Below are 203,880 nucleotides of genomic sequence, written 5' to 3'. Positions count from 1 at the left end.
CTGTGTTTACAACAACAACAGCCCAGCTCCCCTCACTTCCTCCCCCGTGGTTGGTCGTTGGGGCGTCTCCTTGGAACCCCATGGTGTGTTCGGCTGCTAAGTGCAGGGTGCGGCCTGTGCTGGTGTGCCCTGGGGGAGGAATGTCGACCGGCAGGCAGCGTGAGAGGGTGCTGCAAGGACCCAGGAGAAAGACCCCAGACCCTCGCTGGTTCTCTCCTGGGAATAACTGCATGTGTACCCTTTAAAGCTGTGCAGACTGAAGGAGCTACAGTTCCAAGGTCACACCTTTGTGCTGCCCCCTTTGCCCTCCCTCCCGCTCTGGCTGTCCCAGGATCACTCCCCTGCAGCCACTCAGGCCTTCTTCTCCCTCCCACCAGACCTGCTCCTGCCAGCCTGGGCCTTTGCACTGGCTCTTTCCTCTTCTGGACTGCTTTTCCCAGCTTACCACTTGGCTCGACTCCATCCCTGCCTTAGTCTTTACTCTTAACCAACCTACTTCCACTTGTAAAACCTCCAACCCTCCAGTTGCCCTTCCCTGCTTTATTTTATTCTGTTGCAAGGTAAATCTATTTATTGCACATTTGTGCGTTTATTGTATGAAAAATTTTTTGTTTACACTGGATAATTTTTGGAAGTAGATTGCCAGGCCTTTCTTCCTAGTCTGTATTTTATTTGTATGTTTATTTGTTTGCATGTTGATGCTTTGTCTCCCCCACTGGCCTGGGAGCTCTGAAAGAGCAGTGTTCTCTGTATCCCCAGTGCCCAGAGCAAATTATAAGTGCTCCATAAGTATTTGTCGAGTGAAGGAATTAATTTAAACTCCTACATACTCACAAAGGGGGCTGGAACCTAGGCCTCAGGATACCGAGAAACTGGAAGTGTTAAGACCACAGGCTCTGTTAAACCTGGTCAGAATTCTGGCCCCTCCACCTCCTAGCCATGTGGCCTCAGACAACTGCCCCCTCCCAGAACCCCCGATTCCCAGCCTTTTATATTTGTTGTTAGCTGCAGTAGAGCTGACTCCCGACTCGTGACAACCACATATCCACACAAAAGCTGGACAGCGAATAAAGAAGACCGAAGAAAAACTGGTGCCTTTGGATTATGGTGTTGATGAAGAATATTGAATATACCAGCCAGAACAAGTCTGTCTTGGAAGAATTACAACCAGAGTGCTCCTGGAAGTGAGGATGGCGAGATTTTGACGCACATACTATGGGTGTGTTACCAGGAGGGACCAGGCCCTGGAGAAGGACATCATGTTTGGTAAAGTAGAGGGTCAGCAGAAAAGAGGAAGACCCTTGATGAGATGGATTGACACAGTGACTGTAACAGTAGACTCAAACAGAGCAAGGATTGTGAGGATGGTACAGGACCTGGCAGGGTTTCATTCTATTGTGCATAGGGTCGCTATGAGTCAGAACCAACTTGACGGCACCTAACAACAACACAACATGGCGACCTTATGTATGACAGAGCCAAACATGGCCCGGTCCTGCGTCATCCTCACGACCATCGGCATGTTCAAGTCCATCCTATTGCACCAATCTATCTCACTGAGGGTCTCCCTTGCCCTGACTGGCTCTCTACTTCACCAAACATGATGTCCTCTTCCAGCGAGGGATCCCTCCTGATGATGTGTCCAAAGCAAGAGTCTGACAATGCCCTGTTGTGATCCATAAGGTTTTCATTGACTCATTTTCAGAGGTAGATTGCCAGGCCTTTCTTCCTAGTCTGTCTTAGTTTGGAAGCTCCCCTGAAACCTGTCCACTACCACAGTATGACAAGCTGATGGACGAGTGGTTCCCAGTCTATAAAATGGAATAATCCCTGGTTCTTGCCTCCCTGCCCAATTGGTAGGAGGCAGTATGCCTATGTGTGTTAATGGCGTAGGGCCAGGTTTGGTAAGTGATACTTCTTACGGAAGTAATTACACCAGGCTCTCAGCCTATTGTTAGAGAAAGGTCCCATGGTATGCTGTTACAGCAGGCCCTAGGTTCCTTTGGGTAGGCCCAAAGGTACACAGGTCCTTGGCAGGTGGCCCCTGGGTCTATTATGGTAGGCCCTGGTGGTTGGACACAGGATCCTGAGTTTCTTTGAGCACACTTCTGGAGTATTCCGTTGCACACCTATCATAGGAGGCACCGGTGGCATTGCCATTTGGAAGGGGAGTTAGCCCCTAGGATGGTTTTGTAGCAGGGTCCTGGGTTTACAATGGCTGTAGCCCTCAACCTAGTACCCCAAAACAGGGCTTGTCTTCATTGTATCATAACATATCATGGCCCTCACCTTCATAGCAGGCCATGGGGATACTATATTTTAGCCAGACTGGCTCGTGACCACTGGCCCCTGTGGCATTCTATTACAGCAGGACCCTGGGACCTTTACAGCAGGACCCACGGCTGGGTGGGTTTGAACCACCAGCCTCTTGGTTACCAGCCAAGTACAAACTGTTTGCACCACCCAGAGACCTTAGGACTAATGATGATGGACGATAGCAGGACCACCTTAGGGTCAGGGTCTTGTAACAGGTCCTGGGACTATTAGATGGTTGCAATGTCCTGCCTCCAGAAACCCTGGTGGTGACGTGGTTAAGAGCTACAGCTGCTAACCAAAATGCTGGCAGTTCAAATCCACCAGACACTCCTTGGAAACCCTAGGGGGAGTTTTACTCTGTCCTGTAGGGTTTCTATGGGTCGGAATTGACTCAATGGCAATGGGTTTGTTTTTATTTTGGGGGGGAGGGGTTTGTTTTTCATTTTCCTGCATTTTATTGTGAAAGGCACAACCCCATAATATTGATTGGAATCTCTATGACCATATATTTGAAAAAGAAGTCAAAATACCAGTCATTAGAAATTACATTTGTAATTTCAGACTTGGTGATAAGTGATTTACCTGAAAAATCCTGTTTGCATTTCTAATCAGTGATGTGCTCCGTTTTAAACAAAGTGAGGTAATAGGGCAACAGTAGTTCAGTTTAGCCCAACAACAAGTATTTATGGCACGACCACTACATGCAATGCCAGGTACTTTTTGGACACAAAGAAATTCCAGACACAGTTATTGCCCCTGGGAAACTTTCTGTCATACTGGCAAGTTGAGACATATAGACCTGAAAAGGTCACAAACGCCCTGAGGAACTGTATCACGCTGGTCCAGGGGAAAGTGCAGGCCTGAGTCAGTGCTTCCATGTTCAAAGAGCAGCCTGGCCTCACAGGAGGGGAGGGAGGTGGGTAGGGCTTTGAGGGATGGGTGTTTTCTATCTTTTTTTTTTTTTTTTAATTAAATTTGATTATTCTTTCCAAGAGAAACATTTACATGTTAACAGAGGCCTTCCAAGATTGAACTGGAAGGACTAATGGTGGAATTCCAGGCATCCTAGGCAGGCTGATTGGGGAGATGTTTGGAGCCAGGCAATCACTACTACATCCCATTCCCTCAAGGCTGTTACCTCCACATGGATTTGGGGCAGGATCCCACTTCCAGGAGGAGCCCTGGTGGCGCAGAGGTTAAAGCACTTGGCTGCTAATCCAAAGGTTGGTGGTTGAACCCACCAGCGGCTCCACGGAAGAAAGACGTGGCATTGTGCTTCTATAAAGATTACAGCCTTGGAAACCCTGTGAGGCTGTTCTACTCTGCCCTATAGAGTCGCTATGATTCTGAATCAACTTGTGGCAACAAGCTTGGTCTCACTGCAAGTTGCAGATGAACACTGGGTCCCTCTTTTTCTTCCAAGGGTATCTTGTCTCACATGTCCCTCCTTCTTCAGATCTCACATGTCCCTCCTTCTTCAGATCTCTGGCTCCAGACCCCAGCAATGCAGGAGCACATCCATGGTCCTAATGATAAAATTATTTATTTTTGTGCATTAAGTGAAAGTTTACAAACCAAGACAGTCTTTCATACAAAAACTTATACACACCTTGCTATATACTCCTAGTTGCTCTCCGTCTAATGAGACAGCACATTTCTTTCCTCCACTCTGTTTTCCTGTCCATTTGGCCAGCTTCTGACCCCCTCTGCCCTCTCATCTCCCATCCAGTCAGGAGCTGCCCACATAGTCTCATGTGCCTACTTGATCCAAGATGCTCACTCCTCACCGGTATCATTTTCTGTCCCATAGTCCAGTCCAATCTCTGTCTGAACAATTGGCTTTGGGAATGGTTCCTGTCTTGGGCTAACAGAAGGTCTGGGGATCATGACATCCAGGGTCCTTCTAGTTTCAGTCAGACCATTAAGTCTGGTCTTTTTACGAGAATTTGGGGTCTGCATCCCACTGTTCTCCTACGCCCGCAGGGGCTCTCTCTTGTTCTCTCTTGTGTTCCCTGTCAGGGCAGTTATTAGTTGTAGCTGGGCACCATCTAGTTCTTCTGGTCTCAGGCTGCTGTAGTCTTTGGTTTATGCGGTCCTTTCTGTCTCATGGGCTCACAATTACCTTTTATCTTTGGTGTTCTTCATTCTGCTTTGGTCCAGGTGGGTTGAGACAAATAGATGCATCTTAGATGGCCACCAGCTAGCGTTTAAGACCCCAGACACCACTCTCCAAAGTGGGGTGCAGAATATTTTCTTAATATATTTTATTATGCCAATTGACATAGATGTCCCCTGAAGCCATGGTCCCCACACTCCCACCCCTGCTATGCTGGCCTTCGGAGTGTTCAGTTTATTCAGGAAACTGCTTTGCTTTTGGTTTAGTCCAATTGTGCTAACCTCCCCTGTATTGTGTGTTGTCCCTCCCTTCACCTAAATTAGTTCTTGTCTACTATCTAATTAGTGAATATCCCTCTCCTTCCCTGCCTCCCTCCCCATCTCACAACCATCAAAGAATATCTTCTTCTCTGTTGAAACTATTTCTCCAGTTATTATAATAGAGGTCCTATACAATATTTCTCCTTTTGCAACTGACTGATTTCACTCAGCATAATGCCTTCCAGATTCCTCCACATTATGAAATGTTTCACGGATTCATCATTGTTCTTTATTGATGCGTAGTATTCCGTTGTGTGCATATACCATAATTTCTTTATCCATTCCTCTGTTGATGGATACCTTGGTTGCTTCCATCTTTTTGCTATTGTAAACAGTGCTGCAATGAATATGGGTGTGCATATATCTGCTTGTGTAAAGGCTCTCATTTCTCTAGGATATATTCCAAGGAGTGGGATTGCTGGATCATATGGTAATTCTACTTCTAGTTTTTTAAGGAAGTGCCAAATTGATTTCCAAAGTGGTTGTACCATTTTACATTCGCACCAGCAGTGTGTAAGTGTTCCAGTCTCTCCACAACCTCTCCAACATTTATTATTTTGTGTTTTTTGGATTAATGCCAGTCTTGTTGGAGTGAGATGGAATGTCATTGTAGTTTTCATTTCTCTAATGGCTAATGATTGTGAGCACTTCCTCATGTATCTGCTAGTTACCTGAATGTCTTCTTTGGTGAAGTGTCTGTTCATATCCTTTGCCCATTTTTAAATTGGGTTATTTGTCTTTTCGTAGTTCAGTTTTTGCACTATGATGTAGGTAATCTTTTTACTCTTTTGATGAAGTCTTTGGATGAGCACAGTGTTTGATTTTTAGGAGCTCCCAGTTACCTAGTTTCTCTTCCAGTGTTTGTGCATTGTTAGTAATGTTTTGTATACTGTTTATGCCATGTATTAGGGCTCCTAGCATTGTCCCTATTTTTTCTTCCATAATCTTTATCGTTTTAGGTTTTATATTTAGGTCTTTGATCTATTTTGAGCTCATTTTTGTGCATGGTGTGAGGTATGGGTCTTGTTCCTTTTTTTTTTTTTGCAGATCGATATCCAGTTATGCCAGCCGCATTTGTTAAAGAGACTGTCTTTTCCCCATTTAACTGACTTTGGGCCTTTATCAAATATTAGCTGCTCATATGTGGATGGATTTATGTCCGGATTCTCAATTCTGTTCCTTTGGTCTCTGTATCTGCTGTTGTACCAGTACCAGGCTGTTTTGACTACTGTGGCGGTATAGTAGGTTCTAAAATCAGGTAGAGTGAGGCCTCCCACTTTGTTCTTCTTTTTCAGTAATGCTTTACTTATCTGGGGCCTCTTTCCCTTCCACATGAAGTAGGTGATTTGTTTCTCCATCTCATTAAAAAATGTTGTCGGAATTTGGATCAGACTTACATTGTGTCTGTAGATGGCTTTTGGTAGAATAGGCATTTTTGCAATGTTAAGTCTTCCTATCCATGAGCAAGGTATGTTTTTCCACTTATGTAGGTCTCTTTTGGTTTCTTGCAGCAGCGTCTTGTAGTTTTCTTTGTATAGGTCTTTTATATCTCTGGTAAGATTTATTCCTCAATATTTTATATTCTTGGGGGCTACTGTAAATGGTATTGATTTGGTGATTTTCTCTTTGATGTTCTTTTTGTTGGTGTAGCGGAATCCAACTGATTTTTGTGTATTTATCTTGTGTCCTGATACTCTGCTGAACTCTTCTGTTAGTTTCAGTAGTTTTGTTGAGGATACTTTAGGGTTTTCTGTATATAAGATCATGTCATCTGCAAATAGAGACTTTGACTTCTTCCTTACCAATCTGGATGCCATGATCCGTAGAGTTTTCATTGGCCAATTTTCGAAAGTAGATTGCCAGGCCTTTCTTCCTAGTCTATCTTAACCTGGAAGCTCTGGTGAAACCAGTTCAGCATTATAGCAACATGCAAGCCTCCACTGACAGATGAGCGGTGGCTGTACTTGATGTGCATTGTCTGGGAATCAAGCCTGGGTCTTCCTCACAGAAGGGGAGAATACTACCACAGAACCACCACTGCCCTGGGGGAAGGGAGGGGGATGGCTGCTCTAAAGTTCCCCATAATGTCTCTCCAGTCTGCTATCAAAGGAAAATGCCTCTAGCCCCCTTATAATGCCCACTCGGAATCCCTTCTCCATGCCTGGGTCCTGCTATGTATTCAGGGCCAGTTACAGCACCCCCTGGTGGGCTCCTCCTATGGTATCCTCAGGATCCTGCTCTAATGATCCCTGCCTGCACCTGCTAATCCCTGGGGTCCTGCTCTCATGTCCCAGGGCTCTATTACAGCACCCCAAACTTCCCCTTCGGCCCCCCAGAATTCTGCTGTAACATCTTCAGGGACCTGCTTCAATGCAACAGAAGTTCACCCATGGCAGAACTGGTGACACAGTTGGCAGGGCCCATTGCAGAATGAAAACACTGGGCCCTTGTTCCAATGTCAAGACAGCGACAGCAGAACAGGAAACCAAGTGCTGGCAGGTCGCGTGCCCAGGAAGCCGGCCCTGGCCTCTGGGGTCTGTGTGCCCTAAATTACTCCCTAAAGCTCTGAATCAGCTCCTGAACCTGAACTTGAATCTTAAGCAACCTTAACAATCTTCCCTCAGCACCTACACTGTAATGCCCCCTACTGACCTCAGGATGCCATCACACCTGAGGTTAAACCTTCAAATCCTGATTCCCAGGTCCCCCTCTCTGAGCCTCAGTTTCTTTGTCTGTTGAATGAGCTACTTAATTGTTCTGCCTCACCAGAGAGGAAGCAGCAAGGGAACCCATGTGAAGCTCGGCGAGGGGCATGTAGTAGGGCATCTGTGGTAACAACTCTTTCCCTTAATGCTCCCCCAGGCTGCTGCTAAGGTCCCCGAGGGTCCCATTATGTCCTAGGCCCTCGGGACGAAGTCTGTCCTGCTCACTCTCTTGGACCCCAAGGGACCAGCACAGTGAATATTTGTAGAAAGAATGAAGACAATAATAAATGACCCTGGGCTGGTTATATGCCTGTTTGTTTTTAATAGTCCTAAGGTCCCTGGGTGGTGCAAATGGTTTGTGCTTAGCTGGTAACAAGAGGTAGGAGGCTCTAACCCGCCCTGTGGAAGAAAAGGTCCGCTGATCTGCTTCCTCTAAGATTAAGAACAACAGCAACAAAAAAGAAACAATCAAATAAACCCGTTGCCGTGGAGTCAATTCTGACTCATAACAACCCTATAGGACAGCGGAGAAGTGCCCTATAGGATTTCCAGCCACATCTTTCTCCTGCGAAGCAGCTGGTGGTTTCAAACCATTGACCTTTCAGTTAGCAGCCAAGCTGTTAGCCACTGTGCCACCAGGGCTCCTTCCTCTAAGATTACAGCTAAGAAAACCCAATGGGGACGTTCTATTCTTTAGCACATGGGGTCACCATGAGTTGGAATTGATTTGACGGCACAAGACAACACCAACAAAAACTCCTCTAGAATATTCTTGGTGTCCTGCTAGAATGATGTTCTAGCAGGATCTATACCCACCCTTGAAATAATCCGTAAGCCTCTCTTACCATATGTAATTGAGCCAGAACCTGCTATAATGTTAGACTCTAGGGTTTTCCTCTGACAAGCCCAAAGCAATGCTAATACATTATTAGGACTGCTCAAGCATGCAGTGATCCCAGTCCAATTCAATTTCCCCGACTCCACTCATAGGTTGGGACCCAGCTAAAACAACACAGGTGTCTGCTACACAAATAAGACCTAGGGGTAGGCTGTCACTTAAGCAGGACCTTAAAAAAACAAAGCTCTTTATCACCATTCTTATTCAATATTGTGCTGGAGGTCCTAGCCAGAGCAATTAGGCTAGATAAAGAAATAAAGGGCATCGAGGTTGGTAAGGAAGAAGTCCAAGTATCTCTATTTGCAGATGGCTTGATCTTATATACAGAAAACCCTAAAGAATCCTCAAGAAAACTACTAAAACTAATAGAAGAGTTCAGCAGAATATCAAGACACAAGATAAATATACAAAAGTCAGTTGGATTCCACTACATCAACAAAAAGAACATCGAAGAGAAAATCACCAAATTGATACCATTTACAGTAGCCCCCAAGAATATAAAATACTGAGGAATAAATCTTACCAGAGATATAAAAGACCTATACAAAGAAAACTACAAGACACTGCTGCAAGAAACCAAAAGAGACCTACATAAGTGGAAAAATATACCTTGCTCATGGATAGGAAGACTTAACATTGCAAAAATGCCTATTCTACCAAAAGCCATCTACAGACACAATGTAAGTCTGATCCAAATTCCGACAACATTTTTTAATGAGATGGAGAAACAAATCACCTACTTCATGTGGAAGGGAAAGAGGCCCCAGATAAGTAAAGCATTACTGAAAAAGAAGAACAAAGTGAGAGGCCTCACTCTACCTGATTTTAGAACCTACTATACCGCCACAGTAGTCAAAACAGCCTGGTACTGGTACAACAACAGATACATAGACCAATGGAACAGAATTGAGAATCCGGACATAAATCCATCCACATATGAGCAGCTAATATTTGACAAAGGCCCAAAGTCAGTTAAATGGGGAAAAGACAGTCTCTTTAACAAATGGGGCTGGCATAACTGGATATCCATCTGCAAAAAAAAAAAAAAAAAGGAACAAGACCCATACCTCACACCATGCACAAAAACTAACTCAATATGGGTCAAAGACCTAAATATAAAATCTAAAACGACAAAGATCATGGAAGAAAAAATAGGGACAATGCTAGGAGCCCTAATACATGGCATAAACACTATACACAACATTACTAATAAAGTAGAAGAGAAACTAGATAACTGGGAGCTCCTAAAAATCAAACACTATGCTCATCCAAAGATTTCGTCAAAAGAGTAAAAAGACTACCTACCGGTTGGGAAAATGTTTTTAGCTATGACTTTTCTGATCAGCGTCTGATCTGTAAAATCTATATGATACTGCAAAAACTCAACTACAAAAAGACGAATAACCCAATTAAAAAATGGGCAAAGGATATGAACAGACACGTCACTAAAGAAGACATTCAGGTAGCTAACAGATACATGAGGAAATGCTCACGATTATTAGCCATTAGAGAAATGAAAATCAAAACTAAAATGAGATTCCATCTCACTCCAACAAGATTGGCATTAATCCAAAAAACACAAAATAATAAATGTTGGAGAGATTGTGGAGAGACTGGAACACTTCTACACTGCTGGTGGGAATGTAAAATGGTACAACCACTTTGGAAATCGATTTGGTGCTTCCTTAAAAAGCTAGAAATAGAACTTGCGTATGATCCAGCAATCCCACTCCTTGCAATATATCCTAGAGAAATAAGAGCCTTTACACGAACAGATATATGCACAGCCATATTCATTGCAGCACTGTTTACAATAGCAAAAAGATGGAAGCAACCAAGGTGTCCATCAATGGATGAATGGATAAATAAATTACGGTATATTCACACAATGGAATACTATGCATCAATAAAGAACAATGATGAATCCGTGAAACATTTCATAATGTGGAGGAATCTGGAAGGCATTATGCTGAGTGAAATCACTCAGTTGCAAAAGGACAAATATTTTATGAGACCACTATTATAAGAACTCGAAAAATAGTTTATGGACTGGACAATGGGATAGAAAATGATGCTGGTGAAGAATGAGCTTCTTGGATCAAGTAGACACATGGGACTATGTTGGCATCTCCTGTCTGGAGGTGGGGTGAGAGGGCAGAGAGGGTCAGAAGCTGGCGGAATGGACACGAAAAGAGAAAGTGGAGGGAAGGAGTGTGCTGTCTCATTAGGGGGAGAGCAATTAGAAGTATATATCAAGGTGTACATAAATTTTTGTATGAGAGGCTGACCTGATTTGTAAACTTTCACTTAAAGCACAATAAAAATTTTAAAAAAAGAAAAATAGTTTAAACAGAGAAGAAAATATTCTTTGATGGTTACGAGAGTGTGGAGGGAGGGAGAGAGAGGGATTGTCACTAATTAAGATAGTAGACAAGAACTATTTTAGGTGAAGGGAAAGACAACACACAATACAGGAGAGGTCAGCACAACTGGACTAAACCAAAAACAAAGAAGTTTCCTGAATAAACTGAATGCTTCGAAGGCCAGCATAGCAGGGGTGGGAGTGTGGGGAACATGGCTTCAGGGGACATCTATGTCAACTGGCATAATAAAATCTATTAAGAAAATATTCTGCATCCCACTTTGGAGAGTGGTGTCTGGAGTCTTAAACGCTAGCTAGCAGCCATCTAAGATGCATCTATTTGTCTCAACCCACCTGGACCAAAGGAGAATGAAGAACACCAAAGATAAAAGGTAATTGTGAGCCCATGAGACAGAAAGGACCACATAAACCAAAGACTACAGTAGCCTGAGACCAAAGAACTAGATGGTGCCCAGCTACAACTAATGACTGGCCTGAGGGGGAACACCAGAGAGAAACCTTGAGGGAGTAGGAGAACAGTGAGATGCAGACCCCAAATTCTCGTAAGAAGACCAGACTTAATGGTGTGACTGAGACTAGAAGGACCCTGGATGTCATGGTCCCCAAACTTTCTGTTAGCCCAGGACAGGAACCATGTCCAAAGCCAACTCTTCAGACAGGGGTTGGATTGGACTATGGGATAGAAAATGATAATGGTGAGGAGTGAGCTGCTTGGATCAAGTAGACACATGAGACTATGTTGGCATCTCCTGTCTGGATGGGAGATGAGAGGACAGAGGGGTCAGAAGCTGGCAGAATGGACACGAAAATAGAGTGGAGGAAAGGAGTGTGCTGTCTCATTAGGGGGAAAGCAATTAGGAGCGTATAGCAAGGTGTATATATAAGTTTTTGTATGAGAAACTGACTTGATTTGTAAACTTTCACTTAAAGCACAGTAAAAATTAAAAAAAAAAAAACTCTATGGACCACAATGTTCCCACTCACAGCTGATCATGGGGATGGCACAGGGCTGGGCAGCGTTTTGTTCTGTTGTGCACGGGGTCACCATGATTCAGGGGCTGGCTCAACGACAGCTGACAACAACAGGGCAGACCCCTAAGAGGCCTCGTGACCCAACTGACCATTCCCCATCTAAGCAGCGAACCCTGAGGCCATTAGAACAGAAAGGAGAGGCGATCAGAAAGGGCATCTGGGTATGGGCAGATGTCTATTGTTGTTGTTGTTAGGTGCCGTCGAGGCAGTTCCAACTCATAGACACCCTATGTACAAAAGAGCTAAACACTGCCCAGTCCTGCGCCATCGTCACAATTGTTGCTCTTTCTGAGCTCATTGTTGTAGCCACTGTGTCAATCCATCTTGTTGAGGGTCTTCTTGTCTTTAACCGGCCCTCTATCAAGCATGATGTCCTTCTCCAGGGACTGGTCTGATAACATGTCCAAAGTATGTGAGACAAAGTTTCACCATCCTTGCTCCTAAGGAGCATCCTGGCTGTACTTCTCGCAAGACAGATTTGTTCTTTCTTCTGGAAGTCCATAGTATATTCAGCATTCTTCACCAACACCATAATTCAAAGGTATCAGTTCTTCTTTGGTCTTCTTTATTCATTGTCCAGCTTTCATATACACAGGAGGCAACTGAAAATACCATGGTTTGGGTCAGGCTCACCTTAGTCCTCAAGCTGACATCTTTGTTTTTTCACCCTTTAAAGAGGTCTTTTGCAGCAGATTTGCCCAATGCAATACAATGCAGATGTCTATAACATGCAGAAAAACAGCCCTCAAATATGTCCACGACCTAATCCCCCGGAACTTATAAATGAATATATTACCTCACTTGGTGTTATGTATTGAACTCTGGCCCCCGGAAAATATGTGTTGTCAATCCTAATCCCTACCCCTGTGGTTATTGGAGTGCCGGTGGCACCGTGGCTAAACACTCAGCTGCTAAGGGCAAGGTTGGTGGTTTGAACCCACCAGCCGCTCAGCAGGAGAAAGATCTGGCAGTCTGCTCCCATAAAGCTTTACAGCCTCGGAAACCCTATGGGGCACTTCTACACTGTCCTATAGGGTCGCTGTGAGTCGGAGTCTACTTGACAGCAATGGGTTTGGTTTTTTGGTGTACCTGTGGTTATAATCCCATTTGTTATGTTAATGAACAGTATTACTGTCAGGTATGTCTTACGCAGTGCAGTGAATTATTTAATAGGGCCCTTCCAGCCATAGTCTTAGTAACTCCCACTAAACTGGGTGGGACTATGCAAATGAGGTATATGAACCCTAACGAGGGGATTGGTCAAATTTGCCATCCCACTAGGCTTAAAGGGAGACATTGAGAGAGAGTAGGAGATGTAACATGGAAGACAGACAGGGACAGCTGTGACAACTGAGATGCCAAGAAGCAGCTGCAGAGAAACAATGGCAGCGGAGGCAGGAGGCTGGCAGGAGAGAGCGCAGTAGGCTTCCTGGCCCAGGGAGCAAGAAAGCTGAGCGCCTTTGAGCTCAGTCCTTGGCCTGGACTCTGCTCTGCTCAGAGAAATGTGACAAAGCTATTTTTGCTCTGCTGATAAGTGCCTTGAGGCACCCCACTCCACCTGAAAGCCTGGGGGCTTGGTGGCAGGAGCTCAAGGGCTCCTTCACTCAAGTGACCTCATTTGCAGGTCCAGGGCAATAGAGAAGAATCCTAGAAAATGTTTTGACAGGGTGTAAAAATGGTCTGGTGGAGGTGTCTGGCCTCCTCCAGCTTCACAGGGAGGAAGGAGAATCCAGACCAACAGCTGAAGGGTGATTGCTATGAGGCAGAGGTCAGACATACCTCCTCTCTTGGCTATCTTTACTAATTCTGACACCATCTGTCCCTCACATGACACTCTACTTCTCTGCTGGGTTTGATAATTCGTTAAAATGTCCACAAAGAACTCAGACCACACTCACAGTTATGTGGTTTATTAGAGAAGCAACAGGTTACAATTCAGGCTCAGGAACACTCAGGGTACAATTTTTCCATCAGGACAGCCTCTTCCCAGCCATGCCTGCAGGCACACCTCTCTCTGGCCCCTTGGCCTCTCAGCCCCTTTGCTGGCCTCTGCCCTGCTTGGCAAGTGTTACAAAACTTCTAGCTCTGCTGATAAGTGCCCCAAGGCACCCCACTCCACCAGTAAGCCTTGGCCCGAAGGTGCTCACCTCTAGCTCCACGGGTTGGCAAACCTAGCTCCACCAAGTGCCCAGAGGGACCCTACTCTGCCAGCAAGCCTTCTGCCTGAAGGTATTCAGTTTTCTTGCTCCGGGCTGGGAAGGCCACCGCTGTCTCCTGTCAGTCTCCTGCCTCTGCTGCTGTTGTTTTCTGCCGCAGCTTCTGCCTTCAGTGTTACATTCTCTCTCTCTCTCTCTCTCTCTGTTTCCTGGTTCCAGGAGTTTCTCAGCACAGGGATTCCGGATTCTTTGGGACACGGCTCCACTCCTGGCTCTTCCTTCTTGGTGGTGGTAAGATCCTCCCTTCCCGCCACTGGGATGGCTCATTTTAAGCCTAGCAGGATGACGAAAGTGAACAATCTCCTTATTAGGGTTCCATATACCTTATTTGCATGGTCTCAGTCAGTCATTGTGTGTGACAAAGACCATGGCTAGAAGGACCATATTAAGTAATGCATTGCACTGTACAGGGCCCTGGGACCATTGGCGCTAGACCCAGAGTATCTAAAGATGACATCCAGAGCCCCAGAGCAGGACCAAGAGGCCTTCTGCAGCAAGGTCTCAGGTCCTTCAGGGTGGGGTAGGGGGTCATGACAATAAGTTCCTAGGAGAAGGTAGAGGTTTTGTACCAGAGGGCCTGTCTAATTGTTGCTTTCTATATATCTGTCTAGCTCCATTTTTTGTCTTTCTGTCTGACTGCTTGTCTATGTATCTGTTTTACCTACGTATCTATCTTTGTCTTTCTACTTGTCTATCTGAGTATCTACTTTGTCTATATTTCTGTTTTTCTATCATCTGTCTACCTACCTACCTACCTATCTCTCTGTCTGTCTTTCCTGGGGAGGCTCTGAATAGGGCAGGGCCTGATGAGAGGCAGTGATAGAGGGAACCCAGGAGTGGGCTTGGGAAGCCTTACAATAGAAACGGGGACAATTAGAACAGCTTGGTAGCAGGGCAAAGGTCGGATTGAGGGCAGTTTATGGCAATCCTGAAGCAGGTCACAGTAATGGCTCTACTGGGATTCAGGACTCAATTAGCAGCATCCAGGACGTGGGGTGGCCGACTCCGCAGGATGTTAGCATAGACTCTTTTTTTTTTTGGCTTTAACAAACAGAAATTAATTCTCTCACAGTTTAGGAGGCTAGAAGTTCGAATTCAGGGCTCCAGTTCTAGGGGAAGGCTTTATCTCTCTATTGGCTGTGGGGAAAGTGTCTTGTCATCAGTCTTCCCCTGATCTAGGAATCCTGGGTCCAAAGGACATGCTCCACTTCTGGTGTTTCTTTCTTGGTGGCATAGCATAGACTCGAAGGCCATTACGGCTGGGTCTCAAGATACTATCACAGAACCCAAGGGGGCATGGGGATGGGCACCAGAGATTATCAAATGAGCCCCAGGGGCACGGGGTGAGGAGGAACCCTCCTAACCACGGTCCCACAGGGCCCCAAGCCCCAGGGACATGGGTTGTACAGCTGTTACTCCAGCAGAGCCAGGAGGTCCTCAGGGGACCTCCAGGGGGCAGTGTAGAGGCATGGATGGCACAGTGGAGTCTTGAGGCCATTTTAATGGGCCAGGAGGCATCATAACTGGACAATATGTACCTTATACCAGGGCTTAAGGGGGCCTTCAGAGAAGTTCTGGGGACTCTTAAAGTGGGACATAATAGCTCTGGGGACATTTTAGCAGGATCTCAGAATATGTATGAAGGGGTATTTCAGGCCTTTGAGTATCATAGTGGGGTCCACAGTCATTACAGGGAGATGCCATAAATGTTCTAGCAGACCTCTGGGAACATAAGCTCTAAGACTGGGTCATTATAGCCTGCCCCCAGGGTGATATTATTCAAATTTCAAGGAAAGATATCGCAGGGTCCTGGGGCTGTTGTAACAGGACATTTGGGCTTTATTCCAAGGAGTATTATAGTAGCGTCCTTGGGAACTTTCCACCAGTTTGTCAGAGTGTAATGGCTTATGTGTTGCTGTGATGCAGGAAGCTATGCCACCAGTATTTCAAACACCAGCAGGGTCACCCACGGTGGGCAGGTTTCGGCAGAGCTTCCAGACTAAGACAGACTAGGAAGAAAGGCCTGGTGACCTACTTCTGAAATTCAGCCAATGAAAATCTTATGGATCACAGAACATTGTCCAACTCACTTGCTTTGGACACATAATCAGGAAAGCTCTCTCAGTGAAGGAGGATATCATGTTTGGTGAAGTAGAGGGCCAAGGGGTGGGGGGAGACCCTTGGCGAGATGGATTGGAACAATAGCCACGACATGCCAGTGATGGACTCAAACATGCCAGTGACTGTGAGGATGGTGCAGGACCGGGCAACGTTTCATTCTGTTATACATAAGGTCACAGTGAATAGGAGTTGACCTGACATCAGCTATCTATCTATAATCCATCTGTCTGTCTGTCTACCATTTATCTATCTATCCGCCTAAGGGACTTTAAAGTGGGACCTCACGGGCTGCTGTAAATAGTTCTCTGGAGGTATTATACCAGGGTTCCAAGGAACGTAGAAGGGACAGCTAGGGTCATGGCAGATCCCTCAGGGTATCTTAGGGAAGAGCTGACGATGCTGTAATAGGACTCCTGGGGCACTAAGGCAGGATCCTGCAGACTCATTGGTGGTGGATCCTAGGGGTGAATCTCAGTGGGTGTTCTAGAAGGACCCAGGAAGAGTAATAAAAATGACTGGCGGTTTCTGAAAAAGTTAAGCATAGAATTACAATATGATCCAGTAATTCCATTCCTAGGTCTGTACCCAAAAAAATTGAAAACAAGTGTTCAAACAAAACACTTGTACACAAATGTTCATAGCAACAGACGAATGAGATAAACAAAATGTGGTCTAGCCAACAAAACGAAATAATAATATTCAGCCACAAAGAGAAATAAAGTTCTGATACATGCTACGGCAGGAATGAACCTTGAAAACCTGACGCTAAGTGAAAGAAGCCAGACACAAGTGATTCCAATTATATGAAATGTCCAGAAGAGGCAAATCTTTAGAGACAGGAAGTAGATTAGTGGTTGCAAGGGGCTGGGAGAAGGAGGAATAAGGAGAGACGGTTTAATGGATATAGGTAGTGCCCAACATACAGGTATTTAAGTTACGATGAATAGCACTTACAACTGTCCTTTTTTTTTTTTGTACATCTTATTGTTGGTAACAGGTTGCAGGTGTAACTTGCTGATGTTATCATTCTCAGACGTTCGTTCGCAGATCTTTAATTTTATGATTTTACTGTTCAAAACATTGCCGGATTTATAAAGACACTGATAAGAAAAGGCAATAATAATGAAAACTTAAAAAAAAAAAAAAAGAGATATTCAACTTATGTCAGAACCCACTTATCAGAGTCACAGAAAGAGAACCCCGCCGTAAGTCGGGGGCTACCTGTATAGGGTTTCCTTTTGGCATGATGGAACAGAAACGTTCTGAAACTACTAGTGGTAGTGGGTGCACAGCATTGTGAATGAGCTAAATGTCACTAATGGTAAATCTTATGTGTATTTTACCACCATTAAAAAAATGAGTGGAAGCATTATAGCAAGAGCAGGGGATGCGGTGGGTGACCGGGAGGGGGTTCTACCGCGGGATAACAGGGTGTTGGGGTTGTGTGGTTATGCGGCAATGTCAAAAGGGCACTGACTGACACAGCAAGAGCAATTCAGGGGAACGCTTCCGGGAATAGCTCTAAGGGGGAAATAGGCATTTCGAGAATTTTCTTTATGGCAGAAGCTTGCGAAGGCCATGATGGGGGGTGCACAAGGAGGTAAGAAGGGGCCCACAGAGGCCTACACATTTTGGACTCTAACCGTGTTCAGTTCGGATCCCACTGGATTCGCTGGGTGGCTGACACCCTCAGAACAAAAAACAGGGAGCAACAGAGAAAGAAACCACAACAAAAAAAGACAAAAGTTTCAAGAGAGGCAGAGAAAAACACCAGCGGAGAGGCTGGGCGGGCGGACTGGGGTGTGCCCTGCAGCTGGGGGGCGGGGTTGGATATTCTTGGGGTTAGGGAACAGTCTCCGGACAGGATGTAAGGGAGGAACTGGGGTCTCCAGTCACGGGAATCGGCTGGGATGCAGGCTGGGAGCGAACGTAAGCAGGGCTGGGGGCCAGGCGAGGGAGGGGGCTGGGGGCCCAGACTCCCGGGTCTGAGGGGGGAGGGGCCTGGGGGCCAAGACTCTCGGGCCAGGGGGAGGAGGGGCTGGAGACCCGGACTCCGGGGTCTGAGAGAGGAGGGGCTGGAGACCCGGACTCTGGGGTCTGAGAGAGGAGGGTGCCGGGGGGTCCAGACTCTGGGGTCTGAGGGAGGAGGGGGCTGGGGGTCTGGACTGCCGGGTCTGAGAGAGGAGGGGGCTGGGGGTCTGGACTGCAGGGTCTGAGGGAAGAGGGTGCATGGACTCCTGGGTCTGAGAGAGGAAGGAGCCCGTGGCCTGTACTGCTGGGTCTGAGGGAAGAGGGCCGGGCCCAGCTCTGCAAGAGGAATCTCAGCTTATCCAGGCTCTGTAATTAATTAACTAAAACGGATCAAATTAAGGGTTGAAAGTTCAGGGAGGAGGAGGAAATTTTTTTTTTTTTTTTTTTTTTTTTTTTTAATAAGAATCTGTCGCCCTCCTGACCGAGCCCCCCGACCCGGCCCCAGCCGCCCGGGTCCTGGGCCGCCCCGCGGGTCCAGGGGAGGAAGAGGAAGGGCTGGCTAGGTCACCCGCCTCCCTCCGCTAGGTCTCAGGCTCAGGATGAGGGTCGCCCGACCACGGCCCTGGGGACTCCGTGTGCTGCTGCTTCTCCTGCCTGGGACGCTGGGCGCAGGTGAGGGGCCTTGGGGAGGGCGGCTGCGGATAGACGCGAAGCCCAGCCAGAGAAATCTGGGTTTTCACCAGAAACCAGTATGCTCTTCTCCCCTGCTTTAAACGTTGTTTATCACTTTCTTCTCCCGCGGCCTCTGTGACTGGGAGCCACCTCTCACTTTTCTCAGGGTTTCTGTCCCCATTTCCCTGGGTCTCAGCACCCCTCTTTCTCTGGGTCTCTGTGCCCCTCTCTCTGGGTCTCTATCCCCACCTCTCCCTGGGTCTCTGTCCCTCTTGCTCTCTGGGCCTCTGTCCCTCTCTTTCTGGGTCCTTGTCCTCTTCCATCTGGGTCTCTTCCTCCCTCGCTTTCTGAGTCTCCTCCCCCCTCTCTGAGTCTCTTTCCCTCTCTGGGTCACTGTCCCCCCTCTCCCTGGGTCTGTCTTCCTCTCTCTCTGGGTCCCTGTCCTCTTCTTTTGGGTCTCTGTTCCCCTCTCTCTGGGGTCTCTGTCCCTCTTTCTGGGTCTCTGTCCCTCTCTCTCTGGGTCCTTGTCTGCCTGTTTCTGGGTCTCTGTCCCCCTGTCTCTGGGTCCCTGTCCTCTTCTTTCTGGGTTTCTGTACCCCCTCTCTCCCTGGGTCTCTGTCCCTCTCTCTCTCTGGGTCTCTGTCCCCCACCTCTGGGTCTCTCTCCCTCTCTCTCTAGGTCACTATCCCCCCTCTCTCTGAGTCTCTGTCCCACTCTCTCTCTGGGCCCTTGTCCTCTTCTCTCTGGGTCTCTTCTCTCCTCAATCTCTGAGTCTCTGACCCCCCCCCCCCCGGGTCTTGTCCATCTCTCTCTCTCTGGGTCTCTATCCTCCTCTCACGGGTCTGTTTCCCACTCTCTCTGGGTCTCTGTTCCCTCTCTGTCTCTGGGTCACTGTCCCCCGCCTCTGAGTCTATCTCTTTCTTTCTGGATCTCTGTGCCTCTCTCTCGATCTCTGTTCCACCTTCTCCCTGGGTCCCTGTCCTCTTCTCTGAGTTTCTGTTTCCCTCTCTCTGGGTCTCAGTTCCCCCCTCTCTGTGAGTCTCTGTTCCCCTGTCTCTGAGTCTCTGTCCCACTCTCAGTTTAGGCCCCTACCCCACCTCTGCGTGCTCTCTTCATCTCTGTCTCTCTCCGGCAGACAGCCATCTCTCCCTCCTGTACCACCTCACTGCTGTATCCTCCCCTACCCCGGGGACTCCTGCATTCTGGGTATCGGGCTGGCTGGGCCCACAGCAATACCTGAGCTACAGTAACCTGCGGGCCGAGGCCGAGCCATGCGGGGCGTGGGTCTGGGAAAACCAGGTGCCCTGGTACTGGGAGAAAGAGACAACTGACCTGAGGAACAAGGAGAAGCTCTTTCTTGAAGCTCTCAAAGTCGTGGGAGGAAAAGGTAAGGCCTGGATTCCTGGGTCTCAGTGAGGAAGGGGCTGGGGGCCTGGACTCCGGGTCCGAGGGAGGAAGGGGCTGGGGGCCTGGACACTTAGGTCTGAGGGAGGAGGGGGCTGGGGGACCTGGATTCCTGGGTCTGGGTTAGAGAGGTTGGGGGCTTGGACGCGTGGGCCCCACTCACCTGCATGTGGCCCCCCAGATCCCCTGACCCTGCAGGGTCTCCTGGGCTGTGAGTTGGGACCAGGCAACATCTCAGTGCCCACGGCCAAGTTTGCCCTGAACGGTGAGGAGTTCATGACCTTCAATCCCAAGGCGGGCAACTGGAGTGGGGACTGGCCTGAGGCCGAAGCCATCGGCAACCTCTGGAAGAAAGAGGCTGAGGTCGTCAACCAAGAGAGGGCCTTCCTGCTCAGCTCCTGTCCTCAGCGGCTGCTGGGCCACCTGGAGTTGGGGCGAGGGAACCTTGAGTGGAAGGGTAAGGAGCTCCTGAATCACTCTTGCTTCTTCCATCCTCTCTCCTGACCATGGCCCTGGGCTCCTGCCGGGCCTCCTAGCCTCCCTGCTCACAGCCCTCTCAAGGCTCCCACCCGGCCCCCAGCACAGAATTCCAGCTCCTACCTTTAATGACCTCATCAGACCCTTTCGGCTTCACTTGTCTTCCTTCACCTGCCCATCAGAGTCTACACTCCAGCTCCACCCCCAGTTGGCTGTGCCCCATCTAAGCAAAGCCCTTCCTCTGAGTGTCTGCTCATGCGATTCCCCTGGCCTGGAACACCCTTCCTGCCTCTCTCCACGTGTTCCAACCCTACTTAGTTTTCAAGGCACAGGCTGAATATCACCCACTTTGAGAAGCCCTCCCCCAATGTAGCTGTTTCCTTCCCAGAGGCCCCCAGGCCTCCATTCATCCAACAAACGTTGGCTGAGTGAGAAGAACTGACTACCTGATGACATGAAGGAATTGTAATTAAGTATTTGTAGGTGTAAGGTTCTTGGGTGGTACAAAAAACAGCAACACCTAACCAAAAGGTTGGTAGTCGGAACCAACCCAGTGGTGCTACAGAAGGAGAGCCTGGTGATCTGCTTCCTTAAAGAATAAACCAAACCAAACCCATTGCCGCTGAGTCTATTCCAACTCATAGTGACCCCATAGGGCAGGGTACAACTGCTCCACAGGATTTTCTAGGCTATAATCTTTACAGAAGCAGAATACCATATCTTTCTCCTGTGGAGCGGCTGGAATGGCTGCTGGTTTGAACCACCAACCTTTCAGTTAGCAGCCAGGTGCTTAACCGCTGTGCCATCAGGGCTCTTGCAAAGATTACAGCCAAGAAAACCCTATGGACAGACACCCTTTTAACTCAGACCTGAAGTCTCTCCCAAAGTTCACCATTCAGCCAAAGATTAGACAGGTCTATAAAACAAATAGTTTAACACACGTGAGGAATGTGCTTCTTAGTTCAATCAAGTATATGAGACCAAATGGGTAACACTTGCCCAAAAGCAAAGATGAGAAAGCAGGGAAGAGACATGAAAACAGGACAAATGGAAATGGGGAACCCGGGGTGGAGAGGGAGAGAGTGTTGACCCATTGTGGGGATTGCAACCAATGTTACAAAACAGTTTGCTTATAAATCGTTGAATGAGAAACTAATTTACTCTGTAAACTTTCACATAAAGCACACTCACACAAAAAGAAAACCCAGTGGAGCAGTTCTACTCTGTAACACATGGGGTCACCATGAGTCAGAATCAACAGCAATGGGTCATTAGTAGGTATGATAATAGTTTTGTGGTATTAATTTTAAGTGCCCTTACCAACTAGAGAAGTCCCTGACTGATCCTAACCAAAAGGTTAGGTGCCTCAGAAGAAAGGCCTGGCAGTCTACATCCAAAAAATCAGCCATTGAAAACCCTATGGAGCACAGTTCTACTCTGACACACATGGGGTCTCTATGAGGCAGAATCGATTCAACAGCAACTGGTTTACCTGATAGAGTTACATTCTGAAGTATTTATAGATGAAATACTCTGTGTCTGGGATTTACTGAGGAAACCCTGTTGGCGTACTGGTTAAGAGCTACAGCTGCTAACCCAAAGGTTTGCAGTTCAAATCCACCAGGCGCTCCTTGGAAACCCTATGGTGCAGTTCTACTCTGTCCAATAGGGTCGCTATGAGTCGGAATCGACTTGATGGCAGTGGGTTTGGTTTTTTTGGTTGGGATTTACTGAAGAAGCTTAGTCTGGGGTGGGGTGAGGCATTGCCAGGTGAGGATTTGAGTGTAATACAAATAACCATGTGTTGATTATGGTTGAAGGTCAGTTATGGGGGTACGTGGGGGTAGGGAAGGGTCATTCCAGGCCCTGGGCAAAGAGAGGGAAGGGACGCCATGTTTACCCTCCTGCGGCACCCAGGCTGCCAGGAAAGACATGTCTAATGGAGAGTGGCCCAAATATTCACTGCAAGTACCACAAAGGAGGAGTTGGGACCTAAGGGTAGTTTGCTTTAATTTTCCCCTTTCGTTTTAATTATGCAAAATTTCAAACTACACACGAGCAGAGAGAATAGGATAATGATCCTCCCCCATGAATCCCCATCACTGACCTTCAACCATGGCGAACCCATGTTTATTCGTATTTCACACAAGTTCTCACCCACTTCCTCATTCCACCTCAGACTCAGCTTTGGTAAATTCCAGACACCAGAGTATTTCATTTGTAAATACTACAGTATGTAATTCCTGGGTAAGGACATTTAAAAAAATTAATAACCGCCACACCTCTCTCTGGTGCCCTGGTGGCACAACCTTTAAGCGCTTGGCTGCTAACAGAAAGGTTGGCATTTTGAACCCACCCAGGGGCTCTGCGGGAGAAAGACCTGGCAATCTGCTCAGTTACAATTAAACCAAAACTAGACTGCTATCGAGCTGATTCCGTAAGTAAGAGAAGTCTCGGCATCCTCGCTTCCAAGGAGCATTCTGGCTGTATTTCTTCCAAGACAGATTTGTTCGTTCTTCTGGCAGTTCAGTACCTTAATTCAAAGGCATCAATTCTTCTTCAGTTTTTCTTATTCATTGTCCAGCTTTCACATGCATATGAAGCAATTGAAAATACCACGGTTTGGCTCAGGCGCCAGCGGCTTATTCCTCAAAGTGACATCTTGGCTTTTTAACACTTTCAAGAGGTCTTTTGCAGCAGATTTGCCCAATGTAATACATCATTTGATTTCTTGACTGCTGCATCCATGGGCATTGATCGTGGATCCAAGTAAAATGAAATTCTTGACAACTTCAGTCTTTTCTCCATTTATCATGATGTTTCTTATTGGTCCAGTTGTGAGGATTTTTATTTTCTTATTCAAGCTCATAGCGACCCTATAGGACAGAGTAGAACTGCCTCATAGGGCTTCTAAAGCTATAATCTTTATTGAAGCAGACTGCCACATCTTTCTCATGCAGAGCGGCTGGTGGGTTCGAACCACTGACCTTTTGGTTAGCAACCAAGCGTTTTAGCCACTAACCACCACCACTCCCTCCCTTAGCTTACAACCTAGAAACCCCTATGGCACAGTTCTACTCTGTCATATGGGGGTCGCTATGAGTCAAAAATTGACTTGAGGGCACCCAACTTCACCACCACATTTGTCATACCTACAAGTAATCATCTGCAGTTCCTTCCCACCCTCAAGTACTCAGCTCCTGTTCGAATTCCCCTGATTGTTTTACAAACGTGTGTTGTTTTTTAAATTTGTTTCAATCAGGACCCACCTGAGGTCCTCGCATTTCAATTAGTTGCTCCCTCTCTTCAGTGTTTTTTGATCTATAGGTTTCCAGGTATCTTTTCTTTTTTAATTAATAGCTTGTCTTCCTTTGGATCCGTTTTAGGTTTTCAGAAAAATCATGCAGAAAGTACAGAGAGTTCGCATATAACCCATTCTCCCTCCTGCATGCAGTTTCTCTTACTATTAATATCTTGCATTAACAAAACCAAACCTGTTGCCATTGAGTTGATTCTGACTCATACTGACCCTACAGGACAGAGTAGAACTGCCGCATAGGGTTTCTAAGGCTGTAATCTCATGACCCAAGAACTGGAGGTCAGAGAATGATGAAAGAAAAAGAGGAAGACCTTCAACAAGATGATTGACACAGTGGCTGCAACAACGGGCTCAAAAACAATAACGATTGTGAAGATGGCACAGGACTGGGCAGTGTTTTGTTCTGTTGTACATAGGGTCACTGAGTTGGCACTGACTCAATGGCACCTACAACAACAAAGATCTTTACAGGAGCACACTGCCACATCTTTCTCCCTGGGATCTGTTGGTGGGTTTGAACTGCCAACCTCTTGCTTAGCAGCCGAGCACTTAACCATGCTGTACCACCAGGGCTCCTTAACATCTTGTATTCCCACCCACCCACTGCTATCGAGTCGATTCCGACTCATAGTGACCCCATAGGACAGAGTAGAACGGCCCAATAGAGTTTCCAAGGAGCGCCTGGTGGATTCGAACTGCCAACCTCTTGGTTAGCAGCCATAGCACTTAACTACTGAGCCACCAGGGTTTCCCATCTTGCATTAGGGTGGTGCATTTGTTACAACTGATGGACCAATATCGATACACTATTATTAACTAGGCTCCACAGTTTACATTAGGAGTCCCTGGGTGGCGCAAACTATCAAGCACTCAACTTGCTGAAAGTTTGGTGGTTTGAACCCACTCAGAGGTGCCTCAGAAGACAGGCCTGGCAATTTGCTATAGAAATGTCACAGCCTTGAAAACCCTATGGAGTAGTTCTCCTCTGCACACACGGGGTCACCATGAATCAGAAATGACTGAGTGGGAACTAACAACAAACTAGTTCAGAATAGGGTTCACTCTTTGTGTTGTACAGTCCTTTTTATTTTATTCTTAAATAATTTGTTTTATTTTGTTGCTATTGAGAATATACACAGCAAAAACATACACCAATTCAAGTTTCTACATGTCCAATTCAATGAAGTTGATTACATTCTTCTAGTTGTGCAACCATTCTCACCCTCCTTTTCTGAGTTGTTCCTCTCCCTTTAACATAGAATTACTGCCCCTTGAGCTTCATCTAACCTTTCGAGTTGCTGTTGTCCGTTTGCTACCTACCATAGAGATCGCTCTTAAAAGAGCATAATGCTCAAGGCAGACATTCTTTACTCGCTAAGCTGAACTATTGTTTAGTGTTAAGAAGACTTAAGGAGATATTTTTGGTATAAGGCTTAAAGATTAGCTTAAGGCAGTAGTTTTGGGGGTTTATCCAGCCTCCATGGCTCCAGAAACAGGCCTATGGGTTTTGACAAATGCTCAATGTTGTATGTCCTACATTAACAATATCATACAGAATAGTTTCACTGCCTTAAAAATGCCCTGAGCTCCACCTGTTCACCACTCCTCTCTACTTCCCCAACTCCTGGCAACCACTGATCTTTTTACTGTCTCTACAGTTTTGCCTTTTCCAAAATGTCATATAGTTGGAATCATACACTGTTGTTTTGCTGTTAGTTGCTGCCAAGTTGGCTCCGACTCATGGTGACCTTGTGTATAATAGAGTGAAACGTTGCCCAGTCCTGTATTATCTTCATGATCTTCACTATGTTTGAGTCTATTGCTGCAGCCGTTGTGTCAACTCGTGTTTCACTTAGCAACATGCATTTCAGGTTCCTCCATGTCGTTTCGTGGCATAATGGAGCCTTTCTTTTTATCACTGAATGATATTTCATGGTATGGACGTGCCACAGTTTGTTTATCCATTCACTTATTTGTCTGTCTCTTCAGTATCTTTCTTTTTTTTTCCTGGTTGTGAAAAGTTGTGCACCTTGGATGCAGATGTGGACATTAGTTTTTTGGTTGTTTTTAATTTAAATTGTGGTAGAATATATATAGCGAAACATATGTCATTTCAAACATTTTTATGTATGCAGTTCAGTGATTTCAATGTGCATCATTTTCATTGTCTTTTAATCTATACGTTTCTTTAAATAGTTTTTTTTTTTTTTTTCCTTGCAATTTTTGCTTTGAAGAAAGTAAGTCATTTTCCCTATTGAGCTTCCACCAGGCTGGATTTTACTGGTTACATTCCTGTGGTGTTGCTGAACATGGTCCTCTGTCTCCTGCTTATCCTATAAACTAGTAGCCATATCTAGAGACTTGATCAGATTCTGGTTTGATTTCTGTGGCAGGAAAACTTTCTGGGTGGCGTGTGCACTTCCATTTAGCTGTATGATCCATCTCAAGTTAATGTTTGTATATGGTATGAGGTAGGGGGTTAGGTTAATTTTTCTCCCCTATGGATATCCAGTTGACCCAGTATCGTTTGTTCAAAGACCAGCCTCCTCCCAGCCACCAGTCTCTCCCCTCTAACCCATCCCTCAACAGAGCTCAGCTCCAGAGCTGACTCCGCCCCTCCCCTGCACATACCCCTCCTGCAGCTCCTTAGATCCCTCAAGACACCACGGCTCTAGCCACTCCACCTGGCACTCGAGGCCCTGCATGGTGAAGCCGCAGTCCATCTCCTCAGCCTCACACTTCTCCATTCTCTCCAGTCAGCCAGTCGGATACTCAGTTGTTGCTGGTTGCCATCGAGTAGATTCCCATTCATGGTAACCCCATGTGTTACGGACTAGAACTGTTCCATACGTTTTCTTGGCTGTAATCTTAATGGAAGCAGATCACCAGGACTTTTCTTCTGTAGTACCACTGGGTGGGTTCGAACCACCAATGTTTAGGTTAGCAGTTGAGTGCAAACCGTTTTCGCCACCTAAGGACCTGTTGACCCAGCATTATTTGTTGCAAAGACCTTCATCTCCCCTCCACGCACATATACGCTGGATGGCAATGGACTCTTTGTCGTAAAGTAGATGTGGATCTGCTTCTAGACTATTTCATTGACCTGTTGGTCTGTTCTTATGCCAATACCTCACTCTCTTTTTTTTTTTTTTAATTAATTTTTATTGTGCTTTAAGTGAAAGTTTACAAATCAGGTCAGTCTCTCATACAAAAATTTACGTACACCTTGCTATACACTCCTAATTGCTCTCCCCCTAATGAGATAGTGCAGTCCTTCCCTCCCCTTTCTCTCCTCATAGCCATTTAGCCAGCTTCTGACCCCCTCTGCCCTCTCTTCTCCCCTCCAGACAGGAGATGCCAACATAGTCTCATGTGTCTACTTGATCCACGAAGCTCGTTCTTCACCAGTATCATTTTCCATCCCATATTCCAGTCCAATCCCTGTCTGAAGAGTTGGCTTTGGGAATGGTTCCTGTCTTGGGCTAACAGAAGGTCTGGGGACCACGGCCTCTGGGGTCCTTCTAGTCCCAGTCTGACCATTAAGTCTGGTCTTTTTATGAGAATTTGGGGTCTGCATCCCACTGTTCTCCTGCTCCCTCAGGGGTTCTCTGTTGTGCTCCCTGTCAGGGCAGTCATCTGTTGCAGCTGGGCACCATCTAGTTCTCAGGCTGAGTAGTCTCTGGTTTTTGTGGTCCCTTCTGTCTCTTAGGCTCATAATTACCTTGTGTCTTTGGTGTTCTTCATTCTTCCTTGCTCCAGGTGGGTTGAAACCAATTGATGCATCTTAGATGGCCGCTTGCTAGCATTTAAAACCCCAGACACCACTCTCCTAAGTGAATACCTCACTCTCTTGATTAATGTAGTTTTAGAGTAAGTTTGGGTATTTAGTGGTATAAGTTCTCCAGCTTTATTTTCCTTCTTAAATATTGCCTTGGTTATCTTAGGACATTTGCATTTCTGTATAAAAAACCAAAGCTGTTGCCATTGAGCCTATTCTGACTCACAGTGACCCTACAGGACAAAGTAGAACTACCCTGTAGAGGTTCCAAGGAACAGTTGGTGGATTCCAACTGCTGATATTTTGGTTAGCAGCCAACCTCTTAACCACTGTGCTGCCAGGGCCCCAGTATTTCTATATATGTTTTAGAATTATGCTTATCAATTACCACCAAAAATAATCTTGTTGGGATTTTGATTGTGACTGAATTTTATTGATAGATCAATATGGAGAGAATTGACATCTTAACAATAATAAATTTTCTAATCTACCAGCATGTTATGTCCCTTCATATATTTAGCTCTTCTTTAATTTTTCTCACTAATATTTTGTAGTTTTGAGTGTAGAGATCTTATACATCTTTGGTTATATTTACTCCTAAGTATCTTTTGATGCTTGGTATTTTTTGAAGTTACTGTAAATGGTATTGAAAAATTTTATTTTCCAATTGTTTGCAGCTGATTTGAGGACTCTGGGTAGTGCAAAGGGTTTGCGCTCAGCTACTAACTAAAGGATTGGTGGTTCGAACCCACCAGGGCACCACGGAAAAAAGAGTTTACAACCAAGAAAACCCTATGGAGCAGTTCTACTCTGTAACCCATGGGGTGACCGTGAGTCAGAATTGATTCAATGGCAATGGGTTGGTTGTTGGTTGGTAGCTAATTTATAGAAATGCTATTGATTTATACATATTTACCTTGTATCCAAAGAGCCCTGGTGGCATAGTAGTTAAGCGCTTGGCTGCTAACTGAAAGGTCAGTGGTTTGAACCCACTAGCCACTCCGTGGGAGAAAGATGTGACATTCTGCTTCCGTAAAGATTACAGCCTAAGAAACCCTATGGGGGCAATTCTACTCTGTTCTGTAGGGTTGTTATAAGTCAGAATCAACTCAATGGCAACAGGTCTGGTTTTTGTTTTGTTTAAAAATGTTTATGGAAGGATGAAATGGGGTCCTGAGGGAGCAACCCATAGGTTGGTTGGGTGTCCGTCCCCCTGGGAAAGCTTTCCCATTTCCCCACCATGTCCTCCAGGCTCAGCCCAGTGCAGGGCACGTGGCGGAGCCCACTAGGTGTGGTGGAAGGAATGAGGGCCTCTCTGTCCCTATCCAGCCCTGCCCTGGGCCTGGGCCTGGCCCTGGCGGTCTATGGGCTTGGTGCTCAGGCTTGTCTGCCTGTCTTTCTGCAGAGCCGCCCTCCATGCGCCTGAAGGCCCGACCAGGCAGCCCCGGCTTCTCCGTCCTCACCTGCAGTGCCTTCTCCTTCTACCCCCCGGAGCTGCAGCTGCGATTCCTCCGGAATGGGCTGGCGGCTGGCACCGGGGAGAGCGACCAGGGCCCCAATGGCGATGGCTCCTTCCATGCTTGGTCATCACTACAAGTCAAAAGTGGCGATGAACACCACTACTGCTGCGTTGTGCAGCACGCAGGGCTGGCGAAGCCCCTCACGGTGGAGTTGGGTGAGGTCCCACCGGATAGCCCATTGCTGCAGCAGGTTTTCCTGAGTCTAAGTGCCTTGTGCTCCAAACCCGTTGCTGTTGAGTTGATTCCGACTCATAGCAAACCTATGGGACAAAGTAGAGCAGCCCCATAGGGCTTCCAAGATTGTAATCTCTACAGAAGCAGATCGCCAGGTCTTTCCTCTGCAGAGCGGTAGATGGGTTCGAACCACTGACCTTTTGGTTCCTGGCTGAGCACTTAACCACTGCACCACCATGGCTCCTTAGCTTGTGCTCAGCTATTGCCAATTCTCGGAAAGCCTGACAGCCTTCTATCCTGTGTTGCTTGTCCTTCCCAAGCCTGACTGCCTTCTATCCAGCTGCTGCTAGGCCCCATTGAGTCTGACCAGATATTGACTACTATGGTCAGTACTCTCTGAGTCTGGCCACCTTCAGCCCCACTGCTGCTGGTCCTCCCTGAGGCTAACCACCTTCCATCCTGCTACTTCTGGTCTTTATGGAGTCTGGTCAATCACTGTCTGCTTCTGCCAATCCTTGCCAAGACTGACCATCTACTGCCTTGCTACTGCCAGTCCTCTGTGAGTCTGACCTCCTATTGTGCTGTGCCTGCCCGTCCTCAGAGTCAGAACACCACAGGTCCCTTGGCAAGACCGACCACCATTCTTCTTGCTATGGCTGGTTCTTCATCTAACCTGGGGACACTCTGCCCAAGCCTAGGACACCCCGACACCTTTCCTCTGCTCACTCCCATCCCCAGACACTTGGTCAGGACTCTCTGGCTCGGGGGTGTGGGAGCCCCCATTTCCCTGTCCTGACTCCTGGGATGAGACTTCATTCACCATCTCATACCTTCTCTGGCTGCAGAATCGTCAGCCAGGTCCGCAGTACCCGTGGTTGGGATCGTCATCGGACTCTTGCTGCTCCTGGCAGCAGCAACGGGAGGAGCGCTGCTGTGGAGGAGGATTAGGGCAGGACAGCCAGGTGTGGCGCAGGAGGAGAAGCAGCCTCAGAGAAGGGAGCAGAAGCCAGGGGGTGGGGAGGACAGAGACCCGGAAGGAGGACAGAGACCCAGAGAGAGAGGGGGACAGAGACCGGGGAGGGGGGACACAGAGACCCGGGGCGGGGCACAGAGACCCAGAGAGAGAGAGGGACAGAGACCAAGAGAGCGGGGGGCACAGAGACCCAGAGAGAGAGGGACAGAGACCCAGAGAGAGGGGAACAGAGACCCAGATAGAAGGGGAACAGAGACCCAGATAGAAGGGGACAAAGATCCAGAGAGAGAGGGAGACAAAGACTCAGAGAGAAAGGGAGACAGGAACCTAGAGACAGAGAGAAAGAACATGGAGGAGGGGTGGACAGAGGGGGGGGGGCCTCACAGTCTGATGAACACACCTATTCCTCTCTCCTCAGTCCCTTGGATCGCTCTCGGTGCTGATGATGTCGGGGCCCTCCTACCCACTCCTGGCCTCCCCCAGGAGGCTGACTCTCAGGATAAAAACACGTTGGCAGACACTGCCTGACTAGCCTCCATTCTGGTTGCCACCAGCTAATGCTGTGGGGGCCCTTTCATGCTGTGCGACCTCAGGATGGAATCCTGGCATCTCTGAGCCTCCAGAAGGAGTCTGGGCCTGATGTCCTCCCTCTGGATCCTTCTTCCTGCTGCCTGCCTCAGTTTCCTTTCCTGATACATACGGCTCTTTTCCACATCCACATATAATATGATTTTGGGCCTGAATTGATTGTGTTCTCGTGATTTCAAGTTTTCGGGCATTTCAGAATGGGCAATAGGGGGGATGTAGGAGGAAATGAAGGTGGTGGAAGACCTGGGTTTCAAATCTCACCTGCAACTTACTAACATGTTGTCATGTGGAATCTGACAACTTTATATAACAGGTCATACAATTTTCATTCACAACTTCCACAAATTGAGGGACCACTCAATGGCAATGGGTTTGGAGCCCTGGTGGTGGAAGTGGTTAAATGTTTGGGTGCTAGTCAAAAGGTTGGCAGTTCAAATCCATCAGCTGCTCCTTGGAAATCCTATGGGACAGTTCTACTTTGTCCTATAGGGTCTCTGTGGGTCGGGATTGACTCCACCGCAGTGGGTTTGGTTTTTTTTCACATTTTGTCAGCCCTTTTGAAGAGTTCTTGGCTGAATCTCACCTGAATCCCTCTTGATACAGCAGAAGAAGAGAGTTGTTTTCTCCTTTGAGGGAAGGGGCTGCCTCCCTTGGCTCCCCGCCTTTTTTGGACCACCCTGACAAAAGGAAATAGATAAAAATACATTTCCCATGAGGCGTCGGGGCCAAGAAAACTGGAGGTAGTCGAACAGGGCGCCCCGAGTCCTGCCGGGGTTGTAGTTCGCTCAGTTCCAGTCGTTCCGACGTCTCCTACCCCGCCTGCCCTGGAAAGGGGCAGGGCCGAGCCTCGAGGGCAGTGCTTTCCTTTGTGGACGTGGCGTGGGGCTCCTGTGCCCCGCCCGGCGCTCCTTGGCCCCGCCTCTCAGGGCCCTAACACGCGCTCATTGGCCGGGGGCGGGGCCTCCGCTCGGCCAGAGGCGGGGCCAGGCTGGAGTGAAGCCAAGCTGGGCATCTTTTGGGGAACACTGAGCGGTGCGTAGAGAGCGAAGCCTGGCTACATAACGGGGTAAAGGGGTCCGAGGGGTGCCCAGGGAGGGCGGCTTGGGGTGGCTCGGGTCGAAGATCAGCGTCCCGATTGGAAGCGATCCTAGGGAAGTCAGCCTGATCTCGCGCCGTCCACGGCCCCGCCCTCTTTTTGCGTGGGATGTGCGCCACGTCTTACCCTGGAGCCCCTTTACTTGTGGGTCTGGGAACCCTATGGACGCCCTCAGAAGATGAGGTTCCCATGCTGGTTTTACCTCCGCGAACCCTGCCTCCTTTCACCCATACCCAGACCTTCCCGAGACCAAAACTTTGCCGCCTGCCCTGTCATACCCTCTCACCCCTCAAATCCTGTCCTCTTCCCTCTGACCCCGATCGCTGGCCTCCGCCCCTCTGCAGGGACTGACAATGTGGCGACGGTCATTTCTGCTGCTACTGTTGCTGCTGGGGCCTGGGGCCCAAGGGAAGCCGTCTCCCGACTCAGGCCCTCATGGCCAGGGGAGAGTGCACCAGGCGGCCCCCCTAAGCGAGGCCCCTCATGACGACGCCCACGGCAACTTTCAGTACGACCATGAGGCTTTCTTGGGACGAGAAGTAGCCAAGGAATTCGACCAGCTCAGCCCTGAGGAAAGCCAGGCTCGCCTGGGGTAGGAGTGATATGGCGATGGGAGTGGGGTGCAGTGGTAGGGGTGGGGTGACAGAGAGATTGGAGCATTGGTGCAAAGACAGAGGCAGGGGACCGGTAAGGAAAGATGGAGGAGACCTTGGTTCTTGTTGAGAATCCACTAACGAAGTCCTACCTCCCCTCCTCAGGCAAAACAAAACTAAGTAAAAATTGAGGCCTCAAGATACAACCTTTGAAAGCAGGAAGGTCTGAATTCAGCTCCTGTCCCCTCAGTCACTTTTTGTTCCTTTTCCTCAGACACCTCCCCTCTCTGAGCCTCAGCTTCCTGCTCCGTAAATGGGTCACCAGGATTCCTTGGCATGGGGCTGATGTGAAAAATAACAAGATTCGGCATGTAAAGAGGACAGCCAGAGCAGGAAAAGGGCTGAGCCATGAGTCCCAGGGTAAACTGGGCTAAAAGGGGTCTCCCCACGAACCTGAGAGATCCTGCGCACCCCGGTATGGGGAGACAGAGCCAGAGAGGGCCTGGGGGCAGTAGGCAATGCAAAGCCCCCTCTCTATGGTGTCCCACTACCGCTCATGCATCCCATAAAGGTCTATTGAGCGCCTGCTGTGTGCCAGGCCTTGCACAGGTGCGGAAGTTCCAGCAGTGAACTAGTCTGGCAAAAATTCCAGCCCTCATGCGGTTTGCATTGTAGAGGCCGAGACAGAACAATACGTATAAATACATCAGTGCATTAGAGAAAAAGGGCAAAGAAGTGAAGTGGAGAGGGGGGAAATTGCAGTTTTAAACAGGGTGTTCAGAGGAGGCCTCAATGACAAGGTAATAATTGAGCCATGTGGGTGCCTGGGGGAATAGCATTCCAGGCAGAGAGAATGGTATGTGCAAAGGCTTTGAGGCAGGAGTGGGCCTGGCACGGTTGAGGAATAGCAAGGCTAGTGTGACTGGAACAGAGTGATCAAAGGGGAGAGGAGGGAGGTAAGGAGCATAACAAAGAGAACTAGATCATGCAGGGTCACCTGAGTGCACAGGGCACCATAGGAAGGTTCTGAGCAGAGGAGGGAGGTGGTCTGATTTAGGCAGGCTGGGGAGCAAGGAGAGGCAGAGAGATCAGTGAGAAAACAGCTGCAACAGTCCAGGTGGGAGAGAAGAGATGATGGTGTATAGGCCAGACTGGGGACAGTCGGGGGCGGTGACCAGATCTCTGCACCCCACTGGTTGGAAGACTGTGCCTGAATGCGGTCAGGGGAGGAAGGGTAGTGAGAGTTATCCTATCACATTGATCACATTTAGCCAGGGATTACTGCAGTGCCAGCCACCGTTCTAAGTGCTTTACATAGGTTAACTCATTTAATCCCCACATGGGGTGGATACCATTATCTATTCCCATTTTGCAGAGGGGGGAACCAAGGCACAGAGAGATTAAGTGACTTGCCCAAGGTCACACAACTAGCAAGTAGAGGCGGTGGGATCTGAACCTAGAATGCCTGGCTGTGGAGCCCACGCTCTTAACCATAGCTCCAACCTCAGAGAAGGGAGTGAGTCCTGGGGACAGGGCCAGCCCCCGAGTGACCCAGGCAGAGACAGACTGGTGTGGGAGGAGAGCGGCGACCGGGCGGGAGCAGGGAGAGCGGGGCTGTCTTGGATGAGACCTGGGGACTGGACAACAGGGGCTGAGGTCTGGTGACAGGGAGGTGGACTCCGTGTGGGGTGTGTTAGCGTCTGCGCGACGGCTGGACCGTGGCAAGGTGCGGCCAGGGAAGAGAAGCGGGGCTCCGAAGCTGACAGGTGCGGGTCGAGAAAGAGGGGGCGTGAGGGGGGGCCTGGAGGGGTTTGATCGGCCCGGGGAGCTGCACAGGAGTATGCCGGATCCTAGAGAGGGCTTGGGAGAGGAGGGGCTCGCTGGTCCAAGGGCAGGCGGGATAGAGCGGGAAGCCGAGAGGGGAAAGGGGCTGGGCGGGGCGCGGGGCGGGGCTGGGGGAGGAGAGCGCTGAGACTGGCAGAGCCGGGGAGGGGGCGGGGCCGTGGCAGTCGGGGCCGAGCCAGTCGTGGGACTTGTGTCCCGCTCCCTGTCCCACCCCAACTCAATCAAGCTTAAGGTGGATGGAGCACGTGCTGGGTCGAAGGATGGGGCCGGAGTGGAGGGTGCGGCCCCGGATTGACGTCTGTCCTCCCCCACGACCCCTGCGTTTGGTATCGTCCATAGGCGGGAAAGGCGTGGTTTGCCGTGGGGGCGGAGCCTAGATGGAGGGGACTCGGTCCGGAGGTGGGCGCGGTCCCGAGATTAACACGTGTCCCTCTCCAGTCTGCCGACGGAGCGTGGACCGTCTTTTCATCAGCCCTATACAGGGTGTGTGGGAGTGGGGGCGTGGCTCGACGGGAGGAGAGGGGCCTAAATGGGATTGGGTGGGGCCTGGGTCTGACCTGTGCCCCACCCCCGGCTCGCAGACGGATCGTGGACCGCATGGACCGTGCGGGGGACGGAGACGGCTGGGTGTCTCTGGCTGAGCTCCGCGCGTGGATCGCGCACACGCAGCAGCGGCACATACGGGACTCGGTGAGCGCGGCCTGGGACACATATGACACGGATCGCGACGGACGTGTGGGCTGGGAGGAGCTCCGCAACGCCACCTATGGTCACTATGCGCCCGGTGGGTGGCAAGACCTCGACTCCTGCTCCCTCCACACACACCATTGAGCCTGACCTTTTTGATTCCCTCATCCTGCGTACTAGAATCCATGACCTTTTGACCTCTGACCCCAAACCAGGGTATCCCCCTGAAACCTTCAACCCATGATGTCTGGTCTCTCACTCTGGCATCCACGACCTGTGACGCTGTGACTGGGGGACTTCATATCTTTGACCAGAAACACCTAACTTTCATACCCTGTCATCCTGGTCTCTGACGTCTGTGACCCCTCCTCCTGAGAAACCCAAAGCCATTTGCCCTGTCCCCGACTCTTTTCGGTCCCTCTTCTCTGTCCCCGGAGCCCTGGTGGTGTAGTGGTTAAGAGATCAGCTGCTGACCAAAAGGTCGGCAGTTTGAATCCACCAGACGCTCTTTGGAAACTCTATGGAGCAGTTCCACTCTGTACTATAGGGTTGCTCATTATGAGTAGGAAGCTACTCTACCGCAAAGGGTTTGGTTTTTGGTTATGGTTTCTCTGTCCCCACAGCCTCAGTCCTGGCGCCACACAGGCTTTGTCCCCTCCATCCTAGACCGTTGTCCCAGGCTCCTACCTGGCTTCTTGGCCTCTAGTCTCCCCCTCCAGCCCATCCCCACACTGCCCCAGATGGTTCTTTCTACACCTGAGCTGATCCTGGCCCTCCCCAGTACACAGCCCTCCCATGGCTCCCCAGCACCCCCAGGAGAGAGTTCCTTCTCTGCACTTCCTATCCCAGCCAAGTCGATCTCCAAGGATTTCCCTGAACTCACCAAGCTCTTCAAATACCCACACTCCACACATGCCCTTCCTCAACTCTCTGTCAGGCAAACAGAGTCAGTATAAGCTATTGTGCTAAACTGACTTTGAAGCCCAACTTAATTAAAGTCCACTGTTACTGACCTTGGACAAGTTTATTTTCTCTTTCTGGGGGTCAGTTTTCTTTCATAAAGTGAGGATAAACGAAAGAACCCACTTTACCTGCTTTTAATGAGAATTCAATGAGATATTGTAGGCAAAGTGCTTGGCATATAATAAGTTCTCAATATAAGTTAGGTAACTTATGTATAGGAGTCCCTGGGTGATACAAATGGTTAACATGCTCAGGTGCTAATGGAAAGGTTAGAGATTCAAGTCCACCCAGAGGCACCTCAGAAGAATGGCCTGGTAATCTCCTTCCAGAAAATCAGCCATTGAGACCCCTGTGGAGCACAGTTCTACTCTGACACATATGGGGTAACCAGGAGCCGGGACAACTCGACAGCAACTGGTATAATACACATAAAACCCATTATGGCTGAGTCGATTTCAACTCATAGCGACCCTATGGGACAGAGTAGAACTGCCCCATAGGGTTTCCAAGGCTGTAATCTTTACAGGAGCAGATCACGAGAACTTTCTCCCACAGAGCAGCTGCTGGGTTTGTACTGCCAACCTTTCACTTAGCAGCCAGGTGCTTGACCACTGTGCCACTGGGGTTTCTCATAATACACATAAAAAAAAAAAAAAAAAAAAAACCTAACCCCCTGCCATCTAGTCGATTCCGACTCATAGTGATCCTGTAGGACAGAGTAGAGCTGCCTGATAGAGCTTCCAAGGAGCGCCTGGAGGATTTGAACTGCTGACCCCTTGCTTAGCAGCCGAAGCACTCAACCACTACCCGTCAGGGTTTCCATAATACACATATATGTACATTATTTATAATGTATATTAATTATTATGAATTCTGTGGAAGTCTCCTGCCCTGACCCCCTTATTTGCACCCCTTTGTCCTTTCTCAGCCTGCCCACTATTACCTTCATTAAGGCTCATCTCACTGAGGCCCCTCCTTCCTCAGGTGAAGAATTTCACGATGTGGAAGATGCAGAGACATACAAGAAGATGTTGGCCCGGGACGAACGGCGTTTCCAGGCAGCTGACCAGGATAAGGATTCGGTGGCCACTCGGGAGGAGCTGACAGCCTTCCTGCACCCCGAGGAGTTCCCTCACATGCGGGACATCGTCATCACTGTGAGTGAGGGCCCAAGAAGCCCGACTCCCTACCTCCAGCCTCCTCTCAGGTCTCTGATCCAGGTCCAACCTTCCAGTGCTTACCTTGGGGGATCCAATCAGCTGCCTTCCAGAACCTTCCCTGGGGAACCCAGGCCCCAAACACACACCAAATGGAGGGCAGTATCTCTCATGTCCACTTCCTGACCCCCAGTGTCTAATCGCTCCTCGTCCATTCTCCTGTCTCCCTCCCTGCACTCACATTTGGGACCCAGGCCCCCAACCCACCCTTAGAAAACTCTACCCTGAAGAAGTGCCTCAAAAAAAAAAAAAAACAAAAAAACCATTGCCGTCAAGTTGATTCCAACTCACTGCCATCCTGTAGGACAAGGTAGAACTGCCCCATAGAGTTTCCGAGACCGTAATCTTTACCAAAGCAGACTGCTACATCTTCCTTCTTCAGGTTCCAACCACTGACCTTTTGATTAGCAGCTGAGCTCTTAACCATTGCACCACCAGGGCTCCTTCAGAAGTGCCTCCAACGCCTGCCCCCCATGGCCACCTCAGAACTAGGTTCCCTGAGAGAACCCCACAGCTGCCCTATGAGCCAGGGGCATGGACCCCCAGTCCCAATGCCTCTTTCTCCCCAGGAAACAATGGAGGACCTGGACAAGAACAAAGATGGCTACGTCCAAGTGGAGGAGTACATTGGTGAGTGGGACCCAGTTCCCTCCCCCAGGATGCCCGTCTTCCTCGAGCGGGGTGGCAGCCCCATGTATAACACCCTGTCTTATTTCCTAGTGCTGCTGCATCATAAATACCACAGGTGGGCGGCTTTCAAGAACAGAAATGTCTTGTGTCACAGTTCTGAAGGCTAGAAGTCCAAATCAGGATTTCACCTGTTTCCTTCTGTGGTTCTCTGGGCGTCTCTCTTGGTGGTGGTGTCTGCCGGTGATCCTTGCCGTTTCTTGGATTGTAGACCATCTTCACATGGTGTCTCTTTCCGTGTGTGTGTGTGTGTGTGTGTCTATTCTGATCTTTTTATAATTCAGAAATAATTAGGTTTAGGATCCACCCTACACTGGTATGACCTCAACTGACTGATTAAATTACACTAGATTGTACTTTAAAACCCTGACTCATAGCGACCCTATAGGACAGCGTAGAAATGCCCCACAGGGTTTCCAAGGAGCTCCTGGTGGATTCCAACTGCCAGCTTTCTGGTTAGCAGCTGAACTGTTAACCACTGTGCCACCAGAATTTCCAGATTGTACTATAGGAGGTGATTAAATTACATTATGTTACATTAGATGTGAGGTCATTACATTACATTCTGGAAGCTGATTGTATTACATCACATTAGATGTGATACAAATCATTACATTGTAGAAGGTGATTACATTACATCATGGAAAGTATCTGCTTGCCCATGGCCAACTGATCAAATCACAGGTAACTTTCCATGACAGCAGCTCCACTAGTGTTTGGCCAACAGTGGGAGCCACACCCTAGCCAAATTGACACATAAATTAGCCATTAGACAGCAGTGGCCCTCTAAAGTGGGGGAAGGGGCACTGCTTGGGCTCATACATCTCCCAAACAGTTAATGAGCACCTTCTGTGTGCCAGGTACTGTTCTAGGCCATGAGGAGACAGATGTGAACCAGACAAAGTTCCCTGCCCTCATGGAGGAGATAGACCAGGAGCAAGATCAATCCACCACATATATAGTATGCCAGATGGGGTAAGGTGCTATAGAGGAAAATACAGCAGGACATCAGAAGGGATGCAGGAGGTCTCCCTCACAAAATGACATGGAGGTAGAGACCTCCATGAGATGAAGTGAGGGGGCAACAACCTGGGGGAACCTGGGGAGAGGCAGTCCAGGTAGAGGGAACAGCCAGTGCCGAGGCCCTGAGGCAGGACTCTGCCTGGCGAGTCTGAGCAACAGCGAGGAGGCCAGTGTGGCTGGAGCCCTGGGAGCGAGGGGGAGTGTGGCAAAGAGGGAACAAGGTCATTGAGGGCCATGGTAAGGACTTGGCTTCTACTTTAGCCCACTGGCTCACAACTCCACCCCACTGGAACAGTTGACAATATTTATCCTTTTGTGTCTGACTTTTTTCACTTAGCATGTTTTCAAGGTTCATCCATGTCATGATATATATCAGGACTTTATTTCCCTTTATGGCTAAGTAGTATTCCACTGTATGAATAGACCACATTTTGTTGATCCATTCATCTCTTGGTGGACATGTGGGTTGTTTCCACCTTTTGGCTATTGTGAATAGTGCTGCAATGAACATTGGGGTGCAAGTATCTGTTTGAGTCCCTGCTTTCAAATCTTTTGGGTGTATACCTATGAGTGGAATTTCTGGGTCATGTGGTAGTTCTAAGGAGCTCTGGTGGCACCGTGATTAAGCACTCAGTTGCTAACCTAAAGGTTGGTGGTTCAAACTCACCCTATGGCTCCATGGGAGAAAGACCTGGCAATCTGCTCCTGTAAAGATTACCGCCAAGAAAACCCTATGGGGCAGTTCTACTCTGTCACATGGGGTCGCTATGATTGGAATCAACTCCATAGCCCCCAACAACAATATGGTAGTTCTATGTTTAATTTTTTGAAAAACTGCCAAACTCTTCCTCAGTGGCTGCTCCATTTTACAGTCTCACCAGCACCAGCAGTGGATCAAATAATCTTAAAGGGGGTTGTGGGGGTGAGAAGGTGCTGTTCTAATTACAGCTTTATCCTGTTATCTGGCCAGAAAAAAATCTTCACTCATACGTCTTCATATTAAGAGTTTACTGTGTGATGCCATATACCCACTCATTCAAGGTCATTGAAAAGACAGCCTGTAAGTGGTTTTGTTATTAATCCCAATTCAACAGAAGAGGAAACTGACGCTATATAAGGGGAGTGAGTTGCCCCAGGGCACTGGGCCTGGAAGCACCAGAATCAGGCCTGAACCCTGGGTCTGGGTGGTCAGTACCCGCCCTGACCTTGCCCCTCTCCCACCCCCAGCGGACCTGTATTCAGAGGAGCCCCGGAAGGAAGAGCCTGCCTGGGTACAGACGGAGCGGGAGCAGTTCCGTGATTTCCGAGATCTGAACAAGGACGGTCGCCTGGACAGCAGCGAGGTGGGCCACTGGGTGCTGCCGCCTGCCCAGGATCAGCCACTCGTGGAGGCCAACCACCTGCTGCATGAAAGCGACACAGACAAGGTGTGCGGACAGGGCCAGTGTCCTTGGGATGGGGGAAACCCAGTGTGCAGAAATAAGCAAGATCTGGGCCTGTTTGTTCGGACAAAGAGAGAGGGACTGAGATGCAGAGAGGAGGTCTGAGACCCAGAGAGAGGGGGACAGACATCCAGAGAGAGGGAAGCAGAGACCCAGAGAGAGAGGGAGACAGAGGCCCAGGGAGAGGGGGAGACAGAGACCCAGGGAGAGAAGGAGACAGAGACCCAGGGAGAGGGGGCTTGGAGATCTGGTGGACCAACTAAGATTGAGGGAGGGGCCTCATTCTAAAGACCCCATGTAGCCAGCTGATTTCTGACCCTCCCGCAGGACGGCCGTCTGAGCAAGGCCGAGATCCTGGGTAACTGGAACATGTTCGTGGGCAGCCAGGCCACCAACTACGGTGAGGACCTCACGCGTCACCATGACGAGCTCTGAGCGCCAGGTGCCCACTGCAGCCTCGAGGCCCCTCAGCCATGACCATGCTCCTCAGGCATGACCACACCCCATTCACTCTAACCACGCCCCTCTGTGGCCACGCCCCTCCGAGTTGTCTAGTCCCTTCCGCAGGTCCTGGAGGACATGGACGCAGCCCAGGCGCTCCCCCGCCGAGTCATCTCTCTGAGACACCCTTCACCCCCGCCACCAGGGGCTCCCAAAGACTCGAGGGCAGTCTCCACCCATTTCTCACTGGCAGAATCTCCCAGCCGAGACCCAGGAACCCTCACCCCAAAAGCTCAGCCTCCAAGAACCTCCACTCCCCCCATGACCCACCAGCTCCAAATCCACCTGGACTGAGAAACACCCCCCGACCTCCCTCGGCCCAGCACCGTCCCAGGACACCTGTCCTCTGCCAGGGAGGCAATAAAATCCAGTGCTGGGCTGCGTCTGTGTCTGTGTCTCTGAGCAGGGAGGGGGGTCTTGGGAGGAATTGGGGGCCGGAATAGGAGCGTGCTCAGAGTTGTGGGGATGTGAGCCAAAGGAAGGGTCAGGGCATTTGAAGAAGGGGGCTGCGTGTTGGCAGGGGTCGAGGGTGTTCTGGGGAAGAAAAATTAAAAGTACAACCTAGACCCAGACTAGACCTTGAACAAGCCAAACAAAAAGCCCTGCCCTTGTGGAGCTTGGGGAAACAAAGACACATTTACAAAAAATATCATGCCACAGAGTGAAAGACAGAGGCAGTGCCACGGGGTAAGTGACGGTGAGGTTCTGAAAGCTGAGTGGTCATGAACGGACACTCTGGTAAACGGAGCCAGGGAGTGAGCCAGGGGAGGTATGGGGAAGAGTAGTCCAGGCAGAGGGAACAGCAAGTGCAAAGGCCCTGGAGCAGGACTGAGTCCAGTGTGTCTCTGAAACATCGAGGAGGCCGGTGTGGCTGGGATCCAGTGAGTAACAGAAGGAACAGGAGGTGAGGGCAGAGGGAACAGGGGTAGATCTTACTGGGCCTTGTGGGCAGGCCATATTGGTCCCTGTTTGGTGGGACAAGACAGGCAAAGAGAGAGGGACAAAAACCCAGACAAAAGGAGACAGAGACCCAGAGATAGAGGGTGTCTTAGTCATCTAGTACTGCTGTAACAGAAATACCACAAGTGGATGGCTTTCACAAAGAGCAGTTTATTCTCTCACAGTCTAGTAGGCTGGAAGTCTGTATTCAGGGCACCAGCTCCAGGGAGAGGCTTTCTTTCTCTGTCAGCTCTGGAGAAAGGTTCTTATCGTTAATCTTCCTTTGGTCTAGGAGCTCCCCTGCCCAGGAACCCCAGGTCCAAAGGATGCGCCTTGCACCTGGCACTGCTTTCTTGATGGTATGGAGTCCCCTGTCTCTCTGCTAGCTTCTCTCTTTTGTATCTCAAAAGAGATTGGCTTAACACACTATCTAATCTTGTAGATCTCATCAATATGATCGCTGATAATCCATCTCATTAGTACCATAGTGATAGGATTTACAACACATAGGAAAATCACATCAGATGACAAAATGGTAGACAATCAGACATACAATACTGGGACTCATGACCTAGCCAAGTTGACAGGTATTTTCTGGGGACACAAATCAAACCATGAGAGACGGGGGCAGAGATCCCGATAAAGAGGGGAACAAAGGCCCAGATTTGGCTTCTCTTGGCTTTGACTGTTTCTCAGACTTGCCTTGTTTCTGATGACCTTGACGGCTTTGAGGAGTACGGGTCAGATATTTTGTAGGATATCCCTCAATTGAGATTTGTCTGGTGTTTCCTCATGATTAGATTGGGGTTATGGGATTTGGGCAGGAAGACCACAACGGCAAAGTGCTATTCCCATCACACCCTTTCAAGGGTACATTCTATTAACATGACTTATCACTGTTGATGTTGACCTTGGTCACCTGAAGGAGGTAGCGTTTGTCAGGTTTCTCCACTGTAAAGTGACTCTTTTCCTCCCCGTCCATACGGGACTTTTTGGGAGGAAGTCTGCTATGCACAGCTCATGTTCAGGAGTGAGGAGTATTCTTGAGGATAGAGCATCTCCATGAATTATTTGGAATTCTTCTGCATAGGAGATTTGTCTATTCTCAGCCATTTATTTTTTCAATCATTCATTTATCATCAGTATGTGGATATTTATTTTCTACTCTGGGTTATAAACCACCACTATTTAATTTTGTTGCTCATATTATTGCAGCTTTGAGGGCCCTCTTAGTTGGCTCCAGACATAGCCCTCTCATTGTATTTTCTAAGCACTACCTTACTTTCTGGAAACCCTGGTAGCATAGTGGTTAAGTGCTACGGCTGCTAACCAAGAGGTCAGCAGTTCGAATCTACCAGGCGCTCCTTGGAAACTCTATCAGGCAATTCTACTCTGTCGTATAGGGTCGCTATGAGTCAGAATCAATTCGACGGGGTACCTTACTTTCTAAGGAAACCCTGGTGGCGCAGTGGTTAAGAGTTTGGCTGTTAATCAAAAGATCGGCAGTTCAAATCCACCAGGCACTCCTTGGAAACCCTATGGGGCAGTTCTACTCCGTCCTTTAGGGCTGCTATGAGTCGAAATCTACTCAATGGAAACAGGTTTGCTTTTTTTTCTTTACTTTCTAAGGAGCCCTGGTGGCACAGCGGTTAAGCATTCAGCTGCTAACTGAAAGGCTGGCAGTTCAAACCCACCCAGTGGTTCTGTGAGAGAAAGACCTGGGATCTGCTTCCATAAAGATTAGCCCAGGAAACCCTATGGGGCAGTTCTATGCTGTCACATGGGTCTCTATGAGTCAGAATCGACTCGATGGCATACAACAACACTACCTTACTTTCTAAGGAACCCTGGAGGCGCAACGGTTAAGAACTTGGCTGCTAACTGAAAGGCTGGCAGTTCAAACCCACCCAGTGGTTCTGTGAGAGAAAGACCTGGGATCTGCTTCCATAAAGATTAGCCCAGGAGACCCTATGGGGCAGTTCTATGCTGTCACATGGGTCTCTATGAGTCAGAATCGACTCGATGGCATACAACAACACTACCTTACTTTCTAAGGAACCCTGGAGGCGCAACGGTTAAGAACTTGGCTGCTAACTGAAAGGCTGGCAGTTTGAACCCACCCAGCAGCTCCATGGTTGAAAGACCTAGCAATCAGCTCCCATAAAGATTACAGTTGAGAAAGCCATATAGGGCAGTTCTGCTCTGTCACGTGGGGTCTCTATAAGCCAGAATCAACTCAATGGCACCTAAAGACAACCTTACTTTCTACTCTGCACTGAAGAACAAATTTCAGAGTCTGTTCTGACATCCAGTTTGGTCCTTTCCTCCCTCCCATCTTTTGAATGACTGTTCACTTTCTTCATGTGTTATGTGCTGCTAACATTCCTGTTTGTTCCCTCTGGTTGTCGTTCCTGTTCTTCTTTTCCCGCTTTTTTTCGGGGGGGGGGTGGATATGTCTGTTAATTGTATATTTTTTTAATTCCATGTTAACTTCTATTTTGGCCTTGTAAACTATACCTTTTTGTATCACTTATTTAGTGCTTGCCTTAAGAATCGTAAGGAGCCCTGGTGGCGCAGTGGTTAAGCGTTCATCTGCTAACCAAAAGGTGAGTGGGTCAAACCCACAAGCCACTCCAAGGGAGAAAGATGTGGCAGTCTGCTTCCATAAAGATGACAGCCTTGGGAAACCCTATGGGGCGGTTCTACTCTGTCCTATAGGGTCTCTGTGAGTCACAATTGACTTGATGGCAATGGGTTTGGTTTTCAGTTTGCTCTACGAATTATAAGATACCTCCTAAACATTTCACATTCTGTTGAGAGTTAGTAATTTCCCACTTCAAGTAAGATGTAGAAATCTTGCAACTTTTTGAGTTCACTGAACAATACCCCTCCCCCAAGTTCTTCATGCTATAGCTGTCATGTTATTGTGGGGTTTATAATGTATAGAGATGTTAAAATGTTGGCTTTAAACAGTCAAATGTGGGTTTTTTTTTTTTTAGTTAAGAGGAAGAGAAAAAAATCTCTTACACATGTATTTACTATTTCCTGTAGGCCTCGTTTTTTTCCTGGAGACCTGAAATTTCAGCCAGTTTCATTTCCTTTCAGCCTGAAAAACTAATATCTTAGCATTTCTTGCTGTCAACTAATTCACTTAGCTTTCTTTTTTTTTTTTTTTTGAAAATGTCTTACTTTTTCCTTCATCCCCAAAGGATATTTTTATTGGCTATAGAATTCTGGTTTTTGTTTTGTTTTTAAATAGTATTTTATTGTGTTTAAGGTGAAAGTTTACAGAGCAAATCAGTTTCCCAGTTAACAATTTCTACAAGCACTTTTTTTTTATTGTGCTTTAAGTGAAAGTTTACAATAGTCAGTTTCTGATACAAAAACTTATAAACATATTGTTATGTAAACCTAGCTGCTCTCCCTATAATGTGACAGCACACTCCTCTCCACCCTATATTTTCTATCTACACAAGCACTGCTTGGTGACATCATTTATCATGGTCATGATGTGTTTATGTCCCCCACATTCAATGCCACCTTTCCTACACCAAAAATAACAAGTGTCTACTATCATGAGAGTGCTTCCTCTCTCCACTCCTACCCATCTTTGGTAATCACCAATGACCCTTGTTCTCTGTATGTATATATATATATATATATATATATATTCTTGTCTTCTAAAAGTGTGGTCATACAATATTTGTCTTTTTGTGATAGACTTACTTCACTCAGCGTAATGTCCTCCAGATTCATCCACGTTATAAGATGTTTTGAGAACTCACCATTATTCTTTATGGCTGCGTAGTATTCCATTGTATGTATGTACCACATTTTGTTTATCCATTCATCTGTTCGTGGGCACTTAAATTGTTTCCATCTTTTTGCTATTGTAAATAATGTTTTAATGAACATAGATGTGTGGGTTGATTTTTTTTTTTCCAGCACTGTAAAGATGTTACTACACTCTCTTCTTGCTTCCATAGTTTCTGATGAGAATTCAGTAATCATTCAGATCTCTTGTAGAAAATGAGATATTTTCCTCTGGTTGCCTTTAAGACTTTTCCTTTATCATTAGTGTTCAACAGTTCGATTACAAAGTACTAGATGTACTAATCCTACTTGGTATACACTGAGCTTCTATGATTTGCAGGTTGATGACTTTCACTAAATTTCTGAAATTTCCATCATTATTTCTTCTAATATTTTTTCTTCCTCATGCTTTCTTTTTGCTTTACAGGACTCCAATTATTCCAATATAATATTGTCCCTCAAGTCCCTAAAGACTTTAAAAAGCAAAATCTTTTTCTGTACTAGAAAAGTAAGAGCCATCAAACAATATCTTTTTCTGTACTAGAAAAATAAGAGCCGTCACACAAATAGACACGCTTATCCAGGTTCACTGCAGTATTATGTACAATAGCAAATAGATGGAAACAACCCAAGTGCCCATCAGCAGATGAATGGATAAACAAATTATGGTACATACACATAATGGAATGCTATGCAACAATAAAGAGCAATGATGAATCTAGAAAACATCTCACAACATGGATGAATCTGGAGGGCATTATGCTGAGTGAAATAGTCACAAAAAGACAAATACTGTATGAGACCACTATTATAAAACTCAAGAAAAAGTTTACACACAGAAAAAAAACAATCTTTGATGTTTATGAGGGAGGGGAGGGGTGGGAAGGGAAAATCACTAACTAGATAGTAGATAAGTGGTAACTTTGTAAAGGGAAAGACAGTGCACAGTATAGAGTATAGGGGAAGTCAGCACAATTTGACCAAGGCAAAGTCACAGAAGCTTCATAGACATATCCAAACACCCTGAGGGACTGACTTACTGGGCTTAGGGCTGGGGACCACGGTCTTGGGGGGACATCTAGGTCAATTGACATAACATAGTTAATAAAGAAAATGTTCTACATCAGACATCTGGGGTCTTAAAAGCTTGAGAGCAACAATCTAAGACACAGCTACTGGTCCCGTCCCAGAGCAAAGGAGAATGATGAAAACCAAAGACACAAGGAAAATATTAGTCCAAAGGATTAATGGGCCACAAGTACCACAGTCTCTACCATCCTGAGCCCAAAACAACTAGATGGTGCCCAGCTACCATCCTCAACCTCTCTGACAGGGATCACAATAGAGGATCCTGGACAGGGTGGGAGAAAAATGTAGAACAAAATTCAAATTCACACACACATACAAAAGACCAGACTTACTGGTCTGACAGACACTACAGGAACCCCAAGACCATGGAACCCGGACACCCTTCTAACTCAGCACTGAAGGCATTCCTGAAGTTCACCTTTTAGCCAAAGATTAGACGGGTCTATAAAACAAACAATAACACATGTGAAGAATGTCCTTCTTAGCTGAGTCATGTTCACGAGATCAAATGGGCAACACCTGCCCAAAAGCAAAGACAAGAAGACAGGAAGGGAGAGGAAAACTAGACGAACAGAAATGGGGAAGTTGTGGTGAAGGGGAAAGTGATGACACATCTTTCTTCTGGTTAGTAGCCAAGTACTTAACCACTGCACCACCAGGGCTCCTTTGATAGGTATAGCTAGTTGTGTTTTTTTTTTTTTAATTTTTATTGTGCTTTGAGTGAAAGTTTACAAATCAAGTCAGTCTCTCACACAAAAACCCATATACACCTTGCTACATACTCCCAGTTCCTTTCCCCCTAACGAGACAGCCCGCTCTCTCCTTCCACTCTCTCTTTTCATGTCCATTTCGCCAGCTTCTAACCCCCTCTACCCTCTCATCTCCCCTCCAGACAGGAGATGCCAACATAGTCTCAAGTGTCCAGCTGATCCAAGAAGCTCACTCCTCACCAGCATCCCTATCCAACCCACTGTCCAGTCCAATCCATGCCTGAAGAGTTGGCTTTGGGAATGGTTCCTATCCTGGGCCAACAGAAGGTCTGGGGGCCATGACCACGAGGGTCCTTCTAGTCTCTCTCAGACCATTAAGTCTGGTCTTTTTATGAGAATTTGAGGTCTGCATCCCACTGCTCTCCTGCTCCCTCAGGGGCTCTCTGTTGTGTTCCCTATCAGGGCAGTCATCAGTTGTAGCCGGGCACCATCTAGTTCTTCTGGTCTCAGGATGATGTAGTCACTGGTTTATGTGGCCCTTTCTCTTGGGCTCATAATTACCTTGTGTCCTTGATGTTCTTCATTCTCCTTTGCTCCAGGTGGTTGAGACCAATTGATGCATCTTAGACGGCTGCTTGAGGTATAGTTTTAAAACCTTATTTTCTACCATACACAAAAACTAATTACAAATGGATCAAAGACCTAAATACAAAACCAAAAGGTATAAAGATCACAGAAGAAAAAATAGGGTCAATGCTAGAGGTCCTAATACAACACATTAACAGGATACAAACCATCATTAACAATACACAAACACCAGAGGATAAGCTAGATAACTGGGATTTTCTAAAAATTAAACACTTATGCTCATCAAGACTTCACCAAAAGAGTAAAAAAAGAACCTACAGACTGGGAAAATTTTGGCTATGACAAACCCGACAAAGGTCTAATCTCTAAAATCTACAGGAAAATCCAACACCTCTACAAAAAAAAGAGAGATAACCCAATTAAAAAATGGGCAAAGGAAATGAACAGACACTTCGCCAAAGAAGACACTCAAGCAGCTAACAGACACATGAGGAGGTGCTCGCAATCACTAGCCATTATAGAAATGCAAATCTTAACCACAATGAGATACCATCTCTCCCCCCTACATGACTGGCATTAATCAAAAAACAAAAAGAAAGAAAATAACAAATGTTGGAGAGGCTGCAGGGAGATTGGAACTCTTACGCACTGCCGGTTGGAATGTAAAATGGTGCAACCATTTTGGAAAATGATATGGCACTTCTTTAAAAATCTAGAAACAGAAATACCATATGATCCAGCAATCCCACTCCTAGGAATATATCCTAGAGAAATAAGAGCCATCACACAAATGGACATATGCATACTCATGTTCACTGCAGCATTGATCACAATAGCAAAACGATGGAAACAACCTAGATGCCCATCAACAGATAAATGGATAAACAAACTATAGTACATATACTCAGTGGAGTACTACACAACAATTAAAAACAATGATGAATCTTCAAAGCATCTCACGACATGGATAAATTGGGAGGGCATTATGCTGAATGAAATAAGTCAACCACAAAAGGACAAACAGTGTATGAGACCACTATTACAAAAACTCATGAAATGATTTACACACAAAAACAAACAATCCTTGATGGTTACGAGGGAGGGGAGAGATGGGAGAGAAAAACACTAAATAGACAATAGATAAGTGCTAATTTGGTGAAGGGTAAGACAGTACACAATACTAGGGAAGCCAGCACAACTTGTCCAAGGCAAGGTCATGGAAGTTATATAGATACATCCAAACTCCCTGAGGGACCGAATTGCGGGGCTGAGGGCTGTGGGGACCGTGGTCTCGGGGAACTTCTAGCTCAACTGGCGTCATATAGCTTATAAAGAAAATGTTCTACATCTGAGGTCTTAAAAGCGTGTGAGCGGCCATCTAAGATACTCCACTGTTCTCACCCCATCTGGAGCAAGGGAGAATGATGAACAGCAAAGACAAAAGGGAACAATTAGTCCAAAGGACTAATGGACCACAACTACCACAGCCTCCACCAGACTCAGTCGAGCACAACTAGATGGTGCCTGGTTATCACCACTGACTGCTCTGACAGGGATCACAATAGGGGGTCCTGGACAGAGCTGGAGAAAAATGTAGAACAAAATTCTAACTCACATGAAAAAAAAAAAAAGACCAGACGTATTGGTCTGACAGAGACTGGAGAAACCCCTAGAATATGGTCCCAGACATCCTTATAGCTCAATAATAAAGTCACTCCTGAGGCTCACCCTTAGTCAAAGATTAAACAGGCCCATAAAACAAAACGAGACTAAAGGGCACACCAGCCCAGGGGCAAGGACGAGAAGGCATGAGGGGACAGGAAAGCTGGTAATGGGGAACTGGAACCAAGGTCAAGAAGGGGAGAATGCTGACATGTCGTGGGGTTGGCAACCAATGTCACAAAACAATACGTGTGTTAATTGTTTATGAGAAACTAGTTTGCTCTATAAACCTTTGTCTAAAGTACAATAAAAATAAATAGATAACCTCATTTTCTAATTCCAACATATGGGCATGTCAGCGTTGGTCTGAGTTGACTCTCTTTTCTCTTGAGAGTGGGTCTTATTTTCCTTGTTGTTTCTATATTGAGGTAGGAGAGAGATGTGGTAGCCTGCTTCTGTAAAGAAATACAGCTTTGGAAACCTTATAGGGCACTTCTATTGTGTCCTATAGGGTCGCTATGAGTCGGAACCCACTCAGTGGCAGTGGGTTTTTTGTTTGTTTTCTATAGTGAGTAATTTTAGATTGTATCTTAGATACCTTATAGAAACTCTGGAGTCTGTTATGTTCCTCTGAAGAGTACTATTTTTTTTTTCTAAGCCGTCATTAACTCTGCTGAATGCAAACCGTAATCTCTGTAAACTCTGTCTCTCCTGCGGAATTTGTAACTCAAATTTCAGTTTAATTATTTTATACTTGGCTGGGCTTCATGGAGTCTACCCCATGCAAGCATGGTTTAAGGTCAGCTTTCTTGGCCATTGTATGTGAAATGAAGAAATCTTGCAGCCGTATAGGTACATTTAAATTATAAATTTAATACAAGATATTTAGGGAGCTCTGGTGAAACAGTGGTTAAAGTGCTCGACTGCTAACTGAACCCACCAGCCACTTCACAGGAGAAAGATGTGACAGCCTGCTTCCGTAAAGATTTACAGTCTTGGAAACCTTGAAAACCCTACAGAGCCGTTCTACTCTGTCCTATAGGGTTGCTGACAGCAATGGGTTTTTTGGTTTACAAAATATTTAGGGTACCTGCTCTCTGGCTCCCTCTCTTCCAGAATTTACTTCCTCACTCTCCTGCTGCTGTGTTTGCCAAGAATCCTGTGTTCTGCTTCTTCAAGCTAGGAAGACTGTGGCTTTTCCCCTGGTGTCTTAGCTGCTCTTCATGGCGTAGATGAGAATCTGGCCACGGGCGAAAAGCTGTTAAAAAAGAAAAGCTCACCAAGTGCCTCACCTTTTTGCCAAGGGCCAATTTCTTCCAGTTTCAGCCTGCTTTTGTCCTTTTCAGTAGCTTCAAGTAATTGTTTTATATCTTACCCAGAGTTTATAGTTAAGTGTGGTCGGGAATTTGAAGCCAAGTGTCTCCAAGTTTGATTTATGGCAATATACTGCCTCCTAGTGGGTTTTTTTTTTTTTTTTTTTTTTTAGTGGGTAGCTATCAGAATCGACTTCAAGGCAACGGCTTTGGTGGTTTTTTTTTTTTTAGTGCCTGGAGGGAGGCCTGGTTGTGCAGTGGTTAACCGCTAGGCAGGTAACTGAAAGGTCTAAGGTTCAAACCCACCAGCTGCTTCACGAAAGAAAGATGTGCTAGTCTGTTTTTGTAAAGATTACAGCTTTGCCAACCTTATGGAGCAGTTCTACTCTGTCCTATAGGGTCACTATGAGTTGGAATCAAATCTACCGCAACAGGTTTTCAGTAAAACTGTAAATCTCTGGGAGCTGGATGTTCAAAAATGTTTTTTGGTGTTTTTATAAGGCAATACACAAACATAACAATTTGACTTGTACAGAACCACTTAAGACAGAAAGCTGCCCAGCAGCCTGCCCCCCTCAGTGCCTCTTCCCAGAATTTTACTTCTTTTAATCTTTGCCCATTTTATTTATTTTGAAATATTGCATCCCCGTGATTAGTGCTAGCTGATTTTCAGAAGTAGATTACCAGGCCTTTCTTCCTTGTCTGTCAGTCTGGAAGCTCCAATGAAAGCTGCTCAGCATCACAGCAACAGGCGAGCCTCCACTGACAGGTAGTATCTGTACTTGAGGTGCACTGGTGGGAATCCAGCCCAGGTCTCCCACGTGGAAGGGACGAATTCTACACTGAACCACCACTGTCCCTTTAGCTTCACTGTCGTTGTTAGGTGCCGTAGAGTTGATTCTGACTCATAGGCGCCATGTGACAGAGTAGAACTGCCCTATGGGTTTTCTAGGTTGTAATCTTTATGGGAGCAGATCACCAGGTCTCTTCTCCTGCAGAGCAGCTTGTGGGTTTGAACCACTGACCTTCCAGTTAGCAGCTGAGTGCTTAACCATTGGGTCACCACGGCTCCTTTAGCTTTAGTAGATACTGCCAAATTGTTTCCTCGGTTTACACTTGTCCCCTCCACGGCAGCAGGGCAGAGGAGCTCCAGTTTCTCCACATCCTCACCAACACAACAGAAGAAGCTTTTGAACTGCTTCGGCTTCTAGTTCTTCTGCTGGTGACTGCCCCAGCTCCTGATCGGCAGACGAAATTCCTGTGCTTGGGAGAACCAGCCCAGTGACACTTGGAGGGAAGAAGCCCGACGGAGCCTCTCACGATGTCAGCTCTTATTTTTTTCTTGATATAAAATTCACATAGAATTTGCCCTTTTCAAGTGTACAATTCAGTGGTTTTTAGTATATTCAAAAGGTTGTGCAACCATCACCATGATCAATTTTAGAATATTTTTATCACCCCGAAAAGAAACACCCACACTCCTTAGCTGTCAATCCCCATTTCTTCTCATTGTCGCCTCCCCCCACCCCAAGTCCTAAAAAACACGAATCTACTTTGAATCTATGGATTTGCCTGTTATGGACATTTCACATAAATGGGACCATACAATATATGGCCTTTCGTATCTGGCTTCTTTAACCCAGCATCACATTTCCAAAGCTGATCCAGGTTGTAGCATGTATCGGGGCTTCATTCCTTTTTACGGGTGAATAATATTCTATTGGATGGATACACCACATTTTATTTACTCACTCGTCGATGGATATTTGGGTTATTCCCACTTTGAGGCTGTTATGAATAATGCCGCTGAACATTCATGTACAAGTGTTTGTGTGGACATGTTTTCATTTTTCTTGGGTACATACCTAGCAGCGGAATTGCTGAGCTGTTTTTTTTAAAGAGAAATAACAATCTGCTTTTTCACATGAAATCTCCCCTGCTCCTTGCTTTTTTTTTCAAATAATATTTTATTGTGTTTTCCGTGAAACAGCAGTTTAGCTCCCCTTCAACAAATTCTACACAACTTGTTCAGTGACATTGGTTACATTCTTTACAATGCATGAACAATTCTCATTGTATCTGTTCTGGTTCTTCCATTTCTATTAATCTAGTTTCCCTGACCCCTCACATTCTCATCTTTGTTTCAAAGTAACTTTTGGTTAGTTTCATATAAACCAAAACCAAACCAAACCTGTTGCTGTGGAGTTGATTCCAACTCATAGAGACCCTATAGGACAGAGTAGAACTGCCCCATATGGTTTCCAAGGGGCGCCTGGTTAGTAGCTGAACTTTTAACCACTGTGCCACCAGGCTTCCTTGGCTTCATATAGGTGATTTTTATAAAGGAGACCAGTACTTACGGGTGATATTTTTTGAGCCAATTTGTTATTTAGCTAGAGGTGATCTCAGGGGTTAGTTTCAGGTCAAGATTTGAAGAGTATCTCAGGGCAATAGTCTTAGGGACTCCTCAAATGTCAACCAGTCCAGTAGGTCTGCTTTTTTTTTTTTTTAGGAATTTGAGGTTCTGTTCTACATTTTTCTCCCATCCTGTTGGGGTCCATCTATTGTGGGCCTGATCAGAGCGGTCAGTAATGGTAGCTAGGCACCGTGTAGTTCTTCTGGTCTCAGGGTAGATTAGGTTGTGGTTTGTGTACACCATCTGTGCTGTAGGCTAGTTCCTTGAGTCTTTGTGCTCTTTGCTTTTTGCATTGTACAAATTTATTTTTAATTCCCAGACAGTGAAGTTCCCTCTTTTTGGTGTACAGTTTTGTGAATTTTGACAACTGCAATCTTTCAACCCACTAAAATCAAAAGACACAGGCCAGGAACTATCAGCCTTCCTCCAAATTCCCTATCACCACTGCCCCTTTGTAGTCAATCCCTCCCTCGAGCCTGGCAACCACAGATTTGATCTCCATCCCTACAGTTTTGTTTTTCCAAAATAAATCTCCCCATTTTAAAACCGTAACAAGAGATCCCCATTTTTCCAAGCGCTGCTTATGGGCCTCTTGCAGGCAGGGTCACCAGCGGGCATACTCACCCCAGATAAGCCCACTACACCCGTTTCTGGGCTGTAAACTTCAGACCAGCGTTTGGGAGCCTCTGTTCAGACAGACAAGAGTTGGCTCACTTCCTGTTTCTTTCTTCTCCTGACTGCAGCTGAAGCCACACTGTGAGTTTTGCTTCCTCTCCTGGTTACCTCTGCAACCTTAAATGGCATACACAGCAAACCTCGATTTCTCTATCTAATGACTGTCAGCAAGGACCTCGGGCCCTCACCCTACCACGGAAATGGGGTTTTCAAAGGGTCAGTGAATGGAGGAGTGGAATTTAGGTTCTTCGTGGAAATAAAGGTGCCAAATTGGGAATTCTTACTTGGGGTGAGGGTGGTCTGTGCACCGATGAGCAAGACTGGGGCTCTTGGGGGGCTGATAGGGAAAACTGGAGCGACGCAGGTGGTTGCTGAGGGGTCTTCAGAAAGAGGAGATGGATTAGGGTGTTTGGGGGAGAAGGCCATGATTTGAGGGGCTCTGGGTTTAAAGGGATGGATGGGGCTTGCTCAGGTGCAGAGGTCTGTGGGCTGACAGTGAGGAGGGTGTCTCAGGAAGGAGGGTATACAGGGTGAGGAGGGCAGGGCTGGTTCTGGGGGTCTCTGGAGGCAGCAGGCCTCTGGATGAACTTGTCTTCTGTCACTCCCTTGAGCAGTGTGACTTTGGGCATGTTGTGCCTTCTCAGCCTCATTGGCTTGCTCTGTGAAACGGGTCCCAGCACCCCCTCCCTAGGCTGTGGTGGGGACTCAACAGGACCTTACACTGACAAGCCCAGGGCTGTGCCAGCTTCCAGGTGCCGGGGCCTTGGAGGTGTGAGGGCTCTAGGGAACCAGGGAAGGTTCTAGGGTACAAACACCAGGTCTTGGGGGGCTCTCTGGGGTGCAAGGACACCACCACCTACTCTCTTGTCTAAAATCTTTCACTGCAGCCAGGTGCTGTGCCCCATCCTGCACTGGACATAGGATTGATCAAACCTGTGATCAAGTTCACTCCACTCTCTGGTGCGCCTGGGCATTCAATGAGATGGCCATTGACTGAAATGGAAGGGTAGAGTCTGTTCATTGCACAGAACAGTAGTGCGCTGGGGTCCCACTTGGGTTGAAAAAATAACTCTTGTGTGGGCACGCAGGGAAAGACCGGAAGTACAGACCTGGCAATCAGCGGGTGGCCTCCTGGTTGCAGGAATGTCAGGTCTTTATTTTTCAAATTTCTGCTTGACTGTGTTGTGTGTTCTAATTTTCCACACTGCCCACACATTGTTTGTATAATAAAACAGTTATTAAAACAGATTTTCAGGGACTGTCCACTATAAAGTCTGAGCTCCAAGGGGTCTTCCTTCTTACCTCCCCTCTCATGTCTCTTCCTCACTACCTCTGCTGTTTAACCAGCAAAGCACTTTAGGCCCCTGGGCCTTTGCACTTGCGGTTTCCTCCTCCTGTTCACCGTCTAGAAATCACATGTGTGGGAGGGCTGCTGCCCACCTATTTCCCCTATGTCATCACATTCTACTCCGGCAGACTCGTGCTGGACACGCACGTGCTTCAAGGCTGGCCTAACTTGGTGGCTACCCCGACACAGGAAGGGAGGGAATTTCTGTTTAAGCTACTACAGTGGTGCCTCCGTGAGGTCCTGACCGTGTCTTCGAGTCTGGCTCCCTTGACCAATTTTAACGAGGTGCTTTTGCGTTCAATTCAGGTTTTGCTCTTCATGTGAGACCACATTAATGGTTTTTGGTCACTCTTTCGAACAAGTGACTCCATCTTGAATGCTGCCGGGGGGCAAGGCTCGCTCGCCCGCGGAGACCCTGGGAGCCCGCAGCCAAAGAAGGCGCCACTCGCGGGCCGAGTCCAAGCGCCTTTATTGGCTCTCCCGCCGCCCAGCGCCTCAGGCCTGCATCACTGGCCGCGACTTCTCGGCCTGCAGCTTCACTCCGGAGCCCGCGAAGCCCGTGCCGCCCTGTGAAGGGGAGAAGACGGGTGGAGGCGGGCCAGGGCTTCAAGTGGTGGTGGGGGGTCTTATGCCAGGCAAGGTGAAGGCTGATGGGCTGCAAGCAGAAGGGAGCCCAGGGGCAAGGGGGCGAGGCTCAGGGAGGGGCGGGCCCCGGGAGGGGGCGGGCCCTCGGGGAGGATGGGATGGAGCGGGGCCGCCCCATAAAGGGGACAGGCAAGGCCTCAGGAGGGCCATAAGCCCAAGGCCCAGACAGGCAGGGCGGAGAGGGAGGCGGGGCAGGAACGGCACGGAGGAGGGCGGGGTCCCGGCGAGGGAGAGGGCAGCAGGGTGGGATGAGGAGGAAGAAGGGTGGTGGGGACCGGGTGGAGGTGAAGGTTGAGGGTCCCGCTCACCCGCTGCAGCACGATGATGTCACGGTCCGTGAGCTTCTCCCCGTTCACCGGGTCCACCATGTCCTTCCGAATCAGCTTCTCCACGCACTCGAGAGTGACCACGGCCCCACTGGGGCGAGAAGTAGGGCCGCTGGTCAGAGGCCAGGCCCGGAGAGCTACCCCCTCACCCCGCAGTGCTCCTCGTCGTTTCCCTCCCCACAGAACTCACGAGGGTCGCAGCACGGCGCAGGGCGTGGCGTTGCTCAAGCTGTCGCGGGTCACTGCGCACACATAGCGCTCGCTGCGCGTGATGAGCCCCACACGGTCCACCGAGCTGTCGAGCAGTGTGAAGTGCACAGGCGTCAGGTCCGACATGCGCAACGGCTTCCCAGACATGGGGCAGGTCACAGTGCGGGACTGCGGGGAGGGCAGGCAGCAAGAGGGGCATGATCAGTGCAGGGCCGGTGCCACGGGAGGGGGCCCTGGGGACACTGGGGACGGCGCCCACTGCGAGCGTCGATGTCCTCCCCTGCAAGGTGGGCGTGGGGCCGCTGGCGGACGCTCACCGGCTTCTCCAGCTTGGTGGCCTTGGCCTCGGGTGTCAGCGACGGAATCCAGAAGCTGGGCAGCGCCTTGTCCTTGTCCTTGCTGGCTGGGCCTGCGCTGGGCCCAGGCAGGACATCATCTGCTGGGGTGGGGGAAACAGGTTCCGAGCCCACACTCAGGAGGCACCCGACCCCATTTGGCCCCCCACCTTACCTCCGCTCTCCGCTCACCTGCACCGTTCCCAGAGGTGGCCTTGGGTGTGAACGGGTTGAGGGGCCGGCTAACGATGGCCGCCTCCTTCTCCAGGAAGCCGCGCACCTGGTCCTGTGCCGCTGCCCGCTGCAGCTCTTTCTGCTCCTCTCGCCGGGCGCCCCTCTGCTTCTCGTAGGCCTGTGGGGCAGGGCAGGAGGGGTGAGCCTGGGCCACCCTGGGGGGGGGGAGTTCTCCCATTTCACAGGGGGGTAAACTGAGGCCCACACAGAGGATACTCCTGGCAGAGCCCTGTTTGGTAGAGCTTGGTGACAGCCTGGGTGTGAATCTTTAATCAGCAATACAGTGTTCCAGGAGTCCTTGGGTAGTGTAAACATGTAACTGAATTAACCTGAAAGGCTGGAGGTTCAAGTCCATGCAGAGGCAAATAAGAAAGACCTGGCTATCTGCTTCTGAAATATCAGCCACTGAAAACCCTATGGAGCACAGTTCTACTCTAACATATACAGGGTCACCATGAGTCTGAATCGACCTGATGGCAATATTTTTTTTAAAAATAGTGTTTTGTGGTGGGGATCAACCACTGTTACTTTTTCCTTCTCATACTGTAGGACACTTAGGTTGTTTCCAGTTTAGCTGGCTTGGGGCTTGGTGGCTTCTTCACTCCTTGGCAGCAGAGGAGTCACCAGCTTGGCTGGAGTCAGGATGCCAGGGCTCAAATCCCACCTCTGTCACTGGTTTGTTCTATAGCCTCCAATAAGCACTGTGACCTCCCCGGGCCTCAGTTTCTTCATCTGTAAAACGAGCTAACAATGGCACCTACCTCAAAGGTTCATGGAAAAGGTTACAAAAGATGATTTTTTAAAAGCACTCAGAAACTTGCCTGGCACATACGTGCTCAGTAAACGTGACTTATTGGCCATATTGATTATATTTACTAGACAGTGTCACGTACCAGACCCTGTTCTGGCACAGGGGAGGGAGACCCTGTCCTTGCCCCGGTGGGGCTCAAGTTTCAGTGGAATAATGCAATGTTAATGTTGACAGGTCCCTGGGTGGTACAAATGTTTAGCGCACTCAGCTGCCAAATGAAAGGCTGGAAGTTCAAATCCACCCAGAGGTGCTTCAGAAGAAAGGCCCAGGGATCTACTTCTAAAGATCTACTTCTAAAAAACTATGCCTTGTGGAGCATAGTTTTACCTTGATGCATGTGTGGTCACCATGAGCCGGAGTCAGCTAAATGGCAACTGGTTTAATGATTGAGGGAGGATGCAGTGACAGGTCAGGTGTGAAGGTGAGATTTGGTAATGCATACACAGCCCATGGTCACCCCTGTCTGGCATACAGCAGGTGCCCAGGCAGTAGCTGCAGCTCTTGGGATACCCCCAGGCCACCCAGCTGAGAGGGGAGGTACTGCTGATGGCGACATGCTTGGGGGAGGGCCCCAAAGTGATCCCAATGATAAGGGACCCTTAGAAGCACCCAGCATGCACCAGGCTCATGAAGCACCCATGTTTACACGCCCCCAGAGGCTCAGAGACAGGCAGCCACTTACTCAAGGCCACATAAAGGAGAAGATGTTCACTGAGCTCGAGAGGGCCGGGAACACCAAGGGACAGTCCAGAGGTGGCCCAGGGTGACCTGGACACAGTATGACTAGAGGTCAATCAGGTGCCTGCTGCGTGCCAGCTGCTTTAGAAAAAGGACTGTTCTAAGCCTCTGAGAAGCCCATTCCCATTCTTCAAGGGGAGAGCCTAAGGCCACAAGGTTGGTGAGAAGTTCTTACTGAGCATTTATAGAGGCACCTCCTTACCCTCCCACCTGCTCCATGGAAGAGAAAGTGAGGTGGCCAGCAAATGGCCTGAGGGGGAAGCCATATTAAGAGCACTTGCTCTGCAAAGTGTGGCTAACTGCCTCCATGAACAACTGCCTCTTTTGCCACAAGAACAGAAGAACTGGATGGTGCCTGGCTACCATTACTGAACATTTTGATCAAAAATTCTATAGAAGAATCTTAATCAAAAGTAGGGGGGTGGGGGGCGGTGGAATATAGAATTTCAAATTCTAATGGAATCCAGGCTTTCTAGAGCCATGGAGGCTGGATGAACCCCCAAAACTACTGCCCTGAGATCATTTTTAAACCTTAAACCAAAAACATCCCCTGAAGTATTTTTTAAACCAAACAATAGTTTAGCCTAACTAGTAAAGATTGTCTGCCTTGAACAATGTGCACTTTTAAGAACTATCTATTTGGAGCCCCGGTGGCACAGTAGTTAAGAGTTTGGCTGCTAATCAAAAAGGTTGGCAGTTCAAATCCACCAGCTGCTCCTTGGAAGTCCTTTGGGGCAGTTCTACTCTGTCCTATAAGGTCACTATGAGTCAGAATCTACTGGAGGGCAACAGGTTTGTTATGGGGTCAAATAGACAACAGCAACTCAAAAGATTAGATAGGAGCCTTGGGGGTAGGAAGTTTATGTTAATGGATGAGGAACAATTAGGAAAAAGAGGGTGAGAATGATTGTACAACTTGAAGACTAATCAATGTCACTGAACTGAATATGTAGGAACTGTGGAGTTGGTGAATGCTCTGTGGTGTATATTCTCAACAACAAAAAAGTCAGACAGGAGTTTCCAGCACTTTCCAGGATTAACTCATTCTATCCTCAAAATGCCTTTTGAATTGTGTCCCCAAAAATGTGTTGTAAATCCTAATCTCTATGGCTGTGGTTATAATCCCATTTGGGAATGGGCCATCTTTGTTATGTGAAAGAGACAGGAGTAGTATAGGGTGTTATCTTGAGTCAATCTCTTTTGAGATATAAAAGAGATTAAACAAGCAAGCTAGGAAGCAAAGACAGGCAGAGAGATGTCAAGCCACATGAAGATCGCCCAGGAGCAGAAGCTCAAAGAGACAAGGACCTTCCCTGACAGCTGACACAGAGAGAAAACCTTCCCCTAGAGCCAGCACCCTGAATTTGGACTTCTAGCCTCCTAAACTGTGAGAAAATAAATTTGTTTGTTAAATACACCCACTTTTGGTATTTCTATTATAGCAGCACTATATAACTAAGACAGAATTTGGTGACCTGAGAGATGACACCACATGGGATAAGGATGGGCTGGCCCCAGACCCCATGCTGTCATTCACAAGGCTGTGCGGGGGACACGGGTAAGCCACAAACTCAAGGCAAAAGGCTCAGGAAGGATACACCCCTCAGTGTTTGCTGAGCTCCAGAACCAGGGAAGAGAGGGAGGAGACAGATTGAGACTTGAATGTGATGTGTAGGAAATGAGATCCCCACAGAAGACAGCGCCTGGCTCAGAGCAACGCTGTGTGGTTTCCTATCTGCTAGCATTCCCCATGCATCCTATAACTTGCTCCTGTCAGGCATATTTTAAGACGCCCTGGTGGTGCAACGGTTAAGTGCTTGGCTGCTAACCAAAAAGTCAGCAGTTCAAACATAACTAGTGGTTCCCTGGGAGACAGATGTGGCAGTCTGCTTCTGTAGATTTGCACCCTACAAAACCCTATGAGGCAGTTCTACTCTGTCACATGGGGTTGCTGTGAGTCAAAAATCCACTTGACGGCAACTAACAACAACAGGCCCATTTTACAGATGAGAAAACCAAGGCCCAGAGAGATGAGGTGCTGTCCATCCATTTAACAAGCATTTACCAAAGGCCTAGGGCCATTAGGGTAGGTGAGAGAGAATTGCTCCCTGCCTGTGCCGGCAGTGTAGAGGGGGATGGGCACATGTCACATGGTCACATGTAGAGTCACAACTGTGACCCATGCTAACAGAAGAGGTGCCGGTTGACAAGGGCTGACCCTGGGGACCCCAGACTGGCAGGCGGCCAAAGGAAGCCATGCCTGGGCTGAATTCTGGAGGGTGAGAAGGATTTACCCAGGAGAAGTAGGAAGAACAGTATACTAGGCAGAGGGAACAGCACAGGTGAGGGCCCAGAGGGAAAAGGAGTATGGACTGGAGGGCCCAGAGTTGCTGGACTTGTGAGTTCGGAATCAAAATTGCCTGCCCACACCCATGCCCCCTTCACCTCTACCCCATCACCTTCATCTGCCTGGCGATCTCCTTCTTTTGGTGAAGGATGTACTCCAAGATGGCCTCACGTTCATACAGGTAGCCGTCTGGGCTGCAGACAGAGGGTAGGGGGTGAGGAAACACAGGCCTAGCCCAGGTCACACAGCTAGGGGTTAATAGTCTCAGACCAAACATCGGCCCCCTGCCCTGGGAACCTGCTATGCATCTTACAGGTAACACCTCACTGAATGCACAAGTCAGCTTTCGCAGGTGAATTCTTGTGCTGAGGACACACTGTTTTAACAATTATAGCTTTGTAGTATGATCTGAGGTTTTATAGGAAAAGTCAGTAAAGGGTTAACTCAGCAGGTTGTCCAAACCCTGTGCAATCCAAGAAAGGTTTGGCCCTTGGTCTGCTCCTGGGAGGTAACCTCCAGACCCCCTTTACCTGGGACTTTGAGCCATGCCAGGTAGTCTATGCTAACAATAGGATTTATCGTGGGGGCCCTGGGCCACATGGTATCAGCTTGACCTCCAGAGGGGCTGGAGGCTAAGGTTAGCCACTTGGGCAGTCAGCCACATCTACATGACCAACTCCCAATAAAAATCCCAGACACAAGGCTAGAGTAAGCTTCCCTGGTTGGCAATACTCATGCATGCTGTCACACACTGTTGCTGGGAGAGGTAAGCTCTGTCCGCACGACTCCATGGGGGGAGGACAACTGGAAGCTTGCACCTGGTCTCTCCTAGACTGTACGCTATGTGTCTTTTACCTTTGGTGGTTTTAATCTGTATCCTTCATGATAATAAAAGCCCTAGTGGTGCAGTGGTTAAAGTACTTGGCTGTTACTCAAAAGGTTGGCAGTTCCAACCCACCAGCAGCTCCACAGGAGAAAGATGTGGCAGTCAGCTCCTGTAAAGATTATGGTCTTGGAAGCCCTATGGGGCAGTTCTACCCTATCCTACAGGGTCACTATGAGTTGGAATTGACTTCATGGCAATGCATTTGGTTTGTTTGGTTTTCATGATAATGAACCGTTGACATGAGTGTAACAGCTTTGTTGAGTTCTAAGTCCTTCAAGTGAATCACTGAACCTCAGGGTGGTCTTAAGGGCCCCCAAATGACAACCTACCCTCACTGCTATCTCTATAAAACCAAAAAACCCAAACTGTTCAAGCTGAGTTGATTTCAACTCCTAGCGACCCTATAGACCAGAGCAGAATTGCCCCATAGGGTTTCCAAAGAGCAGTTCTGGTGGATTTGAACTGCTGGCCTTTTGATTAGTAGCCGAACTCTTAACCTGTGCTACCGGGGCTCCAGAATCTCTATTAAATACACTTTTAATTGAGCACATACTTAGTTACTGCGTTAAGTGGAAGCCTTTGACCAAGGGTAAAGGGCAGGCAATGGTAAGTAGACCAGTCCATGCTCCAAAAGCCCCACCTCTATATAAAAAAAAAAACCTCTATAAGAACTGCATATTCTCTTCCACACCCTTTGAAACCAGCCCTAGGATTGCACCCATGTCTCAGATGGGAATACCAAACCTCTGACAGGTTAGGTGGCTTGCCCAGGGGGCCAGACCCATACAGGCCACCCTCTGTGTAATCCCCTTACCCTCCCCACTCCTGTCCCCAGCTCACGTGACAACAGGGTCATGGCAGGGCTGTAAAGAGAGGCAGCAGCAGTCAAAGTCCTTCACGGCATCCCGGCTCAGTCGAATGTTCTGGGTCCCGTAACCTGAGGCCGCTGGGACAGAGAGAGGCAGCAGGATGGAGGGACAGAAGTGCCCCTGTCTACACCCAGAGACAGAGAGAGAGGCACAGAGAACCTGGGGTCGGGGGAGGGCTTGGAAAGAAACAGGCAGTCTGTAGTTTGGTCTGTCTGTGTCTGTCTCTGCGTGGTCATATCAAAGGACAGGACCCCATCAGGAAGCTGCTAATCCCCAGACGGCAAGTGACAGACAGACAGACCGTGTTACTGAGCCACAGCTTGGAAAAGGGGGTCACATCTGAAACTGGTTCAGCCATTCTAGCTCTGTGCCCCTATTCAAGACTCCTGTGGCCCTCAGTTTCCCCCTCTGTAACACTGCAATAACAGTAAAGACGACTCCCTCGACAGGGTGTTGTGAGTACTTAACTGGGTTGGTGACGTAAAAGCATGAGCTGTTACTCAAAGATGACTACAACTGCCAATCATTGGGAAAGATGGACAGAGGGCAAACCAAAAGGTGCAGAAACCAAGGGTGGCTTTGAGACACATTCGCCCTTCCTGTCCCCAGTGGCTCCCTGGAGGCCCCTGCTCAGTACCTGTGTCCTTCTTCTTCTCGTGGTAGGTGTAGACAGCACCTGCCGTGCAGTTCTTGCCATGTCGTGTCATTCTGGGATTCTGGGGAAAAAGGGACAGATATCACACTGGGGCAGCGGAGAGGGCTGTGAACAGGCAGTACTGGACTTCTATGGCCTGCAGAACTGATCTGCCCCAGGGCCAGGGGCAAGGGGGTGGGGGGGGTGAACCAGTAACTCGGGTTACTACCTCCTCCAGGAAGTCCTCCTACAAGACTGGCCCAAACTCATTTATGTACTGAATTGCGACCTTTAAGAACAATACAAAAAAAAAAAAAAAAAAAACCCAAATCCGTTGCTGTCGAATCAATTCTGGCATAGCGGCCCTATAGGACAGAGTAAAACTGCCCCATAGGGTTTCCAAGGTTGTAATCTTTACGGAAACAGACTGCCACATCTTTCTCCTGTGGAGCCGCTGGTGGGTTTGAACTGCTGACCTTTGGGTTAGCAGCTGGGTGCTTACCACTGCACCACCAGGGTGCCATTATATGGACCCATGTTGGGAGAATTAAGCAGTATTACCCTATACCTGGAATCCGTGGGTAGCGCAAATGGTTAAGCACTTAACTAACTGATGGGTTGGAGGTTCAAGTCCACCCAATGGTACCTTGGAGGAAAGTCCTGGCAATCTACTTCTGAAAACTCGGCCACTGAGCACAGGTCTACTCTGACACACATGGGGTCACCATGAGTCAGAGTTTACTCGCAGGCAACTAGAACCCCCTCCGAGGCTTGAATCCCAAACTGGCTCTTCACTCGCTGTGTGACTCTCGGTTGGCAGTTTCCTGTCTCTGAGTTCCAGTCTCCTTTGGTGACAAATGAGGATAACAACAGGCTCTAGCTCACAGGATTGTATTGCTGTGAAGATTAAATGTGATCATGCACAGTCCAGCACAACTAGGTGGTGCCTGGCTACCACCACTGACTGCTCTGAAAAGGATCACAACAGAGGGACCCAAACAGAGCAGGAGAAAAACACAGAACAAAACTCTAACTCACAAAAAAAGACCAGACTTATTGGCCTGACAGAGACTGGAGAAACCCCTAGAGTATGGTCCCTGGACACCCTTTTAGTCCAGTAATGAAGTCACTCCTGAGGTTCACCCTCCAGCCAAAGATTAAAAAAAAACCAAAACTAGACTAAAGGGGCACACCAGCCCCGGGGCAAGGACTAGAAGGCAGGAGGGGACAGGAGAGCTGGTGATAGGGAATCCAAGGTCAAGAAGGGGAAATTGTTGACATGTCGTGGGGTTGGTAACCAGTGTTACAAAACCATATGAGTACTAATTATTTAATGAGAAGCTAGTTTGTTCTACAAACCTTCATCTAAAGTACAATAAAAAATAAATAAACGTGACCACGCACAAAGCCTAGCACACAGGGCTTGTTGTTGGGTGCCACTGAGCTGATTTCAGTGGACATAGTAGAACTGACCCCTAGGGTATCCTAGGTGGTAATCTTTCTCCCATGCAGCGGCTGGGTGGGTTCAAAAGCCAGCCTTACAGTTAGCAGCTGAGCACAGAGGGTAACTATTCTCTCCAGCTGGGTGGAGCGAGGACCAGGTACAGGGCGGGAGGGACACAACTAAGGGCCACACATATGTAAGAAGCAACTTCATCTTTTTATCCCTGCTTGTACTAAAAAACTTGCCGTTCATATTCACAACTGGAAACACACAGCTCTATTTGAGAAACAGATCTCTCTCTCCCCCTACTGGTGCCTTCTGCTCAAAAGCCAATTTTTGTTTTCCAGCATATTTACATATACTAACAGCACAGACTTTAAGAGTACAGTTTGATGAGTTTTAACAAATATATTGTTCCTAGGTGCCGTCAAGTTGATTCCAACTCCTAGCGACCCCATGTGACAGAGCAGAACTTCCCCATAGGGTTTTCTAGGCTGTAACCTTTACAAAAGCAGGTCACCAGGTCTTTCTCCCATGGAGCGGCTGGATGGGTTTGAACCTCTGACCTCGCAGTTAGCAGCCAAGTGCTTAACCCTTGCACCACCAGGTCTCCTTTGTTTTGTTGAGTCTGTTCCAACTCATTGTGACCCCATGTGACAGAGTAGAACTGCCCCATAGGGTTTTCCTGGCTGTAATCTTTACAGGAGCACATCGCCAGGTCTTTCTTTCACAGAGCCACTGGATGGGTTTCCAACTGCCAACTGAAAGGTTGCCAGCCGAGCTCTTAACCGTTGTGCCACCAGGGGTCCTTCAACAAATGTATACAGCCTTGTAACCACCACTCCAATCAAGATACACAACATTTTCATCCTTCCAGAAAGTTCCCTCGGACTCCTTCCCAGTCAAGGCACCCCCAGAAGCAACCAGCATGGTGTTTGCAAAAACTGATCTTAATGAAGTGCCCTAACTTGACCCTCTAGTCCTCTGCCTACCTCTCAGTACAAGGGTCTGCACCTGCTGCTTCCACTCGCTCACAGCCACCCCCGACCCCCTCCCTGCCCCGGGGCTTCCGCCCAGCCCTCCCAAATGCTACTCATGAAGGTCACATCCTCACTGCCAAATTCCCCACTCTATTCTTAGTTGTCAACTGCCTTGACCCTCGGCAGTATTTGGCACTGGGCGCCCCTGTTTTTCCAGAGCTCAGTGCTTGTCTTGTGGCCAGGAACAGGAGTTTCTAGGCTCTTTGGTTTCATGGACAGGGACAATTTCCCCTCCCAGAGTGGGAGCAGCAGCTATAAGGGAGAATTTCTGACCTGGCCAGGACATGATAATAGGAATAATCACAAAGAACATTGCTAGATCTCAATAGTCAAAAGGGGGGACACAACCCAAGTGTCCATCAACGGATGAACGGATTAAGGTCCCTGGGTGGCAAAAAAGGTTTGCACTTGGCTGGGAACCAAAAGACCAGCGGTTTAAACCCACCTAGCAGCACTGTGGAAGAAACACGCCTGCCTGTCTGCCCTCTGTAAAGATTACAGCTGAGAAAACCCTAGTAGTTCTCCTCTGTCACACATGGGGTCTTCAAAGTCACAAACCAACAACAAAAGCAAAATCAACAACAAAAATGGATGAATGGATAAACAAAATGTGGTATGTACCTACGATGGCTTATCATTCAGCCACAAAGACAAAGGAAGTCCTGATACATGCTACAACCTGGATGAACCCTGAACACATTAGGCTAAAGAAGCCAGACACAAAATGCTACATAGTGTATGATTCCTTTTACATGAAATGCCCAGCTTGCCAAATTCACAGAGACAGAAAGTAGATCAGTGGTTGCTCTGGGGTAAGGAGCAATGGGGAGAGGCTGCTGATAGGTATGGAGTTTCCTTTTGGAGTGGGGCAAGTGTTCTGGCTCCTGATTCAAACATACCGCCAGTAAAAAAAAGGTATTTCTGAGACAATCAGAGGATTTCTATATGGACCAAGCAATAGATAACATTCCAGAATTACTGGGCCCTCATTAAGGAACCCTGGTGGTGCAGCAGTTAAAGCACTCAGCCACAAACCCAAAGGTCGGCAGTTCGAACCCACCAGCAGCTCTGCAGGAGAAAGAAGTGGCAGTCGGCTTCCGTAAAGATTTACAGCCTTGGAAACCCTACGGGGCAGTTCTACTTTGTCCTATAGGGTCGCTAAGAGTCGGAATCTACTTGACAGCAACTGGTTTGTTTTTGTTTTGGTGGGGGGAGTGTAGTCCTCTCTTCCTGCAGACCCAGGAGTTCGGTGCTTTTGTAAAGTATGAATATTGTATTGTGGTCATGTCAGTAAAAAACCGAACCAGCTGTCATCAAGTGTTACTCCTGGCGACTTCACGTGTATCAGAGTAGAACTGCACTCTGTAAGGTTTTTAATTACTGTGACTTTTCAGAAGATCATCAAGCCTTTCTCTCCAGGTGCCTCGGAGTGGATGCAAACCGCCAACCTCTCAGTGAGTAACCTAGTGCTTAAACATCTGCGCCACCCAGGGACTCCCATGTAAGAAAATGTCCCTGTTCCCTTCAACTATTGCCCTAAGATAATCTTTAAAACTGAAACCAGAAATATCCACTGGAGCCTTCTTAAAAGCAAACAATAGTTTAGCTTAACTAGCAAAAAAAATGTCTGTCTCGAGCTTTATGCTTTTTTAAGAACTATCTATACGAGATCAAGAAACCCTGGCGGCATAGCAGTTAAGAGCTATGGCTGCTGACCGAAAGGTCGGCAGTTCGAATCCACCAGGCGTTCCTTGGAAATTCTGCGGGGCAGTTCTGCTCTGTCCTATAGGGTCGCTATGAGTGGGAAACGACGTAACGGGTTTGGTTTTGGTTTGGTTTATGAGATCAAACTGACAACAGCAACTCCAAAGATTAGACAGGAACTTTAGGGGGCTGTGAGTTTATGATCATGAGGGAGGAATAACTCTGAAAAGGAGGGCAAGACTGGTTGCACAACTCAGACTGCAACCAGTGTCAGCAAATTGTTCGTATGGAATCTGTTGAATTGGTGTATGTTTTGCTGTGTATGTTACCATCTACAGCAGCAAGCTAAATTTAGAAAAAAAAAAAGGAAAACATCCCTGTTTTTGACACATCCATCCTTAAGTATTTACGGATGAAATGTCACAAAGGCTGAATCTGCTTTAATATAAAACCCACTTCCGTCAAGCCAATTCCGACTCATAGTGACCCTATAGGACAAAGTAGAACTGCCCATAGAATTTCCAAGGCTGTAATCTTTACAGAAGCAGACTGCCACATCTTTCTGCCGGGAGTGGCTGGTGGGTTTGAACCGCCAACCTTTTGGTTAGCAGCCCAGTGCTTAACCACTGTGCAACCAGGGCTCTTCTATTTTCATATACTTAAGTATGTAGATTCAGCAAATACGACAAAGTATCAATAATTTGTAAATCTAGGTGATGGGGAAGGAGCCCTGGTGGTATAAATGATTAAGTGCTCAGCTGCTAACCAAGAGGTTGGCGGTTTGAACCCACCAGCCAGCTCCGAGGGAGAAAGACCTGGCAATTTACTTCCGTAACGATTACAGCCTAGAAAACCCTATGGGGGCAGTTTTATTCTGTCACATGGGATGTTTGAACATTTTCATAATAAAACATTAAAATAAATAAAACGGCTTAGAGAATCCGTCAAAACCCAAGTTCACAACGAATCACAGCACGATGAGGATGTGAACTCGGGACTGCCTGACCCCAAAGCTCCACAAAGAAAACGTTAAACTGTTTAACAACCCCGAGAGGGACGGGACTGTCAAATAAAGGTGCAGAGAAGGCGGCTTCGGGCCACCACCCAAGCCGGCTCTCCTCATGAACCGCCCGCCCAATCCTTGGAGCTCCCAAACTCCGGCTGCCCTCTTCCGATGGCACCCCCGGCAACGCTATTTTCTGCAGGACTACAACTCCCATGATACGTCGCGACTAAAAACTGCCTGATCCGGCTTGGCTACCTCCAGGGGATGCTGGGAGGTGTAGTTCTATTTCAAAAACTCGGGCCGCCGGGAGAGCTCTATTAATGATCCTTTGCGGTAATCTGAGATCTGCCTCTGTCTCTCTCAGGACCCTAGGGTTCTAGCTGGGGGAAGGCCATCCCAACAACACTATTCCACCAGCATCTAGAACTCACCTCACAACCCACTATTCGTTCCTTCGTCGCTTCAACGACTGTGCTGGTACGCCGGAAGGGAGCGCGATTTCCCCCCTCCGCTCCGCCTACTTCCGTTCACAGGAGATAACGGAAGTGACATTGCCCCTAGTTGCAGAGGCGCTTCGTCCGGCTCGGTCAGTCCTCTCTTCTCTCCCTCCCTCCGGAAACGTGAGTGGCAACTTAAAGGTTCCGGTACATGAAGCTCGCGTGTATTTGGGACACGTTTAGTACTACGCATTTTGCTGGGCGGCGATTTCGTGTTTTATCCCAAGCCCGAATTTAAGGATTTTTCAGTCTCCCCTGAGATGGGAAGTCCACTTTCCCGAGTATATCATCCACTTTTTTTTTTTTTTTTTGCTGCGTCTTAAGGGGTAATTGAGAAAGGATGCCCATGTTCCCATTTTATAGACTGAGCAATTGAGAAACGCGGAAGTCAAAGCCGTTCAAATCACACTTAGAAGACAGGAATTTAGTAAGGCATTGGCCAGCTATCCCCGGAGACCAAGGCATCCAGTTCCCGCCAGTTTCTAGATACCTAAAATAATAATAATAAAGACCTGGATATTTATTTCCTCAGCTCGGCCAGGTTATTGGACAGTGGGAGGGCGGGAGGGGGCGCGAATTTAATCTTTCAGGTGCCCCAAGATATCGGAGATACTGGTTTCCTTATGGGGCTCTGGACATTAGGCCTTTTGTCCCAAGGTCCCTTTAAATAGTTTGTCCCTTACCTGTGTACCGCCCAGGACAGGTAATCGCAAGCCCCGCCCCTTGGCCAGAACCCTGACCGTGTCTAGTTACTAGAAGTGGGGGGTCGCCCCTCCTCCCTCCCCCCTTCCCACTCTCTGGCTCCCCTTCACAGCTGGCCGCAGCTGGCCGAGGAGGCCCCGATTAAAGAAGAGGGGACAGTGCTCACAGGTCTAGGCAGGTAAGTAATCATCCCTGAAAGCAGAGCCTGGCTTGGGGACCCTGGTGTCCCGGCTCTCCGCCCCTCTCGGACCTAGAAGTTCCGGCCTTCAGGCCCACGAGTCCAGCGTACCTGCCCCGTTCATTCCCCTCAACCCAAGAATATAGTTTCCTGTTTTTGTCTCTCCTGTAGCCTGTGACCTCTGTGGGTGGATGTGACAGTGATCACGGAGAGGGGTGGACCGTAAGTGGAAATTGCCAGGCGGAAGGGACTCCAGATCACCAGTTGACATGTGTAGGTGCCCCCTTGATGAGTGCTGGGGCCACGGTGATGAAAAAAAAAACATCCCTGGAGGGACACCACCCTCCCTCAAATCCTGGCTTTGGCATTTGCAAACTGTGTGAACTTGGGCAAGTTATTTTACCTCCCTGTGCCTCGGTTTTCTTGTTTATGAAATGGGCATAATAATAGGACTCTTGTGCAAATTAAAATAAGTTGATCTAGGTAAACTGCTTAGAACAGTGCCTGGCACAGAAGACTGCTCTGGAAGCATCTGCTATTGCTGTTAAAATTCATGGACCACAGAGTTTAGTCTAGTTGTGGGGATCTTGCATCAGTCCTCAGAGCTCTGGTGGTGCAGTGGTTAAGAGCTTGGCTGCTAACTGAAAGGTTGGCTGTTCAAATTCACCAGCCATTCCTTGGAAACCCTATGGAGCAGTTCTACTCTGTCCTATAGGGTTGGTATAAGTTGGAATTGACTCCATTGCAATGGATTTGAGGATTTTTTTTTTTTTCCTCAGTCCTTAAGGGCTGAGGCACTTTGTCACCTGTACCACAACTGGCTCCAGGTGTCCACAAAATATGAGGGGCCACCCCTCTCTGCTGCTGCTATACCTGGGATTGAGCACCTGCTTGGACACCTTACCCAGTGGGGAGCAAGACCAAGGTGAGTGTTCAGGGGATGAGCCAGGTGTCCAGGAGCTGACTACTGCCTCCCCCTGAACCCAGAACTCTTGCCCCTAGCCTCCTTTTACCCCAGCCAGGAGTCTGGGCCCCCGGCCCCCTCCTCCCTCAGACCTGGGAGTCCTGGCCTTCCGGCACCCTTCTCCCTCAGACCCAGGAGTCCTGGCCCCCAGCTTCCTCCTCCCTTAGGATCCCATAGCTTCCCATCCCCTCCTGGACAGGTTCCTCCATGTCCCCAGTCTTAAGGATCCTTCATCTCTTTGCCCCTCTTGTCTTTTGGGCCCAGAAGTCTTCCTGGACTCCCCAAAGGCCCAGAACTTCCTGGGCAGCCGCAGCCGGATTCCACGTGCCAACCACTGGGACCTGGAGCTGCTGACGCCTGGAAACCTGGAGCGGGAGTGCCGGGAGGAGAGGTGTTCCTGGGAGGAGGCACGGGAGTTCTTCGAGGACAACACGCAGACTGTGAGGGCCTAGAGACCCCAGAGATCCTGGGGTCCAGGACGCTCTGTCTTCCCCAGAAGACAGAGTCCTGTCCCTCAACTCTCGCCTCCCTGGGGTCTCAGAAATTGGGGTGGGCTGGTGTGGGCTGTGAGCGTCTCCAGTTGACATGCTTTTCCTCTTCTCCTCCTTCCAGGAGCGCTTTTGGGAGACCTACATCTACAATGGCAAAGGAGGTGAGTGGGGGCTGAGGCCCCCTTGTTCTGTGCAGCTAAGGCAGCCCCTTCCCACGGAGGCCAAACTAACATCTCCAACCCAAGTGAGGCTCCAGAATCATCTGTTCCCCGAAACCCATGCTCCCTGAATTCCTGAAAGTGGTTGTTAAAGGTTTCCCCTCCCTGCCTGAGGTCCCACCATACCTTATTTGGAGGTGTCCCCAGCATGGGGGAAGTGCAAGCAGGTGGAGGTAGGGGTGGCAGCCATGGGGGCTATATGGCCTCAGGCTCAGACATGCTGGCCTTCCTGGGCCATTCTTTGGAGTCCAGAGCCCCATCCCTTTAGGCAGCTTGGTTGCTAAGGGGGGCTGCTCCCTAGCAACAGGGACTGGCCAGGCTGGCTGAGGAAACCTGGTCATCCTTACCTGAGCGGTCCACCCACCACCCCCACCTCTCCTCTGAGTTCTGAGGCCCCATCATGGCTGCTGCCTTGTTGCTAAGGGGGGCTGCTCCCTAGCAACAGGGTTCTGGCCAGGCCAGTCTGAGGAAGCCCACACCAGTACCTGGCTGACTTCCCCTCCCCCACAGCCCCATCTCAGCCTCAGCTTGGTTGCTAAGGAGGCCTTCTCCCTGGCAACCATGCCTAGCCAGGCCCGAAGACCCAAGGCCTCCTGCCCACTGGAAGACCCCCCTCCGGGCACCAGACACCCCACCCCCTTGTGGCCTGGTTGCTAGGGGTGGATGCACCTTAGCAACAGGCCTACTTCTGGGCTGCAGTCCTCACATTGGAGCCTGGTTGCTAGGGGCGGTACCATCTCAGCTACAGGCCTCACAAGGCCTGGCGGCTCCTTGCATCCACCTGACACATGTCTGAACTGGGAGGACCTGTCATCTCGGAGACACTTTTGCTAAGTGGAGGCTTAGTAAAGCCTGGGGTCTACTACTTGACGAAAGAAAAAACATCTACCCAGGGCTAAAGGAAGTCTCCCCAGACCTAGCAAGGCCTTGCAAAGCCTGAGTCCTCCCGTGTCTCCTTCTCCTTAGAAATGAGGCCTTGGATTGCTAAGGGGTCTGCACCTTAGAAACATGGCCATGTGAGCTTTCTCTAGAGCAATCTGTTCTTTTTGGGGGGGGGGGGTTCCCTAAGTTCTTCCAAAGAGCTCTGGGGATGCAACAGTTAAGTGCTCGGCTGCTAACTGAAAGGTTGAAGATTCAAATCCACCCAGCAGCTCTGCAGGAGAAAAGATGTGGCGATCTGCTCCTGTAAAGATTAAAGCAGAAAAACATACCCACTGCCGTAGAGTCAATTGTGACTTATAATGACCCTGTAGGACAGGGCAGAAGTGCCACATAGGGTTTCTAAGGCTGTAATCTTTGTGGAAGCAGACTGCCACATCTTTCTCCCACTGAGTGGCTGGTGGGTTCAAACCGCTGATCTTTCAGTTAGCAGTGGAGCACTTAATCCCTGCACTACCAGGGCTCCTCATCTATAAAGATTACAGGCTAGAAAATCCTATAGGGCAGTTGTACTCTGTCACATGGGGTTGCTACCAGTCGAAAATTGACTCAATGGCACCTAACAACAACAGCCATATTCCTCCATGGATAAATGAACTTTTCCCAGCCATCTGGTAAATTCAGAAGCCTTCCCGTGGATTCTACTTTTTCTTGAGAGTTGAAGCCTTGCTCCTCAGCAGCCTGGTTGGTAAAGGGGGTTGCATTCCAGCGTTGGCAGGGTGGCCAGATAAAATACAGGGTTGAGTTTGAATTTCATATAAACAATAAATAATATTTTAGTATAAGTATATCCTAAATATTGCATGGGATGTACTTATACTAAAAATTATTTATTGTTCATCTGAAATTCACATTTAACTGAATCTGGCAACCCCAAGGGTGGAGGCCTCTTAAAGCCTAAGCTACCTGAGTTCCCCACCCTATTTTCAGTGTAGAAACTCTGCCAGCTTAACAGGTGAATTGTTTATGAGACTGTGGCCACTGACTCCTGGGATCTTCAACCACCTCCTGTCCAGGGTCTCTGTTGTCCTGGAGATACAGTTACTATATTTTCTAGCCCCCAGATGAAGCTGTCATAGGCCCTTTATACATTGATATCACTAAATTGTCACAATCTGTGAGGTAGGTACTATCATTCCCATTGTACAGAACAGGAACCTGAGGCTCAGAGAAGGAATGAGGTGAGTTGCCTGAGGTCACATGGCTAGGAAGTGGCCCCAGCTCTCACTGGCTTCACAGCCCTTATTGGGGACAGGGGCAGGAATATTGGCTGTCAGGGTGGGTGGGAGCCCCTGAGGCAGTGCCTTTCCTCCCACAGGGCGTGGACGAGTGGACATAGCAGGCTTGGCAGTGGGGCTGACGTCTGGTGTCCTGCTTGTCGTCCTGGCTGGCCTGGGAGCCTTTTGGTATCTACGCTACCGACGTGGCCGAGGCCAGCATTCCTGTCCCCAAGAGTAAGGGAGCTTCAAGGAGGATAGGTGGGATAGAAAGCAGAGTGAGCTGTAGAGGGAGGAAGGGCCTCTGTGAAGGACAGGCTAAGAATTAGAGGGGGCTGTGGGCACTGAGGAAAGATTTGAGGGAACAGACAAGTGAATGGTGAGTCTGAGCTTCCTTGTGTCCTCTTATGGTATCTGCGGAGTGTCTTTTTGTCACTGTACTTGTGTGGGGTAGGCGGTGTCTTTCTGTCTTTATCATATACGTAACAAATATGTTTTTAGCGTAAGTATAGCCCGGATATCATATGGGATATACTTATACTACATCCTCAGTATTACCTATGCAGTAGGAGCTTAATAAACATTTGCTGTTTGCCTGTCTTTGTGGCACCAGGTTTATGCTGATTATCGCTCACGAGAAGCCCTGGTGGCACAATCGTTAAGCGCTTAGCTGCTAACTGAAAGATCAGCAGTTCAAACCCACCAGTGGCTCCGAAGGAGACAAGAACTGGCAATCTGCTTCTGTAAAGATCACAGCCTTGAAAACCCTATGGGGCAGTTCTACCATCCTATAGCATTGGTATGAGTCGGAACCGACTTGGTGGCACACAACATACAGTACATTGCTCAAAGTCCCTAGGTGGTGTGTAAATGATTTGTGCTCGACTAGTAACCTAAAGGTTGGCAGTTTGAACCCATCCAGCCGATCCATGGAAGAAAGGCCTGGCGATCTGCTTCCATAAAGATCAAAGCCAAGGAAACTCTATGGAGCAGTTCCACTCCGTTACACATGGAGATTCCATGAGTTGGAATTGGCTTGATGGCAGTTTTTTTGTTTATTGGTTTGCTTTTTTTTTGGTATCTATCACTGTGTGAATGTATATCTGGTGATACTGTGACTGGGTAGCCTGTAGTATGTGTTGTATGCATGTCTGTGGCATGTAAGGGGTCCCTAGGTGGTGAAAATGGTGAAGCGCTCAACTACGAACTGAAAGGTTGGCAATTCAAACCCACCCAGAGATGCCTTGAAGAAAGTCCTGGCAATCTACTGCCAATTTCACAGCCATGAAAACCCTATGAATCAATTCTACTGTGCACTCACGGGGTCACCATGAGTTGGAATCGACTCGATGGCACTGTTTGGTTTTTGTTATTTTGTGGCATGTAGGTTTACATGGTGACAGTGTATGTGTGTGTATATAGTGTCTTGGTGTGTCTCAGTGGGAGGGTCTGAGAGTGTTTTTGAATGTCAGTCTCAGAAGTACAGTGGGTTTGGAAGTTTTAAGGAAGAGTTTATATAGTAAGAGTGGAGATCTGGGAAACTTATGACAAGAGAGTATCTCTGGGTTGTGTTCCCGTCTCTATCAGCCGATTTCTGTTTGTCTTTTTCTGCATCACTCTGCTGGGACTTGGTGGGTGTTTGTGTGTGACGGTCTGCCTCCCTGGTTGTCTCCTGTTGTCTGCCTGTCTGAGCGTATCTATTTGCCTGTCCTTTTGAGGAGCTTTCCTGTGTGTAAGGCTGGGTTGAAGGTGACCCTTCTTTTCTTCCGCCTCTGGCCCCCTGCCACCTTCAAAGTCTGTCTTACATCCTCTTTCCTTCTCCCAAGTCTCTCTATCCTGGGACTTCTCCTGCTAACAGTGCACCTTCTCTGTCCCCAGGGCCGGCCTCTTCAGCCCCCTGAGCCCCCCGAGCTCTCTGGGCCCGCCGACGCCCCTGCCCCCACCCCCAGGCCTCCCCACCTATGAGCAGGCTCTGGAGGCCTCTGGGGTGCACGACGCTCCTCCACCGCCTTACTCCAGGTACGGGGCGGGGCTTCTGCCCAGGGGGCGGGGCGCAGAGTGGAGGGCTGTGTCGGAGGCCCGGTGTGGTCTCGGGGGCGGGGCTTGGAGCTTTGGGTTTGTTGTCTGGGGCGGGGTCGATGCAATCATCTAGGGGCGTGGACTATCTTACGTGTGGCGTATTATGGGAGGGTGGGGCTTGTACCGAGGGTCCCAGGATTGGTTGAGACGCCCAGGGCGGGGTCGGAGTAGTCTTGGTGGGAGGGGAGGGGAAACAGCCGGGTCTTTGACTCTTCACTGTGCCCCTCCCTTCGCAGCCTCAGGCGTCCACCTCTCTGAAGAGCAGTTTCGGAGCCCGGGTTCTCCGAACTGCCCCTGATTAACTCCGGACTCCGGAAGCCCCCAGGCCTCTTACACTCCAGAGCTGAGCTGGTGGGCGTGGGAGTAAAGGCTGTCCAGCCCGAGGCCTACCCTGGCACACGAGTTTCCGCCACGAACGGACAGACGCCTGTCCCGAACCAACGTGTTCACGCGTATCGGCCCCTTACAGGCCCCCACGCTCTCCTGACCCTGGGCACACACCAGCCCCGCTCCGAGGGCAGGCGGTCGCGCGTGGGAACTCAGACCCAGGCGCATGGACCGGTTCTGCGGACTCCTGTGTAGGCAGATGTGACCTGGCCGTCGCCCTCTAGTATCGCGGGCTATGCACATGGAGAGCCCCGTGTATGCACACGCATGTTTTCGTGCGTTCCCCGCGCAAGCACAGGGGCGCTTCAAAACCCAGGGAAGGAAAGGGTGGGGGGCATATTTGCAAGTATGCTCGTTGGGGGCAGGCTCACATTGCATCTGGGGGGACTGGATTTGAGCTGCTTCCCTAAATAAAAACCATTTGGAAAGGAGACCCCCAAAAAGCTGAAACAAGGCAAAAAAAATAAAAATCAGATGAACTGAACCCCGTTCCCGGGCGCGTTTGCGCGCGGCGGAGCTAGGTTTCTGTGCAGAAGCTGCGCCCTACACCCCCCAGCCCTGCTTGAGCTCTGTCTCTCTCTCTCTTTTTTTTTTTTTTTTTTTGCATTTGCACGGGATTGTGGGAGGAAGCGGAGCGCAGCCAGACACCCCGCCGCCCGCCCCCCCTCCCCTCCCCCCTCCCCCAGCCGCCTTGTGCAAAGATGGCTGCACCGTGAGCGCAGAGGAGGAGGAGGCGGCGGCGGCGGCGGCGAGAGAGCGAGCACCCAGCGCCCGCACCCACCCCGGGGCCGCCCGGGACGCCCCCTCCCGAGCGTGCTTCCCCCCTTCTCTCTTGCAAGCGCCCGGGCAAAGGCGGAGACAGCGGGGTCCCTCCTCCCCCCCTTTTCCCTCCTCCAGGGGGAACCCCCCTTCCCCCCGCCTTGGCTCAGCGGCTGCACCCCCTCCTTCGCCCGCCCCTCCGCCCCTGTCTCCTCCCTCCCCCGCCCGGGGCCTTCCCGGGCCTTTGGCTGCTGCAAAGAAAAAAAAGGAGAGAGAGAGAAGGAAAAAAAAGCAGCAGCGGAGGGAGCGGCGGCGGAGGAGAGCGCGCGCGCGCCCCCTCCCTCCCTCCCTCCCTCCCCCTCCCCCCAATTTCCACCGCGGCCAATTCATGGACAGGAACTACCCCAGCGCCGGCTTCGGGGACCCGCTCGGCGCCGGGGCGGGATGGAGTTACGAGAGGTCAGCGAAAGCTAGGTAAGGAGTCGGGGTTGGCCTAGAGGAAGGGGCCAAGGGGTGGGGGCCCAGCCGGCCAGGCCCGCCCGGCGACGCGTGCATCGCAAACTCTCCTCCGGCTTGCAAGGGAGCGGCCTTCCCCGTTTGCAACAACGCCGCCGCTCCAGTTTGCAAATTGCAAACTCCGCCGGCGCCACCTGGGGCTTGCAAAGGGGGAAATGCAGCGGGAAAAGGGGGGTGCAAAACAATTTGGGTTCGGGAAGGCCTTAGGAAGGTGGGAGGGACTGGCAAAGCCAGGCCTGGACTTCCTCCCATCTTTGGATTCCGGACTTGCTATCCCCTCCCCCTCTGCACCCCAGTGCCTGCTACTGCAAAGGTAGGAAGGAGAGGAGAATTAGAACGCAGACCTTGGGGGGCACGGGCCCCCCTCCAGGATCCTATTGTTCCGTGACTGCTCGAGGCCGCGCCACTCGCCGCCCCCTAAGAAATTCCGCGCGCAGAGTGGGCTTCGGGCCCCGCCCCCTTTCTGAGCTGGGGTTCTGTGTATGCGTTAGGGGGTGTCCGGCATTGGGGACACGCCCCCTTGGTCCCCCACCCCAAGGGCAAAGACTGGGGTGTTTGACCTCATGAGTCTCGCACACAGTTGGGGCCATTGCTGGGAAAGAGTCGGGTGTTTCCCGGGCGTGTGTGTGTTTGTGTGAATGTATGAGCGTGGATTTCCTGCATGCGTGGCTAGTGGCCTGTACTCTTTCGAATGTACACGTTTCCCGCTGTTTGTGTCGCGCGCTCACGCTTCACCTGTCCCCCACTTCCTCCCGCACCTGGGGCTCCCAGCATGGCTGTGCATGACCCCACGTGTGTCATGGTTTTCCATGGGGGACTCCTCTTTTGATGCCTTTTCTTCACCACAGGTGAGTTGGATACACATTTGCACCCATGCGTGGCTTTGCTTGGGTCCATACATTTGAACCTGAACCCAGGGGGCGTTGGACGGTGTTCCGTTTGCACACGTACCTGCTACTTTCCGCTGGTCCTTCCCTCTTCCCATCTCCCACTCCTGTCGGTTTTGGGGGACAGTCTGTCGCTGCCTCCGACTCAGTTTGTACCACCCCATGAGCTTCAGGGCCTAGGTGTTCCCACGTGTCGTTAGAAGGGGGGCGTCCATGTACACCTCAGCGCCTGGGGGACGGGAGGCAGGTGGCACAGAGACCAGTAGGAGGTCCACGGTTTTCTTATTTCAAAATTAAGGTACATTCTGAATCTTATTTCCTCTTGCGTGTGTTTATTGTGTCCCTGCGCATGTCTGTTGTTTGTAAACGTTAAACTATGGGGCTGTAGCTACTGGGGCTCAGGAGTGGGGGCCATTTTTGTGGCTCTTCAGTTGACTCTAATTCCCTTGTCTTTTCCTTTAAAGGCCCAAGGTTCCCTGGGATAACACCCAGTCAACTGGAAGGTTCCTCCCCTGCCCCCCGGGGGATTTCCTGAGCTCCCTTTTCCGAGGGCTTGCAAGGACACCCTGACATCTCCCTTCTTCCCCCTAGCTTGGTCTATGGCAGCTCCAGGACCTCGCACCCCGAGACGGACATCTTACACCGCCAGGCCTACGCGGCCCCCCACCCACTGCAAAGCTATGCCACCAACCACCACCCTGCAGGTATGGCCCGTGGTCCGCCCCGCTCGGTCTGGGCCGCCCTCCGAGGCAGCTGGTTGGCTGCTGAAAGTTCCTCCCCTCCTGATTGGCTGTACTTTGTGTCCTGGCCCGCCTCTTTCAGTTTCTCCTCTGATTGGTTGCTTTTGAGGCTGGTTAATTTCAGGCTGGATTCGTCCGCCCCTGCCTCTGGCCCCACCCCTCTTACTCCAATTGGTGGTGTCCCATCACCCCCCAAATCCCACCTTTCCTTCCAGGCCCTTCTGTCTTAATTTAGCCCATCCCAATCTCTTTTCTTTGGGTTCCCCAGTTTCTTTTGGTTCTCGGAATTCTTTTTTCTTAGTTCCATTTTTTTCTGATTGGCTGCAATTATTGCCAATCTTTGATAGGTATATTTTTGTAATAGAGTACCGTTTTGGTTCTGTCGTTAATGCTTATGATTGGTCGTTTTAACTTGATATTGTTTTTGTTCTTACGTGTATCATCTGTTGGTCTCTGCTGTTGAGTTTGATCGTTGGTTATCCTTTTTTTTTTCTGTACCTTTGTATACAGATCCTCCCAGTTTGAGTCCTAGCGTTTACAAGTTCTTAAGATTGCTTTCAATTGTTAGGTCCTTCGTTTTGTTTGCTGAAATTGCGCAAACCCTTTGGCTTCTCCCCTGACCTTATTGATGACAGTGTCCTTTAGCTCCTGTTCTCTTCGCTTCCGAATTTTTCGGTTTTGACTATCTTTTCTCACCTCTGTGTGTTTCTGATTGGTTTTGACTCCATCTTGTTTTATTTTTTGAGCTTTCGCTTTTTCTGGTTTCCAAAGCTTTACTCTGCTCAGTGTCTGTTTTTTGAATGTTGTCCCTTTTTCCTTCTCTTTGAACCCCTTTCCCCCTTGACACAACCTGCATTTGGCCTTTTTCCTTTTTCCTGGACTCCACCTGACCACCCACCTGACTGACTGGCTGGTGTCCTTGGGCAGGCCTCTCTGGACTCTTCGACACTGGCCTTCACCACGCAGGCTCAGCTGGGCCCGACGCCTCCGTCATGAATCTCATCTCGGCCCTGGAGTCCCGGGGCCCCCAGCCTGGCCCCTCCGCGTCCTCTCTCCTCTCCCAGTTCCGCAGTCCTTCCTGGCAAACAGGTAAGCCCAGGGCCAGCACAGGGGGACCAGGGTGGGATTAGCTCTTGGTCCACTCTGACCTATGGTCTTCTCTCCAGCCATGCACACTCCAGGCCCCACGGAGCTCTTCATCTCGGGTGCCCTGCCGGGTTCCAGCACCTTCCCATCCTCCTCTGCCCTGTCGGCCTATCAGCACCCAGCTTCCTTTGGCAGCCGCCCCTTTCCAGTGCCCTCGTCCCTCAGCCTCCAGGACCCCCCATTCAGTCCCCCTGCTAATGGGCTTCTGTCCCCTCATGATGTGCTGCACCTGAAGCCCTCACAGGCACCCACAGTGCCCTCCTCACTGGGCTTTGAGCGCCTGGCCGGGGGTGGCGTCCTGGGGCCCGCTGGTCTTGGCCCGGCCCAGACCCCTCCTTACCGCCCTGGTCCCCCAGACCCACCCCCGCCTCCTCGCCACCTCCCAACTCAGTTCAACCTGCTGGCTTCCTCTTCTGCCGCTGCTGCCGAGCAGTCCTCCCCACAGCTGTATAACTTCTCGGGTGCTGCCCCAGGCCCACCGCCGCCCGAGCGGGCCCTACCCCGCCAGGACACTGTCATCAAGCACTACCAGCGGCCTGCCAGTGCCCAACCCCCACCACCCCCGCCACCAGCTCACGCCCTCCAGCATTACTTAAGCTGCGGAGGCAGCTACCCTTCCATGGGCCACCGGGCCAACCTAGCCTGCAGTCCCCTGGGTGGTGGGGAACCCTCCCCAGGTGCTGGCGAGCCGAGCAAGGCTGGACCCAGCGGAGCTACGGGTGGAGCATCAGGCCGGACCACGGGCCCTGAGGCGACTGGGGGAGGCGGAGCAGGGGGTGGTGGTGGAGGTTACCGCCCTATCATCCAATCGCCGGGTTACAAGACAGGCAAAAGTGGTTATGGAGCAACCACGGGGGGAGCCACTAGGCCCCCACCGCCCCGCTCAACTGCCACGCCTAAATGCCAGAGCCTGGGGGGGCCAGCAGCAGCCTATGCCGCTGGGAAGGCTTCTGGGGCTGGCGGGGCAGGGGGCCAGGCATATTCCCCTGGTCAGCCCCAAGGGCTTCTGGGACCCCAGGCCTATGGGCAAGGCTTTGGAGGGGGGCAGGCACAGGACTTGAGCAAAGGCCCCAGCTACTCGGGGGGGCCCCCGCAGCCGCCCAGTGGGCCTCCTCCTCCTGGCCTAGCAACATGTCAGAGTTACTCTCCGGACCAGCTGCAGGGGCAGCTTTATGGGGTACAGGGCGAGCCATACCCAGGGCCAGCCGCCCACTCTCAGGGGCTGCCTACCGCCAGCCCCTCGCTCAGCTATAGTACTGGCCATTCACCGGCACTGTCTGGTCATGGTGGTGGCTGGGGTCCCAGCTCCCTGGGCACTGGCGGGGAGGCCAGCCCATCCCACATCATCCGCCCGCTACAGTCACCACCTGCCACTGGCCGCCCGCCTGGCGTCGCCTCTCCAGGAGCCCCCGGCAAGTACCTGAGCTCGGTCCTGGCCTCGGCCCCATTCCTGGCACCCCCAGGAGCTGGCAGCTATGCAGCTGGAGCAGGTGGTTACAAGGGCAAGGGGGATGGCTCAGAACTGCTGGCCGGCCCTGGTGGGCCGCCAGCTGAGCGCACTGAGGACGAAGAGTTCCTCATCCAGCACCTCCTGCAGGCGCCCAGCCCTCCGCGGACCTCAGGGGCAGACGGCTTAGTGGGCGAGGATGGGGCATCGGATGCCTCCAAGGGACTTGGGGGCGGTGGCGGGGCTGGGGGACCACCGGGCACGCCGTACGAGCTGGCCAAGGAGGACCCCCAGCGGTACCACCTACAGAGTGTCATCCGCACCAGCGCCAGCCTTGATGAGGGGACCACAGCAGCCCTGGAGCTGGGCCTGGGAAGGCTGAAGGAAAAGAAGAAGGGGCCTGAACGGGGCAGCGAGACCCCCGAGGGTTTGGCCACCTCCGTGGTCCACTATGGTGCTGGTGCCAAGGAGCTGGGGGCATTTTTGCAGAAGAGCCCACCACCCCCACCACCCTCTGCTCAGCCGTCCCAGCCCACGCCCCATGGCCTCCTCCTGGAAGCTGGAGGTCCCGATCTCCCACTGGTGCTGCCTCCACCTCCTCCCCAGCTGCTGCCCTCCGTCCTCAGCCACGCTCCCAGCCCCTCTTCCAGCGCCTCTAAAGTCGGAGTTCACCTCCTGGAGCCAGCTACCCGGGATGGAGCCCCCCAGCCCCCGCCGCCCCCACCGCCTCCCCCCATACCCCTCCAGCTTGAGGCCCACCTCCGCAGTCATGGCCTGGAACCTGCCGCCCCCAGTCCTCGCCTGCGTCCCGAGGAGAGCCTGGAGCCCCCAGGGACTATGCAGGAACTGCTTGGGGCCCTGGAGCCACTGCCCCCGGGGCCTGGCGACACTGGCGTGGGCCCCCCAAACACAGAAGGGAAGGACCCAGCAGGCACCTACCGTAGCCCCAGCCCGCAAGGCCCCAAGGCCCCCCGCTTCGTGCCGCTCACCTCCATCTGCTTCCCTGACTCGCTGCTCCAGGACGAGGAGCGCAGCTTCTTCCCCACCATGGAGGAGATGTTTGGTGGAGGGGCAGCAGATGACTACAGCAAGGCTGGGGCACCCGAGGACGAAGGTGACCCCAAAGAAGGTGCCGGGCCTCCACCAGGTCCCCCGGCCTATGATCCCTACGGGCCCTACTGTCCAAGTAGGGGGTCCGGAGGCGGGCCTGAGACGCCGGGTCTGGGCCTAGACAAGCCGCCGGAGCTGCCTTCCACCGTCAACGCTGAGCCCCTAGGCCTGATTCAGAGTGGGCCACACCAGGCTGCCCCACCACCTCCGCCCCCGCCCCCGCCCCCCACCTCTGAGCCCAAGGGAGGCCTGACCTCACCCATATTCTGCTCAACCAAGCCAAAGAAGCTGCTGAAGACATCCTCTTTTCATCTCCTGCGGCGCCGTGACCCACCTTTCCAGACACCCAAGAAGCTCTATGCCCAGGAGTACGAGTTTGAGGCAGATGAGGACAAGGCTGACGTGCCCGCTGACATTCGCCTCAACCCCCGCCGCCTACCTGACCTGGTGTCCAGCTGCCGCTCCCGCCCGGCCCTCTCGCCTTTGGGTGACATTGACTTCTGCCCGCCCAACCCTAGCCCTGATGGCCCCCGACGCCGAGGCCGCAAGCCCACCAAGGCCAAGCGTGATGGCCCACCGAGGCCCCGGGGGAGGCCCCGAATCCGCCCGCTGGAGGTCCCCACTTCCGTGGGTCCAGCCTCTGCTTCTGCGACCACCGATGGGGCCAAGAAACCCCGGGGACGGGGACGAGGAAGGGGCAGGAAGGCTGAAGAGGCTGGGAGCAACCGGCTGGAGCCCCTGAAGCCACTTAAGGTGAGGGGGACGAGGTCTTTAAGGGGCTGGGGGTTCAGACTCCTGGGTCTGAGGGAGGAGGGACTGGGGCTTGGACTTCTGGGTTTGGAGGAGGGACTCTGACTCCCTACCACCTCCATGTCTAGATCAAGCTGTCTGTACCCAAGGCGGGTGAGGGCCTGGGCGCGTCGTCGGGTGATGCCGTGTCAGGTACTGACCATAATAGCCTGGATTCGAGTTTGACACGGGAGAAGATTGAGGCCAAGATCAAGGAGGTGGAGGAGAAACAGCCTGAGATGAAGTCTGGGTTCATGGCCTCCTTCCTGGACTTCCTCAAGTCTGGCAAGCGCCACCCACCACTCTACCAGGCTGGCCTGACGCCCCCTCTTAGCCCCCCAAAGAGTGTGCCACCCCCGGTGGCGACCCGTGGCCTGCAGCCCCAGCCTCCTGCCACGCCTGCCCTGCCCCATGCACCTCCTGCCGGTGCCTTCGGGCTAGGGGGTGCATTGGAGGTAGCTGAGAATGAGGGACTGGGCCTGGGCTGCCCCTCGCCCTGCAAGCGCCTGGACGAAGAGCTCAAGCGGAACCTCGAGACACTGCCCTCCTTCTCCTCGGATGAGGAAGACTCTGTTGCCAAGAACCGGGACCTGCAGGAGAGTATCTCCTCAGCCATTTCAGCCCTTGACGACCCGCCCCTCGCCGGGCCCAAGGACACCTCTGCTCCAGATGGGCCCTCTTTAGCTGCTGCAGCTGCAGTTCCAGGGCCACCCCCTCTCCCAGGACTCCCTAGCGTTGGCAGCAACGGCACACCCGGTGAGCTACGGGGAGGGCACTTAAGGGGCCAGGTGGAAGATTTGGGTTTAGTGGGTTAGTTTTCAGAGACGGGGTTATACAATACAGTTGTGTGGGTTGTGCACTGTTTAAGAGATAACAGTTCACATTGTAGCTGATAACATTTTGTCTAATTGGGAAGGTAAATTTTTCTAGGAGGGTAGTTAGGTTGTCTTCAGAAAGGGATTTATTTTTCTAATTTGCCTGGAGACGTTATGTGGACTAGCAGTGGCCCCAGGGTGGGCACTGGAGAATGCCTGGGGACAGGGCTGATTGTAAGTGCTGGGGACAGATGATGGGGTAGTGAGAGACAATATGGGGTCTGAGAAGGGCTCTAAGGAGTAGATGGTATGTTAAGAGGTGGAGAGGCTTGGCGAGGGTGGTTTCAAGAGGACAAGAAGCACTGAGTGATTAGGTAGGCCTTGGGTGAGGGGCAGGGAGGGACCGGCTGAGGATCCGTTAGGTTCTGGAGCAGGTGTTCTGTCCTGAGAATCTTAGAAAAAACTTCAGGATCTTTAATGGGGGGAACAGAGGTACTGGATGATGAAAAGGTGAAGACGTGGAGGAGGGCATTGAAGACAGTTTTTGAGAAGGGGCATGCAGGCTCATAGCGGTGATAGGGGGGCAGTTCTGCACTGTCCTACAGGGTCGCTGAGTCAGAATCAGCTTGACAGCAGTGGGTTTGGTTTTTTCGTCTGTAACTATCCCATAGGGTTTCCAAGGCTGTGATCTTTATCAAAGCAGACTATCACATCTTTCTCCTGTGGAGCAGCTAGTTGGTGGTTTCAAACCGCTGACCCTTTGGCTAGCAGCCAGATAACCACTGCGCCACCCGGACTTCTTTCCATAAAGATTACAGCCTAGGACACCCTGTGGGGCAGTTGTACTCTGTCACGTGGGGTCGTTACGAGTCGGAGTTGACTTGATGGCACCCAGCAACGCTAGGAACAGGCAGCGGATGGGGACTTGAAAGAAATGAGGGCTGTTGATGTCAAGGCACAGGGGGTTCTGCAACTGTGGCCCTCCTGCCCTGACGCCCCTCTCTCCCCCAGAGCCCCCGCTGCTGGAAGAGAAGCCCCCGCCCTCTCCGCCTCCTGCCCCCACCCCTCAGCCACCACCGCCACCACCGCCAGCCCTGCCGTCCCCACCCCCACTGGTGGCCCCTGTGCCCAGCTCACCACCGCCACCACCACCACCACCCCCGCCAGCCCTCCCCTCCCCTCCACCTCTGCCACCACCGCCGCCGCCTCCACCAGCTGCAGCCCCTCCTGAGGAGCCTGCTGCTGCCTCGTCCCCTGAGGACCCTGAGCCACCTGACGCCCGTCCCCTACACCTGGCCAAGAAGCAGGAAACAGCAGCCGTTTGTGGCGAGACGGACGAGGAGGCGGGCGAGAGTGGCGGGGAGGGCATCTTCCGAGAGCGCGACGAGTTTGTCATCAGGGCCGAGGACATCCCTTCCCTCAAGGTGAGTCTCCCAAGGCTCGCCCGGAAAATGAGGCCTGGTGGATTGATGGAGTACCTGTTGTCTGGCAGACTCACTCTACCCTCTGAGAGTCCACAGTCCATGGGGCTGAAAGAGACAGCCAGTGGCAATAATGTGCTCTTGCGGAAGACACGACGAACTTCAAGATGTTATTTTTATGAGTATATGTTTATGTATTAGAGACCTGGGGTGGTACAGACGTTTAAGTGCTAGGTAACTAAAAGGTTGGCAGGTCTAATCTACCCAGAGGCACCTCAGAAGAAAGGTTTGGCAATTCTCATCTGAAAAATCAGCCTTTGGAAACCCTAAGGAGCACGGTCTTACTCTGACACACGTAGGGTCACTATGAGTCAGAATCGGCTGCACAGCAGCTAGTTGGTTGGTTGGTTGTGTGTATGTATTATCTATAAATGAGGTAAGTTGGGAACATTTATCGGGGATACTTTGTGTGCTGGAAACTTCTCTAGGTACTGTTGTTGTGAGGTGGCGTCAAGTTGATTGCAACTCATAGCAATTCCGTATGGCAGAGTAGAACTGCCCCATAGAGTTTCCAGGCTGTAATCCTTACAGGTGGCACAATGGTTAAGGGCTTGTCGGAGCCACTGGGTGATTTCAAACCACCAGCCTTTCAGTTAGCAGCTGGATGCTTAACTGTGTCACCAGGGCTTTTTCTCAGGGTGTTGGGGTACAAAAATGAACGACACAACAGGCACTTTTCTCTGAGAACCTCTAATGGAACCATCTAGGGGAGGCTGTTGTGCAGTTTGTGCCGTCATGGTGGAAATGTGAGGCGTTGACAAAGCATAGCTGTATTAGTTTCTAGGACTGTCGTAAGAAAGTACCCCAAGGTGGGTGACTTAAACCCTTTTGTTACTATATGTCTTAATTTTTTTTTTTTTGGAGGACGTGTGTTCTTAGTATTGAAACGCGTGCTTACTAGTTGAATATGTTTAAATTTTTGGTTGGTGATGGGGATGTTGAGAAATTTGATCTGGTAATAAAAGCCACCAATGAGGTGAGTGGCACTGTGGCACCACCGATCCGTGGCATGACAGTATACCAATGGGAACTAGAGGTATAATTTATTTTGGGCACATTTCCATTAGGTTATATGGGGAACCTCTGGTTTTCCAAATACAACACAGAAAAATCAAAACAAACCCATCAGGGCTCCCTAACTATTACATAGGAAAGCCGTAATTATGCTTGCAAGCCATATCTCATAGAAAGAAAGGAAAAAAGGGCAAAAGTTTACAAAACTAGCAACTAGGAAACATCACCTAATAGAATGCTCAGCCTACACAACAGAGGGTCTCTAACTCCTTCAAGCTGAGCTTCATGCATTTCAAAAGGGACCCACCTTGAGGCTAAATGCATTAGAACAGAAATAACTAAAAATTTTGGAGCCCAGGTGGTAAAGCGCAGTGGTTAAGCACTTGGCTGCTGACCAAAAAGTCAGCAGCCAGAATCCACCAGCCACTCCTTGCAAACCCTATGAGGCAGTTCTACCCTGTCCTGTATGGTCGCTATGAGTCAGAATCAACAAGATGGCATCGCGTACAAGGTCCAGAAGCATAAGAAATGGCTGGTATACCCATTAATCCAATAGTAGCTAAAGAGTTAAAAGAACAGAAATGTACACATTGTCTTAGTTCTGCGGGCTAGAAATCTGAATTCAAGGTGTCCGCCAGGCCATGTTCTCTTTAGTTTCTAGTGGAGGAGCCTTCCTTGCCTTTCAGCTTCTCGTAGCCCCAGGCATTCCTTGGGCTACAGTTTGCATAACTTCCTTCTGTCTCTGTGTCTCTTCTCTTTTAGGACACTACTCTTACTGGATTAGGACCCACCCTACTCCAGTGTGACCTCATGTGATCTTAACTGATAGCACCTTCAAAGACTCTATTTGCAAACAAGGTCACCTTCACAGGCACAGGGATTAGGACTTCAGCATATCTTTCTAGGGGATAGACTTCAATCCATGACAATAACGGTGAATACATATATGTGCATATAGACATAGATATAATAGTTGATATTTTGGGAATGCTTACCATGTGTCAAGGTGCCATGGTGGTACAGTGATTGAGTGCTTGGCTGCTAACCAAAAGGTCGTTGGTTCAAACCCACCACTGGCTTCATGGGAGAAAGCTGTGGCCGTCTGCCTCCATAGAGAGTACCCTATGGGGCAGTTCTACTCTGATCAGTAGAGTTGCTATGAGTTGGAATTGATTCCATGGCACTGGGTTTTTGGGTTTTACTGTGTGTCAGGCTGCATCATAAACTCGTTACCTAGACCAGCCCATCCACTACTACTTTTTCCTCTACTCCAAGACTTGTCAGCCTACAGCCCACAGGACAAATCCAGGCCGCTGCCTGTTTTTATAAATGAAGTTTTATGGGAATGCTCCACTCCCACTCATTTCGTGTATCATGCATGGCTGTTGTACTGATACGAGGCTTCAGTGGAGCCCTCAAAGCCTCGAACATTTACTCTCTGCCCCATTACAGAAAAATTGTTCCACCTCTGCTGTACACAGTTCATTGGCAAATAGGATTGGATAAAAGGATTAATATACTGGGTGAATGAGGAGCTGTAGGTGACATCAGCTGCCTGTGTGCGGCTTTGCAGAGGGCACAAGGTAAAGCCATCCTCCGTAGGTCGGCAAGCTGTTGTCCCCCTGATTGTGGCACCTGCAACCAAGGCCATTCTACATGTTAATAGTTGTCATTGATTGGGTCCTGACCAAGGGGCAAACTCAGTGCTCAAGTGGTCTGTCTTTGATGTACTTCGTTGTTGTTTCCGTCCAGTCAATTCTGACTCATAGTGACCCCACGTGTTACAGTAGAACTACTCCATAAGGCTTTCTTGGATTGTTTCTATGGGAGCAGATTGCCAGGCTTTTGTCATGTGGAGCCTCTGGGTGCATTTGAACCACCAACCTTTTGGTTAGCCGCTGATTGCGAACAACTTGCACCACTCAGGCCGAATACCAGCCCTTGATGTACATTACCATGTTCAGTTTCATCTTGGGAGTTGCTTTTTTCTAAAATATAGATGAAGAAATGGATTAATTATAAAAGTAATTATAATTAAATAGTTCCTTATCAAGTGTTTTTTGTGAAATGAACTTTTTTTCCTATGTTGTTTTTTTTCAATGGTGTAAAATACGTGGAACAAGACATTAGCCATTTCAGCCATTTTTTACGTGTACAGTTCGGTGACGTTAATTACATTCACTGTGTTGTACAACCATCTATCTGCACTAAAAATTTGGGAAAAATTTCCAAATTTTTTGATGACCTTTAACAGAAACTCGGTACTCCTTAAGTAATATTTATGTTTTTTTTATTATTGTTTTGAGAACATATATAATATAATATTTGCCAATTTGTCATTTTGCAGGTGTCAAATTTAGTGATATCAATTATAGTGAAACCAGCAAGAGCTGGAAATCAAGACGACTGCCTTGTTTTTCCGGATCTTGCAAGTTTTCCGCCTTTGACAGGGTGTACTCTCCCCGCTTTTCTATTGCTCGTTTTAGTAGAAAATATTTGCGTTTTCCTTCTGTGACAGGTTCCTACCTTACACAGGTTCTGGGTTTCACAGGTTTTGCTCTACATTGATCATGTCGTACAACCATAACCCACGATCAGTGCCAAATTTCTAATCATTGTACATAAGGAATCCATAATATTTTTAGTCCAACTTTATTATTGTGGAAAAAAGTAGAACAAATAGAATAACGGAGCCTTAGCTTCCGCCATCGTCACCTACTCGCCAGTCTTGTTTCCTGTTCATTCTGGCCCACTCTACCAGCCCCATCGTGTCCTTTCGTGGACAGTTTATTATCTTTTTAGTGTGATAGTTGTTGCATACAAAAGGACATCCGTAAGTGATCATGTGAGTTATAAAGCAAAATGGTAGAATGAACATGTGGGGCCCCACCCCCCAGCCCAGCAGTCGGAACATCCTGACTGGGTGTCCCTCGTGGGCCTGTCTTACTCACCCCTGTAGCATTCTGTGTACTTCATTTCATCTTTCGTTGGAGACTCCTGAGGCAGATTTTGCCATCAGCATCAGAGAGGTGAGGAAGCTGTTTTAGGAATAGGAAAAGAGGTGAAAGTAACAGCTGCCACCGCCTGAGGGGACAGGGCACAGTCAGAAGCTACTTTTATCTTTACAGTAGCCCTTGCTAATGGGGGTTTTTATCCCCATTTCAGAGTTGCTGTTGTTGTTACATGTGGTCAATTCTCACTCATAGTGACCCTATAGGACAGAGTAAAAACCGCCCCATAAGGTTTCTAAGGCTGTATCTTTACCGAAGTAGACTGCCACATTTTTCTCCTGCAGAGCAGCTGGTGGGTTCGAACTGCCAACCTTTCACTTAGCAGCCGAGTGCTTTAACCACTGTGCCACAAGGGCTAATTGGAACACCAAATTTCCAACAGTCAAAATGAAATGTAGTCTCTGGGTGGTGTAAATGGTTAACATGCTTGGTTCCAGGTTTGAGTCCACCCAGAGGCTCTTCAGAAGAAAGGCCTGGCAATCTACTGAAAAATTAGCCATTAAAAACTCTATGGAGCCCAGTTCTACTCTGACACACATGGGGTTGCCATGACTTGGAATAGAGCCCATGGCAACTGGTGGAGGTGATGGATCCTCATTTAAAGAGAAGGAAACTGAGGCTCAGAGACGTGAAGTCCCTCCTTACAGAGTTGTTATCCCTATTTTGAGGAGCCCTGGTGGCGCAGTGCGTAAGTACTTGGTTGCTAACTAAAGGTCTGGCAGTTCAAACTCACCCAGCGGCTCTGCGGGAGAAAGATGTGGCAGTCTGCTTCTGTAAAGATTACAGTGTGGGAGACCCTGTGGGCCAGGTTACTCTGTCATGTGGGGTTTCCATGAGCTGGAATCAACTTGACAGCACCTAACAACAGCAACATTCCCATGTAGGAGTACCTGGGTAGTGCACTCATCCGCTAACTGAAAGTTTGGCGATTCAAGTCTGCTCAGAGGCATTTCAGAAGAAAGGCTTGGCTATCTATTTCTGAAAAATCAACTATTGAAAACTCTGGGGAGCACAGTTCTACTCTGACGCCCATGGGGTCCCCATGAATCAGAATCGACTTGACAGCGACTGGTACTGGTTGTGTCCCCATTTTACAGAGAAGAAAACTGAGACTCAAAGAGGTAAATAGGCTTCCTGGGTCTCACAGCTCAGTTCAGAATCCACACCCAGCCTTGCCAGCCCCGGGAACCCGTGCTGTCCACACTAGAATTGCTGCTTACTCTATGTTCTAATCCAGCAGTGACAGCCAGAGTGGCCAGCGCTGCTTAAGTAGACGCCCAGCACTGGGTCAGTCAAGCAGTGCTCTTGGACAGGGCCCGCAACCATCCACATTTTAAAGATGAGGAAGTTCACACGCAGAAAGAGGGGGGCCCCTTGGCTCATGAGTACTGAGCTGAGATTGGAGCCAGGGCCATCTGACACCATCTCCCAGCTGGCACGGGACAGGGGACAGGACGGGCAAGGACTCAGATGCCTAAAATACAACACGAGCGTGTGTTCTGATGGTGGACACGCGACCCTAGGGCCAGGCCACTTCTGCACACTCTGGGGGCAAGGACAGCTTGGTAGATGTCTGGATTCATTCTTGGACCTGTGGTCAGGGGCAGCCACCTGGCGGTATGGTTAATAGCCCGGCTTTGGCATTAGCTTGACTGGCATGAATCTCTGCCACTTCTGAGCTGGGTTTGTGTCAAACCTTCCTGAGCCTCAGTTTTCCCAACTGTAAAACGGGGGTGATGTTATTAGTACCTATCTCATATAACACGAGGGTTAACATGTTACTCCTTGTGCTCCGTGGGTGATAACCCTGAAGGTCAGTGTTCGCTTCTGTTACTCATTTCGGTGATCCTGGGCAAGTCTGTAGTTCAAGGCTTGGCAAACTTTTTCTATAAAGAGCCAGAGAATAAATATTTTAGGCCTTGTGGGCCATACATGGTCTTTGCCACGTATTCTTCGTCCCCCCTTTTTTTTTTCAATAACTTTTTACAATCCTTTAAAAATGTACGGATCCCTGAATAGTGCAAACAGTTAGTGCACTTGGCTGCTAAAGGAAAAGTTGGAGGTTCAGGTCCACCCAGAGGCACTTCAGAAGAAAGCCCTGGAAATCTACTTCTGAAAACTCAGCCATCGAAAACCCTATAGAGCACACAGTTGTACTGTGACACTCATGGGGTCGCCATGAGTTGGGATTGACTCAACAGCAAATTTTTTCTTTTTTTTTTTAGGGAAAAACCATTCATAGTTTGAAGACCCTACAAAAACAGGCAGTGGGCCATAGTTTGTTCTAGAGCAGCACCAAACTGCAAAACCCCTTGCCAACGAGTTGATTCCGAGTCATAACAACTCTATAAGACAGAGTAGAACTTCCCCGTAGGGCTCCCAAGGCTGTAATCTTTATGGAAGCAGTGCCACCAGGGCCATCCTGGAGCAGCACAGTCCAATAGAAATACCACATGAGCTGTATATGTATTTTTAGACCTTTTCAGACCCATGTGTAAAAAAAAAGATACATGACATTAACTGTAGGAATATATTTTACTTAACCCGACATACGTAAAGTTTTGTTGTTTCAACATATCAGTAGTGAAAATTATTAATGAGATATTTTATGTTCTTTTTTTGTACGAATTCTTCAAGATCCAGCATGTGTTTTGTGCTCGTTGTTGTTAGCTGCAGTTGAGTCAGACCCCAACTCATGGGGATTCATGCTCAGCAAATCGAAATGCTGCCTGGTGTTGCATCATCCCAATGACCAGTTGTGGATCAGACCTTTGTATCTGCAGGGTTTTCATTAGCTGTTTTTCAGAACAAGACCACCAGGCCTTTCTTTCTAGTCTCTCTTAGTCTGAAAGCTCTGTTCAGCATCATAGCAACACTTAAGCCTCCCCTGATAGCATCTCTCCACTCCGACCTCAATACAAAAAGCAATTTGCATAAAACTAAAAATAGATAGCCAGAACCTGGCATGCAGGCCCCTGTGTTCCATCTGGTGCCCATGGTAGACATCATTAATCAATCTCAGCACTTGTTCCTACTGAGCGTGGTACTCAGGGCTGAACTGTACCCCACAGAGCTATACTCCACTCTACCTAACTTCTCAATCTGTAAAATGTGGGTAATATTAACTCCCCATTCTTGGGGTGGTTGTGAGGATCATCAGGATATAAATTCAAGCATGTAATAGTTGGATGGAGAAGAGAATGGGGAGGAGGGTGGTCCAGGCAGAGGGAACAGCCTGTACAAAGGCCTGGAGGTGAGGAAAAGCCTGGTGTTTTTGTGATCTGCCAGGATGCCAGGGTTTGAGTGGCTCGGGAGGTGGACAGGGCCAGATCACGTTGGACTTTGAATTCCGGGATGGGATTGATGGGAGCTATGGAAGACATTAAGGAGTCTTGGTGGCACAATAGTTAAACGCTCAGCTGCTAACCAAAAGGTTGACGGTTCGATGACTGCCCTGACAGGGAACACGACAGAGAACCCTTGAGGGAGCAGTAAAGCAGTAGAATACAGACCTCAAATTCTTCTAAAAAGACTGGACTTAATGGTCTGAGATTAGAAGGACCCCAGAGGTCATGGTCCCCAGACCTTCTGTTAGCCCAAGACAGGAATCATTCCCAAAGCCAACTTTTCAGACAGGGATCAGACTGGACGATGGGATAGAAAATGATACTGGTGAGGAGTGAGCTTCTTGGATCAAGTAGACACCTGAGGCTATGTCGGCAGCTCCTGTCTGGAGAGATGAGAGGGCGTCAGAAGCTGGCCGAATGGACACGAAAGTAGTGGAGAGAAGGAGTGTGCTGTCTCATTAGAGGGAGAGGAACTAGGAGTGTACAGTAACGTGTATATAAGTTTTTGTGTAAGAGACTGACTTGGTTTGTAAACTTTCACTTAAACCACAATAAAAATTTTAAAAAAAGGTTGGCAGTTCGAACCCACCCAATGACTCTGTGGGAGGATGACCTGGTGATCTGCTCCCATAAATATCACAGCGTAGGAAACCTTATAGGGCAGTTCTGTTGTGTCACATGGGGTTTATGAGACAGAATCGACTTGACGGCATCTAATGACAACATGGAAGACATTACGCTCTTGTGCCTGCTTGAAAGTTTGCTTTGAGTTCTCCAGCTTCTACTAGGGCCTCTGGCAAGCCTGGAGGCGGCTGGGGAGTTGTCCAGGCCCAGATAACAGTCTGTCCGCTGAGTCCTGTGACTGGCTTTTCCTCTCCCCTGTTAATGGGACCCAGGTGCCTCTGTCCCATGTGCTTTCTGCTTAAGACCTTGCGGCTTGAGGCCTTCCTCTCTGAGCTAGTCACAGTTCAAACTCCTGGAGAGAATCTGATTGGTCGAACTAAACATTTGGGGACAAGATGAAGTCATTGCTTTGCCTGTTGATTGGCTGCTCCCAGGGCAGATCTTCAGTGAGATGGGGTTGTGGGAGGGGCATTTCCCTATTAGGAAGTGGGTGTGGCCAGTGATATGATTGACGTGTCTGGGACTCGAGGGGCAGAGAGGAGAGGCAGGAGGGACCAGGCCACCACAGTTCAGGTGTCATGACTGGGGGGCTGACAGAGAACCTGGGAGGAAGAGTGGTTTGGGGGAAGACGCTGAGCTCAGTTGGGATGTGGTAAGTGGAAGGGACCTGTCAGCTAGCTCTGCTGAAGAGGCAGATAAGAAGCAGGAGGACATGGTGGAGGTGTCTCCCCAGGCAGGGAAGATACTCTGATGGTTTCCTCAAAGGCTCCTGAGAACTAGAATAGGGAGCATTGGATTCATATGGAGAGGGCAAGCTTATCTGGTCGGGGGCCCATGTGTGCAAATGTCTGGGGATCAGAAAGTCGGGGGCTTGTCCCTGGGTAGGGAGCAGGAGAGGAGAGGAACCTGAGCCAAGTCTCTGTTTCAGGCTGAGGAGTTTGGTCTGTGGCATCGGAGGCCCTGGAAGGTTCTAGAGCCGGGCAGACGCAATCTGTATTGAGCTTTTTGATTTTTGAGTGGTATTTGGGCCTCTAACCTGGCACCCGAGGTTCCCAGAAGGAAGGGTGGGAACTATGTGGCAGCCTGGTGGAAAGGACCGGGCCTCAGGACGCCTGCTCACTGTCTCATCTTGCCTCACTCTTGCTACATGACTTCAGCTGAGCGAGACCTCTCCTCTCTGGACCTCATTTTTATTAGGTTATAAACAGGGGTCATAACCCCTTCTTTGCACTCACCTGGCTGGTCCTAGGGTCAGAGAAGTTGTGAGTATAAAAGCAGTTTACCCAAACCAGAGGTAGATAATTAATACGTAGCATGCAGAAAGGTGTCTGTGGTAGACATTACTAATCGAGCCCAGCACCCAATCCTCCTGAGCCCGGAGCTCAGGGCAGTCATGACCCATCAATTGGTCCTATCGTCTGAATCCTGTTTGAATGCAGCCACTGCCCCTAATTCATCTCTGTGTTAATCCCAGTGCCCAGTGCTGCCTCCATCAGATTTTCCATAATGCCCTTGAGCTTTATTTATCCATGTCTGTCAGTTTCTCTATTCTAGACCTACAGCTGTCACCTTCTTTCCCTGGCAAACCCCAGTCATCGCCCAACTCCCTTGCGGAAGAAGTGGTTCTTCCAAGACTTGTAGGTGTCACCTCTTCCAGGAAGCCTTCCTGGATTCAGATTGAACTCGTGGTTCCTCCTTTACCCTCCCACAGTGCCACTGGCACATTTGTTGTTTGTTCTGTTATATTTTCGTGCTTGGGTCTGCCTCCCCTAATACTGCCTTCATTCACTCACACACACACACACACCCACCCACCATCACCACCACCACATTCTCCCATAGATGCTGGGGTCTGGGGCCCTGGCCAGGGCATACATGAGCCTTGGGGACAAGGTGAGGATATCTTGAGTGTGTAACGGGACTGAGCAGAGATGGGTGAACCTTTCCATCCCTCTTTCCTCTCAGACTGCGATAATCTGGAGATATGGCCTCGGGTAACCTGTAGAGGGTGAGCGAAAATGAGGGAGACCCTCCATGAGATGGACTGACACAGTGGCTGCAACAGTAGGCTCCCGCATACCCACAATCTCATGGGTGATGCAGGTCTGGGCAGTGTTTTATTCTGTCACATATAAGGTTCATGTCTTAGATGGCTAGTGCTGCTGTAACAGAAATACCAGGAGTGGGTGGATTTAGTGAACACAAATTTCTTTCTCAGTTCAGGAGACTAGAAGTCCAAATTCAGGAAGCCAGCCCTAGGGGAAGGCTTTCTTTCTCTGTTCGCTCTAGGGGAAAATACTTGTACTTTCCACCTTCTGTTCCTCAGTTTCTTGGTGATCTTTTCCCTATATCTGGGTCTCATATCTGAAAAATGGTTGGCTTAAGACACACCCGACACTGATATGGCCTCATTAACACAGGTCTGTGGGTATGTTGTCATCAGTTGTTTTCTAGTCAATTCTGACTCATAGTGACCCCATTTGACAGAGTAGAATGGCCCAAAGGCCATAGTCTTTACAGAAGCAGATTGCCAGATGTTTTTCCCCTGGAGCCATTGGGTGGGCTTGAGCCCCCAAACTTGGTTAGCAGCTGAGTGCTTAACCATTATGCTGCTAGGGCTCAACAGGTATAGGGGTTAGGATTACAATACATGTTTTTGGGGGACATGGTTCAATTCATAATATTGCCATGAGGTCAGTGCTGATTCGGTGGCAGATAAACACAACCTGTCATCTCTCTGAATTCTTGGTACAAGCTGCACACTTGTCCTAGCTTATTGATCTCTTGTCTGTCTAACGAAGGCCGCAGAGAAGGCTTTGTTGGTCTCGCACCTGTAGCCTGAGGCCCAGTGCAGTGTCTCGCTCAGGGTGGTGGAGTACTCAGGGAATGTCATTATTTGAGTAATGTGGGAAGTTTGTTTTATCGTTTTGCAAAATTATAAAGCAGGTGGTCCCCAACTTACGACGGGGTTCCAGTCCAACAACTCCGTCGTAAGTCGGTTCTGACGTAAGCTGAATACCTTGGTTTTTTTTCTAAGTTTCTGTTATTATTACATTTAATTATCAGCATTTTTATAAATCTGAGCTTTATTTGTTTTTGGGAGTTGGAAATGTTACATGTAAACCTACAGATAAATTTTTTTAATACATACATTAAAAAATACACAAATCATAAAAATTTACTGATGATGAAGAGTTAGATGACATTGGCATTTTGTCAGTTGTGGTAATAACTCCACTTGTGGAAGATTCTGGATCATCTGGATTATCCCTGGGAATGGGGTGGCGTTTCTAGTCAGGAGATTAGTGAGAGTTGTCCGTATAGGCCTTTTGTTTTTTTCCTTCATGTATTTCACGGTAACGTCTCACTGCTTCCCAAATGTGCCTACGACTTTAGCACAGCGATCAGCATTTGGGTCCATGCTTTCAGGCAACTGAAGCCCTTGATTTAGTTCAGAAAATTAAATCTATGTGGTAGTGTTTTGAATAGTACATCATAGAATTGAACATCTGTGAGTGAACATTTGAGAACGATAGCATCAGCAAATTACATGCTGTAATGTACGTGGTACACGTTACTAGTAGTAAGACGTACAAAAAAAATGGCGGTCCTGAGTGCGGTTTGTCGTGATTTGAGTATGTTGTAAGTCGGGGACTACCCGTAATTAAAACTGAGTAGCGTGAGAGCAAACAGCATGATCGAGGATATCGGGTGGGTCCTTGGGTGGCGCACATAGTTTGTACTCTGCTAATAACTTAAAAGTTGACATTTGAGACAGTCTAGTAGTGCCACAGAAGAAAGGTCTGGCAGTCTGCTTCCATAAAGTTATCACAGCTAAGAAAACCCTGGGTAACAGTTCTGCTCTGTATCACGAGGTCACCAGAGTTGGAATCAACAGCAGCAGGTTTATAACTTCTAATCACAGATAGAATTTGACTGGTGTAGAATGTAATCTTACTTCATCGCCTGGGGGAGACTCACTCTAAGGTCAAAGAATGTGGGGTAGGCACAAGGAGGACTGACCCTGATTGAACCTACATCCCCAGCTTGTAGAACATCGTGGGGGCCAAAGTATTTGTCAGGCAGATGTTCATCGATGCTTGCCGATGACTGCTTGATTTTTCTTAAGAGGTGTGAATGGGGGTGGGAGGTGCAGGAGTGGGGGCTGACCTTGCAGCCTTTGCTGCGCCCCTCCTCAGCTGGCGTTGCAGACGGGGCGTGAGCCCCCGCCCATCTGGCGAGTACAGAAGGCTCTGCTGCAGAAATTTACTCCAGAGATAAAGGATGGACAGAGGCAGTTTTGTGCCACCAGTAATGTAAGTCTACGAGGGGAATGAGGACTCGGGGCTCCTGGTTGGGTGAGGGGAGGCTGGGGTCTCCCTTATGCATGACTATTACTTGCCCTGGGTCTCAGGTCAGTCCTGAAGGGGGTCCCCACGGCCCAGCAGGCTCCTGGCAGCAACCAGGTTGGCCCAGGGTTGGTGGTGTCACGGGCGTCTGACCAGCATGGGTGAAGGAGTTCCTCGTGTGCCTTTTCTTTCCATAGTATTTGGGGTATTTTGGGGATGCAAAAAATCGGTACCAGCGCCTGTATGTGAAGTTCCTGGAGAATGTCAACAAGAAGGATTATGTGAGGGTCTGTGCTCGGAAGCCCTGGCACCGGCCCCCTGTGCCTGTCAGGTACTCCTGGGTCCAGGGAGGCCAGGAATGGACAGGCTGAGAGGAACGGGAATGGAGCGTGCAGCGGGGGTGGGGTGGGACAGAGACTCAGAGGCAGGGTAACAGAGACCCGGAGAGAGAGGGGACAGAGGCCCGGGTGCGGGGGGAGTGGGGACAGAGACTCAGAGAGCGGGACAGAGACCGAGGGGGTGGACAGAACAAGAGGGGAGAGACTCAGTGAGAGGGAAGCTTGTTGTGTGAGTCGTGCTCTGGGCTGGCAGGGGGCCCCAAGGAGAAGAACTGGGCTTCTTGGCTGCTGACCACAGTTCCTTCTACACTCCATTCCAGACGATCCGGTCAGGCCAAAGGCCCCACATCTGCCGGGGGCAGCTTTGCCCCTCCCCCCAAAGCCCCAGCACCACCTCCTAAGCCAGAGACGCCTGAGAAGACAACATCTGAGAAGCCCCCAGAGCAGATGCCCGAGACGGTTATGCCCGAGCCCCCTGCACCTGAGAAGCCATCCCCACCGCGGCCCGCTGAGAAGGAGAAGGAGCGGGCATCACGTGGAGAGCGGCCCTTGCGGGGTGAGAGGGCCACAGGTGGACGGCAGACCCGGCCTGAACGGAGCCTTGCTTCAGGACAATCCACTGCCTCCCGGCTGCCCAAGGCCCGGCCCACCAAGGTGAAGGCTGAACCGCCCCCCAAGAAGAGAAAGAAGTGGCTGAAGGAGGCGACGGGCAATATGTCAGCAGGCGGGGGCCCACCTGGCAGCTCCTCAGACTCAGAATCATCCCCTGGCGCGCCCAGCGAGGACGGTGAGACACTCTGTCCTCGGCAGCCACAGGGCTGGTGAGGAAGGCGTGGGGAGGTGACTGGGGACTTCAGAAGGAGACATGGGTGAGGGCTGTCAGGAGGCTTCCAGGAACATCATTGAGACAGTAATAATAATTGATTCAGTAATAACAATAACCAGCTGCTGTGGAGTCAGCTCTGACTCATGGCGACCCCTTGCGTGTCGGAGTAGAACTGAACTCCCGTAGGATTTTCAATGGCTGAGTTTTGGGAAGTAGATAGCCAGGGCTTTCTTCCGAGGCACCTCTGAGTGGACTTGAACAGCCAGTCTTTCGGCCAGCAGCTGACGGTATTTAACCGTTCTCATCACCCAGGAACTCCAGTAATAATAAAAAGTAAATAAAAAATAGGAGCGATAGGTAACTATTACATGGTACCTAAGTGTGTCAGGCTGTCTCCCAAGTTCTTTACTCATACTAATTTAATTTTTATACAGTCCTAGGAAGTAGCTAAGGAGCCCTAGTGGTGCAGTGGTTAAGTGCTCGGCTGCTAACTTGAAAGGTCAGCAGTTTGAACCCACCAGCCACTCTAGGGGGGAAAGATGTGGCAGTCTGCTTCTGTAAAGATTGACAGCCTTGGAAACCTTATGGGCCAGTTCTGCTCTGTCCTGTAGGGGTGCTGTGAGTCAGAATTGACTTGACCGCAACAAGTTCAGGAATTAGCTACTGTTATTATCCCCATTTTATATGTGAGGAAACCAAGACACTGAGAGGGTCCCATGAAGCTGGAATGTGGGACCCCACCAGAGTTGGAGTGCAGCCAGTGCAGCCTCAGGTTCTATTTCTGTTGTTCAGCACTGTGCTGTTTTGTCTCAGGACAGGCTGATTTTGAGTACTGAAGGGGAGGTGTGGGACCAGTCCCTGGTCCTGGAGGCCCAGAGATGCTGCTAGTCCCCATGACTCACTGGGTGACTCTGGTAGAGGGGCATAACCTCTCTGTGCTTTAGTGACCTCATCTGTAAAATGGCTTCATAATAGGTAAAGTGTGTGGGAGGGTGCTTGCCTATTGGAGCCGCTAGATGTGAGTTCCGTGTCTGTATCCTCAGTGCTTAGGATGATATCTAATGCATGATGCCAACAATACCACCCAAAAAATATATATGCCTATGTATAATAAATCAAACAGCTGACTTAAATTGAGCACTTACAGTGTGCCTGGCATCATTCTAAGCCTTGTACATACTTTATCTCATTTTGTCTTCACACAACCCCTATGAGGTAGGTGCTGTAGAATTACCCCCATTTTAATGATGAAGAAGTCGAGGCACTAAGAAGTGACACGACTTGCCGAAGGGTGCTCACTTTTAGGTAGGGTGCAGGGGCAGCTGATTTTTTTTTTTTTTTCCTATCGTTAAATCTTTATTTATTTGTTATTGTACTTTAAGTGAAAGTTTACAATTCAAGTCAGTTTCTCATAGAAAATCTTATACACACATTGTTATGTGACCCTAACACAGACAGCACACTCCTCCCTACCCTGTATTTCCCCTGTCCATTCAACCAGCTCCTGTCCACCTCTGCCTTCTCATCTCACCTCCACACAGGAGCTGAGGGGCAGCTGATTTGACACCCAAAAAAATAGAGTGAGTTAGGTGAGAGAAGTTGAATTCTCTTTGCATACAAGCCCAAATGTAGGTGGAAGTTCATACATAGCAAATAAGGGGCTATTTCATATGGTTGTTCTGGGCCCCGGTTTTCTTGTCTCTTGCTCTGCCGGCCCCCAGCATGTGGGCCTCAACCTCATTGTCACAGCCAACTCAACAGTTCCACATCTACTTTCTTGCCAGTGGGAAAGGATACAAGAGCAAGGGAATGGCCTGACATTCCTTAAATACCAAATCTGGGAGTAGCAAACTTCCTTTCTTCTCAAATCCCATTGGTCAGAATTTGACGTGACCACTCCTAGCTGCAAGGGAAGCTGGGAAATGTAGTTTCTAACTAGGTAGCTTGTGCTTTGTTACAAGAGCAGGACAGGTTGAGACCTCAGAGAGGAGAAGCAGTTAAACTGAAACAGTTGGAGGTATGGGGAGGTGCAAACCAAAAAACCAAACCAGTTGCCCTTGAGTCGACTCCAGTTCATGTCAACTGCATGTGTGTCAGGGTAGAACTGTGTTCCATATGGCTTTCAGTGACTACGCTTGCAGAAGTAGATGACAGGCTTTTCTTCCAAGGTCCCTCTGGCTGGACTCAAGCCGTCAGCCTTCTGGTTAGCAGCTGAGCGCTTAACCGTTCGTGCCACCCAAGGGCTCCGTGGAAGGTGAAGGAAAGCAGTCGCCAAAGGTCCAGATTTATAGGTCTTTTCCTTTCTGGCCCTCACTTGTTTTTCTTCTTTTTAAACAGCTTTATTGATACAATTCACACATCATACAATTCACCCATCTAAGGTATACAGTTCACCAGCTCTTCCACAGAGTTGTGCCACCATCATCACGATTGATTTCAGAACGTTTTCATCATCATCAAAGAGGAACGCTACAACCTTTTAGCCATCATTCCCTATTTTCCCCCAACCCTTGTTGTTGTTGGGTGCCTTTGAGTCATCTCTGACTCGTAGTGACCTCAAGTGACAGAAGAGAACTGCCCCAGGGGTTTTTTGTTTTTTTTTTAAGTAATATTTTATTAGTATATTTTTGGTGAAAGGTTACACAGCAAATTAGGTTCCCAATACCCCATATAGTTTTCTTTTTTGTAAGCTTTCCAGACTCTGTTTTTCCACTGCAGAGCCGTTGGGTGAGTTTGAACCACCAACCTGTCAGTTAGCAGCTAAACACTTAACAGTTGCACCACGAGAGCTTCTTCCCCCGACCCTAGGCAGCCACTAATCTACTTTCTGTCTTTTTAGATTTGGCTATTCTGGATGTTTCATGGAAACTCTGGTGGCGTAGTAGTTAAGTGATACAGCTGCTAACCAAGAGGTCGGTGGTTCGAATCCACCAGGCGCTCCTTGTAAAACTCTATGGGGCAGTTCTACTCTGTCCTACAGGGTCGCAATGAGTCGGAATTGACACCACGGCAGTGGGTTTGTTTTTTTTGGTTTGGATGTTTCTTGTAAATGGAGGGAGATAAGATAGGGTTTTTGCGTCTGGCTTCTTTTACTCAGCATAATGCTTTCCTGGTCCATCCACGTTGTAGCATTTATCAGAACTTTGTTCCTTTTTTTAAAAAATGGCTGTTGACATCGAGTTGCTTCCATTTTTTTTTTGCTTTTGTGGATAATGCTGTGTTGAACATTTGTAGATGGCCCTGAGTTTCTAGAGCCGAACTCTCAACTCTTAGGGAGCAGCTCCCCTGGCATGTTTCCATGGCTTTCTCTGGGTAAGCATCTGTCTCCCCCTTCCACGTTAGACCAGGAGCCCTTCCAGAACCAACCCTCTTGCTTTTTGTTTTTCGGTTCAGAGTCTTCCTAGAGACTTGTTGTCCTACATGTCCCAAAAGCTTCTAAGTCTAGATTATGACTGATACGCTCTCCTTTCTTATGTTCTCAGTGAAAGTTCTAGAAAGAGGCTGCAGCAGCCTACCCTCTCCCTTTAATCTACGTCTGCTTATCTTCCTCAGTTCTTTCAGTAGGTGTTTATTGAGGACCTACTGTGTGCCATGAACTAGGACCCTCTGCAGTGAGCAAAACAAGACAAAAACGTATGACCACATTGCCACTTATAGTCAATCAGATGAATATAAACTATAATAGAGTACAAAACAGCATGAAAAGTCATTCTGAGTTGGAATAGAGGCAGTTAAGAAAAATACATCGGATTAAGAGGTGGGGTGGTGGGTGAAATGGGGTTGGGGGAGAGAACATTCCAGGCTGGGTTTGGATGAAGAGTATCAGTGAGGAGGCCAGTGTGGCTGGAGCTGCGTGAATGAGAGGGAGAGGGTGGGAGGTGAGATGTAAGATGGTAGAAGTAGTAGCATCAGTACCTGTCTTCTGAGTGGGGGGATAATGCAAATTAAGATCAGCCCAAGGTTGATCCCTGTGAGGTTGAAGTCAGACATACCTCCACCCTGCAACCTTTTCACCAGTCCTGATACCAGCTGTCCCTTCTACGGCACTCTCTACTTCTCTGCTCGGCTCGATAAGCTGTTGTAATGGTCACACAGAACTCACAGACCATACTTAAAGTTAAGTGGTTTATTAAGGAAGTAACAGGCTACAACTTGGGATCAGAATCAGGAAACATGTAGGCAGTCTTCCTTCTTCGTTGCAGGACAGCTCTCTCAGCCACGCGGACCTCCTCTTAGCCCCATCAGGACAGGCTCCTCTTGGTCCAGCTATTTGTCCCCATTGACTTTGCTACAGCTCCTCTTCCGGGCCTATCCCTGTCTTCAGTATTCTAATCCTTGACTCATGTTACAGCTTTTTCAGGAAGTTCCTTGCCTTCTGTCTCTGCCTCTTCTCTCTTCTTTCTTCTGCTGCTTTCTGTCTGAAAAACCTCTGTGGGGTTGGTTGCTTATCACACAACTGCTTGTCAATTTCAAGGCATGGTCGCCCTACCAGGGCTACAAGCTAACCAGTCTTCTGTTGGTAGGCCACAGATACTTCATTTCAGTAGACTATTGACCAATCCCTGCAAGGTGCATACCAATCACAGGGCAGACAGCAGCCCAGGACCAGACAAAAAATATCAAACCACCCTGTTACTTACAGCTTGCCCAGGAAATGTCAGTCAAGCTGGACAAAAGTAACAAATCCTCTGGGGTAGAAAACTAGGGCAAAGGTAACTAACTCCTCAGGGCTTAGGGGAAAAATGTCAAGCTGTTTTTCCAAAGAACCAAAGCAGAAAGCCATGTAAAGGAACTCATTTCACCACATGAGGGCAGAGAAGAAAGAGGGCCAGGTCGTGTAGGATGTCAGTTCTCCAACTTTATTATGCATACAAATCCCCTGGGGATTTGTTAAATGCAGATTTGGACTCAGTAAGTCTGTGAGGAAGTGGGGATCATGGATTTATATTTCTAGCCAGCTTCTGGGTGATGCTGCTGGTCCAAGGACTACATTTTGAGTAGCAAGGGGCCTAGGGTTTTGTGGCCCACTGGAGGGACTCTAACTTTACCCCAAAGGAGATGAGAGCCACACAAGGGTCTGCCATACATTGTCATGCAGTCTCTCTGGCCCTTTAAAACAGCTCCCAGATCTGGGAGTGGCCAGCATCTTGTCTTCTTATGTCCCATTGGCCTGACCTGGGTCACATGACCACACCTAGCTGCAAGGGAATCTGGGTAAATCAAACAGACATTTTTTGTGCGTCTTACTCAGGGATATTCTGGAGCCTCTTCTTAGCCTTCCTGCTTCCCTTTTCCCTGGGTGCTCCGTTTTGAGTTTCACTGAGGGTGTCCTTCAATGTCCTGCCCTTGGCTTTGTTGCTTCTCATTCTACACGTCTTGCTTGTTGGGCCCTCATGACTTTCTGGTGAGCCTCAGATGTGGTTCTTCCACCTGGCCACCTACCAGGCCTGCATACCCCCACTGAACTCCTTGTTCTGGAGTTCTGCTCTCAGGAGCAGCCCTGCAGTTGACACAGTCACCAGGTTAGACCCCCAGGTACTGTCATTGTCCTTTCCCTTTAACCCTTCCTCTCACAGACCGCCAGTCCTTAGTCCCCCACCCCTCCTGTGCTAACTCTGCCTCACCTTCTTCCTCTGGCCCAGACATTGGCCCTCTGATCCCCTCAATCTTTCTGTCACCTCTCCCAGCTCTAATCAGGCCTCAGCCTTCCCTGCGTGGTCCATTGCCCTGGTCTCTATTCTCTCCCCTCCATTCTGTCCACCCTATGGCCTCAAAGGGTTATTTTTCCTTTTTCATTCAATTTCTTTTTGAGGTGAAATTCATGTAACATAAAATGAATCATTTTAAAGTGTACAGTTCGGTGGCATTTAGTGTGTTCATGATGTTGTGCAACCATTACCTCTAATTGCAAAACATTTATATCACCCCAAAAGGAAACCCCATATCCATTAAGTAGTTGTTCCCCATTCTCTCCAGGCCCCAGCACTTGGCAACCTCTAATCTACTTTCTGTTTTTATAGATTTGCTTGTTCTGGACATTTCATATAAATGGAATCAGACAAGATGTGGCCTTTTGTGTCTGATTTTTACTTAGCACAATGCTTTCAAGGTTCACCTATGTTGTAACATGTATTAAGACTTCATTCCTTTTTATAGCTGAATAATATCTTATTATATGAATATATCACATTTTGTTTTACTTCCTCAATGTTGATGGACACTTGGCTTGTTTCTGCCTTTTGGTACTGTGACTAGTGCTGCTATGAACATTTGTATACAAGGATTTGTTTGAACACCTGCTTTCAGTTCTTCTGGGCATATACCTAGGAGCGGAATTGCTGGGAAATATGGCACCTCCTTCAATCTTGCCGTTTATGTATTCTGATCTTTTTGACTCGAATGCTGTTTTGTTGCTTCTTAGATTTTGTTGGAGCCATGCTGAATTAGTCATACCCTTTAAAACACAAAATTATTTGGTCTAGAATGTTCTTTCCTATTATTCAAGACTCAGCGCTTGTTCCACCTTGCACAGGCCTTCCCTGCCTGCCCGGGACGTGTCTGAGGCCTCTGAATGCCTGGCAATGCTTGTGATTCCACCATTACAGCATATTTCGCTGTCACTTGCCTGTCAGTTTGGCACCCCCCCTCCCCCAAGCTGGACCTCCCTGAGAAGAGGGACGTGTCTCCTGTTCCCTGGTGTTCACAACAGTGTGGGTCACACAGGTAATCTCAGAGACAGTTTGAGTAATGGAGCCCATGCCTGTGTTTCCCCCAGAGCGGGCAGTTCCTGGGCGCCTGCTAAAGACCCGGGCGATGCGGGAGATGTACCGGAGCTATGTGGAAATGTTGGTGAGCACAGCACTCGACCCAGACATGATTCAGGCCCTGGAGGACACGCATGGTAAGATGGAGCTTGGTGGGGGGGGGCCGGGGGCCCAGACCCCCAGGTCTGAGGAGGAAGGGACCATGGCCTGGACTCCTGGGTCTGAAGAAGGAATGGGCTGGGGGCCTGGACACCTGGGTCTGAGGGAGGAGGGGCTGGGACCCTGAACTCCCAGGTCTGAGGGCAGAAGGTACTGGTGGTCCGGACCCCTGACCCCTCCCTGTGCATTGTGGGGCTGTGGCTCTCCTGACACCCCTCCTCGTTTTTCAGATGAGCTGTACCTCCCGCCCATGCGGAAGATCGACGGCCTCCTGAATGAGCACAAGAAGAAAGTCCTGAAGCGGCTGTCGCTGAGCCCAGCCTTGCAGGTGCTTGGGGGCCTGGGCTGGAGCTGGCTTGGATCCTGGGTTCAGGCACAGAGGGGACCACCTGCACATGCCAGAGCATCGGGCTCTGCTGGGGGATCTTTGGACAGGGTGGGCTTGGCCAGGAGAAAAGTGGAGGGCAGGGCTGCCAGGAGGGAAGTCTCTGGGTTCCCAACAGCCCTGAGGGCCCAGATGGAGGGGCTGAAGTTCTTGGAATGGCATGGAGGGGTCATTGTGAAGGTCTGGAATGGATAGAGTAGAGCTAAATGCAAGAGTATGAGTTTGGGGACAAAAGGTAGTAGACTGGGGACCATGCCCAAGGCTCTGAGGCAGAATGTTAGCCCATTCTAGTTTCTTTTCCACTGATATCATGCAGACTCTGAGAAGCCCAGAATTCAGTGTTAAGTTCTTTCTGCAACTTTCCCTCTGAAATGTTCAGGGTCTGGCCCTAGGGCTATGAGGTGAAATATTAGGGTGCCTCTGAGAATCCCAGAATAGAACACCAGTATGGGCCTGAGCATTCTGGCTGGGAGGTGAGTCTTAACTTGGAGAATTCTGGGTGGACTGTAGGTCTGACTCTGAGAATTCTGGCGTGAATATTAGGCTAGCTTTGAAAATTCTGGGTAGGACGTTAGGCTGGCACTGAGAATTATTGCTAGGATGTTAGGGCGACTGAGAATTCTTGGATGGATTGTTAGGCTGGCACTGAGAATTCTGAGATAGAAAGTTTGCCTGGTACTGAAAATTCTGGGAGAATGTTAATCTAGCCTGAGAATTGTCACGCTAGCACTGAGAATTCTGAGATAGAATGTTGGCTACTACTGAGGATTCTGGGTGGGATGTTAGGCTAGCTCTGAGAATTATGGTTGGAATGTATGGTTGGCTTTGAGAATCCTGGAGCAGATTGTTGCTGGACTTGCCCTGAGAATTCTGAGATATAGGATGTTAGGTGGTGCTGAAAATTCTGGAAGGATGCTCATCTAGTTCTGAGAATTCTGGAGTAGAATGTTAGCTGGTGCTGACAATTCTGGGTAGAATGTTAGGTGGCTCTGAAAATTCTGGAAGATGTTATGCTAGTCCAGTCAGAATTCGGGTGTTGATTGTTGAGCTGGCCCTGAGGATTTGAGTAAAAGTTGAACTGATGCTGAGACTTGCAAGATAGAATGTTACGGTGGCTGAGAATTTGGGGATTAATCTTAGGCTGACTCTGAGAACTCTCGGTGGGATGTTAGGCTGGTGCCAGGAATTATGGAATGGAGTGTTCAGATTTACGTTTTCTGGGTGGAAGATCAAGGTGGCTCTCAGAATTCTAGACTACAATAGTAGGCTGCCTCTGAGAATTCTGGATAGGATATTAGTCTGGCTCTGGGAATTCTCTGTGGGTTGTTAGTTTGAAAAATCTGGATAGGATATTAGACTGTGTCTGAGAATTCTGGGTAGACCACTGGTATCTGAAAATGCTGGGATGGATGGTTAGACTGGTGTTGAGAATTCTGGGTACGACATTACATGTCTGAGAATTCTGGGATGGGTTAAGTAAGGTCAAAGAATCCTGGTATAAGAGGTCACCAGACTGGCCTAAGGAGGACCAAGAATTCTGAGTGTCTGGTTCTACAGCGTGGGGGAAACTGAGGCCCCTGATGGCTGGGGTACTGAGGAGCTGGGAGGCAGGACCAGGTAGGTGTTCCACTGATCCTGTCGGCTTCCCACAGGACGCCCTGCACACGTTCCCACAGCTGCAAGTGGAGCAGAGTGGGGAAGGCTCCCCGGAGGATGGGGCCGTGCGGCTGCGGCCAGCTGGGGAACCGTATAACCGCAAGACTCTCAGCAAGCTCAAGAGGAGCGTGGTCCGAGCCCAGGTGGGCATTGGGGCCAGAAGGGGGCTGTGCCACGTGGGGGTGCAGGGAGAGAGGCCGCTCAGCGCTGGGCAGGGAGACTGAGCCATCTCTACCCTATCTGCCCAGGAGTTCAAGGTCGAGCTAGAGAAGTCGGGATACTACACACTCTACCACTCACTCCACCACTATAAGTACCACACCTTCCTTCGCTGCCGGGACCAGGTGAGTCCCCCTAGGAGGTCCCAGGACTTGCCCTTGACGAGCTCTTTCCTGGACGCAGAATTCTGGGCCCCCACCCCCTCTGTCTGCCCTTACACCCAGGAATCCAGGCCCCAGCCCTCTCTTCCCAGAGACCCAGAAGTCTGGGCCTCTAGCCCCTCCTTCCTGGATATCCAGCATCCCACAGCTCCACGTGTGTCCTCTGCAGACACTGGCCATCGAGGGCGGCGCCGAGGACCTGGGCCAGGAGGAGGTGGTGCAGCAGTGCATGCGGAATCAGCCGTGGCTGGAGCAGCTGTTTGACTCCTTCAGCGACCTGCTGGCCCAAGCACAGGCCCACAGCCGCTGTGGGTGACCCCAGCCCACTTGGGAGGGGGGCCACCTCCGCCACGAACCGAGAACTGGGACAGAACTATGTCCTCAGGAGCTAACCCCATGCCCCGTCGCCAGGGAAAGAGGGGGTCACTGGTCAGGGTGTGTCCATGCCCCCCAGGGCAGGGTTCAGAGGTTGACTCTCGCCCTCTCCCAAGCCCTCTCCACTCCCTCCCTGCCCCGCCTACTGTTCGGTGTACAGAGAAATTATTTATATATATGTATAAATGTCTATTTAGTAACGGTTTCCCTCCCCGCCCTTGTCCCGCTACCCCTACCACGGCCATAGCCCCGCCCCTCCACCTTGTACATAATGTATAGGAAAAGTCTATGTATGGTTGAGGGGGGAGGGGCGGCTTCAGAGAGCTGGGGGACCCCCTCCCCCCAAGCCCTTCCTGCAGGCCAAGATCTTTGCTAAAGGCCATTCCCTCCCCAGGGCATTCGGTGTCGGGTGGAAGTGGGAACGGGGAAAAATGCATCTTGTTAATTATTTTTAATCTTATTTATTGTACATACCTTGGGGTGGGGGGGGCTAGGGAGGTGGAGGGGGGAGAAGGATCCCCTCCCTCTGCCCCACCCCACTCCTTTTCTACAGCGATTTGTCTGTGTCTGTTTCCCCCGCCCTGCCCCCCTCCCGCCCCTGTGCCACCCTCTGTCCCCATCCCATTGTTGTCTGGATGTGGTTCTATTTTTTATCAGTGTCCTTTTCTCTCCTCCCTCTCTGACCTCCCACCCTGACCTCCCCACCACCCTTTGTCTCTTCTTGCTCTTTCTTGGGCTTCTGTACAACTCAACTTGTATACACTGTGTACACACAACCAGCCAAACGAAAATCCAACGGCAAACACTTTACTAGCAGGCTGTCGTGCCTTTGTCCTGCGGCATCTGGGGTGGCGGTGGCAGAGGGGCTGAAGTTAGGCTTTTCTCAAGCCCTGGTTGGGGTTTGAGTTACCTGTTGCTGTATAACATATTACCCCCTCCAAAATATAGTGACTTCACACAACAAACATCTCACCACTCCTGAGGTTCAGGAATTTGAGAGTGGTTTAACTGAGTGGTTCTGGCTCAGGGTCTGTCTCCAGGGTGCAACCAAGATGTCACTTAGGGCTGCAACCATATGAGGCTTTGACGGGCTAGAGGAAGTAAAGCTTTTATATATGGAGCATCACCCACCATCACTTCTGCCACACTGTTCATTAGAAGCCAGTCACTAAGTCCAGCACGCACTCAACATAGAAACAACAACCCATTGCCATCGAGTCGATTCAGACTTATAGCAGCCCTATAGGACAGAATAGAACTGCCCCATGGAGTTTCCAAGGAGCACCTGGTGGATTTGAACTGCCCACCTTTTGGTTAGCCGTCATAGCCTTAACCATTCACTACGCCACCAGAGTTTCCTCACACACACTCAAGGGGAGGACAGTTAAGCTCCATTTCTTGAAGGGAAGAGTATCAGATTTTGAATGTATTTTTAAATCACTACAGATAGTCACGAGTGTCGGGAGTTGGCTAGTTTTTTCTTGGCTCCCTAAACTGTATGAAAGCACTGGTGGCGTAGTGGTTAAGAGCTATGGCCACTAACCAAAAGGTCAGCAGTTCGAATCCACCAAGGGTCTCCTTGGAAACTCTGTGGGGCAGTTCTACTCTGTCCTATACGGTTGCTATGAGTTGAAGTCAACTCAATGGCAATGGGTTTTTTGTTTTTTTGGCCTATATTGTACAGTTAAGACTAGGCCTGTGTGTCCTTGAACCTTGGGCCTACACGGTCACAGGTGGACTGGCAGTATTCTAGAGTCTGGGCTACAGAATTGAGGATGGATTCTTTTATTCTCCAGCTTTGGTCCTACTAAAAAGTATGGGCTGTGGACCAGCACCCTTGGCATACCCTAAGAGCTTGTAGAAACGTAAGCTCTCGGCCCGCTTCTCAGATCTACTGAATCCACTTTTTAATGACATGTTGAGATGATTCTTATGAACGTTCAAGTTTGAGGAGCAACGTTGTAGAACAAGGGTGTTAAAAGTTTGGAGACTGGCCGTACTCTAGAGCCATTTGTGAATGGGATGTTGTCATTCTAGAGCCCAGGCCTTCATTTTCAAAGATGGGCCACTGGTATTCTAGAGCCCTGGTGCTAGACTCGAGGATGGATGGTAAGTGGGTAGAGACCCAGTGCAAGATTTGACTGTGGATCGTCACTGTTTTCGACTCTTTCTCCATGAAGTTGAGGAAGAACTCTCATTGTTCTAAATTAGTTGCTGACTAGTCGACTCTCACTCATGATGATAACTGTGTATATTGGAGCAGAACTGTGCTCCATAGGGTTTCCTTTTTCTAATTATTTTTGTGGTTGGGAATGTGTACAGTAAAACATAACACCAATCCAAGAATTTCTACATGTACAATTGAGTGACATTACTTACATTCTTTGAGATCTGCAGCCATCCTTACCCTCTTCTGAGTTGTTCCTCCCCCATTCACATAAACTCACTGCCCCCTAGGATTCCTAGCTAATCTTTTGAGTTGCTGTTGTCAGTTCGCTTCCCTATAGATAGTTCTTCAAAAGAGCACAATGCTCAAGGCAAGCGTTCTTTCCTAGCTAAGCTAAACTATTTGGTTTTGAGAAGACTTCAGGGGATATTTTTGGTCCGTGGGGTTTCAATCACTGATTTTTCAGAAGTAGATTGCCACCCTTTCTTGGGAGGCACCTCTGGGTGGACTCAGACTTCCAACTTTTCAATTTGCAGCTGAGCACTTTAACCGTTTATACTACCCAGGGACTCCTGACATTGCTCCAGAACCCTAGATATCGTCTGGACCACCCTCTCCCCCCCACCAAAAAAAAACCCAAAAACCAAACCTGTTGCTGTCAATTCCGACTCATAGCGACCCTACAGGACAGAGTACAAACTGCCCCATAGGGTTCAGTTGGTGGATTTGAACTGCTGACTTTTGGTTAGCAGCTGAACTCTTAATCACTGCACCACCAGGGGTCCAGACCACCACCCATCTTCTAGATTGTAGAACCCTGGTTTTGCAGACTAGAGGCTGGAGAGTAGTATTCAAAAACCATAATGGTTGAGTCAAAGATGGACTATTCCCTTTCTAGAATTGTATAATTAACAGTGTTGAGGATGGGCAATAATGCCCTTGAGCCATGGCCTATAGCACAGGGGGGTGCTGTCTTTGATAGGGAGTAGCACATTTGAGGTTCTGGGCTCAGTTGTCAGATCGGGGTCAAGGGTTCCAGGATTGGGGGTGTCCCAGGTTAAAGGTCTGGAGTAGAACATAAGTGGCGTGTTTAGAGGGTAGGTGATGGGGCAGAATCATCCCTGTGGGGACAGAATAACCTGTTGTTGGACTTTGGAATCAAACTGTCCAAGACCAGCTCCAGCACTTACCAGGCAAGTTGACTAATGGCCTTGTTCCTCAGCTTTGTCATCTGTAAAATGGGTTTTTGTCAAGGCGAAGGAAGATACTGTGTTTGAAGCATTCAGCACTCCCTGGCACACAGTTTCCTGTTACCATAGCAGGAGACCCTGGGAGACTTGGCAGAGGCCCAAGACACAGCATGAAGAGAAAAGAGAGATGCCAAAATCCAGAGACAGAGTCATGGGGCCTGCCAGGTCCAGGGGTGGGCAGGAACCAGACAGACAAAGGCACGAACAAGGCTCCTAGGGAGACGCCAACTTAACTGGCCCAGCCTCTTAGCCATTGTCTAAGGAGCTCTGGAATGGTGGCCAGAAACCTTCCAAAAATGGACCGCCAGTTGTCCCATGTGTTTGTATGGATGCCTTTCTCTGGGGGAAGCGTACCTTTCATCACCTCAAAAGTACATCTTGGACTTACAAGGAGTGGGTGGTCCTGGCCAAGAACTTGGCCTTACGAGGGAGAGACAAGGCTGCTCTGCTGGAGGAGTGTTGATGGTGGGTCTGGGCGGGAGAGAAGTTGGCACAGGCCAAGTTCTGGAACCTTCTAAAATGGCACTGTCCGATATAACTTTCTGTAATGATGGAAATGTTCTATACTTGCCTTATCCACAAGGATAGCCACTAGCCACAATTAACGGTTTTAATTTTAAATAATTTAAATTGAAGTAGCCACATGGCTACAATATTTCATAGTGCGATTCTTGAATTTAAAAAAAAAATTTTTTTTTTCTTCAGATGTTTATCCCAACTGAATCTCCCACACCAAAATAGAATAAGGTGGAATTGACCTTTTGAAAGGGAAGTGGGGGTCCAGTTGCCCACTGTCCCTGTCCCTTTCCCTGGACTAGGTGCCCGGTTTGGCTCATTCCTCTTGGGAGTTTCTTACCCCTGCCTGGGGATTTTTTTTGGGGGGGATTAGGTGGAGGTGTCTGGTCTTGTTTGGGAAACTGATAGAAACACTTCCCCCTACCCCACCCAAACACACTGCCCTGTAGGGGCGGGCCCCTGGGGTGCTGGGCTGCTTGGGAAGAATGGACATGTGGCACAATACATCTGAGCTGAGCTTATTCCCAGGGTGGAAGATTGAACCCAGGCCAAGATTTGGAGAAAACGAAACCCGGAAAGGGATATTGAGCTAATCAGTGTTCTACTGGAAAACAGAGGGACATTCATGGTTCTGGGGCAGGAGAACAGTGGAACCACGGTTGTTGATAACTGTGCACTTTGTACGTGCCAGGTGCTGGATTCGTTCCCTGCATACCGTTGTCTCCTTTAGCTTTGCATCCACCTGGTGAAGTAGGCTCTGTTACTGTTCCATTTTACAGATGAGGAGACAGGGCAGAGCTGGATTTGAACCCTGGTGACATAGTGGTTAAGAGCTATGACTGCTAACCAAAAGGTCTGCAGATGGAATCCACCAGGTGCTCCTTGGAAACCCTGTTGGGGACTTCTGCTCTGTCCTATCGGGCCACTATGAGTTGAAATCGACTGACAATAACAGGCTTGGTTTGGTCTTTTTTTTAACCTGGCTCCATGAGGTATGGTGTTTCAGTGGCAAAATTCTCCCTTTCATGCAGGAGACCCAGGTTCAATTTCCAGCTAAGGCCCCTCAGGCACAGCCACCACCGGTGTTTCAGTGGAGGTTTTCATGCTACTGTGATGCTGAGCAGGTTTCAGCAGAGCTTCCAGACTAAGACAGACTAGAAAGAAAGACCTGGTGATCTACTGAAATCAGCCAATGAAAACCCTGTGGCTCACAATGGTCCCATCTGCAACCAATCACGGGCATGGCACAGGACTGAGCAGCATTTGGAACTTCTGTATGGGGTCACCTTGAGTTGTGGGCCTGCTTGACCCCAGTTAACAGCAACAACCTGGCTCCAACATCCATGCGGGTTTATGCTCCACAGAACCAGCTTCTGGGGTGGGTGTGAGGGGACCATTTAGAGATGAAGGCCCCGGAGGTTCTGGTGCAATTCACAAACACTGGGGCAGGCGGAGCACATGCTTGACTGGTGACAGGTGGCAGGTGGAGACCAAATTCCAGTGCATGTGGACGTCTGGGTGAAGGTTTCTGGCCTGGTGTGTTGAGTAGTTAAGTGTCAATGTTCAGATAGGGCCTGTCAAACAGGCTTGGGAGGTGTGTGGGTGCCATTTTGGCTCCACGTGTCCAGGGTACCAAATAGAGTGCAGAAGTGGGGGTCCTGGGTTGGACTTGGAGGCGTCTAAATGTTCCCAGTACATAAACGAGCTTTAGGTTTCCAGGCTGAGATGTGTCATCAGTCTACTTGCCGTATCCAAGTTAGATTCAGGTTTTAAACTCCAACATCAGCCCCATTTGGAACTTTCTGGAACTGAGAACTTGAAAGCCGGCTACTTGGACACCATTCTGCCCACCTGTCCCTTCTCCCTCCAGCCAAAAGGACTTTCTCAATATACAGTGGGAGGGGGCAGGCAGGGTTTGTAGCAGTTGTTGCCTGTATCCACAATCCTGGAAACTTCTAGAACAGCACTGTCCAATACAACTTTCTGTGATGATGGAAATGTTCTGTGTTTATTTTGTCCATTAGGATAGCCACTAGCCACAATTAAAATATTTAATTTTATATAATTTGAATTGAAATAGCCACATTAGCTTCTGGCCACCATGAGGAGCCTTGGTGACACAACGATTAAGCGCTTGGCTGCTAAACGAAAAGTTGGCAGTTCGAACCTACCTAGCAGCTCTGCAGGGAAAAAGACCTGGTGATCTGCTTCTGTAAAGATTATAGCCAAGAAAACCCTATGGGGCAGATCTGCTGTTGCATGGGATCACTGTGAGTCAGAATCGATTTGACTGCATGCAACAGGTTCTGGCTACCATATTGGACAATGGAAAGTTCTAGAACTTTCCAGAAGAAAAAATTAAGCTTCATTCCAACAGAATCTCTCACCAAAACAGAAAAGGTTGGAGTTGCCCATTTTGAAGGGGAAGTGGCGTCCAGCTGCCCCCTACCCAACCCTCCCCCCATGGACCTGATGCCTGGTTTGGTTTATTCTCTATATCCCCTGTCCTTCCCCAAGCACAGGATTCTAGATCTGATGGGTCTAGGTACAGCAAAGCTTTTAGCACATGCGCCATCCATATTCACCCACCCTCCCCTGAGCCCTTTTCTCGTTTTAAAAAGCAACCTCTGATGTTGGCAGTGACATTTATTTCTCTGGGGAAAGGAAGTTATATACAGCAGTGATCAGGATACCCAGGAGCCCCTTACCCCCACCAGGAGCTCGGGCCAGGAGAGGAGGCGTTGGCAGAAGGCACACAGTGGCGACAGCCGGAGGAGGCCAGGAAGTAGGGATGGGGGTGTAGTGTATCCTGGGAGACCAAGATGGAGAAACTGAGGCTCAGCAAGGTGTGAGGGTAGCTGGTCCCAAGAGCTTGTGCTGGTGCTTCTCCCACGCCCAGGCTACAGGAGGATGCAGGGGCACCCCCCATCTTTCTTGCCTGGGGCACTGGGCGGATAGGATGGAAGCTCTTGTTCCTGGTATTTCCTGTGGGGAGGAAGAGGCTGGTGAGCTTGGGGTGAAGCAGGGGGCGTCACTACGGGGTGTGGTGGCTGTGGACTGCACCGGGTGAAACTGTCGGAGGGGGTGACACCAAAATGTCTATAAAATTTTTGTGCAGCGTTTCAGCAGAAATTTATTTTTTTTTATAAAACTAGCCCCATAGTTTGGGAAAAAAATTTTTAACTATGACATTTCCAATCAGCATTGGATCTCTAAAATCTACAGGCTACTACAAAAAGACAAATAACCCAATTAAAAAACTGGCAAAGGATATGAACAGGCACTTCACTAAAGAAGACATTCAGGTAGTTAACAGATACATGAGAAAATGCTCACGATTAGCCATTAGAAAAATGCAAATCAAAACTACAATGAGATTCCATCTCACTCTTCTCACTGTTGTTTTTGTTGCTGCTGGTGTTTTTTTATACTCGCTGATTTTGTCAAATTTTCTGGTGTTTTAGGTACAATATTGTGGTAATTAGCGTTGGAGGGTGATACCATGAGTAACTGCACTGGGTAACACCAATCCTAGTGACACCACTGGGCTGGAGGGGCTGGGGATGACTGTGACAGGAAGGGGCCTTGGCTCACCGGACTGCCCGAACCAGCTGCTCAAAGGCCTCGTCCACGTTGAGGCGCAGTTTGGCAGAGGCCTCGAAGTAGGCCACGTGGTGGGAGGCACTGAAGGCAGAGGCTTCAGATCGGGGGACCTAGGGAGACACAGGGAGGACTCAGGACCCTGTGCTTGGGGCACCCCCAGCCACCGAAGAGTGAGGATGATGTGTGTGCTCAGGGGGGTTACATGCCGCCCCCAATGTATACTGAGAAAGGACAGGTGGGCAGAATGGTGTCCAAGTAGCAAGCTGGCAAGTTCTCAGTTCCAGAAAGCTCCCAATGGGGCTGATGTCAGAGTCTACCATATTTTTACGTAAATTAACACATGCATTCTACATTTGTGTTCCAACTGATCCCCTTCTCCCCCATGTATTTTCATAATTTTTATATGTTGCTGTAAAAAGATTTAAACTCTGAATCTAACTTAGGGCGTGAGCGGACACACTCCCTCTGAGCCTCTCTTCTGGCGCATTAAGGCTACAGCAAGTAGGTTGATAAGCACATGAGGCATTGTGGGTGCTCCAAGAAAGGAGAGTTCCAGAGACAGTAGAGGCAGAGACCCCAAGGGGGTTTGATGCCTTCTAAGGAGTTGGGGACAGCTTTGTAGATGTTTGCCCTATGGAGTGTTAGATAACTAGGAGTTCGTCAGACACAGAAGAAGAAAGGGTGTTCTAGGCAGAAGAGACAGTCTTAGCAAAGCTTCAAAGGCTAGAAATCCCCGAAGGCTTCATCTGAAGGTTGAGTTCTGTGTGGCAATAACAGAGCGTAGGGAAGTCATTGGAAAATCAGCTGCCAACGAATTGATTCCATCGCAACCCCATGTGTGTCAGAGTAGAATGGCGCTCCATGGGGTGTTTAATGGCTAATTTTCCAGAAGATCACCAGGCCTTTCTTCCGAAGCGCCTCTGGGTAGATACGAACTCCAACTTTTCGATTTGCCATGGATTGAATTGTGTCCCCCCAAAATATGTGTTGTAAAACCTAACCCCTACACCTCTGAAAAAGGAGCCCTGGTGGCACAGTGGTTAAGTGCTCAGCTGCCAATTGAAAAGTTGGTGGTTTGAACCCAGCAGCTGATCTGCGGGAGAAAGATGTTGGCAGTCTGCTTCCGTAAAGATTGTTGTTGTTGTTAGATGCCATCAAGTCAGCTCCAATTCATAGCGCCTTATGTATAACAGAACCAAACGTGCCCGGTCCTGCACCATTCTCACATATAGGGTCACTAGGAGTCGGAACTGACTGGACCTAACAACTGTAGAGATTACAGCCTTAGAAACCCTATGGGGCAGTTCGACTCTGTTCTATCGGGTTGTTAGGAGTCAGAATCAACTCAGTAGCACCCAACAACAACAAAACACGAAGAGGAGCAAGCATGAACAGAAGAAAGAGAGATGCTACATGGAGATCTCTGAAGAACGCTAGAGAATCTCAGGCAGGGATTTTCCCCCAGAGAGAACAGAAAGAGCCACCCCCTAGAGCCGGCGCCCTGAATTCAGACGTCTAGCCTCCTAAACTGTGAGAAAAACCATCCATTTGTGGTATTACTGTTAGAGCAGCACTAAGAGATGAAGACAGGTTAGTAGCCAAGCACTTAGCTGCTTGCACTACCCAGGGAAGAGAAAGGGATGAAACCACTCAGAGTATTTTACTTTGGGTTGAAGAGCTGGAACTCTGTCCTGGGAGCACTAGGGAGCCATGGGAGGTCTGTGAGCAGGAGAAGGGCAGGGTGAGCTCTGGGGCCGGGTGGGAGAGGCCAACTGAAGGGAAGAGAATGGAGGCTAGAAGGCTGAGGTGAGGGTCAAGGTGGGAGAGGAGGAAGACTGAGTATCACCAGGGCTACATGAACAGAGACAAGGGGACAGGGCATAGAGAGTCAGGCAACAGGTAGTTGATGGGAGTAGATTCTTTTTTTGTATCCAGCCTCCTCTCCAGGAACTCCTGTGTACCAGTTCCTCTTCTGGGCAGCGCTGCAGACCCAAAGGTCTGCCTTGGGGTTAACATGTCTGTAGTGTGCACATCAGGTGTGTGATAAGGGGGGGAGGGGAGCAGACTCCACTCGTGCCATGGGAGAAGGCTGGAGTCGGAGTGGCAGGAGGCACATTGGAAGAGCCTCCCAGGCCGAGAGGGAGTGCCGGGGCCCCCCACCTGGCGTTGGGTCTCCAGGTCTGCCTTGTTCCCAACCAGCACTATGGGGAAGTCATCTCGGTCCTTGACGCGGAGGATTTGCGTGAACAGCTTGCTCACCTCATTGAAACTGGGAGGAGACGCATGACGTTAGGAGCCAAGTCTTTATCCGTTTGTACCACCCATGGACAAAACCAAAAAACAAACCCGTGACTTTTAAGTCGATTCCAGCTCATAGTGAACCTACAGGACAGAGTAGAACTGCCCCATAGGGTTTCCGAGGCTGTAATCTTTACGGGAGCAGACTGCCACACCTTTCTTCCAAGGAGTAGCTGATGGGAGGGTTCGAATTGCTGCTCTTTCAGTTAGCAGCCGAGCACTTAAACACTGCACATCAGGGCTCCCTTTCCAGAGACAAGAAAGGGGTAAACTCATGCAGGGAATCCAACACTGTGTTGAAGACCTGGGACTTTGTCCTGGGGGCACTAGGGAGCCATGGGAGGTCTAGGAGCAAGAGAAGGGCAGGGTGAACTCCGGAGCCAGGTGGGAGGTTGACTGAAGGAGGGGCCCAGTCCCCCCGTCTTTGCTCTGTCCCCCGCCAGGCCTCACCTCTGCCGGTCATTGATGGCAAACACCAGCAGGAAGCCGTGGCCAGCACGCATGTATTGCTCCCGCATGGCGCCAAACTCCTCCTGGCCTGCGGTGTCCAGGACTGTGGGGACAGGCAGGGAGAGGGCGACCCCACCATGGGATGAGGCTCCCCCTGCCCAGGCCACCCCTACGGATTCCCAGCCCCTGCCATACACTCCCTCCCCCCTGCCCCCCCCACCAATCCCTGCTGTCCTCACTGTCCAGTCGGGCAGGGACGCCATCCACTGTGCAGATCTTAGTGTAGGAGTCCTCGATGGTGGGGTCATAGTCAGACACGAAGTAGGACTGGTGATGATGGGGTGAGAGGGCACTGTTACTGTCGTGCCCCACAGAGGGGATGCGCCCTGCCCTGGGATGGCCTTCCCAGGTGCTCCCTTCTGGGTCTCTATCCACCCCTCCCCCATATCTCTGCCCCGGTCTATGTCTCTGTCTTCCTCTCCCTCTCTGTGTCTCTGTCCCCCCTCTCTCTCTCTGGGTCTCTATCCCCCACCCCACCCCCGTCTCTGTTCCCCTCTCTCTGGGTCTCTTTCCCTCTCTTTCTGGGTCTCGGTGTCCCTCTCTTTGGATCTCTGTCCCTCTGTCTCTAGGTCTCTGTTCCTCTCTCTGGGTCTCTGCCCCATCCTAGGTCTCTGTTCACCTCTCTTTGAGTCTCTGTCCCTCTCTCTCTGGGTCTCTATCCGCCTCTCTCTGAGCCTCTGTCCCCCTCCCTCTGGGTCTCTGCTCTCCCTCTTTGAGCCTCCCTTCCTCCCCTCTCTGTAGGTCTCCCTCTCCCCTGTTCTCTATCCCCTTACCATCTCTGTGGGTCTCCCTCCCCCACTCTATCTTTCTAGGTCTCTGCTTCACCCTCCCATCCTGAGTCTCTTCCCTTTTCTCTCTTTGAGTCTTTCCCAGTCCTCTCTTTCTGGCACAAAGCATATCTCTGTCATTGAGATTACTTCCTGGCTGTGTGACGTTGGAGGAGTCACTTCCCCTCTCTGAGCCTCAGTTTCCTCATTTAGAAAGCAAGGATAAGAATAGCATGCCATTTAATCCAGTGCCTGTGATCTGGGAAAACCTCCTTTAAGCTCTTAACACATCAGCCAGCACATAGTAAGCACGCTCAGTTGTTCCAGAGCTGCTGTCCTGAATATGTGCCTGTGTTTCTTTCCCTCCTCCCCCTCCTTCTCAGGCGGCCTCCAGCGTCTCCTCCCAGGGGAAGGTCCCGGTTCCAATCCACAGAGAGGCCGCCCTGCCCTTGGCCTGGGCCCCTCCCTTCCTGCCTGGGTCCCGCCCGTGTCGGCCCAGCCTTCGGCCAGCTCTGGGTTGACCCCTGGATGCCAGGGGCCGGGAGCTGGGGCTTTCTGTGCCCAGGAAGGGGCTCCCGCTCAGGGGCTTGCTGGGATCTCTTGAGGGGTCTGGGGTCCCAGGTCCTCTGTGGTGGTTCTCAGGGGCAGACACCTATCTGGGGTTTCTCTGAGATAGGGAGAGATTCCCTTCACAGTGTGGTAAAAGTTTCAAGAGAAGGGGTGGTCTAGTGGCTGGGGGTCTGAAGACTGTAAAGCTACCGCTGTCGGTTAGAGGAGTCTTCAGTGAAGGCTTGTCCCGGAGGACCAGGCTGTGGGTGGGTCGCAGCTCTGGGGAGAGTTAGTGGTGTGTCTCCAGAGCACAGCTTGAGAAAATCAGGGGTGAGAACTGGGGGTGAACCCCAAGGTGACTGCTGGCATTGGGAGATCTGTCGCAGATTGTAGGAGTGTGTCTAGAGAGTCTTAGACCTTGAGATGCAGTTATAGGGTCAGACAAGGTCTTTTTGGGGGTGTCAGCTATCTGAGGACTTCTTCCATGGAGGTAACTTAGGGGACATCAGGGGAGAGCAAGTCGAAAGGAGGAAAACTCAAGATGGAGGAGGGCTTGAATTTTGGCAGGGAGGGGATCTGGGTCTGGCGGGATAGGGGTCGCTAGGACTTGGAGTCTTGGACTTTTTGAAATCTCTTGGGTCTGAGGGAAAAGTGCTCTCAGAGCAGGGGGTGAAGAATGCATCTCTCAGGATTGGCCGGCCCCAGAAAGAAAAGGTCTGGGCGTTATTTCTAGATGTTGGGGGAGGTCCCTGATGTTGAGACTGAGGGAATCTCGAGGGTGGTGGGCAGAGGGATGCCCCTATAGAGGTCCTGAGCAGGTCACCAGGGAAGCTGGGGGGAAGGTTTTGGGGGACATGGGACTCAGGGAAGAGGGAGTTGGCACCATGGGGTACTCTGGGAGAGAATGGGGCGCCTCTGCTGGATTTGGGGTGCTCCCAGGAAGCGTCAGGGCCAGAGAAGCAGGGAAGCGGGGTCTTGGGCACTGGAGGGATAGTGGGTCTCAGGATGCGAGTTTAGGAGGAAGGTCCCGCGTGTAGGGAGTGGAGGCCCTCAGCAGGGCTCAGGGTCACAATCTGAGGGGCTCTTTTGAGGTTAGAGGGCTTCATAGGAGGGTTTCTGTGATGGGTCTAGGGGAAATCAGGGTCTCGGAGGTCCCCCAAAGGGCTCCGTGCTGGGTCCCGGGGGCACCCCCCAGGGTGAGGGCCCACTACCTGGATGAACTGGATGGTCAGCGCGCTCTTGCCCACGCCGCCGCCGCCCACGACCACCAGCTTGTGTGTCTCGTTGGGTGGGGGGTCCCCGGGTCCCGGCCCCCCGCCCCGGGGCCGCCCCCGCCCCGTCCCGGACACCGCCCCGCTGCTCATGTCGCCACCGCTGCCGCTGCCGCCGCTACCGCCTGGGGGGGAGCCGGGCGGGGCTTGGGGGCGGGCTACGCTAATAAGGCTGCTGCATATTCATCAACTCCGGCAAGGAGGGAAACGTGAGCCGGGACACTTAAGGTGGAGGCAAGTCCAGGGAGGAGGAGCTATGCTAATACAGGGTAGGGGAACGGCGTTAGCGGCGGCGGGGAATTCCGAGGGGGCGGGCATATGCTAATGAGCGAATTTCGCTTACCCGGCGCGGCGCCACGCGCTCTCCCCAGGCTGGCAACTGTGGGCGGAGCTATGCTAATAAGAGCGCTCATTCTTTTTGCAGACGGGGCGGGAAGCTCGTTCAGGGAGGGCCTATGCAAATGAGAATCCCTGTGAGGTAGCTTCTCCCGGCACCTGAGAGGCCGTATTCTGGGAGGCGGGGCTCGCCAACTTGCGTGCGGCCGTATATAGGCGCGCTCCGAGGCAGGAGCAGCTCCTGAGGGGAAGCTCCACCTCCCACATGGGATACTAGCCAAGCTCCAATCAGGGTGTCTAAGCTGGATGCTGGAGTCGGCCTGCTAAGGGACCCGAGCTTCCGGTTCCCGCTGTCCTAGCCAAACGGAAGATAGACTGGGAGGGTTGCTGGGGCCCTGGAGGGGGACAGCCGGGTAACGGGGCAGGGAGGAGCCGTGAGATCACTGCATTCCTAACCCATGAACCAGCTCGCCCAGGCCCAGACGCCTGGACCAGAAAGGGCTTGGGGCCAGGATCTCTGGGTCCTGGAAGAAAAGAAAAGGCCCACACTCCTGGGTCCCTGAGAGAGGATGGGGTTGGAGGCTTGGACTCTGGGGTCCTGGGGACGATGTGGACTGCGGGTCCTTACTATTAGGTTTGGTAAAGGAGGGAATTGGGGACCCGGACTCTGGAGTCCAGGAGTTGGAGAGGCTGGGGGCCCGGAATTCTGGGTCTGAGGGAATTGGCAAAGGTGGGGGGGGACCTGAACTTGTGCTCGTGTAAGATGCAAGCTAGAGATCGGGCATGCCCTGTCTGAGAGAGGAGGGGCCTGGGGGCCGGAGTGCTGGGTCCCGAGTCTAACAAAGGAGGTAAATGTGAGTCCGGACTCCTCCGCTATAAATGAAAGGAATAGGAGAAGTCCGGATTTCTTTGTCCTAATTGGAGGAGCCTGGTGGAGTAGTGGTTAAGAGTTGGTCTGCTAACCCTGTCGGGCAGTTCTATTCTGTCCTTACAGGGTCGCTATGAGTCGGAGTTGACTCGACATCAGTGGGTTTGGTTCTTTTTTTTTGGTTTAACGAGGAGGAGGCTGTGGGGCCGGGCTCCTCGGTTCTAAATTTGGAGGGGACTGGGCAGTCAGGATTTTAGTATCCCCAGCATGTGGGCAGAAACCCTGGTGGCGTAGTGGTTAAATGCTACGGCTACTAACCATAAAGGTCCGCAGTTCAAATCCACCAGGCGTTTCTTGGAAACTCTCTGGAGGCAGTTCTACTCTGCCCTATAGGGTCGTCATGAGTCGGAATCGACTCCACGGCAACGGGTTTGTTTTGGTTTAGAATGTGGGCGGGAGTGAGCCTCCAACCTCCCCGGCTTTTTTTCCATGCCCACTCTGCGGAACTACAAGTCCCTTTCATCTTTTTCCTGCCGAGCACCCTCTTTACGCTACTTCCTGTTCCGCCACCCTTTCCGCGCGGACGCAGGGCACGGTGGGACCTCATCGCGGGCTCCAACAGCCCCGCCCACTTCACCTCTTACCCTCTTGCTGTCGCCGCGCGACGGAGGCAACGCGCGGACTACGCCTCCCGGTGTGCATCGCGCGAACCCTGCCCGACGGCTCCACTGCCTCCTGGGAAGCCGAGTCCACCCGCTTCCCACCAACGTCCACGGCACCGTGCTCGGCACTTGAAATCCCGGCAAGCTCCGCGGCGCCTTAGTCCCGCCCCCTCTCACCTCTTTGGCTCGCGAGCCCCGCCCCAGCCCGCCCCGCCCCGCGCCGGGGCCGGAGCCGCAGCCCGAGCGGCGGGGTAAGATGGCGGCGGCGCCCGGGACCGTGGGGCTCGGGCCTATCGGGGTGGGCGGGGCAGAGCCGGATAGCTAGTTCTGTCGGGGTCCTCCACACACGCCGCGGGGCCTGGAGGGCTTAACGGGGCGGCCTCGGGCCCGGAAGCGGCGGCGGAGTCTGGTGCCGAGCGGGGGGCCTTCCCAGGGCCCCGGGACGCGTCTGTGGGTGCCGGGGGGCGTCTACGGGGTGTTCTCGAGGCGATTGGGGGCATCCACAGGGCCTGGACCGAGACTGGGGCCTGCCTTCCGTCATCTAGCTGGCCTAGGTCGTGTCTGTAGGCACTGTTGGGGCTGACCGGAGGCTGGGGTCTGTTCACAGGGTTCTGGGGCCATCTTGAGATAGGTACCTAGGGGTGAGGGAAGTCTGCAGAGCCATCTAGAGCTCCTGGGGGATTCTGTTAGGGCTGGGAAGTGTCTACACGGACTTGTCGGAGGATGCGGCTCGTCTGCATGGGCCTGGGGCCGTTTAACGGGCCTGGAAGTAGTATTCAAGGGTTGAGAAGTCTTTTAGGGCTATCCACAGGGGGTTGGATGTGCCCACCAACGGAGGGAGGCAAATACTGAGATGTAATTTTTTAATGAAGAGGCTTGAGTGACTCTCCAGGGTCTGGGGAGTGTCTAATGTGGATGACAGGAGGCTGGGGGCACTTAGAAGGGCCTGGAACCATCTCGGTGGCTTTGGGTGTGACTACCAGGGTAGGGTGTGGTAACAGAAGTACCTGGGGGTACATCTGCCAGAATACAGTCTCAAAGCCTGGAGAAAACATGAATGCCCTTTGGAGTCCAGAGAATAAGACAAAAAAGAGTATCGGAAATTGTTCTCAGCTTAAATGTACTTGCCCTTCAGAAAGTAATTCAAAAGGAAAATATTTTAAAATCCTGCGTTGTCGTGGGGCTATAGGGAGAGTTAGAATCGGTCCCCCTTAGTTTAGGAACATATAGATAGGATCATCTAAGGCAGTGTTTTTCACACTCTTGACCTTGATCTGTAGTACGAAACACAGTTTCATTGAGACCCAGTACATACTTACAGAGATATTTAATTAATGTCAGAGTTCCAGGAAGCAGTATTTCCACTTACTTCTTGTGACATACTGTGAAGAGTTTTCTACTGGTTTATATTAACTTTTTGTAATAGGCTGTTTTGTGAAGCACTCAACTACCCTCAGTCCCTGTCATTTGGGAAACACTGATCTAGAGAGACCTAGCAGTGTCTGCAGGGCCTTTGGATGTCTAAGGGGCTGTGGGTGGGTCTGCAGAGCCTGGGTCTTGTCTACACAAGCAAGGGAGCATCTTTGAACACTGCAGAGGGCTGGTGGGCCCTGGAAGTCTGGAGTCAGCCGAGCTTCGTTGTGACAATCACTGTTCCAGGCAGCATAGACTTCCCTGAAAAGTGCTGGAGAGCAGCTCTGGGCTGGGAGCTGTCCACAGGGGCTGAAGGGATTGATGCATATTGAGGAAGGAGGCTTGTGTCTTTGTAAAAGGCCAGGGTAGAGGAGCGGTGGAGAACATCTCTATAGCAGGTAGCCTTGCTTATAGGGGCCAGGGAAGAGCCTGCAGTCTTAGAGCACTGGGAGAATCAATGTGGGGGCTTGGGATCGCTTGGAAATCTATTGGGAGTGAGACTAGGGCAGGAAGTCTTTTCATTGCAGGTGTGCAGCTGGGGGGAGTGGGGAGACAGGCTGTAAGGGGAAGCCTGACCTTGACTTAACAGTGATCAGTACTGTAACTCCATATTGAACACCTCAGATGTGCCAAGTATGTGGCAGGGGTCAGTTTTGTTTAGATATTTACAGCCATTTCTACTTATTTTACAGATAAGCAAGCTGAGCTGGGAGTTAGGGATCTTGAAGTGTGCTCTGAATTTTGCAACTGGGTGTTGTTTGCCGAGTGGCTGATTTGACAGTTGGGAGCGCCTACCGCTGAAGTCATTGTATTTCCTGAACCCCTTAATCAAGGCATTCCCCCAAGTCTGAAGGATGATTTTTCAACGGCTGACTGGCTAGTAAAATCTTAGGATTTCTGTGACCTCACCAAGGCGCCTATAGTGCTTCCATAGGGTGGGCCTGGGGGACAGCACACCTTCCCAAAGCATAGCATTTTAGTTTTAAAAGTGGCAAACTGGTCTTGCAGACCACTCTCTGATAGTTCCACCTTATATTAAGTCTATAAATACATTTTTCCTGGTCCCTTACTGTTGAGAAAAATTGATGTTTTAGGAAGCCATGTGGGTTTGAGGCATGGTGCCGAATGCCTCTCAGCACACGATTGCATACCTCAGTTTGGGAAAGGTGGATTTGTGGGACCGGAGAACACAGTATTTGACATCACAACAGAAAAACATTTGGGTGTTGAGTTGGCTCCTTTGAGGGTGGGGGACAAGGTCTTGGAGTTTGGCTAGGTTGTAGGGGAAGCTGTGGGGACTGGGAGGATTGTTGAGGTAGGAGTCTAGGTGGGCCCCCTTTTGACAGAAGAGGCAGCTATAGTCCAGGGGGTGGGAAGGAAATTGCTCTTGTTTCTCTGGAGGCACCCCTGGGCCTGGGTCTCGCTTGGGTACAGGGGGCACTGGCAGCGGGAGAAGAGGGCACCCCGCAAATAGGATGCTGGTTGGGGCAGCATTGGAGGCCCACGAGCCATTGTGTCCAGCCCCTGCTTCCACTCCGCATGCTGCCCCTTGGCCTTCCCTCCAAATTCTCACCACTCGACCGCCAGGTGACCATGGAGGAGGATGATGAGTCTCGAGGGAAGACAGAGGAGTCGGGCGAGGATCGGGGCGACAGTCCACCAGATAGAGACCCCACGCTTTCTCCTTCTGCCTTTATCCTGGTGAGGCCCCTGGGCTCCTGGATGTACATGACGAAGGGGCTGGGAATCCATGTTCCAAGGAGCCCCAGAGGGAAGGATGGGCTGGGAGGTGGACGCTGGGGTTCTAGGGCGTCCTTTAGCCTGGTTATCGGGTGTCTGGAATGTTTGTCTCCCAAGGAGCAGGTGTTGGGAGCCCTTTGCATGCATTCTTTGACCCCCCCCTTTCTCTCCACCCCTGATTTCTTCTCTGCAGCGGGCCATTCAGCAGGCAGTGGGGAGTTCCCTGCAGGGGGAGCTGTCAAATGAGAAAGGTAGGGTGAGTTCTGACTGCTCCTTAGCCCCCTGTCCTGTCATGTCTGCATTCTTCATCCCAACTTTATTGGCTCTTCTGAGGCCTCCCAGGGCCAGAGATGAGTCAGACCCAGTGGCTGCCTGCGTGGGGCTCACAGTCTATTGAAGACAGGGCAAGACAGGACGATAGGTGCTGCAGTGGAAGAAGCCACCGTGGGAGGCTGGTGGCTCACCCGAGCTAGCATGACAGGAAGCGGGGTCAGAGAAGGGGTCTGGGAAGGCTTCAGAGGGAACAACAGGCGCACTGGGTTTCTAAGAACGTGCTAGAGCCTCCAGATGAAGAACACCTCAGCATGGAATTGCTGTGTCCAAGGCCCAGGGGCCCATTCTGGAACTGCGCTGTGGTTCGTGGGGGCTGGCAGGCAGGATCTGTGGGGACTAGGGCGCAGTGTGTCTCGAATGCCAAGCTGAGGCATTTGGACTTCCTGAGGACAGGTGGGAAAACAGCTTGGTGAATACCTGTGGTCCAACGGGAAGCATCAGAAGGGATGTGGGGGACATTCTTTGGGAGACTGAGTGGGGAGGCAGTGATTTGAGGCCAGGAGACCTGAGGGGCTTGGCTTCGTTGTCAAGAGAAGGGTCCCGCACCTCTTTCCCCTCTCTCACGAGAAATACACCTTGTTCCCTGTCTCCAAACTGCATGTGAATCTCTCTCTCCAGATGGCTCCCGGTGTCATGGCCTTGGGTGGAAGCACTGCCAGAGCCTGCAGTCAGAGCCCCGTGTTCAAGAATCAGGGGGTACTGACACAGCTACTGTGAGTAAGGAGAGGGGACTCAGGGCTTGGACCCCTGGGTCCGAGGGAAGAGGGGTTTGGGGGCCCAGACTCCTGGGTCTGAGGGAGGAGGAGGCTAGAGACTTGGACTTCCAGGTCTGAGGGAAGAGGAGGCGGGGGCCTGGACTCCTAGGTCTGGGGGAGGGAGGAGGACAGAGGCTCAGATTCCTGGGTCTGAAGGAGGAGGGGGCTGAGGCCCTGGACTCATAGGTCTCGGGGAGGAGGGGGACAGGGCTTGGATTCCTGGGTCTGAGGGAGGAGGGGACTGGGCCTGAACTTCTGGGTCTGAGGTGCTGATCAGGGGCAGTGTTGGAGGGGCTAGGGGCTGGGCCTGAATCTTGAAGGCAGCCAGGATGAGGGAATGGGTTGGATCCCTGTGTTTTCTTGCGGTCTCATGTGGGATTTCTGAGTAGATGAGGCTGGAGAAATGGAATTTCTGGGTCTTACGTGGGCAGAAACAACATGGAACCCTTCTGGCCTATTCCAGGTGTTGGACATGGCTGCGGACGGCTTCCTTGCGGGGCTGGTGAACGTTCTGGATCCCCCGGACACCTGGGTGCCCAGCCGCCTGGACCTCCAGCCTGGCGAGTGAGTAATGGGCAGCCGGAGGGGGAGAGGCTGCTCAGTGCAGGAGCTGGAAGCGCCCTGAAGCTCACCGCCCCTTCCACCTTGCAGAAGTGAGGACATGCTGGAGCTGGTGGCCGAGGTCCATATTGGGGACAGGGATCCTGTCCCTCTGTCTATGCCCAGCCTGCTGCCCCGTCTCCAGGCCTGGAGGATGGGCAAAACAGGTATGTGGGGCCAGGGTGGACAGCGGCCACAGGGTTGTGTGGGAGTTGACTTGTTGTTCTTAGTGATGTTGTAGTGGTGACTTTGTCATTTAGACAGTTAGATCCTTATTTTAACATTTTCTTCACGTTAGATGGCATCGAAGCCTGTACGTACGTACAGATGTACGTAGGATAAAAAGTGACGTGAGAGTTGCCACGTCCCAGCAGCTTCCACATGTGAGGCATCTGGGTACCTGTGAGGTGCCCTGTGTACCTGCATAACTGCATTGCAAATATGCCTTCCCAGAAGGTGGGCTCTTAGCATTTCCTTCATCCAGATGAGGCACTTGCTTCAGGTCACACAGCGGGTTGTTCGTGGCAGTACTGGGTCCCAAGCTGGTCTGTGTGAATCTAAAGCCCCAGTGTTCCACTCTTGCGTGTACCTGTCCAAGGAAAAACCTGCTCCCACCCCACTTCCAGCAGTTTCTCTGAGCAGTTTAGACTGTGGTTCTCAGATGGGAGCACCATCAGTGTCCCCTGGGGGACTCGTTATAACCCAGACTGCTGAGCCTACCCCAGAACATCCCCTTCAGCAGGTCTGGGTGGGTCCTGGGAACCGACATTTCTAGCAAGTTCCCAGGTGATGCTGATGCTGCTGCTCCCGACTCTGGGCTCAGACTTTGCTCTGTGTGACATAGACACTGGGGACAGGGAGAGAGGAGAGGAAGGTGTAGGTGGCATTGGTGTAGCACTAGGCCAGCTATGGGCCACAGTGCCACCGCAGACCATGTCTCGCATATCCTGCTGTGCCAGGTCACATGTACCTGGCCTTGTTTTACAGCTGCAGAGTTAACTTTTAGCCACAGGACATGTAGGACCTGGAGCCCATGACACTTTCAGGGGCCGATGAAAGTGTTTTCAATTTTTCTAAACTCAGAAGAAGGAGCCTTGGTGGTGCAACAATTAAGTACTCAGCTACTAACCGAAAGGTGGGCAGTTTGAACCCACCAGCCACTCCGAGGGTAAAAGACCTGGCGACCTGCCTCTAAAGATTACAGCCTAGGAAACCGTATGGGACACGCCTGCTCTGTCATGTGGGGTTGTAGTAAGTCTGAATTGATTTGACGGCACACGGCAACAACAAAATCAGAAAAAGCGAAGGAATGTGTTAACAATGATGAATAGATAATAAAGGACCCAGCCTGGGTGGTTTTCATCTTTTCACCAAGGTAGTCATGAAGGAGCATTTTTATTATTTCTTTTATGGAAGCAGGAACCCACGGAAGTCATTATTTGGCCCTGCCCAGGTGTATCAGTTCCTGCCCTGTGACTGCAGCACAGCTCAGCTCTGCAGAGAGAGCTGCCTCTTTCTCGGTGCTAGGCTCCATGCTGGGTGTTTTTCACCTCTGTGAGATGGGGGTGCTAATTCGCCTCCATCCCAGGGCACCCATGAGGCCACGGGAGGTCACCTCACAGGAGCCACGTTGAGTTAAGGCTTATCAGTACTTGGCACAGGAGGAAAGGCAGCAATAGCTGCTACTTAGGAAAGAAAATCTTGATCTTAAAAATGTTTTTATCAGTGTACTAACAGTTGTATGAAAATGATCTACGCCAGGGCTTGGCAAATTTTTTCCATAAGGGACCAGATAGTAAATATTTTCAGCTCTGTGAGCTATAGGGACTTTATTCTAATGACTCAACTCTGTCCTTATAACACAGAAGCAGTCTTCATCACTGTTATAAATAAACGTGCATGACTGTGTTCCAATAAAACTTTATTTACAAAAACAAGTCTTGGGCCAGATTTGGCCCTGGCCTGTGGTTAGTAGATTCCCGATCTAAACAATACAGATATATCTGGATCCTAACAGGTGTTGTTTTCAGGGGGGCTCTGGGGGCAATTTTTTATCTTCTACCAGGTGTTTTTTGTCTTTTTCAGTTGGAACACATCGTTGTTAGTTGCTCTTGGTTCTGTTTTGACTTCTGGTGACCCCATGTGTGCAGAGCAGGATGGCTCCATAGGGTTTTCAAGGCTGTGACATTTCAGAAGCAGATCATCAGGCCTGTTTCTGAGGTGCCTCTGGGTGGGTTCGAACCTTCAGCCTTTCTGAAGTTGAGTGCTTAACTGTTTGTGCCACACAGGGACTCCTAGGACCGTGTTAAGAACTTAGAAAAGGGAAAGTAAGACTCACACGATCTTTTCCTGTATAAAAATGATGTAAAGATTTGGTAGTCTTGAGTGTGCCGATGGTTCCAGTCAGTAGCCCACCATAGGCTGAGAGCACTGATGGCGACAGTGAGGGTGGGGAGCGCTCGCGCGCATGCAGCCCCGGTTCTTTCTGGGCGGTCACCCGTTAATCCATCTCTCCCTGTGAGGGGACACTGTCATCTCCTTCCCTGCGCAGTGTTCCCCCTTGGCCCTCAGCAGCTGCCAGATTGTGCATTTGGCTCATGGATACAAGCCTGTCTCCCCAACTGAGCATGAAGGCAGAAATTGTTGTGTTTTGTTCACTGGTCCAGCCAGAGTCCCCCACAAAGCGCCTGTCTCAAAACAGGTGATCAGTAAAAAGGTGTTGACAGAATGGTTTTTTATCGTAAGGAGATATTTTATCGTGTTTTCAGGGAAGGCTTACACAGCAGTTTAGGTTCCCATTCAACAATTTCTACACAGATTGTTTGGATTCATTGGTTACCTTTGTCACAACACGTGAACGTTGTCATGATCTCCATTCTGGTTGTTCCATTTGAACTTCTTTTTGTTGGGGAAGAAACTGAGGCAGAGAGGGGTGGTGTTGCTTGTCTGAGACCACGTTGCTTGTCCGAGACCATGGTGTTTATTCAAGAGCATGTTAGTGAGGGCTGGAGCCTGGGGGGGGGACCCAGAAGGTGACTCTCAGTGATGTATGTTGCTGTTTGTTCCCGATGCTACCCCTGCACGACTCTGAGCTAGCTTCCGCATGGGACCTTGTGGTACTACGTCAAGAGCGTGTGGCCTTGGGGTGGGACTGTGCTGACCTGGCCAATAGTGGCGCAATCACGGGGTCTCTGTGTGAGTTGAGGCGCTAGTGCTTAGTGCAGTGGGGTCTTCCCAGGGCCCCCACAGTCCTGCACGAAGGCATGGTGCTGGGCCCAAGCATCCATTGCTTTCATCATGTTCAGTCAGTGACATCTCTGGATGGGGCCCGGTGCAGAGTGCAGGGGGATGCAGGCTGCCCGGCTCCCCAGCTTGGCCACCTGCCTCTGGCCTGGGGACAGCATGTTACCGTGTTGCCCTCGTGTGGTCCCCTGTATAAAATAGGTTGCCTGCTTCAGAGGCAGCAGGTGCAGCAGTCTGGGATGCGCGTGGTACTTGGAGGCCAGCTTAGGCGTGAACTGCGGCTCCCCTGACCTGGCCTCTGTCTCCTCTTCTGTCCTCTCTCGGGGTGGTTTCAAGGCTTCAGGGAGAGTGGGTGTTGCCTGAGGTGAGACCACTGCTACCTGTTTGGGTTCGTGAGCAGGCTGACTGGATTTGACCCTGACTTTGCGCCTGCTCTGTGTGACCTTGGGCAAGGTGCTTCTGCTCTCTGTGCCTCAGCTTCCTCCTGTGTCAGGTGGCTGCACCTGTTGTGTCGAGTTGATGGGAGCAGCGTGTGGATTGTGCAGAGAGGACTGCTGCGTGCCTTATGTGAAAAAGTGCTGTGTGCTGGCTCATGCCATTGCTGTTGTCCTGAGCTGGCAGGAGGGTCGGGGCCAGGCCAGGAGATTGGGCAGCGCTCCCTGACCCCCCATGCTGTCCCCGTTCTGTTGCAGTTTCTCCGCAGTCCCATGTGTCTCGACCCACCTGTGCCCGTCATCTCCTCACCTTGGGCACTGGAGACGGGGGCCCCGCCCCACCCCCTGCCCCTTCCTCAGCCTCTTCCTCGCCTTCCCCTTCCCCGTCATCATCCTCCCCTTCCCCTCCACCACCCCCACCTCCCCCCGCACCCCCAGCTCCGCCTGCTCCAAGATTCGACATCTACGACCCCTTCCACCCCACTGACGAAGCCTACTCCCCGCCACCTGCTCCGGAGCAGAAGTACGACCCCTTCGACCCCACCGGCTCTAACCCCAGCTCCTCAGCGGGGACACCCTCGCCAGAGGAGGAAGAGGAAGAGGAGGAAGAGGAAGAAGAGGAAGAGGAGGAGGAAGAAGGCCTGTCGCAGAGCATCAGCCGCATCTCAGAGACCCTGGCGGGCATCTATGATGACAACAGTCTAAGCCAGGACTTCCCAGGTGACGAGAGCCCCCACCCGGACCCCCCACCCCAGCAGCCGGCTCCTGCACCGGGCACCCCACCCCAGGCAGACTCCACGCGAGCTGATGGGGCCACCCGCCGGCGTGTCTTTGTGGTGGGGACTGAGGCGGAGGCTTGTCGTGAAGGCAAGGTCTCGGTGGAGGTGGTGACGGCCGGCAGCGCTGCCTTCCCACCACCCCTGCTGCCCCCGGCAGACTCTGAGATTGAGGAGGGCGAGATTGTGCAGCCTGAGGAGGAGCCCAGGCTGGCATTATCCTCCCTCTTCCGGCCCAGTAGCCGTGCCCGGCCCCCAGCCTCGGTGCCCCCTGTGGCCCAGCCCCCGCCACAGCTGCCTGCACCCCGGGCTCCTGAGGGCGATGACTTCCTGTCACTGCACGCCGAGTCGGACGGCGAGGGGGCCCTGCAAGTGGACCTTGGGGAGCCGGCCCCTGCCCCGCCAGCCGCTGACATCCGCTGGGGGGGCTTGGACCTCCGTCGAAAGATCCTGACGCAGCGGCGTGAGCGCTACCGCCAGCGCTCGGCATCCCCGGCCGTGCCGGCCGCCACTGCCCCCACTGGCCCACCTGCCCGCAAGAAGTCTAAGCGGGACCGCAAGCGCCACGGCGGTAGCGGTGAGGCCAAGGAGGCCACCTCATCCTCAGCCGGCAACCAGCCTGCCACGCCCGCCCCCGCCACTGTCTGGGACTCAAAGAAGCACCGCTCCCGGGACCGCAAGCCAGGTTCCCACGCCTCGTCCTCGTCCCGCCGCCGCTCCCGCTCCCGCTCTGCCCGCCGCCGCTCCCGCTCCCGCAGTGCCGACCGCCGCCGTGGAGGCAGCCGCCGCTCCCGCTCTAGGGAGAAGCGGCGCCGGCGGCGGCGGTCAGCCTCCCCGCCACCAGCCACCTCCTCATCCTCATCCTCACGGCGGGAGCGGCACCGTGGCAAGCACCGGGACGGCGGCAGCAGCAAGAAGAAGAAGAAGAGGTCACGGTCACGGGGTGAGAAGCGGTCTGGGGATGGTGCCACAGAGAAGGCCTCCATCCTTGCTCCGCCGCCCTCGAGCTCCGCTATGTCCGGCAGTGAGCGGGACAGCCGCCGCCGGGGAGCTGTGCCACCCTCCATCCAGGACCTCACGGACCATGACCTTTTCGCCATCAAGCGGACCATCACGGTAGGCCGGCCCGACAAGTCTGACCCCCGGGGCTCCTCTCCGGCCCCCACCTCATCACCCAAGCGGGAGGTCCTGTATGACTCGGAAGGACTGAGTGGCGAGGAACGGGGCGGCAAGAGCAGCGAGAGGGATCGGCGCCGGTCCAGGGCGGCTTCCTCTTCCCGTGAGAAGGGGTCACGGCGGAAGGCGTTGGACGGGGGTGACCGGGACAGGGACAGGGACAGGTCATCCAAGAAGGCCCGACCCTCCAAGGAGTTGGTGCCCGCCTCAGGGCCCCCGCCGAAGCCACCGGTCAGCAGTGGCTCTGGCTCGTCCTCTTCCTCCTCCTCCTGCTCCTCCCGGAAAGTGAAGCTGCAGTCCAAAGTGGCTGTACTGATCCGGGAGGGTGTCAGCAGCACCACCCCAGCCAAGGAGGCCACATCAGCTGGCCTGGGCTCCATCGGCGTCAAGTTCAGCCGTGACCGTGAGAGCCGCTCGCCCTTCCTCAAGCCTGACGAGCGGGCCCCTGCTGAGGTGGCCAAAGCTGCACCAGGCAGTACCAAGCCCAAGAAGACCAAGGTCAAGGCCAAGGCTGGTGCCAAGAAAGCCAAGGGGACCAAGGGAAAGACTAAGCCATCGAAGACCCGGAAAAAGGTGCGGAGTGGGGGGAGCAGTGGGGGTGGCGGCCCTGTGACGCTAAAGAAGTCCAAGGCGGATAGCTGCAGCCAGGCTACTGGGGCCAAGGGTGCTGAAGAGACGTCGTGGTCTGGAGAGGAGCGGGCGACCAAGGCACCCAGCACCCCACCACCCAAGGCAGCCCCTCCACCCCCTGTGCTTACCCCCGACTCCCAGACCGTGGACAGCAGCTGCAAGACACCTGAGGTCTCCTTCTTGCCTGAAGAGGCCAGCGAGGAGGCCGGGGTTCGGGGTGGGGCTGAGGAGGAGGAGGAGGAGGAAGAAGAGGAGGAGGAAGAAGAGGAGGAAGAGCAGCAGCCTGCCACTACCACAGCCACCAGCACAGCTGCAGCTGCCCCCAGCGCTGCCCCGAGTGCGGGCTCCACCGCTGGTGACTCGGGGGCTGAGGACGGGCCAGCCACCCGTGTCTCCCAGCTGCCCACACTGCCCCCACCCATGCCCTGGAACCTGCCGGCTGGTGTGGACTGCACCACCAGTGGCGTCTTAGCCCGTGAGTGTCCCTGGGGGCTGGGGCCGGCTGGGAGGGCCTAGGTGGGCTTGAGACGTTCAGGTCCTGTCCAGGAGGATCCTAGGTATCTGGGCACTGGAGCAGAGGGGGACAGGCTGAGGCTGGCCTAGACTGGTGGGTGGGCATGTCCTGGGCTATGCATGGAGCTGGACTGGGGTGGAGTTGTTGGAGGCAACAAGGAGAATATGGTGAGCAGGAGAGGCCAGGCCTCTTAGGAGCCAACAGCCCCTGCCAAACCCCGGAAGTGGGGAGAGAGCCCAGGCCTGGGTGCAAGAGATAATGATCTTACTCCTCCTACCACCTTGTCATCAAGTGACCAGGCCACACCTCCCCCTAGCCACACAGCTTGAGTACCAAGAACACACCAGGTGGGTGGGGTGTTCTTTCAGCAGCCAAGGCCCCTCTTCCAGCTCTGAGTGTGAGGCTGCATGGCCTGTCCAGGGACTTAGGGTAGGTGGTGGGTGGCGGGTGCCAGGGGAAGGTCACCGCTTTCTCTCATGTCAACTCCTACCCCACCCCCTCTTGTCCCCTCGCCTGTTGTAGTCACTGCACTTCTCTTCAAAATGGAAGAAGCCAACCTGGCCAGCCGAGCAAAGGCCCAGGAGCTGATCCAGGCCACCAACCAGGTGGGCTCTCCTTGGGAGGAATCCCTGCAGCCCCTCCTCTTATCCCCAGCCTCAGGCCAGGAGAGGAACCACTACCCCCAGCAGGCCTTGGGGGCAAGGCCGTAAGAGGAGCCTGTGGCCCCAGGGCTGTTGGGAAAATCAGGGTGGGTGGGGCAAACATTCCCATCTCTCCTCCACCTCCATTTTCTCATTTTCCCTCCACCCTCTTCCCACAGATCCTCAGCCACAGGAAGCCCCCCTCAGGTCTGGGGGTGACCCCAGCTCCTGTGCCCACCTCTTTAGGCCTGCCACCTGGCCCCTCCAACTACCTGCTTCCTGGCAGCCTCCCCCTTGGGGGCTGCGGCTCGACCCCGCCCACCCCCACAGGGCTGGCTGCAGCATCTGACAAGAGAGAAGGCAGCAGCAGCTCTGAGGGACGTGGGGACACAGACAAGGTGAGCTAGGGCTGGGTCAGGGGATCAATGATAACGTTTCACAGAGGACAGGGACAGAGACAAATGCTGAGATGCAGGGGCCCAGAGGGAACGGCCATGCTGACAAGGGCTTCGAAACAGTTCCTGAAACTGTGAAGAACTAGAATCCCACTCACGTGGGCGAATGGAAACAGGATGAGGGGCACATTCAAAAAACAGAATACAGTCGATCCTCATTATTCATTCCACATCTGCAAATTCGCCTACGTACTGAAATCTATTTGTAGCCCCCAAATCAGTATCTCTGGCACTTTCCCAGCATTTTGTGGACACGTGCAGGTGGCGAAGAATGTGTGTACCTCAACGCAAATGTTCCTAGCTAAGGTGGAACAAGGCGATGCTCTGCCTTCTTATTTCAACCACAGCTTGTAAGTGAGTGCCCATTTCATAATCCATTTAGTGTCACGTTTTTCACATTGTTTTACTTCTTTCTGGTGATTTCACTGTTTAAAACAGTCCCCAAGCACAGTGCTAAAGCGGTGTCTGGTGTTTCTAAGTGCAAGAAGGTTGTGATGTGGCTTACCAAGAAAGTAACATGGGATGGATGAGCTTCTCTCAGGTGCGAGTTACAGTGCTACTGGCCATGAGTTCAATGCCAGTGAATTAACGATGTATGTCTGATAAGATGCCTTTGAACAGAAACATACATAAACCAAGGTGCCCTGTTGACCAGTTGATATAAATGTTGTGACCAGAGGCTTGCAGAAACCTAACCCAGTATTTCCCTTAGGGCAGCGGTTCAGTATTTGCTAATTTAGCATTTGTGGTGATTTTATAGAAAATAATTACAAATAATGAGAAACAACTGTATATGTTCATATGTATATACTATTGTGTATGTATGTTATCATATGTGTGTATGTGTATGTATGCGTGTGCCTGTATGTGTATAGACACACACACAAATTTACACTCACTGCAATCTATCCTCGTGATTAAATGCTTGGCTGCTAATGGAAAAGTTGGCAGTTCCAGCCCGCCCAGTGGCTCTGCAAGAGAAAGGCCTGGTCATCTGCTCCCGTAAAGATTACAGCCAAGAAAACCCTATGGGACAGTTCTGCTCTGTCCCATGAGATCACCGTGAGTTTTATTAGCTCTAATGGCACCCAACAACAACAACAACATGGCCTACCCATTCTTGATTATCCAACTCTCTCTCTTGTCCTCCCCATCTTTTTGTGTTAGTGGGAGAGGGTGGCTTATAAAAGAAAAATCCAGATGCTGTTCCCAGGCAGAGGCAGGAAGGATGGTGCCGGGCAAATACAAACATGTGTTTTTGTTCACACACATCTGACCCCTGCTCCAGGCTCTGGGGGCCGTTTTTCTTTAGGTCAGACCTAAATGATTATGGTCCAACTGCCTCTAGCCAGGTGGCAGTGCCACCCACCCTGATCCCTGGTGTGCAGTGCCAGAGGGGAGGCAGAGTAAAGCCCCAAGAAGTGCCCACTTGAGAATGCAGCAGGTGGGGTACAGGCTAGCATAGATAGCCACTTGTCCCTGGCACATGCCACATGTGGCAGGATGGGGACAAGAAGGGCCCCATAACCAGCACCAAGCTCCTGGGTCCTCCTTTACCACATCTGAGGTGGATGTTGGGAGCGACACTTTGTGTGGGCTGTATCTCTTGAGAAACCCACTTCCTGACAGCTCGGGAAGTCCAAGGTTCCCACCCAGTGCCTGCAAATATCCTGCCAGGAAAGCCCATCAGGTGGGAGGCTGGTCTAGCCTGAGATAGGTTGGCCCCTGAAGGCTGTTAGCCTTGGCCCTGAGGCAGTAGATGCCCAGCTCAGATTGGTAACATCCCCAGGGCGGTGGCTGTCCCTTCACCCTCTGCTTGGGACTGTCTACCTGCTTTTGCTGAGCTCTGCCCTGAGGCATCGAGGGATTCAGCAGCTCCACCCACAGGGCTTCAGCCTCCGTCTGCTGCCAGCCACAGGCAGAGGGCCCATCCTGGGAGGCTCTGCTTTCTCCATGCTCCCTGTCCATTGCGCTTTTGGTCCCCACAGCCGTCCACCTCAGAGCAGCACACACCCCAGGGCTTGAGTCCTTGCTCTGGGCCCAGCCTGTTCTGCATCCTCTGTGTGCCATCTTACTCAGTGCCCTTAGGAGCAGTCACTCACCCCAGGTCTCAGGGATTCCCCCACACCAGTGTGCCCGATAGCCACCCTGCACTCACAGCCTTCCAGCAGTCTTTCGCTCAGCCACACCAGCCTCTGCTATGCTTCCCGCCAGAATCCTGCACCCCTTCCCCCGTGACCCCAGCCCTGCCATCTACTTAGCAGCCAGAACTAGATCTCATCATTCCCCACAGAAAGGCCTGGTGATGGATTCCAGCTGTCATCAGAATAAGCCCTGCTGGGTCTGATGACTGTAAAAATGGTGGTCATCATTGGACCCGCTCATCTAACTTTATAAGAGGGGAGGATAGTTATAGGCATCAACAGCCCAAGGCTGATTCCTATGAGGCGGAGGTCAGACGTACCTCCTCTCTCCAACCTTTTTACCACTTTTGGCACCAGCCATTCCTCCCCAGCACTGTAATTCTCTGTTGAGTTCAATAATTCGTTGCGATGGCCACACAGAACTCACAGACCGTACTCAAAGTTATGAGGCTTATTAGGGAAGTAACAGGTTATAATTCAGGATTAGGAACAACTCAGGATATAGTTTTTGGTCAACACAGCTTCTCAGCTGTGCCTGCAGGCAGGTCTCTCTGGCCTTCAGTCCCTCAGCCCAGCCCCTGCCCTGCTCAGGCAGGTGTTAAAAGCTCTTTAGCTTCACAAATAAGTGCCCTGAGGCACCCTACATGGCCAGTGAGCCTTGGCCCAAAGGTACTCAGCTCTTGCCCTGGGTGTCAGCTCCCCCACTGCAGGCCAGGAAGCACCCTGCACCATCTCATACCAGTCTACTGGTTCTGCTGCTGCCATTTCTCTGCCACCACTTCTGTCTCATGCCATCTCGGTGTTACAGCTCTTTCTCTGTCTTCTGAGTCTAGGAGGTTCTCAGTACAGAGACCCCAGGTCCAAATGATGGACTTTGCTCTCTTTTTGGTGGTAGTGGGGACCCCGTTGCTTCTGGGATGGCTCATTTTAAGCCTAGCAGGATGGCTAAGCTGATCAGTCCCCTTGTCAGCGTTCCATACACCCTATTTGCATAGTCCCTCTCCGACAAGGGTGCCATGTACCTTATTTGCATTATTAGCAAACTATTCAATCCCCTTTGTGGGCCACAAGCACCTCATTTGCATAGCCCCATTCTCATTTGGTGGGAGTTAAAAGACCATGGTGAGAAAGGCCACATAAAAGCGATCCATTGCCCCACAATGACAAATGGTAGTAATAGTTTTACTAACATTTGTCCCCTCACCGGATCACAACCTTTGTGAGGGCAGGGAAAATATGTAGTGGTCACTGTCAGGCCTGGGACAGCCTGGGGCCCAGCTCAGAGGAGGCTCAATGACATACCCAGGCCTGGCCTGTGGTTGGGATGACTGCAGCAAGAGGAGCACAGGACAGACCCTAAAGCAGGACTTCACTTAGAGGTGTAAATTGCTTGCCAAGGAGGCAGGCAGGAAGAGGTGTGTGGAGCCCGGAGTTCTGCAGGACTCCAGCGACCATCTCTGTCCCCTCTCCCACACCACAGTATCTGAAGAAGCTGCACACGCAGGAGCGGGCAGTGGAGGAGGTGAAGCTGGCCATCAAGCCGTACTACCAGAAGAAGGACATCACCAAGGAGGAGTACAAGGACATCCTGAGGAAGGCTGTCCACAAGGTGGGGCACAGACGGGGATGGAGGAAGAGATGGAGGGATGCACATGTGCAGAGAGATGAGGGTGGGTGTCAGAGGGACAGAGTGCAGTCAAATGGAGGTGGCAGAGTGGCCTCGCGCCACCCCCCGGGCCTGTGCCGCTGGTGTTGTGAGCTGTCAGGGGAATAAGTGGGGGCGTTGGCCTGGACGTTGGGGACTGGCTCCCATTCCAGTCCCAAGCTGAGCTCCACAGTCCTGGGTGGAGGGCCCCATGGGGTGGCGGTGACTCCAGCTGTCCCCTTGCCTGCCAGATCTGCCACAGCAAAAGCGGGGAGATCAACCCGGTCAAGGTGAGCAACCTGGTGCGGGCCTACGTCCAGCGCTACCGCTACTTCCGCAAGCACGGCCGCAAGCCTGGGGACCCCCCAGGCCCCCCTCGGCCACCTAAAGAGCCGGGGCCCCCGGACAAGGGCGGCCCGGGCTTACCCCTGCCCCCTCTCTGAGGCCCCCAACGGTCCCACCCCTCACTTGCCTCTGAAAATCTGGACATATTTATGGCTCTGCCTCCCTGCTTCCTCTCCCCCGTCAGTGGGATGATCGGGGGAGGGTTGGTGTGGGGAAGAGGACAGCCCCTTGCCCTGCCCAGCCCCCTGCCCATCTGCCTGCCCCCAAGCCTATCCCCCCATTGCCCCCACCCTCTGTTCATGCCCCTTGCCCTGAATTTCATTAAAGATTTCATGAAATGTTACCCCGGAGCCATCCTTTTAGCCTTTTCTTCTCAGAGACAAATTGGCCTGAGTCTGAAGGTCGGCAGCTGGAAGAATAGGCTCTATTGGTCTCAGTCTTCTCATCTGTAAGATGGGCACAGTAATAGTACCTCCCTCCTAGGCCATTGTGAGGGTTAAGTAAGACATAGGCAGAGAAAACACTTAGAATAACGCTGGTGTGTAGTAATCTCCTGGTAAAACTTAGTTGTTAGTAGTGTTAATAGACAGTTGTGGTGGTAGGGGGTTCAGGGGTCCCAGGCCCCACCTGACCAGTGTCTTCTGGGTTTGGGGTAGCTAGGTACTATTTGCTACCTCAGAATTGCCCCTAGAATTGGGCTGTTTGTCCCCCATTAAGTTAGATTCTCTTCAGCGGCCCTGTGAGGGTAGGGCGACCTAATCCACCTTTCTGAGATGGTAAGGGAAACCAAGGCACAGAGTGGCCAGGTTCACATGCCGAGTCAGGGATGGCGCCAAGGCCTAGGGAGAAGAAGGGACTTAAAGTCTCGCAGCAGGATTTGAGTTGAGTTGTGGAGGGGCCCAAGGCTCCCCCAGATGGGCACGCCTGGGTAGGGAGATCTCTGCTCACTGAAGGTCTGTCAGGATCATTCCGGACCAGGCAGGTTGGGCAAACACCAGGGGGCATCTCAGCCTCAAGCCCCTCACCCTAGAGCAGCAACCCCAGCTGTGGAAGTAGACTTCGATTCTGGCCATCTCCTATTTCCTATTTGTGATCACTATCCCCTCCAAGCCTCAGTGTCTTAGTCTGTAAGATGGGGGTGACTGTCACTTCCTCACCAGGTCACTGGGAGAGTTTAAGGCAGTGAGGAGCATCAGCTGTCCCCTTGCAGGTGCAGTGACTTGGGTCATGGGTGGCTTGCACAGCTGGGTAAACTGAGGCATTAGGAATAATGCCCAATGTGGACCAGAACTGGCCTGGGGACACCCAACACCAGACACACATGCAGTGAGTGTAATAGGAATGAGTTTATTGGTGGAGGTAGGGGGCGGGGAGCCCACACCATGGAGGTACGAAGGCTCAGGCCTCCCCAGCAACTTAGAAATCCATGTCCTCGGCCAGGTCCTGCAGATAGGCCTTGTACTGGTCTGAGGTGAGGGAGAGCGGGTGGCTGTTAGAAATGTGCAGGTCCATGGTAGTCTCCAGTGAGGAGGCACCCTCCACCCGGGCCATGTCTAGCAGGACCCGGAGGCATGTGGGAACTACCTGCAGGAGGTGGAGAGAAACCCGAAGTTAGGGAAAACACCATTTGCGCCCCTGCCTCCCCAAGGCAGCTGAGAGGACCACAACCCCCCAGCAGCCCCCAATGTAGATCATGATGCACCATTAGGCCAGGGAGTTGTAGTTTTCCCCATATTGACCAACAGAGGAGACCAGAGAGGGTTCTAGGGCAGAGGTTCCCAGAAGCCCCCAGGGCTGAGGAGCTTGTGGTCAGAAGGGCTCCTAGGATCTGTAGTTGCACGCGTGGTTTCAAGAGCACAAAGCAAGCTCTCTGGGTGAGGCGATTGGAGGAACAGCCCCAGGAGAACTTGGGGATGAGGAACTGGTGGATGACGAGACTCTCGGAAGTTGTAGTTTCTCAGAGGGGCTTCTGGGGGTCATAGTTCCTGGAAGCAGCCTTTCCCCCACATCAGCCCCATCCCTCTCAGGCCGAGGAGCCCCCGCCTGCTGGCACCTTGACCATCACCAGCTTCTTGGTCCACGGCTGGTCCTGGGGCCATAACTCCCCAATGCAGAACCAGAGGGTGTAGCGGGGTGAGCGTTTGCTTCCTTCGATGAAGGCAATCAGATCTGGAAGTCCGGAAGCCCAGTCAGGGATGGGAAGGAGCCCCTTTCCCCACCTCCCTCCAAACCTGAGTAGCATCCCCACCTCCTCCCCTGACCCAAGGCCCATCATGGCTCTGCCACCATGATCCGGGGGCTGCTGGTTTGAGGAAAGTCTCCATGGTTCCGGCACAAACAGGCACCCCTGCTCCCTCCCTGCCATCAGGCCAGCCCCACCTCCCTGATCTGCCATGGGAGCCAGAGTATTCAGTAACAGGTCCAGAAGAGGAGAGTCCACTCCCTGTAGGATGCTCAATGATTCCTTTATAGCAGGTGCTGGGTATTGACAGCGTCCAAACCCCAAGGACCACTCTATCTAGTAAACCCATTGCCATCTAGTTGACTGACTCATAGCGACCCTATGGGACAGAGTAGAGTTGCCCTATGGGGTTTCCAAGGCTGTAAATCTTTACAGAAGCAGACTGCCATGTTGTTCTCCTGCAGAGCCACTGGTGGGTTCAAATCGCTGACCTTTTGGTTAATAGCTGAGCACTTAGCTGCTGCACCACCAGGGTCCTTGTGTAGCCATTATTATTGAACTCTACACTTCACTTGTAACCAGTTAAAATGAAATAAAATTTAAGAAATTCCACCGGTAGTTGCATTAGCTCTCAGCAGCCACATGTGAGGCACTACTGGTGGCGCAGTGGTCTAGAGCTCCACCAGCTGCTCCTTGGAAACCTTATGGGGCAGTTCTAACCTGTCCTATAGGGTCACTATGAGTAGGAATCAACTCAACAGCAACGGGTTTGGTTTTTAACGGAGCCACATGTGGCCAGCAGATACCGTATGGGACAGCCCAGAGAGAGCATCTCCGTCATTGTGGAAAGTTCCATGGGAGACCAATGCCCTCAGGGATTTATCTTTCCTGCCAGTTTGTCTATCAACCACAATAACTAATACTTATGATGGTGACAATAGTGCCTTCTGTACACTGCACTCAGCTGGGAGCAGGGAGGCAGAAAGAGAACACGGGTCCACAGCAGTCAACTCCTCTACTCCAGGACATGTAGCAAGCAGAGCAGCAGGGGCTAAATTCATTCAGTCTCAAACTGCCGGACACCGGAGGTCTCAGGCCCTGAAGCTAGCCCCTGGTTCACTCACCTGCCACAAAAGGTCCCAGGTTGAACACGACTCCTTCTCTGTCTTTGGGGACCTCTCCGTCTGGCCCGTGAGTGCCATCAGGGAGCAGCTCCTCACCCGCAGCCCAGTATGTACGGCAGTGCCCCAGCCTTCGGGCCCAGAGCTGTTGCCCTGCCCTCCACAGAGCAAGCCCCCCGCCTAGGGAGCTCAGCACACGCCTCACGAAGCTTGTCGCCCCCTTGTCTGTCAGGGCCACCCCAGGGTCAGGCAGCATCATCAGCTGCCCAGGCAGTGTATTGTCTGCTGCTTCTGATCCCACCAGCCGCAGGCCACCTGGGCAGAAGACAGCCTGCTGGAAGACTTGGCGGCCCCGGTAGAAGGCGGTCACCTCAAACTCCCACTCTGAGCAGAGGCAGCAGGCAGCATGAAGGGGGAGAGAGAGATTAACAGAGAGTGTAAGGGGGTCTGTGGCCTCCGCTCCAGCCCCTCCCATTCCATGGCTGCCACCCACCTTCCTCGGGGACCAGCAGCTGCCTCAGTGGGTTTTCCGAGGATGCCAGGTTTGGGCAGGGAGGAAGAACGTCAATGTTGGGGCTCAGCAAGAGCTGAGGGGGCTGCTCAGAGGCCACAGCCAGTCCTGAGGGCCCCCCATCTGGGACTGAGGCCAAGACCATGTCACCCAGTAACTCCTCCAGAATGTCTTCCTGGAGAAGAAAAGGAGTCGGGCATTTCAACAGCTGTTCCCAGAGCAGGCCCTGTGCTCAGCAACATAGGGACTGAGCCTGGCCCTCAAAGCGCTCCCAGTCTGATCGTGGAGACAGCCATGGGCACAGACAGCAAGACATATATATGCCAGGCACTACCATGGCCTTGGCCGTGGTGGCACAAATGGGTAAGTGCTTGGCTGCGAACAGAAAGGTTGGTTAAGCCACTTAGCAGCTCTGTGGGAGAAAGACCTGTTGATCTGCTCTGGTACAGATTACAGCCCAGGAAACCCTAGGGGGGCAGTTCTGCTCTGTCATCCAGAGTTGCTGTGAGTTGGAGTCAACTCGATGGCACGCAACAATGATGGCCTTGGGGGAGGAGGAGCTAATTCCAACCCATGGATCTAGCAAGACCTGGGCATGGGAGAATGAATAGAATCTGAAAAGGGACCTTCCCTGGCACAGGCATCAGCAAGATCCTGGGTGAGGGGGGCGGGTTTGGGTTCCCAAGAGCTGGTGGGCACCGTGCCAAGCGAGAAAGCTTTGAAACCCTGGTAAGGTGTGTTAGGGCCTTGAGGCCTAGGGAAAACTCTGACTTTTCTCCTGAGACACTGAAGAGCCATGGGAGGGGTGTGAGCAGGGAAGGGGAAGGTTGGCCATGGGTCATGTGGGGGACAAGAGTGGAGGGGAGATAATGCGGCCGGAGGGAGGAGAGGCTGTACCACGCAGGAAAAGGGAGGCCAAAACAGGCTGATGGGGACAGAGAGGAGGGGGTGGGGCAAAAGGGTGGGGGCACATTTTTACCTGAGTATCAGAGGTACTGCCTCTGTTATTGGTGTCCGGAGAGGTGTCCAACTCAGGAAAGTCCCTAACTCCTATCAAAAAAGGTAGTGAGCTGAGAAAGGGTGATGGGACCCCACCAGATCCCAGCCTTCCATACGAAGGCACTCCTTGCACACCTGGAGTCACAAACTCATAGATCTTGTGCGGGTCGAGGGGGTCTTTGCTCCGGTCCTCGGCTACACGCAACACCTCCTTCCGGTTCAGGGCGGACCGAAAATTCCTCTTCCAGGTAGGGGGGTCTGGTTTATCTTTCTCTGGATTGTAGGCTCCGCTGACCTCGGCCCAGGCCTGGGGGGTCGGAGAGGGGAGCCAGGGGAGGGGAGAAGATTTCGATCCTGCCCCAGAGGACATAACACTTAACTGTCTCCCCAGCATGTGCTACCTCAACAAGGCTCTACTACCAAACTCTCGGATTCTTCGTGCCCCAAAATCTGCTCCTAGCATTCAAAAACTTTTGCTTTCTAACCCATCCTTCTAGGTTCTACTGGGTATTTAAATCCACCCACCACCTGCCCCAGGGCACCCTCTGTAATAACCCCCCTCCCCGCACTCTAACTCTACCTATACACCACCAGTGTACCCTAACTTGATGGTAATTAAACCAGCTTTGGGACTCTGAGCCTCGTCTCCAAAGTTCCAAGACCTGCCCCCAGAATTCTGCAACCAAGAGCCTGCCCCCAGCCTCCAGGAGGCTTTTCCTCAGCGTTCTAATCCCGCCTTTCTGGTTCTATTCGCAGAACCTGGGAGTTCCAACCCTCCCCATTACCTGCCATCAGTTCGGACCGCCCGGGCCCTCCATCGATATAACTCCGCCCTCCTCGACCCCCAGGTTTCTAACTTTTTGCAGGCCTCGCCCTCGCATGCTAAACCCGCTTTCATCTTTGTATTTCTTAAATGAGAACACTGATTCTTACTTAGCCCACCACTTGCTGTCAGGCCACCTGTCCTGCTAAGCCTGCCCCCTCCCGCTCTAACTCCGCCCACCTCCACCCACAAGCACGCACTCGGGCCAGCTCCACGCGTGCTAACCCCGCCCCGGGCCCGCCCCCTCGGACTCCTTTCCGCGAGGCAAGCCGCTCAGAAAGGCACCTGGAAGATGCGGAAGTCTTCCTGCTGCGTATCCTGCCGCAGGCGGTGCTTCCAAGGGATGCGGAAGCGCGTGCGGTTCGCGTCCACCCAGGCCACGCCCTCCAGCTGCCCCCTGTCCAGCAGCGAAATGAGCCAGGGCAGAATCCGCGGCTTTTGGGTCGCCATGCTCCGGCCTGTGGACAGAGGGGCAGGCAGTTCCTGGGCGCGGGAGGTCTCTCCGGCCCATCCGCGCCTCCCCCTCCAAGGCCACGGCGCAAGCCCCTCACCCGCAGGTTCCGGGGGTGCAAAACTACCTTCTCTGTACCACAGACCTCCTCCTCTCATCCCCCCAGAGCAGCTCCCCACTTGAGTAAGGACCCCCTCCCTTTCCAGCTTCTTCAGTGCAGACCATCTACCCCCTAAATTCCGCCAGTGCAGGCCCTTCTCTCTTCCACTGCAAACTCCTCCCTCCCCCACTTCCAGGGTAGAGCCCTCCCTTCCTCGTTATTTTAGTGCAGATGCTACTCCTGTGTAGACCCCTACCTCCCGCAGTTACCCCAGTGGAGGTCCCTCTCTACAGTTCAGCCAGAGAAGAACCCACGTCCCCATTTCAGTGTAGGCCTCCATCCACAGTTCTCCCCAACCGAAAGGCTCCCTCCTTCAAAGCACACCCCCACTTTCTAAAGAGTACTCCCTCCCAGATGCAGAGTACACACTTCTCCCCCCTCCCCGCCCAGGTCTCCCAGTGTAGACTCCTCCCTTCCTCCTGGCGGTATAGACTTCTGCCGACCTCCAGCGCCGGCCAGTGTAACCCTCTCCTCGCCTCATTCTCTCTAGAATATACAGCCACCCTCGTCACTATCAGTGCAGGCCAAACTTTTCTCCCTTTCCTCACTTCTAGACGGCACCAACTCTCTCTCCAGCTCTTCCGCTTTACCTATTTCGAGGGTTGGAGCGCGCAGGATGCTGGGGCCACCACTGTCTTCGAGGATTCGGGTACCTCTCGAACTCGAAACTGTGCACCCCCCTTTCCCGCCAGCTGAATTCTAGGGCGGTGGCGTTTTCCTTTCTATCGATGTCTCGAAATAAAACAACTTTATCATCGTTTGGGTGCCAACTCCAGGGCAAAAGGAGCGGTTCCGTCAGCCTAGAGCCCTGCCCCCCATGCCTTTTTAAGGCTTTCTGGGCACAAGCATGCTGGGAGCTCCATATGCAAATATGTGGGCGGGCAATGCCCCGCCCCTTTACGTCTCGGCACGCAGCAACCCAGCCCAGTGCGCAGGCGCGGGGAAGTTAACTTTTGCAGAAAAGTTTGTACAAGTTCAGTAGAGGAGGTGACGGAGGCGGGGCCCAGGGCCAGGTGAGTGAGGTGTTAGCGTGGGCTGGGCAAGCAGAGAAGAGGAGAGACCGGGAGCCAGAGCGGGCACCCCAGCCTCTTTTCTCCGAAACCCAAGCGTCCCACGGATCCCCAAGAGTGCAGACTGAGCCAAATAGTGGAACTACAGCTCCCGGCAGGCTGAGCGGCGAACAAGAGCAAACCGAGGGGGATGTGTGCCACAAAAACTCATGGGATTGGTAGTCCTTGATCCTCTAAGGATTTAGTAGCTTGGCATATGCCTTCTTCAGATTGTGGGCCCCCAGGCCCGTCTTCCCTCAGACTCAGGAGGTAGGGCTTCTAGCCCCCTCCTCCCTCAGACCCAGGAGTCCTGGCCTCCAGCCACCTCCTCTCTCAGACCCGGGAGTCTGGTCCCCAGTGCCCTCCTCGCCCTGGATCCCCTCTCCCTCAGGGAACTCAGGAGCCTGGGCCCCCAGAACCCAGGCCCTTAGTCCCTTCCTCCCTTGGGGACTCATAAGTCCAAGCCCCTGGCCCCCTCCTCATTCAGAGACAAAGAGTTTGGGCTCCAAGCTTTCTCTTTCCTCTGGACCCTGGAGTCCAGCCCCCAGCCTCCTCTCTTGCAGGTGTCTCCATGGCAGGCTCGGAGGAGTTGGGGCTTCGGGAGGACACACTGAGGGTCCTAGCGGCATTCCTTAGGCGGGGTGAGGCTGCCGGGTCCCCTGTTACAACCCCACCCAGGTAAGAGGGGTTGCCCTCCTCCCCCAGGGACCAGCATTTGGGGTTAGGTCCTTTCTGACTTGCTCTTGGTCTCAGTCTGTCTCCTTTCCTCCCTTCTACTGGCTTTGTTCCCTGTCCCTGGGGTTGCAGGGAGGGAGTCCTCAATGGGAGGAAGAAGAGAGTGCTTGCAGGGGGCCTCTGGAGTCACTCTCTGTGGTCCTTCTCCCCAGGAGTCCCAGCCAGGAGCAGTCAACAGACTTCCTAAGCCGCCTTCGTCGATGCCTTCCCTGCGCCCAGGGTCAAGGAGCAGTTCCCCCCGAGTCCCCTCGGCCTTGTTCCCTGCCCCTCCGCCCTTGCTATGGTTCAGAACCTGGTAAGAGATTTCCCAGATCACCCATAAAACCAGCAGGGCCAGGTGCCTTGATTGCTGAAGCACAGACAGGATAAGAAACTAGTTGAACACCACTCAGCTAGAGGGTAGCTGTGTGAGGTCTCCAGCACCAATTCTCTCTATTCTGTTCCCATCCCACCCTCCATAAAATTAGATTTCTGTCAATCTCCTGGGCTGACTGTGGGAGGGCTGGTGGTCCCTTTTTATCTAGTTATATATCAAGTTGATATTTAGTTGTTATCTCTCTCCTTCCATACATGCTTCTCTGCCCCCAGGACTTTTGTGGCCATAAGTACTCCCAGTAGAGAGGCAGGAGGGCTGTTTTTCAATTGCTGTTCCCTGGCTATTTGGGTGCATGGCTCTGGGAAAATCCTTTCCCTTTCTTGTATCTCTGTTTCTCCAATAGCAAAGTAGGAATGGGAGGTGTCACTGGACTTGATCAAGAATGACAAACAGGTTTCCTCTCATAGGTGAAGCTAGATAAACTAGTAATGGCCGCTAGGCATGCTAGCTTGACAAGGATTTCACAGCTGGGGAAAAGAGTGCTATGGTCAGTTGGTGATGCCTGAAACGGACAAGGGCTAGGGTGATAGCTGGAATGCCATGTGTTTGCTTTCCTTAGATGGAATCATCTTCAAGATCCAGTTCAGCCCTAACATTCTAAGTCCAGAGTTTGGGGGTACAAGAGTTTGGGGGTCTTTTACTACCCAGTTTGTTCATTGGGCCTCAGTTTCCTAAAAATGGAAATGTTGCTACCTGGCAAGATGATTCGGAGAAGGAGAGAATCCCTAAGTCCCTGATACCCTGGAGACCTCTCACTCCAGACTTTCACCCTAGGCCCAGCTACTCTGGACTTCTACACCCTGGTGGCTCAGCGGCTTGAAGAGCTGGTCCAAGAGCAACTGAGATCACCACCTAGCCCAGGTGAGGTGCCGAGAGACCCTGGAGAAGGATGGGGCTAGGAGTGCAGTGGTGGGCCAGTGGTAGGATTTTCCTCTTCCATGTGGGAGACCTGAGTTCGATTCCTGGCCCATGCACCTCATATGCAGCCACCACTTACCTGTCAGTGGGGGCTTGTATGTTGTGGTGATGCTGATCAAGTTTCATAGAGCTCCCAGACTAAGATGGACTAGGAATAAAGGCCTGGCAATCTACTTCAAAAAATCAGCTAGTGAAAACCCTATGGATCATATCAGTCTGTGTCATGCATGGCGTCACCGTAAGTCTCAGAGCTGACTCCATGGCAGCTAACACCAGGAGGGTAGCCAGGGTTCTGCTCCCAGCAGAATTCTCTTCTGCCCCCAGAGTTACAGGGCCCTCCACCCACTGAGAAAGAAGCCCTGCTGCGGAGGCTGGTGGTCTTGCTGGAGGAGGAGGCAGAAGTTATCAACCAGAAGGTGATGAGTGGGCTGTTCCATTCCTCAAGGAAGATAGGAATAGGGGGTATCTGGGCACTGGGATCAGAAACTGGATCTTCATTCGCATTGGCTGTATGGTGGGCCGAGGGTGGGGACAATTTAAGTTAGTGGCTCTCATTGGTACAGGGGCATGGCCTAACTCCAGGGGTGAGACCGTGAGAGACAGGATCTAGGAGAGAAATTGGAGGGAAGCTCTAAAATCTAAGGCCACAGTACGGCTTAGAAAGTGAGGGAAATGGAGCATTGGTGGGGTCGTAGCTTGTTTTCGTGTCCTGGAATCTGATTGGTTCGGAGGTCTGGGCAAAGCGCCTGGCACTGTACTATTGTGTCTTAAAGAGGGCGAGGTTGTACTAGAACCTAGCCTGGCCTCCAGGGCTCGGATTGGCCAGGAAATCCCCAGGGGGCGAGGCTAGAAAATTAGGGTCTGGAGAGCCCCTAAAGAAGGGCTTGGCCCTGATTGGCTGTTGAATGCCTCAGTAGGGGCGTGGCTTACCATCTCAGGGTCTGGACCACTTGTGAGTAGTTGGAGTGAGCTATAGGGGCTGCTTTGTGATTGGCTGATGGAAGGGGTGGGCGTGGCTTAAAATGTTAGCATCAAGGCTGCCCTAGGACCAGAAGGCCACTCCTCCAGCCTCCTATTGGCTGGGCACGGGCAAAGGGACGTGACTGGAGCAGCTCTACCTCTTACCTTCCCTGCCCCACAGCTGGCCTCAGACCCAGCCCTGCGCCGCAAGCTGGCCCGTCTCTCCACGGGCTCTTTCTCACGCCTTGCTGAGCTGTTCTCTAGCCGCGAGACCAGTCCTCGACCCAGCCGCACACACCCCTCGTTACCGTGCCCTGGGCCCCCACCGCCTTCCCCGGAGCCCCTGGCCCGCCTGGCCCTGGCCATGGAGCTGACCCGGCGCGTGGCCCGGCTAGGGGGCACCTTGGCCGGACTCAGCGTAGAGCACGTCCACAGCTTCTCACCCTGGATCCAGGCCCACGGAGGATGGGTGAGCCGCTGAAGTCTCCTGGGCCTCCCTTTACCCATTTGTAATGTGGGGAGGGAGTTGGCTTCTTAGGCATCCTTTCAGATCTGACAAAGTTTTCCCAGCTATACCATTCATTCATTCATTCTGTATTTATTGAGCACCAACTGTGTACCTGATGGGGCAGTGATCAGACACTACCCAGGGCTTAAACCACACCGCTATACACTAACCGGTTGTGAGCCCCGAAAACAAGTGATTGCATCTCCCTGGGTCTCAGTTTCCACATCCATCAAGTGGGAAAGTGGTAGTACCTATCTCAAAGGGTTGTCCTAAGGATTAAAATAGGATCATTCTCCTAAGTACTGGGCGCCTGGCCTGCCGTGGGCGTTTGTGTATGGGACTAATCCGATTACAGTCTGTCTCCCCAATGGTGCCTGAATCCCCTTCCCCGTGAGCTTTAGGGCTCTCTAGAGAAACAGAACAGTGAGATGTACAGGTAGTCCCTGACTTACGAAGGGTTCCATTCTGTGACTTCATCGTAAATCGGTTCTGAGGAAAACTGAATATCTCATTTTTTGTTTTTCATTTTTTATTTTAGTTTTCACTGCTATCACTTTTCTACTCTGTCCTATGTGGGGGGTTGCTATGAGTCGGAATTGACTGGACAGCAACGGGTCGTTGTTTATTATCAGTATCTTTATAAATCTCATCTTTGTCTTTGGGTTTGGAAACATTACGTATAAAATTACAGAAATAATACAGACATACGTTAAAAAAATACACAAATCATAAAAAAAAATCATAAGTGTGTGTGGTTCATCATAACTCTAATAAGTCGTAAGTCAGGGAATATATATATATTGGCTCAGTGGTTAAGCACTCGGCTGCTAACCGAAAGGTCGATGGTTCGACTCCACCAGCTGCTTCGTAGAAGAAAGATGTGGCAGTTTGCTTCTGTAAAGATTACAGCCTTGGAAACCCTGTGGGGCACTCCTTCTCTGTCCTGTACGGTCACTATGAGTCAGAATCGATTTCCTTCTCCGACAGGTTTCTGCCATATACAGATTCCAGCTTTTGCAGGTGCATGTATGTATATAATATATGTGTGTATTTATATATATGTAAAAACCAAACCAAACCCATTGCTGTCAATTCGATTCCGACTCACAGCAACCCTATAGGACAGGGTAGAACTGCCTCATATGGTTTATAAGGAGTGCCTGGTGGATTTGAACTGCTGACCTTTTGGTTAGCAGCCATAGCTCTTAACCACTGTGCTACCAGGGTTTCCATATACATATATATATATACATACATATGGTGGAAACTTGTCAGAGAAGGAAAATTAAAATATTTTCCACTAACAGAGAGTGATAGAAAAGTTGTATGATTGTACCCTGTCAAAGGTGGAAAACTTATGAGACCCGGAAAAACAAGGCAGTCCTGTTGAGTTCCAGCTCTCACAGGTTTCACCATATGTATATTTAGACATATAGAGAGGGAGATTTACTTCAAGGGATTGGTGCATGCAGTTGTCGGGGGGGGCTAGCAAGTCCAAAATCTGTAGGTCAGGTGGCAGGTTGGAGGGCTGGAGACTTCTGCAGGCTTGTGTCCCATGATCCATAGGTCAGGTGACAGGAACAGTGCAGTGTCGAGAGACAGACAGACAGAGGGACAGAGAGATATCTGCCAAAGTATTTATAGTCTAAAGGCAGGCCACACCCTAAGGAAACTTCCCTTTCAACTGATTGATTACATCATATTAGATTACATTCTAGAAAGTGATTATATTACATCAAATAGATTACATTCAAACTCATAGCCCCTCCCCTAATTTCTGTATCACAATAGGGTTTTCCATCTTCAGTGCAGTCCCTGAGTGGTATAAATGCTTAAGTGCTTGACTGCTAGCCAAAAGGTTGGTGGTTTTAACCCATCCAGAGGTGCTTCAGAAGACAAGGCTAGCAATCTGCTTCCAAATGTCAAAGCCTTGAAAACCCTATGGAGTACTTCTACTCTGCACACATGGAGTTGCCATGAGTTGGAATGGACTTGATGGCAACTAACAACAACAACATGGGACAGCAACTAGTCTAGTGTTTGGCCAAGCCACTAGCAACCATACCCTGGCCAAGTTGACACATAAAATTAACCATCACCCATTTATGTGCCCGCCATCCTTCCTCTGCTCCTCTGGTTTGCTCAGATGTCTCCCCACAGTGAGACCTTCCCTGGTCCCCATTTATGATCTCAGCAACTTTGCCACTGCCCACCGACTCCCGTCCCCCTTCACTGTTTTACTTCCTTCTAACACCTGGCACCTTCTAACAGACAGTAGAGTTTACTTGCATTCCTCCTAGGAAACCCTGTGGGGCAGTTCTACTCTGTCACATGGGGTCACTATGAGTCGAAAATTGACTCAGTGGCACCTAACAACAACTTATGTCCTTATTAATTTTTGTTTGTTGGCTTCTCCTGCCTCTAACATCTGAGCTTCTGCAGAGCAGGATTCTTCCCCATTTTGCTAGCTGCTTTCTCCCCAGTGCCAGACTCCAAGCTGGGTTGGGCTACAGTGTACTGGCTGTGGGGTCTTGGGTAACTGTCCGCTTCTCCCTGAGCCCCAACTTGCCCCGACATTCATTGAAAGAATGTCGCATGTGGGGCTAATTAGAATGTGGCCATGGCTTTATAAACTGGCAAGAGGGGCCTGGTGGGTTTGAGAAGCAGGAAGGGTCTCTGTGTCTCTGTCCTCCTCTCTCTGGGTCTCTGTCGCCCCCTCTCTAGTTCTCTGTCCCTATGTCTCTGGGTCTGTGTCCCCCCTCCCTCCCCCGGGTCTCTGTCCTCCTCTCTCTTTAGGTCTCTGCCCTCTCCTCTTTGGGTCTCCATCCCGCTCTCTCTAGCTGTATGTTCCCATCTCTTTCTGGTCTCTGTCCTGCCGTCTTTCGGTCTCTGTTCCCCTTTCTCTCTGGGAAAAGCACAGAGGATGAGTGCAGGCAGGGAATGGTGGGAGAGGTCAGATGATGCAGGGTCTTGGAGTCACGGACAGTAAGAACTTGGACTTTGAGTGTGAGGGAGGCAGGAGCCACAGAAGGACTCAGAGGAGGGACATGAGCTGACGCGGTGTTAACCGGCGCCCCCTGGCGGCCAAGGGAGGGGGAACAGCCTGTAGGGGGCGATAATTAGGGAAGAGGTGAGGATGGATCAGACCAGGGTGGGGCAATGGACCGGATGGGAAGGGGTCCTATTCTGGATTTCCTTCGAAGGTCATGCTGTTAGATTTTGCCGGTTGACTGGATATGGGGACTGAGTCAAAGACTGGCGTCAGGGTGATGCCAAGACTGCTGGCTGAAGGGCTAGCAGCCGAGTCCGGGGTGATGCAGGGCTTGGGGGGCAGGTCTGTGTAAAGAAGAGACGGAAGATTGGAGGTGGGTCAGGTAAACGTGAGATCCCTTCAGACCTCCGAAGCAAAATGTGGAGGGAGCTGTGGATAGAAGTGTCTGGAGCTTAGCGAAGCAGCTCATTTATTTGTACTTTTCTCTTTCTTTTCTCGGTAATGATGACAGTAAGCTTGGGTGAGCATTTTCGGTGGGCCAGGTGCTGGGCTTAGAACTTCACTTGAATGATCCCTTTTAAATACTACAACACTCTTACGGGGCTCAGTTGTTGTCCTCATCTTAAAGATGCCAAGAGGGAAGATCACTCTCCCCATTGACACAAAGCCAGGGCTCTTAGTCATCAAAACCCCAGGACTCTGTCCCCCTCTCTCTGGGTCTCTGTTCCCCTCTCTCTCTGGGTCTCTGTTCCCCCTCTCTCTGGGTCTCTGTCCCCCTCTCACTCTGGGTCTCTGTCCCCTGTCTCTGGTCTCTGTCCCCTTCCCTCTCTGGGTCCCTGTCCTCCTCTTTCTGGGTCTCTGTCCCGCTCTCTTTAGGTCTCTGTCCCCCTCTCTCTGGGTCTTCGTCCTCCTCTCTCTGGGTCTCTGTCCCCCTCTCTCTGAGTCTCTGTCCCTTTCCCTCTCTGGGTCTCTGTCCACTTCCCTCTGGGTCCCTGTCCCCTCCCTCGGGTCCTTGCCACTCCTGTCTCTGGCCTCTCTGGGCTGGGTGGATGTTCTGTAATGGAGGACTCGAACCTGTTCATAGGCTCTGCCACTCTCCCCCTCCAGGAGGGCATCCTGGCCCTTTCTCCTGTGGACTTGAACTTACCCCTGGACTGAGATCTTCTTCAGAAGCTGCTGCAAACCTGGATGTCATGCCCCTGCTCCCTTCATGTGCTTCTGCAGCCTTCCTGTTCCCACTCAGGGCTGCGCGGTGCTGGCCGCCCCATTGTACCAAAAAAAAAGAAATTGTTTTAAAACTTTTCATATTAAAAGATTTTTAAGGTATTTAATTGTCTGTTCTTTTACTTGAGAAATAAATTTTTTCCCCCAGCCCAAAAAGAGGAGGTTGACATGCTGGCTGCTTCCAAAAGGTGGGCAGTTTGAACCTACCAAGAGGCGCCTTAGAAGAACGTCCTGGTGATCTACTCCAAAAAAATCAGCCACTGAAAATCCTTTGGTGTACTGCCCAATTTTACTCTGACACACGGGGGTCACGGGATGGGTTGGAATCGACTGGATGGCGGCTGCTTTTTTTTTTTTTTTCCAAGATGGGGAGATTTGGCTCAGAGATCTCTGAGTCTTATAAGTGAAGAAACGAACCAATGCATTCATTCTACAAGTATTGATTTTAAGCACATACAAGAGTTGGTCACCTGGACACAGGGCGTTTTTGAAGGTCTTAAATAGGGTTCCAGTTACTTACATTCTTTTCCCCTATTGCATGGTTTGTTTATTCTTCCTAACCCTGTACTGGTGGTCTTTGAGTATTTCCTCTTATTAGGATCTTCCCTCAGGGGGCTTTCAGGCCACCACCTCCTCCTAGTTTTCCTCCTCTCTTCCCACTGCTCCTCCTGAGCATCTACCTGCAAATCAGGGGTCTGCACGTGTTTAGGGCAATGGACACCTTCACAGAACAACCAAACCTGCACCTGTGGGGTCGACTCCAACTAATGGCGACTCCATGTGTGTCAGAATAGAACTTCATACGGTTTTCAACAACTGTGCCTGTCTTCTGAAGCACTTCTGGGCAGACTCAAACCGTAGCTGAGCACTTAGTTGTTTGTGCAACCCAGGGAGCCTCTTTCAGAGAATAATGTTTGTCAAAACTAAGATGAAATGCACAGGATTACAAAAGATACCAATTATATTGAAATGAAGTTATTATTATTAATATGAAACTGTGATATAAAAATAGATGGATTTCTTCATTAACACCTTGATTAAAAAGACCTAGTGGTGGGTCTAATGGGAGCCCTGGGGGGATAGTAGTTAAGTGTTCAGCTGCTAACTGAAAGGTCAGCTGTTCGACCCACCAGCCACTCCACGGAAGAAAGACCTGACAATCTGCTCCCTTGAAGATGACAGCCTTGGTGTGGAGCAGTTCTATTCTGTCCTGTAGGTTGGCCATAAGTCGTAATCAACTGGACAGCAATGGATTTCTCTTTGTTTTTGTGGTGGGTCTGACAACTAGCATGATTTCAAAGTAGTCATGAGCCTGACTTTTTTTTTAATTGTGCTTTAGGTGAAAGTTTACAGAGCAAATTAATTTCTCATTCAGCAATTTATACACAAATTGTTTTGTGACGTTGGCTGCAGCCCCCACAATGTGTCAGCACTTTCCCCTTCTCGACCCTGGGTTCTTCGGTTCTATTCGTCCAGTTTTCCTATCTCTTCCTGCCTTCTCATCTTTGCTTTTGGGCAGGTATTGTCCATTTGGTCTCATTTACACGATTGAGGTAAGAAGCATTTCCTCCCTGTGTTACTGTTTTATAGACCTGTCTAATCTTTGGCTAAAGGGTGAACTTCAGGAGTGACTTCAGTTCTGAGTTAAAAGAGTGTCTGGGAGCCATAGTCTCAGTCTCTGTCAGACCAGTAAGTCTGTTTTTGTGTGTGTGTGAACTTGAATTTTGTTCTACATTTTTCTCCCACGTTGTCCAGGACCCTCTCTTGTGAGCCCTGTCAGAGAGGTTGGTGGTGGTAGCCAGGCACCATCTAGTTGTTCTGGGCTCAGCCAGCTGGAGGCTGTGGTTCATGTGGTCCATGAGTCCTTTGGACTAAAATTTCCCATGTGTCTTTGGTTTTCTTCATTCTCCTTTGCTCAGGACAGGATGGGATCAGTAGATATATCTCAGATAGCTACTCACAAGTTTTTTTTTTTTTCTTTTTTTAAATTTTTATTGTGCTTTAAGTGAAAGTTTACAAATCAAGTCAGTCTCTCATACAAAAACTTATACACACCTTGCTATGTTCACCTAGCTGCTCTCCCCCTAATAAGACAGCACACTCCTCCTCTCCACCTTGTATTCCCCATGTCCATTCAACCGCCTCCTGTCCTCCTCTGGCTTTTCATCTCACCTCCAGACAGGAGCTGCCCATATAGTCTCATGTGTCTACTTGATCCGAGAAGCTTATTCCTTGTCAGTATCATTTCTATCCTATAGTCCGGGCCAATACCTGTCTGAAGAGTTGGCTTTGGGAATGGTTCCTGTCTTGAGCTAGCAGAAGGTCTGGGGACCATGACCTCCGGGGTACTTCTGGTCTCAGTCAGACCATTAAGTCTGGTCTTTTTACGAAAATTTGAGGTCTGCATCCCACTGCTCTCCTGCTCCTTCAGGGGTTCTCTGTTGTGTTCCCTGTCAGGGCAGCCATCAGTTGTAGCCGGGCACTGTCTAGTTCTTCTGGTCTCAGGCTGATGTAGTCTCTGATTTATGTGGCCCTTTCTGTCTCTTGGGCTCATAATTACCTTGTGTCTTTGATATTCTTCATTCTCCTTTGCTCCAGGTGGGTTGAGACCAATCAATGCATCTTAGATGCCCACTTGTAAGCTTTTAAGACCCCAGACGCTACTCACCAAAGTTGGATGTAGAACATTTTCTTTATGAAGTATGTTATGTCAATTGACCTAGATGTCACCCAAGACCCTGAGTGACATTTTGAGGTATATTCATTCCTGTTACTGTGTGACAGATGAACTAACCTTCAGCAGGTTATAATAATCCACATTTACAGTTTCACCATTTCTGTGGATCAGGAATCTGGAGCAGTTTAGCTCAGTGTCCTGCTCAGGGTCTCACAAAGCTTAAATCAAGGTGCTAGCCAGTGCTGTGATGGCAGATGTTGAATTTCTCCTAATTTGTTTTGTATTTCTGTACCTTATGTGGAGTCCAGGTGGTGCAGTGGTTAAGTGCTCAGCTGCTAACTGAAAGGTCAGCGGTTCAAACCCACCCACCAGTTGCTCTCAGGGAGGAAGATGTGGTAATCTGCTTCCGTAAAGATTTACAGCCTTGGAAACCCTGGAAGACAGTTCTATTCTGTCCTATAGGGTTACTGTGAGTTGAAATCAACTCGATGACAATGAGTCTGGTTTTGGCTTTATATAATGAACAAATTGTGTTTCACATTTTACTTTCCTAAAGATTCGTTTATTTTACTGAATTTAGAATTACATCTCAGTGGTACCATCGGAGGGCAGTGATGTATTATTGCATAATATTAGATTCAGCTCCATAAAGATCTTTGTATTAATTGGGTAAAGTAACTGAGAACCCAGGTGTCATACTGGTTGGTAATGTACTTGTCTCACCACCTGTCAGTTTGTCATACTGTGGTGGCTTGTGTGTTGCTAGGATACTGGAAGCTATGCCACCACTATTTCTGATACCAGCAGGGTCACCTGTGGTAGACAGGTTTCAGTGGAGCTTCCAGGCTAAGACAGACTAAGAAGAAAGGCCTGGCGATCTATTCCAAAAATTGATGATGTTGTTGTTCCTGTTAGTTGCCATCGAGTTGGTTTCAACTCATAGTGACCTTATGTCCAAAAGAATGAAACACTGCCTGGTCCTGCACCATCCTCATGATCATTGTTATGCTTCAGCCCATTGTTGCAGCTACTGTGTCAGTCCACCTGGTTGACAGTCTTCCTCTCTTTCACTGACCTTCTACTTTACCAAGCATGGTATCCTTCTCTAGGGACTGGTCCCTTCTGATAAGACATCCAAAGTATGTGAGACAAAGTCTCACTCCCAAAATTAACCAGTGAAAACCCTGTGGATCATAACCGAACATTGTCCAACTCACTTTGGACCCCTTCACAGAATATTATCAAGAGGGAATAATTGCTGGAGGAGGACATCGTGTTTGGTGGAGGAGCGGGCCAGCAAGGGATAGAGAGACTTATCCTGAGATAAATTAGCACAATAGCCATGACAATGGACTCAAACACGCTGGCAATCATGAGAACCAGGGAAAGTTTCCTTCTGTTGTGCATAAGGTTGCCGTGAGTCAGAGTCACCTTGACAGAGGCTGTCTCTCTCTCTATGTATATGATATATCAAACTTATCAAATTACATGTGATTAGGTGCTTATTATTTTATATGAATTACACCTTCAATAAAGTTGATTTTAAAAAACAGCAACAACTAAAAAATGAATTTCTGTTTTCAGACATCCTGTGATCAGAACACGGTCAGCCACTTGCTAGGAGTTTGACCTTGACCAAGTCACTTTACCTCACTCAGTTTCCTCTCTTGTAAAATGGAGGTGATGATAGTACCTACCTCAATGTACTGCTGGGAGGATTAAATGAATGAATTTATATAAAAGTTTTAGAAGAGTGGCATAACCCGTTGCTGTTCTGACTCATGGTGACCCCACGTGTTACAGAGTAGAACTGCTCCCTAGGGTTTTCTTGGCTGTAATCTTTACGGCCAGCCTTAGTAGCGCAGTGATTAAGAGCTTGGCTGCTAACTAAAAAAGGTAGACAGTTCAAATTCATCAGCTGCTCCTTGGAAACCCTAGGGAGCAGTTCTACTCTGTCCTATAGGGTCACTATGAGTCAGAATTGAATAGATGGCAATCTTTTTTTTTTTTTTTTATTGTGCTTTAAGTGAAAGTTTACAAATCAAGTCAGTCGCTCATACGAAAAGGTATACACACCTTGCTATGTACTCCTAGCTGCTCTTCTCCTAATGAGACAGCACACTCCTCCTCTCCACCCTGTATTCCCCGTGTTCGTTCAGCCAGCGCCTGCCCGCCTCTTCCTTCACATCTCCCCTCCAGAAAGAAGTCATAGATGGCAATCTTTATGGTAATTTTTATGGAAGAGCCCTGGTGGTGCTATGGGTAAAACACTCAGCTGCTAACTGGAAAGGTCAGCGGTTCAAACCCACCAGCTGCTGTGCGGGAGAAAGACCTGGCAATTTGCTTCCATAAAGTCGGAATCCACCTGATAGCAACGGGTGGCCACCCTCCACCCAGGCTGTTGTGTTGTTAGGTGCCAATTCATAGCAACCCCATGTGACAGAGCAGATCTGCCCCATGGGGTTTCCAAGGCTGTAAATCTTTATGGAAGCAGATTGCCAGGTCTTTCTCCTGTGGAGTGGCTGGAGGGTTTGAACCACAGACCTTTCAGTTAACAGTTGAGTGCCTTAACCATTGGGCCAACAGAGCTCCTTGAAGGGTGGCTAGTGCCTACTAATTAATGCCTGTTGGTAAGCTTGATCCATATTTGGCCAAACCTACAAAGTGGCAAATCTGTCTTGGAAAAAGTACAGCCAGAATGCTTCCTGGAAGCGAGGATGGCGAGACTTCGTCTCACGTACTTCGGAGGTGTTACCAGTAGGGACCAGTCCCTGGAGAAGGACATCATGCTTGGTAAAGTAGAGGGTCAGCAAAAAAGAGGAAGACCCTCAACAAGATGGACTAACACAGTGGCTTCAACAATAGGCTCAAGCTTAACAATGATTGTGAGGATGGCCCAGGATTGGGGCAGTGTTTTGTTCTATTCTACATAGGCTATGAGTCGGAATCGAGTCGACAGCACTGGCTTTGGGGTACACAGGGTTACTATGAGTCAGAGCCAACTTGATGGCACCTAACAACAAATAACAACAAAGTGGTAAGGAGTTTGTCTTGAAGGATAAAGAAGTGTTAGCTTCTCCCCTGGAGAACAAAGTAAGGGGGTGTTCAATGGCACAAAAGTGGGAAAGGTGTGAGCTCAGGGAAGTAAAAATAAAAAAAACCAAACCCAGTGATCGAGTCGATTCCGACTCATAGCGACCCTATAGGACAGAGTAGAACTGCCCCATAGAGTTTCCGAGGAGCGCCTGGCGGATTCCAACTGCCGACCTTTTGGTTAGCAGCCATAGCACTTAACCACTACACCACCAGGGTTTCCCTCAGGGAAGTAGGAGGGGCTTATTAGGGCAGAAGTGACGGGAAGGGTGGTTGAGGCCAGGCAGATGATCGCGGCAGCTAACCACGCTGAGGGGGCTGGGACCTTGTCCTGGGGGTGCTTGGGAGCCAAGGGAAGTCTTTGAGTTGAGGAGGGGCGGGGTCAGCTCTGGGGACAAGAGGATGTGGGTTACTTGAATGGAAACTGTTGGCTGAGAGGTAGGGGAGGAGTCTGGGACGATGGTCCAGGAGGACGAGGACAGTACTGGCCGAGAGTCAGGGCAGGAGGGGCAGGGCTGGGGAATGACATACTTAGGGAACGAGGGGCTGACTGGCCTGGCTGGTGACTCGGTGGGAGGTGGAGCTGTCCTGATTTGGGCATCCGGGAAGAAGAGAGGCTGTGAGAGGACGTCCTCAGTGCGGGGGCGTCATGGTGGGTGTTAGGAGTGTCTGTAAGTGTGAAGTGATGTTGGAAACCTTACACACCTAAGAGTTCACCAGGGAGGAAGGAATGTCGGGGACCACAGCCTAGGTATAGACCCAGAGATACTAGAGCGAGCTCATCCCGGGACTGGAGAGAAGTTTGGATTGAGGAGAGTTAGTGGGATCGGTGACAGGAGAGGCGAATTCATCTTCATTCAACGACTAGTTTTTCTGCAGACCAAGGAAGGCTTCCACAGGAGGTAGTGTCTAAGCTGGGCTCTGATGGATGTATAGGAGTCGGTAAGACAAAGGCTGTTCCCGGCAGGGAGACGGGCTCGGATAAAAGCCAAGAGGCTTCAGATGGGTTGTTGTGTTTAAAATACTTAGAACCGTTAAGTAGACGGCTAGGAGTTAAATGCTTTGACGTCTGACTTGATTCGAGACCCCAGACAAACCTGCTCTCTTTCTAGGCCTCTTTCTGCTTCAGTTTTTCCCCCAGGTAAATGGAAACAGTTTCCCTTTTTTCTCCTAGAGTCCCCTCCGGCAGGAAGAATACCCCCGAAGGAAGATGAGTGACAGTTCCTTTGAGCCAATTGCTGGGACCCAAAGTCCGGCTTTCCTCCCCTCTCTGGGGCCAATCGCCGTGTTCTTCTTGAGGTTGGCGAGGGCTAGCTAAAGACCTCATGACGTCACCCTCTGGATAAACCAATGGCAGCGATAAGAGGCGGGCCGTTCTGGTGATGGATGGCTCTGTTTCAAGATGTCCGCTTAGCGCGGGGCCCGCCGGGAAGCTTAGAGGCGGTGCTGGGGGAAGGGGCGGGAACTTCTAGTTGACGTCGCCCAATCACCACTCCGTTTTCTTGCGATAGACGGGCCGTCTTCCCCATCCCGTTCGACCTGAGGGGGCGGGGTCCTGCACGCTAGACTGGGCGGGCCTCTAAGCTTTGCTCGATATCGCCTTTACCCAATTGTTAACCGGTATTTCCAGACGGGCCGCCCCCATTGCCAATGAAATCTCTTGGTGGAGTTGCGGTGGGCGGGCCGTGGACCCTCCGGTATAAGGCGGTCCCGGGGGAAAGCGGAGAAAGGGGGGGGTCTCGGCCGCCAGAGGAGGAGTAGCTGCGGGTGAAGATGGCGGCAGCCGAGGCCGCGAACTGCATCATGGAGGTGAGAGCTCGGAGCGCCGCCGGGGTCGGGAAGCGGTTTGGGGTCTGCGTTTTAAGGTCCTTCGTGGGGGAAGGGGCTCCGAGTCGGCGAATTGGGGCTGAAGGTACCCAGCCGCACTGAGACGGCGCCGCATGCCCCGGATCTGGGGATATCGTTTGAGGTGGGAGGTTCCCTAGCTTTCGGGGCCTTGCGGTAGCTGGCCGAACCAGGGGTCTCAACCCCCCACCCACGTGGAGGCGGGGTGGGGGCGCTTCCGGCCGAGCCCCCACGTGGCCACGACCGGGTGGTGGGGAGGGGGTGTGCCGTGCCCGGATGCCCGGCGGGCTCCACGTGCGGGACAAAGGCCCCGCCTCCAGCCGGGGGAGGGGCGCCGGGGGGCGGGGAGGAGGCTCCGACCCTGCGTCGAAGGCCCCGAACCCCTGTCCGCGGGAATCGGGACATACACCGGGGGGGTGGGACTCACCTGGGCCCACTGCGATGTAGTGGATCTCCTGTGAGGTTCAGTGCCTTCCGACCCTGTACAACCCCCTCCCCAGGTTCCGGGGCATCTGCTGGGGCACAGGTCCAGGTTTTGAGCCCTCTTGGGTTGGGATTGGAGGAAGGAGAAGAATCGGCCTCCTTCCAGCCCCAATTTCCTGCCCCTGAACTCTTCCCCTTGCCCAGGGCTTTAGGAGCTGGGGGATGGGGCATGCCCCTTTGACCTCTCTCTGGGTGGGGGGATGGAGGCCATCCTTCCAGATAAGGTGCCGTGCACCCCCTTGTGGCCATTTCTGGGTGTGTGGGAGGGACAGCTTTTTCATGGGGCGTGTCCCGAAGCCCACCTTTTCCTTGGATCCCTATCGGGCAAAAGGGGGCACATGAACGCTGGGAAGGCGATCTGACAGGGTATGAGCGCGAAGTTTTACCGCTTACTGGAACCCTTTCTCTTCCTGTGGCATTTCCCACGGACGACCCCCCTTTCTGAATCCGTGTGTGGGTGTCCTGAGTCTGGGTGCAGGGAAATGGTTTCCAGTGAGGCTTGGTTTTCGTGTACCCGTGTGGGGAGAGTAGTCCTGTGTTCCGCGGCCTCTTAGGCCAGGGTTGTCTGGTGGTGGTGGTGTCAGATGTATTGGGAAATGGGGCCTGGGTCGGAAATCTTCTCACCAGCTGCCCGTATGGGCATCCTTACCGGCCAGTGGCTCATGGCCTGTGACTTGGCCCTTCCTGGAACCTGGAGGGAGGGTGGTCACATCTGGAAGACGTGTTATCTGGTGGAACGTCTGTACCCCAGCCCCCTATCTTATAGCCTTTTCTGGAGTGTGGAGGGTCAGTTCCCAAGATGCATACCACTGGAGGACAGCTCCCAGAGGCCACTCCAATGCCCCCACCTCCCTTGGCTCGCTCCTGGACCCAGAGCTCTATAGGTGGAGCAAGTACCTTCCCCAGGGCTTGCCTCAGCTCGTGGCCCCACACTTGGGGGGCTTCGGGGCCTGGGATGGGTGTCTGAATGGGAAAGATGGGGGTCTGACTCTTGGAGCAACATCTTGGTCCATCTTCTTCCTAAGAGGCTCCAGAATCTGTCCGGGCTCCCCAAGACACTGCCTTCCTGGTCATAGAGAGGGGCTTGGTTCTAATTGGTTTTATTTTGTGCCCCTGCACCTGGGACAGGAGCCTAGGGGCTGGGTTACCAGCTCTGGTGGGGGTGTCTGCGTGCCACACCTCCTTTCTGGAACCCTCTCAGTTGAGAGACTGGTGTGCAGAGGTGGTGGTTGCCCAGTGGGCATACTCTGCCAGGCCCCCCAGCTATTCCTGGCACCCCAGGATGGGGATATGTGTCAGGAAGTGTCACCTAATCTGGGGGGATTAAGAGGGAGGAGGACGACAGCTGGCAGTGCCCGTGTGCCCGGCGGGGGGCCAGGTTCTCTGGTGTGGGTGGGGGAGGTATGCGGTCAAGTGCCTGGCTGGAGGGGACAGTGTAGGGGCGGGCCACCATCTCTCCAGCCACAGCTGGGACAGGAGAACCCCCTTACCCGCCTCCCCCACTTCTCTGACCCCTTTTTGAAACAGCCCTGCCTCTTCACACTGTCACCACTCCCCACCAAAAAAAAGGAAAATTGCAGGGAACCCCCTCCCCAAGAGCCCCGGTTCTGAACCCCCGACCCTGGCCTGTCCCTCCCACAGCCACTCCCAGTAGCTAATCCTTTCTCCCTGTTACTCTCTCCTAGAATTTTGTAGCCACCTTGGCTAATGGGATGAGCCTCCAGCCGCCTCTTGAAGAAGTAAATATCCTTTTGTGAGACCCCTCCCCACTCTCACCTCACCTCCAACTCAATCTAGCTTGCCACCGACAGGCCCTTTCTGGCGGTCCAGCCTTTCCAGCAATCTAACCATGATCCCTCTTGCTGCAAACTAGTTTATCCCGTGCCCCCAAAAACACTTAGTACGGTCCCCTCCAGGTTTGTAGCCCCCCTCTGGCCTCCCCAACACCGTGGCTACTTCCTTAACTCCATTTCCAGTCCCCACTTGCCCCCCGGCCCTGTGTCTGCCCCAGCCCTGCCTTCCCCTCCCCTCCCCAGCTGTGGGCTGAGCTAGAGACGGGGGCAGAGAGACTGGAGAGATGGTAGGCGTGGCTGAGGTATCGGGGTGCCCTCCTGGATGGTGCTCTCGGGGGGCCTGGAAGAGGAAAATGGGGTTTGGGGTTCCTGGGGGAGGCGAAATGGCAGAGGGGGCTGTAGGGTTGCCGTGGTAAGCCTTTGGTGGAGTCTACATGCTCCAGGCAGAAGTAGGAACCTGGAGGTTTGAGAGGCTGCAGGGAGCCCCCAGATTTGACCCATGCTCCCATCCGCCCTCTCCCAGGTCTCCTGTGGCCAGGCAGAGAGCAGCGAGAAGCCCAACGCCGAGGACATGACGTCCAAAGATTACTACTTTGACTCCTATGCCCACTTTGGCATCCACGAGGTGAGTGGAGAGCGAGCGTGGACTCTTAGGACAGCAGAGGCCTCTGGAAGGGGTTGCTGCCTGGGAAGGGTGGGACTTTCTTTCCCCGCACATGCGTGTTGCACGCGCCTCCCCTCCGGGATCGCCTTGCCCAGCCGTTGTCTTGGAGACCGACCGAGGTTGGCCTTGCACTCTGCGGCCGGTCTCTGGAGGCTAGTGCCTGAGACGTCAGCCCCTGGTCCAAGCCTGCTGGTCTCTGCCGCCCTCTAGTGGTCGATGGTGGGACTGCTCGTGCCCAGCAAGCGAAGCCAGCTTACCAACTCTGGCCAGTTGAGGAAACTGAGGGCCCAGAATGCAGCTAGGCTGGGGTTCTGAGAACATACTATTTTTCTAAAACTAAGGAATTTTTTAAGCCGAGGATAACTGAGTCTTAGGTAACAATGATAGAATCTGGCTAAGATAGGAGCACAGTCCATTCAGTCTGATTTTGCAGATAGGGAAACTGAAGTGCACAGAAGAGGCAAGGGGACTAAGCAAAGGCGAGGGCTGAACTCTGACTCCCCACACCTTGTGTGCTGAAGACCAAGACACCCCATGTTTCAGCTGGGGACATGGGTCCTCTGATGGCATCTCTGTGTGTCCCCCCCCCGACCCCCCGCCAGGAGATGCTGAAGGATGAGGTGCGTACCCTCACATACCGCAACTCCATGTTCCACAACCGGCACCTCTTCAAGGATAAGGTAGTGCTGGATGTGGGCTCAGGCACAGGCATCCTCTGCATGTTCGCCGCCAAGGCCGGGGCCCGCAGAGTTATCGGGGTGAGTCTCTGGGGTGGCCAGGCGGGCCAGGGGATGGAGAGGGGGCCTCTCGGGGCTCAGGGATTGCATGGAGGGGGCTGGGGGCTGAGGCCAGGGCTGGGGGGGCCTCACCCTCCCTTCTTCCTGGACCCCCAGATCGAGTGTTCCAGTATCTCTGATTATGCGGTGAAGATCGTCAAAGCCAACAAGTTAGACCATGGTGAGCCCCGGAGAAGGGGTGTGTGGGGCTGGAATGGGTGATTTCCTAGCTTTCCCAGGGCCCTCAGCAAGAGGGTGGAGGGTATCCACTGACAGGCCACAGCTTCAGCTCTTCCTCACCTGTGGCCTTCTCAGAACCCATCATGATGATTAGCGATGGAAGTATTAGAACCTGAGTGTTGAAGTTGAAAGCTTAGCGTCTCAGCCTTAAAACATTAGGGCAAAACACATTCTCTAATTTCTCGAATAAGGAATAAAGTCACGTGGTTAACTACTGAGTGTCCACAGTCTTCCATCTGTCTCTCAGCTACTCTTCTCTTTAACTGATACTACCTCACAGAGAAGTCCACATCTGCAAGCCAATACATATGTTGATGTTTTCACATTCACGTATGTAATTTTGACACATGGAACACTTTTTGTAGGGGGCTTTTTCACATGTTTATCATGTAGTTTGATCCGTTTTAAGGTGTTGAGAGGCACCTCACTCTTTTATGACACCATTGCTTGCATGTGGAGTCCCTGGGTGGTGACTTAGCTACTAATCGAATAGTTGAAGGTTCGAGTCCACTCAGATGTGCCTTGGAAGAAAGGCCTGGTGATCTACATTGTAAAAACCAACCATCGAAAACCCTATGGAGCGCAGTTCTACTCCAGCACACGTGGGATCTCCATGAGTCAGAGCCAACTTGAGGGCAACTGGTTTTTCTGGTTACCTCAGCTTTTTAATCAGTCCCCCAATGGTGGACGTTTAAGTTGCTTCTGAGATTTTTGTTTTCTTACAGAAAATGTTATTTCGTACATGTACTAGTATATCTGTAAGGTGACTTTTGTAAGAGTAGGATTGTTTGGGTCGAAAACACAAATCAGTATGTTGGGTAGCTATGACCACATCACTCTCTGAAGCAGTTCTACCAGTTTGTGCTCCCACAAGCAGAGTGGAGGGGACAGGGAGTTCCAGAAGACAGGAGTGTTGCAAATGTCAGGGCTTGTAGCATCCTGAGAACTAATGAGCTGATTCTTTGAAGAAGAAATAGGCTAGTATAATGAACCCCCAAGTACCCATCACTCAATTCGAGTACATCTCCATGTGTCTTCACATCTCCATGTCTCTAGGTACATCCAGCAACTCCCATCTTGTCATCTGTAAACCTTTTTGTGTGGTCTCTAATACATAAAGTCATTTTAGAAACCTAATAGAATTAACAATTTTTTTTTTAAGTTTATTGTGGTAAAATGTATATAACATAAAATTGGCCACATTAACCGTTTTTAAGTGTACAGTCCAGCATCATTAGTTTTACTCAGTGGACAGACAAAATGTTAACCTCATCTTTACAATTAGGCTCTAAAGCAAAGATGGGTAGGTAAAGGGGTCAGGGAAACGAGAGCACAAGAAACAGAGCAACCAGAATGCAATTAAAGGATGTTGACATTGTGAAAAATATAACTGATGTCATTGATCAGTTTGTATAGAAATTGCTAAATGGGAACCTAATTTTGCTGCGTAAATTTAAACAGAAAGTACAAAATATTATTTAAAAAAAAAAAAAACTTCACCCAGTGCCCAAAAAATCAAACCCTTTGCTGTCAAGTCAGTTCTGACACACAGTGATCCTATAGTAGAGAGTAGAGCGGCCCCATAGTGTTTTTAAGGCTGAAATCTTTACAGAACCAGGCTGCCATATCTTCACGGAGTAGCTGGTGGGTTCAAACCTCCAGCCTTTCAAGTAGCAGCTGAGCACTTAACCACTGTGCCTCCAGGGCTCCTTATCTAATGCCCAGTCCCCATAAATTTTCTACCACTGGCTTAGTAATGGAAGACCCAGGGGCCAGGGTGATACATGAATTTTAAAACAGGTAACAGGGTGTGGCTTTAGCTCAGAGTTTTATGGGAAGATGCCCAGATCTAGCCCCTGGCCTTTAATTTCCAAAGATAAGTGGGGTCACCAGGCTTGAGAGGCAGCAGCGGGGAGGGCAGCGGGCAGGTCTCCTCGGGGCTGAGCAGCCAGTGTTCCCCACCCCCTTGGCAGTGGTGACCATCATCAAGGGGAAGGTGGAGGAAGTGGGGTCACCAGGCTTGAGAGGCAACAGGGGGAGGGAAGTGGGCAGGTCTCCTCGGGGCTGAGCAGCCAGTGTTCCCCACCCCCTTGGCAGTGGTGACCATCATCAAGGGGAAGGTGGAGGAAGTGGAGCTGCCAGTGGAGAAGGTGGACATCATCATCAGCGAGTGGATGGGCTACTGCCTCTTCTATGAGTCGATGCTGAACACCGTGCTCTATGCCCGTGACAAGTGGCTGGTAAGGACCCGCAGCAGAGCAGGCGCAGCTGACACAAGCTGGGGTCTGGCAGCTGTCTGTTGAGCATGCGTTGTTCAGGGTCCAGGCAGAGAAAGGGCCACACTAGGTGTTGCACACAAAACCAACGCCCATTGGTATCAAGTCGATTCTGACTCATAGGAATCCTGTATGACAGTGGAACTGCCCCAGGGTTTCCAAGGATGTAATCTTTACGGAAGGAGACCGTTGCGTCTTCTGCCCCAGCAGCTTGTGGGTTGGAACTGCAGGCCTGTTAGCAGCCTAGTGCTTAACCGCTGTGCCACCAGGGCTCCTTGGTGTTTCAGACGGGCTCCCATACAGGGGATTGACAGCACAGATGTGGAAGGCCAACTGCTGAGGGGAGTAACAGGCACAGGAAGAGCAATGGTGACATGAGGAGGGTCACGTCAGGAGGAGTTTGTTTTGGGAAGAAAAACTACACAGGGCAAAGGGATAGGGAAGGGCGGGGGCTGTAGTCCCAGGTGCCAAGAGCAGGCCGGGTGGTGACAGATTTGAAGGGTGGGAGGAGCCATGCGGGATCCGGGGTGGGAATTACTCCAGTCAGTTTCTGGGTCAGGCGGGAGCAGCTGCGTGTTGCGCAGCAGTGAGGAAGCCAGGGTGGAACGGGGGTCCGAGGGAGTGGTAGGAGCTGAAATTGGAGGTGAGGGTGGTGACTTGAGCAGTGGAAAGACAGGCTCTGCCTGTGTGTTTCCAGGCGCCCCTGGCAGCCATGTGGGGAATAGTCCAGGGGTGAGGAGGCTGCCCCTGCCTGGAGTCCAGGGTTGGGAGCCCAAACCAAACCCACTGCTGTCGAGTCGATTCCGACTCATAGCAACCTTATAGGACAGTAGAACTGCCCCGTGGAATTTCCAAGGAGCTCCCAGTGGATTTGAACTGCCGACCTCTGGGTTAGCAGCTGTAACACTTCACCACTATGCCGCCAGGGTTTCTAGGGTTGGGATAGGGGGTGGATAAAGGGCCTAAATCTGTGCATAGTTCATGAGGGGAGTTTGCCAAGGCCCATGTCCTTGCCTTCCCCCTCCGCAGGCACCTGACGGCCTCATCTTCCCGGACCGAGCCACACTATACGTGACAGCCATCGAGGACAGGCAGTATAAGGACTACAAGATCCACTGTGAGCACCAGCAGACACGGGGCAGGGGGCATGGGGTCCAGAAGCCACCAGGCTCACCCCTCTCCCCACTTGCCTCCACAGGGTGGGAAAACGTGTACGGCTTTGACATGTCTTGCATCAAGGACGTGGCCATCAAGGAGCCCCTGGTGGATGTGGTGGACCCCAAGCAGCTGGTCACCAACGCCTGCCTCATAAAGGTGAGGGGTGGGTGTGGCCAGATGTCCCCAGACTCAGAACCAAGGTGGCCACTGTCTGGCCCTCGGGTGGGATATCAGCACTCGAGAGGGTTCTCCTCAGGTCTCAGGTCCCAACCTGTTGGCCTGAGGTAGCATTCAAGGCCCTCAGGAGCCAGTTGATGTGTGATAAAGCCCTGTGTAGCTCCTCCTGTGAGCCAAGCACTGCATTGAGTATTGAGACAGGCAGGCACGGGTTTATATGCACGCACTGAGGTCACTGGGAGAGAATACAGTGACGGCTGAGCCCCTGAGGTCTGGCGTACGCATAAGTGAATCAAGGTCAGGCTGGGGTGTACGAGGGCAGCGAAGCTGGGTGGCAGGAGAGGCTGGTGGGGAGGGCAGCTTCCTGGGTTTGTTCAGGGAGCTGCAGGGGGCCTCGAAGCAGGGGTTTACACTGTTCTACAAGAACCACATGGGCCGATACCTTCAGAAAGGAAGGGGACAAAAGCAGGGAACTTGCTGGAGAGATGGAGGCCTTGGAGCAGTTGGAGGCAGTGAGTGGAGAGACCAGGGATTCCAGACAGATGGAGGAGGCAGAAGTACCTGGTTTGGGGGTTGGGGGTTGGGTGTGGGTGATGCAAGAGCAAGAAACCCTTTGTGGCCCCCTCAGAATTTGAGTTTGAGCCAGGGGCAGGGGTAGGGATAAGGCAGGGATTAAAAGGAATGAGGAGCTGAGGCCTAAGGCCAACAGGGTGGGGACAGCATGGTCCCAGGCCAGGGTGGGAGATGAGGTCACAGGACGTGGGGCTGGGATGGTGGCTGTGTGCAGGGCTCACCGGCCTGCCCTGTAGGAGGTGGACATCTACACCGTAAAGGTGGAAGACCTGACCTTCACCTCCCCGTTCTGCCTGCAAGTGAAGCGGAACGACTACGTCCATGCCCTGGTGGCCTACTTCAACATCGAGTTCACCCGCTGCCACAAGAGGACCGGCTTCTCCACCAGTGAGGAGGGCGGACTGGGGGACACGGCGGTGGTCTGGGGCCAGGGCCTGGGAATAGCTCCTGCAGATGAGAGTTGAATGGGTTCCAGGATGGTAGGTTGTGTAGAATGAAAACAGGCCTGAGTGAATGGAGGCACCATGAGGACACTGCAGGCCTGTATCCTGACCCTGGTTCTGCTATTGGACAGCTGTGTGACTTGGAGCATGTGACCTGAGCACAGTGTGCATTGGTTTCGTCACCCACAAAACGTAGATAACAGTTTCTGTCTTTAAGGCTTGGTTAGCACTAGATGGCCCAGCTCTCAGTCTCTGGGTGGTACAAATAATTAACATACCTGGGTGCTAACCAAAAAAATTGGCCACTTGAGTTCAACTAGAGGTACCTCAGAAGAAAGGCCTGGCAGTCTAGCTCCAAAAAATCAGCTTTAGAAAACCCTGTGGAGCATACTTCTCTGACACACACAGGGTTGCTATGAGTTGGAATCAACTCCAAGGCAATGGGTTTGGTTTTTTAACTTGGTTGTCACTTGGGGGCCAGGCATTCTGGGCAGAGGGCATGGAGAGGGCCTGGGCCCCGAGGCTGGTGTGGCCTGTGGTGCAGGGAGACGCAGCGGCCTTTCAAGGGTGGCCTGGCTCACTAGCCCCCTGACCTGCAGGCCCCGAGTCCCCGTACACGCACTGGAAGCAGACAGTGTTCTACATGGAGGATTACCTGACAGTGAAGACAGGCGAGGAAATCTTCGGCACCATTGGCATGAGGCCCAATGCCAAGAACAACGTGAGGCTGCGCTGCTGGGGGGGGTGGTGTGGGGCTGGCGGTCCCGCTGGGAGGTGGGCTCTGGGGTGGAGCACCCTTGTCCCCCAGGCCTGCCCTCCAGCCGGCTGGGTCCCCCTGGGCCTGTCTGTGCAGTACCCTCAAGCACCTGTTGCGAAGCCAGGCCCTGGATTAGGCTCTGGGACCTAGCGGGGACCAGCAGAAAACCCCACCCTCCAGACATCGCCTCTTAGTTGAGGGCGGGGCAGGTAGGTGTTTGGAGGGGGCGAGGTGAGACGCAGGCAGGAGGTAGAGCTGGCAGAATTTCCTTCGACCAGCTCTGTGCCCTGGGAGAAAGGAAAGACAGTTGTTTTTTCTCCTTCAGAAAGTAGAAGCTGTCGTGGGTGGGGGTGGGGAGAGCTGGGTGCAGGCAGCCGTTCTGAGCGGGGTAGACAGTGAGTGGGTTGGGACAGTGAGTAGGTGGGAGGCTGGGCGCCCGGCCCAGGTCCAGGGAGACATTGAGTTGCGAGGGCTGGTGAACAGATGAGGCTGTAGACATCTGAGGCTGACTGACAGCTCAGGGGTGGAGAGAACAGGGACACTGGCCCAAGGACACACTAGTGTCCAAGTCAAGGAGATGACAGCCAGTAGAGCAGTGGTTTTCAGCACAGGCGACTTTGCCCCTTGGAGGACATTTGTCAGTGTCAGACATCTTTGATCCTCACAACAAGAGGGGCTGCTTTCATCTGGTGAGCAAAGGCCAGGGGTCCTGAGGTTCAGGACGCTGCTCCAAGTGCCAGTGGTACTGAGGTTCAGGAACCCCGAGTTAAAGGGACAGAAGGAAGAAGACTGAGTGGGAGGAGGAAGCTGGGAGAGCGGTTTATTGGCCAGCTTTGAGGGTGCCGGGGGCGAGGTTGGAGGGCATTGGTGACTTTGCCCAGGGCCTTTGGGTAGAGGACGAGGGTGGGACCAGCTTCCAGGAAGCTTGGGAGGAAAGGAAATGGGGACATTAGCGGGGCCCATGGGGTTTTACTATAAAGGGAAGGAGAGACAGGGAACAGTGCCTAGAGCAGGAAGTGGGATCAAGAGAGGATTTCTTTTTATAAAAGAAGGAAAGAGCAACTGTGATTGACTGATAGGAATGAGCTTGGAGGGAACCTCATGATGCAAGAGAGGGCAGAGCAGCAGAGCTCGGCCCCCAAGGGGCATGTGGCTGTGAGGTGCTTGTTGGGTATCCACGAGGAGCTGTCACTTGGAGTCAGGGTTCAGGGAAGATGCTGGAGTGGGACCAGTGATGTGGGTGGCAGGGTCTCAGGGAGGATGTAGACGGCCCAGCTTGAGGGCTGAGCCCAGGGACAGTGTCCCAGCTGTGTCTGGAGAGGGTGTGTGTAGGTACAGGGGCTGAGCCTGGGGTCAGGGTCCCGGCTGCTTCTCAGGAGGGGGTAGATGTCCTAGGGCTGAGCCCAGGGACACAACCTGCCCTCACACTGCCTCTCCCCACAGCGCGACCTGGACTTCACCATTGACCTGGACTTCAAGGGCCAGCTGTGCGAGCTGTCCTGCTCCACTGACTACCGGATGCGCTGAGGGCCGGCCTTGCTGCTCCGCTCTGCGGGGCCCAGGGCTGCGGTGTTCTTAGGCGGTTTTGGGGCCCCCCTTCCTCTCCTTCCCTCCCGCTGAAGGGGGTTTTAGGGGCCTGGGCTGGGGTGGGGGGGGAACATCGTGATTGTGTTTTTCATAACTTATGTTTTTATATGGTTGCATTTACGCCAATAAATCCTCAGCTGGGACTTGGCTCAGCTTCCTGTGGGGCTGAAGGGGTGGGGACTCCTGCGCAGACGCTGAGGGGGCCGGCCCAGACAGCTATCCCCAGGAGCTGGGACTGCGGTTCTCAGGTTCTCAGGTCCGCTCTCTCTGGTCTCTCTGTGTCTCTGCCCCATCTGCCCTGGTCTCCTCTCAGGGTCTCTGCCCTTTACACCCCTCTCTTAAGGCCTTCATCCCCGTCCTCAGGATCTCCCCCTTTCCGTTACTGGGGCCCAGTGCCCTCTTGCCAGCACTGGCTTGGCCTCCACCCACACTGCAGAGCTGGGGGCAGGGGGTTCCCAGCATTCCTGGCACAGCTGGGCCCTGAGTTTCCCAGAAAGAGTGTCTCCTCCTCCCTCCCTACACATTCCTCCTGGTTTTTTTTTTCCTGTCCAGGACTCTTCAGTGTCCTTTGCTGCAGCTGGAGAAACTGAGTCATGGGGTGTTTGTGTGTTGGGGGCATTGAATCTTTGTGAGGTCTGTCCTACTTTTTCCCCCATCCTGGCTGGGACCTGCAGGGGGTGTGTTGCCTCTAATTTTCCTCTCTGGAGGTCATGGAGAGTCCCGGCTTTGGGGCACAGGGCCTCAAGCCCTCCCCATTTTACTGAGATGGAAACTAAGGCCCCACCAGCCTTCCTCTCAGCTCTCCCAGTGGGGCTCTGCTGCAGGCCCAGTGTCTACACCTGCCCATCCTCTTGGAGCACTGTCCACACCTGCTTCTCCTCTCGGCCCTCTCCACCTGCCTTACCTTAGCCACCGTGTCTTGGCCCCCCAGGACAACCCATACCTTTCCTATACCCAGTACAGGAGCCCCAGGCCTACCTACCCCTCATACCTGTCCAAAACTTTTCCTCCAGGATGCTGTTAACACTGGATCCAGTCAAGCAGGGCCCAGCCACCCGTTGTCCCCACTTGTCAGGTGGTCCTGTCTGCACATGTGTCCCACCTTGCCCAGCCCCTCTTTTGCAAACCTCTCCTGGCCCCTAAGACTCCAGGTCTGTGCTGGAACCTTCTGAGCTGGGCCTGCCCACAGTGGGGATGGAGTTCAGTCAGCTACACCAGAGCCCAGAGCTTCCCCTATCCGACTTGCTTTCCTGGAGACCCTCTGCTGTGTAGCCACTTGTGCGGGTTGGTGAGCCCACCCCTCTTCCCTCTGCCTTAAAAGATTGGCATCTCCCAAGGCCACACTTGGGCACAGACAGTGCTGCAGAGTGAGTGACATGCAGTGTCACAGTGCAGGAGGCAGAGATCTGGGTTCAAATCCTGCTGTTCTGGTGTGGTGTGGCCTATTCTCAAAGGAGGTGTTCCAGGTGCCCCCACCAATGATATGCTGGTTTCTTGAGGATTCTGTGCCAACCAGGCCTTCTACACTTAACCCCAAGCTGCTCCAGCACCAGGTCCCCCAACACAGTGGCAGTCAGTGCTCCATGGGGACATGCTGGATGCACTGCCTGTCTGAGATACTGGCTCTGCTCTGCCTCCACCAAGGAGACCTCGGGAAAGGCTGGTTGCAAGCCTCAAGACCTCCACAGCCGTGGGCGCTACCGGCGGCCCAAGACCAAAGCTCTGCCTAGCTTCCAGGACCCCAGCCCACGGCCTGCGGGCTAGTGCAGAGCCCAGCTCACTGGATGACACTGGGGATGTCTCTGTTCCTGTTCTGGCCTCGGTCTGCCCATCCGTGTATCGTGGCCACAACCCCAAGTTTCTTCCCTAACTCTATCCCGAGGCTCACCCTGAGACTGTCTTCCCCACTCCCTTCCTAGGCACAGTGGATGCAGCCAGGACAAACAAGACTAACGTCCAGAGTCGAATAGAACCAGAGTACCACGTTTCAGTCTGTCTCTGCTTATTTAGGGCTCACAAAAGGCCCAGTCCCTACCATACTCTTCTTCCTCATCAAAGCTTTTCCCGCAAGGAAGTCTTGAATCTAACCTGCTGTGGCCCTTCCGCGCCAACTTCCCACTGCGCCTTCCGTTCGTGTTTGCCGTGCGCTAGGCCAACTCAAAAACATCCCTCACTCTCGGGGTGGAAGGACTAAGATTCCCTCAGGCTCCACACCCAACGCGTGTGAGGTGACACTGTACCCAGGGGAAGGCTAGCGTTTGCGAGCTGAGCCCGGTTCCTCGAAGAGATAGATAACGGAAGGGGGCGCCCAAGAATCCGGGGTCCAGACGAGAGGAGCTGCTTAGAATGGGAGAGACCTTCGGTGGAGAATTAGGTCTTGTAAAAAACAGGGCTGGGAATCGAACGGAGGGAGCGGATTGGTCACTGGAATTTGGAGGGGGCGGGGATAGGGCGCAGAGACTGGAAGGAGGCGGGGATAGAATGCGGGGATTGGAAAGTGCTAAAACCAGGGGCTTGAACACCCGGCAAAACGCACACGAGACAGAAATCGAGGTTCCCGGTTGTGGGGAGAACTGGGGGTGGGGCAGGAGTTCCAAGGACCCGTGGACAAAGTCGTGCGCTCCGCACTGGAACTGGACATGCAAACGGGAGGTTTGGGGCCGGCACTCTAAATCGGGGTAAGGGGGACCGCCAGGCGGGCTTGGGCCCCGACATCCGGTCGGCGGACCCCTGACTCAGAGTGGTAAGTAGCCTCCTGTGGGGGTTGCAGGCCTGGATCCTGCCTGAGCTGGGCGTCCGAGCCTTTTCATCACCTGTCCTCGACGCTCGCCTCGGCTCCCAGCCTCAGCATCCCCGCTGCGACGCATGCGCAGTAGGGTTCTTCCGTCTCCATCCCCTCCGGTCCCGGCCGGGGGAAGGGACGCTGGGCCACCCCAGGCGGATGAATTTATAGACAGCCCCCCTCCACCCTCGCCTGGGACTGGGAAGCGGAAATGGGATGGACAATGCCAGCATCCGGCAGGTGTTCCTTTGACATGGGGCTAGGCAAAGGTTTTTTTCTCGACACCCCGAAACCCACCCTGGAACGGTTTCCTGCCCCCATCTCCGAATTTTGAGAGTCCTTTATATGGGGGGGGTCCTATATGTTTTTTTTTTATATGGGGGGAGGGGAACCCTGGTTGTGTAGTGGTGAGGAGCTATGGCTGCTAACCAAAATGTTGGCAGTTCAAATCTACCAAGCGCTTCTTGGAAACCGTGTCGGGCAGCTCTACTCTGTCCTGTAGGGTCGCTATGAGCCGGAATGGACTCGACCGCAGTGGTTTTTTTTTTTGTTTGTTTTGTCTCGTGTTGTTTACATGGGCGGTGGAGCGGGGGGGCACTGCTCCCGCGCCTTGCTCTCAGGAGAGCAGCACAAGCTGTTAACGCGAGTTAATCCTCCACTTCTCTCTCCGTTCACAGGTCCCCCCAGCTGACGTCCCCGCCTAACCCCCCACAAACCAGAGTCTCCAGCCAGGAGCCTCAAGACCTCTCAGCACCTGAGGGGCTGCTGGGTGAGCTGGGGTCCTAGATTCCTGGGTCTACGGGAGGAGGAGGAGCCAGGGGCCTGAACTTCTGGGTCAGAGGGTGGAGGGGGCTGGGATCCCTGACTCCTGGGACTGAGGGAGGAGGGGGCCAGGCCCAGACTTCTGGGTCAGAGGGAGGAGGGGCCTGGGAGCACGGACTCCTGGGTTTGAAGGAGGGGAGCCTGGGGTCCTGGACTCCCGGGTCTGAGGAAGGAGGGCGCTGGAGCCCAGGATCTTGGGTTTGAGGGAGGAGGGAACTTGCGTCCCACACTCCTGGGCCTGAACGAGGAAGGAACCCGGGCCTGGTGAATGACCCTGTCCTCCTCCCTGAGCTCCAGCGTGACATGGCTGAAGCACATCAGGCCGTGGGCTTCCGACTATCGCTGACCTCGGACGGGGCGGAAATGGATCTCAGTGCGCCGATGTTGCAGGAGATCTACCTCTCCGGACTACGCTCGTGGAAAAGGCGCCTCTCCCGTTTCTGGGTGAGCCTTCCAGGAACCCATTTACCTGCCCCTGGGATCCCCGACCTCATCTCCAGGGAACCCCTATTCACCTCTTGCACCCACTTCCAGTACCCCCACCCACCTCCCCCATCCCACCCACCTCCCCCACCCCACCCCCACAATTTCCAAAACTCAACCCCCCTCCATGGCAGAGCTCTCGCCCTTTCATTTCCAGGATCTAGAACTAGATGCTCCCCGTTCCAGAACTTCTTTGCTCCCCTTGATCTGGTCAAGGTCTTTGGTAACCCACACCCCAATCCCATAGACCCTTCTTTTCCCCTCGTCCTTGCCCCATGGGCCTGAGAACCTCTTCTCCCTCTCCAGTGTGCCCTGTGCCCTCCCTCTAGTTCCCAGATGTCTGGGCCCTGCACTCTGCCATCACCAAAAACCCTGCTGCCCCAGCTCTGGAAATGCCAGCTTCAGCCCCTTGCCCCTCCTTCTGAATGGCCATGCCCAGTGTCAACCCAGAACCCCTGTCTCGCTCTCCCAGGGCCTCCAATTCTAGAACTCTGGTACAATCTTCTAGATTTAGAGTCTCCCTGCTCCCCACGTCCTCCGTATGTGAACAAACTGAGATCTTGAGCCACTGTGAGCTGAGTTTGAATACTGGCTCCACCACTGCCTAGCCATGTGACCTTGGGCAAGTGCCCCACTCTGATCTTCAATTTCCCCACATGGGTGATGATTAAAAAAAAAAAGTTGCTATAGACTCTATCTCATGGCGACAGTGCACACTGGGTTATCGAGGCTCGGTGTATACTGGGTGCTCAAGAAATATTTGAGAATGGCATGGAGTAGGTGCTTGGAGGGGGAGGAAATGATTGAACGGGTGCCCTTCCTCCCTGCAGAACAACTTTCTTACTGGTGTGTACCCTGCCAACCCCCTCAGCTGGCTTTTTCTCTTCGGTGCAATCCAGCTCGCCTGGTTCCTCCAGCTGGATCCTTCCCTTGGACTCATGGAGAAGATAAAAGAGTTGCTGCCAGACTGGTGAGGTCTCCACCTCACCCCATTAACCTCCCCAACCCCCCTCCCTCCTCCCAATAAGTTTCTCTGTCAGTATGGTGGGCCTGGTAAAGAAAAGTAACCTCTGAGGATTTGGGTCAGATCAATAAAGGTAGAGCATCAAAAAAAAGGAGGTGACTTCCTCTCTTCTCTCTGCACTTTTTTCCTTCCCGACTGCCTCTTGCTAAGATATGGTTATCTGCACTGAAAAAGAAGTATGAGCTCTACCTGTCCAGTTATGTGGTCTTAGGCAAGAGACTTCACCACTCTCAGTGTCAGTCTTTTCATCTGTCAAATGGGGCTAAATAATAATTGCTTCTTAGGGTGGTTGGAAGGTTTTTTAGGGTGGTTGGAAGAATTAAACAAAATCATGCATGTGGAATATTTCAGAACAGTACCAGGAGCCCTGGTGACCCAGTGGTTAAGCACCTGGCTGCTAACCAAAAGGTGGTTCAAACCCACCAGCTGCTCTGTGGGAGAAAGGTGTGGCAGTCTGCTTCCGCAAAGATTTACAGCCTTGGGAACCGTACGGGGTAGTTCTACTCTGTCCTATAGGGTTGCTATGAATCAGAATTGACTCGATGGCAAAGGGGGGTTTGGTTTGGTTTTGCAAAGAATTTACTAAACACTTTGTCTGGCCCTACTCCAAAAAGTTCTGGCTCAGTAGGTCTGGGGTGGGGCCTGGGAATTTGCATTCCCACAAGTTCCCAGGTGTTGCTGATGCTGCTGGTCCAGGGGCCACACTTTAAGACCCATGGTCTTACAGTTTTCCTGGGAGGACAAAGTGACCCCTCCTTATCAATTGAAATAATACCCATTGTTGTCAAGTCCATTCCAACTCATGGCAACCACATGTGTTATAGAACTGCTCCATAGGGTTTTCTTGGCTGTGATCTTAATGGAAACGGGTTGCCAGGCTTTTCTTCCACAGTACTGCTGGCTTGGTTTGAACCGCCAATCTTTGGGTTAGTAGTCCAGCACAAACCATTTGTACCACCCAGAGACCTTCAATGGAAACAATGGCTTCCACTTATTAAGCCCCTACCAAGTTCCATGGGAAGTGGTATTAGGAGATGGGGTCCCCACAATCCTGGGAGAGCAGGGGGATCACACCTACTTTACAAATGAGGAAACTTCTCTGGCGGATAGCAGTTCCATAGTAAGATCTGTCTCCATCAACCAAATGACCAGGGCCATGGAGCATTAGGAAATGCTGGGGCCGGAAGGGCTGGCGGGAGGGAGGTTCTGAGGCCAGGAGACCCAGGCCCAGCCTCTCTCTCTCTCTCCCTCCAGGGGTGGGCAGCACCATGGGCTTCGAGGGGCCCTGGCAGCTGCACTGTTCGCCTCCTGTCTGTGGGGAGCCCTGATCTTCACACTTCATGTGGCCCTGAGGCTGCTTCTGTCCTACCACGGCTGGCTCCTTGAGCCCCATGGTGCCATGTCCTCACCCACCAAGACCTGGCTGGTATGTGGGGGCAGAGCCCACTCAAGCCCTCCAGGGATCCACCTCTGTCCTCTCTCTGGATCTCTGTCCCCCCTTCTCTCTGGGTCTCTGTCCCCCCTTCTCTCTGGGTCTCTGTCCCCCCTTCTCTCTGGGTCTCTGGCCCCCCTTCTCTCTGGGTCTCTGGCCCCCCTTCTCTCTGGGTCTCTGGCCCCCTCTCTCTGGGTCTCTGGCCCCCTCTCTCTCTGGGTCTCTGGCCCCTCTCTTTGGATGTCTGTTAACATCTCACCCACGTCCCTGGGTGTGTCTCCTCTCTTTGTGTCTCTCTCACCTCCCCCCAATCTTTCCTTCTCTGTTTGGGTCTCTGTCCCCCACACCTAACCTGGTCTCTGGACCGTTCCCTTTGAGTCTCTGTTCCATTCTCTCTGCGGGTTTCCTCCCCAGTCTTAGGGCCCCGTGCGGGGATCAATGACTCTAGATTTGAGGACCCCAGACCTTTCCCTCCAGGCCCTGGTTCGCATCTTCTCCGGCCGCCACCCAATGCTCTTCAGTTACCAGTGCTCCCTGCCTCGCCAGCCCGTGCCCTCCGTGCAGGAGACCGTGCGCAAGGTGGGCCTGGCACCCGGGGTGGGGGCGGGAGGCAGCAGGGGTGGGCCGGGGCGTGACCTGCTCTTCTCTGCCCTCCCCCTTCAGTACTTGGAGTCCGTCCGGCCGGTCCTCTCTGACGAGGACTTCAACTGGATGGCGGGCCTAGCGCAGGAATTCCTGAGACTGCAAGCGTCGCTACTGCAGTGGTACCTGCAGCTCAAGTCTTGGTGGGCGTCCAATTACGTGAGTCCACGCCTAGGCCTGCTGCCCCGCCCCCCACCAATAAGGCTAAGGTTCTGATCCGGCCTCCTAACGAAGTCTAGTCTATGCCAGCCCAGGACACGCCCACAACCAGGTCCCCCACGCTCCAATATTGCCAGTTCTGTCCCCCCATGACACGCCCACAATTCTGCCCCTGCTCAGGTGCTCCAATATTGTCCCCGCCTTGCTAACCCACAACCCAGGCCCCGCCACCACAACTTGCCCGCCACACGGGCCCCACCCTATGTGACACACACACAACACAGGCCCTGCTGCCACGACATACCCACAGTTTAGCCCCTCCCCGATGACATGCCCACAACCCAGGCCCCCCAATTACATGCCCGTAACCCAGGCTCTGACCCCACAACACGCCCACAATTCAGCCACGCCCACATGCTCCAGTATTCTGAGTCCTGCCCTTATGACAGGGAGGTCTGGTGGCGCAGTGGTTAAAGCACTCAGCTGCCAACTGAAAGGTCAGAGGTTCGAACCCACCAGCCTCTCCCAGGAGAAAGATTTGGCAATCTGTTTTCATGAAGATTTACAGCCTTGGAAACCCTATGGGGCATTTTTACTCTGTCCTATAGGGCCGCTACGAGTCGGAATGGACTCCATCGCTGTGGGTTTGGTTTGGGTTGGCCCTTATGACTTGCGCACAAACCCACGCTCCTATATTCTGAGCCCCGCCCATGTCGCAGCATTCCAAACCCCACCCCCCATCGTCCAATGTTCTGAGCTCCGCCCCCTGACTCTCCAGTGCCCTCATGTTTCTACAGTCTGAGTCCCTCTCTTGGATGCTCCAATATTCTGAGCCCCCTCCGTATTTCAATATCTAAGCCCTCCCGTCATCTGATCCACCCTCCAGGACTCGCCCACATCCATGGCCCTGCCCACCACGTTCTGCAATGTTTTAAACCAGAATCCCAGGACCCGTCAACATTTCGGCCCCTCGTCTGGCTTGTCAAAAAGCCAAGGCCCGCCCCAAATCGTTCTTGCTTGCTTCCGTCTCTGCTGAAGCTGAAGGACACCGTCACCCTTGGGCTTTTATTCTGAGTTCAGTAGCTAGGTCCTTGATGGTGCCTAGGGAAAACAGGCACAGAGAGAGGCAGGGCTTCTCCTAAATCAGGGCTTTTGGGTCTGTCCATATACCCCCTCTTCCGCCTGGACACTGTTTCTCCTGTTATTAACATGCATTCATGTTGCGCTTTTGTTGTAATTGATGAACCAATATTGATACATTAACCAGGGTCCATAGTTGACAATGGGGTTCACTCTTTGTGTTATACAGTCCTGTGTGTTTTGATATGTGCTTAATGTCATGTGTCAGAATGTTGGAGCATGGGGGCAGGGCATGAGTTGTGGGTATATCGTGGGGGTGGGGCTTGGGTTATGGGCAGGACTCAGCGTATTGGAGCATGTGGGGATGTCATACAGTCAGGACCCGGGTTCTGCATTACAGTACGGGCAGTCCCTGGGTTAGGAACGTCCGATTTATGGACAACTGGTACTTAAGAATGGACTGCCATAAAGCCCATTTTTTAAAACTTTGAGGTAAATACATGCAATGGCTCATAATAACAAATGCATGCATGTGCTACTTTGTGATGCTCATGAAAACATTGTGGAGTTTGGTGGTGTTTAAGTGTTTTATATGCATAGAAAGGTAAAATATATACTATATACTAAGACAAACATTTGACTAACTGACACTAGATAAAAACCGTATGTACCTGTTCTGACTTACCTACAAATTGAACTTACAGACAGACTCATTGGTAACCCAGCAGCTGCCTGTATCATGCAGAATAGTTTCACTGCCCTAAAAATGCCCTGTGCTCCACATATTCATTCTTCCCCATCCCCCTGAACCCCTGGCAACCACTGATCTTACTGTCTCTATTGTTGTTGTTAGCTGCCATCGAGTCACCCCTGACTCATGGTAACTCCATGCACAACGGAACAAAGCTCTACCTGGTCCTGCATCACCCCCATGATTCTTTGCCGATCAGACCCTTGTGATCCATAGGGTTTTCGCTGGCTGATTTTCAGTAGATTGCCAGAAATTCCTTCCTAGTCCACTGTAATCCAGAGGCCTTGCCTATAACTTTGTCTTTTCCAGAATGTCATATAGTTGGAACCATACGGTAGGTAGCCTTTCAGACTGGTATATTATTTTTTTAATCTCAGATGGGATCAACTTGCACATTGTGTTCTGTGCCTAGCTTTCTTCATTGTGATAAATAGGTAACAAAACATTTGCCATTTCGACAGTCTTCACATGTACAGTTCAGTGACATTGTGTTCATCATCATGTTGTTCAACAGTACCCTTATCTGATCCAAGATTATACCATCACCCTTAACAGAAGCTCAGTGTCCCCTAGGCATTGAGTCCCTCCCCGCCCCCCACCCCAGCTTTCCTCCTTCAACCGTAATATTGTGTTCCTCATTCTGTACGTCTAGGTGGGTTAAAGAAACCCTGGTGGCATAGTGGTCAAAAGCTACGGCTGCTAACAACAACAACAAAAAAAGGCCAGCAGTTCGAATCCACCAGGCGTTCCTTGGAAACCCTAATGGGGCAGTTCTACTCTGTCCTATAGCATCGCTATGAGTTGGAATCAACTTGACGGCAACGGGTTAGGTGGGTTAAGGGATGATCGGCTGGAAGCAGAAAGGTCGGCGGTTCTAACCCACCCAGTGGCTCCATGGGAAAAAGAGCTGGCCATCTGTTCCAGTAAAGATTACAGCCTGGGAAAATCTATGGGGCAGTTCTACTCTGTTGAAATCGACTCGACAGCAACTCACAATAACAGCAACAACATCTAGATGTTCCTCGTTCTTTTTAGCAGCTGCCGTGTATTCCATAGCATAGGTGTAGCTAGATTTAACTAACCCATCACCTATCCATTCATGAACTTCTAGAATAATAACCAGTTACTGATCATGGCGTCTTTTTTGGGGCTCGCCCCTTGTGCTTCCCGCCTTCCGCCACCAGGAGGAGCCTCCCCACCCTAGCCCTGTCCCAGCCCTGTGTCTCCCCACCCCACCCTCAGGTCAGTGACTGGTGGGAAGAATTCGTGTACCTGCGCTCCCGAAACTCGCTGATGACCAACAGCAACTATTACCTGATGGTGAGAAGCGGGGTAGGGGCTGGGGAAGGGGTGGGGCTCCTCATTAGTGCCCCAGGCCTGGGGTCCAGGGGTCTGGGCAGAACATGGGGTTTATGGTTAGTGATCTGAATCTGGGACTACAGCTTGGGATTCACCGTCCTGCCTTCTGTTGGGGTCAGGGACCAGCCTCACCCCAGACGTTTCCTTGTCTCCTCTGCTGACCCCCAGGACTTCCTATATGTCACGCCCACTCCGCTGCAGGCCGCTCGTGCTGGGAATGCTGTCCACGCTCTGCTTCTGTACCGCCATCGCCTGACCCGCCAGGAGATCCCACCTGTAAGTGGGGGCGCCGTGGTCTGGGGTGGGGCCACGTGGGTCCTGGGAGCCGCTCACTAGCCCACGTCTTCCGCAGACTTTGCTGATGGAGATGCGCCCCCTGTGCTCTGCTCAGTACGAGAAAATATTCAACACCACCCGCGTTCCGGGGGTCCAAAAAGGTGAGAGCCCCTCCCCCCAGCCCTGCTTCCCCATTGATAAAGGCTGAACAATGACTCTGCTACCTGGGTTCAAATCCCAGCTCCATCATTTCCTAGCTGTGTGACCTTGGACAAATTACTACCCTCTCTGAGCCTCAGTTTTCCTTCTTTCTAAAATGGGATAGTTGTTCCTGGATGACACAATTGATGAAGCACTCAGCTACTACCTGAAAGGCAGTTTGAACCCACCCAGAGGTACCTCAGAAGAAAGGTCTGGTGATCTTTTTCTGAAAAATGACCCCTTGAGAACTCTATGGAACACAGTTACACATGGGGTCGCCATGAGTTGGGATCAACTCAACGGCAAATTTTGTTTTTAATTGTTGTAAAAATGTAGTTCACACAACTTTTGCCAATTCAACATTTGTCACTTGTATGATTCAGTGAAACCAATTACATTAATCGTGTTGTGCATCATCACCAACACCCATTGCTATATTTTCCATCCCCATAAACAAAGACTCATAAACATCCTCATAAACAAAGATTTCCTGTTTCCCCTTCCTTCCCGCCCTTGGTAACCACTGTTCGACTCTGATCTCTCTACATTTGCTTATTCTAAGTGTTTCTGCAACTAGTTTTTAAAATGGGATAATAACATACATAGAGTTGTGAGGATTAAATGAATGTTTAGAACATAAACCTGGCACATAAGCCTGTTGCTATGGAGTGGGTTCTGACTCACAGGGACCCTACAGGACAGGGTAGAACTGCCCCATAGGGTTTCCAAGGCTGTAAATCTTTAGGGAAGCAGACTGCCATAGATCTTTCTCCCACAGAGCTGCTGGTGGATTCTAACTGCCGACATTAGCAGCTGAGCACTTAACCACAGCGCCACCAGGGCTTCTTCACATAGGAAGTGCCTAATATATGTTTGTTATTCTTACAATGTATCTGGCCTTCCCGTCTCCACGCTTCTGCCGGTGCCCCCCAGACCACATCCACCACCTCTGTGACAGCCGACACGTGGCTGTCTTCCACCGGGGCCGATTCTTCCGCGTGGGAACCCACTCCGGAAATGGCCTGCTTTCCCCTCGGGCCCTGGAGCAGCAGTTCCAGCGGATCCTGGACGACCCCTCCCCCTCCTGCCCCCATGAGGAACACCTGCCGGCCCTGACCGCAGCGCCCAGGTGAGGGTCAGAGAGCAGGGGCTTCCAGAGACCCCAGCAGGCGTGAGGGGCTGCGGAGGGCAGGTTTGGGGTGAGGCCGGGTCGAGAGCCAGGCTGGGCTCAGGCAGGTCCCCTGGCAGGGACACGTGGGCCCAGCTACGGAGGTCTTTGAAGATGCAGGCTGCGGAGGCCCTGGAGGCAGTGGAAGGGGCTGCTTTCTTTGTGTCGCTGGACTCTGAGCCTGCAGGGCTCACCAAGGAGGACCCAGCAGCTTCACTGGATGCCTATGCTCACGCCCTGCTGGCTGGCCCAGGTCATGACCGGTGAGTCCCCTAGAGACTTGGACCCCACCCAGACCTGGGGCCCCCAGACCTGGTATCAGACCTAGGACCCCAGACCCAAAGACTTGACACCTGGGGACTCCGGGGTCAGGAAAACCACACCTCAGACCTAGGGACCTCTGCCCTGAACAACCCTTTATCTGAGACCCCAGGCCCATAACCCCAGACTCAGGGACCCCAAACAGAAGACAGCCAAACTCTTGACCCCAGACCTGGGACCTCCAGACCCAGAGACACCTAGATCTGGGACCCCAAACTCAGGACCCCAGATGCATGGACCCTAGGTGCAAGAACTCCAGATCTAGGACCCCCAGGCTCAAGGAACTCCTAGACCTGGAACTCTGTAGACTTATAACCCAGGCCGAGGGACCCCAGATATAAGGGCTACCAAACCCCAGACCTGAGACCCCCACCTCCTGAGAACTCCTAGACCTAGACCTCAGATCCATAACCCAGACCCAGGACAAGGAGCTAGTCCAAGTGCGAGGACCACCAAATTCCAGATCTAGGACTGCCCCCCACCCCAGGCCCCAGAGAGCCCTTAGACCTTGGACTCCCAGACCCTGGACCCCTAGACCCAGGACCCCAGACTCAGAACTGCAGACACTGAGTCCCTGGACCTCAGGGCAGGTATTCCCAGGCCCAAGCACCCCAAACCCAGGACCCCAGACCTAGAACCCCCATACATAGAGATCCTCAGATAACTTCCTAAATGCCCACCAGACATCCTCTGTTTTTCTATGCTCCCCAGGGAGTTCCCCTAACTTCCCGGCATCCTCCACAAACCCAAGGCCATCCTTGACCCTTCCTCAGCAAGTTCCCAAATATCCCCAAATCCTAGACACAACTCAGAGACATTCCAGAACCACCTTCTAGAGATCCCCTAGTCCCCCTAGTGAGGCTCATACCAGGACCTGAGCCCCGATTTTCAGACCTTGCCACCCTGAACCTCCCCTCAGGCCCCACAGAGAACACCCCAGGTTCCACCCTCCAGGCCCCCGCTTCTTGGTGACCCCTCTTAACTCTCCCCCACAGCTGGTTTGACAAATCCTTCACCTTAATTGTCTTCTCCAACGGGAAGTTGGGCCTCAGCGTGGAGCACTCATGGGCCGACTGCCCCATCTCAGGACACATGTGGGAGGTAGGGGACCCCACCCCCAGTCCCAAAGACCTTCCTCTCCAGGGCCTTAGGCTCAGAGGAGAAACTGAGGCTCAGAGAGAGAGAGACCAGCCCAGGGTCCTCCAGCAAAGAAGGGGGTCTGGGATGATGACCTTCCTTTGATGATTGGGAAAATGGGGGCTCAGCAAAGGGTAGTGATTTGCCCAGAGTCACCCTTACGACTTCCTTTTTTTTTTTTTTTTAACAATATTTTATTGTGTTTTTGTTAAAAGTTTACAGAGTAGATTAGGTTCCCATTTTTATAATGTCTATAAAAATTGTTCCGTGACATTAGTTACATTTTTCACATTTTGTCAACATTCTCTTTAACTGTGTTTTGGTTGTTCCCTTATCCTGATAACTTTCTATGGGAAGAAATGCAAAGCTGCCAGATTTTTTAAAATTGTGAAAATATATGTAACAAAACATTTGCTATTTTAACCGTTTTTATGTGTACAATTCAGTGACCTTAATTACATTCATTTTGTTGTGTAGCCATTACCACTATCTGTTTCCAAATTTTTTCATTAGCCTTAACAGAGACTTGGAGTCACTGGGTGGCGCAGAAGGTTAAGCATTCAACTACTAGCCAAAAGGTTGATGGTTCAAACCCCCTCCCCCCCGCCCAGATGCCTTGGAAGACAAGCCTGGCTATCTGCTTGCTAGAGGTCCCAGCCTTGACAACCCTATGGAGCAGTTCTACTCTGCACACACAGGGTCACCAGGAGTTGGAACTGACTCGACAGCAGCAAATAACAATGAGATTCAGTCCCGCTAAGCAGTAACCCCTACCTGCCCCTGGTAACCACTAATGAAGTTTGATCTCTAGGCATTTGCCTTTTTTAGATATTTCATGTAAGTGGGAAGTGACAATATTTGTCCCTTTGTGACTTATTTCACTTGATGTTTTCATGGTTCCTCCGTGTCGTAGCATGTATCAGAACTTCATTTCTCTTTAGAGCTGGATACTATTCCATTGTATGTATGGACCACATTTTGTTTGTCCATTCATCTGTTGATGGTCATTTAGGTTTTTTCCACCTTTTGGCTAGTTTGGCAATGAACACTAGTGTACAAGTATCTGTTTGTGTTCCTGCTTACAGATCTTTTGGGTGTATTCCTAGGATTATAGAATAATTCTGCCAGGTCATAGGGTAATTCTGTTTAACTTTTTGAGGAACTACCAAACTGTTTCCACAGCAGCTGCACTGTTTTACATTGCTACCAGCCAGGGGTGGACTAACCACTAAGCAAGTTACGCATGGGCTTAGTTGTGTTTACTCACTAATCTGTAGTGCACAGTTTCACATGGGTTTCACTACAGATTAGTAAGTAAGCACAAGTAAACTCGTGCATACCTTGCTTATTGGGTAATCTGTCCCTTCTACCAGCAATGGAGAGGGTTTCAGTTCCTCCATGTCCTCACCGACACTTGTTGGTTTCCGTTTTTCTGATCATATCCATTCTAGTGGGAGTGAAATGGTATCTCATTGTGGTTTTGATTTGTAATTTTCTGCCAATATATTTTTAAATGGGGATATTAATCCCTTTTCCTAGGGTTTGAGAATTAAGTGGAAATATGAATAGAGTGTGCTGGCCAGGAGCAGGTGGTTGATCAGAGTGAATTTAAAAAATTGAACAACCAGTAAGGCATGGGTACCACTGAATCAGAATGGATGCTGGTGCCCTGGAGGTCCATGCTATGCTGGCTGTACCCCTTCAGTCCCAGGATCATGGGGTGGTCTCTGGGAGGGCTGGTGCAGCCAGGTAATGGGTCTTTATCTACCAGTCAGAAGTACAGGGTCATGGTGATGTTGCTGGCTAAGTAGGTAACAGTTGAATATTAGTCCTGCTGTCAATGACCGTGAACCTGAGAACCCGTCTGTGAACACCAGAGTTTTCTTGTTTCTCAGGGACCGGCCCCCTTCCCCTAAAGGGAGTTATGAAAAGAGGACCCTGGTTAGATGTCCCCTGGTCCAGAGGGAGGAAGGAACTCTGACCACCTCCATTTGTACACAGTTCACTCTGGCCACAGAATGCTTTCAGTTGGGCTACTCAGCAGATGGCCACTGCAAGGGACATCCTGACCCCACACTGCCCCAGCCCCAGCGGCTGTACTGGGATCTTCCAGACAAGGTGAGGCCAGGTCTCTGGGTCTCTCCTCCATGTCTCATAAATCCTAGCCTCGACTTCAAATTCATCCCCATCCCCAATCTTAACCTCAAAATTAGCCCCATTCCTAACACCAACCTCATTCCCAAACCCACACCCACTCCCAACCCAACCCAAACCCAGCCTCAATCCAGCCTCATCCTTAAGCCCAATTCCATCCTTAACCCTAGCCCTAACCCTGTTCTCACCTTCATCCTCATCCTCAACCTCTTTCCCAAATCCGTCTCCATGCCCAATCTCAAACTGAACCCCAGTCCTATCCCAACCCCAACCACAACCCCATTCCCATCCAAATTCATCTCTATCCCAAATCCCATCCCCAACACTATACCTAAATTCAGTCTTATCTGCCACCCAACCTCATCCAACCCCCAGCTGCAACTCAATCTCCATGCCTAACCCTATTCCCAGTCCCACCCCAGCCCCATTTCCAAGATCATATCAATCCCATCTCCAACCCCATTCCCAAACCCACTTCAACTGTAGCCCATTCCTAGTCCCATTCTGATATTCATTGCCATCCCTATCACCATTCACATCTTTAACCCAGTCCTTCTGTTCCATCCCCTTCTTTGTCCCTGCTTCTGAATTCCACCCCAACTCTAACTCCATCCCAGTCTCCACTTCCAGCCCTATTCCCAGCTGTAACCCTACCCTCACCCACAATTCTGTCCTCCCTCCTTCTCCGGTAGATCCATCCATCCATCTCTCTAGCCCTGAGGGGAGCCAAGACTTTGTCTGGGAACATCGACTGCCACATCTTCCCCTTCTCCCACTTTGGCAAAAGCTTCATCAAACGCTGCTATCTCTCTCCAGACAGCTTCATTCAGATGGCCTTGCAGCTGGCCCACTTCCGGGTCAGTGTGGTTCCCCAGTCCCCTCTTCGGACCTCAATTCCCCTGGACCCCCAAGACCTGCCTCTGCAGCTCCCTAACCAACATCCAATGACTTCTCTTGGTGGTTGCCACTTTGGGCTGCCATCTTGCTTCTCTCTCCCAACCACACACTCCTGGGCGGGAGGAGGCTGGAGCTCTAGATGGAGGTGGCTTACATCTATGAAGACTTCCTGAGCCCCGCTGATATATTTCTGTCCTCCTCATCCCCCAGGACAGGGGTCAATTCTGCCAGACTTACGAGTCGGCCATGACTCGCTTGTTCTTGGAAGGTCGGACAGAGACAGTGCGGTCTTGTACGAGGGAGGCTTGCAACTTTGTGAAAGCCATGGAGGATGATGAGAAGACGGTGGGTGCGGGCCTCTCTGGAGGCTTCAGTCATTTCCATTTATTCACTTATACATTTGCAAGGTTTATGGAGCACTTATTGACTGCCAGGCCCATGATGGGCACTAGCAACACCAGGATGAACCTCAAGGAGCTCGCTGCCTTTGAGGGGAGACAGATAGTTCAGTATAGTGTGATATGGACTTTAGTGGAGGAAGCGTAGGGCATGAGAGTCCCTGGATGGGGCAAATGGTTAGTGCATTCAGCTGCTAACAGAAAGATTGGAGGTTTGAGTCCACCTAAAGATGCCTCGGAAGAAAGACCTGGTGATCTACTAAAAATCAGCCATTGAAAATCCCATGGAGCACAGTTCTACTCTGACACACATAGGGTTGCCGTGAGTTGGAATCAACTCGACGGCAACTGGTTTTTATACAGCATGTGGTGGGGGGCACTGAAGAAGGAGTCGTTTCCACAGTGCAGCACTCTTTGATTACTAAGCCTCTACGTGAGCTCCTGGAGCCCTGGTGGCACGGTGGTTAAGTGTTTGGCAGCTAACCAAAAGGTCGGCAGTTCGAATCCACCAGCCACTCCTTGGAAACCCTATGGGGCAGTTCTACTCTGTCCTATGTGGTCCCTGTGAGTCAGAATCGACTCAGACGGCAACAGGTTTAGTTTGGGTTTGGATGTGACCTCTTTTTGCACCATTCCTCATGTCCTCTATAATCTCTCTGCTCAGAACCACCCCCCCTCAGGACCTTAATCCCTCCCCTTCAGGCACCTCTGCTCTTTCTCCCCCTCCCTATGAGGTATTGTGGCTCAGTGGAAGAAGTTTAGGCCTTGGGGTCTGACAGGCCTGGGGACCCACCCCCAATTCTATCTCACTGTGTGGCCCTGAGAAAATTAGCTTCCTTTCTCTGGGCCTCACTTTCCCCTCTGTCCAGTGGGGTCCACATCCCTTGCAGGGATGTTGCATGAGGCTGGGTTAAGGACAGGTGTGAGACAGGCCCCGGCAGCCAACTTCCTGTCTCTCCATGACCTGTGACCTCCTTGCCGACCCCAGGACCCAGAGTGCCTCGCCCTGTTCCGCGTGGCGGTGGACAAGCACCAGGCCCTGCTGAAGGCAGCCATGAGTGGGCAGGGGGTCGACCGGCACCTCTTCGCACTGTACATCGTGTCCCGGTTCCTCCACCTGCAGTCGCCTTTCCTGGCCCAGGTTGGAGTGTGGGAAAGAGTCAGAGAGGGAAGCTAGGAGGCTGGGGAGAAGGGAGGGGCTTCCAGGGAGGCGTTGGCAGAGGAAAGGTTTAAGGAAAAGGGAGCAAGAGAAGGGAAAGGGAAAGGGGCGTGGTCAGGGAAGAAGGGCGCGGTCAGGGAGGAGGGGCGAAAGAGAGCAGATTTAGGAGAAATTACCAGAGGCAGAGGAGGTGGTCAGAAAGGAGGAGCGGTTCCTGATATGGGGCTGAGCCAAATGAGGGCAGGCATGTGGGTTCATCTCTCTTTCATTCACAAGTGCCCTTCTCTTGTCCCTCAGGTTCACTCAGAGCAGTGGCAGCTGGCTACCAGCCAGATCCCTGTTCAGCAAATGCATCTGTTTGACATCCACAATTATCCCGACTATGTTTCCTCTGGGGGTGGATTCGGGCCTGTGAGTGGAGCTGGGGCCCTGGAACCTGAGTCTGAGGAAGGAAGGGGCTGGGGCCCAGACGCCCAGGTTCCAGGGAGGAGGGGTTGGGTGCCCAGACTCCTGGATCTAAGGGAGGAGGTGGCTAGGGGTCTGGACTCCTGGGTCTTGGGATAGAAGAGGGCTGGGGGCCTGGACTCCGGCATTGTAGGGGGGAGGTGGCACAGAAGGCTATATTGTTTCTGTTACTCTTTCCCACTCCAGGCTGATGACCATGGTTATGGTGTTTCTTATATCTTCATGGGGGATAACATGATCACCTTCCACATCTCCAGCAAAAAATCAAGCACAAAAACGGTGAGATAAACTTGGACATAAACTTCCACCCTTCTCTGTCAGACCCAGGAGTCAGGGACACCCTACCCTCTTGTTTATCAGCCCTCAAGAGTCCCTCTCCCAGCTTCTCCTGGACCTGATATGTTTCTTCTTCCAGGACTCCCATCAGCTGGGGCAGCACATTGAGGATGCGTTGTTGGATGTGGCCTCCCTGTTCCAGGCTGGGCAGGGTCTTAGGCGCAGGCGCAGAGTGTTAGAGGGGAAGGACTCAGGGCACAAGTGTGACTCCCTCTCCATCCAGACTCAGAGCTCCAGGGCACCTACAACATCCACCAACTTCTGACCCCTTCTACCAGGGAGCTGGTCTCTCTCAGGAACCAGGGTGAGGATCTACAGCTGGGCTGGTTCAGGACAGGGGCAGCCTGTTTGCAAATCCCACATCTGGGCCAATAAAGATGTGTGAGCTGCATGTGTGATGTTTGCTATTATCTTGGGCTGTGTGGGGGTGGGAAAGGTGAGGATCGAGGTAGGGGAGAAAAGTTGTCATCCACCTCCAGGCCCAAATTCATTACTAGTTATAATCACAAATTCAATCAAAACTCCCGAGTACCTGCCCAGTTCATTCCATTCCCAACTCCAATCACACCAAACCCAACCATCCAAGGCCATTCCCAACCAAACAAATCCATAAGCTCTCATTAGACCAATTCCTGCTGCCCCATCCCCAACCAATCTCTAAATTTAAAGATCCAACACCAAGCCACCCACCCCAACTGACCCTCACCCTAAATGAATCCACTTGGATTCTTATTACTCAACCCCAGCCATTTCAACCTCCACCTCAATGATGGATTCAGCTCTCGTGACTACCCTAACCACTTCCATGATTCCACTCAACTCCGTGATACCGCACCCCACTACACCAAACAACATAACCTCAATTAGAACTCTACACAAAAATCCAACCCCAAACCCCATTTTTGACAAATAGTGACCCCATGTGACAGAGTGGAACTGCCCCATATGGCTTTCTAGTCTGTAATCTTCACTGAAGCAAATTGCCAGGTCTTTCTCCCATGGAATCTCTGGGTGGGTTTGAACTACCAAACTTTCAGTTAGCACCCAAGCATTTAACTGTTGTGCCACCAGGGCTTCTTATCTCCATCATAACCCAAACTCTTACTTAACCCATAGTTAAGAATTGTAAGCACCACACTCCCAACCACACCCCTACTCTACCCTTAATCTACCCCCACTACCATGACAACACCCACCAGCCCAACAGCAGTAATACATACCAACACCAACATGATTTAACCACACCAAAATCCCAATTATCAAACTCACCAATGCTATGATTCCAAAGCTCCATGACTGCAGCTCTCATTACTTTCACTAAATCAAGTGTAGTCACACCAACCCAACAATGAAAATAAAAATCCTAAACACCTCAACCTCCATCATTCCAGCCTTCAGCACCCAGCCCACCAACTGTGTGTTGGTTTTAAAAAATGTCCACAAATACTTTGATACTCCTTCCTCCAAAAGGTGAAGCTTACTTCCCTCCTTTTGTATGTAGGCTGAATTTAGTGACTTTTTTGACTAACAATATGAAAGAAGTGACTAGGTCATAGAAGACATTGTGGCTTCCTTGTTGCTTTCTCTCTGAATCACTTGCTCTGGGGGAAGTCAGCCACCATGTCATGAGGATACTCAAGCAGCCTATGTAGAAGCCCATGTGGCGAAGAACTGAGGCCTCCAGCCAACAGCCATGTGAGGGAGCCATCTTGGAAGCAGATCCCCCAGCCCCAGTCAAGCCGTCAGATGACTGTAACCTGGGTGACATCTTAACTGTAACTTCATGCGGGATCATGATCCAGAACCAACCAACTAAGCCACTCCTAGATTACTGACTCTAGACACTGTGTGATAACGTTTATTGTTTTATGCTGCTAATTTCTGGGGTAGTTTTTTTCACAGCAATAGATAATATAAACTCTAAACAACTCAGATTCAACTCCATATCCCTAACCCCATTCCATTTCCAAATTCCAGTTCCAACTCCATCTTGGTGGCAGAAAGACCCTAAGGAGACACCCAATGATATCCCACCTCCTGGTGTCCACACCTTTGTGGAATCCCCTCTCCTTGAGTGTGGGTGGGACCTATAAGTTGCAATATAATATGGCAAAGTTGATGGGATGTATATTAGTTTCCTAGGGCTGCCATAATAAAGTATCACAAACTGGGTGCCTCATAAGAACATAAATTTATTGTTTCACAGTTCTGTAGACTAGAAGTCCAAAATCAGAGTGTCCGCCATGTTGATTCCTCCTGTGGGCTCTGAGGGAAAATCTGTTTTGTGCGTTTCTCCTAGCTTCTGGTGATGGTCAGTGATCCTCGGTGTTCCTGATCTCTGCTTCCATCTTCACATGACCATCTTCCCTCTGTGTCTCTTCTCTTTTTTTATAAGGACACCACTCATATTGGATTAGGACACACTCTACTTCTGTATAAAGAGTGCTGGTGGCAAACTGTTAGGTTCTCAGCTGCTAACTCAATGATTAGTGGTTCAAACCCATCCAGTGGCTCTGCAGGAGAAAAACTTGATGATCTGCTCTTGTAAAGATTACAGCCGAGAAAACCCTATGGGACAGTTCTACTGTCATATGGGGTTGCTATGAGTCGGAGTTGACTGGATGGCGCGCAACAACGACTACTACTTCACTATGACCTCATATGAACTGATAACATCTTTGAAGACCCTATTGCCAAACAAGGTTACACTCATAAGTACAGGGGTTAGACTTCAATATATATTTTTGGGAGACACAATTTAATTCATAACAGGATGTTACTCCCTTGATTAAAAAAAAAAAAATTTTTTTTTTTTTTTTTAACCCTTGGTTAGGTTACATTATATAAGACTCCGATTTAGCAGATTGGGCAAGATAGTCTCCTTATTGTCTTGCAGCCATGTTGAGAAAGCCTCCTTGGCAAGTAACTGTGAGTGGCCTCCTGCCAAGAGTCAGCAAAAAGATGGGACCCTCAGTCATACAGCCACAAGGAAATAAATTTTGCCAACAACGCGAGGAAGGCTGAAAGTGAATCTTTCCCCAGTCGAGCCTCTGATGAGACCACAGCCCCAGCCAACCTCTGAACTGCAGCCTGGGCAGACCTTGAAGCAGAGAACCCAGCTAAGCTGTGCTCAGGCTTCTAGGTGACATAAATTGTGAGATAATAAATGTGTGTTGCTTTAAGATGCTAGTATACCCACTGCTGGGGGCCATTGAATCCCTTCATGCATTATCTTCAATGTTGGTTCTTTCATTTCTATGTTATTTACTGTGTGCCATCATTTTCCAAGCTTCCAAGTGCTATCCCAGCACTATATTCACACTGTCACCTAGGGTCCTTGCTAAGGTGACCAATCCTGGATCATAGAGGAATGCTCTTGTTAATAGACTGAATTGTGCCCTCCCAAAATATTTGTTGGAATATGTGGTGAAATGAGTTCCTTTATTTGGCCTTTTGTCTTGGTTCTTTCGGAAAACAGTTTGAGAGACTCTCCCTCTAATCCCTGAGGAGTTACCTTTGCCCTAGTTCTCTGGAGAAGCAACTTGTGGCGGAGGGGCTCCCAGGTTGTTTTCTTCCCCAGAGAGTTTGTTACTGTTGATTGACGTTTCCTGGTAAGTGGTAAATAATTTGATGGTTTGATTTTTTTTTGTCTAGTCTTTTTTTTTTTAGTCCTGGGCTGCAGTCTGCCCTGTGATTGGTTCATTTTACACACCTTGCAGGGATTGATCAGTTTACTAAGCCAATTGAGTAACTTGCAGTCCACCAAGAGGATTGGTCAGTTCACAGTCCTGGTGGGAGGGCCATGCCTCAAAATTGACAAGGAGCCTGTTTATATAAGTAGCCAACACCACAGAGCTTTTTTTAGAGGGAAAAAGAGAGAAGAAACAGAAAGGAGGCAAGAAACCCCCTAACGCTGAAGATGGTGAAGAGCCCAAAAAGGTCCCTGTGGCAGAGCCGGTGGTGACAACAGAAAATTGCTACTAGGAGAGCAGCAGCTGGGCGAACTGCCACACTGGCTATGAGCTGATCCAGTTAGCAGTGGAGAGGTTGATGGCAGGAAGGCTGAAAGCAGAGGAGGCTGCACAGCTGAGAGGGGGTGTGCATGACTGAGAAGAGGCCTGTTCTGAGGGGACTGAGAGGCTGTGCACAGCAGAAAGAAGGGCTTGCCTTCTTGCGTGGCTGAGAGAAGGGCCTGCCTGCTTGCATGGCCAAGAGGAGCTGAGAGAGCTATCCCGCACTGAAGAAGGATGGGATGTGGTCTCCACTTTGGGGGAGCCTTCCAGACTTTGGCTACACGCTTCCTGATCCTGATCCCTAATTGTAGCCTGTTACTTCCCTAATAAACCACATAACTGTGAGTTCTGTGTGGCCATTGAAATGAATTATTGAACCCAGCACAGAAATAGAGAGTGCCAGTTGGGGGGAGGGGGGAGGGAACAGCTGGTGTCAGAATTGGTGGAAAAGTTGGAGAGTGGATGAGGTGTAATGGACCACTTTTATATGGCCTTTCTCGCCATGGTCTTGTAACTTCCACCAAATGACTGGGTGGGAGTATGCAAATGAAGTGCTGTGACCTACCAAGGGTATTAAACAGCTTGGTAATAATACAAATAAGGTCATGGCACCCTTGTTGGTGTGGGACCATGCAAATAAGATGTATGGAACTCTAAGGAGGGGATTGGTCAGTTTTGCCATCCCGCTAGGCAGAAAGGGGGGAATCTCACTACCACCAAGAAAGAATAGCTAGGAGTGGAGCGTGTCCTTTGGATCCAGGATCTGTGTGCTGAAATGCTTCTAGTCCCAGGAGACAGTGAAAGAGAGCTGTAACCAGAAACAGCAAGAGACGACGAGAAGCAGCAACAGAGAGAAACAGAGCAGCAGAGGCAGCAGAACTAAGAGACTGGCAGAAAATAGTGTGGTGGGCTTCCTGGCACATGGAGCAAGAAAGCTGGGTGCCTTTGGGCAGGAGGCTTGCTGGTGGAGTGGGGTGCCTCTGGTCATTTATTGGTGAAGCTGAAAAAGAGCTTTGTAATATTTGCTGGAGCAGGCCAAGGGGCCGAGGGCCAGAGAGAGAGAGGCCTGCCTGTGGGCATAACTGAGAAGCTGTCCTGACTGAAGAACTGTATCCTGAGTCATTTCTGATCCTGAATTATAAACTGTCACTTCTCTAATAAACCCCATAATCCTGAGTATGGTCTGTGAGTTCCGTGTGGCCACGGCAATGAATTATCTAGCCCAGCAGAGGAGTAGAGAGTGCTGTAGGAGGGATGGCTGGTGTTAGAATTAGTAAAAATGTTGAAGAGAGGACATATGTCTGACCTTTGCCTCCTATGAATCAGCTTTGGGCTGTTGATGCTGATAATGCTTCTCCCAGTTGTGAGCTTACATAAGGAGGTTGGATGATGCTGCTGCCACTGCCATGCCATTTTTACAATGGAATGTGTCTGACTTCCACCTCATAGGAACCAGCTTTGTGCTGATCCCAATTCTTGCTGTTGTTGTTGTTAGGTGCCATTAAGTTGGTTCCAACTCATAGCGACCCCATGTACAAGAGAACAAAACACCGCCCAGTTCTGTGCCATCCTCACAATCGTTGCTATACTTCAGCAGGTTGTTGCAGCCACTGTGTCAATTCAACTCATTGAGGGTCTTCCTCTTTTTTGCTGATCCTCTACATTACCAAGCATGATGTCCTTCTCCAGGGACTAGTCCCTCACGATAACATGTCTGATATCCTTAAAGTTGTGTGTCAACTTGGCCGGGCCAGTGGTTTGGCAGTTATGATGTAGTTTGGCAGTTGTATAGTCACTTCCATGATAAGATTTGACATAAAGTGATCACCTCCATGATGGGATCTGCTGTGAGTAGCCAATCAGATGAAAGGGGGTTTCTTTGGGGGTGTGGCTTGCATTAAATATAAGTGGACTCTCTGGCAAGGCTCATGGGCTTTTGCTCACTCTGGATCCTGCAGCTGGTTCCTGTTCATTTGACCTCTAGTTCTTGGGACTTGAGCTACCAGCTTACCTGCAGTCTTGCCTGCTGATCTTGGGATTCGTCAGTCTTCGAAGCCTGAGAGCAAGAGCTCTACTGTCTAATCTGCCTATCTTCGGTTTGCCAGCCCCTGCGGCTATGTGAATCAGGAGAAGCCTCCAGCCTGGTCTATGGATTTGGGATGTTCCAGCCTCTACAACCACATGAACCATTTCCTTGAAGTAAATCTCTTTATATAGATATTTGTACAGTCCACTGGTTTTGCCTTTCTAGAGAACCCAGCCTAAGAAAATGTCCAAAGTACATGAGATGAAGTCTCCCCATCCTTGCTTCTAAGGAGCATTCTGTCTGTACTTCTTCCAAGACAGATTTGTTTGTTCTTCTGGCAGTCCATGGTATAGACAATACTCCTTGGGAATTTAGATGATTCCCTTCGCTAAAATACAGAATCCTAATCCCTAAACCTGTGGCTAGGGAGCCCTGGTGATACGGTGGTTAGACACTCAAATGCTAATCAAAAGGTCAGCTCTTTGAGCCCACTAACCCCTCCATAGGGCAAAAGACCCAGGAGTCTGCTACCGTAAAGATTATAGCCTCGGAAACCCTGTAAGGCAGTTCTACTCAGAATCGGGCTTTATGAGTCAGTATACAACATGCCTGTGGATGCAACCTCATTTGAGAATAGGGATTTGTTATGTTAATGAAGTCATATCCGTATATACAGTGTATCTTAAGCCAATCACTTTTGAGATATAAAAGTTCAGGTTGGGTACAGAGCAAGAAAGTGCAAACGGGAAAAAGAAGAATGTTAGAGAAGCTGAGACAAGCATTTTCTCCCAGAGAGGATAGAGAAAGCCTTCGCCTAGAGCCAGAGCTTTGAATTTGGACTTCTAGCCTACTGAATTGTGAGAAAATAAGTTTCTGTTCACTAAAGCCACCCACCTGTGGTATTTATGTTATAACAGCACTAGGAAACCAAGACACCTCTCATGCCAATATTTTCTTAACCAACTTTATATTTCACCTCACTTGACTCAGTGCCCTCTGGATCCAGCTCTATCCATTTCCTGCTGAATCCCAAAGCCAGCACTAGAGAGCAGGCAACTGAGGAGTCTATGGGACAAAATTTAAGAAGGCATTCACTCTCTGGGTCGGGCAAGTACAGGGTCATTTTTCAGGCTTCTGAGAGCCATCTGTTATGGATTAAATTGTGTCCTCCAAAAAGATAATGTTGATGTCATAGCCCCTATACCTGTGGGCATGACCTCATTTGGAAATAGAATCTTTGAAGATATAATCAGTTAATATGAGGTCATACTGGAGTAGAAAAAAAAACCCATTGCCATCAAGTAGATTCCAACTCATGGTGGCCTTATAGGACAAGGGAGAGCTGCCTTATAGGATTTCCAAGGCTGCAAATCTTTATGGAACCAGACTGACACATCTTTCTCCTGCAAAATGTCTGGTGGGTTTGAACTGCCAACCTTCCGGTTAGCAGCTGAGCATTTAACCACTGTGCCACCAGGGCTTTTTTAGTGGAGTAGGGTGGGTGGGTCCTAATCCCATCTGTTGTTTTTATAAAAGACAAGAGACAGGAAAGATGGCCATGTGAAGATGCGTCTATAAGCCAAAGAATGCCAAGGACCACTAGCCCTCACAAGAAGCTCAAAGCGAGGCATGGAACAGATTCTCCCTCAGAGCCCTCAGAAGAAATCTACATGACCGACCCCCTGATTTTGGACTCCTAGCCTCCAGAACTGTGAGAGAATAATTTTTTATATATATGTGTTCTTATAACTCACCCAGTTTGTGGTATTTTGTTACAGCAGTCCTAGGAGACTTAGATAGTGATGAAGATGAGAGATGACACCATTGAAATGGACACATTGATTTCAACAGAAAAGATGAAATCCTGCAACGGTAGATTTTAACTACCAGAGACACCACCACCACCACCAGTTAACATCTAGTCTGCTCTGACTTATAGCAACCCCATGCATGTCAGAGTACAACTGTGCTCCACAGGGTTTTCAAGGGCTGGTTTTTTGGAAGTAAATCACCAGGGCTTTCGTCAGAGGTGCCTCTGAGTGGACTCAAACCCTAACCTTCTGGCTAGCAGTTGAGTGCCTTAACCATTTGTACCACCTACAAGTGACAGAGAGGCAGCAATTACAGTCACGGATGGTAGGGGTGGAGGTGCAATCAGTATTTTGACCCATAGGGATCTGTGGTACTGGATGAACGATCATGGGATCCCCAAGAATGAAATAGCTGGTGTGGTGCAGTGAATTACTTAATATGGATGGTCCTTCTGTTGTTGTTGTTAGGTGCCGTTGAGTCAGTTCCAACTCATAGAGACCCTATGTAGTACAGAGCCAAACACTGCCTGTCCTGCACCATGCTCACAATCATTGTTATTCTTAAGCCCACTGTTGCAGCCACAGTGTCAATCCATCTCATTGAGGGTCTTCCTCTTCTTCGCTGACCCTGTACTTTACCAAGCATGATGTCCTTCTCCAGGGACTGATCCCTCCTGATAACATGTCCAAAGTATGTGAGACGCAGTTTCGCCATCCTTGCTTCTAAGGAGCATTTTGGTTGTACCTCTTCCAAGACAGATTTCTTCATTCTTCTGGCAGTCCATGATATATTCAATATTCTTCGCCAACACCACAATTCAAAGGCATCAATTCTTATTTGGTCTTCCTTACTCACTGTCCAGCTTCCCCATGCATATGAGGTGATTGAAAACCATGACTTGAGTCAGGTGCACTTTAGTCTTCAAGGTGACATCTTTGCTTTTCAACACTTTAAGGTGGTCTTTTGCAGCAGATTTGCCCAACACAATGTGTCTCTTGATTTCTTGACTGCTGCTTCCGTGGGTGTTGATTGTGGATGCAAATAAAATGAAATCCTTGACAACTTCAATCTTTTCTCCACTTATCATGATGTGGCTTATTGGTCCAGTTGCAAGGATTTTTGTTTTCTTTATGTTGGGGTGTAATCCATACTGAAGGCTGCGGTCTTTGATCTTCGTTAGTAAGTACTTCAAGTCCTCTTCACTTTCAGCAAGCAAGGTTGTGTCATCTGCATAACGCAGGTTGTTAATGAGTCTTCCTCCAATCCTGATGCCCCATTCTTCTTCATACAGTCCAGCTTCTAGGATTGTTTGCTTAGCATACAGATTGAAAAAGTATGGTGAAAGGATACAACCCTGATGCACACCTTTCCTGACTTTAAACCATTCAGTATCCCCTTGTTCTTTCTGAACAACTGCCTCTTGATCTATGTACAGGTTCCTCATGAGCACAATTAAGTGTTCTGGAATTCCCATTCTTCGCAATGTCATCCATAATTTATTACTATCCACACAGTCAAATGCCTTTGCATAGTCAATAAAACACAGGTAAACATCCTTCTGGTATTCTCTGCTTTCAGCCAGGATCCATCTTACATCAGCAATGATATCGCTGGTTCCACATGCTCTTCTGAATCTGGCCAGAATTTCTGGCAGTTCCCTGTCAATATACTGCTGCAGCTGCTTTCGAATGATCTTCAGCAAAATTTTACTTGTGTGTGATATTAATGATACTGTTTGATAATTTCTGCACTCAATTGGATCACCTTTCTTGGGAATAGGCATAAACATGGATCTCTTTCAGTCAGTTGGCCAGATCTTCCAAATTTCTTGGCATAGACAAGTGAGCACTTCCAGCATTGCATCCATTTGCTGAAACATCTCAACTGATATTCCATGAATTCCTGGAGCCTTGTTTTTTGCCAGTGGCTTCAGTGCAGCTTGGACTTCTTCCTTCAATACTTCCTTCCTTCCTTCATTGGTTCCTGATCATATGCTATCTCTTGAAATGGTTGAACGTCAACCAACTCTTTTTACTTCATCATTTCTTCCTTTTGCTTTGGCTATTCAATGTTCAAGAGCAAGTTTCAGAGTCTCTTCTGACAACCATTTTGATCTTTTCTTTCTTTTGTTTTTAATGACCTCTTGCTTTCTTCATGACGTCCTTGATGTCATTCCACAATGTTGTCAAGAGGGATCAGTCCCTGGAGAAGGACATTATGCTTGGTAAAGTACAGGGTTAGGGGAAAAGAGGAAGACCCTCAATGAGATGGGCTGACACAGTGGCTGCAGCAATGGGCTCAGGCATAACAATGATGAGCATGGCACAGGACTGGGCAGTGTTTCGTTTGGTGGTACATGGGGTCACTATGAGCCGGAACTGA

The 203,880-nt window shown here is 50.9% G+C and overlaps 11 protein-coding genes across 35 annotated transcripts; 8 read left to right on the top strand and 3 right to left on the bottom strand.

The window, feature by feature from the left end:
- Positions 1 to 17,604: 17,604 nt before the first annotated feature.
- Positions 17,605 to 31,138, top strand: FCGRT (Fc gamma receptor and transporter). Of its 3 annotated transcripts, none has more exons than XM_064293971.1 (7): positions 17,608 to 17,707; positions 18,664 to 18,750; positions 19,886 to 20,137; positions 20,336 to 20,611; positions 29,134 to 29,403; positions 30,268 to 30,384; positions 30,814 to 31,138. In XM_064293971.1, the coding sequence occupies exons 1-7, from the start codon at positions 17,686 to 17,688 to the stop codon at positions 30,921 to 30,923; spliced, it is 1,134 nt and encodes a 377-aa protein (XP_064150041.1). In that variant the 5' UTR covers positions 17,608 to 17,685; the 3' UTR covers positions 30,924 to 31,138. The 3 variants fall into 3 exon arrangements, with proteins under 3 accessions (XP_064150043.1, XP_064150041.1, XP_064150042.1); XM_064293972.1 differs by lacking the exon at positions 17,608 to 17,707 and adding an exon at positions 17,910 to 18,036; XM_064293973.1 differs by lacking the exon at positions 30,268 to 30,384 and having other exon boundaries at positions 17,605 to 17,707.
- Positions 31,139 to 31,944: 806 nt separating this feature from the next.
- Positions 31,945 to 41,420, top strand: RCN3 (reticulocalbin 3). 4 transcript variants are annotated; one of them, XM_010586495.3, is made up of 7 exons: positions 31,945 to 32,015; positions 32,424 to 32,671; positions 35,099 to 35,301; positions 37,152 to 37,324; positions 37,954 to 38,014; positions 40,322 to 40,521; positions 40,864 to 41,420. In XM_010586495.3, the coding sequence occupies exons 2-7, from the start codon at positions 32,433 to 32,435 to the stop codon at positions 40,969 to 40,971; spliced, it is 984 nt and encodes a 327-aa protein (XP_010584797.2). In that variant the 5' UTR covers positions 31,945 to 32,015; positions 32,424 to 32,432; the 3' UTR covers positions 40,972 to 41,420. The 4 variants fall into 4 exon arrangements, with proteins under 4 accessions (XP_010584797.2, XP_003406859.2, XP_010584798.2 ...); XM_003406811.4 differs by having other exon boundaries at positions 31,967 to 32,049; XM_010586496.3 differs by lacking the exon at positions 32,424 to 32,671 and having other exon boundaries at positions 31,971 to 32,049.
- Positions 41,421 to 55,377: 13,957 nt separating this feature from the next.
- Positions 55,378 to 69,407, bottom strand: NOSIP (nitric oxide synthase interacting protein). 2 transcript variants are annotated; one of them, XM_023543238.2, is made up of 9 exons: positions 69,251 to 69,407; positions 63,629 to 63,707; positions 62,963 to 63,068; positions 61,349 to 61,430; positions 57,299 to 57,458; positions 57,089 to 57,207; positions 56,752 to 56,939; positions 56,544 to 56,652; positions 55,378 to 56,157 (listed from the first exon to the last, which is right to left on the bottom strand). In XM_023543238.2, exons 2-9 carry the CDS (start codon positions 63,696 to 63,698, stop codon positions 56,086 to 56,088), a joined length of 906 nt encoding a protein of 301 aa, XP_023399006.2. In that variant the 5' UTR covers positions 63,699 to 63,707; positions 69,251 to 69,407; the 3' UTR covers positions 55,378 to 56,085. The 2 variants fall into 2 exon arrangements, with proteins under 2 accessions (XP_023399006.2, XP_010584796.2); XM_010586494.3 differs by having other exon boundaries at positions 57,089 to 57,210; positions 69,251 to 69,406.
- A 498-nt stretch (positions 69,408 to 69,905) lies between these two features.
- PRRG2 (proline rich and Gla domain 2) lies at positions 69,906 to 76,038 on the top strand. 2 transcript variants are annotated; one of them, XM_064293969.1, is made up of 5 exons: positions 69,906 to 70,196; positions 70,976 to 71,121; positions 71,425 to 71,600; positions 71,773 to 71,812; positions 74,127 to 76,038. In XM_064293969.1, the coding sequence occupies exons 2-5, from the start codon at positions 71,037 to 71,039 to the stop codon at positions 74,264 to 74,266; spliced, it is 441 nt and encodes a 146-aa protein (XP_064150039.1). In that variant the 5' UTR covers positions 69,906 to 70,196; positions 70,976 to 71,036; the 3' UTR covers positions 74,267 to 76,038. The 2 variants fall into 2 exon arrangements, with proteins under 2 accessions (XP_064150039.1, XP_064150040.1); XM_064293970.1 differs by having other exon boundaries at positions 69,906 to 71,121.
- A 1,161-nt stretch (positions 76,039 to 77,199) lies between these two features.
- On the top strand, positions 77,200 to 110,219 carry PRR12 (proline rich 12). Its single transcript, XM_064293953.1, has 14 exons — positions 77,200 to 77,724; positions 79,245 to 79,357; positions 80,321 to 80,482; positions 80,560 to 83,849; positions 83,975 to 84,641; positions 85,712 to 86,124; positions 98,377 to 98,493; positions 98,724 to 98,857; positions 99,185 to 99,651; positions 106,466 to 106,591; positions 106,844 to 106,941; positions 108,651 to 108,797; positions 108,903 to 108,998; positions 109,204 to 110,219. The coding sequence occupies exons 1-14, from the start codon at positions 77,639 to 77,641 to the stop codon at positions 109,348 to 109,350; spliced, it is 6,063 nt and encodes a 2,020-aa protein (XP_064150023.1). The 5' UTR covers positions 77,200 to 77,638; the 3' UTR covers positions 109,351 to 110,219.
- Positions 110,220 to 115,973: 5,754 nt separating this feature from the next.
- On the bottom strand, positions 115,974 to 122,448 carry RRAS (RAS related). 5 transcript variants are annotated; one of them, XM_023543231.1, is made up of 7 exons: positions 122,281 to 122,448; positions 119,933 to 120,020; positions 119,694 to 119,796; positions 119,106 to 119,214; positions 116,937 to 117,055; positions 116,281 to 116,327; positions 115,974 to 116,151 (listed from the first exon to the last, which is right to left on the bottom strand). In XM_023543231.1, exons 1-7 carry the CDS (start codon positions 122,431 to 122,433, stop codon positions 116,027 to 116,029), a joined length of 744 nt encoding a protein of 247 aa, XP_023398999.1. In that variant the 5' UTR covers positions 122,434 to 122,448; the 3' UTR covers positions 115,974 to 116,026. The 5 variants fall into 5 exon arrangements, with proteins under 5 accessions (XP_023398999.1, XP_023399000.1, XP_023398998.1 ...); XM_023543232.1 differs by lacking the exon at positions 119,106 to 119,214; XM_003406809.4 differs by having other exon boundaries at positions 116,106 to 116,327.
- Positions 122,449 to 122,792: 344 nt separating this feature from the next.
- On the top strand, positions 122,793 to 141,393 carry SCAF1 (SR-related CTD associated factor 1). 3 transcript variants are annotated; one of them, XM_064293955.1, is made up of 11 exons: positions 122,793 to 124,457; positions 127,207 to 127,320; positions 127,553 to 127,610; positions 128,311 to 128,405; positions 128,911 to 129,011; positions 129,099 to 129,214; positions 132,983 to 135,781; positions 136,343 to 136,425; positions 136,641 to 136,859; positions 140,541 to 140,669; positions 140,957 to 141,393. In XM_064293955.1, the coding sequence occupies exons 2-11, from the start codon at positions 127,213 to 127,215 to the stop codon at positions 141,146 to 141,148; spliced, it is 3,900 nt and encodes a 1,299-aa protein (XP_064150025.1). In that variant the 5' UTR covers positions 122,793 to 124,457; positions 127,207 to 127,212; the 3' UTR covers positions 141,149 to 141,393. The 3 variants fall into 3 exon arrangements, with proteins under 3 accessions (XP_064150025.1, XP_064150026.1, XP_064150024.1); XM_064293956.1 differs by lacking the exon at positions 122,793 to 124,457 and adding an exon at positions 124,507 to 124,656; XM_064293954.1 differs by lacking the exon at positions 122,793 to 124,457 and having other exon boundaries at positions 124,663 to 127,320.
- A 984-nt stretch (positions 141,394 to 142,377) lies between these two features.
- IRF3 (interferon regulatory factor 3) lies at positions 142,378 to 148,094 on the bottom strand. 3 transcript variants are annotated; one of them, XM_064293959.1, is made up of 8 exons: positions 147,888 to 148,092; positions 146,972 to 147,144; positions 145,999 to 146,170; positions 145,844 to 145,914; positions 144,847 to 145,039; positions 144,357 to 144,737; positions 143,104 to 143,219; positions 142,378 to 142,634 (listed from the first exon to the last, which is right to left on the bottom strand). In XM_064293959.1, the coding sequence occupies exons 2-8, from the start codon at positions 147,134 to 147,136 to the stop codon at positions 142,467 to 142,469; spliced, it is 1,266 nt and encodes a 421-aa protein (XP_064150029.1). In that variant the 5' UTR covers positions 147,137 to 147,144; positions 147,888 to 148,092; the 3' UTR covers positions 142,378 to 142,466. The 3 variants fall into 3 exon arrangements, with proteins under 3 accessions (XP_064150029.1, XP_064150030.1, XP_064150031.1); XM_064293960.1 differs by lacking the exon at positions 147,888 to 148,092 and adding an exon at positions 147,494 to 147,606; XM_064293961.1 differs by lacking the exon at positions 143,104 to 143,219 and having other exon boundaries at positions 147,888 to 148,094.
- A 51-nt stretch (positions 148,095 to 148,145) lies between these two features.
- Positions 148,146 to 156,172, top strand: BCL2L12 (BCL2 like 12). 5 transcript variants are annotated; one of them, XM_064293963.1, is made up of 8 exons: positions 148,146 to 148,310; positions 148,910 to 149,024; positions 149,234 to 149,376; positions 150,232 to 150,318; positions 150,700 to 150,791; positions 151,517 to 151,804; positions 152,831 to 152,869; positions 155,943 to 156,102. In XM_064293963.1, the coding sequence occupies exons 2-8, from the start codon at positions 148,918 to 148,920 to the stop codon at positions 155,991 to 155,993; spliced, it is 807 nt and encodes a 268-aa protein (XP_064150033.1). In that variant the 5' UTR covers positions 148,146 to 148,310; positions 148,910 to 148,917; the 3' UTR covers positions 155,994 to 156,102. The 5 variants fall into 5 exon arrangements, with proteins under 5 accessions (XP_064150033.1, XP_064150034.1, XP_064150035.1 ...); XM_064293964.1 differs by having other exon boundaries at positions 148,883 to 149,024; XM_064293965.1 differs by lacking the exon at positions 152,831 to 152,869.
- A 7,281-nt stretch (positions 156,173 to 163,453) lies between these two features.
- PRMT1 (protein arginine methyltransferase 1) lies at positions 163,454 to 174,744 on the top strand. 5 transcript variants are annotated; one of them, XR_002784664.2, is made up of 12 exons: positions 163,454 to 163,638; positions 165,843 to 165,896; positions 166,474 to 166,575; positions 167,217 to 167,372; positions 167,508 to 167,571; positions 169,728 to 169,870; positions 170,936 to 171,023; positions 171,105 to 171,220; positions 172,051 to 172,201; positions 172,857 to 172,978; positions 173,111 to 173,223; positions 174,458 to 174,744. XR_002784664.2 is itself a non-coding variant. In XM_003406803.4 (11 exons), the coding sequence occupies exons 1-11, from the start codon at positions 163,603 to 163,605 to the stop codon at positions 174,539 to 174,541; spliced, it is 1,116 nt and encodes a 371-aa protein (XP_003406851.1). In that variant the 5' UTR covers positions 163,465 to 163,602; the 3' UTR covers positions 174,542 to 174,744. The 5 variants fall into 5 exon arrangements, 4 of the variants coding, with proteins under 4 accessions (XP_003406851.1, XP_003406850.1, XP_023398995.1 ...); XM_003406803.4 differs by lacking the exon at positions 173,111 to 173,223 and having other exon boundaries at positions 163,465 to 163,638; XM_003406802.4 differs by lacking the exons at positions 165,843 to 165,896; positions 173,111 to 173,223 and having other exon boundaries at positions 163,471 to 163,638.
- A 1,582-nt stretch (positions 174,745 to 176,326) lies between these two features.
- On the top strand, positions 176,327 to 194,038 carry CPT1C (carnitine palmitoyltransferase 1C). 2 transcript variants are annotated; one of them, XM_064293957.1, is made up of 19 exons: positions 176,327 to 178,152; positions 178,503 to 178,649; positions 179,519 to 179,658; positions 180,967 to 181,138; positions 181,622 to 181,723; positions 181,808 to 181,945; positions 185,019 to 185,096; positions 185,304 to 185,411; positions 185,488 to 185,572; positions 186,546 to 186,741; positions 186,861 to 187,043; positions 188,097 to 188,202; positions 190,240 to 190,356; positions 191,085 to 191,249; positions 191,500 to 191,634; positions 192,676 to 192,828; positions 193,144 to 193,257; positions 193,498 to 193,590; positions 193,727 to 194,038. In XM_064293957.1, exons 2-19 carry the CDS (start codon positions 178,509 to 178,511, stop codon positions 193,910 to 193,912), a joined length of 2,412 nt encoding a protein of 803 aa, XP_064150027.1. In that variant the 5' UTR covers positions 176,327 to 178,152; positions 178,503 to 178,508; the 3' UTR covers positions 193,913 to 194,038. The 2 variants fall into 2 exon arrangements, with proteins under 2 accessions (XP_064150027.1, XP_064150028.1); XM_064293958.1 differs by lacking the exon at positions 191,085 to 191,249.
- Positions 194,039 to 203,880: the final 9,842 nt, after the last annotated feature.

Source organism: Loxodonta africana, chromosome 11 (genome assembly GCF_030014295.1).
Source record: "Loxodonta africana isolate mLoxAfr1 chromosome 11, mLoxAfr1.hap2, whole genome shotgun sequence".
NCBI lineage: Eukaryota > Metazoa > Chordata > Mammalia > Proboscidea > Elephantidae > Loxodonta > Loxodonta africana.
The sequence above is the reverse complement of the archived record's forward strand: the minus strand, read 5'-3'. Positions and strand labels throughout refer to the sequence as shown.

Bases quoted from the DNA above. Each gene is read 5' to 3' on its own strand.
- PRR12 (XM_064293953.1), top strand. From the start codon at position 77,639: ATGGACAGGAACTACCCCAGCGCCGGCTTCGGGGACCCGCTCGGCGCC. The intron at 106,592-106,843 runs GTAAGATGGAGC...CTCGTTTTTCAG, and splicing joins GGCCCTGGAGGACACGCATG to ATGAGCTGTACCTCCCGCCC. The intron at 106,942-108,650 runs GTGCTTGGGGGC...GGCTTCCCACAG, and splicing joins CGCTGAGCCCAGCCTTGCAG to GACGCCCTGCACACGTTCCC.
- IRF3 (XM_064293959.1), bottom strand. From the start codon at position 147,136: ATGGCGACCCAAAAGCCGCGGATTCTGCCCTGGCTCATTTCGCTGCTG. The intron at 146,171-146,971 runs GTGCCTTTCTGA...CCGACCCCCCAG, and splicing joins AAGACTTCCGCATCTTCCAG to GCCTGGGCCGAGGTCAGCGG. The intron at 145,915-145,998 runs GTGTGCAAGGAG...CTTTTTTGATAG, and splicing joins CTATGAGTTTGTGACTCCAG to GAGTTAGGGACTTTCCTGAG.
- FCGRT (XM_064293971.1), top strand. From the start codon at position 17,686: ATGATGGGGGGTGCACAAGGAG. The intron at 18,751-19,885 runs GTGAGGGGCCTT...TCTCTCCGGCAG, and splicing joins GCCTGGGACGCTGGGCGCAG to ACAGCCATCTCTCCCTCCTG. The intron at 20,612-29,133 runs GTAAGGAGCTCC...GTCTTTCTGCAG, and splicing joins AGGGAACCTTGAGTGGAAGG to AGCCGCCCTCCATGCGCCTG.
- PRMT1 (XM_003406803.4), top strand. From the start codon at position 163,603: ATGGCGGCAGCCGAGGCCGCGAACTGCATCATGGAG. The intron at 165,897-166,473 runs GTAAATATCCTT...GCCCTCTCCCAG, and splicing joins TCCAGCCGCCTCTTGAAGAA to GTCTCCTGTGGCCAGGCAGA. The intron at 172,202-172,856 runs GTGAGGAGGGCG...CCTGACCTGCAG, and splicing joins GAGGACCGGCTTCTCCACCA to GCCCCGAGTCCCCGTACACG.
- NOSIP (XM_010586494.3), bottom strand. From the start codon at position 63,698: ATGACACGACATGGCAAGAACTGCACGGCAGGTGCTGTCTACACCTAC. The intron at 61,431-62,962 runs GTGAGCTGGGGA...CTCTGTCTGCAG, and splicing joins TGCCATGACCCTGTTGTCAC to CCCAGACGGCTACCTGTATG. The intron at 56,940-57,088 runs GTGAGCGTCCGC...CCCTCCCCGCAG, and splicing joins CCACCAAGCTGGAGAAGCCG to TCCCGCACTGTGACCTGCCC.
- RCN3 (XM_010586495.3), top strand. From the start codon at position 32,433: ATGTGGCGACGGTCATTTCTGCTGCTACTGTTGCTGCTGGGGCCTGGG. The intron at 37,325-37,953 runs GTGAGTGAGGGC...CTTTCTCCCCAG, and splicing joins TGCGGGACATCGTCATCACT to GAAACAATGGAGGACCTGGA. The intron at 40,522-40,863 runs GTGTGCGGACAG...ACCCTCCCGCAG, and splicing joins ATGAAAGCGACACAGACAAG to GACGGCCGTCTGAGCAAGGC.
- PRRG2 (XM_064293969.1), top strand. From the start codon at position 71,037: ATGAGGGGCCACCCCTCTCTGCTGCTGCTATACCTGGGATTGAGCACC. The intron at 71,122-71,424 runs GTGAGTGTTCAG...TTTTGGGCCCAG, and splicing joins CAGTGGGGAGCAAGACCAAG to AAGTCTTCCTGGACTCCCCA. The intron at 71,601-71,772 runs GTGAGGGCCTAG...TCCTCCTTCCAG, and splicing joins TCGAGGACAACACGCAGACT to GAGCGCTTTTGGGAGACCTA.
- SCAF1 (XM_064293954.1), top strand. From the start codon at position 127,159: ATGCTGCCCCTTGGCCTTCCCTCCAAATTCTCACCACTCGACCGCCAG. The intron at 128,406-128,910 runs GTGAGTAAGGAG...GGCCTATTCCAG, and splicing joins GGGGTACTGACACAGCTACT to GTGTTGGACATGGCTGCGGA. The intron at 136,426-136,640 runs GTGGGCTCTCCT...CTCTTCCCACAG, and splicing joins TGATCCAGGCCACCAACCAG to ATCCTCAGCCACAGGAAGCC.
- BCL2L12 (XM_064293963.1), top strand. From the start codon at position 148,918: ATGGCAGGCTCGGAGGAGTTGGGGCTTCGGGAGGACACACTGAGGGTC. The intron at 150,792-151,516 runs GTGATGAGTGGG...CCTGCCCCACAG, and splicing joins CAGAAGTTATCAACCAGAAG to CTGGCCTCAGACCCAGCCCT. The intron at 151,805-152,830 runs GTGAGCCGCTGA...CTTCTCCGACAG, and splicing joins TCCAGGCCCACGGAGGATGG to GTTTCTGCCATATACAGATT.
- CPT1C (XM_064293957.1), top strand. From the start codon at position 178,509: ATGGCTGAAGCACATCAGGCCGTGGGCTTCCGACTATCGCTGACCTCG. The intron at 179,659-180,966 runs GTGAGGTCTCCA...CTCTCCCTCCAG, and splicing joins AAAGAGTTGCTGCCAGACTG to GGGTGGGCAGCACCATGGGC. The intron at 181,946-185,018 runs GTGAGTCCACGC...CCCCACCCTCAG, and splicing joins CTTGGTGGGCGTCCAATTAC to GTCAGTGACTGGTGGGAAGA.
- RRAS (XM_023543231.1), bottom strand. From the start codon at position 122,433: ATGAGCAGCGGGGCGGTGTCCGGGACGGGGCGGGGGCGGCCCCGGGGC. The intron at 117,056-119,105 runs GTGGGGGGCCCC...GTGTCTCCCTAG, and splicing joins ACCTGGAGACCCAACGCCAG to GTCCCCCGATCTGAAGCCTC. The intron at 116,328-116,936 runs GTGAGCCAAGGC...TCCTCCCCACAG, and splicing joins CAGCTGGTTCGGGCAGTCCG to GAAATACCAGGAACAAGAGC.